Below are 288,358 nucleotides of genomic sequence, written 5' to 3'. Positions count from 1 at the left end.
GTTATACAATACATGCATGTTTTGTTCAATCAAGTTCATATTTATATCATTACTCACGATAAACGTTCACAAAAAACATAACAATTATTTTAAGAATTATAGATACAGAACTCCTTTATGCACTCGCTAGGTCCGATTTTAAAATAGCTTTTCGGTGAAAGCACATTTTGCAATATTCTGAGTAGATAGCCCGGCCATCACAGGCTAGCTATTTTGACACCCACCAAGTGTGGTACTCACCAAACTCCGATTTACTATTAGAAAAGTTTGATTACCTTTGCTGTTCTTCGTCAGAATGCACTCCCAGGACTTCTACTTCAATAACAAATGTTGGTTTGGTTCCAAATAATCCATAGTTATATCCAAATAGCGGCGTTTTGTTCGTGCGTTCAAGACACTATGCGAAGGGTAAAGAAGGGTGACGCGCCCGACGCGTTTCGTGACAAAAAAAATGCAAAATATTCCATTACCGTACTTCGAAGCATGTCAAACGCTGTTTAAAATAAATTTTTATGCGATTTTTCTCGTAAAAAAGCGATAATATTCTGACCGGGAGTCGTTGTTTTCGTTCAAAGAGAGAGAAAGTAAACATGGTGTCAGCTCGTGCACGCGCCTCCAGTCTCATTGTCCTCAGATCGACCACTATCCAAATGCGCTACTGTTTTTCAGCCATGGCCTGCAAAGTCACCATTCATCGTTCTGGCGCCTTCTGAGAGCCTATGGGAGCGTTAGAAAATGTCACGTTATGCCAGAGATCCCCTGTTTTGGTTAGAGATGATCAAGAAGGCCATGAAATGGTCAGAGAGAGCGCTTTCTGTTTGGAATATTCTCAGGTTTTGGCCTGCCAAATGAGTTCTGTTATACTCACAGACACCATTCAAACAGTTTTAGAAACTTTAGGGTGTTTTCTATCCAAATCAAACAATTATATGCATATTCTAGTTACTGGGCAGGAGTAGTAACCAGATTAAATCGGGTACGTTTTTTATCCGGCCGTGCAAATACTGCCCCCTATCCCCAACAGGCTAGCTAAGTAGACCTGAGAACATAATTAATTAGCTAGCTAGCTAAGTAGACCTGTGAACATAATTAATTAGCTAGCTAGCTAAGTAGACCTGAGAACATAATTAATTAGCTAGCTAGCTAGCTAACTAGCTATTGAGCATAAACTACCAATGCTACCGGCTCCCATATCATGAGATCTGCAGTTGATACTAACTTCAATCTATTAGCCCTGTAATGAATTATATTCTGAAATTTCATCTGATGGTTTCTTTGAATCAGTACACTACACACACGATTTCTAGCCAGTGACAGCCACCTAGCTAGAACTGACGTGCACCTACTTGTGCTACCTGCTCCAATACGAGGCGATCAGCAATTTATACCAGCTTCAATCTATTATAGAATGAATTTAATCCCTATTATTTGATAGTGGCGTATGTAATTAGCACAACAAGCTTTGGCATGCCAAATGTGTGCTCAATGTGTCTGCTTTGGTGCCATCATTACATGAATGCGGGAAAAAACTGTTCTGCCAAAATGACTTCCACCAATCCCTGTGGCCTAGATGATTATAGTATCTATGCGGATTAAAGTGGCCAGGTGAGGGTGCATTAGGACTGTACAACCAAGTCAATACTAAGTTTTATTCCTGTCAATGTCCTTCCATACAATTTAAATAAGCATTATAGCTATAAGAGTCCAAAAAGATGGACATCACCAAGCTGTGTCCTCTGATGCCTGCAAATCGAAGGCAGTTCCGGAATGCCTTGGCTGTGAACAGCATTGCTGAGTGATATGGAAGAGCACTGAAGAAGTTTTACTTAAAAATGAAATGAAAATGTTACTTAAAAACTATTCAGCATTTCATCAATTGTAGCTAATAGTCATTTGTGTCCTCTTATGAACATGCAAATGTAAATACTATATGTTTACAATTAATTCCTAAAGCTGTTATTTATTCAAAATCGTGTCATTCACAAAAATACATACAAATAATTTAATTTGCAATATCATTTTTTATAAATAGCATTACCCTACATCATACTTCTATCGTGTTCCAATACATCCTTATATATCACAAGATAGGTCATAATTGTATGTAATTCAAACAATTTCAGTGTTGTTTTTCACATGTATTCTTATAACAAGGCATGGGCTACTTGTAAAACACAGTATGTAATGTGACTGACGCAGAACCTACATCATGTAAATGCAACTGGTGTCTTAGTGGAAGACACACAAAGAATGCAGTTTCAACTCTGTTACACTGCCAGTAATTACACTGCTCTTGTATTAATAGCATAAATTAGAAGTATGGTAAACAAACAAATCTACATGAAATACTCTGTCAAAATGGAAGAATTCTATTTTTTTTGTTGAAAATATTGCTAGAAATTAAATAACTAAAATATAGTAATTGTTTAAGTATTCAGCTCCCTGTGCCAACACATGCTAGAAACATGGTTGGCACTTATATACAGCGGTCAGTCTTCTTGTGTACGTCTCTAAGAGCTTTACATACCTGGATTGTGCAATATTAGCCCTTAATTATTTTCATAATTCTTAAGCTCTGTCAAGAGAGCAATTTTTAAACCTTTGCCATAGATTTTCAAGCAGATTTAAGTCAAAACTGTAACTTGGCCACTCAGGAACATTCACTGTCTTCTTGGTAAGCAACTCCAGTGTATATTTGGTCTTGTGTTGCAGGTTATTGTCCTGCTGAAAGGTGAATTCTTCTCCCAGAATGAAGCAGGTTTTCCTCTAAGATTTTGCATGTGCTTAGCTCCATCCCGTTTCTATTTATCTGTAAAAACTTTCCAGTATTTGCTGATGTCAAGCATACCCATATCATGATGCAGCCACCTCCGTGCTTGAAAATAAAGTGGCAGTTACTCAGTAATGTGTAGTGTTGGATTTACCCCAAACATAAGGCTTTACATTTAGGCCAACATTTTTTTTCCAGTATTACTTTAGTGCCTTGTTGCATACACAATGTATGTTTTGTAATATTAAATCATTTAAATCATTATTGTGGAGTCATTACAATGTGGTTAATCCATCCTCAGTTTTCTCCCATCACAGACATTGAACTGTGTAACTGTTTTACAATCACCAATGGCCTCATGGTGACATCCATCCATGAGCAGTTTCATTCCTGTCCTGCAGCTCAGTTCAGAAGGATGACCATGCTTAAAAAGATATTCAATGTCTGATTTGATATTGTTACTCATCTATCAATCACTGTCCTTTTATGAGGCTTTTGAAAGGCTCCCTGGTCTTTGTAGTTGAATCTGCGCTTGAAATTCAAGACTTGACTGAGGGACCTTACATATGTTTTATGTATGGGGGACAGAGGAAGGGTTAGTCATAAAAAAATTATGTCAATCACTATTATTTCACGCAGAGTCCATGTAACATATTCTGTGATTTGTTAAGCCAAATTTTACTCCTGAACTAATTTAAGCTTGCCTAAACAAAGAGGCTGAATACTTATGCAATGAGTATATTTTAGTTATCCATTTTTTATTCATCTTTTTTTTTGCTTTGACATTACAATGTATTTTGAGTTCATTGTTGATAACAAATTGACAATTAAATACATTTTAATCCAAGGGGTATGAATACTTTTGGAAGGCACTGTATACTTCTAGGCACTGTATACTCACAAGCAGAGTAAAAAAAAACAGTTAAATCTATTTAAAAACAACATTGAAGTACAGATTTAATGAGTGTGTTTAAATTTGATGATATTAACCTGTTATGGCTAGGGGGCAGTATTTTCACGGCCGGATAAAAAACGTACCCAATTTAATCTGATTATTACTCCTGCCCAGAAACTATAATATGCATATAATGATTGGCTTTGGATAGAAAACACCCTAAAGTTTCTAAAACTGTTTGAATGGTGTCTGTGAGTATAACAGAACTCATATGGCAGGCAAAACCTGAGAAGATTCTGTACAGGAAGTACCCTCTCTGACCATTCCTTGAGCTTCTTGGCTCTGTTTATTGAAAACTTAGGATCTTTGCTGTAACGTGACACTTCCTACGGCTCTCATAGGCTCTCTGAACCCGGGAAAAAGCTGAATGATGTAATTCCAGCCGCTGGCTGAAAAACATTAGCGCCTTTGGTAAGTGCTCTATCAGGGGACCATCAGACTGAGGCGCGTGCACGGGGCGACCTCATGTTTTTACTTTCTCTCTCTTTGAACTAAAACACAGATTCCCAGTCGGAATATTATCGCTTTTTTACGAGAAAAATGGCATAAAAATTTATTTTAAACAGCGGTTGACATGCTTCGTAGTACGGTAATGGAATATTTAGAATTTTTTTGTCACGAAACGCGTCGGGCGCGTAACCCTTATTTACCCTTTCGGACAGTGTCTTGAACGCACGAACAAAACGCCGCTATTTGGATTTAACTAAGGATTATTTGGGACCAAATCAACATTTGTTATTGAAGTAGAAGTCCTGGGAGTGCATTCTGACGAAGAACAGCAAAGGTAAGACCATTTTTCTTATAGTAAATCTGACTTTGGTGAGGGCTAAACTTGGTGGGTGTCTAAATGGCTAGCCCTGTGATGCCGGGCTATCTACTTAGAATATTGCAAAATGTGCTTTCACCGAAAAGCTATTTTAAAATCGGACATAGCGAGTGCATAGAGGAGTTCTGTATCTATAATTCTTAAAATAATTGTTATGTTTTTTGTGAACGTTTATAGTGAGTAATTTAGTAAATTCACCGGAAGTGTTCGGTGGGAATGCTAGTTCTGAACGTCACATGCTAATGTAAAAAGCTAGTTTTTGATATAAATATGAACTTGATTGAACAAAACATGCATGTATTGTATAACATAATGTCCTAGGCGTGTCATCTGATGAAGATCATCAAAGGTTAGTGCTGCATTTAGCTGTGGTTTTGTTTTTTGTGAGATTATTTGCTAGCTTGAAAAATGGGTGTCTGATTATTTCTGGCTGGGTACTCTGCTGACATAATCTAATGTTTTGCTTTCGCTGTAAAGCCTTTTTGAAATCGGACAGTGTGGTTAGATAAAGGAGAGTCTTGTCTTTAAAATGGTGTAAAATAGTCATATGTTTGAAAAATTGAAGTTTTTGTATTTTTGAGGAATTTGTCATTCGCGCCACGCCTATCATTGGATATTGGAGCAGGTGTTCCGCTAGCGGAACATCTAGATGTAAGAGGTTTTAAACAAATAGTATACTTTAAGACTGAAAACAATGAATTAAAAGTACACTTTAATAAGTGTATTGGAGGTTGGTGATAGTATATTTATAGTTGTCACAACTTCCGCCGAAGTCGGTCCCTCTCCTTGTTCGGGGGGCGTTCGGCGGTTGACGTCACCGGTCTTCAAGCCACTTTTCATTTTCCATTTGTTTTGTCTTGTTTTCCCGCACACCTGGTTCACATTCCTTCATCAGACTAAATGTATATTACCCTCTGTTTCCCCCATGTCTGTGTGTGGAATTGTTCTTTGTGTAGGGTGTTATACTACAGGCTGGCTTGCGCTAGGTTTGTTTGTTTTGTTTATCCAGTTCATGTTACCGTGGTTGTGCTTTGTGCTGCCTCGCCTGTGCCTTTGGGCCAGGGTGTATATTAAAGTTCTTCTGTTATCACCCATCTCTGCTCTCCTGTGCCTGACTTCCCGGCAACCAGTCACTCACCCCGTTACAGTAGCATACTAAAAGACTGAAAAAGCAATTACATTTTTACATTTTAGTCATTTAGCAGAAGCTCTTATCCAGAGTGACTTACAGTTAGTGCATTCATCTTAAGATAGCCAGGTGGGACAACCACATAACATAGGCATAGAAAGTACATTTTTCCTCAATAACGTAGCTGTTAGTAGAGTCAGAGCTAGAAGGTGGGGGGGGGGGGGCTCAAGTGCAGGTGCAGATTATGTGTGAGATGAGGAGGATTATTTAAGATACTGTTTGAAGAGACAGAGTTTCAGATGTTTTCAGAAGATGGGCAGGGATTCTGCTGTCCTAGCTTCAGGGGGAAGCTGGTTCCACTATCGGGGTGCCAGTACAGAGAAGGGCTTGAACGCGGCTGAGTGGGAGCTGCCCTCCCATAGGGGTGGGAGGGCCAAGAAACCTGAGGTGGCAGAATAGAGTGCTCTGATTGGGGTGTAGGGTTTGAGCATAGCCTGAAGGTCGGGAGGACAAGATTGTGCATAGCCTTAGATGCCCAGACCTGAGAGGGTGGAGAAGAGGTCTGATGGTTCATGGTGTCAAAGGCAGCGAATAGATCTTGGACAATGAGAACAGAGGAGAGAGAGTCAGCTTTGGCAGTGCGGAGAGCCTCCGTGACACAGAGAAGAGCAGTCTCGGTTGAGTGACTCGTCTTGAAACCTGATTGGTTAGCGTCAAAAACGATAATTCTGATAGCGATAACGAGAAAGTTGATCAATGACAGCATGCCCAAGTGTTTTGGAAAGAAAAGAAAGACGGGATGCAGGTCTATATTTTTGATGTCAGATGAGTCGGTTTGTTTCTTGAGGAGGGGAGCAACTCGGGCCATTTTGACGTCAGAGGGGACGCAGCCAGTAGTCAGGGATGAGTTGATGAAGGAAGTGAGGAATGGGAGAAGGTCTCCAGAGATGGTCTGGAGAAGGGAGGAGGAGATGGGGTCGATCAGGCAGGTTGTCGGGCAGCCAGACCTCACTAGTCGCAGGATGCCATCTGGAGAGAGAGGGGAGAAAGAGGTCAAGGAGTAGGGTAGTTCTGTGTGAGTCAGACCAGTGGACTCAATAGGCTGAGTGAATGAGTAGAGGATGTCGTCAACCTTTTTTCAAAGGGATTGACAAATTCGTCTGCAGAGAGGGAGGAGAGAGGGGGAGGGGGTGGAGGATTAAGTCGTGTGGAGAAGGTGGAAAAGAGTTTCCTAGGGTTAGAGGCAGAAGCTTGACATTTAGAGTGGTAAAAAGTGGATTTAGCAGCAGATACAGAGGAAAAGAAAGTAGAGAGTAGGGAGTGAAAGGATGATAGGTCCTCGAGAATTTAATTTAAGTTTTCCTCTATTTTCGCTGCACCTTGCCCTGTTCTGTAAGATCGCAATGAGTCACTCAGCCATGAAGCAGGAGGGGAGGGCTGAGCTGTCCGGGAGGAAAGGGGACAGTGTGAGTCATAGGATGCGTAAATGAGGAGAGTAGAGTCGAATAGGCAAAATCAGGAGACAGAAGGATGAAGGATTTAGCAGAAAGGAGAGATGATAGGTCAGAAGAGGAGAGAGTAGTGGGAGAGAGAGCGAAGATTGCGACGGCACATGACCATCTGGGTAGGGGGCTGAGTGATTAGGGTGGAGGAAAGGGAGACAGAAAAGGAAAGCAAGTAGTGATCCTGCGACCTGGAGGGGGGTTGCAGTGAGTTGCTTCCCTAGCCGCTCCTCCCAGTATCGCCGTTCCGCCCTCGCTGCCTCTATCTCCTCCGGCGGGTGGCGATATTCTCCCGGCCTTGTCCACGGTCCTGCCCCATCTAGGCTCTCCTCCCAGGTCCACTCCTCTGAGCCATACTGCTTGTTCCCGCTCATCCTCCTGGAGAATGTACACTGCTTGGTCCATTGGTGGTGGGGAGCTCTGTCACAGACGTGGAAATGAGTAGACCAAGGCGCAGCGTGTGTAGTGCTCATATTTAAACCTTTAATGAAGACACTCGAACCAAAACAATAAAACGACTGACAACAGTTCCGTAAGGTACACTGACAAAACGGAAAACAACTACCCACAAAACCCAAAGGAAAAATAGGCTGCCTAAGTATGGCTTCCAATCAGAGACAACGATAGACACCTGCCTCTGATTGGAAACCATACCCGGCCAAAACATAGAAAACAAAACATAGAAATAGAAATCTAGAAAAAGCCCACATATAAACAGAAAACCCAAAACCACCCAAAACAACCACCTGTCATGCCCTGACCACTCTACTATGGAAAATGACCTCTTCCAAGGGTCAGGACGTGACACCGACAGTCGCAACTCAACAATCACCTATTTGGTATTTGCCTCACGTGCTGCCTAAATTCTGGGCACTTCCGACTGTAGGCAATATGATTTAAAACGATCCACAGCTTATTTTTTTGTTATCTAATGATCCTCTGTGACCAAATCAGGCTTTCTGGTGTTGTAGCCTATTGTGAATGATTTGTATTATTTCTGTATAGAGAGGAGTATGCTAATTAGGCTATATAACTTTGGCAATTTTATTCAATTTACTTTAGGGGAAGATTAGCTTATGGGTGAGCCGCCAATGCTTGAGCTTATTTTCTTGCTGGAAGATCCACTTGCAGCCAAGTGTTAGCGAACCGATGCTATGGTCAGATGACATGAAAATTGAGCTCTTTGGCCACACATACCAGTGGTTTTGGTGTTGAAAAACAGAAGCAAATGCAGAAAAGTACCTGATACCTACGGTAAAATATGGTGGTGCATTTTTTATGTTATGGGGCTATTTTGCTTCCACTGGTCCTGTGTCCCTTGTTAAGGTCAACAGCATCATGAACTTTACCAAGCACTAGGACATTTTAGCCCGAAAAGCTGGTTGCCTCTGTAAGGAGACTGACATTTAGCCACAAGTGGGGGGCTAATACAGGACAAGTTCATACGCTAAATAAAAATAAAACCCCTAGAAAGTGGGATTTGAGCTGGCAACACTGAGGTTACAAATCCAGGTATTTCCAAAGGGTTCACATACTTTTTCTTGCCACTGTACATATGGTATGCTACAGTAGAAGCGACAAAACGATATACGGAAAATAAGGCACTTACTTTGATAGGAACGCATGAAGGCAATACGGGCGCTAGCTCTAAAATATGCCAGGGGGAAAAAGTTTGTGCAAGGCCTGTTCTAACTAGAGATGCGCAATGACTTCATACTTGATCTGCGGAAACACTGGTGAAGTGCTCGGGCTCTCGTTGAAGAGAGAAGTTTGTACGGCTCAGTAAAGCCTGAAACATAAATTGTCGTACGTCAAATGTGGGATGCTACTTACAGTGAGGGAAAAAAGTATTTGATCCCCTGCTGATTTTGTACGTTTGTCCACTGATAAAGAAATGATCAGTCTATAATTTTAATGGTAGGTTTATTTGAACAACGAGAGACAGAATAACAACAAAAAAATCGAGAAAAACGCATGTCAAAAATGTTATAAATTGATTTGCATTTTAATGAGGGAAATAAGTATTTGACCCCCTCTCAGTCAGAAAGATTTCTGGCTCCCAGGTGTCTTTTATACAGGTAACGAGCTGAGATTAGGAGCACACTCTTAAAGGGAGTGCTCCTAATCTCAGTTTGTTACCTGAATAAAAGACACCTGTCCACAGAAGCAATCAATCAGATTCCAAACTCTCCACCATGGCCAAGGCCAAAGAGCTCTCTAAGGATGTCAGGGACAAGATTGTAGACCTACACAAGGCTGGAATGGGCTCCATGACCATCGCCAAGCAGCTTGGTGAGAAGGTGACAACAGTTGGTGCGATTATTCGCAAATGGAAGAAACACAAAATAACTGTCAATATCCCTCGGCTTGGGGCTCCATGCAAGATCTCACCTCGTGGAGTTGCAATGATCATGAGAACGGTGAGGAATCAGCCCAGAACTACACGGGAGGATCTAGTCAATGATCTCAAAGCAGCTGAGACCATAGTCACCAAGAAAACAATTGGTAACACACTACGCCGTGAAGCACTGAAATCCTTCAGCGCCCGCAAGGTCCCCTGCTCAAGAAAGCACATATACATGCCCGTCTGAAGTTTGCCAATGAACATCTGAATGATTCAGAGGACAACTGGGTGAAAGTGTTGTGGTCAGATGAGACCAAAATGGAGCTCTTTGGCATCAACTCAACTCGCCGTGTTTGGAGGAGGAGGAATGCTGCCTATGACCCCAAGAACACCATCTCCACCGTCAAACATGAGATAGATACACTATGCTTTGGTGGTGTTTTTCTGCTAAGGGAACAGGACAACTTCACCACATGAAAGGGACGATGGACGGGGCCATGTACCATCAAATCTTGGGTGAGAACCTCCTTCCCTCAGCCAGGGCATTGAAAATGGGTCGTGGATGGGTATTCCAGCATGACAATGACCCAAAACACACAGCCAAGGCAACAAAGGAGTGGCTCAAGAAGAACCACATTAAGGTCCTGGAGTGGCCTAGCCAGTCTCCAGACCTTTATCCCGTAGAAAATCTGTGGAGGGAGCTGAAGGTTTGAGTTGCCAAACGTCAGCCTTGAAACCTTAATGACTTGGAGAAGATCAGCAAAGAGGATTGGGACACAATCCCTCCTGAGATGTGTGCAAACCTGGTGGCCAACTACTTTTTTCCCTCACTGTACGTGAATTAATGAGGAGGCGGTACACACATCAATTCCAACTGTTGTTAGAAAATAAAATAATTTGAATATAGATAATTAGCAGGTAGCGTGCCTTGGTTTGAGGGCAACGCTGGTTAACCTCTTATGGCTAGGGGGCAGTATTTTCACGGCTGCATAAAAAACGTACCCGATTTAATCTGATTATTAGTCCTGCCCAGAAACTAGAATATGCATATAATTATTAGCTTTGGATAGAAAACACTCCAAAGTTTTTTAAAACTGTTTGAATGGTGTCTGTGAGTATAACAGAACTCATTTGGCAGGCCAAAACCTGAGAAGATTCTGTTCAGGAAGTACCCTGTCTGACCATTTCTTCCCCTTGTTGATACTCTCTATCTATTACAAGGGATCTCTGCTGTTACGTGACACTTCCCACGTCTCCAATGGGCTCTCAGAGCCCGGGAAAAACCTGAATGACGTAATTCAAAGCCCTGGCTGAAACACACGAGAGCTTTTGCTAAGTGGTCTATCAGCAGACAAAAGGCTTAGGCGCGTGACTGCCCACCCGCCTTTCTGTTTTTCCCTCTATTTACAGACAGGCAGATTCCCGGTCGGAATATTTATCTTGCTTTTCTACGAGATAAATTGCATAAAAATTGATTTTAAACAGCGGTTGACATGCTTCGAAGTACGGTAATGGAATATTTAGAATTTTTTTGTCACGTTATGCGCCATGCGCACGACCGTGATTTACCATTCTGATAGTGTCTAGAACTCACGAACAAAACGTCGCTGATGGAACATAACGATGGATTATTTGGGACCAAACCTACATTTGTTATTGAAGTAGAAGTCCTGGGAGTGCATTCTGACGAAGAACAGGAAAGGTAAGACCATTTTTCTTATAGGAAATGTGATTTTGGTGAAGGCTAAACTGGGTGGGTGTCTAAATAGCTAGCCCGTGATGGCTGGGCTATGTACTTAGAATAATTGCAAAATGTGCTTCATCCGAAAAGCTATTTTAAAATCGGACATATCGAGTGCATAGAGGAGTTCTGTATCTATAATTCTTAAAATAATTGTTTTGCTTTTTGTGTACGTTTATCGTGAGTAATTTAGTAAATTGTTAGTAAATTCCCCTGAAGTTTGCGGGGGGTATGCTAGTTCTGAACGTCACATGCTAATGTAAAAAGCTGGTTTTTGATATAAATATGAACTTGATTGAACAGACATGCATGTATTGTATAACATAATTTCCTAGGTGTGTCATCTGATTAAGATCATCAAAGGTTAGTGCTGCATTTAGCTGTCTTCTGGGTTTTTGTGACATTATATGCTAGCTTGAAAAATGGGTGTCTGATTATTTCTGGCTGGGTACTCTGCTGACATAATCTAATGTTTTGTTTTCGCTGTAAAGCCTTTTTGAAATTGGACAGTGTGGTTAGATTAACGAGAGTCTTGTCTTTAAATAGCTGTAAAATAGTCATATGTTTGAAAAATTGAAGTTTTCGGATTTTAGAGGAATTTGTATTTCGCGCCACGCCCATCATTGGATATTGGAGCAGACGTTCCGCTAGCGGAACATCTAGATGTAAGAGGCTGTCCTGTTGCGTAACGATCACATTTTGGAACAGTGATTGTGTTCTGACATCACACGCATTAAAAATCTCAGGGCTGGGGCAACCTTATGCGTGAAAAGGTTAAAGTCACCACCAGCCCATGGTGATATCCCTGAGCGGTTCCCTTCCTCTCCGTTAGGAAGGACGCTGGTATCTTTGTAGTGACTGGGTGTGTTGATGCACCATCAAAACTGTAATTATAACTTCACCATGCTCAAAGGTATATTCAATGTCAGTTTTTGTTTACCCTTCTACTAATAGGTGCACTTCTTTTTCAAGTTATTGACTCAAGACATTTCAGCTTTTCATTTTTAATGAATCATAAAAAAAGATATAAACATAATTCCATTTTGATATGCAGAATTTATTTCCTTCTTAATGCGTTTGAGCCAGTCACTTCTGTTGTGTCAAGGTAGGGGTGGTATACAGAAGATAACCCTATTTGGTAAAAGACCAAGTCCATATTATGGCAAGAATAGCTCAAATAAGCAAAGAGAAATGACAGCCATCAATACTTTAAGACATGAAGATCAGTCAATCAGGTACATTTCAAGAACTTTGAAAGTTTCTTCAAGTGCAGTAGCAAAAACCATCAAGCGCTACGATGAAACAGGCTCTCATGAGGACCTCCACAGGAAAGGAAGACCCAGAGTTACATATGCAGCAGAGGATAAGTTCATTAGAATTAACAGCCTCAGAAATTGCAGCCCAAATAAACAGACACAGACACATCTCAACATCAACTGTTCAGAGGAGACTGCGTGAATCAGGCCTTCATGCTCGAATTGCTGCAAAGAAACCACTACTGAAGGACACCAATAAGAAGAAGAGACTTGCTTGGGCCAGGAAACATGAGCAATGGACATCAGACCGGTGGAAATCTGTCCTTAGTCTGATGAGCCAAATATGAGATTTTTGGATCCAACCACAATATCTTTGTGTGAGACAGAGTAGGTGAGCGGATGATATCCACATGCGTGGTTCCCACCGTGAAGCATGCAGGAGAAGGTGTGATGGTGTGGGGCTGCTTTGCTGGTGACACTTTCAGTTATTTATTTAGAATTCAAGGCACACTTAACCAGCATGGCTACCAAAGCATTCTGCAGCGATATGCCATTCCATCATTTGTTTTTCAACAGGACAATGACCCAAAACACACCTCCAGGCCGTGTAATGGCTATTTGACCAAGAAGGAGAGTGATGGTGTGCTGCATCAGACGACCTGGAGTCCACAATCACCTGACCTCAACCCAATTGAGATGGTTTGGGATGAGTTGGACCGCAGAGTAAAGGAAAAGCTGTCAACAAGTGCTCAGCATATGTGGGAACTTCCTCAAGACTGTTGGAAAAGCATTCCAGGTGAAGCTGGTTGAGAGAATGCAAAAAGTGTGCAATGCTGTCATCAAGGCAAAGGATTCTTTGAAGAATCTAAAATATAACATATTTATTGATTTGTTTAACTCTTTTTTTGTTACTACGTGATTCCGTATGTGTTATTTCATATTTTTGATGTCTTCCCTATAACATTCACCTCTTCCGGTCACAACTTGCAGACTTGTTTACGTGCTGCTGTGCGTTTTGTTGCCGATCTTACTTTGCTACCTGACTACCTCACGGTTTTTACTTTTTCATTACCGTATATTTTTAGTTTTTCCCTCACTCAACTTTTTTCATTCAACTTTTTCACCCCGGAGGTTTTATCTGGACATGGTTCGTCAGGACTTCAAACAGCTGAAGCTAAGTAACATTAACATGATGCCTTCTAATTGCAGTCGTTGTACTTATAATATACAGGAGAACGATCGCCTTATGGCAAGGATAGCTGTGCTGCAAGCCCAGCTTCAGACGCAATCGTTAGGCAAGGGTAATTTCAGTGTAGGAAAGGATGAAAAAGCGTCTGTGCCACCAGTAAGTACAGATAGTAACGTTAGTATAAACCCCCTCGCACGGTCCCCGCAGCCGGACAACTTTCTCATGGCTTCTGGAGGGAAACGCTGTAGGAATGCTCAACCGGTGTCGCTCATTCAGCCGACAGAAACTTTCAACCGGTTCTCTCCATTAAGCGAGTCGGAGTCAGAGGCCGAGACTTCTCTGGTCTCTACTCCTCCCGTTGTGGGGTCTGAGACGCTGAAGGCTCCCACCATTAGCTCTGACAAATTGAAAACCCTAGTCATTGGCGACTCCATTACCCGCAGTATTAGACTTAAAACGAATCATCCAGCGATCATACACTGTTTACCAGGGGGCAGGGCTACCGACGTTAAGGCTAATCTAAAGACAGTGCTGGCTAAAGCTAAAACTGGCGAGTGTAGAGAGTATAGAGATATTGTTATCCACGTCGGCACCAACGATGTTAGGATGAAACAGTCAGAGGTCACCAAGCGCAACATAGCTTCAGCGTGTAAATCAGCTAGAAAGATGTGTCGGCATCGATTAATTGTCTCTGGCCCCCTCCCAGTTAGGGGGAGTGATGAGCTCTACAGCAGAGTCTCACAACTCAATCGCTGGTTGAAAACTGTTTTCTGCCCCTCCCAAAAGATAGAATTTGTAGATAATTGGCCCTCTTTCTGGGACTCACCCACAAACAGGACCAAGCCTGGCCTGTTGAGGAGTGACGGACTCCATCCTAGCTGGAGGGGTGATCTCATCTTATCTACGAACATAGACAGGGCTCTAACTCCTCTAGATCCACAATTAAATATGGTGCAGGCCAGGCAGCAGGCTGTTAGCCAGCCTGCTAGTTTAGTGGAGTCTGCCACTAGCACAGTCAGTGTAGTCAGCTCAGCTTTCCCCATTGAGACCGTGTCTGTGCCTCGACCTAGGTTGGGCAAAATTAAAGATGGCGGTGTTCGCTTTAGCAATCTCACTAGTATAAAGACCTCCTCCATTCCTGCCATTATTGAAAGAGATTGTGATACCTCACATCTCAAAATTGGGTTACTTAATGTTAGATCCCTCACTTCCAAGGCAGTTGTAGTCAATGAACTAATCACTGATCATAATCTTGATGTGATTGGCCTGACTGAAACATGGCTTACGCCTGATGAATTTACTGTGTTAAATGAGGCCTCACCCCCTGGTTACACTAGTGACCATACCCCCCATGCATCCGGCAAAGGCGGAGGTGTTGCTAACATTTATGATAGCAAATTTCAATTTACAAAACAAAAACAATGACGTTTTCGTCTTTTGAGCTTCTAGTCATGAAATCTATGCAGCCTACTCAATCACTTTTTATAGCTACTGTTTACAGGCCTCCTGGGCCATATGCAGTGTTCCTCACTGAGTTCCCTGAATTCCTATCGGATCTTGTAGTCATAGCAGATAATATTCTAATTTTTGGTGACTTTAACATTCACATGGAAAAGTCCACAGACCCACTCCAAAAGGCTTTCGGAGCCATCATCGACTCAGTGGGTTTTGTCCAACATGTCTCTGGACCTACTCACTGCCACAGTCATACTCTGGACCTAGTTTTGTCCCATGGAATAAATGTTGTGGATCTTAATGTTTTTCCTCATAATCCTGGATTATCGGACCACCATTTTATTGCGTTTGCAATTGCAACAAATAATCTGCTCAGACCCCAACCAAGGAGCATTAAAAGTCATGCTATAAATTCTCAGGCAACCCAAAGATTCCTTGATGCCCTTCCAGACTCCCTCTGCCTACCCAAGGACGTCAGAGGACAAAAATCAGTTAACCACCTAACCGAGGAACTCAATTTAACCTTGCGCAATACCCTAGATGCAGTTGCACCCCTAAAAACTAAAAACATCTGTCACAAGAAACTAGCTCCCTGGTATACAGAAAATACACGAGGTCTGAAGCAAGCTTCCAGAAAATTGGAACGGAAATGGCGCCACACCAAACTGGAAGTCTTCCGACTAGCTTGGAAAGACAGTACCGTGCAGTATCGAAGAGCCCTCACTGCTGCTCGATCATCCTATTTTTCCAACTTAATTGAGGAAAATAAGAACAATCCGAAATTTCTTTTTGATACTGTCGCAAAGCTAACTAAAAAGCAGCATTCGCAAATGGAGGATGGCTTTCACTTCAGCAGTAATAAATTTATGAACTTCTTTGAGGAAAAGATCATGATCATTAGAAAGCAAATTACGGACTCCTCTTTAAATCTGCGTATTCCTCCAAAGCTCCATTGTCCTGAGTCTGCACAACTCTGCCAGGACCTAGGATCAAGGGAGATACTAAAGTGTTTTACTACTATATCTCTTGACACAATGATGAAAATAATCATGGCCTCTAAACCCTCAAGCTGCATACTGGACCCTATTCCAAATAAACTACTGAAAGAGCTGCTTCCTGTGCTCGGCCCTCCTATGTTGAACATAATAAATGGCTCTCTATCCACTGGATGTGTACCAAGCTCACTAAAAGTGGCAGTAATAAAGCCTCTCTTGAAAAAGCCGAATCTTGACCCAGAAAATATAAAAAAACTATCGGCCTATATCTAATCTTCCATTCCTCTCAAAAATGTTAGAAAAAGCTGTTGCGCAGCAACTCACTGCCTTCCTGAAGACAAACAATGTATACGAAACGCTTCAGTCTGGTTTTAGACCCCATCATAGCACTGAGACTGCACTTGTGAAGGTGGTAAATGACCTTTTAATGACATCAGACCGAGGCTTTGCATCTGTCCTCGTGCTTCTAGATCTTAGTGCTGCTTTTGATACCATCGACCACCACATTCTTTTGGAGAGATTGGAAACCCAAATTGGTCTACATGGACAAGTTCTGGCCGGGTTTAGATCTTATCTGTCGGAAAGATATCAGTTTGTCTCTGTGAATGGTTTGTCCTCTGACAAATCAATTGTAAATTTCGGTGTTCCTCAAGGTTCCGTTTTAGGACCACTATTGTTTTCACTATATATTTTACCTCTTGGGGATGTCATTCGAAAACATAATGTTAAATTTCACTGCTATGGTGAAACATGGTGAAGCCCCAAAACTGCCCTCGCTAGAAGCCTGTGTTTCAGACATAAAGAAGTGGATGGCTGCAAACTTTCTACTTTTAAACTCGGACAAAACAGAGATGCTTGTTCTAGGTCCCAAGAAACAAAGAGATATTCTGTTGAATCTGACAATTAATCTGGATGGTTGTACAGTCGTCTCAAATAAAACTGTGAAGGACCTCGGCGTTACTCTGGACCCTGATCTCTCTTTTGAAGAACATATCAAGACTGTTTCAAGGACAGCTTTTTTCCATCTACGTAACATTGCAAAAATCAGAAACTTTCTGTCCAAAAATGATGCAGAAAAATTAATCCATGCTTTTGTTACTTCTAGGCTGGACTACTGCAATGCTCTACTTTCCGGCTACCCGGATAAAGCACTAAACAAACTTCAGTTAGTGCTAAATACGGCTGCTAGAATCCTGACTAGAACCCAAAAATTTGATCATATTACTCCAGTGCTAGCCTCCCTACACTGGCTTCCTGTTAAGGCAAGGGCTGATTTCAAGGTTTTACTGCTAACCTACAAAGCATTACATGGGCTTGCCCCTACCTATCTTTCCGATTTGGTCCTGCGGTACATACCTACACGTACGCTACGGTCACAAGACGCAGGCCTCCTAATTGTCCCTAGAATTTCTAAGCAAACGGCTGGAGGTAGGGCTTTCTCCTATAGAGCTCCATTTTTATGGAATGGTCTGCCTACCCATGTTTGGGACGCAGACTCAGTCTCAACCTTTAAGTCTTTACTGAAGACTTATCTCTTCAGTAGGTCCTATGATTAAGTATAGTCTGGACCAGGAGTGTGAAGGTGAACGGAAAGGCTGGAGCAACGAACCGCCCTTGCTGTCTCTGCCTTGCCGGTTCCCCTCTTTCCACTGGGATTCTCTGCCTCTAACCCTGTTACAGGGGCTGAGTCACTGGCTTACTTGTGTTCTTCCATGCCGTCCATGGGAGGGGTGCGTCACTTGAGTGGGTTGAGTCACTGACGTGGTCTTCCTGTCTGGGTTGGCGCCCCCCCCTTGGGTTGTGCCGTGGGCCGGAGATCTTTGTGGGCTATACTCGGCCTTGTCTTAGGACGGTAAGTTGGTGGTTGGAGACATCCCTCTAGTGGTGTGGGGGCTGTGCTTTGGCAAAGTGGGTGGGGTTATATCCTGCCTGTTTGGCCCTGTCCGGGGGTATCATCGGATGGGGCCACAGTCTTCTGATCCCTCCTGTCTCAGCCTCCAGTATTTATGCTGCAGTAGTTTATGTGTCGGGGGGCTAGGGTCAGTCTGTTACATCTGGAGTATTTCTCTTGTCTTATCCGGTGTCCTATGTGAATTTAAATATGCTCTCTCTAATTCTCTCTTTCTCTCTTTCTTTCTTTCTCTCGGAGGACCTGAGCCCTAGGACCATGCCTCAGGACTACCTGGCATGATGACTCCTTGCTGTCCCCAGTCCACCTGGCCATGCTGCTGCTCCAGTTTCAACTGTTCTGCCTGCGGCTATGGAACCCTGACCTGTTCACCGGACTTGCTTGTTGCACCCTCGACAACTACTATGATTATTATTATTTGACCATGCTGGTCATTTATGAACATTTTAACATCTTGACCATGTTCTGTTATAATATCCACCCGGCACAGCCAGAAGAGGACTGGCCACCCCTCATAGCCTGGTTCCTCTCTAGGTTTCTTCCTAGGTTTTTGGCCTTTCTAGGGAGATTTTCCTAAGGAGTTTTTCCTAGCCACCGTGCTTCTTTCACATGCATTGCTTGCTGTTTGGGGTTTTAGGCTGGGTTTCTGTACAGCACTTTGATATATCAGCTGATGTACGAAGGGCTATATAAATACATTTGATTTGATTTATAATTCTACAATGTAGAAAATAGTCAAAATGAAGAAAAACCCTTCAATGAGTAGGTGTGTCCAAACTTTTGACTGGTACTGTATATCCCATTCATAGTATTTTCCCTAATGTTATTAGCCTACCTCCTTTTTCTCTCTCTATTGTTGCTTCATTCCTTGAAAGGAGGACCCTTTCAACAGTTAAATGAAATAAATAGAATTAGATACATTCACTTCTCTTCACAAAGATTGAGTGGTTATGGGACTGAATTAATAACTGCTATAGCCTACCTCCATTCGCTCTTCTTTCTAACTACCCTTGAGTTCTATTGGATGCTGTATTTAACATTCAGCAAACAAAAGCTTGCGTCCCTCTTGGAATAGCCTATTGGTATAAGAAATGCAAAAAAAATATTCTAGTATAACTTTTCCTGCACTGGTCTCTAAGAGCTAAAGAGCGTTTTTTTTAAGGAGCGAGGCCAGCGGAGCACAGGTGCGTGTGTGCAAGAGACAGAGGCTATAAGTTAGAATCTTTTTATGCAGAACCAAACATTAATTAGCAAAATATACAGCTAATACTGCATTGAATGTATTACCTGAAAGAAGTAGGCTATGACATCTATATATAGGGCTTTATATCAAGTTAGAACAGGATTATCTATTTTGGATGCAATTTGAATGGAATTGATGGAGCGAGAGAAAGACTGCAAGAGTGTGCACTGATTTAAAGCAACAATATTCAAGTGATAGGCTGTTTTAAAACTCTGCAGCTGCAATTTAAAAAAATATATGTTCAATAAAAAAACAAGGTGACCCCCAAAAGCCAGATGGTGATAGGTAAATTAGACGCACATTCTGTCTTTATATTACTGTAGCAAAGACTATGCTGCAACAAATGCAGGCCTAACTGTCACAAGAAAAACAAGTTACCATGATGAGATGATAGGTCTACATGCATTGTGAACTGTGCTCCACACTGAGATGGGCTGTCTGTCCCCACCCTGAGTGTTGATGATTCTTCATGCACTCAGATAGGGCAGCCATGCTTCTAGCTCCTAAGCAACCTTGCAGTATTTCTTTATGTGTTATTTCTTACATTATTAGCCCATAATTTTTTTGGGGGGGGGTTATTACATACAGTCGGGAAGAGCTTTTGGATATCAGAGCAGTGGTAACTCACCAGCACTAACAGCATTATGACCACAAATACAACTTTCTCGAATTGGATCCTTTGTTCGTACCCCCCAGGGCAATTTAACTGATTCCAGAGGCTGATCCAAAACAAGAGGTATTCGGAGTAGACTTCTAGTCCGACTCAGGAGGCGAGCACACCACCCTTCGCTTCAGAGTATATTACTCGCTAATGTACAGTCTCTGGATAATAAAGTTAACAAGCTCAGGGGAGGATCTCCTTCCAGAGAGACATCAGGGATTGTAACATACTCTGTTTCATGGAAACATGGCTCAATCAGGATATAATGTCTGAGTCCATATGGCCAGTTGGATTCTCAGTTCATCGCGCAGAACGGAATAAAGATCTCCCCCGGGAAGAAGAAGGGCGGGGGGGATGTTGTTTCATGATTAACTACTCATGGTGTGATTGTGATAACATACAGAAACTCAAGTCCGTTTGTTCACCAGACCTAGAATACCTCACAATCAAATGCTGACTGTATTACCTCCCAAGATAATTATCTTCGGTTATAGTCACAGCTGTGCATATTCCCACACAAGGCGATACCACGACGACCCTCAAAGAACTTCACTGGACTTTATGCAAACTGGAAACCACATATCCTGAGGCCGCATTTATTGCAGCTGGGGATTTTTAACAAAGCAAATTTGAGGAAAACACAACCAAAGTTCTATCAACACATTTACTGTAGTACTCGCCTTACGACTCCATTTTGCTTCTCCCTTCCTATTGGCAGAAACTTAAACAGGATGTACCCGTGCTTAGGACTATTCAACGGTGGTCTGATCAAACGTCATCCACACTTCAAGATTGTTTTGATCACGTGGAGTGGGATATGTTCCTGGTAGCCTCTGAGAATAATCATTGACGAATACACTGATACGGTGACTGAGTTTATCAGGAAGTGTATAGGAGATGTTGTACCCACTGTGACTATTAAAACCTACCCTAACCAGAATCCATGGATAGATGGTAGCACACGAGCAAAACTGAAAGCGCGAACCACTGCATTTAACCATGGCAAGGTGACTGGGAAAATCACTGAATACAAACTTTGTAGTTATTCCCTCCTTAAGGCAATCAAACAGGCAAAACGTCAGTATAGAGACAAAGTGGAGTCAGAATTCAACGGCTCAGACACGAGATGTATGTGGCAGGGTCTACAGACAATTGTGGACTACAAAGGGAAAACCAGCCACGTCGCGGATACCCACGTCTTGCTTCCAGACAAGCTAAACACCTTCATTGCCCGCTTTGGGGATAACCCAGTTCCATCGACGCAGCCCGCTACCAAGGACTGTGGGCTCTCCTTCTCTGTGGCCGACGTGAGTAAGACAATTAAGAGTGTTAAACCTCGCAAGGCTGCCGGCCCAGATGGAATCCTGAGCCGGGTCCTCAGAGCATGTGCAGACCAACTGGCTGGAGTGTTTTATGTACATATTCAATCTCTCCCTATCCCAGTCTGCTCTCCCCATATGGTTCAAGATGTCCACCATTGTTCCTGTACCTAAGAAAGCAAAGGTAACTGAACTAAATGACAATCGTCCCATAGAAGTCCCTTCTGTCACCATGAAGTGCTTTGAGAGACTAGTCAAGGATCATATCACCTCCACCCTACCTGACACCCTAGACCCACTTCAATTTGCTTACCGCCCCAATAGATCCACAGATTATGCAATCTCCATCACACTGCACACTGCCCTATCCTATCTGGACAAGAGGAAAACCTACATAAGAATGCTGTTCATTGACTATACCTCATTATTCAACACCATTGTCAATGTAGGAAACAACACCTTCACTTTGCTGATCCTCAACACAGTCACCCCACAAGGGTGCGTGCTCAGTCCCCTCCTGTATTCCCTGTTCACCCATGATTGCATGGCCATGCACACCTCCAACTCAATCATCAAGTTTGCAGACGACACAACAGTAGTAGGCCTGATTACCAACAATGACGAGACAGCTTACAGAAAGGGGGTGAGGGACCTGGGAGTGTGGTGCCAGGAAAATAACCTCTCACTCAACGTCAACAAAACAAAGGAGCTGATCGTGGACTTCGGGAAACAGCAGAGGGAGCAGCCCCCTATCCACATCGACGGGACCGCAGTGGAGAAGGTAGAAAGTTTTAAGTTCTTGGCATACACATCAGAGATAAACTGAAATGGTCCACCCACACAGACAGTGTGGTGAAGAAGGCGCACTGGCTTGGCCCCTAAAACCCTCACATATTTTTACAGTCGGGCTGTATCACCGCCTGGCACGGCAACTGCACCCCCCGCATCCGCAGGGCTCTCCAGAGGGTGGTGCGCTCTGCCCAACGCATCACCGGGGGCAAACTATGTCACAGGAAGGCCAAAAAGATCATCAAGGACCTTAACCACCCAAGCCACTGCCTGTTTACCCCTGTTATCATCCAGAAGGCGAGGTCAGTGCAGGTGCATCAAAGCTGGGACCGAGAGACTGAAAAACAGCTTCTATCTCAAGGCCATCAGACTGATAAATAAAAATTGTAGCAGCTGGGATCCTCCTCTTTTTAGAGGCAACCATCAAAACTCTGCTTTCACAGGATTGTATTATTTCACTTCACGCATCAACCACTGTTTAAGGAGCATGCAGCCTCTCGCTACGTGACCAGTGATATTCCGCCCAAACTCTGTATGCCAAGGGCTCTCCAACCATGTTCCTGCAGCTACCCAGTGCTTAATATGGGAAAGCAATTGAAATCTGTCCGGGAACATATCTAATCTATGGTAACATATTTAATTAATCTGTTAATTACTCGAGGAAGGAAGAGAGATGAGATGGAAATACACGGTGGTGAGATATTATGTAGCTAAAGGTAATGTGTCAGCCCATAAATAATGAAAATATTTAAAAATGCCTTCTACCTAGGCTATTCAAAATCAAATACAAATTCACTATAATTGTAGGCTAACTCTGTAGCTGATGTGAGAAAGACCTTTAAACAGGTTAACATTCACAAGGCAGCAGGTCCAGATCTACTACCTACTACTCTGAGCATGCCCTGACCAGCTGTCAAGTGTCTTCACTGACATTTTCAACCTCTCTCTGAGACAGTCTTTAATACCTACATGTTTCAAGCAGACCACCGTAGTCACTATGCCCAAGAATGCCTAGATAACCTGCCTAACGACTATCGCCCCGTAGCACTCACATCTGTAGCCATGAAATGCTTTGAAAGACTGGTCAAGGCTCACATCAACACCATCATCCCAGACACCCTGGACCCACTCCAATTTGCATACTGCCCCAACAGATTCACAGATGACCTAATCTCTAGGAACACCTATGTGAGAATGCTTTTCATCAACTACAGTGCAGCATTCAACACCATAGTGCCCTCCAAGCTCATCACTAAGCTAAGGACCCTGGGACTGAAAATGCGCCCCCAGGTTGAGGGTAGGCAACAACACATCCACCACACTGACCATCAACATGGGGGCCCCTCAGGGGTGTGTGCTTAGTCCCCTCCTGTACTCACTGTTCACCCACAACTGTGTGGCCGCACACGACTCCAACACCATCATTAAGTTTCCTGATGACACAATGGTGGTTGGCCTGATCACCGATGAAGATGAGACCCACTTCCTGCATTAACATGAATTCATAACCTGCACAGGTGTCACAAAACTCAAAAATATCGATAAAAAAATCACTTACCTTCGAAGATCTTCATCTTTTTGCAATCCAAAGGGTCCCAGTTACACAATGAATGGTCGTTTTGTTCGATAAAGTCCTTCTTTATATCCCTAAAATGTCTGTTTATTTGGCGTGTTTGATTCAGAAATACACCTGTTTCAACTCGCCCAACATGCCTACAAAGGAATCTAAAAAGTTACCTGTAAACTTCGTCCAAACAATTCAAACAATGTTTCTAATCCAACCTCAGGTACCCTAATATGTAAATAATCGATAAAATTTAAGACGGAACATACTGTGTTCAATACCAGAGAAAAAGAACGAGGAGCGCTAACTCATTCATGCGCCAAAAGACTAGAGTCCTTCTGAGGGATACTTCGAAAGAATACAAACACTTCTTCATTTTTCAAAAACAAGCATGAAACAATTTCGAAAGACTGTTGACATCTAGTGGAAGCCATAGGAACTGCAATCTGGGTCCTAATTATTAGACTTTCCTATAGAAAAGCATTGAAAAGTCCAATGACCTCAACAACAACAAAAAATCCTGGATGGATTGTCCTCTGGGTTTCGCCTGCCAAATCAGTTCTGTTATAATCACAGACATTATTTTAACAGTTTTGGAAACTTTAGATTGTTTTCTATCCAATACTACCATGTGCATATCCTAGCTTCTGGGCCTGAGTAACAGGTAGTTTACTTTGGGCACCTCAGTCATCCAAACCTACGAATACTGCCCCCTAGCCTTGAAAAAAGTTATTAGCTTAATCACCTAACTTGAAGGGGTGTCCACATACTTTTGTATATATAGTTTATCTGCCTCAATTACCTTGTTGCCCTGCACATCGACTCGGTACTGGTTCCCCGTGTATATAGCCAAGTTATCATTACTCATTGTGTATTTATGTCACGGATCCCCATGGTACTGCTGCTCATTCCGTTCACCAGCTCCGGAGGTCTACATCACCGGTCTTCTAGGCATCACTGAACTGGATTCATTACCACCAACCCCGGACTGTCTTGTCTCATTACACACACCTGGTTCCCATTTCCCCTGATTAGTATGTGTATATACGTGCTCGCCGTCCTCCATTGTCCTTGTCGGTTATTGTTACCATGTCCGTTGGTTCTGTGAGTACCTGTGCTATTGTATCGTTTTCCATGATATGTGTTATTGTGCACTTGTTTTACGGGTCTTGTCCCGTGTATTATTTAGAGGTTTCCACCTCACTCTTCTGTTTGGGTGGAAAAAATATACCCCCCTATTACGTATTCCTGTGCCTGTCTCCAATCATTAGACAACATGACAGAATAACCAACCTCTCAAAATGGAGACACCAGTAACAGCAGGAATGAGCTGTCATCCATAGTAGAGACAGTCCTGGACAGCGTGCTGGCAACCATCCTGCGTTTGGAGTGAAATGTACACTCCCGTCAGTCTCCGGCACCAGCCCCCACACCGCTACCTGCCTCTGTCCCATCTGAGCCGGTCCGTGAAATACCCCTGTCCCTCGCGGAGCGCTTTGATGGCGTGCCAGCGGGATGCAAATGAATCATTCTGCAATGCAAACTGTACCTCGCTCGCTACGCCGTGGCTGACTTTGGGAGAGACAGGGTTTCCACTGTCATTTCGGCACCGACGAGACGGGCCCTGGATTGGGGTGCCGCGGTCTGGGAAACGGGCGGGCCTAAGGTCGAGTCCTACGAGCGCTTCACCCTCCTCTTCTGCTCGGTGTTTGATCATGCTGTGGAGGGCCGAGAAAGGGGTGAGTGTCTACTCCGATTACGCCAGAGATCTAGGACCACCTCGGAGTTCACTCTGGAGTTCCGGGCCATCGTGGCCTCCACCGAATGGAACGAGTCAGCTCTGGTCACTGTGTTCCGCTGCGGACTGCGGGAGGAGGTACAGATGGAGTTTGCCTGCCGTGATGACAATCTGTCATCAACCAGCTCATCAGCATGGTGATTCATTTGGATAACCTCTTGCGGTCCCGACGAAGACCTGAGCGGAATTCGGAGCCCATAGATACACCTGCTCTGTGGCCAGAGCCGATGAAGGTGGGCTCTGCACGTTTGCCCAAGAGCATAGGAGAATAAGGATTCTGGGCCTCCGCTCCTATTGTGGAGAAAGGAGTAATTTCTCCCCGACCAGCCCTTTATCCACTAATAGGCGAGGAGGTGACAAGCCAGGGAATTCTCCTGCTCCCACCCAGGTAGGATGTATCTGCACCGGGTTTTCTCTAAGACCCAGGCCACATGCTGGGACTGTGCCATTGACCTGCTGTCTGATGCAGCCCTCCCGAGAGGACACATCTATCCCCTCTCCTATGCGGAGACCGAGGCCATGAAGATCTACATACAGGAGAGCCTCCAGCAGGGCTTTATTCACCCCTCTATGTCACCAGCCTCCTCAAGCTTCTTTTTATGTTGAAAATAATGATGGGGGGACTGTGCCCCTACATTAACGAAGTGTTTCGGGACATGCTGGGACAGGGCGTAGTGGTTTATAAAGACAACATTTTGGTCTATTCTGCTAACCACGCCCAGCATCTCTTGTTATTCAGGTCTGTGCTGGGAAAACTGTTGGAGCATGATCTATATGTTAAACAAGAGAAGTGTTTGTTTTTCCAGGGGTTCGTGTCCTTTTTGGGCTACCTCATAGTGGAGATGGAGGAGCAATGCGTCAGCGCAGTCAAGTCATGGCCCATCCCCAACTACGTGAAAGCAGTCTAGCGATTCCTGGGGTTCGCCAACTATTTTCGGAGGTTAATTTGGGGCTTCAGCACGATGGTCGCGCCTCTTAACTCCCTGCTTAGAGGAAGTCCCCAGCGGCTGCGTTGGACGGCGGAGAGGGAGTTCGAGACACTGCAGATACGCTTCACCACTGCTCCCGTGCTGGCATATCCCGACCCCTCACTTCCCTTCATCATCGTTGTGGATGCCTCCAAAGTAGGAGTCAGGGCAGTGCTGTCCCAGCACACCGGAACCCCTCCAAAGCTGTGGCCCTGCGCCTTTTACTCCAAGAAGCTGAGCCCCACACAGAGGAACTACGACGTAGCAGACCGGGAACTATTGGCGGTCAAGAAGGCTCTGAAGGTGTGGAGGCACTGGCTGGAGGGGTCCAAACACCCTTTCCTGGTGTGGATGGACCGGCTTTCCAAAGCTTGTCGCATCCTTCCTCTGTCTGGGCTCCCATCGGCCATGCAAACCGTGGAGGCTCTTTTTACGCACGTGTTCCGGCACTATGGGATCCCGGAGGACATTGTCAGACCGTGTCCCTCAGTTCACCTCACGTGAATGGAAAGCATTCATGGAACGTCCTCAAGGCTAATGGGCAGGTGGAGAGGATCAATCAGGAGGTGGGCCGGGGCGACCGACCGGGGGTGTGGGTGGTTTTTCTACCTTGGGCTGAGTACGTGCAGAATTCTCTCTGCCACTCCTCCACTAACCTCACTCTGTTCCAGTGTGTGTTGGTTTATCAGCCGGCCCTGGCACCTTGGCATCTGAGCCAGACCGAGGCCCCTGCGGTGGATGAGTGGTTTCGGTGCGCTGAGGAACACTGTGCACGCTAGTCTCCAGTGTCGGCACAAGGAACAGGCTGACCGCCACCTCAGTGAGGCGCCTGTCTTCTCTCCAGGCAACCGGGTCTGGCTCTCCACCCAGAACCTGCCCCTCCGCCTGCCCTGCCGGAAGCTGAGCCCGCAGTTTGTGGGGGTGTTTAAAGTCCTGGGGAGGGTTAATGAGGTAACTTACCGTTTGCAACTCCCTGCTGATTACCGCATTAACCAGACTTTTAATGTGTGTCTCTCCTCAGGCCAGTGGTGCCTGGTCCCCTCGCTGAGGCTGGACCCAGTGATGCCCCGCCTCCTCTGGACATCGAGGGAGGTCCGGCATACTCGGACCGTGAAGTCTTGGATTTGAGGCGTCAGGTGGGGCGTCTCCAGTATCTTGTCGAGGTCTGGAGAGGGGTACGGCCCAGAGGAACGGTGCTGGGTTCCTGCGGTGGACATCCTGGACACTTTGCTGACCAGGGATTTTCATCGCCGGCGCCCTGACCGACCCACACCACGTCCCTGTGGTTGTACCCAAGGCCGGTGTCGTCCCACTGCTGGTGCAGCGCGTCTGGGGGGTACTGTCACGCATCCCCCCGGTACTGCTGCTCATTCTGTTCCCCAACTCGAGGTCTACGTCACCGGCCTTCAAGGCGTCAATGAACTGGATTCATTACCACCAACCCCAGACTGTCTTGCCTCATTACGCACACCTGGTTCCCATTTCCCCTGTTTAGTATGTGTATGTAAACTCAGCAAAAAATAAATGTCCTCACACTGTCAACTGTGTTTATTTTCAGCAAACTTAACATGTCAATATTTTTATGAACATAACAAGATTCAACCACTGAGACATAAACTGAACAAGTTCCACAGACATGTGACTAACAGAAATTGAATAATGTGTCCCTGAACAAAGGGGGGGTCAAAATCAAAAGTAACAGTCAGTACCTTGTGTGGCCACCAGCTGCATTAAGTACTGCAGTGCATCTCCTCCTCATGGGCTGTACCAGATTTGCCAGTTCTTTCTATGAGATGTTACCCCACTCTTCCACTAAGGCACCTGCAAGTTCACAGACATTTCTGGGGGGAATGGCGCTCGCCCTCCGATCCAACAGGTCCCAGATGTGCTCAATGGGATTGAGATCCCGGCTCTTCGCTGGCCATGGCAGAACACTGACATTCCTGTCTTGCAGGAAATCATGCACAGAACGAGCAGTATGTCTGGTGGCATTGTCATTCTGGAGGGTCATGTCAGGATAAGCCTGCAGGAAGGGTACCACATGAGGGAGGAGGATGTCTTCCCTGTAATGCACAGCGTTGAGATTGCCTGCAATGACAACAAGCTCAGTCCAATGATGCTGTGACACACCGCCCCAGACCATGACAGACCCTCCACCTACAAATCAATCCCGCTTCAGAGTACAGGCCTCGGTCTAACTCTCATTCCTTCGATGATAAACGCAAATCCGACCATCACCCCTGGTGAGACAAAACCGCAACTCGTAGGTGAAGAGCACTTTTTGCCAGTCCTGTCTGGTCCAGCGACGGTGGGTTTGTGCCCATAGGCGAGGATGTTGCCGGTTATGTTTGGTGAGGACCTGCCTTACAACAGGCCTACAAGTCCTCAGTCCAGCCTCTCTCAGCCTATTGCGGAGAGTGTGAGCACTAATGGAGGGATTGTGCGTTCCTGGTGTAACTCGGGCAGTTGTTGTTGCCATCCTTTACCTGTCTCGCAGGTGTGTTGTTCGGATGTACCGATCCTGTGCAGGTGTTGAAACACGTGGTCTGCCACTGTAAGGACAATCAGCTGTCCGTCCTGTCTCCCTGTAGCGCTGTCTTAGGCGTCTCACAGTACGGACATTGCAATTCATTGCCCTGGCCACATCTACAGTCCTCATGACTCCTTGCAGCATGTCTAAGGCACGTTCACGCAGATGAGCAGGGACCCTGGGCAACTTTCTTTTGGTGTTTTTCAGAGTCAGTAGAAAGGCCTCTTTAGTGTCCTAAGTTTTCACAACCGTGACCTTAATTGCCTACCGTCTGAAGTCTTAAGGACCGTTCCACAGGTGCATGTTCATTAATTGTTTATGGTTCAAAGAACTGGCATGGGAAACAGTGTTTAAACCCTTTACAATGAAGATCTGTGAAGTTATTTGGATTTTTACGAATTATCTTTGAAAGACAGGGTCCTGAAAAAGGGGCGTTTTTTTGTTGTTGCTGAGTTTATGTGCCCTCTGTTCCCCATTTCCGTTGGTCCTGTGAGTACCTGTGCTATTGTATCGGCTTCCATGATACATGTTATTGTGCACTTGTTTTACGGGTCTCGTCCCGTGTATTATTTAGAGGTTTCCACCTCGCTCTTCTGTTTGGATGGAGAAAATAAAAAAACCTATTAGTATTCCTGCGCCTGTCTCCAATAATTAGACAACGTGACAATTTATTATTACTTTGATTATTATGTGCTGTAACTTTGCTATCATTTCTCTATTTTCTCTCTCTCTGCATTGTTGGTAAGGGCCCATAAGTAAGAATTCCACTGTTAGTCTACACCTGTGGTTTATGAATTATGTCATTAATAAAATATGATTTGATTTTAATGGTAATTGTGATGCATAACGAATCATTTGGAGTTCTCAAGTAGTTCTCAAGGTTTAAGTTATTGCACTCAGGTCTACCAGGAAATATATGGTTTTATGGAAGGTTACTGTTCAATATTACATGTACAAAAGCATTTGGTTTATTGACATCCATCCATCTTAGAAATTAATTATATTTTCCTCTGTGTCATTACTTGAGATTGACCAGACTCTCTCTCTGTTCTTGGAACACACATGCCATATATCTTATGTTGAGTTACTAAAGATGTGTTGGTTCAAGGGAGTGATGTGGGTGAAATGTGGAGTAGGTTGTTGTGAAGCTCCTTGGCAGAGTCCTATCTCAGCCATGTGATGACCCAAGTTTCTCTGGAAGGAGGGTCAGTCGTCCGGGTAACTCTTTCATCAGGCCTTCTTGGAAAAGGTCTAAATTCTCTGTTGGGAAGATTAGGTTCACAGTTTAGCTTTGATAATTAATTCAGATTTTACAGCAGACTTGATAGGATCCAGCTCTTGTTCTCATATCTTTATCTGTTGAGCTGCTGGGAACAGAGCATGGGCTCCTTTGTGATCCCACTACCTTCTAAATCCCCACTATCTCAGCATGCTATCTAAGACAACTAAAACAATGTTAAATTTTAACCTACCCTCCCTCAGGGTGAAAAAAAGTGTACTTTTTAGTTTTTCCCATCAGCAGAAAAATGTAAAATAACTAACCTGTAAAAATACAAATAAAGTTTGCTAGCAGAGATGAAAGCAAAAGCCCTCAAACATCTGGTGAGCAGACCCTGGCAGGTTAAGATAAACAGAAAGTCCTTTTATGGAAGTGCTCATACCCTCCACAGATTCAGAGGTATGGTGTGGAACACCTTCAAAGGAGTGCGGGGCCGCCACATCTTGTTTCCATTTACCCTGTAACCAGGCCACCTTCTCATCAGCAGACAGTTCTCCTGGCACTATATATGTACTCCTGCAAAGAGGATACTCTTTTTATTTATTTAATTAACCTTTATTTAACTAGGCAAGTCAGTTAACAACCAATTCTTATTTACAATGACGGCCTACCAAAAGGCCTCCTGCGTGGACTGGGGCTGGGATTAAAAATAAATTAAATAAAAATATAGGACAAAACACTCATCACGACAAGAGACACAACACAACACTATATAAAGAGAGAAAAAATAAAGACCTTAAACACACACAAGAGCAGACACGCACACACACAAGCATTTGTGAGCGCACATACACACACACACACACACACACACAGACAAACACACAAATGTTCTCTGAGACACACAGCATACTTTCTGAGTGACCTTCTGTAGAAACAGAGAGGGGAGTAGATAAAGTAGCTCATACCCAGCTCTGAAACAGAGACGCACGCCAAACCCACAACTTCAACCCACGTTGTAACATCTGGCACTGGGCATCTGGCACCATACATCAAACCCTGCTCCTCCATGTTCCACATCCGTGGAGGGCGGCCCACACAAGACAACGTCTTATCAAACTTACTTTTAAAACTAACATTTGCTTTTAAGGGGAACCCCAAGACCAGGAGCAAGCAGGAGCTAGGACGCCCTACTAGGCCCATGTTCAGGGTCAAGGTTGGGGGTTGGTCCAGGCCCATCCCAACCCTATGTGTCAGTGTGTCAGGGGGAGAGTCCAACCGCAATCAAGCCACATTCCTGGGGTGGAGCCAAGGGATGATGGGGGGAGACGCAGACCTGAAGGGACCAGTCTCTGGAGCCCAGACCCATACTCAGCCTCACCACCCTGTGGAAGCCTAAGGGAGGTGTCACGACTCACAACCCCTCCAGGGATCTAACATCCAACCGCTTTAGGGCTCCAATGAACAGTCCAGTGTCCAGCCCAGAGCCAATGAGAGTACTCCATTGCCTGCAGCGGCGCTGCCCTTAGCTGTCACGGGGACATGAACATTGTCTCCATTCTGCGGGATGGGGGTTAGAGAGAACAGGGTTGACGTGATAAGACCCAGGCTAGAGCTGCAACAGCTCAAAGTGGGTCATACAGTATCTGTATATGCACAGCTCTCTGCTCCACCTCCCCTCAGCCCAATCATGCATCTGCTACAGTGTACAGTATCTGTAGCCTTTTCCAATGCTTTACTTCCCTACCCACCACCAGAGAGAGAGAGGGAGAGAGAGCCCCCTGGCACTAAGCACTTAGCTATGTCTGTCTACCACAGCTCGTCTGCCTCCCCCTTAGTCTCCCCATCTGCCACCAGTGTAACTACATTCCTCTCCTCTGATAGCATCAATAGCCTCATGGTGGGGTGATAAATAACTCACGGAAGAAGGTCTGGGGCTGCCATGTTTCTCAGTCATAAAGCAGCATGGTGGCCTGCCACGTTGCCCTCGGTCGGTTGATTTCCTACCTACCTACCTACCTACCTACCTGTGTGTGTGTGTTGTATTTTTATTATCCTGTTCCATTGAGCCCTGGCTCAGGCTGGCTCTCATTTATTGAAAGACAGTGTTGTGTTGGCCTTTCTCTGTTGTTCTCTCTCTGTGACTAGAGGACTGTGTTCAGCAGTGGGCTGGATAATTGAACGATATTGTGAGAGATAAATCAGATCAGGAATTGTGTTTATTCCTCTGTCGGTCTGGATTAGTGGTCCTTTATATCCGCCTTAAGGAATGACACACACCCCCGGATGGGCAGATGCACAGACGCACGCACTCATACACACACACACAGGTACAATGCTGCAGATGTGGACAACGTCAATGGAATGAATAGCAACAACATGAATAGTGCGTTGCGCTAAATTCAAACCCTACCGTTTGGAAAATCCCAGAAGGTCATACATTATGATACATTATTTAGAAAGGTAAAGGACAATGGATACGAATTTCAATCAACAGTTCTATGGCAAGATAATAGAACAGACAGTCATTGGGAATAATAAGTATTTTACTGTACTGTACTGTAAATGCTTTGAATTTCTTTGCAGTACATGCGTACAAGGAACTGTACAACAAAGATGCAACTAAATAGAAAGAGACTATGGACGGTGTACAGAGAAACAAGGCCTTTCTATTTCAATGGAATTTCAAAGCACATTGAAATGCTGGCCCTTTGTGTTTCTCAGAGTGTTGGTGTCTACAATACACAGCGTCTTCTGTTTTCAGTATTAGATTTATTTGAGCGTAAATCTCTACTTGTGTACTGGTGTGCTTGCGTGCGTGCGTGCGTGCCTGCCTGCCTGCCTGCGTGTGTGTAAACGTGCTTCTATGTGTAAGCTTGTGTGTAAGAGGGATTGGTTTGAGGAGGCTGATTCAGAGGGGATTGTAAGGGGATTTCTATTCCAGGGGTGAGAGTAGTACATACAGCTGTAACTGTTATTGTGTAGGAAAGGCCCTGCAGCTTTTTGTCTGTCTCCTGTTATGTGGGTAAAGGGAGGGTTAGGTTAGGTATTATTAAGCAGACTAGGCTAAAGATCTTTTCCCGACCGATCCCTAGTAATCCTAATAATCCAAGCTTGTGTTCTCATTCCTCTGTAATGGGAGCCAGATGTTGATAGGCCAGATAAAAAGTAAACCTGTGTTTTTATCCAAGCTAAATAAAGCAGGAGGCTTGTGGGCCACAGGAATTCAACATGATGTGCTGAAAATATGTGAACACATGCACACACTCCTACACAGGGAAATGCTTACATGCACACAAGTACTATACACGGGGTATGAATAGAAACACATTTATATGTCTCAGATACTGTACTGTAGGCCTACTGTACAGAACACGCATACTCAACATAACTCACACACTTACAGTCAGCACACACATACATGCATAGTCAAGGCACGCATGCACACACACACATTTTAATGTATTGTACAGTATTTCTCAGCAATTGCATGTACTGTACCACATTATGTGTTTTCTACTGGCCCTCTATGAAGTGCTTTAGGAGAGAGAGAGAGGGAGAGAGAGAGAGGTGGTGCAGTCAGCTCTGTATTGTTCAAACTCATGTCCTCTGGGCTTTGGGCTGCACAGATTGCTTTCACCAGTCCACAGAGGCAGACGATATGAGGTGGAAATAGCAGGCTGAAAGGAGCCCCCGGCTCCTGGCCCACGCCACACACACACACACACACACACACACACACACACACACACACACTCTCAAGTGGAAGGACACATCCTCAGGTAATCACAGGGATTTCTCCCCTCACAGTCAACACAACCCAGTTCTCATGGAGATATTTCATGGAGTCTTGTTTGATGCCCGACTCTGAATCCCTCCGTATTGCATAGTAGATCAAGTGAGACTGTGTTAAGTACAAATGCAAAGTAATTCATTTCGTATCGTTTCGGGCGACATGGAGCGATGGCGGAGGGAAATGAAGAGTAAAATTGAATTTGGGGTAGTTCTAATATAGAGCCTACTTTTCAGGCTATGCATATTATTTGGGAGGGCTTCTGGGGGATATTTTTTCTACAAATGTAATTAAATCTATTTTCTCTATTCCACCTTAAGTAGGTACGTCTGAATAGACTATTTCTGAAGTTGCATTTGTCATATCTGGCAATGCACTTCAAACATTAGAAGGAAGGTGGAGAAAGTGGCTGACCCAGATATAGCAAACTATTCTTTGTTGTCCTTTTTCCTTTCGGCAGGAGAATATGCTGACCTTGACTAATACCTCCACCTTCACTACAATGCCTGCTTTTATACAAACTGCATGGGACCTTGGCGGAGTTATGATTCGATTAAAGCGCTGTTGTATTTGTATGTAGTGCATTATCCGTTGGGCAGCCTATTGTTGTTTTTTCCTGTTTTTTTATGAACTTGACTTGAGTCAGTAAAAAATTATCTCTATGAAAATGTGTTCTTGACTTTTGTTGACCTGGCGATACATGTGGCAGTAGAGAATGGCAGTGATGGTGCTGATGATTAAAGTAATGCTAAGAGGAGTAAGGATTTCCATGGTACCAGTGAATATAAAGATGATGAAAGTGTAAATTATGATTTTTATAACATCTCTGTCCTTGCAGAGAAATATATCTCTAAGACACAAAGAGTGCTCCCCAGTCAAGCTCCCTTTTTTAAGTGACAGCAATCCCCCCACCCTCTGAGATGGGGGGGAAGAAAGCCAATAGGGGAAAGTTATTGATCATAGTAACGCCTGGGGCGGATGGCACAATGCCCTGTCACAGACAACACGACACTCCATCACCACTGACAGCTCGTACTGCAAACTCATCACGCTGACCAATCAAATATCTCTGTGCTTCATCACGCTAACCAATCAGATCCTTCTGCACTTCATCATTCGAACTGATATCTCTGTTCTTCATCACTCTGACCAATCATATCCTTCTGCACCCAATCATTAACCAAACAAATATCCCTGTGCTTCATCACTGACCAATCAGCTCCCTCTGTCTCTCATTAGTCTGACCAATCCGCTCATTCATATTTCTCATCACTCCAACCAATCAGCTCTCTCCTCATTTCCTCAAGTGAATCAATCAACTCCCTATGTACTTCATCACTCAAACCAATCAACCATCTCTGTCTCAAGCAGCTCCCCCCACACTTCCTCGCTTTGTTCAATCATCAAATCAGTCCACATTCTTCCATTTTTGTATCAGTATTTGAAATATTAGATATTGAAACAACGCTGGCTACCAATCAACAAATAAGCTACTTCACATAGCTTCTTGTGCTCCTCCCTGATCCACTTTCACCACTGTATCCTCAGCTGACAACTGATCTAATCATTTCATAACTTTGACCCAGAGTTTCCAATCTGTCTTTCTCTCTCTATGCTTTGATCTTCTCCCCACGTCTCAGACACTTTATCAATCCAGTGAATCTGTTCTCCGCTGCGCCACATGCGGCATCCATCCTGAACCGGGCTGAGGTAATGGTGACTAATGTCTCCCTCCCTCCCTCCCTCCTTCTCTAGTCCCTCCCTCCTTCTCTAGTCCCTCCCTGGCTCCCCTCAGGCTGATTCCAGTCTCTCTGCTGTCTTGTCTGGCATGGCAGGAAACTGGGTGGGTTGGTTTAGGTGTTAGTGTGGTCTGTTCTGGGAAGGATGGCTATAGAGGTCAGATGTGTCGTCACAGTGTATCCACTGGAGCAAAGCAAACAAAGTGTTCCCATTGGAGACCTGTTAGAGCCCCAGGGGGTTCACAGTAAATGTTAATGCTTTTCAAGATCAGACTCAAGTATTAATTCACTGAGGTTTGTATGTGGTGTAGGTTTACTGATTCAATATACATTCTCGAGTCACGCATAGCTAATCAAAAATGAAACTGTTGAGCATGAAAAACCCAGCAGCGTTGCAGTTCTTGACACAAACCGGTGCACCTGGCAGCTACTACAGTACCATACCCCACTCAAAGGCACTTAAATATTTCGTCTTGCCCATTCACCCTCTGAATGGCAGACATACACACTCCATGTCTCAATTGTCTCGAGGCTTAAAAATGCTTCTTTAACCTGTTGCCTCCCCTTTATGTAAACAGGTTGAAGTGGATTTAACAAGTGACATCAATAAGGGATCCTATCTTTCACCTGGATTCACCTGGCCAGTCTTTGTCATGGATAGAGCATATTCTTAATGTTTTGTACACTCAGTGTATATCATGTAGCTCTGTGACATTAGTGAAATGTGAACATTTGTAACATTTGAGTATTTGGACTGTTGTCATCTGTTGGGAAATTGTCAGATTTACAAAAGCGTTGATTGACATTATTGGGTGAACTGGAATCGGTTCAAAGCTAACATCCTCTGGTTCACAGTCCTTTTCAAAGAAGACCGTAAAGGCCCTCCTTAGGCAGAGATGTGTAACTGCATGAGTCACGCTAGCAGCTGCTCTTTGTTTGAGTCTGTTTCTATAGCACACAACTAGATTTGTTGGGCCGGCTCCCAACTTATTCGCCACAGTGATGCTTTTCTTCCTCAGAGAGGAAGTGTGTGTGTGTGTGTGTGTGTGTGTGTGTGTGTGTGTGTGTGTGTGTGTGTGTGTGTGTGTGTGTGTGTGTGTGTGTGTGTGTGTGTGTGTGTGTGCGTGCGCGCACCTGTATGTGTGTATCTGTATTTGTTTGTTGCATTTCTAACGTATTGATATTTTGTCTCATTATTTAGCTATTTCTCTTAAGTCCATTATTTCCTGATTGCCATGTTTGCCCTTTGGAATAAATCACTCGGAAGCCTAGTAAGCTATCAACCCCCACAATATCCAACATGGTTCATTTCTCATACAAGTTATTGACTTGTTTCTGATGGTTTATTAAGATAAGGATGGTAATTACTTTTGCGTAATTGATGCGATGAAACAGATTTAATCTAATAGAATCAAATATCCTCACAAAAAGAGGCGAGGCTGTGTTGTTTAGAACAACAGAGCATTCTCAGTTATGGTTGAATGAGACTGAAACTGTTACTGTCGATGTAAAGGGAGAAACAAATGGGCTCATTTGTACTTGAAAGCGTTCTCCAATGTTATCAATTAGTAATGTAAAACATAGCTCTTGTTTACGCATTTGCCCATGTGGGATTGCTATTTATTCTGATTATGGGGATGAGCTATAACTTTCACAATCTTTTCAAATGGCACACCACCAGGGATCTACGTTACGAGCATCCTAATTACGCCAGTTAGATCCAGTCCAATTCAAAGGAGAATATAACATATTTGTATCATCTAGTAGACTGTTGTTGGCCTGTGTATAAACTATAATAAAGCTGATAAAAAGTACGTCAAATCGTCTTTCTAAAAGTAATGATTTGTACTATCAAAAGTACCCCTCTTATCTACCCTCTCATACAAGTAAAGGAATGTTTGAAAGCCCATTTAACAGAAACCTTTACCTTCATGTCTATACATTTTCATTACTTCAGTAATAAAGCTATATGACAGACAATCTATTAAACATCATATATACTCGAAATCAGTTGTACACTCAACACTGAGCATCCATCCAATAGCTTCCTAGTAAGTTGAAGAGGAGGGAGTCTTTAAAACTTGATTTTATATTTAACTAGGCAAGTCAGTTAAGAACATATTCTTATTTATAATGACAGCCTATCCCGGACGATGCTGGGCCAATTGTGCGCCGCCCTAGGGGACTTACAATCTCAGCCGGATGTGATTCAGCCTGGATTTGAACCAGGGACTGTAGTGTCGCCTTTTGCATTGGGATGCAATGTCTCAGGTGCCCAATGTATGCATTGATAATGTTATATGCAGTTATAAATTCCATTTAGGTCGTTTAAAAGCCGACGGTTAGACATGAGACTGGCCACAGCCCTCATCCTCTCCCTCATCATGACCAAGAGGCCTTTAGATAAATCCCTTCTCTTATCAATTGGGATCAACTGCCAGCCAGCCAAGTGCTCACAGAGACATGGTCTGGCCACTATTTACACCTTTTCCTCAAATCATCAACAGTTACTTAATAAAATCCACCCCCTCCACCCTCCCATAAGCTAGCCCCCTAATAGGATGAGCCTGTTACCAGTCACTTATTGTACAGTAAGGGAGATCGTTCAAAGTACCCCTAAACTGCAAAAGCCCCCTGTTTGTTCATGGCTTCTTTCCTATTTCCCTTATCCTCCTCCCCCTCCTCCTCCTCCTCTTCCCTTCGTTTCAGGTCGTATTTAAAATCTCGGAGGCCCTCTGATTGTGCGGTGGATTAATCTCCTGTGGCACATCTCCATCTGCGATCATACCGTACTCCCCCCTCTCTCCCCATCTCTCTCCCCTTCTCTGCATTTGCCTCCAGCTGGGACTACTGTCTGTCTGCCTAGCCCAACACTTTCCTTCTCAGCAACGTCCGATCACGCTGTGGACACACTGGGGAGAGGGAGGGAGGATGGGGGAGAGAGGGCAGGAGGAGGAACCGAGACAAGTCTCTATTAAATTTAGCAGGGCTGATTTGTGCCTCATTTTCACTTCAATTGCCCTTCCATCTCCACTGTGATCTGATTGATTCTAATAGTTGCCACAGCGGCCATGTTGGGGAGGATAACAGGCTTCTGCGCTACCATACCGGGATGGGAGAGGAGTTGTTAGTGTGACACCAGTGAGATTGTGAGTTGGGGGGATTTTTTTATGTAATTCCACTCTGTGGTGCTCATTGATAAACATGAGGGTTTGTTGCTGAGAGCTTGAGTCAGTCCACCGCTGTCTGCTCTTGTCTGTTTGATGTTTTGAACAAGGGATAATACACAAATTTATATAATTACATTTTATGTCATTTAGCAGAGCGATGTACAGTTCATCTTAAGATAGCTAGATGGGACAACCACATATCACAGGCATAGTAAGTACACTTTTCCTGAATAAAGTAGCTATCAGCAAAGTCAGAGCTAGAAGATGGGGGGATTTGTTTTTTTAGTTGAGGTGGGGTATTATTTAAGATGCTTTTTGAAGAGGTAGGGTTTCAGGTGCTTTCGGAAGATCGGCAGGGACTCTGCTGTTCTAGATTGAGGGGGAAGCTGGTTCCACCATTGGGGTGCCAGGATAGAGGAGTGCTTAGACTGGGCTGAGCAGGACCTGCTTTCCCATAGGCGTGGGGAGAGCCAAGAGACCAGAGGTGGCAAACGGAATGCTTGTGTTGCGGTGTAGGGTTTGCGCATAGCCTGAAGGTAGGGAGGGGCAGTTCCGCTTTCTGCTCCGTATGCAAGTACCATGGCATTGTAGTGGATGCGAGCATTGACTGGAAGCCAGCGGAGTGTGCGGAGGAGCGGGGTGACATAGGACAATTTGGGAAGGTTGAACACCAGACGGGCTGCAGCGTTCTGGATAAGTTGCAGGGGTTTGATCGCATAAGTGTTGAGCCCAGCCAACAGTGAGTTAAAATAGTCTAGATGGGAGATGACAAGTGCCTGGATTAGGACCTGTGCCGCTTCCTGTGTAATGTAGGGTCGTAATCTACGGATATTGTAGAGCATGAACCTGCAGGAGGTAGTCACTACATTGATGTTTGCAGAGAACAACATGGTCCAAGGTCATGCCGAAGTCTTTGCAATCTGGGAGGGCGACACTGTGGAGTTGTCAACCATGATGGAAAGGTCTTTGAGCGGACAGGCCTTCCCAGGGAGGAAGAGCAGCTTCGTCTTGTCGAGGTTGAGCTTGAGGTGCTGGGCCGAGATCCAAGCTGAGATATCTACGAGGCATGTAGAGATAAGTGTCACCACTTGGGTGTCAAGGGGGGGGGGGAAGGAGAAAAATAGTTGAGTGTCATCTGCATAGCAATTACAGGAGACCATGTGAGGATATGATGGAGCCGAGTGACTTGGTGTATAGATAGAAGAGGTGAGGGCCTAGAACCGAGCCCTGAGGGACACCAGTAGTGAAAGTAGGAGGTACAGACACAGATCCTCTTCACATCACCTGATAGGAGCGGCCTGCCAGGTAGGATGTTATCCAAGAGTGTGCAGAGCCTGAGACACCCAGCCCTGAGAGGGTGGAGCGGAGGATCTGATGGTTCTCTGTGTCGAAAGGCAGAGGATACATCTAGGAGGATGAAAACAGAGGAGAGAGAGTCCGCTTTGGTAGTGCGGAGAGCCTCCATGACACAGAGAACAATGTTATACCCCTGAAAGAGGGAAATATAGAAATAAATCACAACGAGATGTAGCTTCGGCTTCAAGTTACTTGGAATGAGTGAGCTGGGAAGCCCTGTGCACCCCTATAGGAATTCCTAGGTATAACCAATCAAACTCAGATCAGACATCAATAGAGCACACAGATCGTATAATCAACGTTGAGATAAATGAATAGCATATTACTTACTGGTACACATTATGATTCTGTATTATTAGTTTGTTATTATTAAGGCACTTTTAAGTCTATCACACACTCCCCTTCAAAAGTATTTATCGCCCCAATAACATCACCATTGACCTTAAGTGCTGTATGAAAATTGCATTCATGGAACTCTTTTGACATTTTTTGAATTGACATTCTTTGTATGGCTCTTTTGCCTTTGACCTTATATGGCTCTTTATACATTATTTTGTCTTATATGGCTCTAAACACATGAGCAGGAGCTCTATTTTTTCTCTCATCAATCAAGTCAAAAATCAAATCACTTGAACTTGATTTGTTACATGTGCCGAATACAACAAGTATTACCGTGAAATGCTTACTTACAAGCCCTTAACCAACAGTGCAGTTAAAGAAAGAGTTAAAAAATTATTTACCAAATAATACAAATAAAAAGTAACACAATAAAATAACAATAACGAGGCTGTATAAAGGGGGTACCGGAACCAAGTCAATGTGCGGGGTTACAGGTTAGTCAAGGTAATTTGTAAATGAAGGTAGGGGTGAAGTGACCATGCATAGATAATAAACAGCGAGTAGCAGCAGTGTACAAAACAAATGGAGGTGTCAATGTAAATAGCCTGGTGACCATTTGATTCATTATTCAGCAGTCTTATGGCTTGGGGGTAGAAGCTGTTAAGGAGCCTTTTGGTCCTCTGGTATCACTACCCTCTGTAGCGCCTTACGGTCAGATGCCGAGCAGTTGCCATACCAGTCGGTGATACAACCGGTCAGGATGTTCTTGATGGTGAAGCTGTAAAACTTTTTGAGAATCTGGGGGCCCATGACAAATATTTTCAGTCTCCTGAGGGGGAAAAAAGTGTTGGCGTGCCCTCTTAATGACTGTCTTGGTGTTTTTGGACCATAATAGTATGTAGTCGATGTGGACACCAAGGAACACCAAGGAACCCACTCCACTAAAGTCCATGAGCGTCATTGTTTCTGTACTTGGATATACTATAAGTCCATGAGCACTTTCACATTCTTTGCAGCACACTAAACAGTTTTTCAGTATTGGCCAGCGCTTGTCTTTTTTTCTTGATTGCATAGATATACTGCTGGTATTGGTATGGTTGAACAGGAGTTGTTCATGAGGCCGTTGCTTGTGTATTTGCTTAGTGCACAGGCTGGTTCTGGTACAGGACATTGTTTGTTGGTCCTGAATTGTAACAGGCTGGAGTTCCAAGGTTGTCATATGTGAAGGACTTTGCCAGTCTGCGTTCTCTCCCAGGCAACTGAGACTTTTGCTTTACTTCAAACGTTGCGGTCACTTTGAGCTGGTGACAGAGGGGAGCTGGAACTTCTTCATCCATGGGTAAGTCCACAGGTAAGTCCATTGTCTGTTCCACTTCGTTCTGAGTCTCTTTTGGCAGAGGCATTGGGTTGTTCAAAGGTGTGTCCTGTTTGGAGCCAACTGTGTGTTCTGCAGGTTCTACATCGGTGTTTTCACTTCTTTCTGGGTACGCCCAAGACCGTATTTAATTAATATCTGTAGTAGTCATCATCGTCGTTGTCCTAGTCCTGTTCGGGTTCTTCTAATTGTCTGTTGCTTTGGTTTGTGTGTGTTTGCTGTGTTTTAACTTCAAGGGGCGAGTGGCAACATGGTAAGAGTAGGTTGCGGGACTCGCCTGGACCATCCTTTTCCGAGTTCAGGTTTCATTTCATAGATTGGAATGTCTTCTCAAATCAAATCAAATGTTATTGGTCACACACACATGGTTAGCAGACGTTATTGTGAGTGTAGTGAAATGCATGTGCTTCTAGTTCCCGACAGTGCAGCAATATCTAAGAAGTAATCTAACAAGTCCACAACAACTATCTAATACACACAAATCTAAGTAAAGGGATGGACTAATATGTTCATGTAAATATATGGATGAGCAATGACCGATCGGCATAGGCAAGATGCAATAGATGGTATAAAGTATAGTATATACATACGTGATGAGTAATGCAAGATATGTAAACATCATTATTAAAGTGGCACTAATAAAGTGACTAGTGATCAAATCAAATCACATGTATTTATATAGCCCTTCTTAGATCAGCTGATATCTCAAAGTGCTGTAAAGAAACCCAGCCTAAAACCCCAAACAGCAAGCAATGCAGGTGTAGAAGCACGGTGGCTAGGAAAAACTCCCTAGAAAGGCCAAAACCTAGGAAGAAACCTAGAAAGAAACCAGGCTATGAGGGATCCATTGACAGAGTGGCCAATGATTTCAAGTCTGTATGTCGGCAGCAGCCTCTCTGTGTTAGTGATGGCTGTTTAACAGTCTGATGGCCTCGAGATAGAAGCTGTTTTTCAGTCTCTCGGTCCCAGCTTTGATGCACTTGTACTGACCTTGCCTTCTGGATGGTAGCGGGGTGAACAGGCAGTGGCTCGGGTGGTTGTTGTCATTGATTATCTTTTTGACCTTCCTGTGACATCGGGTACTGTTTGTGTCCTGGAGGGCAGGGTTGTTTGCCCCCGGTGATGCGTTGTGCAGACTGCACCACCCTCTGGAGAGCCCTGTGGTTGTGGGCAGTGCAGTTGCCCGACAGGATGCTCTTAATTGTGCATCTGTAAAAGTGACAAGCCAAATTTCTTCTGCCTCCTGAGGTTGAAGAGGCACTATTGCTCCTTCTTCACCACACTGTCTGTGTGGGTGCACTATTTCAGTTTATCCGTGATGTGTACGCTGAGGAACTTAAAACTTTCCACCTTCTCCACTGCTGTCCAGTCGATGTGGATAGAGACGTGCTCCCTCTGATGTTTCCTGAAGTCCACGATCATCTCCTTTGTTTTGTTGACGTTGAGTGAGAGGTTGTTTTCCGGACACCACACTCTGAGTGCCCTCGCCTCCTCCCCATAGGCTGTGTATGTTGTTGTTGGTAATCAAGGCTACTACTGTTGTGTAATCTGCAAACTTGATGATGGAGTTGGAGGTGTGCATGGCCATGCAGTCATGGGCGAACATGGAGTACCGGAGGGTGCTGAGGGGGGCAGCCCGACAAGAAGTCCAGGACAAATTGCACAGGGCGGGGTTGAGACCCAGGGCCTCAAGATTAATGATAAGCTTGGAGGGTACTATGGTGTTGAATGCTGAGCTGTAGTCAATGAACAGCATTCTTACATAGGTATTCCTTTTGTCCAAATGGGATAGCGCAGTGTGCAGTGTGATGGCGATTGCATCGTCTGTGGACCTATTGGGGCCGTATGCAAATTGCAGTGGGTCTAGGGTGACAGGTAAGGTGATATGATCCCTGACTAGTCTCTCAAAAATCTTCATGATGACAGAAGTGAGTGCTACGCGGCGATAGTCATTCAGTTCAGTTACCTTTGCCTTCTTGGATACAGGAACAACGGTGGCCATCTTGAAGCATGTGGTGACAGCAGACTGGGATAGGGAGAGATTGAATATGTCCGTAAACACATCAGCCATCTGGTCTGTGCCGGCAGCCTTGCGGTGGTTAAAACGTTTTAACGTCTTACGTTGGCCACGGAGAAGGAGAGCCCACAGTCCTTGGTAGCGGGCCGTGTTGGTGGCAGTGTTGTCATCAAAGTGGGTCAAAGAAAGTGTTTAGTTTGTCTGGAAGCAAGACGTCGGTGTCCGTGACTTGGTTGGTTTTCCTTTTTGGAGTCCATGATTGTCTGTAGACACTGAGTTGCCATCTCAGTTGTACTCCCACCTGGAGTATAACTGTGTGAATGTTGTCTTCCCAGTGATTACGAAGTTTGCCTCTACCTCCACGTGGTGTCATGTTTCTGATGAGGACATGGTCACCTGGTTGAAACAATGAGGTTCTGATTTTGCTGTCGTAGTTCTTTTTAGCCCTGTCTGCTGTCTTTTTAATGTTCTCCCTTGCAATTCCGTATATTTCCTGCATTCCTTGTTTACATTTCTTAGAGTACTATTAATGATTGCTGTTTCCTGACCTTGAGTTCAAGTTGAAGAGCATGTCAATGGGTAGTCTCGGTGATCGTCCATACAGGAGGTTCTGTATGGACTACTGGATAGAATCCTTTCACTTCACAGTGAGTACAGTTTACAGTGCCTTCGGATATTATCCAGACACCTTGACTTTTTCCACATTTTGTTACATTACAACCTTATTCTAAACTGGAGTAAATAAAAAATGTTCCTCAGCAATCTACACACAATACCCCATAATGACAAAGCAAAAACAGCTTTATAGAAATTTTTGCAAATGTATAAAAAAAAATGAAATTCATTATTTACATAAGTATTCAGACCCTTTGCTATGAGACTCGAAATGTAGCTCAGGTGCGTCCTGTTTCCATTGATCATCCTTGAGATGTTTCTACAACTTGATTGGAGTCCACCTGTGGTAAATCTAATTGATTGGACATGATTTGGAAAGGCACACACTTGTCTATATAAGGTCCCATAGTTGACAGTGAATGTCAAAGCAAAAACCAATCCATGAGGTCGAAGGAATTGTCAATAGAGCTCCGAGACAGGATTGTGTCGAGGCACAGATCTGGAGAAGAGTACCAAACCATTTCTACATCATTGAAGGTCCCCAAGAACACAGTGGCCTCCACCAGAGAAAGATGACGCGAAGAACATGGCTGACGATTTACATTCTCTCAACCAATTGTGCTATTTTGATAGTTGTTTTTGTGTTTTGTGTAACTTATTTTTTAACATATTTTGTACATAATGTTGCTGCTACCGTCTCTTATGACCGAAAATAACTTCTGCACATCAGAACCACGATTACTCACCGTGGACTGGAAGGAACTTTTTTCTTTAATGAGTCCGACGAGAAGGATATACCGCTTTCAGTGGAACAAGCCCAGATCCCCGTCATTTGCTTGAAGAAAAGACGCAGGAAAAGGTGCCGCAGATCCAGCTGCCTTCTGAGAATCCATAGGCGAACAAGTACTGCCACTGCCATCTGTTCTTCTTGCTAACGTGCAATCATTGGAAAATAAAATTGATGAACTACAATTAAGATTATCCTACCAACGGGACATTAAAAACTGTAATATCTTATGTTTCACCGAGACGTGGCTGAGTGACGATACGGATAATATAGAGCTGGTGGGATTTTCCATGCACCGGCAGAACAGAGAAGTTATGTCTGGTAAGGCGAGGGGTGAAGGTGTGTGTCTAATTGTCAATAATAGCTGGTGCGCAATGTCTAATATTAAAGAAGTCTCGTGGTACTGCTCGCATGAGGTAGAGTACCCTATGATAAGCTGTAGACCACCCTATCTACAAAGAGAGTTCTCATCTATATTATTCGTAGCCGTCTATTTACCACCACAGAAAGAAGCTGGCAATAAGACCGCTCTCAACCAACTCTATAAGGCCATAAGCGAAGAAGAAAATGCTCACCAGAAGTGGCGCTCCTAGAGGCCGGGGAGTTTAAAACCTCTAGCGTCCCACCTCGACAACAGCCAGTGAAATTGCAGGGCGCCAAATTCAAAACAACAGAAATCTCATAATTAAAATTCCTCAAACATGCAAGTATTATACACAATTTTAAAGATAAACTTCTTGTTAATCCAGCTACAGTGTCTGATTTCAAAAAGGCTTTACGGCGAAAGCACACCTTGCAATTATGTTAGGTCAGCACCTAGCCACAGAAAACCCTACAGCCATTTTCCAAAGAAGGAGAGGTGTCACAAAAGACAGAAATAGCATTAAAATTAAACACTAACCTTTGATGATCTTCACTGGATGGCACTCCCAGGACTCCATGTTAGACAATAAATGTGTGTTTTGTTCGATAAAGTTCATCTTTATGTCCAAAAACCTAATTTGAAATTGGTGCGTTATGTTCAGAAATGCATTGTCTCAAACAAACATCCGGTGAAAGTGCAGAGAGCCACATCAAATGACAGAAATACTCATCATAAACATTGATAAAAGATACAAGTGTTAAACATACAATTAAAGATAAAGTTCTCCTTAATGCAACCGCTGTGTCAGATTTCAAAAAAGTTTTACGATAAAAGCACACCATGCAATTATGTTAGGTCAGCGCCTAGCCACAGAAAACCATACAGCCATTTTCCAACCAAGGAGCGGTGTCACAAAACTCAGAAATAGCGTTATAAATATTCACTTACCTTTGATGATCTTCATCGGAATGCACTCCCAGGAATCCCAGTTCCAAAATAAATGTTTGTTTTGTTCGATAAAGTCCATCATTTATGTTATAATACCTCCTTTTTTGTTCGCGCGTTTAGTCCAGTATCCAAATGCACAATGCGCAGTGACTAAGTCCAGACGAAAAGTCAAAAAAGTTCCATTAACATTTGTAGAAACATGTCAAACGATGTATAGAATCAATCTTTAGGATGTTTTTATCATAAATCTTCAATAATATTCCAACCGGACAATTCCTTTGTCTTTAGAAATGAAAGGGAACGCAGCTCATGCTCATGGTCGCACTCGTGATTTAGCTCATGGCATTCTGCCAGACCCCTGATTCAAACAGCTCTTATTCTCTCCCCCTTCACAGAAGAAGCCTGAAACAACGTTCTAAAGACTGTTGACATCTAGTGGAAGCCTTAGGAAGTGCAATATGACCCCACAAACACTGTATATTGGATAGGCAATCAATTGTAAAACTACAAACCTCAGATTTCCCACTTCCTGGTTGGATTTTTTCTCAGGTTTTTGCCTGCCATATGAGTTCCGTTACGCCTACAGACATCATTCAAACAGTTTTAGAAACTTCAGAGTATTTTCTATCCAAATCTACTAATTATTTGCATATTCTGGCTTTTGGGCCTGAGTAGCAGGCAGTTTACTCTGGGCACCTTATTCATCCAAGCTACTCAATACTGCCCCCAGTCCCAAAGAAGTTAATGCAGACAAACTTAAATCAGTTTGACCAACTTTTTACCAGCATGTCACATGTGCAACCAGAGGGGGAAAAAATCCTAGACCACCTTTACTCCACACACAGAGATGCATACACAGCTCTCCCCCACCCTCAATTTGGCAAATCTGACCATAATTCCATTCTCCTGATTCCTGCTTACAAGCAAAAATTAAAGCAGGAAGCACCAGTGACTAGATCAATAAAAAAGTGGTCAGATGAAGCAGATGCTAAGCTACAAAACTGTTTTGCTAGCACAGACTAGATTATGTTCCGTACACCACATCTGTCATTGGCTTCATCAATAAGTGCATCTATGGCGTCGTCCCCACTGTGACCGTACGTACATACCACAACCAGAAGTAATGGATTACAGGCAGCATCCACACTGAGCTAACGGCTAGAACTGCCACTTTCATGGAGCGGGACTCTAACCCTGAAGCTTATAAGAAATCCCGCAATACCCTCTGATGAACCAGGCAAAGCATCAATGCAGGACTAAGATCGAGTTGTACTACACCGGCTCTGATGCTCGTCGGATGTGGCAGGGCCTGCAAAGCATTACAGACTACAAAGGGAAGCACAGCCGAGAGCTGGCCAGTGACAAAAGCCTAACGGACGAGATAAACTACTTCTATGCTCGCTTCGAGGCAAATAACACTGAAACATGCATGAGAGCACCAGATGCATGAGAGCACCATCACGCTCTCCGCAGCCAATGTGAGTAAGACCTTTAGACAGTTCAATATTCACAAGGCCGCAGGGCCAGACAGATTACCAGGACATGTACTGTGAGCATGCGCTGACCAACTAGCAAGTGTCTTCACTGACATTTTCAACCTCTCCCTGTCTCAGTCTGGAATACCAACATGTTTTAAGCAGACCACCATAGTCCTGTGCCCAAGAACACTAAGATAACCTGTCTAAATGACTACCGACCCGTAGCACACATCTGTAGCCACGAGTGCTTTGAAAGGCTGGTCATGGCTCACATCAACACCATCATTCCAGAAACCATAGACCCACTCCAATTTGCATACCACCCCAACAGATCCACAGATGATGCAGTCTCTATTGCACTCCACACTACCCTTTCCCACATGGACTAAATAAACACCTATGTGAGAATGCTATTCATTGACTACAGCTCAGTGTTCAACACCATAGTGCCCTCAAAGCTCATCAATAAGCTAAGGATCCTGGGACAAAACACCTCCCTCTGCAACTGGATCCTGGACTTCCTGACGGGCCGCCCTCAGGTGGTAAGGGTAGGTAACAACACATCCGCCACGTCGATCCTCAACACAGGTGCACCTCAGGGGTGTGCTCAGCCCCCTCCTGTACTCCCTGTTCACTCATGACTGCACGGCCAGGCACAACTCCATCACCATCATTAATTTGCCAATGACTTAACAGTGATCATCGACAACAACGAGATAGCCTATAGGGAGGAGGTCAGAGACCTGGCCGTGTGATGCCAGGACAACAACCTCTCCCATAACGTGATCAATACAAAGGAGATGATTGTGGACTACAGGAAAAAGAGGACCGAGCACGCACCCCATTCTCATCAAAGGGGCTGTAGTGGAGCAGGTTGAGATCTTCAAGTTCCTTGGTGTCCACATCATCAACAAATGAACATGGTCCAAGCACACCGTGACAGTCGTGAAGAGGGCACGACAAAACCTATTCTCCCTCAGGAGACTGAAAAGATTTGGCATGGGTCCCCAGAACCTCAAAAAGTTCTACAGCTGCACCATCGAGAGCTTTCTGAACGGATGCATCACCACCTGGTATGACAACTGCTCGGCATCTGACCGTAAGGCACTACAGAGGGTACTGTGTACATACAGCCCATTACATCATTGGGGCCAAGCTTCCTGCCATCCAGGACCTATAAAATAGGCGTGTCGGAGGAAAGCCCATAAAATAGTCAGAGACTGCAGTCACCCAAGTCATAGAAAGTTTTCTCTGCTACCGCACTGCAAGCAGAACCGGAGCGCCAAGTCTAGGACCAAAAGGCTCCTCAACAGCTTCTACCCCGAAGCCATAAGACTGCTGAACAATTTTAAAATTGCCACCGGACTATTACATTGACACCCCCCCCCCCTTCCCCCCAATCCCTTTTGTACACTGCTGAACAACTCGCTGTTTAATATCTATGCATGGTCACTTCACCCCTACCTACATGTACAAATTCCCTCAATTAACCTGAGTCCCCGCACATTGACCGGTACCCCCTGTATATAGCCTTGTTATTGTTATTTTATTCTGTTACTTTTTTTTTTACTTTAGTCTTTTTGGTAAATATTTTCTTAACTCTTCTTGAACAGCACTGTTGGTTAAGGGCTTGTAAGTAAGCATTTCACGGAAAGGTCTACACAAGTATTCAGCGCATGAGACAAATACAGTTTGATTTGATTTGATCATTCTTAAATGGAAGCAGTTTGGAACCACTAAGACTCTTCCTAGAGCTGGCCACCCGGCCAAACTGAGCAATCGGGGGAGAAGGAACTTGGTCAGGGAGGTGACCAAGAACCCGATGGTCACTCTGACAGAGCTCCAGAGTTCCTCTGTGGAGATGGGAGAACCTTCCAGAAGGACAACCATCTCGGCAGCACTCCACCAATCAGACCTTTATTGTAGAGTGGCCAGACGGAAGCCACTCCTCAGTAAAACACATAGGACAGCCCGCTTGAAGTTTGCCAAAAGGCACCTAAAGACTCTCAGACCATGATAAACAAGATTCTCTGATCTGATGAAAGCAAGATTGAACTCTTTGGCCTGAATGCCAAGCATCATGTCTGGAGGAAACCTGGCACCATCCCTCCGGTGAAGCATGGTGGTGGCAGCATCATGCTGTGGGGATGTTTTTCAGCGGTAGGGACTGGGAGACTAGTCAGGATCGAGGCAAAGATGAACGGAACAAAGTACAAAGAGATCCTTGATGAAAACCTTCTACATAGAGCTCAGGACCTCAGACTGGGGTGAAGGTTCACCTTCCATCAGGACAGCAACCCTAAGCACACAGCCAAGACAATACAGTAGTGGCTTTGGGACAAGTCTCTGAATGTCCTTGACTGGCCCACCAGAGCCCGGACTTGAAACCGATCAAACATCTCTGGAGAGACCTGAAAATAGCTGTGCAGCAATGCTCCCCATCCAACCTGACAGAACTTGAGAGGATCTGCAGAAAGGAATGGGAGAAGCTCCCCAAATACAGGGGTGCCAAGCTTGTAGTGTCATACCCAAGAAGAGTTGAGACTGTAATCAGTTCCAAAGGTGCTTACAAAAGTACTGAGTAAAGGGTCTGAATACTTATGTAAATGTGATATTTCAGTCCTTTTTATATATATATATACACTACCGGTCAAACGTTTTAGAAGGCCTACTCATTTAAGGGTTTTTCTTCATTTGCACTAATTTCTACATTGTGAAGACATAAACAGACTGAAATATCACATATGGAATCATGAAATAACCAAAAAAGTTTTGAACAAATCAAAATATATTTTATATATGAGATTTTTCAAAGTAGCCACCCTTTGCCTTGATAACAGCTTTGCACACTCTTGGTATTCTCTCAACCAGCTTCACCTGGAATGATTTTCCAACAGTCTTGAAGGAGTTCCCACATATGCTGAGAACTTGTTGGCTGCTTTTCCTTCATTCTGCGGTTCGACTCATCCCAAACCATCTCAATTTGTTTGAGGTCAGGGGATTGTGGAGGCCAGGTCATCTGATGCAGCACTTCATCACTCTTCTTCTTGGTCAAATAGCCCTTACACAGCCTAGAGGTGTGTTGGGTCATTGTCCTGTTGAAAAACAAATGATAGTCCCGCTAAGCACAAACCAGATGGGATGGCGTATCGCTGCAGAATGCTGTTGTAGCCCTGCTGGTTAAGTGTGCCTTGATTTCTAAATAAATCACAGACAGTGTAACCACCAAAGCACCCCCAAATCATAACACCTCCTCCTCCATGCTTTACTGTGGGAAATACACATGCGGAGATCATCTCACAAAAACACGAGGTTGGATTCAAAAATCTCCAATTTGGACTCCAGACCAAAGGACACATTTCTAACGGTCTAATGTCCATTGCTCGCGTTTCTTGGCCTAAGCAAGTCTTTTCTTCTTATTGGTGTCCTTTAGTCCTTTAGTTTGCAGCAATTTGACCATGAAGGCCAGATTCATGCAGTCTCCTCTGAACAGTTGATGTTGAGATGTGTCTGTTACTTGAACTCTGTGAAGCATTTTATCCTCTGCAGTAGAGGTAGCTTTGGGTCTTCCATTCCTGTGGCGGTCCTCATGAGAGCCAGTTTCATCATAGCGCTTGATGGTTTTTGCGACTGCACTTGAAACTTTCAAATTTCTTGACATTATCCGTATTGACTGACCTTCATGTCTTAAAGTAATGATGGACTGTCGTTTCTCTTGGCTTGATTGAGCTATTCTTGCCATAATATGGACTTGGTCTTTTACCGAATAGGGCTCTCTTCTGCTGTATTACCCCCCCCCCCCCCCCCCCCACCCCCACCTTCTCACAACACAACTGATTGGCTCAAACGCATTAAGAAGGAAAGAAATTCCACAAATTAACTTTTAAGAAGGCACACCTGTTGATTGAAATTAATTCCAGGTGACTACCTCATGAAGCTGGTTAAGAGAATGCCAAGAGTGTGCAAAGATGTCATCAAGGCAAAGGATGGCTAGAATCGCATATGTAAAATTGATTTTGATTTGTTTAACACTTTTGTGGTTACTACATGATTCCATATGTGTTATGTCCTACTTTTGATGGCTTCACTATTATTCTACAAAGTAGAAAAAAGTAAAAATAAAGAAAAACCCTTGAAAGAGTAGGTGTTCTAAAAATTTTGCCCAGTTGTGTATATATATTTTTTACTTCTAAAAAAACTGTTTTTGCTTTGTCATTATGGGGTACTGTGTGTAGATTGATGAGGGGAAAAAATGATTTATTCAATTAAAGAATAAGGCTGTAATGTAACAGAATGTGAAAAAAGTAAATGGGTCTGAATACTTTCCGATTGCTCTGTATACGCATACAGCAGCTTGTTCAGTTACTCCTTCCAGTTTGTTTTCTGTCTGTCTGTGAGTGTCTTGAGCATCTGTAATAACATTCTATTAATGCGCTCAACCTCTCCATTCCTCTGTGGATGGTGGGGAGTTGTCCTGTTGTTGCTTATACATAGTGGAGACCAGGATATGTTGGAGCCTTGTTGTGCGTCGACGGCCAGTGCAGTTGCTTCAAATGAGTCTGATGTCAACTCCTCTGAACATTCTCTCATCAGTATTACCATGTCTATTGGCATTCTGGACAAACTGTTCGTGTCAACGTTCTCTTTGCATGGACGACATCTGATAGTGAAATGGAAATTGGCGAGTTCTGCAATCCATCTGCACCCTGTTGCGTTCAGCTTGGCAGTCGACAAGACGTAGGTAAGGGATTGTTGTCACTGTACACTGTGAAGGTCAATGCATACTGTAGTATAAGTAGTCGCTGAACTTTACTGTGATTGACCAGTACAGGAATAGAACCTCAAATTTTCCTGAGTGGAGAATGTAGTTTTTCTCTGGTGCATTCAAGGTTCGAGACGCATAGACTATCACACACAGTGATCCATCTTGTTTTGATACAGCACAGCTCCTAAACCTTTGTTTTATGTGTCTGTGTGAGGGATAAACTGCTCTGAGAAGTCTGGGAAACCGAGTACAAGAGGCTGTACCAAATGGTCTATCAGCTGCTCCATTATCTGTTGATGCTTATCAGCCCACGTGATTGATTTGTGAGAGGGCACTCCCTCCTGTGTCTGCCATTTCTTTGCTTTGTTGTGTGTTCCTGTAACTTCTTCACGGGGCCCTGTGAGAAGGTCGTAGAGCGGGGTAGCAATGTGTGAGAAATCTTTGATGTATTGCCTATAGTAGCTTAGCAACCCCATGATTTCTCTGAGCTCTCCTACTGTACTTGGTTTTTTGTTCTTCAGAGCTCTGACTGCTGCAGTATCAGCTGGATCCATTTTGCTTCCCTCAGCAGACACTATTCTCCCTAAATAGCGGACTTCCACTTTGAAAAACTCACACTTGCTGGGCTTCAGCTTTTTCCCATATTCTCTTAGTCTCTGTAGTACTTTTCTAAAATAGTTGACATGGATCTCAAAGTTCTTGCTGAAGACGAGGGTGTTGTCCAGATACGGAACACAGATCTCATCTCTCAAGCCATCCAAACATTCCTCCATTAAGTGCTGGAAGGCTGCTGGTGCATCCATGAGTCCATACTGAAAACAAACCCACTCATACAGGCTCGATGGGGTCACAAAGGCTGCTTTCCTTTGCCATGAACCCCTAGTGATATGCTTGTCCCTGATCCAAGGGTGAAAACCAGGAATTTTCTCCAAGGTTGTCCATGATATCCTGTACTCTGGGTATTGGCTGGCGGTCAGGGTGAGTCTTCCTGTTCAGCTCCCTGTAGTCTATGCACAGTCGTAATCTGCCGTCCCTTTTCCTTACACATATGACTGGAGAAAAGTAAGGAGAGCTGGACTTTTCCACCCAGCCCTGTGCTATCAGGTCATGCACATAGCCTTTCATCTCCTTGTATCATGGTGGGTTTGTGCAACAGGATCACTCTCTTTTAATGAAATGCTCAGATTCAGATGCTCAATGCAGCCAATGTCTGATTTGGAAAATGAGCTTGATTCCTCTCTCAACAGTTGGTGAACGAATTGTTGCTGCTGTGTCTTGAGGTGGCTCAGATCAACAGGAGGATCGTATAAGTCTTCAGTATTTTCACTCTGTCTGAACTCTATTGACAGCAACGGGGGTGTTGATGGCAGGATACACTGACTTTATTTCCTGCACAGTGCCAATTACAGTTCACCCTGTTAACATGATGTCATGGTCTGTGACGTTCTGAACATCAATGATGACATGTGGTGGCAGGATACATTGGTGGAAGGATGACATGTGGAGAGTCATCTTTTCTCAGCTTTACTAGAGTCTCATAGAACTAAAGCCCACTGAGGGTTTACAACAGGCTCAAAGATCAGTGTGGTGTCCGGTGCGTTTAGGTATGTTGATCTTCTCTTTTGTAGTTTTCACCCGGTGCTCGTATGACTGTTCAGCAGTCACTAGCTCTATGAAAACCTGGCCATTGTTTTTCTTTAGGCTAGGAAAGGCCATTCTCACTGTCTCATTTAACTGCTCTGTGTATGTGCCTCATGGCTGTACATTGCTGTTGACGATTTGCTCAATCACATTAATGCCAATAATTGGATGAGATAGCCCTTCATCTCAAGCACTGGGATGACTAGTTATTTAACCTCCCTGGGCAAGGTGGGATGTTTGCGTCCCACCCTAGTCAACAGCCAGTGGAATCGCGTGGCGTGAAAGACAAATACCTCAAAAATGCTATAACTTCAATTTCTCAAACATATGACTATTTTACACCATTTTAAAGACAAGACTCTCGTTAATCTAACCACATTGTTCGATTTCAAAAAGGCTTTACAGCGAAAGCAAAACATTAGATTATGTCAGGAGAGTACCCTGCCAAAAATAATCACACAGCCATTTTCAAAGCAAGCATATATGTCACAAAAACCAAAACCCCAACTAAATGCAGCACTAACCTTTGATGATCTTCATCAGATGACACTCCTAGGACATTATGTTATACAATACATGCATGTTTTGTTCAATCAAGTTCATATTTATATCAAAAACCAGCTTTTTACATTAGCATATGATGTTCAGAACTAGCATACCCACCCAAAACTTCCAGTGAATTTACTAAATTACTCATGATAAACGTTCACAAAAAACATAACAATTATTTTAATAATTATAGATACAGAACTCCTTTATGCAATCGCGGTGTCAGATTTTAAAATAGCTTTTCGGCGAAAGCACATTTTGCAATATTCTGAGTACATAGCTCGGCCATCACGGCTAGCTATTTTGACACCCACCAAGTTTGGGACTCACTAAACTCAGAATTACTATTAAAAAAATTGGATTACCTTTGCTGTTCTTCGTCAGAATGCACTCCCAGGACTTCTACTTAAACAACAAATGTTGTAGCTCCGTTTTGTTTGTGCGTTCAGGTCACTTTCCGAAGGGTGACGCGCAAGCGCATTTCGTGACAAAAAAATTCAAAATATTCCATTACCGTACTTAGAAGCATGTCAAACGCTGTTTAAAATAAATTTTTATGCTATTTTTCTCATAAAATAGTGATAATATTCCAACCGGGCAACGTTGTATTCATTCAAAGGCTGAAAGAAAAAAATTGAGAATTCTCGTGAATTCTCGCGCATCTCCAGTGTCACTGTTCCCAGGCTGACCACTCACAAACTCTCCTGCTGTTCTTCGCCCAGAGACAGCAGACACCCCATTCTACTTTCTGGCGGCTTTAGAGAGACAATGGGAGCCTTAGAAAGTGTCACATTACAGCACAGATGCTGTATTTTTGATAGAGATGCAACAGAAGGACAACAAATTGTCAGACAGGGCGCTTCCTGTATGGAATCTTCTCAGGTTTTGGCCTTCCATATGAGTTCTGTTATACTCACAGACACCATTCAAACCGTTTTAGAAACTTTAGAGTGTTTTCTATCGAAATCTACTAATTATATGCATATTCTCGTTTCTGGGCAAGAGTAGTAACCAGTTTAAATCGGGTACGTTTTTTATCCGGATGTGCAAATACTGCTCCCTAGCCCCAACAGGTTTTAATGTCAGTTGCCTCTGAGGCCAGTTTGAAAGTCACTTCTATCCCACCTACATAAGGCATGTTCATTCAATTGGCAGCTACTACAGTATCTGTAGTGAGTTAGGTGAGTCAATTATATCTCCAACATTTTTCAGGTAAGTTTTCATCTTTCCACAGTTCATCAATGATACACACCGTAGAGCCAGTGTCCCACAAGGCTTGAGTTCTCTGACCCTATAGACAGCATTCAACAAAACACTGTTTTCCTACTAAGGCAGTTACAGTAGAGGCTGGTTTACCTCAGCAGAAGTCTTCTTTGTTACATTCGTCTTCATACAGGAGTACGGTCTCTATGTGCAGTATTTTCGGTGTTCAGCCCAGTGTTCCTTTTAATATTCTCTCGAACAGTATAGTGTTTTCTTACAGGACGAGCACTGTTCCTGTCCATGGCCCTTTTGTCTCATTCCACAGGTTGTACAGTGTTGGGACGTCTGTGTGAATGGTTACTCTCTGTCCCACCGGGGCAACCTGTCATCGTTTAAAGGAACCTCTCTCGTTGGCCTTGTTCATCTGAACCAGCAGCCTGCCAGGAAGTAGTCGCTGCTGCCACATCTGTGGCAGTGCTGGCAGCACTCCTCCGGTCCGCTGTGTTGACTGTGGAAGCACCTTCTCATACGGGCATGGTTTGCGGGTGCACCGTATCGCTGTGGTGCATATCTCTGCTGGAACTGGGTTACTTCTCTCACCTGTGGTTCAAATCGCTGTTGATTGCACTGGATGCTTTCTCTCATCCATCCTAGGCCACGAGTTGGCCAGTGCTGCTGCGGTGGGACTTGTGCTTGATAATGCGTTGTCATGTTATCCTGTTCTCTGCTTGGCGGTGGGGAATATTGCTGCGGTATAAACACAGGGTGTTGAATGGATTCTCTGATTTGTGAGGCTTCAGCACTCAAGTTCTTTAAGAACATCATGTCAGACCTCAGTTCTTTTAGCTATGATACCAGTTCAGGGGAAGTATTGGTGTGTTCTGCTGGGGCAGGCATTTCTTTTCAAGAGGGGCCTCATCAGTCTGAGCTGATTGGATAGTGCCGGGCCAATGTGGCATAGTCATTTCTCTTTTGTTCTGTTTCTCTGTCTCGCTCAAGTGTTATGGAAAGAAAAGAAAGAACAGATACAGGTTTATATTTGTTGAAGTCAGATGAGTTGAGTGTTCGTTTCTTGAGGAGGAGAGCAGCTCAGGCATTTTATACAAGTGATTAAACTAATCATGTAAATGTAATTAACTAGGAAGTCTGAGCACCACAGAAAGTCTTCAAATTACAAAGTTCTAATTTTCCGAATATAATATCTGATCAATTAGTCTTCTATAAATGAATTATTCTTGACCTCACGTCAGTCTCATTCCAAACATCGTAAATTGTTGGTTATCTGCACGAACCCATCCTAAACTATGAATCATCCATACACCAATTGGCTTAATCATTTATTTACTAACTAACTAAATAATCACAGAAATGCATAAACAAACAAACAGTAGATATTGGTTACTAACAATGAAAGGGAAGATTCCCTAGTGGGCTAAACTGATATGACGGCTTGGTGGACAAAGGGAAGGGGGTGTGGATTGAGAAAGAGCGGGAAAGACAAAATGGATTCATTACACAGTCTATAATTATATACATTGAAATGCTAATCCTTCGCACATGAACAGCCGCTCATTCAGGAATAATTGCAAGTACATATTTACGGTGTATGTCATTGTTGTCTTCTCTGTTTGAATCCGGTCCGTCTGCTGGAGAGTTCATCCGAGTCTCTCGCTCTCTTTCTGTTTCCCTGAAGATCAAAGTCTTTCGTGATTAGAATGGATACTTCAGATATGTTCTCATAGAATAGATGTTTTGGTGGTTGTCGGTATTCTCATCCCAAGTTTACATCATTTCTAGCTGCAGACTAGTAATTAGTATCTAAGATTTGCTCTTATTCGGTAGGGGTCGATAGTCTCAGAGTTGAACCATTTCCAGCCGTGTAGCCAATGCTCCACGTGGTATGGTTAGGAATTCAACAACCATTGCAACCTTAGCTTATACTGAGGTTTTGTGGTCTGAAGAGGATTTCCTCAGGATGGGTTTTATTCGTAACAATAGGAAAGGGCTGTTCCATGACACCAGATCATGTCTGTGCTCACGGGGGCGGGCCAATGACTTAGTTAAACTTGAAAGGGAATACAGTTCCCTCACATTCAAGGTTTAACATCACATTACATCATTTCACAAATAGTTTCATCTTTACTCATTCATTTTATACAAGAATAAGATGCAAAACCATAATTGAGAAATGTACACATTCAGAGATATAGTTATGTGTGTTTCCTGTCCTTCGTGAGGTCACCAAATGAAACACACTCAACATAACTTTTCCTTAAGTGTCCATGGACCCTTCCCACATTCTCACAAGTGGACATATAGTTTCATTTTCCCATTTTGGGGATTTAGGAGTTCGGCCACATGAAATCCTTTGTTCACTCTATGGTCTCTCTCTCTCTGCATGAAAAGGGGGAGAGAGTCTCCGCCAGGAATTTACAACCTGAGATAACAGAACCTGGGTGTAGGAGAGAGTGAGAGAGGGGGAAGCCACGATCTACACCCAGAAAGGGCCACGTCATGAAAGTACAGTGTGAACTTGGACGTCTTGGCTGGCTGGATGATTGATTGCTACATTTTTATTTAACCTTTATTTTGACAGGGAGTCAATGCAAAGGCCAAGGTCTCTTTTCCAGATGAGCCCTGTATAGCACCACAATACACATCAATATACAATAAACACATTCAACTACAGATTCATATACACAATAAAATGCAGGTTATTATACACAGCAATACACAAAAAGCAAAACACAATCATAAAAAACACACATTCTTCAGTAAAAAGGTCCCCTAACAAACATCTGTAATTCCCTAGGCCTAGAGGCACCAATTCCTCCAATTTTAACCTCTTACAGTGTATTGTAGATCATTCCACACGTAAGGTGCAAGGAAATTAAAGGCTGATTTATCTAACTCTCTAGACACCAAAGGAGTCTCTGAAGTTAATCAACACTGTGAGCAGGTTTGATAACTTGTCATTTTTTATCTTAACAGTGATGTTAGGTAAGTCGGAAGTTTATGGAGCAGGTTTAAGTAAACAAAAAAAGCTTATGGATGTGATCTACGTGACTTCAAAGACGTCCAGACAAGCTTTTAGTAATGAATACAGTGCTGAGTAATAAAACTGTCTCCTGTGGTACAACGCTATGACAAACGTCATCCAAGGGTTTAAGAGAAGAGGCAGCTGCACTTTGATAAATAGTATCACCATCATCAAGAACAGGTAGAAAAGTTGACTGCACAATCTGCTTCCTGCTGACTAGAGAGAGACAAAATCTGTTTCTGTAAAAAAAAGCTCACTTTAAATCTTAGTTTCTTAACAAGCTCAGTTGTATGTTTTTTTTAAATAAATCATTGTCAATCCAAATTCCAAGTTATTTGTATGTAGGGACTCATTTGATTAAAGAACCATCTGATGAGTAAAGATGCAATCCATCTAAGACAATCTTACGAGAACTTGAAAAAAACATGTATTTAGTTTTGCCTGTATTAACCCAAGATAAAAAAGTATATTTTAATATATTACAAGTATACTCAAGTATACACAAATAGACAAAAAAAGTAAATAATATACTTCAAATGCGAGATGTTGATTGTGTTGCATAACTTTGTTAATTAAATAAATTAAATAAGTATACATTTGCTTTGTTATTTGTAAACTCAATTTCCCTTCATCTAATAGGTTTTGATAACATTCAATATCAAAAATATGCAAAAATAGAGAAAATTAGAAAGGGGCAAATACTTTTCATGGCTCTGTACTTCAAGGAATTTGGACTTAACCCCATCAATCACACTTGCCTGAGTTCTGTCACTAAGACAATCATGAAACCACAAACAGGGGTCAGAACTCAGGCCTATCGAGGACAACTTACTCAATAAAATAGCATGATCAAAAGTATAAAAAGCTTTTGACAGGTCAATGACTAAGGTAGTCAGGTGATATGATCCTTAACTAGCCTCTCAAAGCACTTCATGATGACAGAAGTGAGTTCTATGTGGCGATAGTCATTTAGTTCAGTTACCTTTGTATTATTGGGTACAGGAACAATGGTGGCCATCTTGAAGCATGTGGGGACAGCAGACTGGGATAGGGAGAGATTGAATATGTCCGTAAACATACCAGCCAGCTAGTCTGCGCATGCTCTTAGGACGCGGCTGGGGATGCCGTCTGGACCGGCAACCTTGCGAGGGTTAACATGCTTAAATGTCTTACTCACGTCGGCCACGGAGAAGGAAGCCCACATTCCTTGGTAGCTGGCCCCATCAGTGGCACTGTGTTATCCTCAAAGCGGGCAAAGAACGTGTTTAGCTTGTCTGGCAGCAAGACGTCGGTGTCTGCGACGTGGCTGGTTTTCCTTTTGTAGTCCGTGATTGACTGTAAACCCTGCCACCTACGTCTTGTGTCTGAGGCGTTGAATTGCGACTCCACTTTGTCTCGATATTGACGTTTTCCTGTTTGATTGCCTTGCGGAGGGAATAACTACTCTGTTTTTATTCTGAATATTCCCCGTCACCTTGCCATGGTTAAATGCTGTGCTTTGTGCTTTCAGTTTTTATCCATGGTTTCTGATTAGGGTAGGTTTTAATAGTCACAGTGGATACAACATCTCCTATACACTTCTTGATGAAATCAGTAACCGTCTCAGTGTACACATCAATATTATTCTCAGAAGCTACCCAGAACATATCCCAGTCTGCGTGGTCAAAACAATCTTGAAGCGTTGATTCTGATTGGTCAGTCCAGCATTGAGTAGTCCTTAGCACGGGTGCTTTCTGTTTGAGTTTCCGCCTATAGGAAGGGAGGAGCAAAATGGAGCCATGGTCAGATTTGCCGAAAGGAGGGTGGGGGAGGGCCTTGTATGCGTCACGGAAGATAGAGTAGCAATGGTCAAGTGTTTTTCCAGCGCGAGTGCTACAGTTAATATGCTGATATAATTTATGTGTAATTTTCCTCAAACTTGCTTTGTTATAATCCCCAGCTACAACAAATGCAGCCTCAGAATATATGGTTTCTAGTTTGCATAAAGTCCAGTGAAGTTCCTTGAGGGCTGTCGTGGTATCGGCTTCAGGGGTGATATACACGGCTGTGACAATAACCAAAGAGAATTTTCTTGGGAGATAATACTGTTGATTGTGAGGAAGTTTAGGTCAGGTGAGCAAAAGGACTTGAGTTCCTGTATGTTGTCACAATTACACCATGAGTCGTTAATCATGAAACACACACCCCCGCCCTTCTTCTTCCTGGAGAGATGTTTATACCTGCGCGATTCACTGAGAATCCAGGTGGCTGTACCGACTCCGACAGTATATCCCTATAGAGCCATGTTTCCGTGAAACAGAGTATGTTACAATCCTTTATGTCTCTCTGGAAAGCAACCCTTGCCCTGATCTAGTCAACTTTGTTATCTAGGGACTGGACGTTAGCAAGTAATATACTCGGAAGCGGTGGGTAGTGTGCGTGCCTCCTAAGACCACTCCGACTCCCTCTTCTCCGGTGGTGTTGTTTTTGGTCGGCCTCTGGAATCAGTTCAAATGCCCTGGGTGGTGCGGACAAAGGATCCGCTTCTGGAAAGTCGTATTCCTGGTCGTAGTGCTGGTAAGTTTATCCCGCTCTGATATCCAATAGTTCTTCTGTATGTAATAACACATAAGATTTTTCTGGGCTAACAATGTAAGAAATAATACATAAAAAAACTAAATCCTCCAAAGTTTCCCAAGAACTAGAAGCGAAGCAGCCCTCTCTGTCGGCACCATTTTTTGTCTCTTAGCTTGACAAGGAAGCATTGAAATGGGGCAATAATTATTAACATCACTACTATCCCCACCCTTATGGAGTGGCAGCAGAAGAGCTGATTTCTAAACTTTTGGAATATTTCCTGATAACAATGTTTAAATAAAAAAATTGGGTTATTGAGCCAACAATGATGGGGGCTGAAAACTTAAGCAGACCAGGATCCAATTGGTCAGCCCCTTTGGACTTCTTGTTGCCTATTGAAGCATCCAGGACTTTTTTTTCTGTAAATCGCCTAAAGGATAAGCTTTGAATTTAATTTCTCTGATCATTCAACAAGTTTCCCCTATCAGCATCCAGCCCAATAACATTGTGAATAGGAAAAAAGTTCCTTCAAAGAGATAATAATGCCTTCTATCGCTCAATTCCCACAACAATGGGGGCATTGAGCTGAGCTAAGATGTGAGAGGACACAGAGAGACTGGCTGACCTCTGAGAAACATTGCCTTTCCAAGCAGTAGACCACTTTGCCTTTTGTTTGACTCAAATGCAAGCATTTTACGCGCTGGGTGGCATCGTGGCACAACTTAATGAGCATTACGACAGCAGTCAATCACAACGAGCCGTGCTCTTATAAAAACTTCCAGTCTCGCGTCATTGAGTTTGAACCAGCACTGCCAGCCACCCCCTGCCAGCCAGAGAGGCCAAGTGCTTGTTGAGCCTAGCGGACCATCCTGTTTAATGGGCTAACCCAAGGCTTCAGAATGTGAGATAGGCATGAACCATTTTGGGCAACGCTCAATCAACCTGCTTCTAAAGGGTCTGTGCGTGGCGAAAGGGCTGTGTATAGTAGTACTGCAGTGTGTGCAAGTAGCAGATCTGCTCGACAAAGCAGCTTTTAAAGGTCATGTTTTCTCTGCCTCCGTGCCCACCAGAACCTTATAGAGGGTACGGTTTACACACTACGTTGTATATGTAAATTAAAGAATGCCATTCAACTCTACAGTGATTAATGCTGTTAACCGAAGGGCTGCTGGGCTCGGGAGTTGTGACTGGATGGAAAGCCGCTCTGAAAGCCACTCCAGTGGCCACTATTTTTAGTTTACTGCAAACTAAGAAGTTGTTGAGAATACCTCTTAAATCAATGAATCCCTCAGTGACGTGGAAACAAGCACTGTCTGACTCACAACCCTTCTCCTTTGTTTATTGGAAAGGACATAAATAATATGGCACAGTTGTAACTTGTCAGAAATATAGTTAAGCATATGTGCTAGTCAAGCCAATAAACTTTTTTTTTTTTTCATGGGGAACACAATGTCATGCTTCTGCCCTGCCTTACAAGAAGCCAATTATATTAGCAGCGTGGGACCTCCGTTCGACATCCCGTGTCCTGATACTCTAATGAAATAAAAGTGGTTTCACACATGCTCCTGCTGTGTCCTTGACGCTTTGAAATGTCTACTTTGCAATTTTAGTAATTTGGGCGAGGGGGGTATTTTCAAAGATACCATGGTGTCAAGCAGACTCCGCAGGGAAGAATTTCAGGCATCCCAGCTCACATTTCAATATGACGTGGCACTAGTCAGTATCCACCAGGGTATACTGCTGAAAAGAGAAAAAAATTGTGGTTTATTTTATAATACGTTTACATGTTAACATGTCATAATGTTTGTATCAGACCATGTAGCAATCTTTTGTACAATACTGAAATGTTGGAAAATGTAAATTGCATCAGTTGGCTTTTACATACAAAAATATGAAATTCATCTTACAGTACAAACAGTACAAACTGGATTCTTTAAATTTATTTTCTGGAGTGTAATGTAGAAGAGACTTCTCTAAGTCATCAACTCCAAAGACCCCAAATTTTACAATAGTCAGGGATGTTTGTTGTAAATGCTCAACATGCTGTCATAAAATGTGCCAAGCTGTGTTTGATGGTGGGGGTTTAAAACTCCCTTGTCCTAATGAGCTCTCCCTCTAACAAACAGATGTGAGCGAAGCAGCGCTGTGTGAAGTTAACATCTGTACATAATTGGATATTGTAGCTGCTATTGTGGAAAACATGTTGTGAACCCCCTTTCCCTGTGAGAAGAAGTCATTATCAATGTTTATGTTAATGCGTAGGAGCCCTGTTCTGTTTTCCGGATTGAAGCAGTTCTCGATTGACTGCTATAAAAAACTGTCTCCTTTCCCTCCATCAGCTGCACATGTTCGTGCTGGCGTACTCCTACTTAGATTGGGGAAGGTTTCGGTTGTGTGAGCAATTTGTTTTACAGCTCAGTGGCGACTTAGAGAACTTAGCTAACAGGGACTCAGAGGCACCTTTAGTCACGTGTCTATCACCTGGCTGTCATACAGACAGATGTTACCACGGTGATACATGTTGGAAACAGGGTCAGTGTGTCTTTCCACAGCTGCCTTGAAGGGTTTGATAGTGATGGTTTTGGTACTGAAGAGAAACCTTCATCAGTACAGAAGAAAGGTTTAGCATTAGGGAAGCAACAGTTTAACGTTTTTAATGACCCCTTATTAATAGATGATTAAATAATGTTATTAATACACATTTTAGTAATAAGTTGTTAAAAAGCATTAATCAGTCAGACTTACATGTAACATTTGTATTTGGGATATTAATTGGACAGTAATGCATCTTCTTTAAGATGTATTGACGGCAGAGCGACATGAAATATAATGGGGCTGCTGATAAAGTATTCGTTTTATCTTTGATATCCTCACATGCCCTGCCTCTCTTTAGTATTCTCCAGAAACTTACTAAATAATTGGTAGCATATTGCGAGAAGAGAAAAAAAATCCTCTCTGAAAATCCTCGCATACATAGAGAGAAAGAGAGAGAGAGAGCGAGAGAGAGCGAGAGAGAGAGAGAGAGAGAGAGAAGATAGGAGGTAGAGAGAGGATAAGGGAGAGGGGGAAGAAAGAGAGAGTGACAGAAGCAGAGATGGAGAGAGATATTTGAATAACATTCTAACAGGCCCACAACGTAGTTAATAAAATCTGATTTGGATATATTTGGCTGTTTTTGCTGGATATTATTTAGGATTAGAAAAAATGGCTGCCAAATTCTAACTCATGTTCGTATAAGCTGGTAGCAAAGCTAGCCATATAGATATCGGTGATGGTAGGTAAAGCCGTTTTTCAGTGTAGCAGACAGTGTCCACATAACACGATGGGGGCGCTGAAACAACGGAAGCCCCAATCATTTTCAATGATGGGAAGCGAAGTAGGCGGGGGACCGTTGTGCAATGCGAGCATGGGCGAGGGAGCGAGAACAGAAGTGAAGTTTAACTTTATACAAATACACCGTGACATTGTGGTGCTATTGACCAATTGAAGTTCACTATATGAACTATATGAAGTTATGAAGTTCACGTATTCTCCCTCCCCAGCCTCTAGATCATCAGGCTGCTGATTATCCCACACACCTGTCACCATCGTCAAGCGCACCAGCGCCTCATGACACTCACCTGGACTCCATCACCTCCTTGATTATCTTCCCTATATCTGTCACTCCCCTTGGTTCTTTCCTCAGGTGTTATTGACTCTGTTTCATGTCAGTGCGTTGTTTGAGTTTCGTGTTTATTGTTTTGTTTATTTATTAAAACACTCACTCGCTGTACTTGCTTCCTGACTCTCTGCGCACTCGTTACAATACCTAGCACGATCTAGCATGCTTGCTAGCACCCACACGATGGCGAAGCTAGTGTGGCGAATTTCACATTATAGTTGATCTGTACTTTAATGAAGTTGATTGGTGATGATGACATGAACATATACTGGCATAGACATCCATACAAGCATTTACCCCAACATTGTGTGAAATATCAACAATAGCTTAATAAATGTGGGATAATTTTTATGGCCGGCAATGAGGAAATTCTGAATCTTTCCAATACGGGGGATGTGTGCGTGGCTTTTCCATGGTGTTTCCAATTTTTTGGTTGAATTTCATTGCTCTCTTTCCAGAGTATATGGAGATTTCACCAATCTCCAGGTTTACAGCCTGGTTGGTTTGATTAGTAGAACACGTGTATTAAAAGTGTATGAGGATTTGGTTGCCACAGTACAGTCCATGGAGACATTGGAGGCATGCAACATGTTGAAAGATCTCATACTGTAGGTGCTGGCTCTTCCTGGTTCTCCTCCGATGCTGAGAGATCCTGTGCGGGCCTCCAGGAGGCTTGTGTGTTACAAACCACCAGGCCAAACTTGCCCTTTCTCCCCTGAGCACTGCATTTGTAAAGTATTCAGACCCCTTGACTTTTTCCACATTTTGATACATCCCAGCCTTACGCGGATAAAACCGTTTTTTCCCCTCAATCTACACACAATACCTCATATTGACAAAGCAAAAACAGGTTTTTAGACATTTTTCGAATGTATAAAAAATGTAAAACTGAAAAATCACATTTGCATAAGTATTCAGATCCTTTACTGAATACTTTGTTGAAGCACTTTTGGCAGTGATCACAGCCTTGAGTCTTCTTGGGTATGATGCTACAAGCCTGTCAATGCCGTATTTGGGGAGTTTCTCCCCTTCTCAGTCAGGTTGGATGGGGGGCATTGCTGCACAGCTATTTTCAGGTCTCTCCAGAGATGTTTGACCGGGTTCTGGCTGGGCCATTTAAGGATATTTAGATACTTGTCCCGAAGCCACTGCTGCATTGTCTTTGCTGCGTGCTTAGGGTTGTTGTCCTGTTGGAAGGTGAACCTTTACCCCAGTCTGAGGTCCTGAGCGCTCTGGAGAAGGTTTTCATCAAGGATCTCTCTGTAATTTGCTCCATTCATCTTTCCCTCGATCCTGACTAGTATCCCAGTCCCTGACGCTGAAAACGTCCCCACAGTATGATGCTGCCACCACCATGCATCACTGTAGGGATGGTGCCAGGTTTCCTCCAGATGTGACACATGGCATTCAGGCCAAAGAGTTAAGTCTTGGTTTCATCAGACCAGGGAATCTTGTTTCTCATGGTCTGAGTCCTTTAGGTTCCTTTTGGCAAACTCCAAGTGGGCTGTCATGTGCCTTTCACTGAGGAGTGGCTTCTGTCTGACCACTCTACCATAAAGGCCTGATTGGTGAAGTGCTGCAGAGATGGTTATCCTTCTGGAAGGTTCTCCCATCTCCATAGAGGAACTCTGGAGCTCTGTCAGTGGCCATCGGGTTCTTGGCCGCCTCCCTGACCAAGTCCCTTCTCCCCCAATTGTTCAGTTTGGCCGGGTGGCCAGCTCTAGGAAGAGACTTGGTGGTTCCAAACTTATTCCATTTAAGAATGATGGAGGCCACTCTGTTCTTAGGGACCTTCAATGCTGCAGACATTTTTTTGGCACTCTTCCCCAGATCTGTGCCTCTACACAATCCTGTCTCGGAGCTCTACGGACAATTTCTTCGACCTCATGGCTTGGTTTTTGTTGTGACATGCACTGTCAACTGTGGGAGTGTACCTTTCTAAATCATGTCCAATCAATTGAATTTACTACTGGTGGACTCCAATCAAGTTGTAGTAACGTATCAAGATTGATCAATGGAAACAGGATGCACCTGAGCTCAATTTCGAGTCTCATAGCGTAGGGTCTGAATACTTATGTAAATAAGGTATTACTATTTATTTTTTATATATACTTTCTAAAAAACAGATTTTGTTTGGCATTATGGGGTATTGTGTGCAGATTGATGAGGAAAACAATGCATTTAATACATTTTAGAATAAGGCTGTAACTTAACAAAATGCACTGTGTATGGACTGGTGATGGTAGAGGTCCAGTTCTAAGACATGTCCAAAGGCTACCTACTTACAGTATCTTACTGAATGTGCTATGCACATTTCCTCCAACTTTAAAATATTGTGACCAGTTTATTTACATTTAAAGAAGGTGTTCCTTAGTACAACAGGGGTTATGATGTGCGCAAGGTACTGTAGTATGTGTGTAGGATTGATAGAAAGAGTAAGGTTGTACACAGTGAACATCCAAACTAAGACACACCTCAACATGTCTCCCGGCCCCCTGACTAAGATCTAGCACATAATAAACAGCTATTGAGATATTTGTCTTGATCTTTGATATTTGAGAGGAAGAGCTATGCACTCGAGTCGAGGGCCAAGCCCTGATGTGTTTATTTGAATATTATTCAAATCAAGGAGCGATTGAAAGCTAATGTGTGCCGCTCAGCTTTGAGTGTTTTCAATCTACTAAATCATGAAAGGGGCAGTGCTAATGAGTGAAAAATTTGAGTATGTCACGGCCACTGAGCTATACACAAAGATTCCGGGTATAATGCAGTCTTACTGAAAATAACAAGATTATGAGTCATCTTTGGCTAGTTTCTTCATGTTTTGTCAGTCTGCTACCAGAGAAAACAGAAAGTAAATGCTTGGGCACACGGAGAAAAGGTAGGCCTAGCTTGCTAGTGCTGAGTGATTAGTTCTTTTTCAGGTCGGTTCGGTTTCGGTTAGGATAAAAAAAACTATTTTCACAGTTTGGTTTTGATTTTAAAAAACAACCTAAAAAAAAATGTTTTGGGGCTTTCTAATTGGAATTCCAAAGCCAAATATTGAGAACATTCAATTGCCAAAACATTAAAAACCTCCCATTGTCTTAAAACGTTTTTTTTTATGACTTCTATTATTTTATTTATTTATTTGTCATCTCATCTCTGCTCAGGCAGTAGCAGCCAGCTGTAATATTCATATGTGTCAACATGCTGAATTGTAATTGGTTGCATTCTACCGTTGTTTCATACTGCGCTATGATTGGTGAATATCACCCAGGTCGTGAGGTCTTTTTCAGTTGATCACGGCCGGAGACGCATGAACTTGCCAGTTATAGCTAGCTAATAAAGAGCTGCATTTAGAAAGATCCTGTCGTACTGCATTTTATTATTTTGTACAAAGCGTGCAAAACAAGACACCAGCCAGCAAGACAACCATCTAAAACTTTATCTCTGTGCTCCTCAACGAGTCATCCTGTTAAGTGTGGCTAGTAGCTAGCTAGTAGCTGCCTATGCTGCAAAGCTATCTGACGAAATCACAATTGTAGTAGTTCTTCAAAATAGATATGGCATACTTTCAAGACTGCTAATTAACAAGTTCTACAACTATCAATCGGGTAAAGTTCTCACAAACTGTCTATATCCCCCTCATCAGTGTTGTGTACATTTCTATAGCTTGCAAAATATTTTTTATGATGGTGTAGGAGTGCCAAGATGGAATGGTTGGGTTTCAACACAGCGCCCACCATTATCAGTCATCTATTGTACATATAAATCCTTGGGAAGAACAAAGCAGGCAGTACAGGCACAATGGATTATGGGCATTGTCGTTAATTGTCAAGTTTTCTGCTCTGAACTACATTCTACATTAATATGGATGCTACCATGATTACGGATAATCCTGAGTGAATCGTGAATAATGATGAGTGAAAAAGTTACAGAGGGTCAAAGATCATACTCCCAAGACATGCTAACCTCTCCTATTATTGGTAATGGTGAGAAGATTGTATGTCTTCGGGATATGGTCTTCGACCCTCTGTAACTTTCTCACTCATCATTATTCACAATTATTTCAGGATTATCCATAATCATGGTAGCATCCACATTAATGTACAAGTGTTTAAAAACATATTATATTCTTATTTATACTAAATTAAATCCAAAATTACACAATACGTTATTTGCCATGCATTTTTCTATTGGGCACAAAATGTTCTGAAACACAAACAAAACTATCTGAAAATTGTTCTATATGTTTGTAGAGTCACAAGCTTGATGTAGTCATTGCATGATAGGAATATGGGACCAAATATTAAACGTTTGACTATTTTATTTATACGAATCTTTAGGGGTGTCAATTATTTTGACCCCTACCATTTTGATAAAGAAATATAGTATATTACTTGTTTATCAAAATCTCTTTCTCTGAGCAATTGTATTGGTATAATATAATTTCCCAATTTTGTTGAACATACAATATAGCTAAGTATTTGAATTATTTATTTAATACAGTCATTATTGCTAATCTTTATCAAGGGTGTGAATAATTTCAGACCCCACTCTATACCAGTGGTGGAAAAAGTACCCAACTGTCATACTTGAGTAAAAGTAAAGATACCTTAATAGAAAATTAGAGGTCGACCGATTATGATTTTTCAACGCCGATACCAATTATTGGAGGCCTCAAAAAAGCAGACACCGATTAATCGGGCGATTTTTGTATTTTTATTTGTAATAATGACAATTACAACGATACTGAATGAACACTTTTTTTAACTTAATATAATACAGAAAAACGATCAATTTAGCCTCAAATAAATAATGAAACATGTTCAATTTGGTTTAAATAATGCAAAAGCAAAGTGTTGGAGAAGAAAGTAAAAGTGCAATATGTGCCAAGTAAAAAAGCTAACGTTTAAGTTCCTTGTTCAGAACATGAGAACATATGAAAGCTGGTGGTTCCTTTTAACATGAGTCTTCAATATTCCCAGGTAAGAAGTGTTAGGTTGTAGTTATTATCGGAATTATAGGACTATTTCTCTCTATATAATTTGTATTTCATATACCTTTGACTATTGGATGTTCTTATAGGCACTTTAGTATTGCCAGTGTAACAGTATAGCTTCCGTCCCTCTCCTCGCTCCTACCTGGGCTTGAACCAGGAACACATCGACAACAGCCACCCTCGAAGCAGCGTTACCCATGCAGAGCAAGGGGAACAACTACTCCAAGTCTCAGAGCGAGTGACGTTTGAAACGCTATTAGCGCGCACCCGGCTACCTAGCTAGCCATTTGACATCGGTTACACCAGCCTAATCTTGGGAGTTGATAGGCTTGAAGTCATAAACAGCGCAATGCTTGAAGAATTGCGAAGGGCTGCTGGCAAAATGCACGAAAGTGCTGTTTGAATGAATGCTTACGAGCCTGCTGGGGCCTACCATCGTTCAGTCAGACTGCTCTATCAAATATCAAATTATAGACTTAATTATAATATCATAAACACACAGAAATACGAGCCTTAGGTCATTAATATGGTCGAATCCGGAAACTATTATCTCGAAAACAAAACGTTTATTTTTTTAGTGAAATACGGAACCGTTACGTATTTTATCTAACGGGTGGCATCGCTAAGTCTAAACATTCCTGTTACATTGCACAACCTTCAATGTTATGTCATAATTACGTAGAATTCTGGCAAATTAGTTCGCTACGAGCCAGGCGACCCAAACTGTTGCATATATCCTGACTCTGCGTGCAATGAACATAAGAGAACTGACACAATTTCACCTGGTTAATATTGCCTGCTAACCTGGATTTCTTTTAGCTAAATATGCAAGTTTAAAAATATATACTTCTGTGTATTGATTTTAAGAAAGGCATTGATGTTTATGGTTAGGTACAGTCATGCAATGATTATGATTTTTTCGCAAATACGCTTTTGTGAAATCATCCCCCGTTTGGCGAAGTTGGCTGTCTTTGTTAGGAAGAAATAGTATTCACACAGTTCGCAATGAGCCAGGCGGCCCAAACTGCTGCATATACTCTCACTCTGTTGCAGAGGTGACACATTTTCCCTAGTTAAAATAAATTCCTGTTAGCAGGCAATATTAACTAAATATGCAGGTTTAAAAATATATACTTGTGTATTGGATTTTAAGAAAGACATTGATGTTTATGGTTAGGTACACGTTGGAGCAACGACAGTCCTTTTTCGCGAATGCGCACCGCATCGATTATATGCAACGCAGGACAGGCTAGATAAACTAGTAATATCATCAACCATGTGTAGTTAACTAGTGATTATGATTGATTGATTGATTGTTTTTTATAAGATAAGTTTAATGCTAGTCTGCAACTTACCTTGGCTTCTTACTGCATTCGCGTAACAGGCAGGGTCCTCGTGGAGTGCAATGTAAAGTAGGTGGTTAGAGCGTTGGACTAGTTAACCGTAAGGTTGCAAGATTGAATCCCCAAGCTGACAAGGTAAAAATCTGTCATTCTGCCCCTGAACAAGGCAGTTAACCCACCGTTCCTAGGCCGTCATTGAAAATAAGAATGTGTTCTTAACTGACTTGCCTAGTTAAAAAATATTATATAAAAAATAAATAAATAAATGAAATAAAAAAATCGGCGGCCAAAAATACCAATTACCGATTGTTATGAAAACTTGAAATCGGCCCTAATTAATCGGCCATTCCGATTAATCGGTCGACCTCTATAGAAAATGACTCAAGTTAAAGTAAAAGTCACCCAGTAAAATACTACTTGAGTAAGTCTAAAAGTATTTGGTTTAAAATATACTTAAGTATCAAAAGTAAAAGTAGAAATCATTTCAAATTCCTTATATTAAACCTGTCTGGGCTAGGGGGCAGTATTGAGAATTTTGGAAAAATATGTTCCCATTTTTAACTGCCTCCTACACCAACTCAGAAGCTAGAATATGCATATTATTGTTCAGGTTTGGATAGAAAACACTCTGAATTTTCTAAAACTGTTTGAATGGTGTCTGTGAGTATAACAGAACTCCTATGGCAGGCAAAAACCTGACAAGGTTTCAAGCAGGAAGTACCCTGTCTGACAAGGAGTCGTGCGTCTTGCATCTTTTTATTGAAAAGTAAGGATCTTAGCTGTAACGTGACAATTCCCAGGGCTCCAATAGGCTCTCAGAGCCCGCGAAATAACTGAAGGTTTACGAGGGAGCCTCAGGTTGAAACATATTATCGCCTTTTGTAAGTGGATGCTCCGAGGACCTTTGAATGATGCGCGTGCATGAATCGCTTCTGAGGAGAAATTTTATTCGGCTGTTTAGGCTCAATGCATACTCCCGGTCGGAATATTATCACTTCTCTACGACATAAATGGCATAAAAATTGGTTTTAAACAGCGGTTGACATGCTTCGAAGTACGGTAATGGAATATTTAGACATTTTTGACACGCCAATGCGCCATGCGCGAAACCGGGAAGAAGCATTCTAGAACTCACGAACAAAACGTCGCTGTTTGGATATAACGATGGATTATTTGGGACCAAACCAACATTTGTTATTGAAGTAGAAGTCCTGGCAGTGTATTCTGATGAAGAACAAGCAAGGTAAGAACATTTTTCTTATAGGAAATGTGATTTTGGTGGATGCTGACCTGGGTGGGTATCTAAATAGCTAGCCCTGTAATGCCGGGCTATGTACTTAGATTATTGCAAAATGTGCTTCATCCGAAAAGCTATTTTAAAATCGGACATATCGAGTGCATAGAGGAGTAATGTATCTATAATTCTTAAAATAATTGTTATGCTTTTTGTGAACGTTTATCGTGAGTAATTTAGCAAACTGTTAGTAAATTCAACGGAAGTTTGCCGGGGGTTATGCATTTTCTGAACGTCACATGCTAATGCAAAAAGCTGTTTTTTGATATAAATATGAACTTGATTGAACAGACATGCATGTATTGTATAACACAATGTCCTAGGTGTGTCATCTGATGAAGATCATCAAAGGTTAGTGCTGCATTTAGCTGTGGTTTGGGTTTATGTGACATGATATGCTAGCTTGAAAAATGGCTGTCTGATTTTTTCTGGCTGGGCACTCTGCTGACATAATCTAATGTTTTGCTTTCGTTGTAAAGCCTTTTTGAAATCGGACAGTGGGGTTAGATTAACGAGATTCTTGTCTTTAAATAGCTGTAAAATAGTCACATGTTTGAGAAATTGAAGTAATAGTATTTCTAACGATTCAAAAATCGCGCCACTGGAATATCAGTAGCTGTTACGTAGGTGGGACGAAATCGTCCCACATACCCCAGACAGGTTAAGCAAACCAGATGGCACCATTTTATTTTTTATTTACGGAAAGCTTGGGCACACTGCAACATTCAGACATCATTTACAAACAAGAATGTGAGTTTAGTGAGTCCGCCAGATCAGAGGCAGTAGGGATGACCAGGGATGTTTGGTTGATGAGTGCGTGAATTTGACTATTTTCCTGTCCTGCTAAGCATTCAAAATGTAATGAGTACTTTTGGGTACCAAGGAAAATGTATGGAGTAAATAGTATACATTTTCTTAGGGAATGTAGTGAAGTAAAAGTAGTTAAAAATATAAATAGTAAAGTACAGATACCCCAAAAAACTACTTAAGTTGTACTTTAAAGTATTTTTACTTAAGTACTTTACACCACTGCTGTATACACACGCACAGACACACACGCATGCACACACACACTTCATATTATAATGTTACATCACCCACTCAGCTTGTGAAATTGAGAGAAATTTAAATTAAATTATCTTTGAAGCAATGTGACTTGGTTTGTTTGTTTGATTGACCCCGGTAGGAGCGCGATTTGAAATTGATATTGTGAAATACCACTGTGCATGTGTTTTGGAATGGATTTTTCTTCCAACCTGCAACGATATGCAGATAACACATTCTATTCTCAGATGCTTGATTGTTTGTTTATTCATCTTGAAACTAAACTATTGATTAAAGTAGAATAAATGTTGTTGAGAAACATTTTTGCAATAGCAGGAGAGCGGTTCAGTGCACAATAATCTGTTATTGTCTCACGCTGTTCACAAAATAATATCTGCTCTGAGAAATGGTAATGACACGTAAGACAGAAATAATAAAATTGTACTCCTGCAATACCAGGAATTAGTCTATAAATGCTCCATAACACTCCTAATTCAAATATTTTTTGGGGACTGCTGGCAAAGTTTGTGTGCGCCCATTGCTTTCCCAGAAAGTTACTCTAATGATGAAGTAGACTTTGCATATAAAAATGATACGTGTTTTTTAAATTCTATGTAGTCTATTATGAGCAATTACCACACAGTAGAAACAAAGCAATAAGTTCTCCCTATAACAAAGAGAGAGTCTATATTAAATTCTAATTCCAATTATCCACCCAATGATAACTCATTATTATCTAACACCATGTGTATTCTCCGGCTCTATCTTAACCTCTCTATTTGTTACTCTTTGTTATTCAAAGTGTTTCTCTGTGGAACATGGTTTTCTTAATTGGAATATGTATCTCAGAAGTACTAATGATGAAGAATGTAAGCTACATACTGTAATGTATAACTTTTGCACAGTTATTGCACCGTATTGGCCAAATAGGAAGCGGGCAGAGAGAGCAGTGGGGAGGAGGGAAGTAGACTACAAGCCCATCAGAAGGCGACCCCGACCCGGTCACCCAGCAGTGTATCTCTGACCTCACGTCCGAGGGGCACATCTGGCCCCTCTCGCACCTGTCAGCTACTCCACCTTGTGTCCATGGGCTGGGCGGCTGGGCAAGAGATGATTGAATCTCCACGGTGCCTCTAAGAGAAGGTCTGGAGGATGCAAAGGGGTGAGTAGGATATAAGGAGTGGTGAGAGGTGATTGGCCACCTGAGCAGGGGAGTAAACATGGACATGATAGTGTCAGGAACCCTTGCAAGCATGGGGCCAAGCCTATCACATCACATGGCCGGAGAGCTGAAAACTGACCTCACAGTGAAATGGAGCCGCAATATATAGCAGTCTGTTCAGAGAAACAATTGACTAAAAAGAGCTGTGGTGCTTTTTCAATTGCACCACAATTTCAATTGCACCACAATTGCACCACAACGAACGTAAATAGATTTTTTTGGGGACTTTTCGTCGTGACTTTTCCCTCCCGCGCCCTACCTGTTGAGTGGCCTACTGAACGCGCTAACATGGAACAACATGGAGTTATTTGGACATAAATTATGAACTTTATCGAAAATTTGTTGTGGACCTGGGATTCCTGGAAGTGCCTTCTGATGAAGATTATTAAAGGTAAGTGAATATTTCTAATGTTATTTATGATTTTAGATGATTCCGACATGGCGGCTATCTGCATTGCGTAGTGTATTTTTCTGAGCAGAGTACTCAGATTATTGCAAAGTGTGCTTTCCCAGTAAAGTTATTTTGAAATCTGTCAGGAGATGTTAATCTATAATTCTTTGAATAACAGTTTAATATTTTATCCACGTTTTATGAGTATTTTTGTAAATTCACCGGCAGTTTTGGGGAAGATACATTTTCTCAACGTCACGTACCGATGTAAAATGCTGTTTTTGGATATAAATATGAACTCGATAGAACAAAAAAATTGATTTATTGTCTAACATAATGTCCAAGGATTGTCATCTGATGAAGATCACCAAAGGTTAGTGCTGCATTTAGCTGTGGTTTTGGTTTTTGTGACATATATGCTTGCTTTGAAAATGCTGTGTAATGTTTTGTCTATGTACTGTCCTAACATAATCTAACTTGATGCTTTCGCCGTAAAGCCTCTTTGAAATCGGACAACGTGGTTGGATTAAGGAGATGTTTATCTTTCAAATGGTGTAAAATAGTTGATTGTTTGAGAAATTTAAATTATTAGATTTTTGCTGTTTTGAATTTCGCGCCATGTATCTTGTCAAGCAATCCCGTTACCGGGATAAGAACGGGAAGGGGTGGCCCCAACAGGTAGTTAACAAAACAACAAAACGACCGACAACAATTCCGTCAGGTGACATACACTAAACAGAAAACAACTACCCTGTAACGGCTGTCTTTGGAGAGAGTGGACCAAGGCGCAGCGTGGTTAGTGCTCATCATGAATTTATTAAAGATCGAACATTTTAAACACAAAAAACAAGAAACCGACAGCCAAACAGTTCTGTCAGGTGCAAAACACTAAACAGAAAATATCTACCCACAAAACCCAAAGGAAAAACATGCTGCCTAAGTATGACTCCCAATCAGCAACAACGATGTACAGCTGTTCCTGATTGGGAGCCATACCCAGCCGAAACAAAGCAATCCCCAACATAGAAATACAGACACAGAATGCCCACCCAAATCACACCCTGACCAAACCTAAATAGAGACATAAAAAGGCTCTCTCAGGTCAGGCCATGACATACCCACAAAAACCCAGGAAGAAAAACCCCTACTTAAATACGATCTCCAATCAGAGGCAATGAGGATCAGCTGCCTCCAATTGGAGATCAACCCAAACAACCCCAACATAGAAATAGAAAAACTAGAACTTAAACATAGAAATAGAAAACAAAGAAAACCCAAAACACCCCCTGTCACGCCCTGAACTACTCTACTATAGAAAATGACATTTTACTAGGGTCAGGACGTGACAACAAGCCCTTAACCAACATTGCTTTAAGAAGTTAAGAATTATTTTTTAAATAAGTGTTAAGTAAAAAATAGATAAGTACAATTTTTAAATAGAAAATAAAAGTAACAAATAATTAAACAGCAGCCCGGTACAGAGTCAATGTGAGGGGCCCCGGTTAGTCGAGGTAATTGAGGTGATACAGTGGGGGGAAAAAGTATTTGATCCCCTGCTGATTTTGTATGTTTGCCCACTGACAAAGAAATGATCAGTCTATAATTTTAATGTTAGGTTTATTTGAACAGTGAGAGACAGAATAACACCAAAAAAATCCAGAAAAACGCATGTTAAAAATGTTATAAATCGATTTGCATTTTAATGAGGGAAATAAGTATTTGACCCCCTCTCAATCAGAAAGATTTCTGGCTCCCAGGTGTCTTTTATACAGGTAATGAGCTGAGATCAGGAGCAAACTCTTAAAGGGAGTGCTCCTAACTGCAGCTTGTTACCTGTATAAAAGACAACTGTCCACAGAAGCAATCAATCAATCAGATTCCAAACTCTCCACCATGGCCAAGACCAAAGAGCTCTCCAAGGATGTCAGGGACAAGATTGTAGACCTACACAAGGCTGGAATGGGCTACAAGACCATCGCCAAGCAGCTTGGTGAGAAGGTGACAACATTTGGTGCGATTATTCGCAAATGGAAGAAACACAAATGAACTGTCAATATCCCTCGGCCTGGGGCTCCATGCAAGATCTCACCTCGTGGAGTTGCAATGATCATGAGAACGGTGAGGAATCAGCCCAGAACTACACGGGAGGATCTTGTCAATGATCTCAAGGCAGCTGGGACCATAGTCACCAAGAAAACAATTGGTAACACACTACGCCGTGAAGGACTGAAATCCTGCAGCGCCCGCAAGGTCCCCCTGCTCAAGAAAGCACATATACATGCCCGTCTGAAGTTTGCCAATGAACATCTGAATGATTCAGAGGACAACTGGGTGAAAGTGTTACATTTACATTACATTTAAGTCATTTAGCAGACGCTCTTATCCAGAGCGACTTACAAATTGGTGCATTCACCTTATGATATCCAGTGGAACAACCACTTTACAATAGTGCATCTAAATCTTTTAAGTGGGGGGGGTTAGAAGGATTACTTTATCCTATCCCAGGTATTCCTTAAAAGAGGTGGGGTTTCAGGTATCTCCGGAAGGTGGTGATTGACTCCGCTGTCCTGGTGGTTGTGGTTGTGTGTTGTGATCAGATGAGACCAAAATGGTGCTCTTTGGCATCAACTCAACTCGCCGTGTTTGGAGGAGGAGGAATGCTGCCTATGACCCCAAGATCACCATCCCCACCGTCAAACATGGAGGTGGAAACATTATGCTTTGGGGGTGTTTTTCTGCTAAGGGGACAGGACAAATTCACCGCATCAAAGGGACGATGGACGGGGCCATGTACCGTCAAATCTTGGGTGAGAACCTCCTTCCCTCAGCCAGGACATTGAAAATGGGTCGTAGATGGGTATTCCAGCATGACAATGACCCAAAACACACGGCCAAGGCAACAAAGGAGTGGCTCAAGAAGAAGCACATTAAGGTCCTGGAGTGGCCTAGCCAGTCTCCAGACCTTAATCCCATAGAAAATCTGTGGAGGGAGCTGAAGGTTCAAGTGGCCAAACGTCAGCCTCGAAACCTTAATGACTTGGAGAAGATCTGCAAAGAGGAGTGGGACAAAATCCCTCCTGAGATGTGTGCAAACCTGGTGGCCAACTACAAGAAACGTCTGACCTCTGATTGCCAACAAGGGTTTTGCCACCAAGTACTAAGTCATGTTTTGCAGAGGGGTCAAATACTTATTTCCCTCATTAAAATGCAAATCATTTTATAACATTTTTGACATGCGTTTTTCTGGATTTTTTTGTTGTTATTCTGTCTCTCACTGTTCATATAAACCTACCATTAAAATTATAGACTGATCATTTCTTTGTAAGTGGGCAAACGTACAAAATCAGCAGGGGATCAAATACTTTTTTCCCCCACTGTATATTGTAATTACTTCGCCACCATGGCCTATTTATTGCCTTACCTCCCTTATCCTACCTCATTTGCACATGCTGTATACAGACTTTTTTCTACTGTATTATTGATTGTATGTTTGTTTATTCCATGTGTAACTCTGTGCTGTTGTATGTGTCGAACTGCCTTGCTTTATCTGGGCCAGGTCGCAGTTGCAAATGAGAACTTGTTCTCAACTAGCCTACCTGGTTAAATAAAGGGGAAATAAAAATAAATAAATAAAATGACCCCTCTATGGAAAGATGACACACGATGGTGTTCTCCGTTTTTCTCTATGACCCCCACAAGCATCTCGTCTGAAGTCGGTACAGCCAATCTGCCAACTTCTGTCTGTAGTGTCCGAACCGTTTGGGCTACACTCTAAGATAACCCCTCTGTGGAAAGGTGAGACTGTCATGAACACGTACATGTCATACATGTTTTGCTCTAGGCCTCAGAAGCCTCATCTGAAGTTCCCTCAGGAAACAGTTGAAAAAATGTGTTGAAGTACACTGAACAACAATATAAATGCAACATGAAAAGTGTTGGTCCCATGTAATATGAGCTGAAATAACAAATCCCAGAAATGTCCCATACGCACAAAAACCTTATTAATCTCTAATTTTGTGGACAAATATATTTACATCCCTGTTAGTGACCATTTCTCGTTTGCCAAGATAATCCATCCACCTGACAGGTGTGGCATATCAAGGAGCTGATTAAACAGCATGATCATTACACAGGTGCACCTTGTGCTGGGGACAATTAAAGGCCACTTTAAAATGTGCAGTTTTCTCACACAATGCAATGCCACAGATGACTCAAGTTTTGAGGGAGCGTGCAATTGGCATACTGACCGCAGGAATGTCCACCAGAGCTTTTTCCAGAGAATTGAATGTTAATTTTTCTACCATAAGCAGCCTCCAATGTAATTTTAAAGAATTTGGCAGTACGTCCAACCGGCCTCACAACCGCAGGTGTCACAGTTGTCGTCTGTAATGGAGGACCAAGGCGCAGCGGAAGTGTGGATACTCATATTTTATTTCCCCAACAAAAGGAGTAAAGCATCCACCGGAAAACAAAAAAACCACGACAGCAGCAGCAACAGTTTGCAGGCTTAAAAACCACAGTGCAAAACAATTCCCCACAACCCCAAAGACAAACACACACACCTATATAGGACTTCAAATCAAAGGCAACTATACACACCTGCCTTCAATTGGAAGTCCCAATCATCAACCCAACATTTAACAAACACAAACCTGCCACGTCCTGACCCCAAAACTAAAACACTAGCTCCATCTGCTGGTCAGGACGTGACAGTACCCCCCCCCTCAAGGTGCAGTCCCCGGAATGCACCTACCAACAGAAAAACACCAACAAAAACCCCATAAACAATAACCCCTAAACAATAAGGGAGGGAAGGGAGGGAAGGGAGGGTGGCTGCCGTCACAGACGGCACTGTGCTACACCCTCCCTCCCCAACCCACCTATCCTGGAGGTGGCTCCGGTTCTGGCCGTTCCAGGCAGTCGGGCCACTCTGGCAGTTCGGGGCAGTCTGGCCAGTCTGGCAGCTCGGGGCAGTCTGGCCAGTCTGGCAGCTCGGTGCAGTCTGGCAGCTCGGGACAGTCTGGGCAGTCTGGCGGCTCGGGACAGTCTGGGCAGTCTGGCGGCTCGGGACAGTCTGGGCAGTCTGGCGGCTCGGGACAGTCTGGGCAGTCTGGCCACTCTGGCAGTTCAGGGCAGTCTGGCCACTCCGGCAGTTCAGGGCAGTCTGGCCACTCCGGCAGTTCAGCGCAGTCTGGCCATTCCGGCAGTTCAGCGCAGTCTGGCCACTCCGGCAGTTCAGCGCAGTCTGGCCACTCCGGCAGTTCAGCGCAGTCTGGCCACTCCGGCGAATGTTGACTGGCGGGCAGCTCCGACGACTGTTGACTAGCGGGCAGCTCTGACGACTGTTGACTGGCGGGCAGCTCCGACGACTTTTGACTGGAGGGCAGCTCCGACGACTGTTGACTGGCGGGCAGCTCCGACGACTGTTGACTGGCGGGCAGCTCCGACGACTGTTGACTGGCGTGCAGCTCCGACGACTGTTGACTGGCGGGCAGCTCCGACGACTGTTGACTGGCGGGCAGCTCTGACGACTGTTGACTGGCGGGCAGCTCTGGTGATGGTTGACTGGCGGGCAGCTCCGACGACTGTTGACTGGTGGGCAGCTCCGACGACTGTTGACTGGCGGGCAGCTCCGACGACTGTTGACTGGCGGGCAGCTCCGACGACTGTTGACTGGCGGGCAGCTCTGACGACTGTTGACTGGCGGGCAGCTCTGACGACTGTTGACTGGCAGGCAGCTCTGGCGACTGTTGACTGGCAGGCAGCTCTGGCGACTGTTGACTGGCGGGCAGCTCCTGCCCCGTCACACAGCCCTTGTGCCCCCCCCTAAAAAATTCTTGGGGGTGCCTCTCGGTCTCCCAGTCCTTGCCAGCCTTCTTCCGCTGCTTGGTCCTGTGAAGGTGGGGAATTCTGTCACAGTTGTCGTCTGTAATGGAGGACCAAGGCGCAGCGGAAGTGTGGATACTCATATTTTATTTCCCCAACAAAAGGAGTAAAGCATCCACCGGAAAACAAAAAAACCACGACAGCAGCAGCAACAGTTTGCAGGCTTAAAAACCACAGTGCAAAACAATTCCCCACAACCCCAAAGACAAACACACACACCTATATAGGACTTCAAATCAAAGGCAACTATACACACCTGCCTTCAATTGGAAGTCCCAATCATCAACCCAACATTTAACAAACACAAAAACTGCCACGTCCTGACCCCAAAACTAAAACACTAGCTCCATCTGCTGGTCAGGACGTGACAGTACCCCCCCCTCAAGGTGCAGTCCCCGGAATGCACCTACCAACAGAAAAACACCAACAAAAACCCCATAAACAATAACCCCTAAACAATAAGGGAGGGAATGGGAGGGAAGGGAGGGTGGCTGCCGTCACCGACGGCACTGTGCTACACCCTCCCTCCCCAACCCACCTATCCTGGAGGTGGCTCCGGTTCTGGCCGTTCCAGGCAGTCGGGCCACTCTGGCAGTTCGGGGCAGTCTGGCCAGTCTGGCAGCTCGGGGCAGTCTGGCCAGTCTGGCAGCTCGGTGCAGTCTGGCAGCTCGGGACAGTCTGGCAGCTCGGGTCAGTCTGGGCAGTCTGGCGGCTCGGGACAGTCTGGGCAGTCTGGCGGCTCGGGACAGTCTGGGCAGTCTGGCCACTCCGGCAGTTCAGGGCAGTCTGGCCACTCCGGCAGTTCAGGGCAGTCTGGCCACTCCGGCAGTTCAGCGCAGTCTGGCCAGTCCGGCAGTTCAGCGCAGTCTGGCCACTCCGGCAGTTCAGCGCAGTCTGGCCACTCCGGCAGTTCAGCGCAGTCTGGCCACTCCGGCGAATGTTGACTGGCGGGCAGCTCCGATGACTGTTGACTAGCGGGCAGCTCTGACGACTGTTGACTGGCGGGCAGCTCCGACGACTGTTGACTGGCGGGCAGCTCCGACGACTGTTGACTGGCGGGCAGCTCCGACGACTGTTGACTGGCGGGCAGCTCCGACGACTGTTGACTGGCGGGCAGCTCTGACGACTGTTGACTGTCGGGCAGCTCCGGTGATGGTTGACTGGCGGGCAGCTCCGACGACTGTTGACTGGCGGGCAGCTCCGACGACTGTTGACTGGCGGGCAGCTCCGATGACTGTTGACTGGCGGGCAGCTCTGACGACTGTTGACTGGCGGGCAGCTCTGACGACTGTTGACTGGCAGGCAGCTCTGGCGACTGTTGACTGGCAGGCAGCTCTGGCGATTGTTGACTGGCGGGCAGCTCCTGCCCCGTCACACAGCCCTTGTGCCCCCCCCTAAAAAATTCTTGGGGGTGCCTCTCGGTCTCCCAGTCCTTGCCAGCCTTCTTCTGCTGCTTGGTCCTGTGAAGGTGGGGAATTCTGTCACAGTTGTCGTCTGTAATGGAGGACCAAGGCGCAGCGGAAGTGTGGATACTCATATTTTATTTCCCCAACAAAAGGAGTAAAGCATCCACCGGAAAACAAAAAAAACACGACAGCAGCAGCAACAGTTTGCAGGCTTAAAAACCACAGTGCAAAACAATTCCCCACAACCCCAAAGACAAACACACACACCTATATAGGACTTCAAATCAAAGGCAACTATACACACCTGCCTTCAATTGGAAGTCCCAATCATCAACCCAACATTTAACAAACACAAACCTGCCACGTCCTGACCCCAAAACTAAAACACTAGCTCCATCTGCTGGTCAGGACGTGACAGTACCCCCCCCTCAAGGTGCAGTCCCCGGAATGCACCTACCAACAGAAAAACACCAACAAAAACCCCATAAACAATAACCCCTAAACAATAAGGGAGGGAAGGGAGGGAAGGGAGGGTGGCTGCCATCACCGACAGCACTGTGCTACACCCTCCCTCCCCAACCCACCTATCCTGGAGGTGGCTCCGGTTCTGGCCGTTCCAGGCAGTCGGGCCACTCTGGCAGTTCGGGGCAGTCTGGCCAGTCTGGCAGCTCGGGGCAGTCTGGCCAGTCTGGCAGCTCGGTGCAGTCTGGCAGCTCGGGACAGTCTGGGCAGTCTGGCGGCTCGGGACAGTCTGGGCAGTCTGGCGGCTCGGGACAGTCTGGGCAGTCTGGCGGCTCGGGACAGTCTGGGCAGTCTGGCCACTCTGGCAGTTCAGGGCAGTCTGGCCACTCCGGCAGTTCAGGGCAGTCTGGCCACTCCGGCAGTTCAGCGCAGTCTGGCCATTCCGGCAGTTCAGCGCAGTCTGGCCACTCCGGCAGTTCAGCGCAGTCTGGCCACTCCGGCAGTTCAGCGCAGTCTGGCCACTCCGGCGAATGTTGACTGGCGGGCAGCTCCGACGACTGTTGACTAGCGGGCAGCTCTGACGACTGTTGACTGGCGGGCAGCTCCGACGACTTTTGACTGGAGGGCAGCTCCGACGACTGTTGACTGGCGGGCAGCTCCGACGACTGTTGACTGGCGGGCAGCTCCGACGACTGTTGACTGGCGTGCAGCTCCGACGACTGTTGACTGGCGGGCAGCTCCGACGACTGTTGACTGGCGGGCAGCTCTGACGACTGTTGACTGGCGGGCAGCTCTGGTGATGGTTGACTGGCGGGCAGCTCCGACGACTGTTGACTGGCGGGCAGCTCCGACGACTGTTGACTGGCGGGCAGCTCCGATGACTGTTGACTGGCGGGCAGCTCTGACGACTGTTGACTGGCGGGCAGCTCTGACGACTGTTGACTGGCAGGCAGCTCTGGCGACTGTTGACTGGCAGGCAGCTCTGGCGACTGTTGACTGGCGGGCAGCTCCTGCCCCGTCACACAGCCCTTGTGCCCCCCCCTAAAAAATTCTTGGGGGTGCCTCTCGGTCTCCCAGTCCTTGCCAGCCTTCTTCCGCTGCTTGGTCCTGTGAAGGTGGGGAATTCTGTCACAGTTGTCGTCTGTAATGGAGGACCAAGGCGCAGCGGAAGTGTGGATACTCATATTTTATTTCCCCAACAAAAGGAGTAAAGCATCCACCGGAAAACAAAAAAACCACGACAGCAGCAGCAACAGTTTGCAGGCTTAAAAACCACAGTGCAAAACAATTCCCCACAACCCCAAAGACAAACACACACACCTATATAGGACTTCAAATCAAAGGCAACTATACACACCTGCCTTCAATTGGAAGTCCCAATCATCAACCCAACATTTAACAAACACAAACCTGCCACGTCCTGACCCCAAAACTAAAACACTAGCTCCATCTGCTGGTCAGGACGTGACAGTACCCCCCCCTCAAGGTGCAGTCCCCGGAATGCACCTACCAACAGAAAAACACCAACAAAAACCCCATAAACAATAACCCCTAAACAATAAGGGAGGGAATGGGAGGGAAGGGAGGGTGGCTGCCGTCACCGACGGCACTGTGCTACACCCTCCCTCCCCAACCCACCTATCCTGGAGGTGGCTCCGGTTCTGGCCGTTCCAGGCAGTCGGGCCACTCTGGCAGTTCGGGGCAGTCTGGCCAGTCTGGCAGCTCGGGGCAGTCTGGCCAGTCTGGCAGCTCGGTGCAGTCTGGCAGCTCGGGACAGTCTGGCAGCTCGGGTCAGTCTGGGCAGTCTGGCGGCTCGGGACAGTCTGGGCAGTCTGGCGGCTCGGGACAGTCTGGGCAGTCTGGCCACTCCGGCAGTTCAGGGCAGTCTGGCCACTCCGGCAGTTCAGGGCAGTCTGGCCACTCCGGCAGTTCAGTGCAGTCTGGCCATTCCGGCAGTTCAGCGCAGTCTGGCCACTCCGGCAGTTCAGCGCAGTCTGGCCACTCCGGCGAATGTTGACTGGCGGGCAGCTCCGATGACTGTTGACTAGCGGGCAGCTCTGATGACTGTTGACTGGCGGGCAGCTCCGACGACTTTTGACTGGCGGGCAGCTCCGACGACTGTTGACTGGCGGGCAGCTCCGACGACTGTTGACTGGCGGGCAGCTCCGACGACTGTTGACTGGCGGGCAGCTCTGACGACTGTTGACTGTCGGGCAGCTCCGGTGATGGTTGACTGGCGGGCAGCTCCGACGACTGTTGACTGGCGGGCAGCTCCGACGACTGTTGACTGGCGGGCAGCTCCGATGACTGTTGACTGGCGGGCAGCTCTGACGACTGTTGACTGGCGGGCAGCTCTGACGACTGTTGACTGGCAGGCAGCTCTGGCGACTGTTGACTGGCAGGCAGCTCTGGCGACTGTTGACTGGCGGGCAGCTCCTGCCCCGTCACACAGCCCTTGTGCCCCCCCCTAAAAAATTCTTGGGGGTGCCTCTCGGTCTCCCAGTCCTTGCCAGCCTTCTTCTGCTGCTTGGTCCTGTGAAGGTGGGGAATTCTGTCACAGTTGTCGTCTGTAATGGAGGACCAAGGCGCAGCGGAAGTGTGGATACTCATATTTTATTTCCCCAACAAAAGGAGTAAAGCATCCACCGGAAAACAAAAAAAACACGACAGCAGCAGCAACAGTTTGCAGGCTTAAAAACCACAGTGCAAAACAATTCCCCACAACCCCAAAGACAAACACACACACCTATATAGGACTTCAAATCAAAGGCAACTATACACACCTGCCTTCAATTGGAAGTCCCAATCATCAACCCAACATTTAACAAACACAAACCTGCCACGTCCTGACCCCAAAACTAAAACACTAGCTCCATCTGCTGGTCAGGACGTGACAGTACCCCCCCCTCAAGGTGCAGTCCCCGGAATGCACCTACCAACAGAAAAACACCAACAAAAACCCCATAAACAATAACCCCTAAACAATAAGGGAGGGAAGGGAGGGAAGGGAGGGTGGCTGCCATCACCGACGGCACTGTGCTACACCCTCCCTCCCCAACCCACCTATCCTGGAGGTGGCTCCGGTTCTGGCCGTTCCAGGCAGTCGGGCCACTCTGGCAGTTCGGGGCAGTCTGGCCAGTCTGGCAGCTCGGGGCAGTCTGGCCAGTCTGGCAGCTCGGTGCAGTCTGGCAGCTCGGGACAGTCTGGCAGCTCGGGACAGTCTGGGCAGTCTGGCGGCTCGGGACAGTCTGGGCAGTCTGGCGGCTCGGGACAGTCTGGGCAGTCTGGCCACTCCGGCAGTTCAGGGCAGTCTGGCCACTCCGGCAGTTCAGGGCAGTCTGGCCACTCCGGCAGTTCAGCGCAGTCTGGCCATTCCGGCAGTTCAGCGCAGTCTGGCCACTCCGGCAGTTCAGCGCAGTCTGGCCACTCCGGCAGTTCAGCGCAGTCTGGCCACTCCGGCGAATGTTGACTGGCGGGCAGCTCCGACGACTGTTGACTAGCGGGCAGCTCAGACGACTGTTGACTGGCGGGCAGCTCCGATGACTGTTGACTGGCGGGCAGCTCCGACGACTGTTGACTGGCGGGCAGCTCCGACGACTGTTGACTGGCGGGCAGCTCCGACGACTGTTGACTGGCGGGCAGCTCCGACGACTGTTGACTGGCGGGCAGCTCCGACGACTGTTGACTGGCGGGCAGCTCTGACGACTGTTGACTGTCAGGCAGCTCTGGTGATGGTTGACTGGCGGGCAGCTCCGACGACTGTTGACCGGCGGGCAGCTCCGACGACTGTTGACTGGCGGGCAGCTCCGACGACTGTTGACTTGCGGGCAGCTCCGACGACTGTTGACTGGCGGGCAGCTCTGACGACTGTTGACTGGCAGGCAGCTCTGGCGACTGTTGACTGGCGGGCAGCTCCTGCCCCGTCACACAGCCCTTGTGCCCCCCCCTAAAAAATTCTTGGGGGTGCCTCTCGGTCTCCCAGTCCTTGCCAGCCTTCTTCCGCTGCTTGGTCCTGTGAAGGTGGGGAATTCTGTCACAGTTGTCGTCTGTAATGGAGGACCAAGGCGCAGCGGAAGTGTGGATACTCATATTTTATTTCCCCAACAAAAGGAGTAAAGCATCCACCGGAAAACAAAAAAAACACGACAGCAGCAGCAACAGTTTGCAGGCTTAAAAACCACAGTGCAAAACAATTCCCCACAACCCCAAAGACAAACACACACACCTATATAGGACTTCCAATCAAAGGCAACTATACACACCTGCCTTCAATTGGAAGTCCCAATCATCAACCCAACATTTAACAAACACAAACCTGCCACGTCCTGACCCCAAAACTAAAACACTAGCTCCATCTGCTGGTCAGGACGTGACAGTACCCCCCCCTCAAGGTGCAGTCCCCAGAATGCACCTACCAACAGAAAAACACCAACAAAAACCCCATAAACAATAACCCCTAAACAATAAGGGAGGGAAGGGAGGGTGGCTGCCGTCACCGACGGCACTGTGCTACACCCTCCCTCCCCAACCCACCTATCCTGGAGGTGGCTCCGGTTCTGGCCGTTCCAGGCAGTCGGGCCACTCTGGCAGTTCGGGGCAGTCTGGCCAGTCTGGCAGCTCGGGGCAGTCTGGCCAGTCTGGCAGCTCGGTGCAGTCTGGCAGCTCGGGACAATCTGGCAGCTCGGGACAGTCTGGGCAGTCTGGCGGCTCGGGACAGTCTGGGCAGTCTGGCTGCTCGGGACAGTCTGGGCAGTCTGGTGGCTCGGGACAGTCTGGGCAGTCTGGCGGCTCGGGACAGTCTGGGCAGTCTGGCCACTCCGGCAGTTTTGGGCAGTCTGGCCACTCCGGCAGTTCAGGGCAGTCTGGCCACTCCGGCAGTTCAGGGCAGTCTGGCCACTCCGGCAGTTCAGGGCAGTCTGGCCACTCCGGCAGTTCAGCGCAGTCTGGCCACTCCGGCAGTTCAGCGCAGTCTGGCCACTCCGGCAGTTCAGCGCAGTCTGGCCACTCCGGCAGTTCAGCGCAGTCTGGCCACTCCGGCGACTGTTGACTGGCGGGCAGCTCCGACGACTGTTGACTGGCGGGCAGCTCCGACGACTGTTGACTGGCGGGCAGCTCCGACGACTGTTGACTGGCGGGCAGCTCTGACGACTGTTGACTGTCGGGCAGCTCTGGTGATGGTTGACTGGCGGGCAGCTCCGACGACTGTTGACTGGCGGGCAGCTCCGACGACTGTTGACTGGCGGGCAGCTCCGACGACTGTTGACTGGCGGGCAGCTCCGACGACTGTTGACTGGCGGGCAGCTCCGACGACTGTTGACTGGCGGGCAGCTCTGACGACTGTTGACTGTCGGGCAGCTCTGGTGATGGTTGACTGGCGGGCAGCTCCGACGACTGTTGACTGTCGGGCAGCTCTGGTGATGGTTGACTGGCGGGCAGCTCCGACGACTGTTGACTGGCGGGCAGCTCCGACGACTGTTGACTGGCAAGCAGCTCCGACGACTGTTGACTGGCGGGCAGCTCCGACGACTGTTGACTGGCGGGCAGCTCTGACGACTGTTGACTGGCAGGCAGCTCTGGCGACTGTTGACTGGCGGGCAGCTCCTGCCCCGTCACACAGCCCTTGTGCCCCCCCTAAAAAATTATTGGGGGTGCCTCTCGGTCTCCCAGTCCTTGCCATCCTTCTTCCGCTGCTTGGTCCTGTGAAGGTGGGGAATTCTGTCACAGTTGTCGTCTGTAATGGAGGACCAAGGCGCAGCGGAAGTGTGGATACTCATATTTTATTTCCCCAACAAAAGGAGTAAAGCATCCACCGGAAAACTAAAAAAACACGACAGCAGCAGCAACAGTTTGCAGGCTTAAAAACCACAGTGCAAAACAATTCCCCACAACCCCAAAGACAAACACACACACCTATATAGGACTTCCAATCAAAGGCAACTATACACACCTGCCTTCAATTGGAAGTCCCAATCATCAACCCAACATTTAACAAACACAAACCTGCCACGTCCTGACCCCAAAACTAAAACACTAGCTCCATCTGCTGGTCAGGACGTGACAGTACCCCCCCCCTCAAGGTGCAGTCCCCGGAATGCACCTACCAACAGAAAAACACCAACAAAAACCCCATAAACAATAACCCCTAAACAATAAGGGAGGGAAGGGAGGGTGCTGCCGTCACCGACGGCACTGTGCTACACCCTCCCTCCCCAACCCACCTATCTTAGTTGTGGCTCCGGTTCTGGCCGTTCCAGGCAGTCGGGCCACTCTGGCAGTTCGGGGCAGTCTGGCCAGTCTGGCAGCTCGGGGCAGTCTGGCCAGTCTGGCAGCTCGGTGCAGTCTGGCAGCTCGGGACAGTCTGGCAGCTCGGGACAGTCTGGGCAGTCTGGCGGCTCGGGACAGTCTGGGCAGCCTGGCGGCTCGGGACAGTCTGGGCAGTCTGGCGGCTCGGGACAGTCTGGGCAGTCTGGTGGCTCGGGACAGTCTGGGCAGTCTGGCGGCTCGGGACAGTCTGGGCAGTCTGGCCACTCCGGCAGTTCAGGGCAGTCTGTCCACTCCGGCAGTTCAGGGCAGTCTGGCCACTCCGGCAGTTCAGGGCAGTCTGGCCACTCCGGCAGTTCAGGGCAGTCTGGCCACTCCGGCAGTTCAGCGCAGTCTGGCCACTCCGGCAGTTCAGCGCAGTCTGGCCACTCCGGCAGTTCAGCGCAGTCTGGCCACTCCGGCAGTTCAGCGCAGTCTGGCCACTCCGGCGACTGTTGACTGGCGGGCAGCTCCGACGACTGTTGACTGGCGTGCAGCTCCGACGACTGTTGACTGGCGGGCAGCTCCGACGACTGTTGACTGGCGGGCAGCTCCGACGACTGTTGACTGGCGGGCAGCTCCGACGACTGTTGACTGGCGGGCAGCTCTGGCGACTGTTGACTGGCGGGCAGCTCCTGCCCCGTCACACAGCCCTTGTGCCCCCCCCTAAAAAATTATTGGGGGTGCCTCTCGGTCTCCCAGTCTTTGCCAGCCTTCTTCCGCTGCTTGGTCCTGTGAAGGTGGGGAATTCTGTCACAGTTGTCGTCTGTAATGGAGGACCAAGGCGCAGCGGAAGTGTGGATACTCATATTTTTTTTCCCCATCAAAAGGAGTAAAGCATCCACCGGAAAACAAAAAAACCACGACAGCAACAGTTTGCAGGCTTAAAAACCACAGTGCCAAACAATTCCCCACAACCCCAAAGACAAACACACACACACCTATATAGGACTTCCAATCAAAGGCAACTATACACACCTGCCTTCAATTGGAAGTCCCAATCATCAACCCAACATTTAACAAACACAAACCTGCCACGTCCTGACCCCAAAACTAAAACACTAGCTCCATCAGCTGGTCAGGACGTGACAGCAGGCCACGTGTATCCACGCCAGCCTAGGGCCTCCACATCTGAGGAGTATTTCTGTCTGTAATAAAGCCGTTTTGTGGAGAAAAACTAATTCTGATTGCCTGGGCCTGGCTGCCAAGTGGGTGGACCTATGCCCTCCAAAGCCCAACCATGGCTGCACCCCTGCACAGTCATGTGAAATCCATAGATGAGGGCCTCATTTATTTATTTCAATTTACTGATTTCCTTATATGATCTGTAACTCGGTAATATATTTCAAATTGTTGTATGTTGCGTTAATATATTTCTTCAGTTTAAATTATGGAGACTGGATAGTGAAAAAATAAGGGTTTAAAATATATCTACAGTACCAGTCAAAAGTTTGGACACACCTATTCATTCAAGGGTTTTTCTTTATTTTTTAAACTCTTTTCTACATTGTACAATAATAACAATAATTCATGTAATAACCAAAAAAGTGTTAAATCAAAATATATTTTAGATTTAGATTCTTCAAAGTAGCTTACCCTTTGCCTTGATGACAGCTTTGCACACTCTTGGCATTCTCTCAACCAGCTTCATGACGAATGCTTTTCCAACAGTCTTGAAGGAGTTCCCACATATGCTCAGGACCTGTTGGCTGCTTTTCCTTCACTCTGCGGTCAAACTCATCCCAAACCATCTCAATTCGGTTGAGGTCGGGTGATTGTGGAGGCCAGGTCATCTGATGCAGCACTCCGTCACTCTCCTTCTTGGTCAAATAGCCCTTGCACAGCATGGAAGTGTGTTTTGGGTCATTGTCCTGTTGAAAATCAAAAGATAGCCCCACTAAGCCCAAAACAGATGGGATTGTGTTTCACTGCAGAATGCTGTGGTAACCATGCTGGTTGTGTGCCTTGACTTCTAAACAAATCACTGACATTGTCACCAGCAAAGCACCCCCACACCATCACACCTCCTCCTCCATTCTTCACGGTGGGAACCACGCATGCGGAGATCACCTACTCTGCATCTCACCGTTCTCCTACTCTGAATCTCACAAAGACACAGCGGTTGGAACCAAAAATCTCAAATATGGACTCATCAGACAAAAGGACAGATTTCCACCAGTCTAATGTCCATTGCTCGTGTTTCTTGGCCCAAACAAGTCTCTTCTTATTGGTGTCCTTTAGTAGTGGTTTCTTTACAGCAATTCGACCATGAAGGATTGATTCACACAGTCTCCTCTGAACAGTTGATGTTGAGATGTGTCTGTTACTTGAACTCAATGAAGCATTTATTTGGGCTGCAACCTGAGGTGCAGTTAACTCTAATGAACTTATCCTCTGCAGCAGAGGTAACTCTGGGTCTTTCTTTCCTGTGGCGGTCCTCATGAGAACCAGTTTCATCATAGAGCTTGATGGTTTTTGCAACAGCACTTGAAGAAACTTTCAAAGTTCTTGAAATTTTCCTGATGGACTGACCTTCAGGTCTTAAAGTAATGACGGATGGTTGTTTCTCTTTGTTTATTTGAGCTGTTCTTGCCATAATATGGACTTGGTCTTTTACCAAATAGGTCTATCTTCTGCATACCACCCGCAACTTGTCACAACACAACTGATTGGCTCAAACGCATTAAGAAGGAAAATAATTCCACAAATGTACTTTTAACAAGGCACACCTGTTAATTGAAATGCATTCCAGGTGACTACCTCATAAAGCTCGGGTGAACATTGCCTATTTTAACCCATGACAGTCTAAGCCCTGTCTAAGCTCTGTCTAAGCCGGGGGAGTGGTTCTACCAAGCTATATGGAATTGTTTTAAGAAGGTTATGCCAAGGATAATTTAGCTATTTGATTTTGAATTGTAAGACCCCTTGAAGTACAAAAAATGGCCTAACTGCTAATAGCCAATAAAAAAACATTGAATAACAGATTCACTACATAGAACAACAAAAATTCCAAAGGAAGTTTGTTATGAAGTGTCTGTTCTATATCTGAGAGATTTAAGAAAGATCAGGAAACTTTATACAGTATATACAGTACCAGTCAACAGTTTGCCCACATCCCACCACAAAATGAGAATGGCGCTAAGCAGGCACTCCAACGAGCTGTAAAGGACCATAAGACGGAAATATGTTTTATCCCACTTTTACCAAAATGTCTCCTGTGCCACAAAAGGCACTAACACTCTGGACGACTTTTACTCTTCCAACAGAAACACATACAAGGCCCTCCCTCGCCCTCCCTTCAGCAAATCAGACCACGACTCCATCCTCCTGCTTCCTGGTTACAAGCAAAAAGTCAAACAGGACGTACCAGTAAAGTGCTCAGTATGGAAGTTGTCAGACAAACCGGGCACTAAGCTTCAAGACTGCTTTGATAGCACAGACTATATGTTCAGGGATTCCTCCGATAACATTGAGGAATTTACCACATCAGTCACGGGCTTCTTCAATAAGTCCATCGATGATGTCATCCCCACAGTGACCTTATGTATGCACCGTAATCAAAATCAATGGATTGCAGGCAGTATCCACGCAGGGCTAAAGGCTTGAGCAACCGCTTCAAGGAACAGGACATGGATGCTTACAAGAAAGCCCGCTATGACCTCCAACGAGCCATCAAACATGGAGGTCAATATAGGACTAAGATAGAATCCTACTACACTGGCTCCATCGCTTGTAGGATTTGTCAGGGTCATCTTTAAGGTCTACCTTGATTACAAGAGTAGGGGTTGCAGTAATCCATTTCATGACTGAATGTACAGTAACTGTAGAAGTCAAATCTGGTATCCTTCAACATTGTAACAGTCATTGTCTAATGAAAAGAAAAACCCACACACTGATCTTGCTAGTATGAATCAGCTTTTTATTTTATTTGAAGTTATTAGCAAATGATTAACACACACAAGTTATCTCAGATGTGTTAGTGCTTTTCCTATATCTAATAGTATAATTTCAAATGGAGAAAACATCTCAGAAAAATGTAAACAATGTGTGAGGATTTGCAAATCCTGTTTCAGTATAGAAATGACAAGCCACATGTACAAATGCATTGGACGTGCCCACGAGGCCAATACTAATCCCATCATGTCTGCATTGGGCATGCAGGCCAAAAATAATCTCACATCCACTGTAACCAAAAGGGTAGGGCATGGATAGTGGAGGCAAGAAAAAAATACCCTGGAGAATGGCCACAGTGAAGATCTCTAGGAGCAAGGTTCTCCATGCATGTTCTAGGTATATGCATTGTTACTTATTAACATAATTTTTGAAGTCCATAAACTAATTCTAACAGTAAACCAGAAGCATATACATTTGAAGTCGGAAGTTAACATACACTTAGGTTGGAGTCATTAAAACTCGTTTTTCAACCACTCCACAAATTTCTTGTTAACAAACTATGGTTTTGGCAAGTCGGTTAGGATATCTACTTTGTGCATGACACAAGTAATTTTTCCAACAATTGTTTACGGACAGATTATTTCACTGAAATTCCACTGTATCACAATTCCAGTGGGTCAGAGGTTTAATTTGACTGTGCCTTTAAACAGCTTGGAAAATTCCAGAAAATTATGTCATGGCTTTAGAAGCTTCTGATAGGCTAACTGACATCATTTGAGTCAATTGGAGGTGTACCTGTGAATGTATTTCAAGGCCTACCTTCAAACTCAGTGCCTCTTTGCTTGACATCTTGGGAAAATCAAAAGAAATCAGCCAAGACCTCAGAAAAACAATTGTCGACCTCCACAAGTCTGGTTCATCCTTTTGAGCAATTTCCAAACACCTGAAGGTACCACGTTCATCTGTACAAAATAGTACGCAAGTATAAACACCATGGGACCACGCAGCCGTCATACCGCTCAGGAAGGAGACACGTTCTGTCTCCTAGAGATGAACGTACTTTGGGGCGAAAAGTGCAAATCAATCCCAGTACAACAGCAAAGGACCTTGTGAAGATGCTGGAGAAAACGGTACAAAAGTACCTATATCCACAGTAAAACGAGTCCTATATCGACAAGGCAAGGAGGAAGCCACTGCTCCAAAACTGCCATAAAAAAGCCAGACTACGGTTTGCAACTACACATGGGGACAAAGATCTTACTTTTTGGAGAAATGTCCTCTGGTCTGATGAAACAAAAATAGAACTGTTTGGCCATAATGACCATCGTTATGTTTGGAGGAAAAAGAGGGAGGCTTGCAAGCCGAAGAACACCATCCCAACCGTGAAGCACGGGGGTGGGAGCATCATTTTGTGGGGGTGCTTTGCTGCAGGAGGGGCTGGTGCATTTCACAAAATAGATGGCATCATGAGGGAGGAAAATTATGTGGATATATTGAAACAACATCTCAAGACATCAGTCAGGAAGTTAAAGCTTGGTCGCAAATGGGTCTTCCAAATGGACAATGACCCCAAGCATACTTACATAGTTGTGGCAAAATGGCTTCAGGAAAACAAAATCAAGGTATTGGAGTGGCCATCACAAAGCCCTAACCTCAAACCTACAGATTTTTGTGGGCAGAACTGAAAAAGCATGTGCGAGCAAGGAGGCCTACAAACCTGACCAAAATTCAACCAACTTATTGTGGGAAGCTTGTGGAAGGCTACCCGAAACGTTTGACCCAAGTTAAACAATTTAAAGGCAATGTTACCAAATACTAATTGAGTGTATGTAAACTTCTGACTCAATGGGAATGTGATGAAAGAAATAAAAGCTGAAATAAATAATTCTCTCTACTATTATTCTGACATTTCACATTCTTAAAGTAAAGTGGTGATCCTAACTGACCTAAGACAGGGAATTTTTACTGGGATTAAATGTCAGGAATTGTGAAAAACTGAGTTTAAATGTATTTGGCTAAGGTGTATGTAAACTTCCGACTTCAACTCTATATGTATATTTTCTTATCCCATCCGTTTGTGTGTGTATTAGAGAGTTGTTGTGGAATTGTTAGATTACTTGGTGATATTGCTGCAATGTCGGAACTAGAAGCACAAGCATTTCGCTACACTTGCAATAACATCTGCTAACCATGTGTACGTGACCAATACAATTTGATTCGATTTGATTTGATTTGAAAACTCTCTAGTGTGGTCTACAGATTATCATGATTAGAACCTTTAGACTTCCTTAATACTAGAGGTCACGCACCACCTGTTGTTGACAAAGACACACCCATCCCCCCCGGCTTACCAGCCGCAGCTGTTATGTCCTGCCGATGTATAGAAAAAAACATCTAGATTTACATTTTCCTTGCCACGACTCGTGAAGCATAAGTTATTATACACTGCTCAAAAAAATAAAGGGAACACTTAAACAACACAATGTAACTCCAAGTCAATCACACTTCTGTGAAATCAAACTGTCCACTTAGGAAGCAACACTGATTGACAATACATTTCACATGCTGTTGTGCAAATGGAATAGACAACAGGTGGAAATTATAGGCAATTAGCAAGACACCCCCAATAAAGGAGTGGTTCTGCAGGTAGGGACCACAGACCACTTCTCAGTTCCTATGCTTCCTGGCTGATGTTTTGGTCACTTTTGAATGCTGGCGGTGCTTTCACTCTAGTGGTAGCATGAGACGGAGTCTACAACCCACACATGTGGCTCAGGTAGTGCAGCTCATCCAGGATGGCACATCAATGCGAGCTGTGGCAAGAAGGTTTGCTGTGTCTGTCAACGTAGTGTCCAGAGCATGGAGGTGCTACCAGGAGACAGGCCAGTACATCAGGAGACGTGGAGGAGGCCGTAGGAGGGCAACAACCCAGCAGCAGGACCGCTACCTCCGCCTTTGTGCAAGGAGGAGCAGGCGGAGCACTGCCAGAGCCCTGCAAAATGACCTCCAGCAGGCCACAAATGTGCATGTGTCTGCTCAAACGGTCAGAAACAGACTCCATGAGGGTGGTATGAGGTCCTGACGTCCACAGGTGGGGGTTGTGCTTACAGCCCAACACCGTGCAGGACGTTTGGCATTTGCCAGAGAACACCAAGATTGCCAAATTCGCCACTGGCGCCCTGTGCTCTTCACAGATGAAAGCAGGTTCACACTGAGCACATGTGACAGACGTGACAGAGTCTGGAGACGCCGTGGAGAACGTTCTGCTGCCTGCAACATCCTCCAGCATGACCGGTTTGGCGGTGGGTCAGTCATGGTGTGGGGTGGCATTTCTTTGGGGGGCCGCACAGCCCTCCATGTGCTCGCCAGAGGTAGCCTGACTGCCATTAGGTACCGAGATGAGATCCTCAGACCCCTTGTGAGACCATATGCTGGTGCGGTTTGTCCTGGGTTCCTCCTAATGCAAGACAATGCTAGACCTCATGTGGCTGGAGTGTGTCAGCAGTTCCTGCAAGAGGAAGGCATTGATGCTATGGACTGGCCTGCCCGTTCCCCAGACCTGAATCCAATTGAGCACATCTGGGACATCATGTCTCGCTCCATCCACCAACGCCACGTTGCACCACAGACTGTCCAGGAGTTGGCGGATGCTTTAGTCCAGGTCTGGGAGGAGATCCCTCAGGAGACCATCCGCCACCTCATCAGGAGCATGCCCAGGTGTTGTAGGGAGGTCATACAGGCACGTGGAGGCCACACACACTACTGAGCCTCATTTTGACTTGTTTTAAGGACATTACATCAAAGTTGGATCAGCCTGTAGTGTGGTTTTCCACTTTAATTTTGAGTGTGACTCCAAATCCAGACCTCCACGGGTTGATAAATTGGATTTCCATTGATTATTTTTGTGTGATTTTGTTGTCAGCACATTCAACTATGTAAAGAAAAAAGTATTTAATAAGATTATTTCATTCATTCAGATCTAGGATGTGTTATTTTAGTGTTCCCTTTATTTTTTTGAGCAGTATAGTTCTTCCCATCACGTTGATAGGATATCTCGAACGGAGCTCATCCAGTTTAATTTCCAGTGATTGCACGTTCACCAATGGAACGGAGGGCAAGGGCGACTTATCCACTCACCGTCCCAGTCTCGTTAGGTATCCCACACACCAACCTTTATAGCACTGCCTCCTCCGAGTGACAGGGATTTAGGCCTGGTCTGGGATGAGCATTATGTCCTTCACCTCTAGCATATTGTCCTCATCCAAATCAAGGTTAGTAATGACTTTTGATATCCAGAAGCTCTTTTCATCATATGAAACAATGGCCATAACACTGTAAAAACAATAAGTTAAAACTGTAAAAAAACTGTAAAAACACACAAAATAGCACAATTGGTCAGGAGCCTGTAAAACGGCGGCTGTCCCTTCCGGTGCCAATATCATTGAATTAAGTGATGGAGTGACTTTAATCTTAACTGTTCTGAGAGAACTGATGCGGCTTCTCTCCTGTGTGTATACGTTGGTGTCTTTGTTAGTAGCACTGCTGAGAGAAACTCTCCCCACAGTCAGGGCAGGGGTAAGGTTTGTCTCCTTAATGTATATGTTGGTGTGCTTTAAAGTTGGTGGTCACACTAGATACTGACTGATTTTCTGATCCACGCCTCTATCTTTTTTTAAGGTATCTGTGACCGACAGGTGCTTATCTGTATTCCCAGTCATGTGAAATCTATAGATTAGGGCCTAATGAATTTATTTCAATTGACTGATTTCTTTTTGTGAACTGTAACTCAGTCAAATCTTTGAAATTGTTGCACGTTGCGTTTATTTTTGTTCAGTATAGTTAGACCTGTTTTATAAGAGTAGACCTGTTAAATCAGACTTGGACATAGCCACAGGTGTAAACCTGGTCCGTATGGGTATATTAGGGCTGAAGTACAGATTTAGACTTGGTTTATATGCAAGTTTAGGCTTGGGCACTGGGGTAGACCTGTTTTATATGAATATCAAGGTTTATGCCCATGCATTTACCTGTGTAATACCCTGTTAAAACCATGTATTAGAAACATTGTGTTTTGCTATTCAGCCTATGTTGTTATTGCATTGCATCAAGCACGTTTTGCTTCATGTGCAAACTGCAAAGAAATGACATTTCAATCATTTGAAAATCACTCAGGGTTTAATTATTTGATGCACCATCCACTTAATTACTTTGACCTTTGAACTAAAGTGGCCTGATATGGTTTGGCCAATAAGAAACCTTCTTACGTTTTTGGGCCCTCATCTGAACTCTGGGTTTAGTGTTGCGGGTGTTGTGTGCTACTCGAAAGAGTGATGCTGCTCAAGACATGAGTAATCGGGTGTCGAGATGTACCAGGCTCATACAGGTAATGGGTCTGACTGCCCTTTTAAATCCTACTGGTAACACATTTGTGGTAGACAAAAGTGAATGAGGCTGTGTTATACAACTGTACTATGAGGTTATCTATGAAATGGTTAGGGTATACAGGTCAAAGGTCACAGGACTAAGATATGCAAAAAACAGGGTTGGAGTGTGCAATGGACAGCTGCATATAGGTAAATGTTGTTGACTTGGCGAAATGCAGGCCTTGGCAAAGTGGGTCACAAGGCAGAGATAGGCAAGTAACAGGGCTGAGGTGTTTTGGCAAAGGAACTGGAGTCTTTGGGTAAGAACAAGGGCTTGTAAGGCTAAATGTGTGCATCAGGACTTGATTGTATCAATAATAGGGAATTGGCATGTAGGGCATTGGGGTACCAGGGCTTGGGTGTGTGGGTAATTGGGTTTAGGTGTGTGTGTAAGTGGGCTGAGGTATATTGATATTGGGGCTGGGGAATACGGGCAATGTATGTTCCCATAGGTCACAATTGTTTCAGAGAATAAAACATACTTTTTAATATTATTTTTCAAAAAGTAATATGGATTATATGTAATGGTTACTAATGGCATAAGATTTGCGAAGTGGCATGTCTGGGGAAAAAATAGGAACAAATATTATTTTCTTGTTCTGTATGTTTCTCATAACATGAGTTAAGTCCTACTTATGTCAACAAAGAGAGATGGCTGCAAAAGTTTACGTTTGAGTTTAAAGGGGGAGAGCAGTGATGCAACTCTGCTGCCCTTAATTTGATGCAGACAGTTTGCTGCACTGGTAGTGTCCTCATGTCTCGGTGATAGGAGCTTCCCATTCGGGACACAGATGTCAGTTCAACGTTTAATTTTGATTTACATTGAGTCGAGTCTTTGGATTTAGGTAAAAAAATACAGAATTCCCTTTACGTTGATGACTTTTTAAAATCCAATCAGTTTGCCGTGTTGATTCAACATCATCACATTGAATTGTTTTGTTCAAATTATGTGGAAACAACGTTTATTCCTACCCTCCCACACACTATATCAACCCACCCACACCCATCGCCCACAAGCAAATCAGTCACAGCCACTATCAATGACAGTCACTTCATGGATGAGAGATGTCTCTGTGTGTGTGTGTGTGTGTGTGTGTGTGTGTGTGTGTGTGTGTGTGTGTGTGTGTGTGTGTGTGTGTGTGTGTGTGTGTGTGTGTGTGTGTGTATATGCGCCTGCGTGTGTCTGTGAGAGAGCTTTTTATAAATTTTCATAAAAATACATTTTTCTCTCACCCACACACATAAGCAAACATAAACCCACTGCACATTAAAACCTATAATCACTGGTATTGTGAAATGGTGTTTACATTATTTAAACAGTATAGAGCAACCATGGTGCTCTTATTCTGCTCTTTCTCTCTATAATACCTCTGATACGTTAAAAAAAGGTATCTTCAGAAACTCATGAGGTGGCGCATGCTTTTACACACTCAGCTAATATTAAGAGGATGAAGTCATTATCTACTGATGCCTCTTTTAGACTCCTGTCCTACTGATGTGTACGAAGTGCCCACACTATCTACCTCCCTTCGCCCCTTCCCACCCGCTCTCCTTCACCCTCTCTCTCTCTCTCTTTCTCTCCTTTAGTTGGCGTAGTGCTGATAAAAGAGCCTGGTCTTACTCAAAGTATTTCTCATTCTGACTGTCCCATCTGGATTTGCCACTGCAGGGGTCCTAAAGTCTCCTTGATTATTTCCTCTTTGTTGTAATGGGCCTCAAGGACACAAGGTGCCAATAGTACTGGAATGACTGTGAGGCTAACCAACATAAGGGTAGCTGGGCATGGATATTCCTTGACAACCATTACAACCATGATCATAATTGCCGTAACTGTATACATATACTGCATTAAAGAACACTCTTGGTTTTGAATTGGAGCACTTTCTCTTCGCTGTGTCTATCTGTTTGTACATTTTTCCATCTGAGGTACTAGCTAACTCCTCCACTAAACTTTCCTCTCTGGTTAGGTTACCCTTGAGATCTTTTTGTGTGACTTTGCACTTTTTAAGAGGGAGAAGAGAAGATAGTTATCTGGGTCTGTATCCCTCCAGCTAGTGCGTCTGAGTTTAACAGATATTGCTGCTCTGCTCTACGCTGTGGTGCGGTGAGACAGGAAAGCAAGGCAGAGATCTGGGTCAGGTTCTCTGGCTGCTGTGCCCAGGTTCAGGCACCGTGTGGGGATCTGTAAATACTATTTTAGTTCCAGATGGCTGGGGGGGGGGGGGGGAGTTGAGTTTGAAAGTGTCTCTTCTATCTGAAGGTGTGGCAGATGGAGGTGCCCCCGACCAGGAAGTAGAGCTGCACTGTAAAACTTTTCCCTGTAAATGTACCGCATTATACTGGCACCACAGTGGCCAGCTTAATACTGTAATTTTGCTTTACAGCAGATATGCTGTAATATGTCTTATAGTTCTATTTTCCTTACTGTAAAGACAGGTAGTGGTGGCTATCAGCAGCCTGATGGTCTAGGTGTATGCTCCTAATGCTCCTGTGCAACTCTGTTTGGGGTAAGTGGAGGAGAAGGTGAAACACAACAGGACAGTTTGGGCCGGAGAGCATCCAGGAGAGAGAAGTCAGGTGAAGAAGCATCAGGTGTTCCTCATGGGGCTCCGTAATAAACCAACTCAATTCTGATTTGTTAGCTCTTCTCATCCCTAGGACAAGCATAGAAAAATAAAGAATAGAATGAGAGAGAGAGAGCACCAGGGCTGTTACACTGTGGGTAAAAAGACAGGGGACAATGGGCATATCAAGCTGGAATTGTGTGTATGTGTACTTACCTCACAAGTGGTCTTCATTCAAACTCAGTGAGCTCTTGGAAGAATGGGGCAAGGTAGGGATTGAGAACAAACAGCTGGCTTCCTCTGGACCACATTGTCATGCACTTTGTTACATCTTCAGGATTCATGATCTTGGGTTGATTCGAACCTACAGCATATATCCAATCAGTGGTGGAAAAAGTATCCAATGGTCATACTTGAGTAAAAGTAAAGATACCTTAATAGAAAATGACTCAAGTAAAAGTGAAAGTCACCCAGTAAAATACTACTTAAGTAAAAGTCTAAAAGTATTTGGTTTTAAATATAGTTAAGTATCAAAAGTAAATGTAATTGCTAAAATATACTTAAGTATCAAATGTAAAAATCATTTCAAATTGCTTACATTAAGCAAACCAGATGGCACCATTTTTATTACGTTTTTTTTACAGATAGCCAGGGGCACATTCCAACCCTCAGACATAATTTACAAATTAAGCATGTGTATTTAATGAATGTGCCAGATAAGAGGCAGTAGGGATGACCAGAGATGTTCTTATAAGGGCACAAGGTGAGACCCAAATGCAGACACAGGAGGCAGATGGTTGAGCTCCAATATTTATAATAACAAAAGGGGTAGGCAAAGGGCTGGTCGGGGACAGGCGAGAGTTCATAAACTAGTTCAGAGTCCAAACAGTACCAGGCGATAGGCAGGCTCGAGGTCAGGACAGGCAGGGGTTCAGTGATCAGGTACGAGTCCAAAAGGATCAAGGGGATAGGCAGGCTCGAGGTCAGAACAGGCAGAGTGGTCAGGCAGGCGGGTTCGGTGTCAGGACAGGCAAGGGTCAAAACCAGGAGGGATAGGGAAAAGCAGAGACTGGGAAAGATAGGAGCTAGGAAAAAACGTTGGTTGACTTGGCAAAACAAGACGAACTGGCACAGAGAGACAGGAAACACAGGGATAAATACACAGAGGATAATGAGTGACACCTGGAGGGGGGTGGAGACAAGCACAATGACAGGGGAAACAGATCAGAGAGTGACAGTACCCCCCCCCCCCCCTAGGGGCGCCTTCTGGCGTCCTACCTGGGCGCATACCTGGTTGACCGGGGTGTCGGCGGTGGAAGTCGGCAATGAGTGCTGGATCCAGGATGTATCTAGCGGAAACCCAGCATCTCTCTTCCAGGCCATAACCCTCCCAGTCAACCAGGTACTGGAAACCCCTGCCCCGTGGTCGAACACCCAGGAGGTGTTTCACCGTGTATGCCGGAGGGCCATTGATGACACGGGGAGGAGGAATGAGCCTGGAGACAGAAGACAAAGAGCTGTGAGACACGGGCTTAATCCTAGACACATGGAAAGTAGGGTGAATACAGAGGGTACGGGGTAACAAAAGATGGACAGCAGTGGAACTAAAAACTCTAGAGATGGGAAAAGGACCAATGAAACGGGGACAATTTGCGGGATTCCACCCAAAGGGGTAGGTCCCTTGTGGAAAGCCATACCTTCTGCCCAATGCGGTAGCGGGGAGCTGGAGTCCGCCGGCGGTCCACTTGTCGACAATACCTGGAGTTGGTCTTGAGAAGTGCCGCCCCAGCTCTTCTCCAGGTACGTCGATAGTGGCAGACAAACATCTGGGCCGAGGGTACGTTGACCTCCTGCTCTTGTTTTGGGAAGAGCAGAGGCTGATTCCCCTTTTGAGTGCTCTATGGGTTGAGTCCCGTGGCTGAACAGGGAACGTTGTTCCGGGCATACTCCACCCAGACCAGTTGTCGGCTCCAGGTAGTGGGGTTGGTTGAGACCAGGCATCTTAGGGTGGTTTCCAGGTCCTGGTTAGCTCGCTCCAAATGGCCATTGGATTGGGGATGGAATCCAGAGGACAGGCTGGCCGACGACCCGTTAAGGGTGCAGAACGCCTTCCAGAACTGAGATGAGAACTGAGGACCCCAGTCGGAGACCATGTCCACCGGGAGTCCATGGATCCGGAAGACGTGCTGCACCATAAGCTGGGCCGTCTCCTTGGCAGAGGGTTGTTTGGGGTAAGGGATGAAAAGGGCAGCCTTGGAGAACTGATCCACCACTGTCGGAATGGCAGTGATGCCATCAGACAGAGGGAGTCCAGTGACAAAGTCCAGAGAGATATGGGACCAGGGATGATGAGGGACAGGTAGTGGCTGAAGGTGGTCAGAAGGAGCTTGCCGTGGAGTCTTGTTCTGAGCACACACTGTGCACGCAGCGACGAAGGCAGAGATGTCAGGAACCATTGTGGGTCACCAGAAACATTGTCGGCGGAAGTCTAGGGTACGACAGGAACCTGGATGACAGGTCAGCCTGGAGGAATGAACCCATTCCAGGACCCGGGACCAGACTGAATTAGGGACAAACAACCGGTTAGCCGGGCCCCCTTCAGGTTCATGCTGAGAACGTTGTGCCTTGTGGACTACGGTTTCAATACCCCAATCCACTGAAGCCGCAAGGCATGAGGTAGGGAGAATGGTTTCGTAGACCAAGGGTATGGCAGAGGAACTGTATAGGTGGGAGAGGGCGTCAGTCTTCACATTTTTGTACCCTGGGCGGTAGGAAATGGTGAAGTTGAATCTTGTAAACTACCTGGAGTTAAAGCGCTTGGCTGTACGGAGATATTCCACATTTTTATGGTCAGTCCAAACCAAGGATGGCTGTTCTGCTCCTTCCAGCCAGTGCCTCCACTCTTCCAACGCCATCTTGACCGCCAGGAGTTCTTGGTTGCCTACGTCGTAGTTCCTTTCTGCAGAATTGAGATGATGGGACAGTAAGGCACAAGGATGGAGCTTTTGGTGCTGGCCAGATCGCTGGGACAAGATGGCCCCTACTCCAACATCAGAAGCATCTACCACAAATTGATGAGACGCTCCGGATGGACGAGGATCGGTGCTGTGGTAAACTGATGCTTCAGGTCCACAAAGGCTCTGTCGACAGCTGGAGACCATGTGAACGGTACTTTGGGAGAGGTGAGTGCAGAGAGGGGGGCCGCCAGGGTGCTTTAGCCCTGAATGAAACGGCGGTAGAAGTTAGCGAACCCCAGGAAACATTGTAAATGCACCCTGGATGTAGGCTGAGGCCACTATCTACCATTGCTTTCACTTGTTCAGGATCCATTTGGACATTTCCATCAGCGATGACATATCCCAGAAAGGAGATTTCCATTTTTTTTACATTTTAGTCATTTAGCAGACACTCTTATCCAGAGTGACTTACAGTAGTGAATGCATACATTTCATACATTTTTTTTTTCTGTGCTGGCCCCCCGTGGGGATCGAACCCACAACCCTGGTGTTGCAAACACCATGCTCTACCAACTGAGCAAACACCACCGCTCTACACTCACACTTCTCGGCTTTCACAAACAATTTGTTCTCCAAGAGGCACTGAAGGACTTGTCTGACATGAAGCACATGTTCTTGGTACAGACTGGGAAAAAAACAGGATGTCGTCAAGGTAGATGAACACAAAACAGTTGAGCATGTCCCGGAGCACATCGTTTACCAGAGCCTGGAAGACAGCGGAGGCGTTGGTGAGTCCAAACGGCATAACCTGGTATTCATAATGTCCACTGACTGTGTTAAATGCTGTCTTCCACTCATCTTCTTCGCATATCCGAACCAGGTGGTAGGCATTACGAAGGTCCAATTTGGAAAAAATGGCGGCCTGCTGGAGGTTCGAAAGCCGAGGAGAGGAGTGGTAGGGGGTAACGATTCTTGATCGTTATATCATTCAGATGCCAGTAGTCAATGCACGGACGCAGGGTCTTGTCCTTCTTCTCCACAAAGAAAAACCCTGTGCCGGTAGAAGATGTCTCCAGTAGCCAGAGACTCCTCTATGTACTCCTCCATGGCCTTGGTCTCTGGCCCGGATAGAGAATATAGATGACCACGAGGTGGTGTGGTGTCTGGGAGGAGATCAATGGCACAGTCATAAGGACGGTGCGAGGGAAGAGAAGTAGCACGTGCCTTACTGAAGACCGCCAGGAGGTCATGGTACTCAGTGGGGATGGCAGAGACATCCGAGGCTTTGCTTAAGTCCTGAGGGGGACGTCTCAAGGACAGCTGTGCCGCTTTAACCTTTTCACACGTAACAACACACAGGTGTGATCATCCTACAGTGGTCTCTATAGCGTACGATCAAACCGGTGTGATTAGAACGCTTATTTAGAATGTCCAGTTTCGAATGACGCAACAATCAGCATTTAAGCTGGCCACACTGTTTTTTCAGAAACATTTTGCACAGACACAGTCCTTACAAAGTTATGTCCAGAATGTGAGCAGTTTATTTTTGGAAGCAATGTTCAGACATTTACAGAAGTAGCTACAGCATAACACAATCATCCAAACCGGAAAAATGTAGGCTACATTTGTCCTAGCGGAAAGATTGACATAACAGAAGCGGTCATGTTTTTATAACTCTCAGCTGACAGAAACTACAATATGAATTAGCTAATAAACCTTTACACAGGGGTTCCTCGAAGACAATCAACATACCTGTGTAACACATATAGTACAGGAACTACATCATCCAGGTGTATTGATCACATCTTTACCAATGCAGCAGCACTTTGTTCTAAAGCTGTATCCACACCAATTGGATGTAGTGACCATAATATAGTGGCTATATCCAGAAAAGCCACATTTCCAAAGGCTGGGCCTAAAAAAGTGTCAAAGAGATTACACGTTTTGTAATAATTCCTATGTTGAAGATGTAAAAAAAATATTTGTTGGACTGATGTGTGTAATGAGGTGCATCCAGACACTTGATGCATTTATAAAATAGTTTCTTCCAGTTATTAATAAGCATGCACCTATTAAGAAACTGACTGTTAGAACTATTAAGGCTCTGTGGATTGATGTGGAATTTTCATGTTTTTATGGTTGAGAGAGATTTGGAAAAAGGAGTCGCTATGTCCATCTGCACAGGTGATTAGCAAACTTACTGTAAATTAATAAATGATGAGACTAAACTGAACAAAAATAATAAGAAACTGTGTTATGAAACTAAGATAAATTATATAAAATATGATGGAAAATAGCTTTGGAGTATTTTAAATGAAATTATGGGCAGAAAGTCTAATTGTTTTTAAAGGTCATACCAAGGATCATTTTGCTATTTGACTTTGAATTTTAAACCCTTTTAAGTATAAAAAAATATATATACAAAAAATATTTTAGGACAATATTATTTGGCATTAATGCTACTAGCCCATACAAAATGCATTGACTAACAGATTCAATAAATGGAACAATACATAGTCCCCCCCAAAAAAATCGAAAGAAAGTTTGTTCTGCAGTGTCTATCTGAGAGATATAATAAATAAATATCAGGAAGGGCGTTCAACATGTAATGCTATGATACAAATGACTGAGTGTGTTATTTATCACATTATTAGCCCAGATTGCTTTTTGCATTATTAGATACAGCCGGAAATACATTCTGAATATCAGAACGGCGGTAACTCACCAGCATTTTCACCAGAAATACGACTTTCCTGAATTGGATCCTTTGTTCGTAACCCACAAGGAGAATTAGCTCATCCCAGAGGCTACTCCGCCACCGGTGGAGATGAGGTATTTGGAGTGGACTTTTAGCTCGACCCAGGAGGTGTGCACAACATCCACCACTTCCGAGTATATTACTCGCTAATGTTCAGTCCCTGGACAATAAAGTAGACAAGCTCCTTCCAGAGAGAAGTCAAGGACTGCAACATACTCTGTTTCACGGAACCATGGCTCTCTCCATGTATACTGTCCCCATCTCTACAGCCAGCTGGGTTTTCAGTACACCGTGCAGATAAAAATAAAGAACGCTCATGGTGTTGTCGTGTCTTTGCTGTCATTAATGTGTTTGACTGTTATTTTATAAAATAAATTAACTACGTTTAATTATTACGCGATTAAATTAACCATAGAACAATTAATTAAGTAGTAATCTGGGGCACCACGGAAAAAGTTTATTTAACGAGTTACCGTTTTCCTGAATTAATTTTTAAAGATATAAAGATCTCTTACATCAGTCATGGTCAATTTATTCATTCCTTTTTACTTTCAGTCTCATTCTGAATGTCGCAAAACTCTTGGATATCTGCACAAACCCTAGCCTAAATGATGAATCAGCAGTATACAAATTGGCTTAATTATTAGTTTACTAACTAACTAAATAATCACACAGAATTACATAAACACACAAACAGGATAGCTTACACATTGATTACTACACAAGGCAATGAAAAGTCTCTAGTGGACTAACCCAATATGATGGCTTGCAAGAAAAATGAAAAGGGAGGGGCATGTAAAAAAGAGCGGGAGAAGAGACAAAGAACATCACTATCGTACATACAGCTGATAACTATGCTCATGGAAATGCAAATACTTTGCACACGAACGGCCGCTCATTCTAAAAGAATTGCAATATATGTGACCCAAATCAGGAAACTAGGCGTATGTCGCAAGTCACGACTTCACTGGAGAGCTGTTTGAACGTAAAAAATATTTTTTTATCAAAATGCGTTTTTTAGAAATGCCTTCTCGAACATGTGAACCTTCATGTGCCTTAATATCAAACTTGTATGCCATCTGCAAATATGAATGAAATTGTTAAATTACGAGCCTAGTTGGTTTAGCCACAGAAAAAGTGAGCAGCCTTCCTGCTAGCCATGATTGGCTGAGATAATGAGTGGGCTGGACATGCGGAGAGATGAGTTTGGATTGATCTGCCATATAGCACGTTTCTGTCATTTGGAGCTGGTCAGTATGTCAAGGTAATCATGTCATACGCGGCTTTTTTTCTGTATTGTGTGGTAAAACTGCATAAACCTAATATCAAGTTAAAGTGTAACGTTAGCTGTCTGGCTCGCTAGCTAACGTTATGTGTATGCTCTCCACTTTCTGGAGGACCGAGTTTTGAAATCAGTGGAATTCGAGTATGATAGCTAAGGAGATGGAGAAAACACCAGTCTGGATACATCGTCAAACTAAGGGCAACCATGCATGGCATCAGACAGGAGACTTGTCCAAACATGATGTATACTGGTAAGATAGTCTAGCTACATTTTCAGATATTACACATTTCTAATTTTGACAGAAAGTGGTTTAATTTCAAGTGTACTGTTAGCTAGCTAACGTTAGCTGGCTAGGTCGCTAGCTAACATTGTGTATGATCTTATTCTTCGTATCTCAGACACATTTGCTTGACTAGTTATAGACATAGAACCTGATTGGTTAGCTACCTGCAGATTCATGCAGGGTAGTAACGTCATGAGTTGTGATTATGGTCCATTGTTTAGCTAGCTACATGTCTTAACAAAATACTCCACTATGCAAGTATCCATTTCAATAGAATGTCACAGCAACTGTTGATAGACGTACTAGCTGATAAATTCGCTCTGGCTATCTACTCCGATTTCAGACCACGGGTAAGATAGTCTAGCTAGCTACATTTACAGATTTTATACGTTTATAATTTAGACCAAAAGTTGTTTAATTTCAAGTGTTTATTTTCAAGGGATTTTTTACTTCACTTTCATTGTGTGGGAGAGAGAGAGTTCCTGCTGGTATTTACGACCATCATAAAACGCCCAACTTCCGCCTTCTCCCCCTCTGCGGGAGAGAGAGGGTGTTGTAAAGCGGACCCACTGGTACCTGATCCTTCAGATCTTCACAGGAGAGTAATGACAGTGTGATTGTGGTAATGTACAGGAACTCAAGTCTATTTGTTCACCCGAATCAAATGCATTACCTCCTGAGAGAATTATCTTCAGTCATCGTCACAGCCGTGTATATTCCCCCTCGAGCCGATACCATGACGGCTCTCAAGGAACTACACTGGACTTTGTGCAAACTGAAAATCGCATAACCTGAGGCCGCATTTATTTATTGTAGCTCGGGACTTAAATAAAGCAAATCTGAGGAAAATGCTACCAAAGTTCTATCAACACATTGCCTGCAGTACTCGTGCTTCAAAACCTCTCTACCATTGTTATTCTCTTCCGGGATGGCTACAAGGCCCGCTCCTTTTCACCAAATCAGATCACAACTCCATGAAGTACCCGTGCTAAGGTTTATTCAATGCTGGTCTGACCAATCCAAGTACTTGCTTCAAGATTATTTTGATCACAGGGACTGGGATATGTTCCGGGTTTCCTCTGAGAATAACAGTGGTGACATGGTGACTGCTTTCATCAGGAAGTGTATAGGGGATGTTGTTCCTACTGTGGCAATTCAAATCCATCCAAACTAAAAACCGTGGCAAGGTGACTGGGAATATGGTTCAATACAAACAGTCAAGTTCTGCCCTCCGTAAGGCAATCAAGCAAGCAAAACAAATTCACAATTCAACGGCTCAGACATGAGATGTAAGTGAAAGGGACTCCAGACAATAACGGATTACAAAGGGAAAACCAGCCACGTACCAGACACCGAGGTCTTGCTACTGGATAAGCTAAATACCTCCTTCGCTCGTTTTGAGGATAGCATAGTGCCACCAACACAGGCCATTCCCGAGGAGTGATTAAGACGTTTAAGCGTGTTAACCCTCAAAAGACTGCCAGCCCAGACAGCATCACTAGCCGCGTCCTCAGAGCATGCGCAGACCAGCTGGCTGGAGTGTTTATGGGAATATTCAATCCCTCCCCATCCCAGTCTGCTGCCCCCACTTGCTTCCCCTCTTGCTTCAAGATGTCCACCATTGTTCCTGTAACCAAGAAATTGAAGGTAACTGAACTAAATGACTATTGCATAGTAGCACTCATTTCTGTCTTCATGAAGTGCTTTGAGAGGCTAGTTAAGGATCATATTACCTCCACCATACCCGACACCCTAGACCCACTGCAATTTTCATACCGCCCCAATAGATCAACGATGATGCAATCGCCATTGCAATGCATGCTGCTCTATCCCAACTGGACAAGAGGAATACCCATGTAAGTATGCTGTTCATTGACTACAGCTCAGCCTTCAACACCATAGTACCCTTCAAGCTTATCATTAAGCTCAGGGCCCTGGGTCTGAACCCCGCCCTGTGCAACTGGGTCCTGAACTTCCTGACAGGCCGCCACCAGGTGGAAAAGGTAGGCAACAACACCTCTACTATGCTGATCCTCAACACAGGGGCCTCACAAGGGTGCGTGCTCAGCCCTCTCCTGTACTCCCTGTTCACCTATGTCTGCGTGGCGACGCACACCTCCAATTAAATCATCAAGTTTGCAGACGACACAACAGTGGTAGGCCTGATTACTAACAACAATGAGACACCCTACAGGGAGGAGGTTAGGAACCTAGCGGAGCGGTGCCAGGAAAATAATCCCTCGCTCAATGTCAACAAAATGAAGGAGCTGATCGTGGAGACAGCAGAGGGAGCACACCCCATCCACTTCGACGGGCCTGCAATTGAGGAGGTGAAAAGATTCAAGTTCTTCGGCGTACACATCACTGACAATCTGAAATGGTCCACCCACACTTCCAGTGTTGTGAAGAAGGCGCAAAGCGTCTCTTCAACATCAGGGGGCTGAAGAAATTTGGCTTGGTCCCTATGACCCTTACAAACTTTTACAGTTCTACCAATTGAGAGCATCCTATCAAGCTGTATCACCGCCTGGTACGGGAACTGCACCGTCCGTAACCGCAGGGCTCTTCAGAGGGTGGTGAGGTCTGCCCAACACATCAGCCTGCCCTCCATGACATCTACAGCACCCGGTGTCACAGGAAGGCCAAGAAAATCATCAAGGACCTCAGCCACCCGACCCACGGCCTGTTCACCCCATTATCATCCAGAAGGCAAGGCCAGTAGAGGTGCATCAAAGCTGGGACCGAGAAACTGAAAAACAGCTTCTACATTATATATACAACAGAATTTGGACACCCCTTCAAATGACTGTATTTGGCTATTTCAGTCACACCCATTGCTGACAGGTGTATAAAATCGAGCACACAGCCATGCAACCTCCATAGAGAAACATTAGCAGTAGAATGGCCTTACTGAAAAGCTCAGTAACTTTCAACATGGCATCGTCATAGGATGCCAGCTTTCCAACAAGTCATTTCGTCAAATTTCTCCCCTGCTAGAGCTGCCCCGGTCAACTGTAAGTGCTATTATTTTGAAGTGGAAATGTCTAGGAGCAACAATGGCTCAGCCACAAAGTGGTAGGCCACACAAGCTCACAGGAAGAGACCACTATGTGCTGAAGCACATAGTGCTTAAAAGTTGTTATCCTCGGTTGCAACACTCACTACCGAGTTCCAGACTGCCTCTGGAGCAACATCAGCACAATAACTGTTTGTCGGGAGCTTCATGAAATGGGTTTCCATGGTCGAGCAGCTGCACACAAGCCTAAGATCACCATGCGCAATGCCAAGCGTCGGTTGGAGTGATGAATCACATCTGGCAGTCCGACGGACAAATCTGGGTTTGGCGGATGCCTGGAGAATGCTACCTGCCCAAATGCATAGTGGCAACTGTAAAGTTTGGTGGAGGAGAAATAATGATCTAGGGCTGTTTTAATGGTTCGGGCTAGGCCCCTTAGTTCCAGTGAAGGGAAATCTTAAGGCTACAGCATACAATGACATTCTAGGGTATTTTGTGCTTCCAACTTTGTGGCAACAGTTTGGGGAAGGCTCTTTCCTGTTTCAGTATGACAGTGCCCCCGTGCATAAAAGCGAGGTCCAAACAGAAATGGTTTGTCGAGATTGGTGTGGAAGAACTTCTGGTCTCCACAGAGCCCTGGCCTAAACCCCATCGAACACCTTTGGGATGAATTGGAACGCTGACTGCGAGCCAGGACTAATCGCCCAACTTCAGTGTCATACCTCACTAATGCTGTTGTGGCTGAATAGAAGCAGGTCGCCGCAGCAATGTTCCAACATCTAGTGAAAGACCTTCCCAGAAGAGTGGAGGCTGTTATAGCAACAAATGGGGGACCAACTCCATATTAATGTCCATGATTTTGATGAGCAGGTATCGACATGCTTTTGGTTATGTAGTGTGTATATATACAGTCAAAAGTTTGGACGTACCTACTCATTCAAGGTTTTTCTTTATTTTTACTATTTTCTACATAGTGGAATAATAGTGAAGACAACAAAACTATGAAATAACACGTATGGAATCATGTAGTAACAAAAAAAGTGTTAAACAAATCAAAATATATTTATATTTGAGATTCTTCGAAGTAGCCACCTTTGCCTTGATGACAGCTTTGCCCACTCTTGGCATTCTCTCAACCAGCTTCACCACATATGCTGTGCACTTTTGGCTGCTTTTCCTTTACTTTGCGGTCCAACTCATCCCAAACCATCTCAATTAGGTTGAGGTCGGGTGATTGTGGAGGCCAGTTCATCTGATGCAGCACTCCATCACTCTCCTTCTTGGTCAAATAGCCCTTACACAGCCTGGAAGTGTGTTGGGTCATTGTCCTGTTGAAAAACAAATGATAGATCCACTCAGCCCAAACCAGATGGGATGGCGTATCGCTGCAGAATGCTGTGGTAGCCATGATGGTTAAGTGTGCCTTGAATTCTAAATAAATCACAGACAGTGTCACTAGCAAACCACCCCCACACCATCACTGCTTCATGGTGGGAATCACACATACGGAGATCATCCATTCACCCACTCTGCGTCCCACAATGTCACGGCGGATGGAACCAAAAATCTCACATTTTGACTCATCAGACCAATGGACAGATTTCCACCGGTCTAATGTCCAATGCTTGTGTTTCTTGGCCCAAGCAAGTCTCTTCTTATTATTGGTGTTCTTTAGTAGTGGTTTCTTTGAAGCAATTCGACCATGAAGGCCTGATTCACACAGTCTCCTCTGAACAGTTGATGTTGAGGTGTGCCTGTTATTTGAACTCTGTGAAGCATTTGAGCTGTTCTTGCCATAATATGGACTTGGTCTTTTACCAAATAGGGATATCTTCTGTACACCCCCCCTACCTTGTCACAGCACAACTGATTGGCTCAAACGCATTTAGAAGGAAAGAAATTCCACAAATTAACTTTTAACAAGGCACACCTATTAATTGAAATGCATTCCAGGTGACTACCTCATAAAGCTGTTTGAGAGAATTCCAAGAGTGTGCAAAACTGTCATCAAGGCAAAGGGTAGCTACTTTGAAGAATCTCAAATATAAAATATATTTTGATTTGTTTAACACTTTTTTGGTTACTACATGATTCAATATGTGTTACTTCATAGTTGTGATCTCTCTATATATATATATACACTGTATATACACGTCTGAAATGTCTATGTTAATCTTGAGCCTCTCGTCCCGTAAGCGGGATCAACATCCAGCGAAAAACTCCTAGCGACATTAGCATAACGAAATTAATTAATTAATTTTTTTCAAATATAGGACTGTCTCATATCGTTTTATAGATACACCTCTCCTGAATCGACCCACGTCGTCCGATTTCAAAAAGGTTTTACAGGAAAAGCAAAACATTAGATTATGTTAGAGGAGTACATGGTAAAAGTAGCAACATAGCCATTTTCCGACCAACCACATGCATCACAAATAACCAAAAAACAGCTAAATGCAGCACTAACCTTTTACAAACTTCATCAGATGACACACCTAGGACATCATGTTATACAATGCATGCATTCTTTTGTTCAATAAAGTTCATATTTAAATATAAAAACAGCATTTTACATCGGCGCCTGACGTTGACTAACTATTTTCCCTCAAATGCATCCCGGGAAACAGTGCTACAATTTACTCAATTACTATTCGAAAACATTTTAAAAATTTAATATTGTCATTCTAAGATTTATAGATGAATATCTCTTGAAAGCACCTGTCATACCAGATTTAAAAAGAACTTTACTGGGTAATCACACTTTGCGATAAAAGGGGATGCGATACTCAGAAAATTAGCTAGTAATTCCAGCTCGGCGCCATCTTGGAACAATCGCATATCACATCTAATCTTGTATACTATTGTCAATAATCCCTTACCTTTAGTTGTCTTCATCAGAAAGCACTTCCAGGAATCCCAGGTCCACAACAAATGTATTTTCGGTCGAAAAAGTCCATCCTTTATGTTCCATTAGCTTGCTGTTGTTAGCGCGTCTGAAGGCTGTATCCAAATGCTCCGTCGGGCGCGGGACAGCGGTTTCGAAAAATAACATTTTTCCCCCATTTAGGTTCGTTCAAACATGTCAAACGTTGTATAACATAAATCTTCAGGGCCTGTTTCAACAAGAGAGCCAATAAGATTTGAGGGGGACGATTGTATTGTGTTTCAAAACGTTTCGAAAGGAGGGGGTAGACAGGGCCGCCGGCGTCATAATGGTGATGGCCCTCCCCCTGTGACCAATTTCCACAGCGTCTCATTCATTCAGTTTCGACAGTAGAAGGCTCAAATCACTTTGTAAAGACTGGGGACATCTAGTGGAAGCAATAGAAAGTGCTCAATGAACCATAGCTCACGGTGTGATTAATAGGCAAAGATGTGAAGTTGAGTCCACAATTCAGAATTCCACTTCCTGTTTCAATCGGTCTCGGGGTTTTGACTGCCATATGAGTTCTGTTATACTCACAGACACCATTCAAACAGTTTTAGAAACTTTAGGGTGTTTTCTATCCACAGGTATTAATATATGCATATCCTAGCTTCTGAGTTTGATTAGTAGGCCGTTGAAAATGGGCACAAATTTTTTTCAAAATGCGCTGTGGCACCCCCTATCCTAGGGTAAGTCCAAGAAGTTTTAATGTTTTAAATGTATGTAAATTGTGAGGTATATTTTTATGTAATTTATTTTTCGTTGTGTGTCGAACGCCAGGTAGACTAGCTGTCACCATTGGCGTCGGCTAATGGGGGTCCTAATAAAAATCATTCAAAAAAATCTCAGAAACGACAATCACTGTGTACAGGTGAAACCTGGAATTACCAAACGAACCTGCATGTACAGTATGTCTGACTGTAGATGGAAAATGAACCAGTGGTGATTGTAAATAGTGAAAGTGAAGGGTATTTAAAAGTGCACCTCTCACCTATTCCCCAAAGTCCCAATCGTGTCTCATCCTCCGCCCCTGTACGCTATGTTCACCCTGTGACGGGGGTTGTACAATCACTGTGGCAGCCCTGGCCAGCCTGACAGTGTGTGTTATCTAGCCACATCACTTAGTTCCCGATCTGATCCCCCACTCCACTCTCATTAACAAGAGAGTTGGTGATTGGCCTGGACACACACACACACTGAGTCTCTGGTGTGTCTGCGCTCACAGACGACACCACTCATACACTCTCAAGCCATTTAGACAGCACACCTCAAATATAGACTACACTGCAAGACTACAGGGACTGGAGTCAAACTAGAGTGGTGTTTATCTGATTAACTGTATACATTTTACACTAATCACTCAATTATTTGGATGGATGCATTTGGGCCAGTGCATTACCTATCCCCAATCAATTATTTCTGATGAGGTCACTTAGATTCTTCATTTTGTGATTATTTACTGTATTCTTTGATGTTATGGGTGGAATGCATTTTGAGAAGAGTGCATATTGTTGTATTGTGTGTATGACCAACATAGCCACATATATTGTTGAACCCCCATTGATTTTCATGGTTGACAATGTGGCAAATGCACAGAAGCATACTTTCAACCTCAGTATGGATCCACCCTTACGTATCGACATTTTACCAACAATAAGAATGGAAAGGGAAATACATTCAAAGTCTAATTGAAAGTCTGTAGACAACTGAGCTGATATGATTGCAGTGTTGCAATACAATGTTTAGAAATGAGAATAAGAATGTGTGTCTTCAGCATGGCCAGTCAGTCAATGCTGTAGCTTTTAGCTACTGCTTTCATTATATACAGGTTATACACAGCTACATTCTGAGTACAGCAGAACAAACAACCAATGTGATTGTGAATCAGTGATGACAATCCTTATCCTTATGGATTGGTTTGCTAAAGGTCGGTACCCGTAGGTATTTTAGCATAAACAGTCGTCATAATGGGAAAATGATGTGTACTTACTAAACTCGTAACCAAACATTTAAGTGCCCTCGAAGATGTGTTAATGCCTGACCTTTGCTGATTTATGTTAATTAATGTGTAATATTGGGTGTTACTATGTAAGAACACAACATATTGAGAGGAGATTATGCAAAATGATGGTTTGCAAAGTGCCCTCATGTGATTTATCAGTGATGAACAAAATTGCAGTGAAGGACGTCGTATTATATAGTATTATAGTGTATTTAGTATTTCAAGACACATAGTACTGTAAATTTGTATTTTTCAGATTCACTCAAAAGGTGTAGCTGTTTCAGAGGGAATAACCACTAATCCCTCTCACACAGCTACTCTAATCAAACATAGTTGTGAGGTTTTGTGAACTATCTATCTGAGCCTTTCTCTTCCTAGTTCCTCTCTGTATTATGAGTCAGGGGATACAATCAAAGAGACCTCATGCGGAGTCAAGCCCAATCATGGCACTCACAGGGGGGTGTGAATATAGAACGGAAAAACAACCTGCTGGCTACCCCCTCCTCCCTCCTCCACCTCTCCCTCCATCATCATCCTCTTGACGATTGTAATGACCACCAAGGGCTGAAACGTGCACATCAGTGTAAACGTGTTCATTCATCGGTGGGGTGAGTCAGTCAGTGAGCTGAGGTTCAATAAGATGAGAGTGGGCACAGGGAGATACTCATAGCAGGCGGTAGTGGCGGTGGGAGGTGGGGGAGCATTCACTGATAAACATGTATTTTGTTGTTTTACTGGTGCTGCTCAGACTTCACGCACTACAGCTCCAGCCTTCTATCTACCCTACTCTTTATAAAGACTGGGAGGGGTGTACTTAAAACAATGTCAAGTGGTACGGCTACAAGTGTTTTTAGATTAAGGAGATGGGATGCAAGCGAGAATGGAGAGGTAGAAAACATTGCACTGAATGAGAAAGAATGAAGCAGCTGGCAGACCAAGAAAACAAATCATTACTGAGTGCCATTGTGACCAACAGGGCAATGAATATTACATAAGATTCTGAGTGTGAACATTCAGTACCCTTCCAGAGTAGAGATTTTCGACATGCCGTATCTAAATAGAGTGCATACTGTAGCCTTACTATACCATAGATATAAGAACAAAGCCATCAAAGCAGAGGACAATATAAATTCACCTGTTTTTCTCTCTCGCTCGCTCCTTCTCTCCCTCCCTTTTACTCTCTCTCCCACACTCACATGCATGCACACCCACGTACACACTTGCTCATCCCAGTTCTTCTCCTAGACTAATTACTTTAAGTGAAAAAAGCTCTCCTTAGGGAAGCCAATTTCACTCAGCATCTGACGAGCAGAAATTAGATGTCTAATGGAATGGAATAGTTGTGCAAATTGAAGAAACAAAACACTTTTTTTATCTAGGTGCCCACCTAAATTAGATTTTAATTTGGACCACATTCACAGGTAATAGAGTGCAGTCGGCTTGTATGGCGCCTCTATCTCTCCCCGTTGCTTGTGGCTTTTTTTTTTATGCAGGTTGCCTGTGGTATCCATTATCAACTCCACTGCCCACCATTTTGAGCTCACTAGCCATAATACGGTGATGTCATGACAGCTGAGTGTCAGTTCTGAATGTGAATATAACCACAGGAGAAGAATAACTGATGATGTCTGACAGAGAAAATACATAAGCGTTTGTCTATTCTTCTATTTAAATCGTGGGGGTTGTGACAAAAAGATGGGGGTCGTGACTAGGGTTGGAAAGCTACTGAAAATTTACCAAAGTTACCGGATCTTCAGTAATTTTGGCAAGTAACAGGTAATCTACGGTAACTTTGATAATTTATACTTGAATCAAGCAGGCCAGATACTTGAATCAAGCAGGCCACCATAGCCCCTGTGCCCAAGAACACATCCGTAGCCATGAAGTGCTTTGAAAGTTTGGTAATGGCTCACATCAACATCATTATCCCAGAAACCCTAGACCCACTCCAATTTGCATACCGCCCAAACAGATCCACAGATGATGCAATCTATATTGCACTCCACACTGCCCTTTCCCACCTGGACAAAAGGAACACTTATGTGAGAATGCTATTCATTGACTACAGCTCAGCATTCAACACCATAATACCCTCAAAGCTCATCACTAAGCTAAGGATCCTGGGACTAAACACCTCCCTCTGCAACTTGATCCTGGACTTCCTGACGGTCCGCCCACCGGTGGTGAGGTGGTGAGGGTAGGTAGCAACGCATCTGCCACGCTGATCCTCAACACTGGAGCTCCACAGGGGTGCGTGCTCAGTCCCCTCCTGTACTCCCTGTTCACCCACGACTGCATGGCTAGGCACGACTCCAACACCATCATTAAGTTTGCAGACAACACAACAATCAAGTTCCTTGGTGTCCACATAAACAACAAACTAGAATGGTCCAAACACACCAAGACAGTCGTGAAGAGGGCACGACAAAGCCTATTCCCCCTCAGGAAACAAAAAAACTTGTCATGGGTCCTGAGATCCTCAAAAGGTTCTACAGCTGCAACATCGAGAGCATCCTGACAGGTTGCACCACTGCCTGGTACGGCAATTGCTCGGCCTCTGACCGCAAGGCAGTACAGAGGGTAGTGCGTACGGACCTGTACATCACTGGGGCAAACTGCCTGCCATCCAGGACATCTACACCAGGCGGTGTCAGAGGATGGCCCTAAAAATTGTCAAAGACCCCAGCCACCCCAGTCATTGACTGTTCTCTCTACTACTGCATGGCAAGCGGTACCGGAGTGCCAAGTCTAGGACAAAAAGGCTTCTCAACAGTTTTTACCCCCAAGCCATAAAACTCCTGAACAGGTAATCAAATGGCTACCCAGACTATTTGTATTGTGTGCCCCCCAACCCCTCTTTTTACGCTGCTGCTACTCTCTGTTTATCATATATGCATAGTCACTTTAACTATACATTCATGTACATACTACCTCAATTGTGCCGACCAACCAGTGCTCCCGCACATTGGCTAACCAGGCTATCTGCATTGTGTCCCGCCACCCGCGACCCACCACCCGCCAACCCTTCTTTTACGCTACTGCTACTCTCTGTTCATGATATATGCATAGTCACTTTACCCATATCTACATGTACATACTACCTCAATCAGCCTGACTAACCGATATCTGTACGTAGCCTCGCTACTTTATAGCCTCGCTACTGTATATAGCCTGTCTTTTTACTCTTGTTTTATTTCTTTACTTACCTATTGTTCACCTAACACCTTTTTTGCACTGTTGGTTAGAGCCTGTAAGTAAACATTTCACTGACGAATAAATGTGACGAATAAACTTTGATTTGATTTGGAATCATTTTTAAAACATTTACTCATATATATCAGTGGTCACATATCAGTTGACCTCCAAGGCATTTCTAGTCGATCCCAAACATTTCTGTCTCTTTGACCGTAGGTGCACCTGATTCAGCTGCCCTGTGTGCCGGGTATGCAAAGTGTTCTGCTGATTTAGAACCATTTCATGTGTCTGAAGGTACAAATCCGCCTTCCCGGCGGGCCCGTAGAGCATATCAAGTGCACTATAGGCCTACCACTGGCAAATTTAGATTGCTCAGATTTGTCTGCAGTAAAGTAGCATTGTATGCTGTAGAGATAAGATTTCCCTTTACTAGTACTAATGGGCCCGAACCATGAAAAACAGCCCCAGACCATTATTCCTCCTCCACCCAACTTTACAGCAGTATGCATTCGGACAGGTAGCGTTATACTGGCATCCGTCAAACCCAGATTTGTCCGTCGGACTGCCTAAATGCCAGAGAAGGCGTTTCCACTCCTCCAGAGTCCAATGGCGGAGAGCTTTACACCACTCCAGCCAAAGCTTGGCATTGCATATGGTGATCTTAGGCTTGTGTGCGGATGCTCTGCCATTGTAACCAATTTCATGAAGCTCCTGACGAACAGTTCTTGTGCTGATGTTGTTTCCAGAGGCAGTTTGGAACTCGGTAGTGAGTGTTGCAAACGAGGACAGACAATTTTTATGCTCTTCAGCACTCAGCAGTCCCGTTCTGTGAGCTTGTTTGGGGCTACCACTTCGCAGCTGAGACGTTGTTGCTCACACACGTTTCCACCTCACAATAACAGCACAGTTAACCAGGGCAGCTCTAGCAGGGCAGAAATTTGACAAACTGATTTGTTGGAAAGGAGGCAACCTATGACGGTGCCATGTTGAAAGTCACTGAGCTCTTCAGTGAGCTCATTCTACTGCCAATGTTTGTCTATGGAGATCGCATGGCTGTGTGCTCGATTTTATACACATGTCAGCAACGGATGTGGGTGAAATAGCCAAATTCACAAATGTTTGTATTTATAGTGTATAGTTGCATTGGCAGGGCCAATATGTGGTAATAATGTATTGGGCATTTAGCCTACTGCACGGACGTCATTGCTCCAGTTGCATAAGCTTACAAGTAAAGTAAAAAAAATCTGAGCGGTAGATCTTGGCTTGCATTTTGACTCAGAAAGTGATTTTGACTGATATATAGTATTGATATATAGTATATTTTTTATCTGTGTCCATATTCTCCATGCGTTTTTAGTGGATAGACTATCTGGTTAACCTCTACGGGCCACGGGGGCAGTATTGAGAATTTTGAAAAAAATATGTGCCCATTTTTAACTGCCTCCTACACCAACTCAGAAGCTAGGATATGCATATTATTAACACATTCGGATAGAAAACACTCTGAATTTTCTAAAACAGTTTGAATGGTGTCTGTAAGTATAACAAAACTCATATTGCAGGCAAAAACCTGTGAAAATAGATTAAAAAAAATGAGAATTTTGTGACTGTACTATTTAGTGTCATTGTTTTACAGATACCACAGTGAGAAAGGATTCAGTTCGCAACTCCTACTGCTTCCACTAGATGTCAACGATCTTTAGAAAGTTGTTGGAAGCATCTGTCATGAATACAGACCGAATTAGAAAGCTTACAAGTTGACACGTCATCACTTAATTTTTTGCGCCTGCGCATGAATCTGAGAAGAGTGTCTTTGTCATAATCGTTTATTCTAGACACTTGATAGGTTGTGTGAAAATATTACTGATGTTTACTGATGTTTCACGTTAAAAATGGACCAAAAGATTAATGCTAAACAACGTTTGACATGTTTGAACAAACATAAATAGATTATTTACTAGGTTTTTTTTAGCTTTTCGGCGTGACTTTACACTGCCCACCTCATTTTGTGGGAGCCTACTGAACGCTAACTATTTGGACATAAATTATGAACTTTGTCAAAAGAAACCACATTTGTTCTGGACCTGGGATCGCTGGCAGCGCCTTCTGATGGAGATAATCAAAGGTAAGGGGATATTTAGAATGTTATTATCGATATTAGATGATGCTAATGCTAACGGTTCAGCTTAGCTTAGCTTATAGCTTAGCTTATGTTGTTAGTTTATAGCAAAATGTGATTTCCCAGTAAAGTTATTTTGAGATCTGGCCATTCGGTAGCAATTACGAGATGATAATATATTATTCTTTGAATGACAATATTATAATTTACCAATGTTTTCGAATAGTAATTCCGTGATTTGTAATGCTGGATTCACTGGGAGCATTCGAGCCGAAAAAAATTCTGAATTTCACCGCGACTGTAAATGCTGTTTTTGGATATAAATATGAACTTGATGGAACTAAAAATGCATGTATTGTCTAACATAATGTCCTATGAGTGTCATCTGATGCAGATTGTCAAAGGTAAGTGCATAATTCTAGCTAGTTTTCTGTCTGTTGATGCCCTTCTTTGAATTGGCTAAACATTACACGCAGCTATTGTCAATGTACTCTCCTCACATAACCTAACTTTATGCATTCTCCGTAAAGCCTCTGAAAATCGGACAGCGTGGTTAGATTTAGGAGATATATCTTTCAAATGGAGGAAAATAGTTGATTATTTGATTATTTGAAATGATTACTCTTGCCAGTTTTGAATTCCCCGCCATGGTCACATGACAATGAATCCCAATACCGGGATAAGATCCTGCCCCCTGGCCTCAACAGGTTTTAAAGAGAAAATAGCCTAATTAATGAAAAAAGCATCTAATCAACAATAAGATTATTTTTAATGAACTCTGCAACTCTTCCAACTACTGACTTTTCACAACTGCCACCAGTTTGAAGCGAAAACATTTCCAACAAAGACATACTGACGTAAATAAATAAAAGTGTGTAAAGAATATATAGAGGATATTTCAAACTGAAACCCTCATACAAAACATCAATGGTATTCACTATATTTAGGATAATGTTATAGAGCTTTGTCATAAAAACAATACAAAAAATCCAGTAATATACGCTCCCTTTGCAACCCTGGTTGTGACAAAAGATGTTTATGGTCACAGAATGTGTAAGGGAATTCAGCTTTAGCTTTACTTGCTGAAGAGCTTGACATTGAGCTTTGCATGTCATCTCTAGCATGAGACACTAGCTCCAATTAAAAGACATTACTCAAATGTCCCCTGAGGAATGCTCTTGGTGCTTTCTGTAATGTATGTCAGGAAGACAGAGACAGTTTAGCAGTGAGAATGTCTTCTCTCTGTATATTTTTGGGGGGAGGATCAAACTGGAGAATGTCTGTGATGTTGACTCCCTTTGTCTAGTAGCACAGAGATGAGAAGATCCAGCTGTTTCAGTTAAAAATAACCAGGACAGTTGTATGGGAAGGGCTGATGGGAAGAGGGTGGGGTGGGAGCTGGGAAGAGCAGTCCAAGAGGCTGCCACTATGGCCCCAAGGTCGGCTAATGGTTCTTGAGAGTTCTGAGTCATACTGCAGCTTGTCTGCTCCTTTTTGTTGGAGCGTGTGTGTGTGGGTGGGTGGTTCGAAGGAAAGACGGATGTCAAAAGCTTGAGAGAATCCCAAAAGACCAAGCTGAACTTTTTTAAGTTCTCCCAAAATCCGCCCCAAGTCTAAAGCACATCCAATATAATTTTCCACAAAAATCCAATGATTGGTCAATAACGTAACATGTGGTCTTTTATTGTAATTCAACACAAAAGTGACAATGTATGAACACTTCAGATACCAAAAAACACAACAAGACCTGGAGAACACAGGCTGAGAAAAGCCTTGATATAGTCTGATTAGGATGCTGGTGGTGTGGTGTACAGCATTTTGATGTAAAACAGAAATGAAGCTTTTATATCATCAGTATGGGAATTCTCTCTCTGGGCTGTCAGGAGCTTCCTCTGGTGATCTAAGCCAGTCAGAGAGACAAAGCAGAGATGTGTTGAAAGGCTTGCAACAGGAATAGTAACTTATCACTGGCCCCAGGCCCCTTGGCACTTGGCTACAGTCAGGGCTTAGGCACAGCCAGCCAGTCTTTCCCCTCCCTGCCCCTCTACCCCTCTGTATCCCACTTTACTTTTCCTAACTTCAGCTGCCACACGAAGACTTACTGTATCTGGACTGCCGTACAAATACATATTTATGTGCATGTGTGCACAGAATTTCGTCACTAGCTAGCAATTCCACATCAGCTGTGCATGCCCGTATGTGTGTGAGTGATGATAAGACTACAATATTTCCAATGCTTGACATGTGTGTATGACTATCTATTGGAGAGCATCCTAGAAAGTGTTATGACACGGGGACTTGGCCAGGAGAGGACATTTTTGTTTTCCATTTACTCTTTTTACATTAAAAAGATTCCTAAGGGGTCAGAGATATTGTAAGTGTGTTGATGATTATGGTTGGGGCTGTGTCATATGGTTCTAGTGGCAAATGGTTCAGACGCGTGTGTTTAATTGGGGTTCCTCCACATTTGACCTCTTTAAAGTGAATGTTAGCGCTGATAGATAATGTGGTGGGCAGCTGGCTGGTGGGAGACGGAGAATGTTAAGCAGTAAGATAGGTTAGAGCAAGGCTATGTAGCAGCTGCATCAACATCACTCCTGGTGAGATGTTTGACATATAAAGGTTGGTGTAAGACCGTGAGTGGCAGAATAGTATAATAGAGAAAAAGGGTAATGTGTTGTATTATGTAAGTACGTCTACATTGAATAATTCATAGCACATAGTCTACACAGTAAATTGCATTACTGCATCATAGATTACCTCTAAACCTTGCTTAAGTAGAGTGTTACAGTATGTGGAAGATAATATTCAAGGATTAATCCTGCAGAAATAATTTGTCATATGAATTCAGCTTATAATTAAAGACCATCTGGCATGGTCTGATTCCCTAAAAAGTTTTGCTTCCTGTTATTAAGTAGTTGACAGTAAACAGTTTTGGAGTTGAAAACTTAAGAGACGGGAATAACTTACTTTCACAGTTCATATCAAACCCACACAATTTGCTGAGATGGAGGACATTCAAGAAGCTGCGGTTATTTTCTGAGCAGCAATGGTTACGCAGTGAATGCTAATTCTAATCTGAAAATAGGTGGACAAAGGACAAAATAAAATTGCATTACAAACACTGGTACAGCATGGAGTGTGTTGCATTGAGAATTACCTGCAATAAACGAGTGTCAGAGAGTCTGAGGAGAGAGGGAGAGATAAAATGAGAGAAGGGTAAAAAGAAAATAAATGTGCAGGCCGCCTGCAGATTTGTTGTGTGAAATAGCCGTTATCTGGACAGGCAGCAAGTTCTTCCAGCTAGCATGTCGTGAGGAATGCTAACGTGCGGCCTGGCATGCAATTAACAGATAAAAATGTGAGTTCATTAAATGCATATGCAGTGTCGTGTGTTCCCAGTGCCACTATCGATCGGCAGGCAGGTAGGCTGCCTCCACGGTCCTTCCCGCGACACCGTAAAATGTGACACTGTACATCCATCACAACCTCCACCATATTTATAGAATTTTAATTAGCTCCGCGCTCAAGCCAACATCATTAGCGTTTCTTTTTTTTCTTCCAGCAAACAGCCAGCCACACATGTTAATAATTTGGCTGTGAGAGTAGCAGTGGGAGCCTCTATCAAGGACACAGAGAGACATGGGAGGGGAGTGAGGGTGAGAGTGGGAGAAAAGGGTGATAGTTTAAAATGACAATGAAAAATTAAGCAGTTTTAAAAATGTAACTTAACATGTGGCATGACACACACACATACATTAATGTCACCTTGGAATCCTTTTCCAAATGATTAAATAAGCAGAGCTTCTCATTCTTCAGAGATGAACATGTCTGTTAATAGACAATATTTTGGGTGCTGTGTGAATCACGACGTGAGAGGACATGGTCACTAGACCTCTTGAGACGCAAACCAAGTGAACTAAAAGCTAGCACAGCTAGAAAAAACAAGGCTGACATCTGGCTGGCCCTGAAGAAGTTCATGACCTTATATGAGACCATGTTAAAAACAATAGTGCTCAGCTCAAACACATTTTCGGTCATGTTAAAAGGAAACACATTTCTCTCCTTTCAATCAGACCTGAACAGAATTGAGGGGAGCGATGAAGAGAGTCCTGAAGTCATAATTTGTCTGGTGATGTGGACTGGAGGGCCTAAAGATCCATTCTGACCTTGCCTCTCCGTCTGCCCAACCAGCCAGCCAGGAGGTCGCAGAGAGGACAAAACCAAGGTGAAAAGCTGCACATTTAGTGTTAGCCCCTGACTTTCAGCTTCACCATCTGAGGCCCACTGTATGAGACTAATAAAAGCTGTATACAGACTACCATCCTGTATTAGACCAATAGAAATATTGTATGTTGACCACCAGCAAGAGGTCTCAAGCAGCTGCTGTGGAAATCTACTGAATACTTGTTCGTTTTGTGGCCAGATAACATTACATTTACATTTAAGTCATTTAGCAGACGCTCTTATCCAGAGCGACTTACAATTGGTGCATTCACCTTATGATATCCAGTGGAACAACCACTTTACAATAGTGCATCTAAATCTTTTAAGGGGGGGGGGTTAGAAGGATTACTTTATCCTATCCTAGGTATTCCTTAAAGAGGTGGGGTTTCAGGTGTCTCCGGAAGGTGGTGATTGACTCCGCTGTCCTGGCGTCGTGAGGGAGCTTGTTCCACCATAGGGGTGCCAGAGCAGCGAACAGTTTTGACTGGGCTGAGCGGGAACTGTGCTTCCTCAGAGGTAGGGAGGCGAGCAGGCCAGAGGTGGATGAACGCAGTGCCCTTGTTTGGGTGTAGGGCCTGATCAGAGCCTGAAGGTACGGAGGTGCCGTTCCCCTCACAGCTCCGTAGGCAAGCACCATGGTCTTGTAGCGGATGCGAGCTTCAACTGGAAGCCAGTGGAGAGAGCGGAGGAGCGGGGTGACGTGAGAGAACTTGGGAAGGTTGAACACCAGACGGGCTGCAGCGTTCTGGATGAGTTGTAGGGGTTTAATGGCACAGGCAGGGAGCCCAGCCAACAGCGAGTTGCAGTAATCCAGACGGGAGAGGACAAGTGCCTGGATTAGGACCTGCGCCGCTTCCTGTGTGAGGCAGGGTTGTACTCTGCGAATGTTGTAGAGCATGAACCTACAGGATCGGGTCACCACTTTTGTAAGACATTTTTAATTGCATGCCAATGTTTGAGCCTCATACAGTAGCAACATCATAATTAGTGTCAGAGATACTTTGTTGACAGTGTTTTAATTGACCCTTCGCTAAGCCCCGCCCACGATTTTGGGCAACCAATCACAGCGCCCCAATGTACAGCCACTATCATCGAGTCCGACACCTCAGATAAGCTCACGTTTAAATCGCATGAAAGCCAATGAGGGCTATGTCAAAAACGGATAGAAAACCGTTTAAATGTCTAAATAATTTAACAGTGCACCCGGAGTACTTGCTACTGTGATTCCTGAAATGCACAGTCCGTTGGAGTATTTTTCAAATCCAACATCATACTTTTGTTACATGTTTTGCTAGCTCAGCTGATTAGCTAGCTCTCAGTCTCATTGACCATCAAACGTTGCTAACGCTACCTAGCTAACTCGCCACTTTAATATAGCTTGTTTTCTCCAAATGTATGTTAGCTAACTAAGTAAGCAATGTTATGAATACAACTCCCATCTGCTGTCGACTTCAGGGTACGATTTGAGAGCACTAGTTAGCTCCAATGTGGTTAAAGCTTTGACTGCATGCTGAAAGTGAATTCATTGCCGTTCAGTGGCTACCTACACCAGAAACTAGGTTCCCGTGAAGCATTAGTAATGAAAGTCCACCATAACATACCCAAGAGTTTCCTGATTAGCAAGGGGTAGTCTGTGTTTATTTCATTGTGTATTAGAAACACAGTTTGAGATCATCGTGAGAGGATTTCACCAGTGGTTGAATGGTGAATTTGGCTGCCTGTGAAAATGTTGTCCGAGGTTGCAACAGTAACCAAGCAAAGGGTCAACTTTTACCATTATGTAATTTCACTTAGATTCCAATTAAGATTAATGGATTTAAATTAGGTAAAGATTGTTAATTTTCGCATCGTTTAATTAAGTAGATGCACTGTACTCAGCACAATGCCTATCTTGAATGATTCATGTGAAGCTGAAGGGCTCTTTAGCTGTAGAACAACAAAGCCTGTTCTGGCCACTTGATATGTACAGGGGCCACCATGATGACCTCTCAGGTGCTACGGTATAGAGACATAGTTCCATAGAGACATTATAGAAAGGGCCTAACTGTGCCTCATGTACCATCGCACCATTTTTATTTTGATAATTGGTTTTCTTTTGTCAGTCCACATACATTTTCACACACACACACATATTTGGGGGTGACCTAATTGCACCACAGGGTAGGTGTAATTCACAGGTGGCTGGTGGCAAGGGAGGACGGGCTCATAGTAATGGCTGGAAATGAATTAATGGAATGGTATCAAACACAAGGTTTCCATGTGTTTGATCCATGTATTTGATACCATTCCATTCACTCCATTCCAAAAATTATTATGAGCCGTCCTCCCCTCACCAGCCTCATGTGGTGTAATTACATGGACCTTTATCTATTCCAGGCTGCACTACTGGCTGCCTGTGGACTTAAATCGCTTTGGACATGTTCTGCTGTTGCTTGGAGACTGAATGATTTAACCCACATGTGTCACACTCATTCCACGTAGGGCCGATTTTTCAATCCTCCTTTGGACTTGATTGCTGAATTAAGGGCACTGATTAGTAAGGAACTCCCCTCACCTGGTTGTCTTGGTCTTAATTGAAAAGAAAAATTAAAAACAAGCAGACACTAGGCCCCCGATGGAATAAGTTTGACACCCCTGATTTAACCCATTATTTATAACAACCCTTTTTTATTTTACCGCATCACCAGAACCAAGCATTTAGAAAGCTCTGTATGACTGCATAGTTGGTGAAGGGCTACTGTTCAATGTATGCTTTTTGATGTATGTAATTTAGGCTGGGATCATTTTTTTCCAGATAGGTCTTTCAGACAGCACCATATGTGACACTTGACACTTGAATTAGAAAATTGGGAGTCCCACGATGTGACCGGTTCGGTTATGAGCTGGCTGAAGTCATTCAGGGCACACATCCATAATCCTGACCTTACTGTTGTTATTTTAAGATTTTGTTGTACTGTAATTTATTTTACTACCCCTAGGACAACTAATAGAGCTGCTAGCACTGGGAGAATATCTAGAGGTGGGCGTACTGCGTTACTGCTACTAGATAGGTTGATGTTTGGGGTGATTGGGGTTGATGACAAATAATCTTGTCAGAGGAGCCGTCATGTGTGGCGGATGGGAGGCAGTTTGTGCTGATGGGCCCCGTTAGTAATTAATCACTGTGTTCCAGTAATACATTCCTTCGATCGGAGCGTCAGGGAATCATTTCTCTGGACAGTGGCCCATGAAAGGTCATCCACACCGCCCGCCACCGGCCGGTCATTGGTTATTCCGGGATGGCACCAGGCACAAAGCTCATCCAGTCAATGCAACTTAATGATTTATGCACATATGAAATGAGTCACGGGAACATCACGGCCAAGGTGGGATTGAATTATTGTGTTGCTGGAGTTTTTAGCCACTGCTACAGTATGAGTGAAATGCTGTCTACTGAAGCAGTACAGGTTCTCTGGAATATGGTACAACTTCTGCCAGGGCTTCAGGCGTGGACAGTGTGACTGGAATTATAGAGTGCAAGAGATAGGACATTTGGTGAAAAATAAATAATTATAATAATAATAAAAAATATATATCTTATTGATCATCTGATTTACCATCTCAATAAAATGTGATCATGGCGATCCACCATCCAGTTGCTGATTGTCTGTGAAACTCTGTGAACATTAAACGCTGCCACGGAGAAAAGCACTGAGCTCTAACACATGTGACACCACTCTCTGGCCTATTTTCATTACTTACCATCCATGCTCTGTGTTGATACATACCTGGCCTCCCAATAGGCCTGTGTTGATCCCGGTCTGACAGTAAATCAATAAAATGCATTCCCTCAGCCTCAGCGCCAGTGGATATAAAAAATGCATTTTGAGCTCAGTCTCAGGAACATGAAAGGGATCGACATGTAAGGGCGTCGGCGAGGTTTAAGTTCGCCAGTCTTTGGTATAAATAAACAATAAAGGGGTCACTGAGCTTACTGAGGAATTTTCTGCGATGCTATATTGAATTTTTCACAACCACCTGGGATACATGTATTCTACCTTATTAATGAATTTGTGTACTTCTGTGGCCTGTTAGAGATGTAGATGCACTGTACTCGAACTCCCAGGTACATCCCGAGTAGCGCAGAGGTCTTAGGCACTGCATCTTAGTGCTAGAGTTGTCCTTACAGACCTTGGTTCAAGTCCCATAGTGCGGCACACTTTTGGCCCAGCGTCTTTAGTGTTTGGCCGAGGTAGGTCATCATTGTAAGTAAGAATTTGTTCTTAACTGACTTGCCTAGTTAAATAAAGATGAAACTAAAAATATCCTGTGGGAAAGGCTTCGGTAGACCTACTGTACAGTATATTGGACACTTTAAACGCTGCATTCATTACACAGTGTGCAAGGAATCTGTAGCTTACATTGAAAACACAAATATTCTGAAGAGAATAGCTGATGCCACACCCATAGATACACTGCATAGTCTGTCAAACTTGGCATGAGACGGATGAACTGATCCAAGGCTATTACACTCATAAAAATCATTTTTTTTTGTCACAGATCATTTGGAGCCAAAATGGTGTACAGTTGACTAAACTCCTTTATCTAACGCTCTGGCTTTTTTCTCACATCACAATAATTCCCTACCCACACAAGCTTTTCAGATCAACGTACTGTAGACCTAAATTCCACACTAGCACAAGGCGATTATCGAGGCCTTAGCTCTCTGGTACCATAAGGATGTTGTGATGTTGCCCTCTGTTCTGACAGATGTAAAGCCCTACCTCCTTATTTACTCCCTCCCTCTGTCGTGGACAGGAGAGGACCTCTCTGTCAGTAGCACAACCTAGTGAGTGTACATTGCAGAGTTAGTGGTGGTCCCCTTGGCAGGTGGTCTGATCTCCGATACAGATCTGTACTACAGGGATGACACACAGAGAGAGCTGAGGAGGAGCCTCACCTCAGTGAGGAGTCAGGTCCCTGAGGCAGTCCCCCCAATAAGCTCAAAAACACCCTCTTCAAAGCAGCTCGTCTCTCACCCACACATACCATCTTCCTGTCTCTTTCTCTCTTTCACTCTCCTATTATCTCCCTTGCTCTCTCTTTTGTTCTCCCTGTATGTATCTGTTTATCTCCCACTCTGCCACTGTCCTTCTGTCTCTCCTTCTCTGCATCTTACTAGATCTCTTGACCACATTCACTGCATATGTCATCTCTCCCACACCCCCTCCATTCTCCCCTGTTCCCTCTCTCTGTGATTGTGAGTAGATTCACTTATACAGTGCTTTCAGAAAGTATTCAAACCCCTTGACCTTTTCCAAATGTTGTTGTTGTTTTACAGCCCAAAATTAAAATGGATCAAATTTATTATTTTTTTGTCACTGGCCTACACACATTTCCCCATAATGTAAAAGTGGAATTATGTTTCTCGAAAGTTTTACAAATTAATAAAAATGAAAAGTTTAAATGTCTTGAGTCAACAAGTATTTAACCCTTTTGTTATGGCAAGCGTAAATAAGTTCAGGAGTAAAAATGTGCTTAGCAAGTCACACAATAAGTTACATGGACTCTGTGTGCAATAATAATGTTTAACATGATTTTGAATGACTACCTCATGTCTGTACAGTGAATCTCAAACACATATTCAACCAAAAGACCAGGGAGGTTTTCCAATGCCTCGCAAAGAAGGGCACCGATTGGCAGTGGCGTGTATACATGGATTGCAAGGGAAGCCAGGCTTTCCCAAAAATGGACAAAAATGTATTCATAAATATATACATTATTTTGTATCTTTAGTCTCTCTGTGTTTCATAAATGTACATTTGCAAGAGGCTGAATGTATCTCACCCATTACAGCATCCATGTAAACGAAGCAGTGCCCCTCTGTATCTATCTGATGCTGTCTGGTCAGAAAGAATATGACATTGTTGCTGCCCGTAGCATTGAATGCAAGGGAACCAGTGAGCATTTGGCCTCCCTTGATAATTGTTGTAAATAATAGCCAATCAACATTGAAGGAAGCCAGTTTTGGATTTGGCTTCAGACCAATCACATCACAAGCCAAACGTCATTATTGACAGAAAAAAGATGAATTGTTGCATCTTGTTGTGTTGTTGTACTCCGGTGGCTGGCTAGCTAGCTTGCTAAAATCATCTCTTTCCTAAATTAGCCATGGATGAAGATAGGGATTTGGACTTGTGGTTTTATTTAATTCTCCGTACTGGCCAATGATTATAATGGCGATTCTGATCCAACCATAAATTCATACATTGTGCCCTTGGCCAGAGAGGATGGAAGTTCACAATGTAGCTAGCTAGATGTAGTATGCTAATTATAACTAGCGGGCCTGACGTATCGTTGCCCATGAAAGCAAGTTAGGCTAGCGAGCAAGTATTTTAGTGATGTAGCCAAGGAAAACAAAAACTTAAAGCATGTACTGTATGACAGTTATCGATCGTTTAGCTAACATGAAAGAGGAGGATGGCATTGGCGTTTCTCTACAAGTAGGGTAAGTCTACATGTTTGTTCTACTTACACGCACACACAGAAATCAGTACCATATCAAATATCAATCAATTATAGGTGATTTACATTTTAGCAGACGCTCTTATCCATAGACAGCCATATCATATTTAGCTTACGTTAAAACTAAATCGTTTTTGCTGTATTTTAGTTGTCACTGTATTAGACTAAGCATAGGTGATTGGATGATGTTGAAATGTTGAAGTTGAAATGGTGCTGGAATAGTGGAGGCAGCTCCTGTTTTCTTTGCAACTTGTGATAACTCTTTGTGGTTCTAAATCAATATTTGTTCAGTAGACCGAATATGTTGGAAACATTACCTTGCCTGACCATGCTGTAGGTCATCAATCAATCAATGAAATGTATTTATAAAGCCCTTTAAACATCAGTAGATGTCACAAAGTGTTATACAGAAACCCAGCCTAAAACCCCAAACAGCAAGCAATGCAGATGTAGAAGCACTGTGGCTAGGAAAAACTCCCTAGAAAGGCAGGAACCTAGGAAGAAACCTAGAGAGGAACCAGGCTCTGGGGGGTGGCCAGTCCTCTTCTGGCTGTGCCGGGTGGAGATTATAAGAGTACATGGCCATTTAAGGCCAGATTGTTCTTCAAGATGTTAATTCATAGATGACCAGCAGGGTCAAATAATTATCACCGTGGTTGTAGAGGGTGCAACAGGTCAGTACCTCAGGAGTAAATGTCAGTTGGCTTTTCATAGCCGAGCATGCAGAGGTTGAGACAGCAGGTGCGGTAAAGACAGAGAGTCGAAAACAGCAAGTCCTGGACAAGGTAGTACGTCTGGTGAACAGGTCAGGGTTCCCTAGCCGCAGGCAGAACAGTTGAAACTCGAGCAGTAGCATGACCAGGTGGATTGGGGACAGCCAGGAGTCATCAGGCCAGGTAGTCCTGAGGAATGATCCTAGGGCTCAGGTCCTCCGGGAGGGGAAGGAGAGAGGGAGAATTAGAGGGAGCATACTTAAATTCACACAGGACACCAGATAAGACAGAAAACTGGGTTCGGTCTGCTTTCCACCAGACACTGGGAGATAATTCACCTTACAGCAGGACAATAACCTAAAACACAAGGCCAAATCTACACGTGAGTTGCTTACTAAGAAGATAGTGAATGTTCCTGAGTGGACAATTTTAATGGCGAGACCTGAAAATAGTCTATCAATGATCAACAACCAATTTGACAGAGCTTGAAGAATGTTGAAAAGAACAATGGGCAAATGTTGAACAATCCAGGGGTGGAAAGCTCTTAGATGCTTACCCAGAAAGACTAACAACTGTAATCGCTGCAAAAGGTGATTCTAACATGTATTGACCCAGAGGTTGAATACTTATCTAATCAAGATATATTGGCACTTTATTTCTCATATAATTTTTTTTTTACAGATGTTAGAACTTTTCTTACACTTTGACATTACAGAGTATTTTGTGTTGATCAAGACATGACAATTTTAAAATTACATTTGAATCCCACTTTGTAACACAACAAAATGTGGAAAAGGTAAAGGGGTGTGAACTTTCTGAAGGCACTGTAGCTAACTCACTTTACTCATTCGTCGACTGCTGACTGCTCAGTTGTGAAATTCCAGGAGTTGGGAAACACGGGAAAGAGATTGGGGATTGGGCTTAATTTTGATTATAACTACAGAGAAAAACACTTTGCCTGTTCCCTCTCCTATCCCCTTTTTTATTCATGCCAGATTCAGATGACACCGCGTGGTAATGACACCGTGTTCGCCGAAGGAGTGCAGTGTCACGCTGAGTCTCTGAGTGGGACTCGGGAAACAAGCGCACTTCTTTCATCTGTGATGCTTTACAGAGACTAGCAGCTTGGTCTGTAATCAGGAACCATCTCGTACATCTCTCTCCGAGTGCATTGCGTACTAATTAAACAGATTGTAACTGTGTTTTGACACAGTCAGTCGAATTGATCTCACTTTCAACCTCGCGACTGGAAACGAGAGGAGCTGAGGATTCCGTCTCAGATGTTTCTGCTTCAAAGAATTTCCAAAAGTTTGATAACCAGTGGGACTCTCAGCAGATTTAAAATATGGAACATGAAATTACAGCATGATGATTACATGTGTCTCTTCAGCCCCACACTATTAAAACCTCTCTAGGGTAGGTGGGACGAAATCGTCCCACCTACGTAACAGCCAGTGGAATCCTGTGGCGCGATATTCAAATACCTTAGAAATGCTATTACTTCAATTTCTCAAACATATAACTATTTTACACCATTTTAAAGACAAGACTCTCGTTAATCTAACCACACTGTCCGATTTCAAAAAGGCTTTACAACGAAAGCAAAACATTAGATTATGTCAGCAGAGTACCCAGCCAGAAATAATCAGACACCCATTTTTCAAGCTAGCATATAATGTCACAAAAAACAAAACCACAGCTAAATGCAGCACTAACCTTTGATGATCTTCATCAGATGACACCCCTAGGACATTATGTTATACAATACATGCATGTTTTGTTCAATCAAGTTCATATTTATATCAAAAACCAGCTTTTTACATTAGCATGTGACGTTCAGAACTAGCATACACCCCGCAAACTTCCGGTGAATTTACTAAATTACTCACGATAAACGTTCACAAAAAACATAACAATTATTTTAAGAATTATAGATACAGAACTCCTATATGCACTCGCTATGTCCGATTTTAAAATAGCTTTTCGGTGAAAGCACATTTTGCAATATTCTAAGTAGATAGCCCGGCATCACAGGGCTAGCTATTTAGACACCCACCAAGTTTAGCCCTCACCAAAGTCAGATTTACTATAAGAAAAATGTTATTACCTTTGCTGTTCTTCGTCAGAATGCACTCCCAGGACTTCTAATTCAATAACAAATGTTGGTTTGGTTCAAAATAATCCATAGTTATGTTCAAATATCCTCTGTTTTGTTCGTGCGTTCAAGACACTATCTGAAGGGTAAATAATGGTGACACGCCCGACGCGTTTCGTGACAAAAAAAATCTAAATATTCCATTACCGTACTTCGAAGCATGTCAACCGCTGTTTAAAATCAATTTTTATGCAATTTTTATCGTAAAAAAGCGATAATATTCCGACCGGGAAACCGTGTTTTAGTACAAAGAGAGAGAAAATAAAAACATGAGGTCGCCTCGGCACCTGCCTCAGTTCATTGTCCTCTGATAGACCACTTACCAAAGGCGCTAATGTTTTTCAGCCAGGGGCTGGAATTACATCATTCAACTTTTTCCCGGGTTCTGAGAGCCTATGGGAGCCGTAGGAAGTGTCACGTTACAGCAAAGATCCTAAGTTTTCAATAAACAGAGTCAAGAAGCTCAAGGAATGGTCAGAGAGGGCACTTCCTGTACAGAATCTTCTCAGGTTTTTGCCTGCCATATGAGTTCTGTTATACTCACAGACACCATTCAAACAGTTTTAGAAACTTTAGGGTGTTTTCTATCCAAAGCCAATAATTATATGCATATTGTAGTTTCTGGGCAGTAGTAATAACCAGATTAAATCGGGTACATTTTTTATCCGGCCGTGTAAATACTGCCCCCTAGCCCTAACAGGTTAATGGACTTTAAAAAATTGTCTTACGCAAAGACAAGCACAAACATCTTATTCTTCCAAAGACCAAATACACCTACTCAGTATTTTTATCTGTTCCAGACCAGATGCATTGAATAATCGTCCAATGGAAAATTGGTTTCCAACTCCCTGTTTATAGTTGGTATAAAGTAAGGCACAATTGGACAGATGTTCCAACTGAAAAAAATATGGAAGAAATATGCTAGACAAGATCTATAAGATACGTATTTTTTTATTTAACCTTTATTTAACTAGGCAAGTCAGTTAAGAACAAATTCTTATTTACAGGGACGGCCTAGGAACAGTGGGTTAACTGCCTTGTTCAGGGGCAGAACGACAGATTTTTACCTTGTCAGCTCGGGATTCGTATCTCTCATGGACAGAAGCACGTAACATAAATGGTAGTACCGTCTGTCAACAGACTGTGGGATGTGACAACTAATGAGGAACTTTGTTCCAGTACGCTTATTTTTCGTCACTGATCATTTGGACATATCACAATTTTGCAGGAGCTCGAATCTTTCGAATTTCAAAAGAGGAGGGGACATTTGTGCCATAAACGTGCCTGATACTTGCAGAGTTTCCGTTTAGGGGTTTGGAGACTTCGCATGTCGCGTTAGTGTCTCTCTCTTAACATCTACCCCCAGAATTTAATCGAGCATCTGATGCAATTATGCAAGATTTTAATTCTAATGAGATACTGAAATTCTGTACAGTTCAGGAAGGAAAATAAATGAACCCAATTCCCTTCTAAATTGTTTATTGCCATTGCTGACGCATTCTGGAGCAAGCTCCATCATCAGAGCACTATTAGATACATTTTCATATCACTTTCATGTTGTAGCATGTGTGTAATTTATATCATTGTACCCCACTCGTATGCCTTAGATCTATAGACAGATGGGATTGTGAATGCTGTACTTTAAAATGCCAGATCAAGATTATTTTCTCAGTACAACCAGGGGCGAAAATCTGATATCAACTTTGGAGGGGACAATTACATGACATTTTCTCAAGAGCAATTCCTGAGGGGGACACCAAAAGTAGTGCTGTAACACATAGCCTACATTGTAATATGGTAAATGTATATTGAGGAACCAAAGAAATAAGGTGTTTGCCATACTCCTAACTACCGGTACCCAAAACTACACAACTAATCACAACAGCAATACCATTGCCTTTAACAAATCTTAGTTCAGTCACCAGTTTAAGTTGAGAGTGGGGGTATCCATGGCATTTTCCAATTATGTTCCTATTTTACAAGTCAAAAAAATTGAGAACCTTTCATAATGTTGCCAAACAAAGACTCAACAAACTTACCTGAGACTCCCTGTCTCTGCCAGTCTGTCCCTGCATATCTGTCCCCAACTCTGCTGTCTGTGTGCCATCTGTTGCCTGCTCTGCCTAATGACATCATTGTGAAACATTTCCATTAGAATTTCATTTCTTTCTTCTGAACATTTTATCAACTAGTCTTTGAGATATTAGGCTACTAGTGTTCTTACTATGCGTTTTGGTGTATTGAAAAATACTCTGATGTCCGTCTTTTATTTTTCTGCCATTTTTCTACCTGGCTGGCTGGCTGGCTACACACACACACAGTGTGTAGGTTATTTACAGTAGGAGATGGGCTTCTATCATCTTCTATCATTCTATTTGGTCTTCGATCTAAAAGGTAGCTAGCAAATGTGAAACGGATTAAAATGACAAGAGTTGACAGCTGTATGAGTTCACCATTTACACAACATATGCTGCAACCTTTTGTAATTGTAATAGTTTGTTTCTTATTGGCTGGCTTCCAACAATAGCTGAATTTGCAAAGCTAGCGAGCACCAATTCAGTTTCAGTGGTGTTTGCTATAATCTTTGCTACCCGGGTTAAATAAAGGTGAAATAAAATAAATAAATAAAAGTTCCCTTGCGACAATTTAGCTTTTGCAACGAGACCATTAAATATATTTAAGACAATGGTAGAAGAGAGTGTAGTTCTGTTCAGTTTGGACTTCAGTTTATCGCTAACCTTATCACAGGGACTTTTAAGCACTAACTTACATCATCTGCATGCTGATCTTGGAATAAATTGACGATAGCAAAGATTCCATCTTTGACGACGCCACATAAATGGAATAGGTACTAGCTAGCTTAATAGTTCATATTTGCGCGCTAGCTCTGCATATTCAGCTAGTGTGTGTGCGCGATTGACTAGATTAACCTCACGTCAGTTACGTTCATTGAATGCCTTTCAGACAGTAGATACGACCCCTCTGTTACCTTGCCAACTAAGGAACTGGCAGTGGATCAAACCATTGTGAGGCAAAGGGTGGGGGGGTCGCAATCTTTTGAAACTTAAAAACGCGCTATTAAGTGTCTATAATCAGCACAATTGCTTTCATTGCGTATTATTAATATTATTTAAATTACATAGTTATGTTTCAGTGATATATTGGGGGGGACAAATCATATTTTTCCCAGGATGGGGGGGTCGTGTGTCCCCTGTCCCCCCCCGGGATTTCCGCCCCTGAGTACAACACACATTAGTTGAACTCTTCACTTCCTATTCTTGGGTATTGTGTATGAATGTGTATCACCATATTGTCACAAGGACATACAAATGGCAGTGGTATTGTACATTTTGTAAATAGTGTGGATTCGAATGAAGCTGGGACATTCATACAAAGAGTGAGTTAGTTGTTAGAATTGAACTGTTGGCATACACCGTTTTTTTTTTAAATGAGAGAATGAGCATGTTGTTCTGAGAACATGTCAGTCCTCATCATCCATAGACAAAGAAAAAATATTTATTTGATTTTTTGAGTGTTAATTCTGTAATTGTTTTGACTATCTCCTGAATCCTGTACATTTTTTGAATTTATTGTTTCTTTATTATCTCCTGAATCATGTTGACTAATTGAGACAAAGATTCCTCTCTGGGGCTTTTCACTGCTAAATGTATTTATCTAATTAACTTGTCAGCTGCGTGTATAAAATTAGCGTGGTTGATAATGATTGTAACCCCGAAAGAAGCACAATGGCCCAAACAAATCATTAAACAGGGAAATTATACTCTTGCATAATTAATGTACAAATAATTAATGGAATATTTTCCCAAATGGTGAGGATAGATCCGATGATGAGATGATTTCATTATGCTTAGGCATATCACATTAGTCATACTCTTGATCTATCATATTACTTATCCCATACAAATTGATTAGCTACACTGTATACAATGGCTGAGAAAAATATATTGGTTACCTAGCGTGTTTTTCTCTTTCTAGGCTACATGTAAACAATTCTCTTCAAAACAACAATGTCATTCTTCAATCATGACTATATTTCATACCCAGTGTCCTTGGTCTTTCTAAAGAAATGCCATTCCATTACACTGACTATCAGACTATAATTACATAAAGCACATGCAGTAACCTACACATTTCTGCTACTCAGGCACTACGATCGATGCTGCTGTAGGGAAGAGACCAAAACATATGTTCCTTCCTCCTTCCCTATTCAATAATCTCTGAAAAAATAAGAGCAAGAAGAAAAAATACTATTGTTTTGATCTGTTTGTTCCCTCTACCTTCCATTGCATTGCTTCATTAGTTGTTGTCGGGTTTAAATGCTCCTAAATCATCCCTATTACTGATCTCACCCATGTACAGTAAAGGCTCAGCGTCAGCTCCAGAGTGGCGCAGTGATATAAGGCACTGCAACTCAGTGCAGGAGGTGTCTCTAGAGTACCTGGTTCAAATCCAGGCTGTGTCACATCTGGCCTTGGTTGGGAGTCCCATAGGGTGGTGCACAATTGGCCCAGTGTAGTCTGGGGTAGGCCACCATTGTAAATAAGAGTTTGTGCTTAACTGACTTGCCTAGTTAAGAAAAGATAAATACCAAATAAAAATAATCACCTTATGAAGGAGACCTTATTAAAGAGAGGGGGTGGTGGAGAATCTAACTAAGGATATACAGTATGTAGGTGAATATAACACATGCATGCCTAACAGTGGTGTGACACTGAACACATTTTTTTTTTAACTAGGCAAGTCAGTTAAGAACAAATTCGTATTCACAATGATGGCCTACCCCAGCCAAACCCTAACCCGGACGACGCTGGGCTAATGATGCACCGCTCCATGGGACTCCCAATCACAGCCGGTTGTGATACAGCCTGGAATCGAACCAGGGTCTGTAGTGATGCCTCTAGCACAAAAAGCCTCAGTGTTGACACGTCATTCAGGGCAGGTGCACCTGTTTTGAGCCCCACCTGTTTAGCTACAACAACAACAACAAAAATAATATATATATATATATATATATATATACACACACATTTTGCCTGTTTTACATGTTATTTTGACATTAATACGTGTCACATATTAGTTTGCAAACAATGTAAAAAAATATATAATTGAGTTAATAAAGCCACATTTGCTTTATTGAGTAAGGCAGCTCCAAAATGCAGGTGTTTCAGCCTACCTAGCTCAGTGCATTGTTCGCTGGTGGGGCAGCCAGCGGAAAATACAGAGCATAGGGGTTGGTAATGGCCCAGCGTCGTTCGGGGTAGGGGAGGGTTTAGCCGGCCTGGATGTCCTTGTCTCATTGTGCTCTAGCGACTCCTTGTGTCAGGAGTCTTGACCTTCGCCAAGTCCATAGGGGAGTTGCACCGATGAGACTAATTGGATATCACAAAAAAGGGGGTAACGCCATGGGCCAGAAAAGTTTGAATACATTGGCCATGCTGTCAATCCAGCATGACTTCTGCCACAGTCAAAACAAACTGGAAACTAGGAAATGGGAAATCTCAGACTTCAGTGAATTCAAGACAACTGGGAACTTTGGATAAAACTAGCTCCGACTGGGATAATGCAGAAAATAATTTTAAACGGTCATCCAACTCAGAATTCCAAGTCAGGATTTCGGGCCTCTTACTAGAGCCCACAAGAAGGATCGCTGCGCCACCTTCCTGTTCAAGTGAGCACAGCACAACAAGGTGAGCCCAAAAATGTCTTGTATGCTGCTGCATAACTTATGTAATATGCCAGGGAGATATGTATAGTGTAACTAAGAAAGTAATACTAAGTGTATGTTGTGTAGTAAGCTGTTAAAAGCCCATGTGCCTCACCCTAATCATTTGGGACCTTACCCTCTCATAATTTAGCCTACTGTTTTAACTTGGTGGTGCACATGTAGCTTATAGCCTGTTTTAGAGAAATGTAATCATCAAATATTGTAAGAGCTTTCATTGTCTGCTTATATGCCCCCTTAATTTATCCTACAATTCTTACTTGATGTACAGGGAGAATACTGTAAGAACGGCTCATGTTCTGAATTCTGTCGCTGTACATTTCAAAATTGCTGAACAAATAGTTATATTGACTATGTCCGTCCTAGCTCGCTCATTGATGTCTTAATCCAAATTACAGATTGCCTCTTATCCGCTCATCATCCCCTTATTCCATAGTTTGTACATCTCAATTGTCAGTAGAAACCACACTTGTTTAAGCAAGTCAGCCATATCATCTATGTTTTTTTTAAAGGCACTAAATTACGCTGAATGAACTGTTTCGCTGCCAGACAAGGCTCCGCTGATAGCCAGGTGTAGCAGTGGTAAGGATTCACTACATGGTGCTTATCATAACTCAAGGCGAGACCCAGATGCAGACACAGGAGGCAGATGTTTAATAATCCAAAAAGGAGTAGGCAAGAGAATAGTCATGGACAGGCAAAAGGTCAAAACCAGATCAGAGTCCAGGAGGTACAGAGTGGCAGGCAGGTTTGAGGTGAAGGCAGGCAGAATGTCAGGCAGGCGGGTACAGAGTCCAGAAACAGGCAAGGGTGAAAACCGGGAGGACTGGAAAAAGGAGAAATAGCAAAAGCAGGAGAACAGGGGAAAAAATGCTGGTTGACTTGGACATACAAGACCAACTGGCACAGAGGGACAGGAAACACAGGGATAAATACACTGGGGAAAACAAGCGACACCTGGAGGGGGTGGAGATAATAACAAGGACAGGTGAAACAGACCTGGGCGCATACCTAGCTGACCGGGGTGTCAGTGGTGAAAATCGTTCGATGAGGGCTGGGTCCAGGATGTCTTTAGCAGAGACCCAGCACCTCTCCTCCGGGCCATAACCCTCCCAATCAACCAGGTACTGGAAACTCCTGTGCCATGGTCGAACCCTCAGGAGGCGTGTCACCGTATACGCTGTCTGGCCATCGATGGCCCGGGGGGGAGGGATGGGCCTGGAAACAGAAGACAAAGGACTGTGAAACACAGGCTTAATCCTAGACACATGGAAGGTAGGGTGAATACGGAGGGTATGGGGTAACACAAGATGGACAGCAGTGGAACTCAGGACTCTGGAGATGGGAAAAGGACCAATGAAATGGGGAGACAGCTTGCGGGACTCCACCCGAAGGGGCAGATCCTGAGTGGAAAGCCATACCCTCTGCCCAATGCGGTAGCGGGGACCTGGCGTCTGGCGATGGTCCGCTTGTCGACGATACCTGGAGTTGGTCTTGAGAATAGCCGCCCTGGCTTTTCTCCAGGTACGTTGACAGCGGTGGACAAACATCTGGGCCGAGGGTACGCTGACCTCCTGCTCTTGTTCCGGAAAGAGTGGAAGCTGATACCCCATGGAGCACTCGAAAGGGGAGTGTCCCGTGGCAGAACACGGAAGGGTGTTCCAGGCATACTCCACCCAGACCAGTTGATGGCTTCAGGTAGTGGGGTTGGTTGAGACCAGGCATCTTAAGGTGGTCTCCAGGTCCTGATTAGCTCGCACCAACTGGCCATTCGATTTGGGATGGAATCCTGAGAATAGACGGGCCGATGCCCCAATAAGGGTGCAGAACGCCTTCCAATACTGAGATGAGAATTGAGGACCCTGGTCAGAAACCATATCCACCGGGAGACCATGGTGCAGCACGTCTTCCGGATCCATAAGCTGGGCCGTTTCCTTGGCAGAGGGTAGTTTAGGGAGAGGGATGAAATGAGCGGCCTTAGAAAACCGATCCACCACTGTCAGAATGACGGTGTTGCCATTAGATGGGGGAAGTCCAGTGACAAAGTCCAGAGAGATATGGGACCAGGGACGATGTGGGACTGGTAGTGGCTGAAGAAGACCAGAAGGAGCTTGCCGTGGAGTCTTGTTCTGGGCGCACACCATGCATGCGGCGACGAAGGCAGAGACATCAGGAACTATTGTGGCCACCAGAAACGTTGTTGAAGGAAGGCTAGGGTACGGCAAGAACCAGGATGACAGGTTAGCCTGGAGGAATGAGCCCATTCCAGGACCGGACTGAGTTGGGGACAAACAGCCGGGTAGCCGGGCCCCCTTCAGGCCCAGGCAGGGAGCGTTGTGCCTTGCGAACCAGGGTCTCAATACCCCAATCCACCGTGGCTGCTAGGCATGAGGTAAGGAGAATGATTTTGGAGACCGAGGGTGTGGCAGAGGAAATGTATAGGTGAGAGAGAGTGTCAGGCTTCACATTTTTGGACCCTGGGCGGAAGGAAATGGTGAAGTAGGTTAACAACAGAGCCCACCGGGCCTGCCTGGAGTTAAGGCACTCAGCTGTACAGAGATATTCCAGAATGTTATGGTCGGTCCAGGCCAATAATGGCTGTTCTGCTCCTTCCAACCAGTGCCTCCACTCTTCCAACGATATCTTGACCGCCAGGAGTTCTCGGTTGCCTACGTTGTAGTTCCTCTCTGCAGAAGTGAGACGATGGGACAGGAAGGCACAGGGATGAAGGTTTTGGTCCTGGGAAGATCGCTGGGACAGGATGGCCCACACTCCAACATCAGAAGCATCCACCACAACCCAAAATTGACGCGATGGGTCCGGATGGATGAGGATGGGTGCTGTTGTGAACCGATGCTTCAGGTCCACAAAGGCTTTGTTGACAGCAGGAGACCATTTGAACGGTACTTTGGGAGATGTGAGTGCCGAGAGGGGGCCCGCCAGGGTGCTGTAACCCCAAATGAAACAGTGGTAGAAGTTTTTAAATCCTAGGAAATGTTGCAACTGCACCCTGGACGTTGGTTGAGGCCAATCCACCACTTCTTTCACCTTTCCAGGATCCATCTGAACATTGCCCTCAACAATGGCATATCCCAGAAAGGTGATTGTAAAGCGGTTGAACTCACACTTCTCGGCTTTCACAAACAGTTGGTTCTCCAGGAGGTGCTGAAGGACCTGCCTGATGTGAAGAACATGTTCTTGGGCAGACCGGGAAAAAACAGGATGTCATCAAGGCAGACGAACACAAAACGGTTGAGCATGTCCCAGAGCACATCGTTTACCAAAGCCTGAAAGACAGCGGAGGCGTTGGTGAGTCCAAACGGCATGACCTGATACTCATAATGTTCGCTGGCTGTGTTGAAGGCTGTCTTACACTCATCCCCTTCGCGTATCCGAACCAGGTGGTAGGCATTCCGAAGGTCCAACTTGGAAAAAATGGTGGCCCCTTGGAGAGGTTCAAAAGCCGAGGAGAGGAGTGGTAGGGGGTAACGATTTTTGACAGTAATGTAATTCAGTCCCCGGTAGTCAATGCATGGACTCAGAGTCTTGTCCTTCTTCTCCACAAAGTAAAACCCTGCGCCGACAGGAGATGGAGATGGACAGACGGCCCCAGTAGCCAAAGGCTCCAGAGTGGCAGGCAGGCTCAAGGTCAAGGCAGGCAGAATGGTCAGGCAGGTACAGAGTCCAGAAACAGGCAAGGGTCAAAACCGGGAGGACTAGAAAAAGGAGAAATAGCAAAAGCAGGAGAAGGAAAAAAACTTTCAAACTGAGAGCACCAGCAAGACTGTTGACTGGGATTGTAAAGGAAGGGTATATAACTTATACCATAATTACCAGAAACTGCCGGAATTTTATCACATGACATCTAGTTACCTTTCTGGGTACTTCAGATTATCACAGTTACAGTTGAAATCAGAAGTTTACATACATTTAGGTTGGAGTCATTCAAATCCGTTTTTCAACCAATCCACAACTTTTTTGTTAACAGACTATAGTTTTGGAAAGTCGGTTAGGACATCTACTTTGTGCATGACACAAGTCATTTTTCCAACAATTGTTTACAGACAGATTATTTCACTTATAATTCACTGTATCACAATTCCAGTGGGTCAGACATTTACATACACTAAGTTGACTGTGCCTTTAAACAGATTGGAAAATTCCAGAAAATGATGTCATAGCTTCAGAAGCTTCTGATAGGTTAATTGACATCATTTGAGTCAATTGGAGGTGTACCTGTGGATGTATTTCAAGGCCTACTTTCAAACTATGTGCCTCTTTGCTTGACATCTTGGGAAAATCAAAAGAAATCAGCCAAGACCTCAGAAAAAAAATTGTAGACCTCCACAAGTCTGGTTCATCCTTGGGAGCAATTTCCAAATGCCTGAAGGTACCACGTTCATCTGTATAAACAATAGTACGCAAGTATAAACACCATAGGATCACGCAGCCGTCATACCGCTCAAGAAGGAGACGCGTTCTGTCTCCTAGAGATGAATGTACTTTGGTACGAAAACTGCAAATCATTTCCAGAACAACAGCAAAGGACCTTGTGAAGATGCTGGAGGAAACCGGTACAAAAGTATCTATATCCACAGTAAAACGAGTCCTATATCGACATAACCTGAAAGGCTGCTCAGCAAGGAAGCCACTGCTCCAAAACCGCCATAAAAAAGCCAGATTGCGGTTTGCAACTGCACATGGGGACAAAGATCGTACTTTTTGGAGAAATGTCCTCTGGTCTGATGAAACAAAAATACAACTGTTTGGCCATAATGACCCTCGTTATGTTTGGGGGAAAAATGGGGAGGCTTGCAAGCCGAAGAACACCATCCCAACCGTGAACACGGGGTGGCAGCATCATGTTGTGGGGGTGCTTTGCTGCAGGAGGGACTGGTGCACTTCACAAAATAGATAGCATCATGAGGAAGGACAATTATGTGGATATATTGAAGCAACATCTCAAGACATCAGTCATGAAGTTAAAGCTTGGTCGCAAATGGGTCTTCCAAATGAACAATGACCCCAAGCATACTTCCAAAGTTGTGGCAAAATGGCTTAAGGACAACAAAGTCAAGGTATTGGAGTGGCCATCACAAAGCCCTGACCTCAATCCCATAGAACATTTGTGGGCAGAACTGAAAAAGCGTGTGCTAGCAAGGAGGCCTACAAACCTGACTCAGTTTCATCAGCTCTGTCAGGAGGAATGGGCCAAAACTCACCCAACTTATTGTGGGAAGCTTGTGGAAGGCTACCTGAAATGTTTGACCCAAGTTAAACAATGTAAAGGCAATGGTACCAAATACTAATTGAGTGTATGTAAACTTCTGACCCACTGGGAATGTGATGAAAGAAATAAACGCTGAAATAAATGATTCTTTCTACTATTTTTCTGACATTTCACATTCTTAAAATAAAGTGGTGATCCTAACTGACCTAAGACAGGGAATTTTAACTTGGATTAAATGTCAGGAATTGTTAAAAACTGAGTTTAAATGTATTTGGCTAAGGTGTATGTTAACTTCCGACTTCAACTGTATCTGTAATTATCTATGGCCCTTTGTGTGGTCTTATGGCTTCGTTTACACAGGCAGCCCAATTCTGATATTTTGCCCAGTTATTGGCTGAAAAGCTGATCTGATCTGATTGGTCAACAGGGCAGCCTGTGTAAACGCAGCCTATCACATATAAAATATTTAAAATGTTCAAATAAGGTCATTTTAAAATATGAAATAGAATGACAAAGCTGTAAAATATTATCCTAAATTTAAACCGTCAACTTAGTGAACAATATTTGTGTTTAATATGAGGGTTTAAGCATGAAATATACTTTATATTTTTTTACTCTCTTATTAATTTTACTATGTTGTAAATGTTTTGGCGCCAAACTGGTGGCAGTTGTGAAAAAAGTCAATAGTTGGAAGATTTTTCGAGTTAATTGAAAATAATGCCATTGTTGATTAGATGCTTTTTTCACAAATTAGGCTATGTTCTCTTTAATCATATGGTCTATCCACTAGAAACTTGTGTACAACATGGTCTATATATTAATATTTTTGGGTTGTTGTTGTTGTTGTTGTTGTTGTTCTTCTTCTTCTTCTTCAAGTATAAATTACCAAAGTGTTTATTGATTGCCATAGTTTACTGGTAACTTTGGTAAATGACTGGTAGTTTTGCAACCCTAACTGGACTCATCAGCCACCAGCCACCTTCCAGATATGCCTCTAATATCCCTAAAGAATAGACTACAGCCCACAGAAGGGGTAAGAGTGACACCTAGCGGTTGTAACATTTCTAATTTGCATTGTAATAAGACATTTGCAATGGCCAGGTCCTTCATATTGTAAATGTAAATGTCCTTACAGTGAACTAAAAATCATTTTGAAGTCCATCAATGGTTAGGTCACTGTGGTAAGGGACAATTTTATTTAAAATCCACTAATATCAGAGTATACTGTTTATGGAAATTATACTGACTGAGCAAAAATGTAAAGTCAACAATCAAATTTCAATAGTCTATTGACTTTGATATAGATTTGGAAACATCTTTCACAGTGACAAGAAAAAAAGCAAATTTGGAGCGTACAGTAGGCCTTTATGTTTCAATAATAGGACTGTAGGGTTACAGCCACCAGAGGTTTAAGAGGCCACAGAGAGAGCCCCTGCAGTGCATTGTGTCTCCCTGTCAGCCAGTCCATGGTGGACTGAGATGCAGCAGCCAAGTGCCCTCAGAGTCTCCCGTGGAGGACGAAAACGAACATCTAGAGAGACTGGTTTCAGACTATGCAGAAAACTAATTACAAGCAATAAATTAATTTCACGCTGTCGCTTTAGAATTAATTGCATCTTTAAAGAACTGACTGGAAGAGATGGCTTGAGTGGTGATAACAGTGGACAAAGTGTTGTATTAATTTATGTACCAATGGCATCGTCGTGCTGAAGGTTGCACTTCATGCTTCTTAAAGGAATGCGCTAAACCTCATTTAATTGCTGCTTCAGTATTTTCGTCATACATCTTATGTGGTCTATCTACAGGCTATAAATGGCCATAAGTACTTAGATTGCCTCAGCCTGTCTCCCCACTTTTTTCTAAAGTTTGGTGTGGAATAAAACCGGGGGAAAGAATGAAACAACTGACATCTCCCAGTCATCTTGACCGACAGTCTGCTAGCCTCGCTTCAACTTCTCACCTATGAGTCAGCCATTTTGAGGTGAGGTGATACATTTTACACCATGCAGCTGAGGCTAATAATAACAACTGTTGTTACCAGGTAACCCTGACTACCAGGCGTCCAACAGGTCCACATGACACGGGTGCACGTCACAAGTCCTCAACTGGCAGCTTCATTAAATAGTACCTGCAAAACACCAGTCTCAACGTCAACAGTGAAGAGGCGACTCCGGAATGCTGGCCTATAAGGGATGCTGGCCTTCTAGCATCCCGGAGTCGCCTCTTCACTGTTGACGTTGAGCCTGGTGTTTTGCAGGTACTATTAAATGAACCTGCCAGTTGAGGACATGTGAGGCGTCTGTTTCTCAAACTAGACACTCTAATGTACTTGTCTTCTTGCTCAGTTGTGCACTGGGGCCTCCCACTCCTCTTTCTATTCTGGTTAGCGCCAGTTTGCTCTGTTCTGTGAAGGGAGTAGTACACATCGTTGTACGAGATCTTCAGTTTCTTGGCAAATGCTCACATGGAATAGCCATCATTTCTCAGAACAAGAATAGACTGACGAGTTTCAGAAGAAAGTTATTTGTTTCTGGACATTTCGAGCCAGTAATCGAACCCACAAATGCTGATGCTCCAGATACTCAACTAGTCTAAAGAAGGCCAGTTTTATTGCTTCTTTAATCAGCACAACAGTTTTCAGCTGTGCTAACCTAATTGCAAAAGGATTTTCTAATGATCAATTTGCCTTTTAAAATTATAAACTTGGATTAGCTGACACAACATGCCATTTGAACACAGGAGTGATGGTTTCTGATAATGGGCCTCTGTACGTCTATGTAGATATTCCATAAAAAATCTGACGTTTCCGGCTACAATTGTCATTTACAACATTAACAATGTCTACACTATTTCTGATCAATTTGATGTTATTTTAATGGACAGAAAATGAAATGTGATTTCTTTTCAAAAACAAGGACATTTCTAAGTGACCCCCAACTTTTGATTGGTAGTGTATATGTGTTTATATATATATATATATATATATATACACTGCTCAAAAAAATAAAGGGAACACTTAAACAACACATCCTAGATCTGAATGAAATAAATAATCTTATTAAATGAAATAATCTTATTAAATACTTTTTTCTTTACATATTTGAATGTGCTGACAACAAAATCACACAAAAATAATCAATGGAAATCCAATTTATCAACCCATGGAGGTCTGGATTTGGAGTCAGACTCAAAATTAAAATGGAAAACCACACTACAGGCTGATCCAACTTTGATGTAATGTCCTTAAAACAAGTCAAAATGAGGCTCAGTAGTGTGTGTGGCCTCCACGTGCCTGTATGACCTCCCTACAACGCCTGGGCATGCTCCTGATGAGGTGGCGGATGGTCTCCTGAGGGATCTCCTCCCAGACCTGGACTAAAGCATCCGCCAACTCCTGGACAGTCTGTGGTGCAATGTGGCGTTGGTGGATGGAGCGAGACATGATGTCCCAGATGTGCTCAATTGGATTCAGGTCTGGGGAACGGGCGGGCCATTCCATAGCATCAATGCCTTCCTCTTGCAGGAACTGCTGACACACTCCAGCCACATGAGGTCTAGCATTGTCTTGCATTTGGAGGAACCCAGGGCCAACCGCACCAGCATATGGTCTCACAAGGGGTCTGAGGATCTCATCTCGGTACCTAATGGCAGTCAGGCTACCTCTGGCGAGCACATGGAGGGCTGTGTGGCCCCCCAAAGAAATGCCACCCCACACCATGACTGACCCACCGCCAAACCGGTCATGCTGGAGGATGTTGCAGGCAGCAGAACGTTCTCCACGGCGTCTCCAGACTCTGTCACGTCTGTCACGTGCTCAGTGTGAACCTGCTTTCATCTGTGAAGAGCACAGGGCGCCAGTGGCAAATTTGCCAATCTTGGTGTTCTCTGGCAAATGCCAAACGTCCTGCACGGTGTTGGGCTGTAAGCACAACCCCCACCTGTGGACGTCGGGCCCTCATACCACCCTCATGGAGTCTGTTTCTGACCGTTTGAGCAGACACATGCACATTTGTGGCCTGCTGGAGGTCATTTTGCAGGGCTCTGGCAGTGCTCCTCCTTGCACAAAGGCGGAGGTAGCGGTCCTGCTGCTGGGTTGTTGCCCTCCTACGGCCTCCTCCACGTCTCCTGATGTACTGGCCTGTCTCCTGGTATCGCCTCCATGCTCTGGACACTACGCTGACAGACACAGCAAACCTTCTTGCCACAGCTCCCATTGATGTGCCATCCTGGATGAGCTGCACTACCTGAGCCACTTGTGTGGGTTGTAGACTCCGTCTCATGCTACCACTAGAGTGAAAGCACCGCCAGCATTCAAAAGTGACCAAAACATCAGCCAGGAAGCATAGGAACTGAGAAGTGGTCTGTGGTCACCATCTGCAGAACCACTCCTTTTTTGGGGGTGTCTTGCTAATTGGCTATAATTTCCACCTGTTGTCTATTCCATTTGCACAACAGCATGTGAAATGTATTGTCAATCAGTGTTGCTTCCTAAGTGGACAGTTTGATTTCACAGAAGTGTGATTGACTTGGAGTTACATTGTGTTGTTTAAGTGTTCCCTTTATTTTTTTGAGCAGTATATATATATATATATATATATATATATTATCAGGGGTGCTGCAGCACCCTCAACATCCCTGCATCCCGCAGCTATGTTTAGGTGCCAAGGATTCAGACATGTTGAAGCAGTGTGTAGAAGGGATATACCACAATGTGAGAAATGTGCAGGAGGGTATATTCAGAGGGAGTGTAAAGTTGGGATAGAGAAAGCATTGTGTGTCAACTGTGGGGGCGCCTATGCAGCTGGGGATCTGAAGTGCCCTGTAAGAGAAGTGCCCAGGTTGAGATTGCCAGGGTTCGAGTATCCACTTTGTTAGATTTGCTGAATATACGCCAATCCGGCATCCTTCTTCTAACTAGGTTAAAAATATATCCCATCTTCAACCTGGTCTTCTATCCCGCATGGTCTGCGTTCCAGTAACTTCTTTACAGCATGAGCAATAAGCATGAGGCATTTTGAATATTAAGTAGCTCTGTGTACAAAGGGGAATGCAGGCCAGGCTTTGGCTTCTGTAAAATACTAGTAATTCAAAGAAAAAGAAGAATTAAAAAATATATATTATTTAATAATAAAAAGTATTAGGTCATTCATTGCCTTATCCAAGCACAGTTTTAATGTCACAGGGGAACATTTGAAAAATACATATATTTGGTTTGAGGTTATTTGTAAGTCTGTTCTTAGAATGCCTTCTTATTAAATTTGGGTCAACTGTTATTTTCTATTATTTTTAAATGCAGAAGAACTGCTGAAGTCATTTTTGGGGATTAAAAAAGAAAAAGAGAGAGTCTTTTAAGATAAAACTAATTGGCTCCTGTGGGAATTTGTGCAGAAATCTTTGATGTGGCTGCTCTGCTCCCAACTCTCTAGCAAGGCTCCTTTACATGAAATAGAAACTATATGTTATTGTGTAATCCTCTCATAATTATGACAGTAATTGTAATCTTACCAGATAACATTGTATTTTTTAAAGCACTTCACTGTTTGATCGTTGTAAGGTATTTCAGACTTTGTACATTCATTTCCATTCCCATTTTACTGTCCACTGTCATCTTTAATATTCATCACCCAAATTTGATTGACAGATGATCCAATCTGGACCTTCTGTGTTATGTGTTTCTAAGACATCCTCAGAGTTATTTTAATTAAATTGAGAAATGATAACTTCAAATCTCCTATGCTGAAACACTGTACACTTTCACCATGGGAATGTAGCACTATTTTCTTTAAATATGCCTGTAGGCCTATTCTGTATAACAATTTGAATCACTGTTAGATTGAAACCACCCTCTTTCAAAACAGTTATGGTAAGATTTTATTAGTAGGGTTTACACTATTTTTATTCAGCTGTGTTTAGACAGGCAACACAATTCAGATCCTTTTTTGACCAATCAGTTCAGCTCCGAAAAATATCTGATGTGAAAAGATCTGATGCAACTGGTCAAAAGCCAAATGCCATCTATTTTGTGAAGTGCACCAGTCCCTCCTGCAGCAAAGCACCCCCACAACATGATGCTGCCACCCCGTGTTCACGGTTGGGATGGTGATCTTAGGCTTGCAAGCCTCCCCCTTATTCCTCCAAACATAACGATGGTCATCATGGCCACCAGTTCTATTTTTGTTTCATCAGACCAGTGGACATTTCTCCAAAAAGTACGAACTTTGTCCCCATGTGCAGTTGCAAACCGTAGTCTGTTTTTTATGGCGGTTTTGGAGCAGTGGCTTCTGCCTTTCTGAGCGGCCTTTCAGGTTATGTCGATATAGGACTCGTTTTACTATGGATATAGATACTTTTGTACCGGTTTCCTCCAGCATCTTCACAAGGTCCTATTGCTGTTGTTCTGGGATTGATTTCCACTTTTTGCACCAAAGTATGTATCTCTAGGAGACAGAACGCGTCTCCTTCCTGAGCTGTATGACAGCTGTGTGGTCACATGGTGTTTATACTTGCGTACTATTGTTTGTGCAGATGAATGTGGTACCTTCAGGCATTTGAAAATTAAGGGATTGTTCGTTCCTGGTGTAACTTGGGCAGTTGTTGTTGTCATCCTGTACCTGTCGCGCAGGTGTGATGTTCGAATGTACCGATCCTGTGCAGATGTTGTTACACGTGGTCTGCCACTGCGAGGACGATCAGCTGTCCGTCCTGTCTCCCTGTAGCGCTGTATAGGCATCTCACAAACGGACATTGCAATTTATTGCCCTGGCCACATCTGCAGTCCTAATGCCTCCTTGCAGCATGCCTAAGGCACGTTCACGCAGATGAGCAGGGACCCTGGGCATCTTTCTTTTGGTGTTTTTCAGAGTCAGTAGAAAGGCCTCTTTAGTGTCCTAAGTTTTCATAACTGTGACCTTAGTTGCCTACCGTCTGTAAGCTGTTAGTGTCTTAACAACCGTTCCACAGGTGCATGTTCATTAATTGTTTATGGTTCATTGAACAAGCATGGGAAACAGTGTTTAAACCCTTTCCAATGAAGATCTGTGAAGTTATTTGGATTTTTACGAATTATCTTTGAAAGACAGGGTCCTGAAAAAGGGATGTTTCTTTTTTTGCTGAGTTTAGTACCTTCCTATTCATAGCCCTCTAATTCCACATGTTGTTGTTACAGCCTGGATTACATTTCTCACCCATTTACACGCAACAATCCATAATGACAAAGTGAAAACGTGTTTTTAGAAATGTTATCAAATTTATTGAAAATTAAATACAGAAATATCTCATTTACATAAGTTTTCACACCCCTGAGTCAATACTTAGTAGAAGCACCTTTTGCAACGATTACAGCTGTGAGTCTTTCTGGGTACGCCGCTAAGAGCTTTCCACACCTGGATTGAGCAACATTTGCCCAGTTTTATTTTCAAAATTCTTCAAGCTCTGTCAAATTGGTTGTTATCATTGCTAGACCATTTTCAGGTCTTGTCATAGATTTTCAAGTAGATTTAAATCAAAACTGTAACTTGGCTACTCAGGAACATTCACTGTCTTCTTGGTAAGCAACTCCAGTGTAGATTTGGCATTGTGGTTTAGGTTATTGTCATGCTGAAAGGTGAATTCATCTCACAGTTTCTGGTGAAAAGCAGACTGAACCAGGTTTTCCTCTATGATTTTACCTGTGCTTTTTATTCTGAAATACTCCCCAGTCCTTAAGGATTTCAAGCATACCCATAACATGATGCAGCCACCACTATGCATGGAGAGTGGTACTCAGTAATGTGTTGGATTGGATTTGCCCCAAACATAACACTTAGTATTCAGGAAAAAATGTAATTGCTTTGCCAACTTCTTTGCAGTATTAATATGGTGCCTTGTTGCAAACATGATGCATATTTTGGAATATTTCTATTCTGTACATGCTTCCTTCTTTTCACTCTATTAATTAGGTTAGGGTTGTGGAGTAACTACAATGTTGTTCATCCATCTTTTGTTTTCTCCTATCACAGCCATTAAACTATACCTGTTTTAAAGTCACCATTGGCCTCATGGTGAAATCCCTGAGTGGTTTCCTTCCTTTCCGGCAACCGAGTCAGGAAGGACGCCTGTGTCCTGATAAACCGTCCAAAGTGTAATTAATAACTTCACCATGCTCAAAAGGAATATTCAATGTTTGTTTTTTTTCTTCATTTTTACCCATCTACCGCTAGGTGCCCTTCTTTGCAAGACATTGGAAAATCTCCCTGGTCCTCGTGGTTAAAACTGTGTTTGAAATTCACTGCTTGTCTGAGGGACCTTACAGATAATTGTATGTGTGGGGTACAGAGATGAGGTAGTCATTCAAAAATCAAGTTAAACACTATTATTGCACAGAGTGAGTCCATACAATTTATTATGTTAAGCACATTTTTTACACCAGAACTTGCCATAACAAAGGGGTTGAATAATTATTGACTCAAGACATTTTAGCTTTTCATTTTTAACTAATTAGTGAACATTTTCAAAACATAATTCCACTTTGAAATTATGAGGTATTGTGTGTAGTATTGTGACCAAAAAATCTAAATGTAATCCATTCTAAATCAAGCTGTAACACAACAAAGTCAAGGGGTGTGAATACTTTCTGAAGGCACTAGAGATTACTACTTGGAAATAATACATTTTTGCATGGACATTGCCATTGAGGACCACCATTTTAAAGTAGTCAACTGGGTGGGACTTCCTATAGATTAAGGAAGGATCAAATCCAGGTCATCGAATGACCATTATACTCGTGAGCAAACATTTCATAACTGCAGGTGTTCAAACCTATTCAAACACACTCCAGTTGGAAGTATGCAACCATTCAGTTTGTTTATCAAGTCATAGTAATAGAAGAAAATTCATTACTTCAAAATGTAGATGGTGTCATTGGCGCTGCCCATTCCCTCACGGACGCCATAATAGGACAGATACAACTATGTGTCGTCTAAGTCTATGGTTCAAAGGTGAATAAAGTGTCCTTAGTTACAGTACCTTGTGATGTTACAGTTTTTGTGCAAGGCTACATGTACTGTACTGAACAATGAACCACACCCTCTTAACCATTCACCAGGCTTATCTAGGCATGAGTAACAATATTTCAAAGCTAATCCACTCTGTCTCTCTCTCTCTCACTCACATCCTCACTCTCTCTCTACTTAAAATGAAGTATTTACACTAAAACAGCAGGACCAAAGTGAATAACACAACAAGTGTATTTTATATTATTTACTTAAAAAAACATATTAGCAAAATTTGACACTTACGAAATAGGCAACATGATTAATTTACAAAATGGGTCAGTTTGGTAATTGAATTCCAAATGAATAATATGAACATATGACAATGCTCTTGAATCCATAGAATTAGGAATTAGAATTCTAGAATGGAAATGAACCTTCTAATAATTGGCCAAAGGTCAGCCATGTTGGTCAGGGAGTTTGCCAGTGCTCTGATAAGATAGTGTAAAACAATGAATGTGTGTGCACTGTATGTGTGTTAGCTAGCTAGCCAAACAGTTTTAGATGAATGATTCCAAATTAACTACCAATATGCCAACATTCCATTCAAACAATGCAGTCAATTCACAGCCATACACTGGTTCAAATCAGTTGATGATAGACAAGTTGTAAATACAATAAGTACTGAAATTGTATCATATAATAGCACTCACTGCTTTCCAATAAAACTAAATCTGAGACATTTAGGGGCTATTTACGTGTAACATTTGTATTAAACCCATATACATTGTATTTATAATTATATGACCATATTTGAGGTTGACTATAATTACATTACACAATTTCTGATACATCACATGCCTCACTTTTATTTTTCTGCATAAGTAAAATCAGGAAATGGATCACCTATGCCTCTACTGCCATTCATTCCAATTAGACTAGTTTTGGATTTCTCCCTGACCAAGATGGCTGCCATTTTCGCCCCATTATGGAACGAACTTTGAGGGTTTATGACATAGCCCCTCTAGTAATGTCATAGGGGGCGGCAGGTAGCCTAGTGGTTAGAATGTTGGGCCAGTAACCAAAAGGTTTCTGGTTTGAATCCCCGAGCTGACAAAGTAAAAATATGTCATTCTGCCCCTGAGAAAGTTAACCCACTGTTCCCTGTGGATGTTGATAAAGGCAGCCTCCCGCACCTCTCTGACACATTTCAGTTGAAAGCATTCAGTTGTACAACTGACTAGGTATCTCCCTTTCAATGGATCAATCAATCAAATGTCGCTATGAATACTCACAGGCTGTCTGTCTGGTTCAAACCCCTCCCTGTTCACACACTCAGCCTCATGCTGAGTGTGTGAACTGACTCACTGTCAGACACTGTCTCATCAACCCCATGGGTCGTATCAGCACCAGTCTCTTCAGAACCATCTATTCTAAAAATAAATCACCCTGAACCTTCTATTCTAAACAGAAGCAGGCAGAACATTATATTCTAAAAAGAAGCACCCAGAACCTTTTATTTTAAACAGAAGCACCGATAACCTTCTGTTCTAGTCTAAACACAAGACTCTCTGCAGCCAATCAATCATAGGAATCGAATGGATTAGAGGGACGATCATAGTGTGACCAATTAAACATAGAAGCCCCAATGTAGTCTAATCAACACTCATATAGAATAGTGTGTAATGTTTGTACCTCATCCACCTAAATTCATAGGTTATTTTAAAAATCGAATAATCTAGTCAAATATTCATGTATTCTTCAAGGCACCTGTTTTTAGCGTCACATGAACAAACATTTGATTCTACGATACTAAACTTCATGGGGCTTTACCATAAAATACAAATAAAATAACATGACCAATGCCCCCAAAAAATACATCTTTAGCACTAAAAATCACACAGTGTACACGATTTACACACAGGAAATTGGTCAGTGTTACCTAGTGTTAATTTTTTTATGGAACATTTCTAGTGTTGGTTCAGGATTTAAATGAATACTCAGTGGTGCAAAAGAACTCCAGTGTTGGTGTTAATAACCAGATCTGAGTGTGATTAAAACACTTAAAACCATGGCCACCATTATCATATTTCCCAGCATGCTCTATTACAGTTTTTTATTTTTATTATTGTTTGTTTCAATATCTGTGTTTTTGCATGTACATTGACTGATCAATGAATATTATGCTACACAAAGATAAATAACAACCTTTTCTAAACTAATTCAATCTGTTAGTTAGATTTATTGCAATGGTTGTTTCAGTTTAGATGGTTTATGTAGTCTCATCTATCAATTTTCCAAACTCTGACAGTCATTCTGAATGCAGGCTACGGGTGATCAAAAATGTAAACTCTTGGATATCCACACTCTGGCTAGATTCCAATAGGAATGACATCACCTTGCAAGCCAGCATAATGTGAATGCAAGCCTGATGTGGCCTGCAAACTAGGAGTTTCAGGCCACTGTTAATCATTTTATTTGGTGAAAACCACAGGACTGAAAATGAACGAATGCAATGACCATGTCTTTGTCACTAAGAACTCTACAATTCACTCAAAGGTAAGGCACACTGGGAAATATGCAAATAAGGCTTTACACCATACCCCAAATACGAGTTACCTTAACACTACAGGTGTTCATTAAAATGTTAATATCACTGAATAGTGTGGACCCGTATAGGCTGCATATAACAATAGCAGAGTTGATTCAAATCTGGAGAATTTGCTGTACAAGTAAATACATAGTACTTTCCAGTGCAAAATGGCTCTAACCAACAAACAGTTAGAGAAATTCAGTGTGATTACTCTGAATGATAGCATGGCAACCCTCTTAACAGATTCCTAAAATTCATGGTATTATCAGAAAAAGAGTACACTTACAGTAATAAAAACATATTGCATTACATTCTCTTTGTTCATTTCTTGTTACAGACCTCAGCTAATATCTTGAACTTTGGCCCCAATGTGTTTAGGAAGTCCAGGTCTTCCTGGTTGTCTTGGTCACTGCAGCAGCCCACCGAGCCGGCTGGAGACCCCACCCCCTCGAAGCCGTACGCGTGAATGATGTCATCGGCATATCGCCCCTCCTCCCTCGTCCCTAGGTAAGCCAACTTCTGCAAAGACCAGGTAGACAATGTAAGAGATGGGGTGAGGAAAGGAGAATGCATTTTGTTATTAGTCCATAGAGAGGAGCCAAGGACTAGTCCGATGGTAGGGAAAATATTACAGTAGGTGATATTACATCCTTGCATAGGATATTACTGACAGGTATTACACTGAGAACAGACCAACATTTCACCAACCAGACAAGATATATGAAAGCTAACACAGGATTTAGCAAGTAAGCAAGCATTTCAGATGGGAATTGTCTAGGCTTTTACCAATAGGAAGAACGGTTTACATTGTTTGAGTTGTTTCTCGAGTTCCCCTACAACCACTTTACCTGTTGTAAAAACAGCCTGTTGGTTTGCCAGGTGTGCCAGGCTGCAGAGTCGTTGAATTTCATGAAACGTGTGTTGTCAAATGTCATGTTTCCACCGCCATATTGACCTCCACCACATTGTCCACTGCCATATTGTCCAACATATTGGCTGCCTTCGTATTGGCCAGAGAAGCCAGTCTCCATATCGGTCACTATGACACCGCCGGACTGCTGTAGCAGGTTCTGTTGAGCGCCCAGGCCTCCTCCAATCATACCAGAGTTCTTAGCTCCCACCCACCCCACGTCAATCATGGATCCCTTCACTGATGAGTCGATCCCAGATGCAGGAACGATGATGAGATTTGAATCCTGAGGAGCCATATTTCAGAGAGGAAAAAAACAAACATCCAAAAACAAATTAGGATATAACAGTGAAATTTGCTAAGATTCCACAAACATGAGAAATGTGTTTTGTAATGCTGTCGTTATGACAGACTTACCACTGCATCCCCTGGGGCCTCAATGTTAGACTTCAGGAGGATACCGCCACTGTCTCCCATATCTTCCAGCTCCATTTTCTCATTCTTTGTAACACAGATGAATGCAAAGAAGATACCTGCAATAAAGAACAAGAAAGAAAAGTAGCTCAATAAAAATGTATGGTCCGTAAGTGGTCACAGGGTCGTCTGACGAACAAGAAGCACAAGCCATTTGCTAAGGAACAAAGTTATACTAGCCGTCATCAGTTGCTTAAGACTTCACCTAATGTCTAACGCCTCATACAGATTTATATGTTGTCCTATCTTATTACTGCTTTGACACTAACCTGTCAGGCCTACATAAATAAGATGAATGAACATAATAAAACAGAGACTCACAGAGAAGAAGTAGCAGGCACAGCGCCAGCAGCATGGCCAGGATGGCCCACACCCCCAGAGTCGTGGAGTTCTGATAGGCCAAACACGCTCCGTTCCTGCAGCGGCAGATCCGGACCGTTACAGTCTGGGTCTTTCCAAATCCCTGTAGGTCCTTGACCATCAGGGGGACAGTATACAGACCAATAGGGAGCTCCTTGGTGTGCTCCAACATCCCTGCAGTGTCTGAGGAGAAAATACACTGTTGTAAAGAACAGGAGTTTGGGCACTAGTTTTCCTGGTGAGATTTCATTGTAAGGACTAAAACTCCTGGCTCTAAACAATACTCATTGTCAGTTAGGTGCTGTGTAAGGAGGCTCTGGTGAGGTGGCATTCTAGAGTATTTTGGCTCTAACGTTGTATTGAAGAATGTATGAGACTGACTACTCACTATAAGATGCGCATTTTCCGTTTATATTTAAATAATTGCTTCACTTTTTAAATCACAAATGCAAGATATCAATTTATATAGAGACGGAATGGAGTCCGGAGGTAGGAATCATTTTCATACCGTTAAGTCGCTTCACAGCCCATCTCCCATCATGCTCCTCTCCCAGTTCGAAGCTGAAGGGGGCGGAGAATGGAGCTCGGTCCTTGTCCTCTGCTACCACCAGCACAGAGCCCATCTCTCCCCCATCCATCTCACACACCACCAGGTCTTTAGAGGGGATGACTGGGACGTGGTCATTCATATCCTCCACTTGAATAATCACTGTCCCTGTACCTGTCTTGAGACCTAAAAATAGAGTAGACATATGTAAGAAACACGATAACAATGAACAATTCTTGCTGGTTTTATTGTGAGAGCTTGACTGAGTAAGATTTCCAATGTATTCATTAATCACACTCAGCAATAAACTTTAAAGTTCAGTGAAATACAGATGCTATATAGTACTGGTATCTCCCTAGTAGTCACTCCCTGTTATAAATGCAAAACAGAGATAAGGGCCAGTAGCTAGGGTATGTATTGATATGTAGGCTACGTGTGCCTTTTTTTTAAATAGATGTAGTTCTGTCCTTGAGCTGTTCTTGTCTGTTAATGTTCTGTATTATGTCATGTTTCATGTGGACCCCAGGAAGAGTAGCTGCAGCTTTCGCAACAGCTAATGGGGATCCTAATAAAATACCAAGTCACACCAGGTGTTATAGTGACTACTATACTTCTCATCTTGGCACTTAAACAACACAGACGTATTGTTCCAATTCATCCCAAAGGTGTTCGATGGAGTTTAGGTCAGGGCTTTGTGCAGACCAGTCAAGTTCTTCCACACCGATCTCGACAAACCATTTCTGTATGGACCTCTGTGTGCACGGGGGCATTGTCATGCTGAAACAGCAAATGGCCTTCCCCAAACTGTTGCAGAAAATCATCTAGAATGTCATTGTATGCTTTAGCCTTAAGATTCCCCTTCACTGGAACTAAGGTGCCTAGCCCGAACCATTAAAACAGCCCCAGACCATTATTTCTCCTCCACCGAACTTTAATGGTTGGCAATATGCATTGGGGCAAGTAGCGTTCTCCTGGCATCCGCCAAACCCAGATTCATCAGTCGGACTGCCAGATGGGGAAGCGTGATTCATCAATCCATAAAAACTTGTTTCCACTGCTCCAGAGTCCAATGGCGGCGAGCTTTACACCACTCCAGCCAACTCTTGGCATTGTGCCTGGTGATCTTAGGCTTGTGTGCAGCTGCTCAGCCATGGAGACCCATTTCATGAAGCTCCCGACAAACAGTTATTGTACTGAGGTTGCTTCCAAAGGCAGTTTGGAACACAGTAGTGAGTGTTGCAACCGAGGACAGACGATTTTTAAGTGCTATGCTCTTTAGCACTTGGTGGTCCCGTTCTGTGAGCTTGTGTGGCCTACCACTTCACGGCTGAGCCATTGTTGCTCCTTGATATTTCCACTTCAAAATAACAGCACTTACAGTTGACCGAAGCAGCTCTAGCAGGGCAGAAATTTGATGAACTGACTTGTTGGAAAGATGGCCTCCTATGACAGTACCACGTTGAAAGTCACTGAGCTTTTCAGTAAGGCCACTACACTGCCAATGTTTTGTCTATGGAGATTGCATGGATGTGTGCTCGATTTTATACACCTGTCAGCAACAGGTGTGGCTGAAATAGCCAAATCCACTAATTTGAAGGGGTGTCCACATACTTTTGTATATATTGTGTATTCAACTAAGACACTGTAACAATATCTACTTACTGGCATCAACAGCTTTCATTGTGACGTTGTACACGCCATTCGTTACAAAGTGGGACTCCCTGTCGATAGTGTTGGCGATCTTCAGCTGTCCGGTGGTTTCATATACCTTGATCCATGAAGCAGGGTCTGAGACCTTGTAATACCTGAGAGGGAACAGAGAGAGAGAAGGAGCTTTTACAGCATTCTCTTGTATAATGGTACAATTCTGCTGGAGTGAGAAAAAACATGGCATTCCTCTATCTTCTTTTGAAACACAATCTGACCTTACTTGTTATAACATCATATTATTATTATTATTATTATTATGATTATTATCAACATGGTCACACAATAGGCCAATACTACCCTGGTTCCAGATCTGTTTGTACTGTCTTGCCATCTCCTGTAATTATGGCAAGACAGTACAAACAGATCTGGGACCTGGCTAGGTCAATTATTGGTGAGATCAATAAGGTAAACTAGGATCTTACTTGATGCCGGCGCTGCTCTTGGTCTCTGGGTCTACGGCTATGTAGGTCCCAATCAGGGTGTCGTTAGGAGTGTTCTCCTTGACTGTGAAGAGTACGGTGGGGGCGGTGAACTCTGGTCCCTCGTCCTCGTCCACTACAGAGACGTTTACAGGGATGGACATCCACTGGGCCTTGGTCCCACTCAGCTCAGCCTGGTTACGGGCCATCACCTCCAGCTTCAGGTTCTTGGTCTTCTCGTAGTCTAGAGGCTGGAGACAGCAAGGACATGGAGCGTTATTTTACTGTATTATCAGCCGTCAATGACAATGCGCAAAGAAGACTTTTGGCTCAATATTGACTGTCTTTATGTTATGGGATAGTTCACCAAATGTATACATTAGCCTCATTTTATAAATAACTAGCAAGACATCTATGGATCCAGAAAGTCATGATCAAATCAAAAATAGAGGTTCATTGTGAGTACCAGCTCACCTTTATTAGGTAAATTAGTCCTTCATTCGTTTTGGGGTCTCTTTCGATCCTGAAGTTCCCATTTTCGTTCCCCTTTTGGATGACAAACTCAGTGATCCAGTTTGGTGTCTTCACCAAGTCCTTATCTTCAATGGGGATTCTGAGGATGAGTCCCTCTCCTTGGTTCTCTTTAACTTTTACATCGTACTGCAAAAGGAAGTAACATATTGTTATTTGACCAAAGCAAACAGAGTATTCATAAGACAAACTGGGACATCCATGCCTTTTTCGTTACATTGCGGAATAAACTGCAATACACAAACTACACTACTGTAAAAAGTTGTCAAAGAAAACGTACAGATGTCTTTGTGAATGTGGGAGGGTTGTCATTGATATCACCCAACACAATGGTGGCTGTGGCTGTGTTGAATAGACCAGTCAGAGCTCCATTCATGTCTCTGATTTCCACTGTCACCAAATGCTTATCATTCACCTGAAAAACAAATACAAACATACATTTAGATCAATAATTCAAACAATGATAGCCGTGATCAACAACGTGGAACCCTGGAAAACTATAAGTGAGATATTTTTGTAAAAGGTAAAACGATGAGACTGACCTCTCTGTCGAGGGTGTCTGTTTTGGTGCTGATGACGCCTGTCTCTGGGTTAATGTAGAACAGGTTAGTCCCAGAGAGGAGGGAGTACCTGATCTTAGTGTGGTCTGTACCACGCTTGTCTATGTCTGTGGCATTCACCATCCCCACCATCGTCCCTGCAATAGAACGTATCACAACACACAGGCTATTAGTTCACATCCACAAGTTCCCGTTAAAGGTCAATGTCTGCACAAATTGCTCAGAAAATTGACTAACTTGTGAAACGTATGTCACTTTTTCCATGTACTATATTACAGAGGCTAGGGGCACTGGTATTTCTTATTTTAGTTGTGTGTTTCTCACCTGCTTTGCTTTGCTCCAGCACAGTAAACTGCAGTAGGCCAGTGAAAGTTGGTGCATTGTCGTTCACATCGTCTACATTCACTATGATGGGTAATGGTAGATCTGTCTCCTGGTTGGTATATCTGTCAAACACTCTGGCTTGAAACTGGAGGAAGATGGACTCAGTTTAGAAATGGCTTACACTGTTTGTGTTGTCTTTGCTACGCATCAAGAGTACAATTGTCATGTTTTAACATCAGATAAAGAATCAATCAATTATTCAAGCGAGCAATCAATATTTGTTGTTTACTACTCACTACAAACTGAGGGGTTCTCTCGCGGTCGACAGCTTTGTTGACCTGCAACATCCCAGTATCCATCACCACACTGAACACACCCACAGGCTCCTCTGTCACTCCAGGCCCACTGATGGTGTAGTACACACTGCGAGTGGCCGACGAATCAGATGCAATCTGGACCAGGAAACAATCAAGTATTATCTGCGGTCAAGCTTCAACAAGCAGTGGGATAATAATATCACCCTGGTTCAAGGCCATACACAGACCTTTCAGGGGGCAGGTGCTCAAAATGACAATTTTAACATATTTGAGCATAGGCCTATTTATTTCTGCAGCAACACTATCACTCATTATCACAAATTGTGAACTTGACGACGACTTGCGGGCAGTGGGTTACGAACAACAATGACAAAAAAATGAATACAAAATTATACCACCCACCCAAAAGGGCACTTTAGAGACTAGAAGGACAAAGGGGCATGTGCTCTGCACAGGTAGAGCCCTATCTGTGCACTTGCCTGCCCTGGTTAAGAAATTGCACAATTAAGAATGTGAAGCATTGAGCTATGCAAAACAGAAATGCTCATATGCCTTACAGGTAATAGGCCTAAAGCACTATACTTGTCGACTACTGTTAGAAAAAGTTATTTTGTATTAACATGTATTCCCTAGGCAGGTTACAACAGATTCAATTACAGTGCACATCCAGCCTTGTAGTTAGAAAGGAAGGGGAAGGACTAAAAAGGAGAAAAAACAACTAAGTAAACGTTCCAACTGATCCCTCTGTGTGTGTGTGGTTCAGTGTGTCTGGATGTGTGAACCCCCAGGTGAGGGCGTGGACCATACAGGTACAGAATGTGCATTAGCCGCAAGTGAGAAAGAATGAGAAATAGAGTGGAACATGGGGGTGGGAGAAAGGCAAGGACATGTAGAGGATAATTTGGGGTTTGTTACATGACACAAAATATGTACATGGCTTAGGTTTAATATCAATATTCAAACACAAAATGTGCTGAAATGTGATGTAAGTTGTAACTTATTTTAAGGAAATTACCAGCTCAACGTCCTTTGGAAATGGCAGAACGTCATTTTCTATGATGTTGAAGGGCAGAGGACTCCAACGTCTTTTGGAGCGCTTTAGTAGGCCATCTTTCAATACCTAAAAAAGCAGAAAAAAGACCACACAAAGTCACAAGTCAACAATGTGATATAGATAATTTCACAAAAACAATACTGCTTTGAAAAATGGGACTTTGTACTATAAGCCCATGCAGAATCCACCTTACCTTTCTAGAGTTCTGGACAAGGTAAACATTCATTTCTCTCTTCTGACCATTGGGGTCCTGAAACTGCACTGAGAATGTTCTGCCATTGGCTGGTACCATGGTGATGGCGACTGTTACTATAGTGCCATCAGGTCGTACTGTGAAGTCGGGGTCACTAGTTGTAAAGTGCAATGTGATGGTGTCACATTGGTCCACATCAACTGAACGACGAGAAAGAAACGTTATCAACTATACAATGACTAAAAAAACAACATGGATCATCCACGACACAATTACTTGATTATGATTAAGGATGTCAACTGGTTATAAACAGTTCATGACTATATTGATTGTTTCATTCAGTATTAAGTACATTCAACGTTAGACAGGACGGAAACATTTGTGAATGGCAGGACCTTTTGCAATAACATGTCCAACTTGTACTGTCTGAGGTACTGTTGCTTGTATGGAGACAGGGATAAAGCAGGAGTCCACACATGAGAGGATCTGGAATTGACACATGCGAGAGAGATATTGTTCATACATTCTAACAGGTGGCATATCATCCAAAAGCTGTGTTACAAATATGGTACTGCATTCATGGACATTCTGTCTTGTCAGTTCTTTGTACTAGATTAACCAAAAGAATATACATTTAAATGTGTACAAGGACGTTTTCAAGGAGTGCATAGGCTGCACAGGTACAGTGCCTTCAAAAAGTGTTGACATCCTTTAACTTGTTCAACATTTGGTTGTGTTACAGCATGGATTGAAAATGGATTCAATTGAGATGTTGTGTCACTGGCCTACACACAATACTCCATAATGTCAAAGTGGAACTATGTTTTTCAAAATGTTTACAAATTAATTAATTAAATTAAAAGCTAAAATATCTCGAGTCAAGAAGTATTCAACCTCTTTGTTATGGCAAGCCTAAATTAGTTCAGGAGTAAAAATGTGCTTAACAAGTCACATAATAAGTTGTATGGACTCACTCTGTGTGCAATAATAGTGTTTAACATTATTTTTGAATGACTACCTCATCTCTATACCCCACACGTACAATTATCTGTAAGGTCTCTCAGTCGAGCAGTGAATTTCAAACACAGATTCAACCACAGAGACCTGGGTGGTTTTCCAATGCTTCGCAAAGAAGGGCACCTATTGGTAGATGGGTAAAAAAAAAAGCAGATATTGAATATCCCGTAGAGCATGGTAAAGTTATTAATTACACTTTGGATGGTGTATCAATACACCCAGTCACTACAAAGATACCGGCGTCCTGCCGAACTTAGTTGCCGGAGAGGAAGGAAACCGCTCAGGGATTTCACCATGAGGCCAATTGTGTCTTTAAAACAGTTACAGAGTTTAATGGATGTAATAGGAGAAAACTGAGGACGGAGCAACAACATTGTACTGTAGTTGCTCAACAATACTAACATAAACGACACAGTCAAAAGAAGGAAGCCTGTACAGAAAATAAATATTCCAAGAGATGCATCCTGTTTGCAATAAGGCACTAAAGTAAAACTGCAAAATGATGTGGCAAAGAAATTAACTTTGCCTTGAATACAAAGCATTATGTTTGGGGCAAATCCAACACAACATCACTGAGTACCACTTCATATTTTTCAAACATGGTGGTGGCTTCATCATGTTATGAGTATGCTTGTCATCGGCAAGGACTAGGGAGTTTTTTGGATATAAATTAACTGAATAGAGCTAAGCACAGGCAAAATCTTAGAGGATAACCTGGTTCAGTATGCTTTCCAACAGACACTAGCAGACAAATTCACCTTCAGCAGGACAATAACCTAAAACACAAGGCCAAATATACACTGGAATTAATTATCAAGACGACACTGACTGTTCCTAAGTGGCCTAGCTACAGATTTGAGTGAAATCGGCTTGAAAATCTATGGCAAGACTTGAAAATGTCTGTCTAGTGTAAGGGACATTTTTGTTAAACCTTGCTGATGCTTGTGTACTAGAAGATCTTTCCTGAAGCTTAGTTGCTTGGGCATGAAGGTTGAGATTGTTAAAGAAACTAGCCCTCATATAAGAATGTACGTGCATTAGTATAGGCCTGTTTTAACTTGTCTTGTGAGTGAGTAGCATAGAAAGCTAACTAGGAAATGAGGTCCCCATGATGTTCTGGGCACACAGTCAGGAGCTGACCGGGGCGACCTATGGTTTCCTATTAGTCAGAAGGGAATGAACTGGTTACTTTTAATATACTGAAAACAGAGCAAAGTGTGGTATCCTGTGCACCAGTGATCGAGCCTGTTGCTGGGCTAAAGGTTCATGCTTGTGAATGTGTGTGGAAGTGAAACCATACATCATCCGGGCAGACAGTAAAAGGCGCTTGCTGGCTACTTTATGAGGAACTAAAGTAGCCAGCAAGGAACTAAAGTAGCCAACAGTCTGGAGTGATTTCCTGTTGCTTTGACACCTATTGTCCTCACTAGAAGATTAAAATAACCAGCAGTTGCTCCAGAACGAGGCGACTGAATTCACAGTTAGTCAGTAACTTTTACTTCAGTTTTGTCCTGTTCTCCACACACGTACACATAACAAGAGCATGTGTTTTGTACACGCTTGCATAGGACGGTGTGACGATATAAGGTTTCTGCACTCCTTGTGTCATTTGAGCTCTCAGCCTTCCACCTGTAGGGCTGACCAGCTACATTATTGCAAATCTTATCAAATAAAAGGTTGATTGTTTGAAGAAATGACAAGTATCTCCTTTTTGGTTAGAGTTTTGACGACACTAGCAATGAGCAACAACCAACTTGACAGTGCTTGAATATTTGTTTTAAGAATAATGGGCAGAAATCGTACAATCCAGGTGTGCAAAGCTCTTAGAGACTTACCCAGAAAGACTCACAGCTGTACTCACTACCAAAGGTGATTCTAACATGTATTGACTCAGGGATGTGAATACTTATGTAAATTAGATATTTCCGTATTCAATTTTGAATAAATGTGCATACATTTCTAAAAACATGTTTTCACATTGACATTATGGCGTATTGTGTGTAAATGGATGAGAAAAATAAATATATTTAATCCATTTTGAATTCAGGCTGTAAAACAACAAAATGTGGAATAAGTCAAGGGGTGTGAATACTTTCTGAAGGCACTGTAGATGTATCAACAAGCTGCACCTTGCCAGTGATCTTTTTAGCTGAATGTTAGACCACTACATAGCAGGGGTGCTGAGAGTTCTGCAGCACCCCCTGAAAAATCGGAATAAAAAAACTATAAGTAGAAATAGGCCTATATACACTATATATACAAACGCATGTGGACCAATTCCATATTAATGCCCATTATTTTGGAATGAGATGTTCAACAAGCAGGTGTCCACATACTTTTGGTCATGTAGTGTATATACAGTACCAGTCAAAAATGTGGGCACACCGATTCATTCAAGGGTTTTTCTTTATTTTTACTATTTTCTACATTGTAAAATAATAGTGAAGACATCAAAACTATGAAATAACACATATGAATCATGTAGTAACCAAAAAAGTGTTAAACAAATCAAAATATATTTTACTTTTGAGATTCTTCAAAGTGGCCATCCTTTGCCTTGATGACAGCTTTGCTCACACTTGGCATTCCCTCAACCAGCTTCAGCTGGAATGCTTTCCCAACAGTCTTGAAGGAGTTCCCACATATGCTGAGCACTTGTTGGCTGATTTTCCTTCACTCTGCTGTCCAACTCACCCCAAACCATCTCAATTGGGTTGAGGTCGGGTGATTGTGGAGGCCAGGTCAACTGATGCAGGACTCCATCACTCTCCTTCTTGGTTAAATAGCCCTTACACAGCTTGAGTGTGTAAAGCTGTCATCAAGGCAAAGGGTGGCCACTTTGAATAATCTCAAATCTAATATATTTAGATTTGCTTAACACTTTTTTGGTTACTACATGATTCCATATGCGATATTTCATAGTGTTGATGTCTTCACTATTATTCTACAATGTAGGAAATAGTAAAAATAAAGAAAAACTCTTGAATGTTGAAAAAGTTGTGTCCAAACTTTTGACTGGTACTGTATATATATATACCACCCATCCCCAAACATATTCCCCGGCTATGCAACACTGTAAAGTAAGTTTGGCTACAAAGTTTGCAAACTCAATTACATTAACAGAAACTTGGGCAGGTGATATATCAAAATCAAATGTGAAAAATATAGAGACACTTTAATTTAATAGAATTGACTTACCAAAAAGATGCATAAATGTACAAGTAAATTCGGTGCCATTTTTGTTGCCGACTAGACACGATTACACACGCAAGAACAATAACTAAAAGTTGTTCTGTCAAGGGCGGGATTGAGACGGTGGATATTCTTTACATCAATCAATTACAGTACCCTCATTTTGTCCATATGGCGACTGACATTGCCTGTAGCGGAATAACGATTGCGTTTATGTTCTAATATGACCGTAGAAATGCAGGCATGCTACCACGCCCGCGATTACTCCCTAACCTGCACGTCGGTGACGCATTCGTAGTCTAGGGGTGAGATTACTACCCCCCCCCCCCCCCCCCCCCCCCCCTCCTCCTCCTAACAATAGTCAAGTCATGCCCAGCTTTCCTGTGGGGAAAATAACCTGTGGTTACCTAGGTTATTCCATTGGCTCACAGCAAAAACGTCACCCTTTTCAGACGAAATTTTCTTGTTGGCTGCTTTTTTTGGTCGATTACACAACTACATTTAAGAAAATTACAACATGTCTAATGATTACTTTTCAACATTGCCTGCTCCCTAGCGTTCTCACTACTCAGAAAAACCCTCACGCCCATTTTCATGATGGTGCTAGCTGCTGACCGGAACATTAAGCTAGCCAAGACCAACAACACAAACAAACGGCTACAAGTAGGGAGTGGAGTTATAAACTGACTGTACTAAACAAGTTAAATGTCTTACCTGTGGTGAAATGTTTTCAACACACATAGCTACATGTAGCCTACTTGGACACCGGTTCAAATAAAATATTATTTGTCACATGCGCTAAATACAACAAGTGTAGACCTTACCGTGAAATGCTTTCAAGCCCTTAACCAACAATGCCGTTCAAGACTATCCCACTCCCCTTAATAAAACAGATTGCAATTGAATTCAGCAATTACTACGTCTAATATACCAATATACTACTGCAGTTACAAAACTGCTATCTTTTTTTGTAGGGGCCAAATAGCCGAAACCAAATGGCTCTTCTCGCTGCCTCTTTTTCCCTACCTGGGAGCATTGAGAACTGTAGATCGGGATTTTTGACCTGGTTACATGTACATGGAACAAAACAGTAGCATGTTTTGTTATTTCTGTATAACAAAAAAGTCGACGACAAGGTTGGCTCTTTTACAATGGGAAAGAATGTTTGTTTTCCCCAATTTGTGGACGTGATCAAGGGGATTCCTTATTATATAAATATCGTCTCGAAGTATGTGTAAATTGCAGGCTTAAAAAAGCTAAGTTTGATAAGAAGTATTAAGTATGTGGATGATGGTCATACTGTATTTAGGCAAACCGACTGTGAAGGGAAATAAGTGGCTACAGTTGACAATTGTCACAATAGTGAGAAAAAAAACATTTGTATTTTACAGGCTCTAGAGAAGTTAGTTATACTTATCAACAAATAAGTAATATATTATGCATTGTCAAGGTGTCTAGAATGATTCAGAGAAGTTTCATGTGATTCTTCAAAATGGTCACAAGATCACAAGTATACATATCAAAGGTGTACTTTTACAGACGAATTTGATACCAATAGTCTGTATTTAAAAGTTTAAAAAACAAATACATTGTTGCATTTTTTTTTTATATTTTCTTTGTAGTTTACATATGTACCTTCATTTTCAATACATTGAATCCATGATGCATGTGGTATATGAACATATCTTAGCGGTCCCATTTGTGACCAATGGGAAAATATACTGGCACTAATGTATTATATACTGTATATTTGATCATAGCAGATTATACTTTTTTCAGTAGATTGAAGTTGAGTTGGGTTCAAAAGAAATAAAATCCCAATTTATTTGTCACATGCTTCGTAAACAACAGGTGTAGACCAACACTGAAGTACTTACCTACGGGTCCTTTTCCAACAATGCAGAGTTATGGTTATGATAAAAAAGAAATATATATATTTTTAAATAGTGACAGTGAATAACATATAAAAAATAAAGAGTAAAAATAACATGGCTACATATAGGGAGTAGAAAATGACATCGGTATGTACAGGAAGTACAAGTACCGAGTCGATGTGCAGGGGTATGAGACTACTACGTCTTGACAAAATGTAGAAATAAATAAATATTTATTAAAAAAATTGCTATTCGAATGGTTGTTACCGTGACCATGGTCATTTGGCTGGCCAATTACCGTCATACCAAATTTCCATGACTGTCACAGCCCTAGTCCCCATGGGGCATGGGACAAGATGCCTCATGAAGATTAGTGTGTTAAAATCCATTTTATACATTTTTATTTAAAAATGTTAAGTAATTGACTCATAAAAACTAAATTCTACGTATATTATTTTTATTTATTAAATAAAATATTGAAAGAAAATGGCATTGCACCTCTCACTAAAAATATCGTCACTATGATGAAGTTTTTAATTGTCAAGCTTCATGTCCAAATCAAATTGTATCTACAAATTGATTGTGAAACTAAATGAAGTTGCTTATACATGATTTGGAAAATGGTAATATACAGTAGGTACCGTTGACTTGCACTGGATTGCCCTGAGGGCATCTTTCCCCGCTGGGGGGGGGCAAACATCACTTAAAATTGTACTACTTTATTAAAAACTGATTACATTTTTTCTTTCTTAACAAGTGAATTACTTATCTTTAGTCTGCCCTACTGGTATGTATAAAAAGTTTATAGATCTAACTTTTTCTAAATTACTATTTTTTTTATCAATTGATCTCAAAATCGTTTTGTTGGTTTAACTTAGATGAGATGATACAGATTACATTTTTAGTTAAGCAAGAGTAGTGGCAGCCAGGGAAGGTGTTGGGAAATAAAATGGATGACATAAAGTGTTTTTTGTGAGAATTACAGGCAGGAGGCACCTTACACCGGGGTTCGCTTTACCCCAAGTTACCCTACTGTAGTCCACCCTCTGGTCTGTAAAAGTATACAAGTGTGATTGATGCTCTATTCATATGTGATCAAAAGCTGCTCAAAACACGCTAAGTAAATTGTGTTACATTGTAACATGAGAAAGCACTGTGAAGAAATGTTACCGACAGGGGGAAACGTATCGGCAAAGGGTCATTGTCTGAAATGGAATGACCCTTAGCGCTTGTTCCCAACTATCAACTGTCCCACCATGCAATGGATTTACAGTGCCCTGCAAAAGTATTCAATCCCCTTGGATTTCTTCACATTTTATTGTGTTACAAAGTGGGATTGAAATGGATTTAATTGTCAGCAATCTACACAAATAATTATAACAGTTTTTAATATAAATGTAATAACAAAAAAATATAATTGTTGCAAAATTATTCAGCTCCCTGAGTCAGTACATGTTAGGAACACCTTTGGCATCAATTACAGCTGTGAGTCTTCTTTGGTAAGTCCCTAAGAGCTTTGCACACCTGGAATGTGCAATATTTGCCTATTATTCTTTTCAAAAGTCTTCAAGCTCTGTCAAGATGTTAGGGATCATGGCTATACTGTTACTCAGTGAGGTGTTATGTTGGATTTGCACCAAACATAAGGCTTTGCATTTAGGCCAAAAAGTGTATTCCTTTGCTGTGTTTTTTTGCAGCATTACCTTAGTGCCTTGTTGCATACAACATGCATCTATTGGAATATTTGTATTCTGTATATTTGCGTTCTTCTTTTCACTCTGTAATTTAGTTCATTATTGTGAGTAACTACAGTGTTGTTGATCCATCCTCAGTTTTCTACCATTACAGTCATTGAACTTTGTAGCTGTTTTAAAATCACCAATGGCCTCATGATAACACCCCTGAGCAGTTTCATTCCTGTCCTGTGGTTCAGTTCAGAAGGATGACTGTATCTTTGATGTGTCTGGGTGGTTTAATATATAATCCACAGCATTATTAACTTGACTATGCTTAAAAAGATGTTCAATGTCTGATTTGTTATCGTTACCCATCTACCAATCACTGCCCTTCTTTAATGAGGCTTTCGAAAAGTTCCCTGGTCTTTTTAGTTGAATTTGTTCTTGAAATTCAATACTTGATTGAATTAACCCTTGCCCTTACAGGTACAGCAGATGTATAGGGGACAGAGGAAGGGTTAGTCATTCAAAAATCATGTAAATCCCTATTATTTCACACAGAGTTAGCCCATGTAAATTATTGTGTGATTTGTTAAGCCAAATTTTACTACTGAACTAATTATTATATTTGATAGATTGTACATTTGGTTTTATATTATTGTTTTATGTCTTTACTCTTTTATATAATTATATCCTCCTAGTATTAATATCTAGTTTTTATGTATCCTTAGAGATTGAACATAGTGTTAGGTTTAATCTCTTAAAACACCACATGCAACAATTTCAAAGATTTTACTGAGTTACAGTTCATACAGTATAAGGAAATCAGTCTATTGAAATAAATTAATTGGGCCCTAATCTATGGATTTCACATGACTGAGCACAGCCATGGATGGGCCTGGGAGGTTATAGGCCCACCCACTGGCAAGTGAGGCCCAGCCAATCAGAATGAGTTTTTCCACACCAAAAGGGCTTTATTATAGACAGAAATATTCCTCAGCACCACTCAGGCTTTTAATCAGCTTCTTGATATGCCACACCTGTCAGGTGGATGGATTATATTGGCAAAACAGGGATGTAAACAAATTTGTGAACAAAATTAGAAAAAAGATTTTTGTGCGTATGGAAAATGTTGGTGATCTTTTATTTCCGCTCATTAAACATGGGACCAACACTTTACATGTTGCGTTTATATTTTTGTTCAGTGTATTTAGTGGACTGAAGTGAACTGTAGGAATGTGTACTCCCAATAACTCAAGGCTTCTCGTGACTGATAAGAAGTCCTGTGATATGCACAGAGGACCATGGAGAAATCCTGGGTGATGGAAAAGTACACATTTGTAGTAGGGAGGGTTTGAGTGCTAAGGGTATGGATCAAATGTATGCATTCAGCTGGTACATCTTCCCTGAGTAAACATTTGAAATGTCACTCAGTTTGGCCTCTTTTGTATGAGAAATATGTTTATTGTATATTGAGATAGTGGCCTTCTTATCACTAGAGCTTTTGTAACTCTTTTGTAATTCCTTGGAAATAGTGTCAGATACATTTAATCACATCCACATCTAAACCCCTACCATTTTGATTCGTTCTGAAGAGAAGGGGAGAGATTCAAATATGTTGTATTGTTAATGTAATCCTTAATGTAGCTATCATGTAAAGTATCTTTCCATTCAACAAACCTATGATCAGCATTTTCTACAGCTAGTAGAAAATGCTAGTAGTAAAAATAAAGAAAAACCCTTGAATGAGTAGGCGTGTCCAAACTATTGACTGGTACTGTATATAAACCCTGGATTGCTGATGCAATGTTTTGGCCATTGAGAGGCTTTGAAGCCACCGGTAGGCCATAATGGTACTCCCCAGTAGGAGCAGCCCTCCATAGGAATGAATGGCATTTTACAGTATTTCAATTAAACGTAATTAAGTGACACAGGAGAAGAGTGCCTCTTTGGGATGTAGTTAATCCATTTGGTGCTCTTTGATCATGGGATGAAATACTATAAAATAAAAAGAAGTTAGTGCTGGAAAATGAACAATGCCGAAATAGCATTTGTGCAAAACGAACTTCCAGACGTAATCAAGGCATTCTCATGTAGTTAATTGTTCCTTATTATTTTTTCACTTCATGTTAGTGCCTTGATAACTTCTGGAAGTTCGTTTTTGCACAAAGGCTATTTTGGCATTGTTCATTATCCAGCATCAATTTCTGTTTATTCTAAATGTGTGTTATTGTAGTAGGTACAGTAACATTAGTACTCTGAAGAATTAAAAAAAAATGTTTTTTCAATTTTCTATGTTTAGCTCACATAACATAATTTTAAAATATTCATTAAGGTGTCTGTAATAGAATAAACAACAAATGTCACAAACAAATGTAGACATGAATAAATGCATTTCTATAGCTTCCAAATCTTTTTTACAATTGAGGAGGAGTACCAACATGGCTGTGCAGTGGCTTCAATACTGCTCCCCCTGTCAGTCATCCAGTGTTTATACACATCATTGGTTTATACACACCCCATATATTTTTTTTTAAACTGTGTGGTTTGAGGCCTGAATGCTGATTTGCCGACAGTCGTGATATATCAGACCGTATACCACGGGTATGACAAAACATTTATTTTTACTGCTCTAATTACATTGGTAACCAGTTTATAATTGCAATAAAGCACCTCGGGGGGTTGTTGTGTATGGTCAATATACCAAGACTTGTTCTGGGAATATGCTTTGTCATTATTAAAATGAGTATGAGATTTTAGTGAGCCAAGTGCACCATACCTGTTGATCCCAAACTTTTCTTTTGCACTCTAATGGACCTGCCCAAAGCCTGTTAATCCATGTAAAGCCTTCCATGGTCTGTACTTGAAAGTACATGACCTCCCTCTGCACCTCTTGCTGCATGCGATAAATGTCTTTTGTATGGGAGCTGAAGTGGAGGAGGCTGGGATTTGTGTTCAGACTGTTGAGCTCATGCTATCACTATAAACTGCTGATAAGACTGGAGCATTCAGAGAGAGAGAGAGAGAGAGAGTGAGTTGCCGCTATTATTACATTTTATATCAGATGTTTGAATCTCCCACTGATGGGCCAACATAGTATCACACTCCATTAAGCATTGTTTTTCTTGGTTTGTTTAATATTTTAGACTTTGCATTCAGAATCCACACAAAGAATTAGAACAGGAAAAGAAAAGACAATGAAAGCACTTGTAGTGGAAAACTCTTTCACGTCTGGGTCATGGTTGTGGACATTATGACAGGCCTTGAGAAGGAATGTAACACCATAATGCAAAGCAGATACACATGCACACACACACACACACAAAAACACACTGCAAATGCCCCTACAACGACGTCCCTCTCCTCTCTCTCTCTCCTCTCTCCTCTTTCTCCTATGTCAGTCTCAAGGGATCAACTTTTATATTGTTTATTTTATTTATTTATTTTATTTAACCTTTATTTAACTAGGCATGTCAGTTAATAACAAATGTTATTTACAATGACGGCCTACCAAAAGGCCTCTTACGGGAATAGGGGCTGGGATTAAAAATAAAAATGTAGGACAAAACACATCACGACAAGAGAGACACCACAACACTACGTAAAGAGAGACCTAAGACAACACAGCATGGCAGCAACACAAAATGGCAGCAGCACAAAACATGGTACAAACATTATTGGTCACAGGCAACAGCACAAACAGTACTGTAGGGGCTGGTCCGACAAAGTTGTGGTGCAAAGCATAAAGGATTATTCACTGTGTGCAGACGTTGATAAGAGTATAGACAGAAAACAAAATCACCTCATCCTGAGTTTCTGTCGCTGTGTCTGTGTTGTCGAGGCATAATCTTTCTTCCACGAGTCATTCATTAACTGATAAATACTTAGTCATTTAGAGCTTAGTGTGAATAGGTGTGTCTACTACAGGCTAGTAGACAACTGCAGGAGTGAACACAACCCCAGTATACCCTATAGCACTGCACAGGTCTGTTAGTGTTCGAATCATTTCATTGTGAAGCTAATTTGAGGTAGTAATGTCTGTTATTGTCAACCAAGGCCCAGCCAAAACTCCAAACAAAAGTACCTTACCTGTGATAGCAATTTCATGTAAGAGTGTTATTTTAAGTAGAAACACATCCCTAACCAGGTCTTGCGTTAAAACCTGTGCATTAAAACATAGTGTGAGAAAGTTAAGGTAAAGTTATCCTCATGCTGGACAGTTCTGGAGACCTTTTAGAAGAGTTTGATGAGATGCTCTGATGTTACCGTTCTAACCCTCACCTTCGCATGTGCGCTTTCAGTTTTACACACATGATCCAACAGAAGAAAATATCTCGTAATTTAAATCAGTTAAATGTATGGGCATAGGCAAATGACAGATTGGGTTTCATATTCTCTCTGATTTACGAGTCCTAGTTTTATTTCCCCTAACCAGGATAACCAGGTAAGGATTGATGATTGTTCTTGTTCTTTCAACAAACCACATCATTTCAACCCCCTTTACCTGTAAATCTTATCAAACTATTGAGAACTAGAAGAAGAAAAAAGGAGCAAAAAAAGAGAGGCTTGTGCAACTCTCCCCTCAACTGTCAGTTAATGCTCTTCGTTAAATGTTAACACAACAATACCTCAGGTCTTAGTCAGTATTGTTCCAGTAAAAGGGAATGTCTATAAAGGCGGTTGCTCAATGAAACTTTCTTCTGTAGAAAGGTCAGTGACAGACGAGGGTGTGGCTCTGCGTATACCTCAGGCATCCACCTCCCCCCCCCCCTCCCCCCCCTCCCTTACCCAAACATTAGTGTCAACAACACCCCCTCTTCCCTTCCCTTGAAGCCAGTGAGTGAGAGGGAGGGGCACCAACGTATGTGTTAATAGGAATCATTGTCTGGGTGAGAGAAGTTGCATTATAGGCTTTAAAAATGTAGACACCATCTTTGCTACAAAGAGATAACAAACTACTGCACTGTCAGTGGCCCTTCTGATTTTACATTTCAGATTATAAAAAGTCAGAAGGAACGTTATAATTTTTCAGTCAAAGGACTGGTCTGAGGCCTATCTACAAGTCATCTCAGTCTTTATTGGTGTACAATCAATCATACTTTTACTTTTGACCAAGACCCAGGTTATGAATGTATAATATCACTAGATAGTTGACTTTAAACACATATTAATATCCTTAGACACATCACCAAATATAACACAAATTTCTGGAGTGCCTTATCTGATTGGCTGACTGCAGTCATGTGTCTCACGGGGTTTCCATAGCAGTGTTATCTGCTCTTCTCTCTTCAGAGAGGAATGCCACTGAAACCTGTTCCCTGCAAAACACAGTGTGGTGAGGTATCCAGGGTTCTACTCAGGTTAGAGAGAGAGCCATATCACAGGACACACCCTGTGTCCTGCCCTCAGGTGGTATCACACACACATATATATTTCAACAAACCACATCATTTCAACCCCCTTTACCTGTAAATCTTATCAAACTATTGAGAACTAGAAGAAGAAAAAAGGAGCAAAAAAAGAGAGGCTTGTGCAACTCTCCCCTCAACTGTCAGTTAATGCTCTTCGTTAAATGTTAACACAACAATACCTCAGGTCTTAGTCAGTATTGTTCCAGTAAAAGGGAATGTCTATAAAGGCGGTTGCTCAATGAAACTTTCTTCTGTAGAAAGGTCAGTGACAGACGAGGGTGTGGCTCTGCGTATACCTCAGGCATCCACCTCCCCCCCCCCTCCCCCCCCACCTGGGGGCGGCCCATCAGGAAGTCTAGGATCCAATTGAAGAGGGAGGTGTCCCAGTGTCCTTAGTCCCCCTCAGAAGACTGAAAAGATTTGGCATGGGTCCCCAGATCCTCAAAAGTTTCTACAGCTGCACCATCGAGAGCATTCTGACCTGCATCACCGCCTGGTATGGCAACTGCTCGGCAAGGCGCTACAGAGGGTAGTGCGAGCGGCCCAGTACATCACTGGGCAAGTGTCTTGCCATCCAGGACCTATAATAGGCGGTGTCAGAGGAAAGCCCATAAAATTGTCAGAGACTCCGGTCACCCAACTTATAGACTGTGTTCTCTGCTACCGCACGGCAAGCGGTACCGGAGCGCCAAGTCTCGGACCAAAAGGCTTCTCAACAGCTTCTACCCCCAAGCCGTAAGACTGCTGAACAATTCATAAAATCGCCACCAGACAATTTTACATTGACACCCCCCCCCACCCCCACCCTTGTACACTGCTGCTACTCGCTGTTTGTTTGTTACCTATGCATAGTCACTTCGCCCCCACCTACATGTACAGATTTCCTCAATTAGCCTGTACCCCCACACACTGACTCAATACCGGTGCCCCCTGTATATAGCCTCGTTATTGTTATTCTTATTGTGTTACTTTTTATTTTAGTCTACTTGGTTAATATTTTCTTCTTCTTGAACTACACTGTTGGTTAAGGGCTTGTAAGTAAGCATTTCACGGTAAAGTCTACACTTGTTGTATTCGGCGCATGTGACAAATAAAGTTTGATCTGATTTACACAATATTTTATCACAGGACTGGCAAAGTTGGCCAACACCCTGACCAACATGGCTGACCTTTGGACCATCACAAGAAGGTTCATGACCATTCCATTGTTCTAATTCCTAAATCTATTATTATATTATTAATGGGCTGGAGAGCAGAGGATTTGATCCTGATTCGATCACCCTCTCAACTATCCTCCAATGCAAATATTTACACTCTATCAAATACAGACTGCAATGCCAACCACAAAACATCTTACTTGCCTAGCTAACAGCTACATGTTTGTTTTTTACTTTATAAATTCAAATTCTATTTTCGAGGCTCCACATGTTGACATGGAAAACAACCAATGAGCAACTCCACCGTAAATCCAGCGCATAGTGAACATTGAGATTGCCTAAAGGGAACGTTTTGCCAAAAGGGAACACCTACTTTGTGAAGTACGCATGTGCAATCACTCAATTTGCACTTGCACTCCTAAACAACGCAATGTTTTGAAACTTTGTCAAGGGGTAAAGTCTACAAAATGCACTCCATTCTGTTTGTTCCAGATTATAGTTTTGGAAACAGAAAAATGTATGGAGATCAAACGTTTCATTGATGTGCAAAAGGTCAGCCAAAATCCATCTCGCTCCATTTTCTCCCAGACTCTGGGCCACTGGGCTTCCTCTCATCATCCTCTCATCACCATTTGGTAGTGAGTGGAAACACCAACTGAATGCTTCACATTTATACATCCGCAAAAATATCTGACTCATTGTTCTGTCTGTGCTGGCCCACAGACTAGCACAGAACTATCAGGGACAGGGCCGGCCTGCCCATTAGACATGATTAGGCGGCTGCCTATGACAGCAGATTGACAAGGGCGACATTTTCCAAGCGAAACTGACCAAGACGCACCTCCAACAACCTCACAGAATCATTCCCAAAAACAATTACGGTTTCTCTCAACCAGTGGCATATGTGCAGTGGTTGAGAAGAACCCATCGGATGTCACGTCCACCCATAGTAAAAATGACTTTTTCATGGAAATTGACATTTGTAATAAATCAGATACTTTGAACCATTTACTTAGTATGTGTTTACAAGTTTTAAATTAGTCAATTTAGTTGTTTTGACACTGTTCATGTTCGGTGCCTGGCTAGCCAACTGACAGCTCCCGTGTTGGCTTAGTACAACTAGGCTATGTATCAACAGATCCGACCGCAGATTGATTTGAATTTTTCATATCATTATAATGTTGATGCGGATGCAGGGAGTTTATCCGAGATTGCTTTCCTAGCCTAACTGAAAGCTAAATCCATTCAGCTGGCCCAAATAAAATGGAGTTGACAGACAGTGATCAAAAGACAAACACTGATGAATATGTTGTACCCTACTTCATGTTAAACGATAGCCTACCCTATTCTTAAAACATTAGAAGTGAGAGACAGGTCAGTCACCCTGTCCTAATTCAAATGAAATGCAGTCCTTTATCTCAGTTAAACTATAATCTATAAATCTTTTAAATGAAAAGCAATCGCGGAGAAACTGCCCGCATCCGCACCTTGTGAAGATGGTTAAAGTACTCAGGTGCACATCCCGCTGCACGTCACCCCCTCCCCCGCGCTTCCCGCTGTGTCTGAAATGAAGACATCAACTTCAAAAATGGACAGCTGTCAATCATCAGGACGGCACCGTTTTCAGGTAGTGAAGTTGCTCATTGTTTAATCTAATTAGATCTAATTAATATGAGAATTGTTGATAGTGGTTCTAATTTGCCAGAATTGATAAATGATTATCTTACGAGGGCCCTGCTGCTGCTGAAGATGATGATGATGAGAGAGGAAGTCAAAGTGACAGCAGTGAAACTGACAGTGATGGTTCTTCTTCCCAAAAACGTTGACCAATTCAGATGAGGAAAACAATCAGACGGATGATGATGATGATGAACAAGGTTAACATATTGTGTGGATTGTTCCAACATATGACTGGACAGCATTCCTTAGCAGTTTCTTCAGGAAAGTGGTGGGGGTAAAAAATAACCACCATTTTATTTCACACAGGGGTCAGGGTCTGTGAAGAACAAAGAGTTTGCAGACAGTGAAGTCACACAGCAAAGTCTGCTTAAAGATGAAGAGCCACCTGTGAGAAAAAAGTGATTGTTCCAAAAGGACTGGATACAAAATGACCATGGTATTGCTATGATGAGATAAGGCCTTTCACCGCTGAAGAGTGTAGGGACATTACCACCCCTTTCCCATCAGTCCCTAAGCCTGGGAGGGCTTACTGTGAGGACTCTGAAAAGAATTCATCAGCTTCGCACACACCAACACGCAAGCACGCACGTATGCATGCATACACATACACACACACACCACAACAACTTCATCAATAACTAGCCTACTGTAATCTATATCTAGCCTACAGTAATGTTTAGAAGTTACAGTACATTATTTAATATAATAATATAAATATAATTATTATAATTTGTATATATAGTACTATAACTGGGTGGTTCAAGCCCTGAATGTTGAAAGAAATATTTTGTCATACCCGTGGTATACTGTTTGATATACCACGGGTATGACAAAACATTCATTTTTACTGCTCTAATTATGCTGGTAACCAGTTTATAATAGCAATAAGGCACCTCATGGTTGCTTAACTTGCGTTGTGCCTAAGAACAGCCCTTAGCCATGGTATATTGGCCATATACCACACCTCCTCGTGCCTTATTGCTTAATTATATAATCATCATATTGTAATGATTGTATAATTACATTTTTTTTTTTACATTTTAGTCATTTAGCAGACGCTCTTATCCAGAGCGACTTACAGTAGTGAATTCATAGATTTCATACAATTTCATACATATCATACATTTTTTTTCTGTGCTGGCCCCCCGTGGGAATCGAACCCACAACCCTGGTGTTGCAAACACCATGCTCTACCAACTGAGCTACAGGGAAGGCTATAGCCTTTAATATAATTATTATAGTTAATTGTTTGTGATCTTTTACACTGTATCCAACCTGTTAATCAACTTTTAAATGTAAACTGATATAAAAAAATAATATTGACTCTGAAATGTTTGGAGCGAGTAGTCGCACTTCGCTTCGCAGGTAATATTACATTTCATTACATTGGTTTGATTTGTTTGATCTGAGCAATTTTTTTTAGCTAGCTACATAGCCGTCTTTGTATCAAAGATAATTGTGTAGTTTAGAGTAATTATCGAGGTTAGCTAGCCAGCTATTTTCGTCCTCCTAACTTAGTCAACACTGCTAGCTAGCCAACTAGCCAACTTCTACCGACTAGCAGCACTGTAGAAACTATTATATTACAACGGAACGACTTGATTAGTGTAGTGTTAGCTAGCTACATAGTTGTCTTTGCTGTCTTTGTATCTAAGATAATTGTGTAGTTTAGAGTAATTATCGAGGTTAGCTAGCCAGCCGCGATGCGACGCCGTTGTCCAAACTCCAGACTTAGTCAACACACCTAGTCATCATCAAACCCACTGCAAGCTAGCCAACCTTTACCGACTAGCAGCACTGTAGAAACTAATACATTACAAAGGAACGTCTTGATTAGTGCTATGTTAGCTAGCTACATAGCTGATTTTGTATCATGATAAGGTGTAGTACTGAAACTATCGAGGTTACCTAGCCAGCTACACTTTCAAACAAAGTCAACAACGCAGCCACTGCTAGCTAGCCTACTTCACCAGCCAGCAGTACTGTATCATTTTCGTCATTTTAGTCAATAAGATTTTTGCAAAGTAAGCTTAACTATCTGAACATTCGAGACGTGTAGTCCACTTGTCATTCCAATCTCCTTTGCATTAGCGTAGCCTCTTCTGTAGCCTGTCAACTATGTGTCTGTCTATCCCTGTTCTCTCCCCTCTGCACAGGCCATACAAACGCTTCACACCGCGTGGCCGCTGCCACTCTAACCTGGTGGTCCCAGCGCGCACGACCCACGTGGAGTTCCAGGTCTCCGGCAGCCTCTGGAACTGCCGGTCTGCGGCCAACAAGGCAGAGTTCATCTCAGCCTATGCTACCCTCCAGTCCCTCGACTTCTTGGCGCTGACGGAAACATGGATTACCACAGATAACACTGCTACTCCTACTGCTCTCTCCTCGTCTGCCCACGTGTTCTCGCATACCCCGAGAGCATCTGGCCAGCGGGGTGGTGGCACTGGAATCCTCATCTCTCCCAAGTGGACATTCTCTCTTTCTCCCCTGACCCATCTGTCTATCTCCTCATTTGAATTCCATGCTGTCACAGTTACCAGCCCTTTCAAGCTTAACATCCTTATCATTTATCGCCCTCCAGGTTCCCTTGGAGAGTTCATCAATGAGCTTGACGCCTTGATAAGTTCCTTTCCTGAGGATGGCTCACCTCTCACAGTTCTGGGTGACTTTAACCTCCCCACGTCTACCTTTGACTCATTCCTCTCTGCCTCCTTCTTTCCACTCCTCTCCTCTTTTGACCTCACCCTCTCACCTTCCCCCCCTACTCACAAGGCAGGCAATACGCTTGACCTCATCTTTACTAGATGCTGTTCTTCCACTAATCTCATTGCAACTCCCCTCCAAGTCTCCGACCACTACCTTGTATCCTTTTCCCTCTCGCTCTCATCCAACACTTCTCACTCTGCCCCTACTCGGATGGTATTGCGCCGTCCCAACCTTTGCTCTCTCTCTCCCGCTACTCTCTCCTCTTCCATCCTATCATCTCTTCCCTCTGCTCAAACCTTCTCCAACCTATCTCCTGATTCTGCCTCCTCAACCCTCCTCTCCTCCCTTTCTGCATCCTTTGATTCTCTATGTCCCCTATCCTCCAGGCCGGCTCGGTCCTCCCCTCCTGCTCTGTGGCTCGACGACTCATTGCGAGCTCACAGAACAGGGCTCCGGGCAGCCGAGCGGAAATGGAGGAAAACTCGTCTCCCTGCGGACCTGGCATCCTTTCACTCCCTCCTCTCTACATTTTCCTCTTCTGTCTCTGCTGCTAAAGCCACTTTCTACCACTCTAAATTCCAAGCATCTGCCTCTAACCCTAGGAATCTCTTTGCCACCTTCTCCTCCCTCCTGAATCCTCCTCCCCCTCCCCCCCCCTCATCCCTCTCTGCGGATGACTTTGTCAACCATTTTGAAAAGAAGGTCGACGACATCCGATCCTCGTTTGCTAAGTCAAACGACACCGCTGGTCCTGCTCACACTGCCCTACCCTGTGCTTTGACCTCTTTCTCCTCTCTCTCTCCAGATGAAATCTCGCGTCTTGTGACAGCCGGCCGCCCAACAACCTGACCCTATCCCCTCCTCTCTTCTCCAGACCATTTCCGGAGACCTTCTCCCTTACCTCGCCTCACTCATCAACTCATCCTTGACCGCTGGCAACGTCCCTTCCGTCTTCAAGAGAGCGAGAGTTGCACCCCTTCTGAAAAAACCTACACTCGATCCCTCCGATGTCAACAACTACAGACCAGTATCCCTTCTTTCTTTTCTCTCCAAAACTCTTGAACGTGCCGTCCTTGGCCAGCTCTCCTGCTATCTCTCTCAGAATGACCTTCTTGATCCAAATCAGTCAGGTTTCAAGACTGGTCATTCAACTGAGACTGCTCTTCTCTGTGTCACGGAGGCTCTCCGCACTGCTAAAGCTAACTCTCTCTCCTCTGCTCTCATCCTTCTAGACCTATCTGCTGCCTTTGATACTGTGAACCATCAGATCCTCCTCTCCACCCTCTCCGAGTTGGGCATCTCCGGCACGGCCCACGCTTGGATTGCGTCCTACCTGACAGGTCGCTCCTACCAGGTGGCGTGGCGAGAATCTGTCTCCGCACCACATGCTCTCACCACTGGTGTCCCCCAGGGCTCTGTTCTAGGCCCTCTCCTATTCTCGCTATACACCATATCACTTGGCTCTGTCATATCCTCACATGGTCTCTCCTATCATTGCTATGCAGACGACACACAATTAATCTTCTCCTTTCCCCCTTCTGATAACCAGGTGGCGAATCGCATCTCTGCATGTCTGGCAGACATATCAGTGTGGATGACGGATCACCACCTCAAGATGAACCTCGGCAAGACGGAGCTGCTCTTCCTCCCGGGGAATGACTGCCCGTTCCATGATCTCGCCATCACGGTTGACAACTCCCTTGTGTCCTCCTCCCAGAGTGCTAAGAACCTTGGCGTGACCCTGGACAACACCCTGTCGTTCTCCACTAACATCAAGGCGGTGACCCGATCCTGTAGGTTCATGCTCTACAACATTTGCAGAGTACGACCCTGCCTCACACAGGAAGTGGCGCAGGTCCTAATCCAGGCACTTGTCATCTCCCGTCTGGATTACTGCAACTCGCTGTTGGCTGGGCTCCCTGCCTGTGCCATTAAACCCCTACAACTCATCCAGAACGCCGCAGCCCGTCTGGTGTTCAACCTTCCCAAGTTTTTTCACGTCACCCCGCTCCTCCGCTCTCTCCACTGGCTTCCAGTTGAAGCTCGCATCCGCTACAAGACCATGGTGCTTGCCTACGGAGCTGTGAGGGGAACGGCACCTCCGTACTTTCAGGCTCTGATCAGGCCCTACACCCAAACAAGGGCACTGTGTTCATCCACCTCTGGCCTGCTGGCCCCCCTACCTCTGAGGAAGCACAGTTCCCGCTCAGCCCAGTCAAAACTGTTCGCTGCTCTGGCACCCCAATGGTGGAACAAGCTCCCTCACGACGCCAGGACAGCGGAAACCCCACCTCTTTAAGGAATACCTGGGATAGGATAAAGTAATCCTTCTAACCCCCCCCCCAAAAAAAAATATATAGATGTACTATTGTAAAGTGGTTGTTCCACTGGATATCATAAGGTGAATGCACCGATTTGTAAGTCGCTCTGGATAAGAGCGTCTGCTAAATGACTTAAATGTAAATGTGTTCATTCTAGTGGTACCAATAATTCAACACTATTGTTGTCAAAATCATTTGTTCTATGTGATATTTTATTGCAAATAATATGAATAAGTGTTGTTTCAAAAGATATAAATACAGTAACAATCTTTTTGAAAACAACCCAGTTGAGTGTCTTTGAATCTTTTAATTAATGTTTTTATCTTTTTAATTTGGGGATGTAGATGACGTTAAAAGGTTCTTACTTTGGTTCTGTTAAAGATAGCTGTGTTAATAAAACAGATGTGTATTCAAGAGAGTTTGTAGTTTTCAGAAATACTGGATATAAACTCTCACTGTCTACTGCGTTTATTTTCAGCAAACTTAACATGTGTAAATATTTGTATGAACATAAGATTCAACAACTGAGACATAAACTGAACAAGTTCCACAGACATGTGACTAACAGAAATTGAATAATGTGTCCCTGAACAAAGGGGGGGTCAAAATTAACAGTCAGTATCTGGTGTGGCCACCAGCTGCATTAAGTACTGCAGTGCATCTCCTCCTCATTGACTGCACCAGATTTGCCAGTTCTTGATGTTACCCAACTCTTCCACCAAGGCACCTGCAAGTTCTCTGATATTTCTGGGGGGAATGGCCCTAGCCCAGGTCCCAGACGTGCTCAATGGGATTGAGATCAAGGCTTTCGCTGGCCATGGCAGAACACTGACATTCCTGTCTTGCAGGCAATCACGCACAGAACAAGCAGTATGGATGGTGGCATTGTCATGCTGGAAGGTCATGTCAGGATGAGCCTGCAGGAAGGGTACCACATTAGGGAGGAGGATGTCTTCCCTGTAATGCACAGCGTTGAGATTGCCTGCAATGACAACAAGCTAATGTCCGATGATGCTGTGACACCCTCCACCTCCAAATCGATCCCGCTCCAGAGTACAGGCCTCGGTGTAACGCTCATTCCTTCGACGATAAACGCGAATCCGACCATCACCCCTGGTGAGACAAAACAGTGATTTGTCAGTGAAGAGAACTTTTTGCCAGTTCTGTCTGGTCCAGCGACGGTGGGTTTGTGCCCATAGGTGACGTTGTTGCCGGTGATGTCTGATGAGGACCTGCCTTACAACAGGCCTACAAGCCCTCATTTCAGCCTCTCTCAGCCTATTGCAGACAGTCTGGGCACTGATGGAGGGATTGTGCGTTCCTGGTGTAACTCGGGCAGTTGTTGTTGCCATCCTGTACCTGTCCCGCAGGTGTGATGTTCGGATGTACCGAACCTGTGCAGGTGTTGTTACACGTGGTCTGCCACTGTGAGGACGATCAGCTGTCCGTCCTGTCTCCCTGTAGCAATTTAGACGTCTATGTTTGGTTCAGATTTGGTCCGGTCTGGACCGACCTTGATTTGGTAAAAAAATAGACATCTACAAAGGACTTTCATTCAGAACCGAAAATGAACCTGATTTCAACATCCTAAAAAGACATCTTTCCAATGTCACAAAATAAGTATTTTCAACTTTCATTCAGAACTAAAAATTAACTTGATTTCACCATAAAAAAATTGTATTTTAAACATCCAGAAAATAGATATTTTCACCTTTCATTCAGAACATAAAAGAAACCAAAATTCAATGTCTGGAAAATACGTATTTTAGACCTCTTTTTGACATTTTGCTTACTGGGACTTTTCTAAATTTGTGGGTGTATAGGAGGGCTGCCATTTTTTGGTCTAGCCTAGGGCGGCCAGGGTGCACATTAAGGAAAAACATTGAATAATAATTTCTGTAGAAGTCCTGCCCTTCTATCTTGTCACCCTGCCTCCCTCACCCTTGCCACCCTCCCCTTAGGTTCTCACTTTGGTGTGATTGCAACATCCCTAGCATACATGTCTCTGTACAATCCACCCCTTACAAAAAAAGATTGCAGTTTTGAAATTGCAGTAAAAGTGCAGTAACTGCAGTCGACTGTATTATTTTGGACACAGTAATTACAGAATAACTGGAGTGTTTGGTAGTTGAATTGTAGTTATACTGCACTCTACCTACAGTTGTACTGCAGTTATACTGCACTCTGAATGCAATTTTTTCATAAAGGGACCTGATGGACTTTTACTTTATGAAGACAGACTGCACCCATAATAAACCCATGGTTTTATCAGTCCAGATGAAAGCTGAAATCTCCCACCCTACTCCCCAAAGACCATTAAGGAGTTCCTTGTAATTTGGCAACATATGCAAAAGTGGAATTGTTTTCTTTTGACAGTACACATTCTCTCTTAGTCTCTGTCTGTCTGTCTGTCTGTCTGTCTGTCTGTCTGTGTCTCTCTCTCTCTCTCACAGACACACACACACACACACAGACAGGCACACTGCAATAATATTTAACTAGGTTAATCAATTTATTACCAGGCTAAAGACTGTTGAAAATGTAAACATCAAGTTCTGTCTTTCAAGTTCTGAGTGTAGTCCTTCCTAGCAGAAACAGAGGTTTGGGAATCTCACATCCCTGAATGAGGTTTTACACCTGAATGAGAAAGCACTGGACACAAGATGGTGTCCTAACATTTTATAGAATATTAATGATTGTGGATGCATTATCTGCAGTTTTGGACTACTAAAGAAATCAAAACAATTTTGGTCAATATGTTGTGATGTGTGTTGTACATTAGATTGTAATAGTTTATATTTCATTTTCAACACAATAATAATAATAGCTTTCCCAGTCGGGACTGTGAACAAAAAATCCCTCCCTAGTTTCGCCTCGATTGTCGCTTCTGTAATCAGCCTATGTGCTGTGGTGAAACTCGTCGAGGCGCCGCCTATTGCAGTTCGTATAATCTCAGAAAAGTTGTGCCTACACCTTCGAAAAGGCCAAAGTCCAATGCAGAATAGAAAATACTAACCGCGGATTTAAAGCATTATACTTCAGGAGGGGAACGTTTTACTGAATTGCAATGGCCCGTGTAGAAACTGTTGTTATATTGTTGCCGTTCATACTAACGGTAAGTAAAGAATAATACTTTTCATATCGTAACAGGTATTGATAATGATATACCCTAACATTTATAACAGTTCTCTCTTTTGGGGTGTGGCACTGCTCAAGTAGATTTAAGCGTCAATGTCGACAATACAGTTTATATCTCGAATTAATTGACCGTTTTTTTTAGCATTGTAGCCATCCCTTAAGCCTACAAGAAGAGAGTGTTTACTCTATATCTCGTTATTTAATTGCAATTTCTCTGTCATTGTTTGCGTCCAAGTGACAACGACTATGGACAACATGAGAAGAAAATGTGTTTACCTGCGTAATGGTTGTCCAGGGAGTCATAGCCTACAGAATGTCAGACCACATCTGGTCAATGTCAGTTTTAGCTCAGATTTAAAACAAAAAAGTATACTGACACCCACTATCGACAGTGATATCACTATTACAACGTTCTCCTTTAAATGTTGTGAAATTAATTAATGAGATATTTTCATTGGTCCTCAGCATACAGAATATGTTTTCTTCTCATAAACCGAATGGATACAGCTTCCGTTTGTAGGCCTTGTGATAGTGAACGAAAACGAATTGGCCTAATTGCCTAAAGCTATATCATTGTAAATTGTAAGTATGCATGTCATATGGTTTTCATTATGAACAGGCCTAAACATGCAATCATCATTTGGCTTGTCAAGAAACCACACACATTAATCTGTACAAAGTGGAACAGACACTGAGGAAACAATCATGACATGGATCTGTGTACAGCACACCTAATTACATTAAGCTTTAACTACTGAGCTAGAAATTATAAGTTATTGTACAACTTGTACAGTGTTGAGTGATTTAGAAGAGATACATTGGTATTACAGTGTTATTACAGTAATATTAAATGAGGAGTCAATGTTATTTGTTGTGTTTTTCTCTTGTAGTTTATATGTGTGGTGGCAGTAGAAAGCGGCGGGCTGAACCTGAGAAGACAGAAGAGAGAATGGATCATTCCTCCTAAGAAGTTGAAGGAGAATGTAGATTACAGAAACATGAAGTACATCGCAAAGGTATGAGCTCATCTCTTAGTCAAACTCATGGAGTGGTTCAGATGTTTCTGACTACCATAAGACCATGCCTTTGTCTGAGCATGACATACAGTCAGGTCTGAAATGATTGGCACCCTTGATAAAGATGAGCAAAAAATACTATAAAATGAATAATACAAATACTGAGCTATATTGTATGCTAAAAATATATATATATATTTTAATTATTTTATACCAATACAGTTGCTCAGAGAATGAGATTTTGTTTAACAAGTAATAAAAGAAATACAAATAAAGACGTATGTGTTGTGAACAAGCTGCTCAGAGATACAGCCCAATGTGTGGTCACACGTCAGTCATTCTGGCTGAGGAATGGTTCAGGCTAAAAACAAAATATGAAGTCTCTCAACAAATATTGTTGTATGCCTGCTTTTCTAGAACTCAAACATACAATTAATTGATCTATAGTTTCGTACCTATACCTTGACATGAAAGCTATATTGAAAAAAACTAAAAAAAAACATTTTGGCACTAAAATAACATTATAGCATTGTAGTGTACCAACCTAGGTATTCACCGATGCTTACAACACATTGTATCTGCATTTAGGGTCATTCTTGGTGACCATAATCCAGCTGTATAAATATAGAGTGTGAAGTGTTAAATAGGGGCCTCATGTTACTGCATGTTTCTTTGGACAAATGAGGCTGCTATATGAATACTATTACAATAACAATGGTGTTTTACTATCTTGGCTGATTGGAATGTGTGTCTGTGCCAGATTCGTTCTGATGAGCAGTACAAGTCAGGAGTGACGTATTCACTGACCGGGATCGGTGCAGACCAATACCCCATAAACTTATTCACCGTCAACCCAGAGACAGGCCTTGTCAGAATCAACGGCATTCTGGACAGAGAGGAGACCGCTTCCTACCATGTAAGCTACCCACTAAAACCTAATCCAAGGTGTGGAATGCTTGTGCTCAAAATGTAAGAAATTAATAAAAATATGTTGTTCTATCGTGGTCTCTTTTAGTTACTTGGAGTAGCGAAGTACAACAATGGAAGCCGTGCAGAGAAGGACATTGACCTGAATATTTTAGTTGATGACCAGAATGACTGCTCACCAGTGTTCGTTTTTGGCCAATCTGGATCCGTCAATGAGTCCAGTGCTGCAGGCATGTAGTTTCCAACTATTGTATATATGTTTCTATCAGAGTTAGTAGTCAGAGTAGTGGTAATGGTTGAAGTTGTAGCAGCTGTTGTACTAGTATTGCTGGTACTAGTGTAATCAGTAGAATAGTGACAGTAGTGATACAATAGTAGTAGTAGTAGTAGTAGTAGTAGTAAAATGAATAGTAATAATACTACAGTATAGTACTGCTGTACTGCACAAGTAAACCTTCCCCTTGGTCAATTCCAGAGACCGTTGTCATGAAAGTGACTGCCACAGATGCAGATGAAGTGAACAGTCTACACTCTCAGATTTACTACAGCATAGTGGAGAAGAGCTCTTCAGATAAGATGTTCGCCATCAACTACCAGACTGGAGAGATACTGGTTCGCAGTACTACACTGGACAGAGAGGTGAGAGAGATGCCTTGGTATACTATTATACAGTACACAGTGCATCTATGTGAGCATATCACTGTATGCATTGACACTTTCAGAGGCCATTTTGTCAATATTTGAGTAACTGTAAGTGACTGTAAGCTCCATTGTATTTCCTGGTTGTCTAGACTCAAGACACCTACACCCTGACTGTAAAAGGTTCAGATATGAACGGAGCATTCGGAGGAAACACAGGAACAACAGAAGTTGTGATTAAAATCCTGGACATCAATGACAACATCCCCACCCTGGAGAAAGAATCTGTAAGGACAAAACCTCCACTACTTTTCTATTTTCTATTCAGCATAATAGGGAATTATATTTATTATATTGTAGCAACCTTAACCTAACACCTAGTGCCAATAGGTTCCGATCCCTTGGCTAAGGTGTTGGGTTGACAGTTGCTGGACTCCCTGAATTCACTGCAATATGTTCCTGGGCTGTATGACCTTCATGATGTGTGTTTGCAGTACGAGGGCAGTGTGGAGGAGAACACGGTCAGTGTGGAAGTACTGAGGATCAAAGCCATTGATCTGGATCTGATGCACACTGACAACTGGCTGTCTGTGTTCACCATCGTCACAGGCAATGAGGCCGGCTACTTCAACATCACTACAGATGCTAAGACCAACGAAGGCATTATATGGATTACCAAGGTAAGGGCTGTGATTGTAGATTGACTCTGAGGCTAGAATTGAACCGAAGCACAGTTAACATTTTCTTTTAGATTGAATTCCAGCCTCAGTGTCCCCACTGGGCAAAAACTAGTTGAATCAATATTGTTTCCACTTCATTTCAACAACAAAAAATGCAATGTCATGACGTTGAATCAACATGGAAAACTGATTGGATTTCCAATTTTTTTTAATGTAACTGTTTGGAGACATTTATTGTTGATTTCACATTAGTTGACAGCTCAACCAAATGTACTGTACATCAAAACTAGATGTTGAAATGACGTCTGTGCCCAGCGGGTTGTAACTACTAGTGTTCTCACCTTATTCCAACATTGTTTGTATCACTTGACTGATTCTACTGTTTATCCCTGTTGTTTGAATCTAAAGGCACTGGACTATGAGGAGCTGAAAGTGCTCAACCTTGCCATACGTGTTTCCAACAAAGCAGAGTACTACTTTGGCTCCTCCTCTACGAGTGGATCCATAGGAGGGGGGGTTATGGGAGGAGCTATCACGGGCGGTGGTAAGACTTACCCCATCAAGATCAACGTGGTCAACCAGAAAGAGGGCCCCAAATTCAAGCCAACGGTTAAAGTGGTGACCATCTCTGAGGACTCCAGCTTGGTCACCATTAACAAGGTTATCACTACCTACACAGCCATCGACAGCGACACATTACAGGTCGCTACCAATGTCAGGTGAGGTCCCAGATGTTTTCATATTGTTTTATTGGGGTGAAGATTATGCGGTGTGATGTTATGTTACTCTCCATCATACAGTACTAAAGAATCCTTAAGTTCATCCTGATCGCGTGCCGTTGTCATGATCATCTTCTCAGGTATGCCAAAATATATGACGAAGACCACTGGCTGATCATCGATGAAAAGACAGCAGAGATCAAGCTGAACAAACTGCCTGATCGGGAGTCCAAATACCTGGTCAATGGAACATACTACGCCAAGATAATAGCCATCACAACGGGCAAGTACCCATAGTAATAATCAATTGGTCCTAATGCCATTCTGTAAGATATGGAATTAAGTGAAGAAATCTACCCAGACAGTTGTAGTTGGAGATACACTCTAGGACCTTTGCTCCACAAGAAGCCAAAAGAGAACAAGTCAGGTCTGTATCTAATTCTGTATTTTCTTTTGGTGTCCAGATCTGCCATCCAAAACGGCCACAGGGACAATAGCCATCCAGGTGGAAGACTTTAACGACCACTGTCCCACGCTGACAGCTACGACCACGACCATGTGTCTGGGGGATACCGCTGTGTACGTCACGGCTGTGGATGGGGATGCCTTCCCCAACGGAGCTCCCTTCAAGTTCAGAGTGATTCAGGACGACGGCAAACAGACGTGGATGGTGGAGCACCTCAATGGTAACAGGCCTATTCCAGGACATTTAGGTTTGGCATGTAGGAAGCAGATAGACAAGCTTCTCACTAAGGGACTGTTTTGAAGTTATTTTGTTGAGCCTGATAGGTGTTTTTAAAAGTGCAGTCTTAAACTGAACTTAAATTATATCTTGTATGTTTTCATGGATTTGATTGATAGATTTCATTTTACAATTTGTATAATTCATTTTTATTTTCTCTTTCATGTTTCTTTTAGCCACCACTGCCATTTTACGAGACCATGCCCACCTGTGGCCAGGTCACTACAAGGTTGCAGTGGAGATCCATGACCAGCAGGGGAAGGCCTGTGCTGACAGTCAGATTCTGAACGTGATTGTGTGCACCTGTGATCAGGTCAATAAGGTCTGCTTCGAACGGAGGACGGGCACGGACGTCAGGTTAGGAACACCTGCCATCCTGCTGCTCCTCCTGGGCCTCCTGCTGTTGCTGCGTGAGTAGGCCCTCTGTTATCTTCATACTCATTGGCTTCCTCAGACTGCCTACCTGATAAGAATCTAGGAAGGAGAGACTGCTTCATCATGCTCATAAAACTACACCTGTTTCAGCATGCTTTGAGTGATTAGTAAGATGACCAAGACAAGTCATTGATGGGTCATGTCCACAACAGGCCTTTAAGCCAACCCACAGGGCACGCACTGGTTGAATCAACATTGTTTGGCGTGGAACCAACGTGGAATAGACGTTGAATTGACGTCTGTGCCCAGTGGGAAGGCATCCAGGTCTCTCACCTAGCAACATGTCTTGTGCTTTTGAATTGTGTCCATGAGTTAAAATGTGGAATGTGGGTTCACAGTGGTTCCTCTCCTGCTGCTGTTCTGTCTATGTGGAGGAGCGGCGGCCATTGGAGACTTTAAGCCCATCCCGTTTGACACTAAAGAACACCTGATTGCATATCACACTGAAGGACAAGGAGAAGACAAGGTATTTTATACACAATGGATGACATGAAAATATTCTAGAGTTAGTGAATAAGAATGATCTTTAGAAATACATGTTATGTTCCATTATAGCTCAAGTTGATATTTGAATTGCTCTGAAATTCCCTCCTCTGATTGACCCACGCATTCCCCCTCACAGGAAGTTCCTGTCCTGAACGTTCCCGTGGAGATGGAGCATGGACACATCAAAACTGTGAATGTAGGGAAGTACGGGGGAAATGCGGGATTCATAGGAAGAGAAGGGGCGGCAGGAGGAACAGCAGGAGGCATGTCAGGGGACGGCTTCACCTCATCCTCAATGTTCACAGGAGCGCACCAACAGTACCATGGCTTCCACCAGCCCAGTGGCAGATTAGAGGTGGACTATGGCATGGGCGGAGGAATCATGACAGAACATCATGAACACTCACTGTTCTCCAGATTACCTGCTGGTGCTTACGACGGGATGGCACTCTCTAAGGAAGTCCTAGAGGAGTACTACTCTGCAGTGAGTATCTTACATCATCCAACTTCTTGGACTATTCCTTTGACATAGGAGTTGAGGGGCAGTATCATTGTAGTCATTTTTATTCATTGTGTCATTGTCTTAATATATCTGTCCCTATCAAATGACCTTTGCAGAAGGCCAATCACACTGCGCAGATCGACCAACAGAGAGATGACCTGCTGATTTACGACTATGAAGGTCAGGGGTCACCGGTAGGGTCTGTGGGCTGCTGTAGCCTCCTGGGGGCTGATGATGACTTGGACTTCCTCAACCACCTGGGGCCCAAGTTCAAGACCCTGGCCGAGATCTGCCAGGGGTCGATAGCTATGGAGGCGGAGACTGTCAATGTGTCTGTGTCACCCACTCATCCCAGACCTACCACATCCACTCACACAGAGGTCAGCAGAAATACTGCTCTCAATGTCAATACCCTGAACACCTCAGTCTCCACCTCCACCACCTCCATCCCCCTACAGGAGAGCCTGATTACTCGGGACCAGGGATCGGTCACCATCCCCCGGTCTCATATCCAGGAGAACGTGGTGATCCCCAGGCAGAGCGTCCTCATCCAGCAGCCCACCATGTACTATGCCGCTGCCCCAACCATGTACATGGTGGAGCCTCAGCCCCAGTTGTTGCTGGTGGAGCAGAGAGGAGGAGGTGGTTATGTCCATGCCCATCAGGCGGTAGGCCATGTGGGGGTACGGACCGGTCAGGGGATGGTGCAGGCAGGAGGGCTCCATGGTTCTCAGGGTATGCTGCTAGTAGAGAAGCAGATGGGGATGGGTGGTGGTGGGGGAGGCCATGGTCATGTCGTTATGGGGGGAGGCCAGTTCTTACAGGGAGCCGGCCAAACTATTACTGGGGGAGGTCACGTTATTACAGAGACGAGCCAAACCATTACGCAGGGAGGCCAGATTCTACAGGGGGCAGGGCAGACCATGATTGGAGGAGGCCATCTCTCGCCAGGAGGAAGCTTCTCACAGGGTTCTAGGAAAGTGCTGGTTGTTGAGGGCGGGTCCGGGCCAGCCTCGGCAGTAGGGGGCAGTGCAGGCTTATGGGCACCCCAGGTCACCCTGCAGAGAGGCCAGGGGTCGTCCTCCGCCTTTTCCTCAGGTGGTCATAGTGTAGAGGTGAGAGGTCAGATGGGTCCTTCCACCTTGACCTCCAGCTCCCTGTGTGGCTCGATGGGGTCAAATCAGGCCTCTGCTGCTGCTGCTGCTGTCACAGTCACTACCACACCCATGCCCACGGCTGCACCACATAGCAGGAGCCACACCGCTGTGGTGCAAGATAAGAAATCCTCTGTCACTGAGAAATACATTGAGACCAGTACTATAGCGTAGAAAAACAACCTCACATTTGCTTGAAAACATACAGTACAGCCAAGTCACTGTGGGTTTAAAAGAGATGCTTTCTTTTTAGTCAATGAAACATCAGTCAAGGGAGAGACAGAGGGATTGGTGCTCTCTGCTGGTCTGGAATTAAATGATTCATGAATACGTCTACCGATTGTTAACACTACTGTTTTATAATGCTTTTAGTTTTTACTGGAGCGATGGGCTTTATTACGATTACCAGCGGGTATTTAATCCTTGATATGATGAATTGATAAATCTGTGGCTGTGGTGGATGATGTATTAATTGTTCAGGTAACAAAATCTTTGATTTAGCTTTTCTTTCTGGGATGGTCAATTCTTTGATCTAATTCATAGTTGAGTAGGCCAATGTTTCCAATGTTATAGTTGTACAAACGGTACATACAACATTATTGTGACATAGAAGTGTGGGACCCCTCAAACAGCTCCAATTTTTCTATTGTAAATAGTTTACATTTTAAGCCAAATAGTGCCTTGTTTTTGCTGTTTGGCCTCATATGCATTAACTTATCCCATGATAAAAAGTGTGTTCAAGTTATTGATGCCAAGTTAATATCATTTACAGAAAATGGATTTTAAATTGTTGCATATATTTTTTACATCTGTTCATGCAATATAAAAATAGAGATTATGTAGGATATTTACCATGATGTTGGCTTATTATGCACTGATATGCATTAAAGTATGACACGGATGTTGCTTTTAATGCTACTTATATTTTTGCCAATTATTTAACTTCTAATACTTTGTGGCAATGCAAGGAATGTTCCTGCTGTGTGTCTTTCATTCTGTATCAAAAAGTTTGATAAAATGTTTTGAGAGTAACAATAAAACTTGAGTGATAACATACACGGCTCTGTTGGTCATGTGTTATGGTTTAATATTGACCCATCTGTTATAGTCTTGTGACTGGAAAGAGGTCCTTTCTATCCCGGTACTGTAAGTGGTTCTTCTGGGGATAGAGAGTGGAAAATCCCATTTTATAGTATCACTCCTGTGTCACACCTCGACATGTTCACATGCTTTATGTGATCTCAGATGTTGTCACTGCTCATAGACAAAGACAAAAACAAAAGGGGACTCTACAAGAGAGGACTACAAGTCTTTACCAGTTTTCAGTGAAATATTGACTCTCCTCCCACCCGCCCACTCCAACAATGCAATGGGAGTATCTTTTGATCTTTCAGAGTTGTTTCAGAGTCAGCCCACGGAAGTCTGACAGGAACAATATTATCACAGATTAATTACCAGAAGAATGTTAGGTCTATAGTACTATTTGATTTGAAAAGGATGTTTGAAACCAGTTCTGACTTGCTACTGTGCATGGACCTGAAGTGCATGATATGGTGCTGGACTCACAATACAGAAGAATATAATGAGAAGGGGGGGAAAGAGCAATCTCAACTGTTGCTGTAAGCAATGGGCAACAAAAGAGTAATGCAAGTAACGTTGCCAGGTTATTTTAGGGAAGGGACAGAATGGGACCCTGGAGGAAAATGGGGGAGGGCTCATTGTTTTTCAATTTCAGTCAGGTGGAGAGTTTAGTGTTGTTTAAGTCTAGTCCAGGGGAGGGTCATGTAATTTGCAATTGATGACATTTCTATTTTTCTCAGTGTTTTAGATTGAATTGGTTATTATGCTATATATGTCAGTGAAGTAAAACCAGGAATAGAGGGGGTATGCGAGGGTATGGGTATCATGCCATAGCAAAAAGCATAAGCCTGACCTATCCTTTGTTAGCTTAAGATTTTGAAGAAAAGAAAATAGATCTGATTATATAATGTGATCTATAACAGCACTTTGGTCCATAATGCTTTATGCTAGCAACAAACTGTTAAATACCTGGGAAAGACATGACTCTGGACGCATATGAGGATATCTTCGTTAAGATTCTATGACAATCATTGGCTGAGCTACAACCTTCTACAGCCGAGGAGACCAAAAAATGTGCTTTGCTTGTAAAGTAATCTTATTCTGTCGCTATCAATTGATTGAGCTATTCCCTTTCTGTAAAATATAAGATGTTTTAACACACAGTTTTTAAGGAAACACTTGTGACCATCTCCCGTTGGGTTATGCCACAGAATAAGAGTAGCTAGCAGTTAAAGCTATAAAAAAAAAACTGCGTCGGTAGGCCTACTCTATCTGGGGTGGAAAGGAAGGCCTAACTTTTGATAGTACCATGCATAATGATTTGAAAACAGTTTATTTGCAAACAAGACACTGATTTGGCATTGGAGAAAGATGATAAGACGAATGCATAGGCCTATCTCTCTGTCCATTCTTAGCCTGTCATTTCGGTCATTTGTGTGGTATAAAAAAATATTCTACTAAGGTTTCTAGCCATGTAAAATGACGTAGAAATGCATATTTTTTTTTTACAGACCCGCAAATACAATGATAGATTCATGCAAAGCTTTTATTATAAAGCAGATATTTCCACCACTACTCTTGTGCATGGTGGTCTGAGAACCCACAACCTTCTGGCCCGCAGCCCTGTGAGCTATCAAACTTCCTGCAAATGCTTACAGGGCGAAGAACAATTTCTAAAACCGCATAGGCCTATCTAAGTTTCTGGTTTGTCCTAGAAGTGAGGGTAAACGGTAGGCATGTTCTCTGCTATTCACTGTATGTTTTAATTATTATTTCAGTTATAGGGGAGGGTTTAGTTATAATATATTTTGCTGGAGGGAGGGCCATCCATTTTCATTTCAGAGCGGTCCGACTTTCTCCAGGTAACTCTTATTATTAATAACGTACACTTCCTTAACAAAAAGAACAATGGCAATAGTTTTTCACAGAATAGCTTCAGATGAATAAGACGACGCACAGGTGCAGAAGACAATACAGGTGAAACAAGCATTTCGCTGAACCTACGATAACATCTTCAAATCTGCGTACACGACCATAAACTTTGATTTGATTTTGAGTGGTTTTTATCACTGTGTCTCAAAAGACACTGAGAACTTAACGAAATATCTCCACGGAAATGTGAAAAATATACAAGAACAATTTGGTTCATCTCAGGGAATATTCTCTTCCTTGGAGTGTTATTACTTGTTTGGCTCCAAAGCTCGAGTCCAGAGCACATACTCAATTGCAGTAACACTCCACTAGGTGTCATCATTGGCATATCAAACATTAGCCATGATTCTAACCTTAACCTCATGTCTACACCCCAGCTGAATTCTAATTCTAACCATAACCTCACTCTGGCCTAACCTGTGGTTTTGGGTGATCCTACCGGTTTTTAATTAATATGTTTCTGCTAGGTCCTCCTTGGTAACCACACATTCATTCAATGTATGATGTATTTGACAAGAGCATCTTTTGCCCATTTGTCTGAATGCGAAAACATGACCTCATTTGAACACTTTGGCAACTTGAACACTGACAGCATTCTTCCTGGTCAGACTTTTTTAGCCGTTTTCTGTCAAGATAGAACTACTTCAGTCTTCAAGTATTGACGGACCTCAGCGCAATGAAAAATGTAACCGTTATTTACTGTCCCTCTAACTTAAGTAGAAACTCTTGGCAGTGAGCCTTTCCAGCCTTGCAATTCATATTTTACCAAGGACCTTGTTGTAAATGATATGAAGCAAATTGACCAGGTTGAATAAAGGTGTGTGATATTGTGCTGAACCAATGTGAAGATCTGATGAGGCTTATATGTTCAAAGTTTGGTACTTTGATTTTCTTAATTATTAGCCAAAATATTGAGGCATTGAAAGAGCGCCCTAATGATGTCGTCATTGTTTGTGTGAGTCGTATAAGTTTGTATATGGAGAGCGCCCTACTTCTCCACACATTAAACTCTATACTCTAACAGCTTCCAAGTCTGGCCAGCCTTTAATCTGATTTACTAGCTCCCAGATCAAAACATGATAAAGAGGAATAAACAGATGTTCCTTTTTTCTCTGAGTCTTTGAGGAAGTGTTTCCTGTCCCAGACAGACACACAGTCATGATGACTCAGGACACTCACAAGACTATAAAAGTAGTAAGCTTCTTGGGGGTATGGTAATAACATTCATGTCTTACCTTGCATTTTAAAACCAGAAAACATCTCTTTCATCCAGTATCATCATTACATCATGGAAAACTGAGTTATTGTATTTTGGTTACGCCTGCTCCCCAAGTCTGGAGTGTTCATTGTATCTCACCTGCTGAATACGATTAGCACTCCCATGAAAAAAAGCCTACAGATACTGATATTCATAGGACAGCACCATTTTATTTTGCGACAAAGAATGTATTCTGAGGTAAATGTTACAAAACTCGGTTTTTGACAATACTGTATTGTTGTTTTATTGACATTGATACAGCATGAATTGGAAAACCAATGACGTCATTTAAAATACTCACATAATTGTTATGTTTCTAATATCACTTATGGTCTTCAAGACATAATCGAAACACAATGAAACGCAGTAGTAGTAGTTTTTAGGCTAAAGAGCTATAATATATCTTGACGCGACGATAACTCATCTGCGCCTCTATCGTTCCATAACTATTGATAATTTAAAATGACTGGTGGATATAACATACAGACTGCTGTGCTGCTTCTACCCGGCATCCCTCAGTGGCGGACATCATGGTGCTGCTGGACATCCTGCTCCTCATCCTCCAGCTCGTCTTCTTCATACTCGCCAATCTCGTCAGCGGTGGCGTCCTGGTACTGCTGGTACTCAGACACCAGGTCGTTCATGTTGCTCTCTGCTTCTGTAAACTCCATCTCGTCCATACCCTCTCCAGTGTACCAGTGAAGGAAGGCCTTACGGCGGAACATGGCGGTGAACTGCTCAGAGATCCTCCTGAACAGCTCCTGGATGGCCGTGCTGTTGCCGATGAAGGTGGCGGACATCTTGAGGCCGCGGGGCGGGATGTCGCAGACAGCCGTCTTCACATTGTTGGGGATCCATTCTACGAAGTAGCTGCTGTTCTTGTTCTGCACACTCAGCATCTGCTCGTCCACCTCCTTCATGGACATGCGCCCGCGGAAGATGGCGGCCACGGTGAGGTAGCGGCCGTGGCGAGGGTCGCAGGCGGCCATCATATTCTTGGCGTCAAACATCTGCTGTGTGAGCTCGGGCACGGAGAGGGCACGGTACTGCTGGCTCCCCCTGCTGGTTAGAGGGGCGAAGCCGGGCATGAAGAAATGCAAGCGGGGGAAGGGCACCATGTTGACGGCCAGCTTGCGGAGGTCAGCGTTAAGCTGACCAGGGAAGCGCAGGCAGGTGGTAACCCCGCTCATGGTGGCTGACACCAGGTGGTTGAGGTCTCCGTAGGTGGGCGTGGTGAGTTTGAGGGTACGGAAGCAGATGTCGTAGAGAGCCTCGTTGTCGATGCTGAAGGTCTCATCTGTGTTCTCCACCAGCTGGTGGACTGAGAGGGTGGCATTGTAGGGCTCCACCACCGTGTCTGACACCTTGGGTGAGGGCATGACGCTGAAGGTGTTCATGATGCGGTCGGGGTACTCCTCACGGATCTTGCTGATAAGCAGGGTGCCCATGCCAGAGCCGGTGCCCCCTCCCAGGGAGTGGGTAAGCTGGAAGCCCTGGAGGCAGTCACAGTTCTCAGACTCCTTCCTGACTACGTCCAGGACAGAGTCGACCAGCTCGGCTCCCTCTGTGTAGTGGCCTTTAGCCCAGTTGTTACCAGCGCCGCTCTGACCTGAAAGAGCCATGGTGAACCTGTGTTAAGAGACGTCGCACCTTTGTGTGCTAATACACAGCTACAGTTGAAGTCAGAAGTTTACATACACCTTAGCCAAATACATTTCAAACTCAGTTTTTCCACAATTCCTGACATTTAATCCTAGTAAAAATTCCCTGTCTTAGGTCAGTTAGGATCACCACTTTATTTAAGAATGTGAAATGTCAGAATAAAAGCAGAGAGAATTATTTCTTTCAGATTTTATTTCTTTCATCACATTCCCAGTGGGTCAGAGGTTTACATACAGTCAATTAGTATTCTGTAGCATTGCCTTTAAATTGCTTAACTTGGGTCAAAAGTTTTGGGTAGCCTTCCACAAGCTTCCCACAATAAGTTGGGTAAATTTTGTCCCATTCCTCCTGACAGAGCTGGTGTAACTGAGTCAGGTTTGTAGGCCTCCTTGCTCGCACACGCTTTTTCAGTTCTGCCCACAAATTTTCTATAGGATTGAGGTCAGGGCTTTGTGATGGCCACTCTAATACCTTGACTTTGTTGTCCTTAAGCCATAACATTGGAAGTATGCTTGGGGTCATTGTCCATTTGGAAGACCCATTTGCGACCAAGCTTTAACTTCCTGACTGATTTCTTGAGATGTTGCTTCAATATATCCACATGGTTTTCCTTTCTCAAGATGCCATCTATTTTGTGAAGTGCACCAGTCCCTCCTGCAGCAAAGCACCCCTACAACATGATGCTGCCACCCCCGTGCTTCACGGTTGGGATGGTGTTCTTCGGCTTGCAAGCCTCCCCCTTTTTCCTCCAAACATAACAATGGTCATTATGGCCAACCAGTTCTATTTTTGTTTCATCAGACCAGAGGACATTTCTCCAAACAGTACAATCTTTGTGAAATAATCTGTCTGTAAACAATTATTGGAAAAATTACTTGTGTCATGCACAAAGTAGATATCCTAACCGACTTGCCAAAACTATAGTTTGTTAACAAGAAATGTGTGGAGTGTTTGAAAAACAAGTTTTAATGACTCCAACATAAGTGTATGTAAACTTCCGACTTCAACTGTAGCAATACACATCAATTAGAATGAAAAGTCAGTTAACAAGTTAACAAGCAAATGCATTGGGCATATTATTTGTCCGTTTCCATTGAGAGAGACAATTCCATTTTGTTAAGAGTGGATAATTAAAGTGCATAAAAACAGCTTGATTGAGCATGATCAAGAGTACCATTATCATGATCTAAAATATTATAGTGTAGAAGTCCGCATATACAATAGGATGTGAATGTAGACTTACTATACTTTATGCAGTAGAATTGGCAAGGTGTCGTGGGTGGGTTTTATTTAATGCTATATCCCCATCTTGATGAGCACTGCAACAGTAGCAGTCTATGCCCTGTTTTCTGCTGCACCATGCTAGCTGTCTGTGCCTGACACAACCGCTCGCCGACCATGCATCCCCTTACTGGCACATTGCTGAGCTGTGGCGGAAGAGTTGCACATTGAACACACTGTCTATCTATGTCAAAGTTAAACTAAGCTTAGCTTCAGAGGACATGACAGTGAATGCTGACACAGACATAACATGCTGTAGGTTCAGGATGGAAGTGCTGACAGGTCATGATGATGACCCATTGGGCAAGACAGCACAGACAGATCTGGGACCAGGCTGGGCAAGATAGCATAAAACAATCTGGAACCCGGTTAGATAGATAACCACAACTCACCAAAGACAAAGTTGTCTGGTCTGAAGAGCTGGCCGAAGGGCCCGGAGCGTACAGAGTCCATGGTGCCTGGCTCCAGATCCACCAGGATGGCCCGGGGGACAAACTTGTTACCTGTGGGGGAGGAGAGGCAGGGACATCAGGTTTAGGGAGGGAAGGAGGATGGGCTCTCTCTCTCTCGCTTTTTCTCACTCACTCACTCACTCACTCACTCACTCACTCACTCACTCAGCCTCCCTTGCAGACTGCAGCACAGAAAAACTGCTAGCTCCAGTCCAAGGAGGCTGAGCTAAGCTGAATTCATTCAGACCAAGATGGCATCTCCCAGTAGACATGACACATTTTCTCTCTTATCGTCATATCATCTTATCATGCTGCTGTGCGCATTTCTCTATGAGTGGATATTAATCAGAGCCACGTTAACAAGAGAGGTCAATAGTGCTTAGCATTGCACGCACAGGAAATAGGATCGGGGCTAACCACAGGACATGCAGGCCTACTATAGGCTCCAGAATCTGCAGCCTGGCTGGTTTGCCATAGGAGACTGACTGTTCCGTATGAGAGAGAGACAGAGACAAAGGATGGGATTCTGCATGGCCGTGACCTTCAAATGCCTGGGCAATAAAAAAAATCTGATCAACGCACAGACAGCAGGCAAGCGTTAGGGTTGGGTTGGTTTTATAGAGACTGCATTCACTGCAGATATATACATGCCGCCACCCCCCCCCACGGGCTCTTAAGAGACAGAGAGAGAGCGAGAGAGAGAAAGAGAGGGAGAGAAAGATGATGCTGCAGAGAAAGAGGTGATACAGGGAGAGAAAGAGAGAGACCCGGAGGGAGAGAGAGAGAGAGATTGACAGGTCCCTGCTGCTGTCCTCATTTCCCCTGCCCTGCCACTGGGCCCCCTGCACCCAGACAGATATTATGGTCACAATGTCACATTCTCAATTTAAATTTGTCCTACAGTGCATGAGTTTGCAAGTCAAAAAAGGTACGCAGTTTTCATCACCAGAGAATATAGTTTTCGTTCTGAGTTTATTTAGGGCAAGGCCAAAGCACACTGAGTGTACAAAACATTAGGAACACCTTCCTAATATTGAGGTGCACCCCCTTTGCCCTCAGAACAGACAAAATTTGTCAGGGCATGGACTTTACAAGGTGTCAAAAACGTTCCACAGGGACGCTGGCCCATGTTGACTCCAATGCTTCCCATAGTTGTGTCAAGTTGGCTGGATGTCCTTTGGGTGGTGGACCATTCTTGATACACACACGGGAAACTGTTGAGCATGAAAACCCAGCAGCGGTGCAGTTCTTGACACACGTGCACCTGGCACCTACTACCTTATCAAAAGCCACTTAAATATTCAAAGGCACTTAAATATTTTGTCTTGCTCATTCACCCTTTGAAAGGCACACATACACAATCAATGTCTCAATTGTCTCAAGATGTAAAAATCCTTCTTTAACCTGTCTCCTCCCCTTCATCTACACTGATTGACGTGGATTTAACAAGTGACATCAATAAGGGATCACAGCTTTCACCTGGATTCACCTGGTTGGTCTGTGTCATGGAAAGAGCAGGTGCTTCTAATGCTTTGTACACTCAGTTTACATTACAGTGCTTATGGTTGATTATTTTCTTAGACCTGTTGTTTAGATGCATGCAGAGATTACTTGAAGACCAATCTAGATAGTAAATTGATATGTATTTACCTGATGCTTCATTGTAGTACACGTTTATCCTCTCCAGCTGCAGGTCACTGTCGCCTTGGTAACTGCCGGTGGGGTCGATGCCATGTTCGTCACTTATCACCTCCCAGAACTAAAAATGCGACAAAGAATAGGTCATGCAAACGTAATGCTTCATAGTTTGACCTGAGAGATCTGGCTAGAACCTGATCAAGACATGGAAAAGTACTGGACGGTCGTTGTGCGTAGTCTATCGCTATGGCGCAGCTCCTTTGGCGCCAGCCCCGCAGGTGCGCGACACCACTGCAGACCCGTTGGCTCCTAGCCCAAGTCCAAAAGCAACACACCCATATCAACCTAATGGCATCTTATATTTGTAAATAAATGAAACACTAATTTCCACGACACATTTGTCCAAAAACATGACCCTAAAATACTGGATGGCTGATTTTGTTCTCTTGGAAAATGTAGTGCGATTCATGTTGGGACAAAAGCATGCAGGTCTCAAAATTGTAAACATCTAACAAAAAAAGGGATTGCTCTATAATAACCTCTGCGTCTAGACAAATATACACATAACACCTACCTTCGCACCAATCTGGTTTCCACATTGCCCGGCCTGGATATGAACAATCTCCCTCATGATGATGCCTTTTCAGTGCACGCAGATAGCAGCCTTTTGTCTCAACTAACAACAGTGCCCTCAACCTGGTTGCGACCACTGTGTTTCTCGCCTCTCAGCAGTTGTTACATTCTTATGGCGATCGGTAAACCAAGGGAGACTCGTCATGTTGATGCTGATTGGGTGACGTCACACCTGTGCTGCATCCCAATTTTGCGCACCAGCCTATCAGCTGGCACCGGTTTGATGCAGTGGACGGGATGAGGATCTTGCTGCATCACTCTCCATGACATCACCCTGTCCCGGGCCAAAATGCGGGTTGTTGCCAAGCACTTTTAATCTAATACGTGGCGCATAGGCCTAGCTGTTAGTTTCCAAGTTAAGGAAATACAGCTTAATTGTCGATAAATATGCCCCCTTTCAATATAACATAGGCATTGCCCATGTACCTTGCAGTCCTGAATCTTGCAGTCCTGACTCTGCTTCAGGTGTAACCTATATTTTGTCCAATAGAGGTCAGTTTGGAGCTTTTCAACTATACCATCCACAATGTTCCCATCAAAGACAGGTTACTTATTTGTTCTTATTAATGACTTGTTTAGCAGAGACAGGAAAAGCCTTCACCTAGGAGCACGTTTGCCATGTATTGCTTTATTGTATGACATCATACAACAGGAAGTGGTTAAAATCAGAGTATTCCAAGCAGAGAAATCTATTGGCAGCACGAGTGAGTTTTTTTGGTTTAGTAGTATGGTCTTAACATAAAGATCAAATCAAATTGTATTGCTCACATACACATTTTTATCCGATGTTATTGTGGGTGTAGTGAAATGCTAATCAATACAACTAATTACTGAATCATATTTAGGGGATGACTTTCCAGCACAGCAGTACACCAACATGAATACACAATTCATTAAGAAGGTGAATATTGAAAACTGATCCTTTACATACAGAATTGACACACTTTATGCCCTTGTCGTTATCTTGGGTTGGAGAGGAGGACATCAAGCAGTAAAAAAACAACATAAAACAAGAACCTTGCACAGAAACACCTCAAAATTCAAGAGGTGGCTTGAAAATTGTCCGAAGACCAATTAACTCAACCAAGACCCAGAATGCATCATTGATCAATAAATAGTGAAGTTTATTCCGACACATATGGCTTATATACAAATGCATTATTCAAGTTAAAACAAAAAAGGGAAAATTAAACTGATAAAATCCATGTTTTTACATTCATTCATTCATTCAAATCATGCAAAAACAAACTGTTACATCAGGACTTTTTCTCATTTTCCGCAACATAGTTTGGCTGCAGTGGGGACAATTTAGGATGAGGGGAGTCATTTGATCAGTTGAGAACCATTTCCAAACCACTGTATAATAGTACAACCTATCAATGCACAGCGTATCATAGTCAGTTTACATAACATCAGTCTGCTTTTCCATCTCTGAATGCATTTTCTTTACCACTATATACTCAATGTATCTACTTGGACTGTTTTAGTACAGCCACTTTCCAAGCCATCACTCTACCCATAGAAATAGAATGAGTCATTATACGTCTGACTAACCATACACCATCGCTGGTGCTGCCGTCGCTATTACATATGAAATCCGAGACTGTAACGTAAGGTTGTAATGTGTTGTACTGTGACATTTTAAGATAAGAGCGGTTGCAGTTCAAGAAATGTGGGGTGAGAAGTATTGCTACAGCTGCAGACGAAACACTCTTAACATTTGTACGATTGACCTCTTCTGTTGTTCCAGTGTCAATAGACTATCGTGTGTTAATAACACCATCCTCACATCACAGCTAACCAAATGTAGTAATCTGACTTGACAGGAGTACAGGAGACATGGTTTGAGGCGTGAAGTCTATTAGATATTAAAAGAAGCTAAGAGACTCATACAGGGGGTGTAATGAAGTTTTACTTGATTCACATATCCTTTCTTCACCGTGCTTGAATTTTCTGGACAAGGTGTATGTAGTATTAGGAATGAAGACCACAGCAACAAGTATATCTTCTTTAACAGTGTGCTTATTTACCAGTAAATAACCAGAGAATAAACAGAAAGTAGGTTGTTACACTTTTAGTATTTACATAGTTCATTTTACATCCATAGAACTACATGACAGTGTGTGTTGTGATGACTACTGTATGATTAGTGTACAGTAGAGTGATCAGTAGCTGCTATTGCATGATACATAATACTTTGGTCACCTCCAAAGCCATTGTATTTTCCTGTTTAAATATATATTAATAAACACACTGTAAAAGACTGGACTCCATGGCATTTGAAAGGACAAGACGTCAATCAAAGACTTTTGAAGAAAAAAAAAAGCTCTACATCACAATAAGTGATGTTGTATTTGTAAACAGTGGCCTAACAACACAGAGATCTCATCACAATCGGATGCAATTGCCTAACCAGTGAACTGACAGCCACCATTTTGTTTGCCCGGTATGTACTATTGTCAATAGTCAGTCACAGACGTTGGTAAAACATGACGTTGCCACTAGACATTTGAGTTTTTCAAAGAAAAAGAAAGCTCTTCATATATTTTTGTTTTAATTAAAAATAATCAGAGACATTGGTTGTAGTTTTTGCTAATAACGATCACAACATTTCGCTATCATGTCTGTATTGATTACAATGAAAGTAATTAATGTAAATGGTAGTTAATATTTTGAAGTAAAAAACTAACAAAAACAAAGAGGGATAAGCTGACATTTCAAATCGCAACAGAATTTGAGTCAATATCACAAATATATCAATTTTGCATACCTTGGTGAAGTTTAAATATTTTCTGGTATATTTCGGGGGAAATATACTAAAAATATTTTTACATCACCAAATACACTAATTACATGTAGAAAACAAACACAAGATGGTGGCAATGACAGATGTATTTGTAATGAAGACAAAATCCTTTTGAGAGAGATAGCTCGTGTTTTTTTAGGTAACATTTAAACATCACCTCTTTGTTTCATGGAAAAGTTCACATTTTTGTTTACATGCTTTGTCCCCGTAGCGAAGGATAAAGTGCCACTTACATTCACACAAATAATGTTAACAGTGCCCCCTATCTTTATACACTAAGGACACCCCCCCTCCCCCCGTGAAATAATAGCAATATTTTTTTGTGATCAAGCGCAACATCAGTAGCACAACAACAAACTACGCAATTTGACCTAGAATATCACATTAACAAGATCCAATTGCATACAGTACAATTCATGAACGTTTTTAAGAGTGGAAAAAAATGTCCCATGAAACATTGATATAGTCTGTAAATTCTCGAATGTTTCACTTACAGGACCGCAACGTGAACAAGCACAACATAGTCCTAAAGGACCAACAGACCTCTCACTTATACCACGTCGCCGGTACAGCTCTCCTTCTCTCCACAAACAGTCCATTGTCCTTTTAAACGTATGAACATGCCTCTTCAGTTCACAACATTCTCTTTCTCTAGTACCTTTTCATACACCCATGCTCGTATAACACTAAGGACTGAAGTCTTGAGATGTTTCGCTTGTGATTTTTAACTCATTGCATCATACATTAAAACATCTCCAATACTTGGGGCAAAACTCAGAGTCTTTTGGTTTTTCATATTTGGCAAATTGCTCTTTTCCCTACAAAGATTCCATTCAGTTTCTGAGAACTAATTTCAGCGACAACAAAAACCAATTGGGTGACACTCTAACCTCGGTTTAGATATCTGGCACTGTTGACATTCAAAATTCTGCATTGTATTCTTAAAGTATTTTTTTTTCTACATAAGGCAAATGTACATCAAACACATTGGGCGTACATCTAAGTCTGCAATTGAGGCAAATGTACAGTCAAATGTTTTTTAGTGGTATGTATGGCATCTCCAACTAAGCATTGGGATCAAGTGTCAGAGGAAGTCAAAGGGAGTTTTGGCTGGTAGTTTCTCAGTCTAAAATGACACGTACAGATTCCCCCAACAATGTAAAACGCTGAAGATATCAGTTATGTACAGTTCCACACTGTGGCAGAGTAACCACTCATTACTGTCACCTCAGCACGGTTCTCCTGTCCTGTTTTCTGGCTGTTCCCAGTAAAAAGTGTCACAGAGATACACTTGTTCCTATATCAAGCTGTTCCCTCTCCTGTCCATCACTGGCATTCTCCCTACAGAGCAGTCAAAATGTCTAAGGCCTGATCAGCTAGTTAGTGACCCCATACATGTGACCTGGATGTCCAGGGCTTCTTCCTCCACGAGGAAGGGGCACACCTCCTTGTTCCAGAGGTAGAGCCTTGGATCAGGACGATGCCACCCCGTTGATGACGCGGTTTTCTGAGATAGTACAGTCCATTATAGGGAGGATACCCGAGTCTATGGGGGAGGAGATGGTGCAGTCCATTATTGTGGAAGCGGTGGCCGCCTCTGTGGTCTCAGAGTCTGTTACGTTGGGGTGCTGTGAGTCTATGACAAGCGGAATGGTAGAGTCCAATGAAAGGGGTTGAACAATGTCTGTGATGGGGAGAGTGGTAGAGTCCACAGTGGGGGTGTGAACAGTGTCCATGACAGGGGGCATGGAAGAGTCCACTGTTGTGGGGATATGACCTAAGTCATTGGGTGGTGGTGGTAGTGGGCAGATGGGGGGATGAACAGGGGCATGAGCTACGACAGGGTAAGCGGGAGAAACAATAACATTATTAACACATGGGGATGAGTCCAACTCTGGAGTATGGACAGAGTCTGTGAGAAGGGGAATGGTACAGTCTGATGTAGGGGGAGGAGGAGCGGGGAGTTTGTCATCTAGAGAGTATATGATCGGGTCTATGGTTATGTGGTCAGTAGAATCAATAGGAGTCGTACAGTCCGCCATGGGGGGAGGGAGAAGAATGTCATTGATGACAGGAGTAGGGGAGGGTGTTGGAGAGGAGGGTAGAAGGTCAAGTACAGGGGGAGTGGTATAGTCCAATGTAGGGGTGGTTTCTATGACAGGGGGAATGGTAGAGTTCAATGTAGGGGTGGTTTCTATGACAGGGGGAGAGTCCAATGTGGAGGTAGGGGGAGTTTCAATTACTTCTGGAGCATCCAATGAAGTGGGGGTGGATTCTATAACAGGTGGAGTGGAAGGATCCAATACGGAACTAGGGGTGGATTCTATGACAGGGGGAGTGGAAGGGTACAATGCGGAGGTAGGGGTTGAATCAAGTACTGGCGGAATGGTTGATTCCAATAAAGAGATGGGAAGAGTTTCAGTGACAGGGGAAATAGTGTTGACCAAGATGGATGTATGGATATCTTCTGTGAGGGGGATACTAGTAACGTCTTTAGTAGGGGAGGGAGCCGTCTCATCATTAACAATGAAAGTGGATAAAGGGGCAACAGAATTAATGAGGGGTATATCAGTGGAGTCTTCAGTGGATTTGCCATCAGACTCAGGCTGGTGTGACATTAGCTTCCTAGCGGAGGGCGCCGAAACGTCAATAACCGATGGTGCTGTACGGTCAACAGCGGAGGACGCCGTGAACTCCATTGTGGAGACGGCGGTGGCGGCCGCCTCGTGCAGCGGCGTGTCGTGGACCCGGGTGTAATCCCTGTTGCTCTCCAACTGGGCCAGGAGGAGGCGCTGTTCGCCAGGCTTCCTGGGGGGCAACAGGGGCTGGCGGGTGTAACACTCTCCGTCGGCCAGGGTCTCGGGCAGGGGCTGGTAGCGCGTCTCGGGGAGGAGGAGAATGCAGATGATGCAGATGAGGGTGCAACAGGCGAAGATGATGTGGTGAAGGAAGTATCCCTTCTGGTTGTGGAGCTCCATGATGGGGGCGGTCAGCATGCCGAAGCCAGCGCTGGCGAGCACCAGGCCCAGACCCCCACCCCTACGGAGAGAGACAAGGACCGTCATGTCAGTAATCACTTTTGAAGCCTACACATCTAAACCAAATCTCAAACCCACCCTTGGCCCCTACTCTCTAAGCTCTCATGTGGATTTGAGAGGATACAGACCACCACCCCATACAGAGATAGACAAGGAACATCAGTAAGGAAGTCACTATCTCTGAAGAACATGACTACACCCGATCCCAAAACAACCTCCAAGCCCCACTGTCTTTAAACCATATCCATCCTGTAGAAAAGGTGTGACCTGAAACCTCTACCATTTCCAGTGCAATGTTCTGCTTTGTTACATTCCAAGTCTATTCAATTTCAATGCTTTCTTTATATTCACATTCAATAGCACATTCCCCATTCCAAGCCCCTACTATTCTCATTTCCTCATGCAGACGCACGTGGTCTGTGTTATTGACATGTCCTTGCCATTTTACGCCCACAGCAGCAGAGACTGCTGCAATACCATGTAACAGCATCCTGCCAAAGCAGTACCCTCATTTCTCTCCTGTCTGCTCTGTGACTGGCCACCAGGTGGCGATCCACAGTCACTCTTCAGGCAGTACAGTGCACCACACCTTACATAACACAACACAGCATCATGATGATGATGACGATCCAAAGCTGTGTCCGTTTGTCAAGAGAGGGAAAGGCTAATTCAAAACAAGGCTGATCTGTAAAAGAGACCTCGGCCTCAGCATGACTCCCTGTCAAAATAAAGGTTAAATAAATTAATAATAATATAGAAATATGGATATTGAACTACACCTTTATTATGGTTGTGCATTTAACAAGAGAGCCATGATCACACACACTCATTTGAAGTGCTTATAGCAGGGTAGTAATATTCTGGTGATATCCTGGCAGGTCAAAGACACTGAATCATGAACCTCTCTATTGAGATCAGACTGCGACTACATTCTACTATGATAGTGCGCATCACAAAACAGGGTATTTTCCCTTCACACTACGTGATGACAGCAACCTTCAAAACTCCACACCTCTATCTTTCTCCAATTCCAGATGTGTATACAGTATGTTTTTCATAGCTTGACAGAGTGAATGTTCTGTAAAATGTTATAAAATTAACCAGACACTTGACCCAACCCATCTCTGAATAAAAGGGGAAGAAAATGGAAACCCTGTTTTTGATTTCCATGAAGCTTTCTCCTCAACCCTGGCCTGCACATATCCTGACTGACGGCCCCCTCTGAAACCTATCCCTCACCTCCCCCTCGTCCCCTCTCTGTGGTACGCTCCAGTGGTCCGTTCCCAGTGTGTGGGTGGGCTTACCTGATGACGGTGGGGGTGATCTCAGCGCAGAAGAAGATGCTCAGGTTGCTGACAGCGTGGGAGGAGAACATGCCGATGATGGAAAAGGCGATGGAGAAGTTCTTATTCAGCGTATCCGAGCGCTCTGGACAGACAGACAACACACGAGTCAGCCATTAAACACGACTCAGAATTAAGTTGAGATTTGTGTATCTGAGTACTCTGCATAGCAAGAAAACAAACTTAACAATTATCCAGCCATCATACAGAGAGAATACATTCTAATGTGCTGTAGAAAGGTGAGATTAACTCAATAGAAAAATACTATATCTAACCCTGAATGAATGATTATCATATGAGAAGGCTCAGTGCACTGATGAACAGTACCTAATACATTCTCCTAAGAGCAGGTTGTTATTGAAGTAGTAGGATGATCCTATTAAACCTACTTAGACTGTTACATAATTCCCATGAGTGTATGTTGTTGAGCATCCTGTATGTTGTCCATCAACCTGACCATGTTATCCATTTAACTAAACTAGCCATGACGGATTACCCTGACGTTTATCTGTCTGATCCTCAGCTAAACAACAGCAAAACAATCCTAGAACTAACTCACACGGTGCTGCCGAATGAGACGTGTTAAAATTGACAGACGATCATTTGAAACTGGTCTCAGTTCAGTTTGTTGCTGAATGAGACATGTTTAAATTGACAGAAGATCATCTGAAACTGGTCTCAGATTAGTTTGTTGCTGAATGAGACATGTTTAAGTTGACCTAAGCGGATAATCTGAGGCAGAACTCAGATCAGTTTGCTGCTCCTCTCTAATCCTCTGGCTGTCAGACAACAGGCCACGCTAATTTTGCTGCCAGGTGGAGGATTAGGGATAGAGAGAACGGAGAGAAGAGAGGAGCTAGATAAACACACAGGGGAAGAAGAGGGCTAGAGGCTAGTAGGGTTAGCTAGGGTCAATGAGACCAAGCCAAACAGAGAGGATCATCAGAACAAAGCAAGGATCGGGAAGTGAAACACAGACAGGAAGACTTCTAATAGTTGTAAGAAGTTACATGAAGACCAGGCAAGATCAAAAAAAGTTCTGATGAACGATGGCGATAAAACCATATAACGTACTATAATACCATGCAGTAGTGTGGTTATTACACAGTCAACATCAGGTTTATTTGTTATAATGGACTGTAGTACTACCAAGTTGTACAACTAGCCTACCGCTGGTTTCATGTGTTAGCTGTTCCGTTTCACTGAAGGACAAGCAGGCTGGATCTGAATGTGTGTTTATGCAGTAAACAGAATGCAGCTAGCTTGTCCTTGAGAGATGTATTTATTCCTTGATGCCTACGGGCGTTCTGAGCCACAGTCACATGGTGCCTGTGTTTGAACTGTCACTCGTCAGAGTCGGCAAACAGAAATGACACGCCATGGTTTGCTCTATCGGGATCTGACTGAACTCTGCAATGAGTTTGACTTTGTTGTTCTTAGGGAGTGGGTGGGAGAGTGGGAGTGATTGGGAGAAGGGGAGAGAGAGGACAAGTCACAGTATTTAGGTCGCAGTGATAGTGAAAAATCAACCTTTGCTTTAAACCACCTCTATTGCTCAACAAACACACTGCAAAGCCCCCTTGTTTTTCTGCTACTATGGTGGAACACTGACATTTTCTTAGTGTCCTCCAATCTTACACAAATGTCAGAGTTCCTCCAATCTTCGTCTAATCACATCAAAGAAATCATGTTAAGACATCTGCAGCTAGCCAGCCATCATAATGTGTTTCTAACGGCTTGAACCACATTTAAGACAGTAGATTGGTTATCAATTTATTGTGGAATTCTCTCATCTGCCTAGGACCTTGTTGGTTTTTCATCAAGCAGCTACAGTATTTCAAGTAAGCTGATTATAATGGAGTAAACCGTTAAGATCCAGAATGATGGGCTATTGATTAGTTAAGAGTCTAGGGTACAGCAACCAGGGAAATATGGGCTGAGTTCCCACTAGAATGAATAGGAAAGAAATCGATGGTTGTACTGTACCTATATTGAGATGTACACTGTATTTCCCCAGCACTATCGGAGCCATAGGGAGAGAGAGGAAAACAGAAACAGGTTAATATGTAGTCAAATGATCCCTCTCACACACACACACACACACACACACACACACACACACACACACACACACACACACACACACACAGTGAGATTTCCAGTCACAAAACACACATTGGTTACACCATTGCAATAACAAGACAATATGTTTGCTGTTTGAATGATCTCAAGGTGTATTTGTAGGTCTAGGTTAAATATATGTTCCCTCAACATTTAAGTGACTCTTTAAAAAAGGACTAAGTACTCTGTCAGATTTCGGACAACATCCGTCCTTGTTACACAGTAAAGAGACCACCTCCCACACACCTACAGTCAAACTCAACTTCAAAAACAACTATACAGTAGCTAACTATAAAGACTATTTCACCTCCACCCCCTGGAGGTCAGGGCCCCTGAGCACATGCCCTGCGTGCCCGGATGTCGGTAATTTGGTGATGATTAGGCCCGACTAGCTGGCTAGACTACCTTACCTAGCAATGTTAGCTGACGCTGGCTAATTGATTGACTGATTTAAGACGAAGACTGCTGATGCACTACCAAATTTTGAAATGTGGGTTGTACTTTTCTAACTCTCAACAGAAAAAAATGTGTTTTTTTGGTCAGGGGCCCCCTAGTGGCCACGGGGCCTTACACGCAGTGCATAGTTTGCGTATAGGAAGAGGCAGCTGTGTGTGTGCACTATACCATATGCGTATTATACTGTAGGCTACTCACAGTTGAGCAGGCCTAGCTGCAGCAGTGATGCCAGTGCAGTGATGATCATGAACATGAGCAGGCCTCCCCTCCTCCCCATCAGGGACACTGCCGGGCACAGTGCAATGCATGATGCCACTGCGATGCCCGCCATGGTGTAGTAGTCAGCGTAGAAGTTGTGGAACATGGTGGACTCGTGGGTCTCGTGGTGGTCCATCATACTGCGGGCAAAGCAATGGTGGATACCATAGCCCGTCAGTCTGGATACAGGGAGAAAGGAGAGGAGAGAGAGAGCGAGGAAAGGGTATGAGGAAAGAGAAAGAGATAATAAAGACAGGGATAATGGGTATGTGGTAGTGCAAGAGATGGAGAAAGGAGTAAGGAGATGAGTGTACAGAGGACAGAGAGAAAGAAAGAGGGATATTGGGAGAGAGGACAAAAAAAGACCATATAAGTTCAGACAGAGAGTAAGGAAGAAGGAGAAAAAAAAAAGAGGAAAGTGAATTTCTGTGAAACAAAACTAAAAGCACACAAACCCTCTTGCTCGTCTCCAGTTCTCTCATAAGAACACAGCTCATGAAAAATGTATGGTCAGACTAGTCAGGGACACTGTGCACTGAAATAGCCAGGGCTGTGTCTAAGTCTGCTGTCTACAAATGACTGGGTTACGTGAGTGAGGAGAGGTGAAGCTTGTTCTGAAGGCCAACGGACAGAAAGACCGGCGGACAGACAAACGGACAGAGAGACAGGACTGCAAACTGCACAGAGACAAGAAGACAGAGGGATGGACAGACTGATGGATAGACAGACAGACCTGCTAAAAGCACAGACGGCCACTGCTGGATGATACTGCATCGAGCTGACAGGTCAATAGTCCCATAATCACGGCACACCGGTTTATAGGTAGTTTCAGGAGCCAATGATAACGAGTGTTACCACAATGACTGGAAGTCTACAGGAACATGCTAGCTGTTCCCATAGACTTCTAGTCATTGCGCTATAGGTGTTGCGCAAATGAAAGTGAGAAACTTCCTTCAAACTGAACGCAGAGACATAAAAATGGTATCCACAAGTTCATCTGACTCTGGGGAAGTAGATTAAGGGCCTCATTGCTAAAATCCAGAAGTATCGCTTTAACACCCAGAGTTGTCTGACTGGCAGCTACATCATGGACACAAGCACACAATACTACATAAACTCAAACAGGAACACACACACACAAACAAAGATACTTACGAGTTCACGCAGAGGACCACAATGTTTTTCCACAGGTTCCTTGTCCCCACCATCTTCACAATACATGTCTTTTTGGGTTTCTTCTGAAGAGCTTTCTGCAGCTCTGAAACAACGTAGAGAAATCAGGTAAATATGACCACAATGCACTCATCTACAGGCTGTACACAGCCAACCAAAGGGCTTCATAGAGTGAGTGGGGGGGGGGGGGGGGACGACAAGTGAGTGAATGAATGAACAATTGAAAGAGGAATGTTTTAGGAAGTCAACGCCCCAGGACAGCGCGCAGATCATAGCATGGGGCATGGATGTTTTGAAGTATGAGGTGTTGCTATGAAAACAAACCTCTGCTTTCTTCATGTGCACACACACATACATGTATGCACGTGACGGGCAACATTCCAAGTTTGTACTCAATGTTTCTCTCTATACAATCATGGAGCTTTGAAGTCATCCTCTGGCCTAGCGGCATAGCCATAATACCTAGTATAAAATTGGCCCTCAAACGGAAGGCCCTTTTCAGGGGTTAGTTATGTTACATTCAGTAGGCTAGATAATGTGTGTGTTATCTAATCTTTATTTGGACAGGGAAGATATGAGACCTAGGACTCTTTTTGAAATGCACCCTGTATAATAGAATATAAAACACACACTACCAGTCAAAAGTTTGGAAGCACCTACTCATTCAAGGTTTTTCTTTAACTATTTTCTACATCATAGAAAGAAATAACACATATGGAATCATGTAGTAACCAAAAAAGTGTTAAACAAATCAAAATATATTTTATATTTGAGATTCTTCCCAAGTAGCCACCCTTTGCCTTGATGATAGCTTTGCACACTCTTGACGTTCTCTTAACCAGCTTCATGAGGTAGTCACCTGGAATGCGTTTCAATTAACAGGTGTGCCTTGTTAAAAGTAAATTCCTGGAATTCTTTCCTTCCAAATGCATTTGAGCCAATCAGTTGTGCTGTCACAGGGTAGGGGTGGTAAAAAGTAGATGGTCTTTTACCAAATAGGGCTAAGTCCATATTATGGCAAGAACAGCTCAAATAAGCGAAGAGAAACAACAGTCCATCAATACCTTAAGACATGAAGGTCAGTCAACCTGTAAACTTTTAAGAACTTGGAACGTTTCTTCGAGTGCAGTTGCAAAAACCATCAAGAGCTATGATGAAACTGGCTCTCATGAGGACCACCACAAGAATGGAAGACCCTGAGTTATCTCTGCTGCAGAGGATTAGTTCATTAGGAGTTACCAGCCTCAGAAATTGCAGCCCAAATAAATGCTTCAGAGTTCAAGTAACAGACACATCTGAACATCAACTGTTCAGAGGAGACTGTGTGAATTATGGTCAAATTGCTGCAAAGAAACAACTACTAAAGGACACCAATAAGAAGAAGAGACTTGCTTGGGCCAAGAAACACAAGCAATGGACATTAGACCGGTGGAAATCTGTCCTTTGGTCTGATGAGTCCAAATTTGAGATATTTGGTTTCAACCACCACCGTGTATTTGTGAGACTCAGTAGGTGAACGGATGATCTCCGCATGTGGTTCCCATCGTGAAGCATGGAGGAGGTGGTGAGATGGTGGCTACCACAGCATTCTGCAGTGATACGCCATTCCATCTGGTTTGGGCTTAGTGGGACTATCCTTTGTTTTTCAACAGGACAATGATCCGACACACCTCCAGGCTGTGTAAGGGCTATTTGACCAAGAAGGAGAGTGATGGAGTGCTGCATCAGATGACCTGGCCTCCACAATCACCCGACCTCAACCCAATTTTGATGGTTTGGGATAAGTTGGACTGCAGAGTGAAGGAAATGCAGCCAACAAGTGCTCAGTATATGTGGGAACTCCTTCAAGACTGTTGGAAAAGCATTCCAGGTGAAACTGGTTGAGAGAATGCCAAGTGTGTGCAAAGCTTTCATCAAGGCAAAGGCCGGCTACTTTGAAGAATCTCAAAAATATTTTCATTACTACATGATTCCATATGTGTTATTTCATAGTGTTGATGTCTTCACTATTATTCCACCATGTAGACAATCGTAAAAATAAAGAAAGATAGGTGTCCAAACTTTTGACTGGTCCTGTACTGTAAACTATTACATAAATATATATATATAGTACATATAAATAAGTAAACAAATACATAAATCAGTGGAGGCTCCTCAGAGGAGGACCATCCTCCTCATTGAAATGTAATATCAATAAAAAGTGAAACAATGTTAGCCTTTTTAGATAAAACTATACTAAATATATTAATATGTCACCAAATAATTGATTAAAACACACTGTTTTGCAATGAAGGTCTATGGTAACTTCAACAGCACTCACTGGGGTAGCACCATGGTGTAGCCAGAGGACAGCTAGCTTATATTCTCCTCTGGCTACATTGACTTCAACATAAAACCAAGGAGGCTCGTAGGCCTCACCCCCTTCCATAGACCTACATGGTCATTATGACCAGTTCCGTAAGACGACCTACAACCAATCAAAGCTTTTGCAGTATGAAGTGATATGTTGTCCATCCAATCATAGGATTAGGATCAGAGAATGAACCTAGTGTGTTGTGTTGGGGTTGTGCTGCAGAGCATTATGGGGGTGGGGGGGTTCTATGTGTTGAGAAGCTTAGTGAGCTGGTTATGTTTGTATAATGACAAACCAGGGCGAAGGTTTAACTACTTTTAATGAACATGTACCACCTGCCCCCCCGCATAGCCAGCTGGGTGACGTGTTAATAACAGTTAGACTACATCTTCCTTCCTTTAAAAGAAAACTACTTTTCTCTGTAACTACACGTCACATCTCATTTGTTTACTCAACCTGCATAACACGCAATTTACAATAACACACATTTCTTTCCTTTTTTTTACATTGCTCTCATCACTTAAAAGGCAATGAACATATTCTGATGTATTTTTTCCCCCAACTAAATATAGTCTGTCCAACAATACTCTATTGTGGTTCTATTTCTTTTCACATAAACAAAACATTCAGTCCAGGTGCCCCTTTTTACATTTTTTTTAAGCAATTCTCAATAAGCCTTTCAGGGGCTCAGAGTCCTTTTTGATCGTTCTGCTGAAGTGCTTCCTGAAACAGTTGGACAGCGTTCGTCGTCAGTCATAGTTCCTGTAGTGATGTCTTGGAGTCGTACATGATCTCCAGGTTTCAGTTCAGGTAAGTGTCTTATACTTTTGTCGTGTCGCTGTTTTTGTTTGTCTTTCTGTTTTTATTTCGCGAGTTTGACTTTGTGAGCACCTTCGGGTGTTAGCAAGTCCTCATGGATGGGTAGGTTGGTTCTGATGCGACGTCCCATCAACATTTGTGCAGGTGAATGTAAGTTCTGCAGCGGTGCGCTGCGGTAGAGCAGAGTTTTTAGGAAATCCCCCTTTCCATCGTGTGCCTTTTTCATCAGACCTTTGACAATTTTGACTGACCTCTCTGCTAAGCCGTTGGACCTTGGGTAGTTGGGGTGTTGTGTCGGAATTCCTAGTCGTTAGCGAACGATTAGAATTCAAAACTTGAGAACTGTGGGCCATTGTCCGAGTACAGTTCAGACGCAACCCCATGTCTTGCAAAGACTGATTTCAGGTAGGTGATTACAGCTTTGCTGAAGGTGGTTGGCAGTGTTGCTACTTCTGGGTAGTTTGAGTAGTAGTCGGTAACAACAATGTGACTTTTGCCATTGTAGTCAAAAAGGTCAGCTCCAACTTTGTAGTAGAGTCTGTTGGGTACTGGATGAGGCATTAGCGGCTCTGCTTGCTGCTTTGGCCTGTAGGGCAAACACAGTTCACATGAAGCAGTGGTCTGGCTTATTTCCTGGTTCATTCTTGGCCAGTACATTACTTCTCATGCTCGTGGTTCGCATTTTTCTTCACCCAAGTGGCCCTCATGTATTTTCTGTAGAATTTCTTTAGGTAGTGTCATGGGAATGACGATCTTGTTGCCTTTGAACACTATGTCATCCACAACGGTGAGCTCTGCTCTGCACATCCAGTAATCCTGTGTTCTCCTTAGACAGTTGTTTTTCTGTGCGGGCCATCCCATCAGTGTTGTTTCTTTCAACTCTATCATTGTTTGGTCAGCTGCGGTCTCTCTTTGATCTGCTCCATTTTCTCAGAAGACACAGGAAGTGATGCTACGATCATGTCGACGTAGGCCTGAATCTCAGTGTTTTTCTGTGTGTCGAAGATCTCTTTCTTGTCAACTGCTCGAGAAAGCGTGTCGGCGGCGAACATGAACTTTCCCGGGGTATGGCTCATCTTCACATCAATCTTTTGCAGTCTGATCAACAATCTCTGGATTCTCATTGGACAATCATTCAGTGGCTTAGACATGATTGACACCAATGGTTTGTGGTCGGCTTCTACTTCGAAGTCGTCCGTAGACATATTGGTGAAACCTTTCGCACGCGTATGTGCTGGCCAGTAGTTCTTTCTCTATTTGTGCATACCTTGTCTCTGCGCCTGTCAAGGCTCTGGATGCATAAGCGACGGGTTGCCATGTGTCGTTATGCTATTGCAGAGGAACTGCTCCCAGGCCAAACTGTGACGCGTCTGCAGAAATCCTTGTGCTTTTCGCTGGATCATAGAACCTGAGCAATGGCTCTTCTGTGATTGTGTTCTTTAGGTTTTTGAAGCAGTTTTCCTGTCCATGGGACCCTTCCCATTCGTTTTTCTGTTCAAGGAGACATCTGAGTGAAGCGGACTGTGCTGACAGTTGAGGTATGAACTAAGCAAAGTAGGTGATCATGCCCATGAAGCATCTCACGTCATCCTTGTTCTTCGGGCGCTCCATGTTTTTGATGGCTAATGTTTTCCTTGGGTCTGATATGACTCCATCCTCTGAAAGTATGTCTCCCACGAAGGTAAGTGTTTTCACACCAAACTCACATTTGTCCTTGTTTAGTTTTAGGTTGACTTTCCGTGTCAGGTCCAGCACTTGTCTCACTCTCGCGTCGTGTTCTTTTATGGACCCCCAGACGATGATGTCATCCATCATGGTCTCCACTCCTGGAATGTGCTCGAAGATCATGTGGATTGTCTTGTGGGAGACCTCTGGCGCTGAGAGAATCCCATATGGTAGACAAAGAAATCTGTACCTGCCCTCAGATGTGTTGAATGTGCATAGCCTTGAGCTTGCATCGTCTATCTTCATTTGCCAGAATCTTGATGAGGCATCAAGCATACTGAACCACTTTGCTCCATCAAACTGCGACATTATCTCTTTTCTGGTTGGCAACTTGAAATGCTCTCGATTGCTTTGTTGAGATCTCGGGTCTAGATATATCCTGAGATCACTGTTCTTTTTCACTACAATAACCAGTGAGCTTACCCAGTTTGTAGGTTCATCCATTTTTGTGATGATGTCCATCTTTTCCATGCGTGGAACTTTTCTGCATGTATGCACAACTGGAGTAATTTTGTCATCAGTACCTTTCTGTTCTCCTGGTAAACATCCAAGACCCTCAAACACATCCTCAACCAGTAATGATTCTTGGTCATTTTCAGTCTGTGATGTCACTACATACACTCTTTTCAACAAATTGAGCTTTTCACATGCATCGATTCCTGGAATAGGCTGTACACTCTTTTCCATGATCAGCAACTGTGCTTTGAACTGTTTTCCTTCGTGCTGTAAAGTTACTATGCAGCTTCCTTTGACTGGTACGTTCTCCCCAGTAACCTTACATTTTCATCGGTGTATTTTGCTCTTCACTTTGTGTTTTGTAGTCACCCAGCGACAACAGGTTTACCTGTGCTCCAGTATCAAGCTTGAATGGTATTATAGTTTCATTCACAGTCAATGGCACAATCCACTCAGCTTTAACGGCATGGCATATTTCCACAGAATCAACAAAGAATTCTTCAATCTCCTCCTTGACTGTGTGAACCTTTTTCTTTGTACCCTCAGCTTTGCAGCATTTTCAGAAATTATTTTTCCCAGTTGTTACATGATTTGCCATTTGCAGGGCAATTTTTTGGCTTGTGGATGAATCCACATTTTCCACAAGTAGTGTTTTGATTTCTCTCTTAAGCTTGTTTTTGTTTTGTAAGGTGTTGTGTGTGTTGCTCCTCTCTTCTTATTGCATACACTGACGTCTCATCCCTACGCAGCTCTTTAGCTTGTGCTCTGGTGGTTTCAGCTGCTCGACACATATTCACTGCTATATCCAAAGTTAAATCTTGCTCACGCAGCGATCTCTCCTTGAGTCCATTATCAAGTATGCCACAGACTATCCTGTCTTTCACTAGTGAGTCTTTCAGATTTTCAAATTCACACATTTCGCTCAGTGTGTTCAGCTCAGCCAAATACTGGTCAAAACGGACTCCCTGTTTCTGATCATGAGAGAAAAACTTGTCTCTCTCAAATGGGAAGTTCTGGCTTGGTACAAAGTACCCCTCAAATTTAGCCATTAGCACAGTCAATGTCAAGTTTGCCTCGTCTTGCTGAAAGCCATTGTAAAATGTCCAATGCATCCTCTCTAATAACATGCAGAAAAATGGAAGCTTTCAATTTGTCATCATCTCCCCCTGCTCCACTGGCTACTAGGTGGATATTGAATCTGCTTGAAACGTTTCCAATCGTCAGCTAGATTGCCTGTTAACTGCATAGGAGTAGGAGGACTAAGACTATCCATGACGGGGAACAGGAACAGTGTCAATTTCTTTTACTTCAGTATGTTGCAACAGGTTCCAATGCAGCCTCGCTCTCGCTGCTGTCACTCTCGTTGTTGCGGCTCGTTGCCCTAGCTCTTGCAAGCTATCATCTTTGACTACTCACGTCACTTGACTTGTGGTAGAATGTTCAATTTTCATCGCAGAAATTTGCAGAGTAACTCCTTTTCTCTGTCTTGTCATAGCGACTACCAATCTGACACCATGTTATGTTTGTTCCTTGTATAATGACAAACCGGGGCGTAGGTTTAACTACTTTTAACTTCTCTAGGCTAGGGGGTGGTATTTTCACGTCCGGATGAAAAGCGTGCCCAAAGTAAACTGCCTGCTACTCAGGCCCAGAAGCTAGGATATGCATATTATCAGTAGATTTTTTGGTAGAAAACACTCTGAAGTTTCTAAAATTGTTTGAATGATGTCTGAGTATAACAGAACTTATTTGGCAGGCAAAACCCCGAGGACAAACCATCCAGGAATTTTTTTTTTTTGAGGTCACTCTTTTCAATGGGTTTTCAATGGGAATGTAGAATTCTAAGGCAGTTGCTTGCAGTTCTTTTCGCTTCCACTGGATGTCAACAGTCTTTAGAAATTGGTTGATGTTTTTCTTTTGTGTAATGAAGAAGTAGCCCTGTTCAGAACGAGGGTCGAGTGAAGTGTACTGTTGTGGTTGAGGCGCGTGACCTGAAAGCACGCTCCACTTTGTTTTCCTCCGGTATTGAACACAGTTTATCCCATCTTAAATTTTATAGATTATTTACGTTAAAAAAATACCTAAAGTTGTATTAGGAAAGTTGTTTGAAATGTTTGGACAAAGATTACAGGTAACTTATGAGATATTTTGTAGTCATGTTGCGCGAGTTGGAATCGGTGTTTTTCTGGATCAAACGCGCCAAAAAATTGACATTTTGGATATATAACTACAGAATTAATCGAACAAAAGGACCATTTGTGATGTTTATGGGACATATTGGAGTGCCAACAGAAGAAGCTCGTCAAAGGTGAGGCATGAATTTTCGGAGTTTCGTGTCGCGCCTGGCGGGTTGAATTATGATTGTCTGTGTTTGTTTGGTGGGGTGCTATCCTCAGGTAATCGCATGGTTTGCTTTCGCCGTAAAGCCTTTTTGAAATCTGACACATTGGCTGGATTAACAACAACTGTAGCTTTAATTTGGTGTACTACATGTGTGATTTCATAAAAGTTTAATATTTATAGTAATTTAATTTGAATTTGGCGCTCTGCCATTTCACCGGATGTTGTCAAATCGATCCCGTTAACGGGATTTGAGTCATTAGAAGTTAATGAACATAGAATTTAGCTAGAAAACTCAGTGTTTAGTCATGCAAGGCATTCTTCAACCCCCCCCCCCGGCATAGCCTGCTGGGTAACGTAGTCTAAATGTTATTAACACACAACAACACAGGTGACATTATTGGAGAGAGATTGAAAAGTGACAGTTTAGGGGATATTATTAAATTCAAATTAGTTTCTTCAAATTATAGGTGACGGAGGAGGTAGATTATAAATAGTATTCTTGGTTTTAGAGCTTTATTTGTTTGACCAGTTGGTGCAATTTAATTTGCCTTGCTAACTTCAGTAGCATTAGCTAGCTAGCTAGCTACCAGCTCGAGTGTGCAGTTGTTGCCGCCAATGCTACCGCAAATTTTTTGGAAGAACCCTTCATTCTCTTGGGTACACGGAAAAGGTCAGAATTAAAAGTGAGGGTCGACCTCTGCCTGAGATCATCTTCATGAAGAAGGATGAAAGGGTGAGGGCGTTCAATACCAATTGGTATCAAAAGAATAGCTGGTTAAGAGGGAGCCTTTCATCAAGCCGCCTGATCATGTGGACGAAGGTCTGCGTATTCAAACTGCGCAACACAACGAGAAAGGAAGAAGAAACATGGATATTCTTAAACGCTTATCGACACCACTGCATTTTTGGCATGTAAGAATTGGCTTTTAGAGGACACGACTAGACGGAAAGTTCCGCTAACAATGGCAACTACAAGGAGCTTGCAGCGGTAATTGCACGTTACAATGCTTTACTTGCTGAAAATATGGAACTTCCGACTGTCTTTTCTGGGATGTCTAAATCAATAAAGAATGACTTGATAGCTTCCATCGCATCATCCATTAAAAGTGAGATTAAGGAGAGAGGCTGAGGCAGCACATTTTTTTCCCGCACGTGCTCAAGTAGGCTTTCCACTTTCTTTCTGTATTTATTTAGCATAGGTGAGAACACAATCACTCCGGACAGACACAAGCAATAACTAATTTCATAAATGTTGCTGCAGCCTAGGCTACCTAAATAGATATCTGACATGCTGTATTGGATGAAAAAGAGACTATTTCAGTCTGATCAACTGTAGGCTACAAATAATAGCAGCTGCATACAGCCTATGTGGTCAGGGTAAACATCTGGTCAGGGTAAACAACATTGGTAACGTTATGTATTTATAGTCCATTTGTGTGTCAGGAGAAAATGTGATCAAATTTGGTTTATATTCAAAGCCAGGCTGGCTAGGCTGCCTATACGTTTTAATCCCAAATGATTAACTGGAATGAATTATTCAACATAATAGTGATGACAGATGTGAGTAAATGTTTTATTAGTTGCATAGGCCTGCATGATGCAAACATGCATAAAACAAGCTCAGCCCTGTGAGTTATATTGTCTATCAGTTGTTGTCTGTGTCTTCACTATTATTCTACAATGTAGAAAATAGTAAAAAAGAAAAACCCTTGAATGAGTAGGAATGTCCAAACTTTTGACTATTAATGAGCGCACACACACACAAATCACCCAGAAAAACAGTTACATTCAAAGGGGCATCGAATATACCATAACCTCTGTCACTATCATAGTTCTCTCTTGTCCACTGCAGGAATATAGCATTGCCTACAGTATGGCACTGCCTATGGTTGTATCTAGTCACTATCCCAAGTGATTGACCTGGCCCCATCTGTTGTCTGTGATCAATGCCTCTGCCCCTCCACCCTCGAAAGGCCCTAATAAAGTTAATTAAGGGTCCGGAGGGTCCCATCCGGAAGGCCATGGTGTAGGTTTACTATCCTGCCAATTTCCCTCGGCCCCAGGAGAGAGGACTGTTACTATGGGAACCAGGCATAGAGGAAGGAAGGGGATTTCCCCCGTCAGTCAGATCCATTCAGACTGACCAAGCACTTCTGTCTCAGAGACAAGCCAGCTGATCTTGCTAGAGAAATAGTAGATGTAAAGTCCTTTCACTTCAGAAAAAGACAAACTCCTCCACTTTCAAATAACAAAAAGCACAGCAAATACACAGAGAAAGAAATTCAAGCCCGAAGACTGACGTCTAGAGCTGAGTAGTTACACAGCATCAATATAACCAGTTCTAAAACTGAGATGAGTGTATCTGACTAGAGCAGTTAAAAAAGGGATGACCTCTCCCACTCCCCTGTGTACTATACCTGTGAGGATGTGATCAGTGTCCAGCTCGGTGTTAACCTGGTTCTTCTTGGCAATGTGTCCCATGATCCACTTGGAGCGGCCATACTGTTGAGTGGCCAGCAGCCACCGCAGAGACTCGGGGAAGATCCTACATGGAAACAAGAGAACAATCTGCTCAATAAAATATGAACCGTTGAAGCAATTAAATTAGTCCCTTTTTTCCCCATTGGGATTTAATGAGAGGCTGAAAGGAACCTCAATATATTATCCTCCTTCCTCAGGCTCTGTGGGAATCCCCGGGTACTGGAAAGTGTGTGTGTGTGTGTGTGTGTGTGTATTCATGCTTTCTTTCTAGCTGATTGAAACTCATTAATAACTGCAATACTGTACTCTCGCTCTTAACCACTATGCTACCTGCCGCTCATCAGGTATACAGTGTGAATACAAGGTAAATATGGTGGTTAATGAATGAGTATTTATTGCCCAAGCCTTAGAGACACCAGCTGTAGTAACATGTACAGTAGAGGTCCTTTGAATGGATGTTAAGCTATTAATTATCATACGCTATTATGGCTGTTACTACAGTGGGGAAGCACCACTGGAAAATTCCCTTGGGCCCAAGAAGCTTCCCTCTGATTCTACACAGATAATGTCCAATTCCATGTTCTCCCATGCCTCGCTATTCCCACTTTCATTTCATACATACACTACCGGTCAAATGTTTTAGAACACCTACTCATTCAAGGGTTTTTCTTTATTTTAACTATTTTCTACATTGTAAAACGATAGTGAAGACATCAAAATTATGAATTGACACATATGGAATCATGTTGTAACCAACAAACAGTGTTAAACAAATCAAAATATATTATATATTTGAGATTCTTCAAATAGCCACCCTTTGCCTTGATGACAGCTTTGCACACTCTAGGCATTCTCTCAACCAGCTTCATGAGGTAGTCACCTGGAATGCATTTCCATGAACAGGTGTACCTTGTTAAAAAGTTCATTTGTGGAATTTCTTTCCTTCTTAATGCGTTTGAGCCAATCAGTTGTGTTGTGACAAGGTACAGGTGGTATACAGAAGATAGCCCTATTTGGTAAAAAAAACAAGTCCATATTATGTAAAGAACAGCTCAAATAAGCAAAGAGAAATGACAGTCCATCATTACTTTAAGACATGGTCAGTCAATACAGAACATTGAGAACTTTGAACGTTTCTTCAAGTGCAGTCGCAAAAACCATCAAGCACTATGATGAACCTGGCTCTCATGAGGACCGCCACAGGAATGGAAGACCCAGAGTTACCCCTGCTATAAAGGATAAGTTCATTAGGAGTTACCAGCCTCAAACTGCACCCCAAATAAATGCTTCAGTGTTCAAGTAACAGACACATCTCAACATTAACTGTTCAGAGGAGACTGTGTGAATCAGGCCTTCATGGTCGAATTGCTGCAAAGAAACCACTACTAAAGGACACCAATAATAAGAAGAGACTTGCTTGGGCCAAGAAAATCGAGAAATGGACATTAGAGCAGTGGAAATCTGTCCTTTGGTCTGATGAGTCCAAAATTGAGATGTTTGGTTCCAACCGCTTGGTCTTTGTGAGAGACGCAGTGTGGGTGAATGGATGATCTCTGCATGTGTATTTCCCACCGTAAAGAATGGAGACACTGATTTATTTCTAATTCAAGGCACACTTAACCAGCATGGCTACCACAGCATGCTGCAGCGATACGCCATCCCATCTGGTTTGGGCTTAGTGGGACTATCATTTGTTTTTCAACAGGACAATGACCCAACACACCTCCAGGCTGTATAAGGGCTATTTGACCAAGAAGGAGAGTGATGCATCACATGACCTGGCCTCCACAATTACCCGACCTCAACCCAATTGAGATGGTTTGGGATGAGTTGGACCACAGAGTGAAGGAAAAACAGCCAACAAGTGCTCAGCATATGTGGGAACTCCAAGACTGTTGGAAAAGCATTCCAGGTGAAGCTGGTTGAGAGAATGCCAAGAGTGTGCAAAGCTGTCATCAATGCAAAGGGTGGCTATTTTAAAAATCTCTGTTTAACACTTTTTTGTGTACTACATGATTCCATATGTGTTACTTAATAGTTATTTCATAGCTCTACAATGTATAAAATAGTAAAAATAAAGAAAAACCCTTGAATGAGTAGGTGTCCTAAAACTTTTGACCGATAGTGTACATAATATCAGCATTGGATAAATAGAACCCACATTCGCCTACAATATAACCCAACCATGACCTGTAGTGTATGATGATTGGGAGTGGTAGGCTATAGCAACTAACCAAGTAAATTAAAATCAGTAGTATCAATCTCAATGGGATCACCAGTATAATAAACAGCTAAATATATCAATACTAAGATGCCAAATTATAGCAGGTGGTGGGTATAGCCTGTCCCATAACTGTTTCGTGCTTTGCCTGAGATGGGGAGTAAAGTAGGTGTTGTCCTCACCAGATATAAGAGACCATAAGGATCAGTGGGCAGATGATGACGGCCTGCAGGACCTGCCAGTCTCGACAGAGGTATGCCATCCCCGGCATAAGGAGCTGCCCGCCCAGCACCACGAAGCTGGCAACCATGGTCATGGAGAAACGCCAGGCTGGTAGGCACAGCTCAATCCCTGGAAGAAAGAGAGAGACATGAGTCAGTAATATTACAATACAGACAGAGCGAGAGGTTAGCCTACGAGTCAAATTAAAATACAGATACACAGATTCTGATCACAGAAACAGCTCCATCTATGATAGACACAAATCTACTAGATACAGACAGTTCTATCTATGATATAGATGGTGCAGAGGAAACAAAAGGTCAACAATGTCAACCCCACATATACACAACTTGACAGAGAGAGTGGACAGAGGGGAGAGGGGTGGCACTAGAGTTCCACTACACAGTTCCATCCCTGGGAAGGAGAGGAGGTACCCTGATACCGATGCCATTATCGTGAACGTTGTCCAATTACCTTGTCTGGAACTGATGCAATACCGAGGTAAGATCAGGGACATTGTATGACTGATGCCACTGCATAATTCGACAACTATCATGCAGAGAATATGACGCCAAATATTTGCTTATTTTGTCATGAGAGCACTGAAGAGTCTCTGCCCTGAACCGAGCCGATTGCAGTGAACTAATGATGGCCAACTTGTACTTACTTCTCCCCAGCTACGATAAGAAAGATCCTGGTTCATTCATACAGTCATTAGCATGCATGCCGCCACCTCGCTAGCAGCTAGCCGGCAGAAACACACACAACTCAGCCCCTTAGCTAGATAGCTAGACGCTGCAGCAGCACACATTATAAAAGATATTAAAAGCAGGCAAGGTTGTCTGGTACTGTAACAGTTGCTTTGCCTCTTTCTTCCCCCTTCTCTCCCTCAGCCTTTTGTCCTCCATTCATTCCTTCCTTCACATCTCCTCCTGTCCTTTTTTGACTTGTGTTTTCTTTTCTGGCGGCCGCATTCTGCAGCCGGAGCACGCGGCCCAGCTCCAGATGGGTCTTTCAAGGTGACAGGGCCAGGATAATACAGTGTCTGCAGGCTGTAGCTCCGCTCCACTCCCAAAGAAAAGCCTGGAATTTCAATTAGGATCTGCCCCCTCCTGGCTAGTATGAATAATGCTCTGTGTTTGTGGAACAGTAACACAGCTGGAACGACTAAGCTAAGGGGGGAGTGTTGGGTTTGGTGTAACTTCAACCTGACACTTACAGTAACACAGCTGGAACGACCAAGCTAAGACTGAAGAGGAGTGAGGAGAGAGGGAATGTTGGGTTTTGGAGTAACCCCATCCTGTAGCTCAGTGGGAGTTTTGTGAGTCAAGTCATGGGTCAATGGGAATAGCATTGGTTTGGTGTTATGTGGTTGTGAGGATCACACATACGGACGCACTAACAGAACATTCTGTACAGAATTACTATGTATGAAAACATGTAAGACACACATGCATCCCCTGACACACACACAAACAAACTCGTGAAGGTGGGGGGCCACCTGAGCATCTTACTCCAGCTGGCCCTAATCCTCCCCATCCCTCCTAAATCAGCAGTCCCACAATTCCCTGCTCCAGACCCGAACCGCCAACCATCAGCTCGGGCCCTGCCCTGCCTGCTGACACAGAGAAGCGCTCAGCTGATGTCAAAAGAAAAACACTCAGAAAGCCAGGGTGACGGAGTGACCAAATGCACTAATAAAGGGCTTTGGTGACAACAAGGTGCTCATTGAACGCCAGGGTGATATCATCGAAGGTTGACTAGGGGTAGCCTTACCAACAAAAGCGATAATCTTCTTATTTTGCTGCCTTTACCAATACAAGCAGTTGAGTAACGCACAGTGTGGGATCCTTAGAGCATGCAACGTCAAGATCTGAACGTCCAGTTAGCAAAAGAAGGCCCATTGTTCTGAGAACACTACATTATCTGACCACTGACTTTTCCCCAGCAGTCACATGATCTCCTCATGCCCTCCCCCTCCTTGCCCCACTGACCTCGGCCACTGGGTTTGTGTGTGTGTGTGTGTGTGTGTGTGTGTGTGTGTGTGTGTGTGTGTGTGTGTGTGTGTGTGTGTGTGTGTGTGTGTGTGTGTGTGTGTGTGTGTGTGTGTGTGTCTGTCTAACACGTGTTCCCAGGGCCCGCTCATTCTAAATACGGTACACACGGACATTCAGTTGAAGTCAGAAGTCTACATACACCTTAGCCAGATACATTTAAACTTAGTTTTCACAATTCCTGACATTTAATCCTAGTAAAAATTCCCTGTCTTAGGTCAGTTAGGATCACCACTTTATTTAAGAATATGAAATGTCAGAATAATAGTAGAGAGAATGATTTATTTCAGCTTTTATTTCTTTCATCACATTCCCAGTGGGTCAGAAGTTTATATACACTCAATTAATATTTGGTAACATTGCCTTTAAATTGTTTAACTTGGGTCAAAACATTTTGGGTAGCCTTCCACAAGCTTCCCACAATATGTTGGGTGAATTTTGTCCCATTCCTCCTGACAGAGCTGGTGTAACTGTGTCAGGTTTGTAGGCCTCCTTGCTTGCACATGCTTTTTCAGTTTTGCCCACAAATTTTCTACAGGATTGAGGTCAGGGCTTTCTGATGGCCACTCCAATACCTTGACTTTGTTGTCCTTAAGCCATTTTGCCACACCTTTGGAAGTATGCTTGGGGTATATTGTCCATTTGGAAGACCCATTTGCGACCAAGCTTTACCTTCCTGACTGATGTCTTGAGATGTTGCTTCAATATATCCACATAATTTTCCTTCCTCAAGATGCCATCTATTTTGTGAAGTGCACCAGTCCCTCCTGCAGCAAAGCACCCCCACAACATGATGCTGCCACCCCCATGCTTCACGGTTGGGATGGTGTTCTTCGGCTTGCAAGCGTCCCCCTTTTTCCTCCAACCATAACGATGGTCATTATGGCCAAACAGTTCTATTTTTGTTTCATCAGACCAGAGGACATTTCTCCAAAAAGTACAATCTTTGTCCCTATTTGCAATTGGAAACCGTAGTCTTGCTTTTTTATGGCGGTATTGGAGCAGTGGCTTCTTCCTTACTGAGCGGCCTTTCAGGTTGTGTCGTTATATGACTCATTTTACGGTGGATATAGATACTTTTGTACCCGTTTCCTCCAGCATCTTCACAAGGTCCTTTGCTGTTGATCTCGGATTTATTTGCACTTTTCGCACCAAAGTACGTTCATCTCTAGGAGACAGAACGCGTCTCCTTCCTGAGCGGTATAACGTTGCGTGGTCCCATGGTGTTTATACAGATGAACTTGGTACCTTCAAGCATTTGGATATTGCTCCCAAGGATGAACCAGACTTGTGGAGGTCTACAATATTTTTTCTCTGAGGTGATTGGCTGATTTCTTTTGATTTTCCCATGATGTCAAGCAAAGAGGCACTGAGTTTGAAGGTAGGCCTTGACATACATCCACAGGTACACCTCCAATTGACTCAAATGATGTCAATTAGCCTAATCAGAAGCTTTTAAAGCCATGACATAATTTTCTGGAATTTTCCAAGCTGTTAAAAGGCACAGTCGACTTAGTGTATGCAAAATTCTGACTCTGAATTGTGATACAGTGAATTATTAGTGAAATAATCTGTCTGTAAACAATTGTTGGAAAACTTACTTGTGTCATGCACAAAGTAGATCCTAACCGACTTGCCAAAACTATAGTTTGTTAACAAGAAATTTGTGGAGTGGTAGAGAAAATAGTGTTTTAATGACTCCAACCTAAGTGTATGTAAACTTCTGACTTCACCTGTATACTGAACAAAAATATAAATGCAACAATTTCAAAGGTTTACTGAGTTACTGTTCATAAGGAAATCAGTAAATTTAAATTAATTAATTAGGCCCGAATCTATGGATTTGTATGGGAATACAGATATAGTTTTAAAAGAAAAGGTAGGGGCGTGGATCAGAAAACCAGTTAGTATCTGGTGTGACCACCATTTGCCTCATGCAGCATGACACATCTCCTTTGCATAGAGTTGATCAGGCTGTTGATTGTGGCCTGCGGAATATTTTCCCAATCCTCTTCAATGGCTGTGCGAAGTTGCTGGATATTGGTGGGAACTGGAACACGCTGTCGTACACGTCGATCCAGAGCATCACAAACGTGCTCAATGGGTGACATGTCTGGTAAGTATGCAAGCCATGGAAGAACTGGAATATTTTCAGCTTCCAGGAATTGTGTACAGATTATTGCGACATGGGGCTGTGCATTATCGTACTGAAACATGAGGTGATGGCAGCGAATGAATGGCACAACAATAGGCTTCAGGATCTCGTCACGGTATCCCTGTACATTCAAATTGCCATCGATAAAATGCAATTGTGTTCGTTGTCCGTAGCTTATGCCTGCCCATACCATAACCCCACTGCCACCATGGGGCACTCCGTTCACAACATTAACATCAGCAAACCGCTCGTCCACACAATTCCATACATGTGGTTCATGGTTGTGAGACCGGTTGGACGAACTGCCAAATTCTCTAAAACAACGTTGGAGGCGGCTTATGCTAGAGAATTGAAAATGTAATTCTCTGACAACAGTTCTGGTGGACATTCCTGCAGTCAGCATGCCAATTGCACACTCCCTCCAGACATCTGTGGCATTGTGTTGTGTGACAAAACTGCACATTTTAGATTGGCCTTTTATTGTCCCCAGCACAAGGTGCACCTGTGTAATGATCGTGCTGTTTAATCAGCTGCTTGATATACCACATCTGTCAGGTGGATGGCTTACCTTAGCAAAGGAGAAATGCTCAGTAACAGGGATATAAACAACTTTGTGCACAACATTTGAGAGAAATAAGCTTGTTGTGCATATGGAACATTGGGCGGTACTGGGCAAATGTCACGTATCCAAAGGGTGACTACATCCTTTGGATACATCATGAAAGTGTGAGTCATGTCTCTGTACACTGAATAAAACTGAGTCAGCAATATGGGCCTACTACAGTATTAAGCTATGGGATAGAAAGTCCCCATCCATCCACGACTCTGGGACTTCTGATAGGAGGGATATAGCGCCAGGGGAGAGGAAGGGTGCTAGGGGTGAGAGATAAGAATGAAGGGAAGGAAGTTTGCAAAGCAGCCAGTGGGAATGTACACCCCGCACAAAAGTGAACTTTACCCTGCTCAGAGGAAGCACTGAGTCTGCACCTTAACTCATCTAGAGCAGAGAGAGAGGGGAGGAAGAAGACGTGAAGAGAAGGACGGAGGGGGTTCCGGGGTATCGCTCCCCATGAATCTCCCAGCCAGTCACAGATTTCCTCCTCTCTTCTGGCTGAGAAAATCCACCATTTATGCTGCCGAGACATCCTTATCTGTCTCTCTGAGAAAGGGCTGATCTCAGCGCTCATTAATGTCTAGTGGGCCAGGTCTATACATCACTAACTGATCCATGTTCAGTTAAGCCTTTATACCTTTATAAAGTCTTTATGCCTTTGTACCTCCATCATTCAGCACAAACTGATCCTAGTTCAGTCAGATAGTTAAACCTGTGTCCTCCATGGCCCCTTCATTCTGCTTCAACTGATCCTAGTGCAACCCTAACTCATCCTAGTATAGTCAGCTAGTTAAGCCAGGGTCCTCCATCCTTGCCTCCATCATTCAGCTTTAACTCATCCGGTTACATTTTTGGGGGATAGTCTGGATAATCCATCTGTAAATGCTCTACAGATGGTCACACTATCAACATACTATCTGTTGATAAGCAACTGCTTGCTAAGACCCATAGACAATCAAATTAATGAAAAATATAAAATGACATGGAAGCTACAGTATAAGGACCCCAGACTCGTACATTCTGCAGCATGGGAGCTCCTACATTCACATTTGGTCACCAACATGGAACTCAATCTCAGCATGCCCACAGACACATTCACTCACTCAAACCCACCCCCCTCCCATGTCTGTCTTCACTTCAGTCACTTCTCTCCCTCTGTACTGGGAGATGAATGCTTCTGGATACGGACGGACGGACGCACGCACACTAATTACCGACAGTCAATCTGTCCGAGCAGCAGAACATACTGCAGCAGGAAGGGGAACAGAGCTGGCCCAAATCCCGTCTGAATAAACCAGCTTTACTATCCCATCAGAGGGGAAACAGACCAGGATAGATCATGGCAAAACAGGGGATACGCCGTCATCTAGCTACTTTTTAGAGTAGATAAGTGTTTTCCTATGCATCTTCTCAGTTCCTCTGTGCAATGCTAAATGTACAGCAGATACTTACCTGTACATTAGAGCTAGGAGTATGACTATGTATGTAATTAAGTTGGAGTGCAGACTCTAGTGTCTCCAAGTTGTAACTACACAGAATAATCGATACAGTTCAGTAAGTGTTGAGAAGCATAAAGACTACAACACGTCAGACTGGAATGAACGGACTGATCAGATAGTCAATAGTACATTTCATTTAATGTCACTGCTTCACAGTGATCAAGATACAACCCTGCTCCTTCAACACAAACAGAGCAAGAACGTGATGAAGTCACCTCCTGATAAAGTCACAAGACTAGATTTCCCGGTGAGAATATCACATGACTTTCATCTGGAGGTGTTGAATTCTGAATAGATGAACAAATATGGTCACGTAGAGGACGCAGTGATTCAAAGTAACTGACTTGACTCATTCCATCTTTATAAACATGAGGAGAGTATAGGAGAGTTAAATCAATCAAATAATCACAATTATTTTGAAGTTATTTCTTAATGAGTGTAAAAGTTGACTAACTTAACCCTTTGTGAGATACAACCCAAGTGTTCAATATTAAGGAAGTGTTAGGCATGGCAACAACATGTAGTCAAATCTGGATAATTCTACACACACAAACTTGTGATTCCTACTAGTACACAGGGCTGGGGCACTCCTAGTTAGCTGTTTGGTGACATCATCAGCTCTACCAGCTAATCTCTCAACAAGATGTCAGAGTCCTGAGACAACACGAGTATGTTGTGAGCGAGGCAGGCGGGGGCAAGCCTGGGGAATACACTGCAGCCAGAGAGTGATATCATCAAGTATCGTCTGCTTAGACACTGTTCAACATCCCAGGATCACATGTGCTCTGGAATGATACAGTATATGAAGCAACAAGCTGAGGCCTATGTTCAGGGTTGTTATGATTTCTATGTGCTGTAGATACACAAAATACTGAGATCTCCCTAATACACTGTATACTTTTGTGATTAGCCTAATGAATAAGAGTATGGTCGTCAACATTTACGATTCATTAAGTTAAAAGAATAAATTGGCAATATAGGCAACTAAATTTATCCAATGACCTAGCTAAAATGATAAAAATGAAGACTAGTTGAATTCAAATTGCATCACAGGCTGGGAGAGAAGTAAAGTGACCTACATAGCTGGGGCAAGACATGAGCTAACAATAACACACAGAGAAAGAAACAAATCTAGCTAGCTAAGTCTACCCACTGCACCTGAGCACAATAACCCTAGCAGAAATGCTATACAGTATGTTAGCATTTCTGCTAGGGTTATTGTGCTCAGGTGCAGTGGGTAGACTTAGCTAGCTAGATTTGTTTCTTTCTCTGTATGCCTACTGATGCTACAGCGCAAAAATGCTAATATACTGTAGGCCTTGTCAGTGATGGAACTCTGAGGTAGAAATAGCAGTGCATTTGATTAGCGATTGTGCTATGTTTTAAAAATAGGGTGGATATGGATGTGCTAGTCTTAATATGGCCCACTGCTTTGGAGTGCACACATCCTGGGCACTGCAGGTAAATGCACACATTAGCACAGCAAACATTCACGCTTGTGCCAGCATAAAAAAGATTGATAACATCAAATCCTCACCAAAAGAGTAATAATGAGTCATCACATAGATAGTGAGCTATATTCCTCTCCCTCGCTCCATTTGCCCCACCCTCGTGTCTCTCTCTAGCGCACTGCCTTTCTGTCTCTCCCATCGCTCTCCCTCTCCCTCGTCTGGATGGTGATAGAGGTTGTGTCAGGAGCCTCACATCAGCCCTGTCCGCCCCTGCAGTATGGCTGAATCTGACAGGCCAGCGCAGCGGAGCGAACAAAGGCATTAACACAAACCTCTCCCCTACCGGGGCTTACCGCCTGCCGTAGAGCTCACTGAATGGCTGGCTGGCTGGCAGGCAGGCAGGCACTGGGGATATAGTTAGGGAAGGGAAACAGAGAGGAGGTTGGTTATGTTTTCTTACTAACCATACCCTCAGTGCTTCCCCATACAGGTACATTAAGGCCCCTAAGCAGCATCCAGTGCCCAAACATACCATGTCCAATACTTTCAGGCAGGGAATAACAGATGGAAGCTGGATGGAAGGGAGCACCTTTCCTATGTAATTAAAGGGGAATTACTGTCATACACACTCCAGAGCCTTTTGAGTCACAAGTGGAAAACACAAGTCACACAGAGAGTATGTCAATCAGCTCTATATAGTGCAGCACTGCGCCCTGTCTCTAGGTAAGATGAAACCACACTGAAAAGACACAGTAGCTTACATGGTGGTTTCCATGGGGAAATATCATTGTTGACAGTGAATCCTGCAGGGTTTTACCCGGATTACAGTCCCTCTCTCTAGATCAACGTTTGTGTACGATTAGCAAAGCAAAATCAGACTACTAGGATTATGACTATGCACTCACAGCCACACTTTAGGAGAAGGAAGAAGAATGCCATTGATGTGGGGAATCTTGGACTGCAAGGGAAGGTGACATAACCACGATGAAATACCTTTAGTGTATGGTCACTCCCTTGGTCCAATCATTTAGCCTTGACCTAGCACATTCATAGACGGTAACGCTAGCGCGTTAGCGTCTATTCACTTACATATCTGCCATACACCGATGCTCCAACACTGCCCCGAAGCTCTGTCTAAACGTTAATAGGCTATGCCTCGCTTGCGATACGGTTTTGTAAACGTTTGGAACTTAACCATCATATCAGCAAGAAAGAATTGTCAATAAATTTTTTTTTAAAAGTTTAAATTACTACACATCTTTATAGGGTTAGGGTTCCCACACGGCCATATTTCCATGTTAGAGCGCTTGTTTACGGAAGACAGGTAACCACCTGTTCTAATTGGCTATCTAGCATCTCCGAATACCTGTGCGTAACGAAAGAAGGATGCCAGAAGTGTTGTAACTGAAATATTTTAATACTGTCGGCTGCAACTGTGTTAAACAGGTTAAAACCGCGTACACTGTGTGTAGAAAACATTAAGGACACCTGCTCTTTCCATGACATGGACTGACAAGGTGAACCCAGATGAAAGCTATGATCCTTTATTGATGTCACTTGTTAAGTGCTTGAAATGAAATGATGGGCAGAAATTCAACTCCATCTTTCATCGAATCAGATGGCTTATTTATCACGAATCCATTTGATGTTGCCAATTATTTTTATGATCATTTCATTGGCAAAGTGGGCAAACTTTGGCAGGAAATGGCAACAACGAACAGTGAGCAATTGTATTCATGCATAAAAAACAAATAATGAAAGAAAAGCATTGCAATTTTGAATTTATAAGTTAGTGTGGGAGAGGTGGAAAAATTGTTATCAATCAATAATGACTGGCATTGACAACTTAGATGGAAAGCAACTGAGGATGGTAGCTGACTCTATAGCCACTCCTATCTGTCATATTTTTTTCTATCTGAGCCTAGAGGAAAGTCTTTGGCTTCCCTCCAGGCCTGAGGACAAAGTAATTCCGCTACCCAAGAGCGGTAAAGAGGCCTTTACTGGTTCTAACAGCAGACCTATAAGCTTGCTCCCAGCTCTTAGCAAACTGCTGGGGGAAAAAAATGTGTTTGACCAAATACAATGCGATTTATCTGTTAACAAAGACTTTCAGCATGCTTATGGAGAAGGGCACTCAACATGTACTGCACTGACACAAATGACTGATTGGTTGAAAGACATTGATAATAAGAAGATTGTTGGAGCGGTACTGTTAGATTTCATTGCAGCCTTTGATATTATTGACCATAATCGGTTGTTGAAAATAACTTGTGTTATAGCTTTTCAACCTCAGCTCTGAATCCACGATAAGGCAATCTATCTAATAGAACTCAAAGGGTTCTCTTTAATGGAAGCTTCTCTAATGTCAAACATGTAACGTGTGGTGTACCGCTCTCTAGGCCCTCTACTATTTTCAACAATGACCTGCCACTGGCATTAAACAAAGCATGTTTGTCTATGTATGCTGGTGATTCAACCATATACACATCAGTAACCACAAGCACAGCTAATGAAGTCACTGAAACCCTTAACAAAGAGTTGCAGTCTGTTTTGGAATGGGTGGTCAGTAATAAAACTGGTCCTGAACATCTCTAAAACTAAGAGCATTGTATTTGGTACAAATCATTCCTTAAGTTCTAGACCTCAGCTGAATCTGGTAATGAATGGTGTGGCTGTTGAACAAGTTGAGGAGACTAAATTACTTGGCGTTACTTCAGATTGTAAACTGTCATGGTCAAAACATATAGATTCAATGGTTGTAAAGATGGGGAGAGGTCTAGCTGTAATAAAGAGATGCTCTGCTTTTTTGACACCACACTCCAAAAAGCAAGTTCTGCCGGCTCTAGTTTTGTCTAATCTTGATTATTGTCCAGTCGTGTGGTCCAGTGCTGCAAGGAAAGACCTAGTTAAACTGCAGCTGGCCCAGAATAGAGCGTCACGTTATGCTCTTCATTGTAATTAGAGGGCTGATATAAATACTATGCATGCCAGTCTCTCTTGGCTAAGAGTTGAGGAGAGACTGACTGCATCACTTCTTTTTATAAGAAACATTAATGCGTTTCAAATCCCAAATTGTTTGCATAGTCAACTTACACACACACTTATCCCACCAGACATGCCACCGGGTGTCTTTTCACAGTCCCCAAATCCAGAACAAACTCAAAAACGTGTACAGTATTATATAGAACCCTAATTGCATGTAACTTCCATCTCATATTGCTCAAATAAACAGCAACCCTGGTTTCAAAAAACAGATAAAGCAACATCTCGCGGCACAAAGCCTCTCCCCTATTTGGCCTAGATAGTTTGTGTGTATGCATTGATATGTAGGTTGTGTGTGCCTTTAAATTTTTTTTTATATAGTTCTGTCTTTAAGTTGTTCTTGTCTGTTCATGTTCTGTATTATGTTTCATGTGGACCCCAGGAAGAGTAGTTGCTGCTTTTGCAACAGCTAATGGAGATCCTAATAAAATACCCCCAAAAATACAAAAAAAAAATATGAATGGGAGGATACAGGTTAAAAAATTATTTTTTATAAGCCTTGAGAAAATTGAGACATGGATTGTGTATGTGTGCCATTCAGAGGGTGAATAGGCAAGACAAAATATTTAAGTGCCTTTGAATGGGTGGGGTATGGTAGCAGGTGCCAGGCGCAACGGATTGTGTCAAGAACTACAATGCTGCTGCGTTTTTCATGCTCAACAGTATCCTGTGTGTATCAAGAATGGTCCACCACCCAACTTAACAGAACTGTGGGAAGCAATGGAGTCAGCATGCCCGTGGAAAGGTTTTGACACCTTGTAGAGTCCATGCCCAGACAAATTGAGGTATTTCTGATGGGGGGGGGAGACTACATATTAGGAAGGTGTCCTTAATGTTTTGTACACTCAGTGTATTTTGCAAATTTGAAATTATATTGATGTGATATGAAAGTAGAGGGATTTATGTTTCTACAACCGTATGGCAATTGAGAATGGATTGACATTTAGATGGAGTATTTGACTGTTTTGGTTACCTCTGAACAGAACATATGAAGTCCCTGGACGTTAAAGGAGTAGCCTACACTCCTTAACAGTACATCTTGAACTATCCTTGACCCAAATACTACATGGTTCTTCCCAGGTTTTCCCACACCACAAGTCTCTTTTAACAGCTGTGTTGATATGACAGCCTAGATGCCTGGCATACACAATTCTTCCATTTGCCCTGGAAAATGTAGATGTTTTGTGAATAGAACTTTTTTGGAAAGTCTAAATATGCCTATAGTGTACATAGCAGTATTATGTATATAGTGATATAGGGTTTGGATAACAACAGTGCCAATATCTGAAGAGAACCTGCATTAGTAGAGTTGCGGCAATACAGAGGGGAGACGCAGAATGTGACGTATACCGCCTCCACATTAAGAACAACAATACGGTATAGCTCAACTTAAATGATTTGACTAGCTGATTTTTTAATTTTTTATTTGAACTCCACCCATTCCATAGAGTAATTATTCCAAACTGTATTGGTTGGCATTTGCACAACTTGAATGGCGAGTTCAGACATAATCTAGACAAATCTGTAAAGCAAATATAATACAGCCAAACCATGGGTATGCTACAAATCAATTATACCAATCATTCTAAATGCGTGATGACCGTGTGGTAGTTTTAACAAGTAGACAGCCAATATAGTCCCGACATAATGAATCCTCTCAGCACATAGCCTTCATGGAAAATGCCCATATCCTTGCTCTGCCTTTCTGCTGTGTGTTCCTCAACAACACTGACGGAGAATGAAATGCAGTCGGTTTGAACTCCAGGTTCGTACATAGTCTGTTACCGGAGTGATTCAGTGGCACTCCTTAAAGCGTACGTACACTCGACAGTATTTACTCAGCAATCACTGGGATGGCAGTTGATAATGAGTGGAAAAACAGGATAGAGAAAGACAGGGCGGAGAGGTGGAGACTGGAGAGAGAGAGCGAGAGAAAAAGAGGGTGGAGGGACAAAAGAGTTGGCGAGACAGACAAAAAGAGGGTGGGCCTTAATTTAATTATGTCCATACATACACAGTATCTAGTCAGCATACAGTGAGACGACTTTGCGAAAGCTATGTAAACAACCAACCAATGAATGCAATTATCAAACACAAAACAAACTGACAGAAGGTCCCAGCCGTCTATTTTGGGAACGCTGCGAGGCTTTTCAAGGTAGACGGTGTGGAGTAAATTAGAATGACAAGAAGGGCCCCTCTGGCTCTGCCCCCCTTCCGTTCCCCCCCCCCTCCCCTCACGCATCAACCACAAGACTAGTTATCAGGATGCTATCATCTCACTCCTCCTCACTCCATCCCCCCACCCTCTCCTCGCTAGCTGGGTAAATGCATTTCAACGGGAATGAGCGCCAGGACCGACTGGAACGGCTTTCTCGGGCAGATTATCCCTCATCAAACTTTTACTGTGGAGAGAAAAGGTCACAAGGATTCATCTCTCTGACTGTTATGGAGTGTACAGTACACACAGTTCTAGTGAAGCACTGCAGTGGGCAAGGCCAGCGAGTACAGTGGAGCGGACAGATTATCAACTTGCCACCTCCTCTGTTTCTATCTCAGTATCTGTCACTCAGTCTATTGGTTAACAGTAATGAGAGGACAAACCAAGGAAGTGAGCTTGATTTAGAAAAACTGCACTCATTTCAAAGCTATTCTGCACTTGTTGGGAGTGCTTCGGAGGGACTTCCAAAAAGTGGAAAGTCAGCAATTCTCTGTCAGTTGATACCTCCTCAGAAGGAGGTCACACCCTCTAAAATAGAAGCTGTATGCTATCAGAGGCTACATTTACACTGAAAGGCACTTTGATCAAGGGTATTTGGCTCCACAGGAACACACAAGCAAAGTCAAGCTGGGATGACCTTTTTTTAAAAACCTTTTGATAACTTTCCACTCTGTCTACCAGTAATGCGATGTCGTCTTTCCTAGAACTATAACCCAGACCAAAACAAACCTAGTGTAACTGACCCCATCAAAAGGGTGAGCCTGACACAGCCCTGACAGTGTTCCATGTAATAGACCAGACAGGCTGCAGGTACAGTATTGCCTCCCTCTGTGTTTAGTACATATTCAACAGCCTCTGACCCTCTGCTGACCCTCCACAAACATGACCCACACTGGAAAGGCTAGGGCTGTGTCTGAAGTGGTACTCTATTCCCTATATAGTGCGCTACTATTGACACAGAGCCCTGGTTCAAAGTAGGGTACTATATAGAGAATAGGGTGGCATTTTAGACACAACCTAGGTTTCCACACAGGTACATATGGTTGCAGTTATCTCTATCAATGCAGAGGCCTGGTGGAAATGGGGATGAGTGACAACACAGATCGATAGCTAGGACCTATGGAAGCTGCTGCAACAGCATCTACATAACCCACATAGGAAAGGCAGTGTTTCTCTCTATGGGGCGATACGTTTCCACAGCTCCTTCTGAAACGCTTGCAGTCATCTCCAGTGATACAGAGGCCTGTCCTAACAGTTTACAGGCAACTAGAACGAACAGCAGCTGTTGGAAAGAACACACCCCTCACACCATATTAACACCTCGTCACTCGGGTTTTCCCTAGTCTGTGTCCCAAATGGCACTCCATTCCCTACTGTACATAGTACACCACTTTCAACAAGAGCCCTAGGGAATAGGATGCCATTTGGGATGTGGCCCCTAGTCAGGTAATATGGCCCTACTCATAACACCATCTGATGATATATAGAATCCCAACGCCAACTCAAGACATGGGGGTCTGTTTAATATAACACACTCCAAAGACAAGGCTATGGAAACCAACAATTGCCCTCACTGCAGCACATCCATTACCACAACACTAATTGAAATTCTCACTAAAACAGATAAATCAATTGACTGTACAGCATAGCAAAGGCATGGAGAAAAGCATGGTGTACTAGGCCTGCAGGACTTACTGAAGACTTACTGAGGATGTAGAGGGAGAGGATGATGCCTGCCAGGCAGAAGCCCTCGAAGAAGCGCAAGGTGCTGAACATGGGAACGTTGACCGAGAATGCCACGGTCAGACCGAACACCAGCATGAACAGGACCGAGATGATCAGGACCGGGTGGCGACCAAACCTGAGGATGGATGGGGGGTGGGGAGAGAGACGGGGGGGGGGAGATGTCCCATATTTAAACAACACAAGCTAAAGACTTCGAGTCTGCCCCTTAAGGTATTTTATTGTTTCAGTGCATTAGCAAGAAACACACTGAACACTCCTGAACTGAATGTCTATTCAAATATATTATGTAGTAGTTAGAAATAAAACTCACCAGTCTGCCAGGACCCCAAAGACCAGGTATCCGAATATGGAGCCCACAAGCAGAGAGAACTTAGCGATGTGGACCTTCCATGCCGAGTCACACACCAGACTCCACTGTAAAGGAAGATTAAGAACATATGAAGGTTAGGCTACTATTGGCCATCCAATGTAAACAACAGATGTGTTTTCTGCTTTATCCGGACCCCTCTGAAACACACACACACACACACAGAGAGGGCAGCCATAATACGGCGTAGGGAGAAAGAACACGTTAACATCAGTCATTTCATATTCAGACTGGAACATGTACATTAAATTATCTCAGCCAGGGTAAAATAAAAAGCACCACCTGATGGTTGGTGAACTCAGAAAAGTGCTGGTTTAAACTACAGACAATCGCCTCGGGTCCCCAGTCACAGGGACAATGACGAAGCAGGAGACATAGTCAAGTCACTCATTTATTGCCACAAACACACAGAGCATTGAATTTTTAGTACTAGTGTTGATAATGGTGGGAGTGAAAGTTTATTTTTTGTTGCATTGATGCACTAGCACCCCACCCATGTTAGGAGAAGTGTCCAGAGTTTGCAGTCCAGTATGCACTCTTCTGCTAAAGTGTACTCCGCTTGACTGGGGCCAAGTTTCCTGTCATCCAGGACCTCTATACTAGATGGTGCCAGAGGAAGGCCCCCCCCAAAAATTGTCAAAGACTCCAATAAGCTTTGTTCAAATACTCATACTAACAGCACTATTTGTGACGTGATTGAGTATATAGTATGTTAATTGGGCATAGTATGGATATAGTTAGTATGACAAAAGTTTCCGGATGTCGTACTAAATTTGCCAAAATAAGAAGCATACACGCAAAGGACACTAATTCTGTAGTTTAGAACCATAATTAAATTCTTCATGAAATGGACATGGCTTCACATAGTTTCCAGAATTGAAGAAAATGGCGGAAAATATGCAGTCGAAGTACAATGAGAGCGGATACAAATTAATTGCTTTAACTAATTATGACAAATGTTATGAAAATGTTGAGCAATGTAATAAAGTGATGACTTTTCAAATAAGTTACCTTACATGTTATATTGGCTGACTATTTTTTAGCTACACTGTCTTTACGAACCACATAGCGTATCAGTATAGCAGCATGTACTGGTATGTTGTAGCTAGCTACCTAATGTTAGTTGGCTACTTAAACATCAAACTTGCCAGTATATTAACTATAGGCTCACTACCTACCCAACGTTTATTGATTTGATTATTCCCATCATTCTTAGCTTATCTAAATGGTATAGTCATTGTGCCTTCTCAATGGACATTGGGTGCTTTCATAAATTCGCTCTGGCTATTTACTCCGATTTCGGCGTTCTCTCGTTTGAGTGTACCACAGCGCAGAATAAATAATTTACAAGCGCTCAACACCCTTTGAATATGGCCAGTGTCAGTAAACGTCGGCAAAAAAGCGTAATTAAATTGTTGCCAGCTGCACAGTTAGTCTAGTGACTCCTGTGGCGGGCCGGGCGCAGTGCACGCTGACCAGATCGCCAGGTGTACGGTGTTTCCTCCGACACATTGGTGCTGCTGGCTTCTGGGTTGGATGTGCATTGTGTCAAGAAGCAGTGCGGCTAGGTTGGGTTGTGTTTCGGAGGACGCATGGCTCTCGACCTTCGCCTCTCCCGAGTCCGTGCGGGAGTTACAGTCTTGTCTCATCGATGCAACTACTACCAATTGGATACCACGAAATTGGGGAGAAAAAAAGGGGGTAAAAAATTTCAATTCTGGTTTTGAGTACAGGCTCTGTCGCAGTCGGCCGCAACCCGGAGACCCATGGGGCGACGCACAATTGGCCCAGCGTCGTCCGAGTTAGGTGAGGGTATGGCTGGCAGGGATGTCCTTGTCCCACCGCGCACTAGCGACTCCTGTGGCGGGCTGGGCACAGTGCACGCTGACACGGTGTTTCCTCCAACACATTGGTGCAGCTGGCTTTCCGAGTTAAGTGGGCATTGTGTCAAGAAGCAGTGCGGCTTGGTTAGGTTGGGTTGTGTTGTGTTTCGGAGGACACACAGCTCTCGACTTTCACCTCTCCCAAGTCCGTACAGGAGTTGCAGCGATGAGACAAGACTAACTACCAATTGGATACCACAAAATTGGGGAGAAAAAAAAAGTGTAAAAAAGAAAATTAACTAGCTAGCAAGAGGTTGCAATGCAACAGCATTAACTTATGTTAGACAGGCGAAGAGCTAGTACGCTCAACTGAAAGCATACTGTTCGTTTACAGTATACTAAAATTAACTAATAGTATATACTCATTAAGTATGTAGTATACAGTATGTTAGTATGGGTATTCAAACACAGCTATAGACTATTCACTATGCTACCGCACAACAAGCGGTACCGGAGCGCCAAGTCTAGGTCCAAAAGGCTCCTTAACAGCTTCTATCCCCAAGCCATAAGACCGCTTAACAATTAATCAAATGGCCACCCAGACTATTTGCATTGACCTCGACCCCCCCACCCCCCTTTGTTTTTACACTGCTGCTTCTAGCTGTTAATTATCTATGCATAGTCACTTCACTCCTACCTACATGTACAAATTACCTCAACTAACATGTACCCCCGCACACTGACTCGGTACCCCCTGTTTATAGCCTGGTTATTGTTATTTTGTGTTACTTTAGTTTATTTGGTAAATATTTTCTTAAAATTGCATTGTTGGTTAAGTAAGCATTTCACGGTTAGGTCTACACCGGTTGTATTTGGCGCATGTGACAAATACAATTTCATTGTCTCTAGAAGCACTGCGCCGCCCTGTGTGATCAGGGTGATTGCAGGCTGGTGTCCATTGCCTGGATAGCTGCCCTGTGAGCACAGCAGGGGGTGCTGCATTTGCTGTGGGGAATCTCGTCTGGTGGATGCAGTCATCCACCTAGGAGTAAGGATGCCGGTGAGCAGACACTGGCGAGGAGCAGGGTCCTGTGAAGGAAGATCTGTGGGTCCCTGGACCAACCAGCTCAGCTTTGTCTTAACAGCTACATGACTGCCTGCAATACATGATCGAACAAGCTGGACTGGGGTGATGAGGTGCAAGTAATCAGCACTGATAAGAAGCAGAGGTGTCACTTGGTTCAGCTCCTGAAGTGGCAGTCGCCTGAGGTGGTGGTGTTGTCTTTGAGCCTAAGCAGGGCAGGACGTGACAGGTTTGCCAGGCTTAGCTCCTTTGCAGTGAATGTGTGTCTGATGGAGAAGGGCCTGGAGAAGGCCCTCCTGGGTCCCTCCAAGGGACGGCACCTGAAGCTGAGAGATGAGCCTTGTAGGGAGCTCTCATCTTGTTGCACTGTCCGGACGGTGAGGGACTCTTCCGCCCCGTCATGCCCGAGCTTGAGGCTTCAGGGAAGGGCATTGTGCATTCCAACCCCGTCTTCCAACACTTCATAGGTCTCCAAGGTTCCATCCTTGTTTTGCAGGAGAACCTTGAACACTTTGAGCAGTGTCCGGCCTGAGGAGCTCACCTGACCCATCTGAACAACCGCTGGATATGAAGAGCTGTCGGGATATTTGGACCTATACTTCTACGTGTGCACTTAATGGAGTACAATGAGGTGCTATCCACCACATATCAGTCTCCTGAAGTCACACCGAACTCACGGTGAGCTTGGCTGCACCGCCAACAGTGGCTCTTGTCCTTCAGCCACTTGAGGCTCTGCTCGACAGTCATTGAGTTGAATCTCTAACACCTGATGAGGTAGTGGTCCCTGCTTTTGCACAGGGGCAATACGCGTTGGCCTCTGCTGTGGGCTGTGTAAGTGGTAGTTCCTGTGCAGGAGTCTTTGTGGCCCATAGTATAGCGGCACCGGAGCATTTCTGCTCAAAGGCTGCAGGCTTGTCTCGTAGTGTACGGGCACTGGCTGCTCTGTCGTGGCTTTGGCACTCTGCTTCCATCTTCAGCCATTGTGCTCGGAACAAAAGGGTATGTATGTATGTATGTATGTATGTATGTATGTATGTATGTATGTATGTATGTATGCCTGAAGTTGGCCCGGTATTCAGAGCTTCCCCAGAAGACACTCAACTTTGGAGCCACAGGACTCGATTACCCCTGTGCCCGAGTGAAGAGGGCATGCTCACTAAGGTCTGGATGAGAAAAGAGAACTGACTGAAGCCTTGTGTCCCCTGGCCGGATGTCTTGCAACTTCATGATGACAGATCTCCAGGGCAAGGTAATGTGGATGGCCCCATTGCTGCTCAAGGTCTGCCATGGCAGCGGTGTATGGCACTAGGTCATGGAGTGAGATGGCCATGAGACGAGGATCAGGCAGCTTGAGGTGGTCGAGAAAGTGGTGGAACTTAACCAATGTGTCCTCATCTGGGAGCAACAGGTTTTCGAGGGTCATCTTGAAGAGAGCAAACTCCCCTGTCATCTTTATTGAAATCAGGGAGCGACAGTTTCTCTAAGTGCATGAAGGCGTCGATCCGTGGCATGTACTGTGGCAACCTTGGCCAGGGCTGAGGCTGGTCAGGTGGGTAACACTGGCTGCGGAGGTGGGTACGTGTAGGCGGTAGCACCTAGATACAGCTACTGGCTCGGGGGTTGTGCTGGCCATCTCTGCTGGGGCAGCTGCTGGCTCAGGGGCTGTACTAGCTGCTGAGGTAGGTACATGGAAGCCACAGCGGCTGCATCCAGGTGGTAAGAGTAAGCTTCTCCGTCTCCAGGAGACCTTGGTCGCCTGAGGCCTGTGACTAAGGATTGGGCCGGTCGAAAGCGTCAATGAGCATGTCAAAAGATCTCTCTGGGTAGGTGAGCCTCCTGAGCAGGACGTCGCAATTCCCGCCATCCTCTTCTCGCCGGTGTGTGCTTGCATAACTCTGGTCAGGACCGCCCTGATCCAAGACCAAGAGTTGGCTGGGGAGCTGAGAGGACTGCGAGTAGCCCCTACTGGTAATTTCTCCAGGTTAATCGTCTCTAATCCGTCTCAAATAAGGATGCCGGTGAGCAGACACTGACGAGGAGGAGGGTCCTGTGAAGGAAAACCCATGGGTCCCTAGACCAACCAGCCCAGCTTTGTCTTAACAGCTACAGGACTGCCTGCAATACACTACATTTTAGTCATTTAGCAGACGCTCTTATCCAGAGCGACTTACAGTAGTGAATGCATACATTTCATGATCGAACAAGCTGGACTGGGGTGATGAGGAGCGAGTAATCAGCACTGATGAGAAGCAGAAGTGTCACTTGGATCAGCTCCTGGAGTGGCAGTCGCCTGAAGTGATGGTGTTGCCTTTGAGCCTCAGCCGGGCAGGCAGCGTTAATCGTCTCTAATCCGTCTCGAATGACCATGAAAAAGAGTGCCACCTGTTGGTCGGTGAACTCAGAAAGGTGCAGGTTTAAACTAGAGACAATCGCCCCGGTCCCCGATCACAGGGACAATGATGCAGCAGGAGACATACCGTAATTTCCGGACTATTAAGCGCACCTGCATATAAGCCGCACCCACTGAATTTAAAAAAATATATTATTTTGAACATAAATAAGCCGCACATGTCTATAAGCCGCAGGTGCCTACCGGTACATTGAAACAAATGAACTTTACACAGGCTTTAAAGAAGCACGGCTTGTAACAAAAATAAATAGGCTTTAACGAAACACGGCTTGTAACAAAAAATAAAAAATGAGCAGTAAAAAGTAGCCTACCAAGAAAGTCATTGGTCACCATCTTCCTCCTCCTGTGCACTGAAACCACTCTGAGTTGAATAGCCTCAGAATTGCTTCATCTGATATTGGATCGTTTTCATTGTCGCTCTCGTCACTTTCATCCGGAGGCAAATCCCCCTCTGAGCCCTCTTCAACACGCAGCAGTCCAGCCTTTCGAAACCCGTTGATGATAGTGGATTTTTTGACAATGCTCCACGCTGTCAGGACCCACTGGCAGACTTGACCATAAGTTGCTCTTCGCATGCGGCCCGTTTTAGTGAAGGATTTCTCCCCAATTGTCATCCAAGCCTTCCACTGAACACAGAGCGCCACCTTAAATGCACGATTTACACTGATGTCAAGTGGCTGCAAATACTTTGTTGTGCCCCCAGGAATCAGGGTGACAAAATGACTACCGTAATCAGAATGATGGGAAGTTTGAGCGCGCTCGATTTAATCTAAACAGTAAACAAAAAAGTTGTTTGACCTTAACCCGTTCGGCAATTTCATTGGTCTAATGAAAGCTTCATGCCGCCAAAAAACTGAGCACGTCACAGAATGTGTTTTTTTGGAAGAAAAAAAATGTGAAAGCGGGAAAAATCCATATATTAGCCGCATCATTGTTCAAGCCGCGAGGTTCAAAGCCTGGGAAAAAAGTTGCGGCTTATAGTCCGGAAATTACGGTACTCAAGTCACTCATTTATTGCCACAAACACAGAGCATTGAATTGTTAGTCCTAGTGTTGATAATGGTGGAAGTGGAAGTGAAAGTATAATTATAATTGTTTTGCATTGACACACTAGCACCCCACCATGTTAGGAGACGTGTCCAGCGTTTGCAGTCAAGTATGCACCCTTCAGTTATGGTGGAAGAGCAGTGCGCAGCCCATCCCCCCTCTAGCAGGCATTGCACCTCAAAAGAATAAACAAGCCCTGACTATTACTAGAAGGAAGATTTTCTGCACAGAGTGTGTTACTCAATACATCCAATAACTAAATGAAGCACATACATTATTTGTCAGACTGTATGGGGACATTAACTCAGGGCTCAAACGCATTAGCTACCTTGCTATAGGGATAGGAAACGGGCAACAAAACCCCTGATCCCAATCCAGTTTCCCTAACCAAACTCTCACTTTGCTAACACTGCCTTAACCAGAGAGACTCAGCAAAACACAGAAACGTTGCTTTAAAGCCTCCATTAAAATTGTTCAGCCATGTAAATGTACTATAGCCTATTATGCAGCGTTTCCTCTTCCAGCGCCTAGATCTCCCTCTGTGTTTAGGCTATAATTACATATACCCTCTGTCTGTGTGCTCTCCCTCCGGCTGTGTACTGTAGTCCACTACCCCAGCAACAGTGGGATTCCCAGAATGCAAAGCATACTGTGCCACTCTAGATGATTTGCATTAGCATTTTATTTATTTATAGATATAGTAGGTGCATACATATATGAACAGAACAAATCACCTTTGAACAAATCTCACAATATTGATGAAGTAGATAGTCGTACATCATGTCTAATAAATCAAATCGTATACCGAGTCATAGCTCCTGTACAAGTACTGTATGTGTACAGTACATAAAGTAGATGAATAAACCCACTTTTGAGAAAACTGATGATAATCTCACCCCAAATCTGTTTGACTTATCCACTCCACTATCACCTGAAAATTTGAGTCCAATGCAGCTGTGAATGAACTGAGAAGCAGGCTGTTGGGGACGGTTACTAGGTTCCTGGTACTCTGGTCTGGAGCCCTCTCTGTGCATACAAATATTATGAGGAAGGAATATAACAATGGATATGAAATGGGGACTGGGTTTGCACTTCTCCTTTGAAACTCAATGTCTTTAGGCTATCAAGGTTTATAACCTCTTATAACCTCTGGCATAGTGACCTGTTGTGTTCAGAGTGGAAACTTCTGGAGGATTACTCATTGACACCATGCAGTGATCATGAGACACACATGCATGCCATGTCATTCATACCTTCAGTATCGATGTCACTATGGATCAAGACCAAGACAGGAGGCAAACAAGTTACTCAATGTTGCGCAATACCACATAAAAAAAGCCAAGGAAGTCTCCTCTGTCTTGGTCTGTATTAAACTAGCGTGTTGAAAGTGTGGTGTGTGTGTTTGCGCTTCAGAGCTGGGACTGTGAAGACCATGGGATATGGAGAACTCATGACTGTGCAGAATGGGGGACCAACCAGACCACGCGGTCGAGGTGACTGACTAAGCATGACCGATTAATGCAGTTCAAAGCAGTTGATGACTGCAAGGTTGAAAGTAACCTTAACCATTAAATCAGCAAAGAAAGAGATGACCGGGCAAGAAGCCTGACCACATCTTAGTTAAAGGAACAGCATGTCTTAATGCTAATCTTAAAATGTTACCCATGATAAAAAGCATAACCGTGCTTCCTTTCGTGTACTGATTCACTCACACACTATTGTAATGGTCATTGCAGAGAGCTGAATTGAAGGCTTTGTGTTAGACAGAAGGCAATGCCTTATTAATCCATTAGTTTGACAGGCAAGTGGAAGGACAAAAGGCCTATTTGTGCTCTGGGTCTGTGTGTGGCAGCAGGGGAGGGCATCAGGGCCTGAACACTGGCCCCGAGTGACATCCCCAGTCCAGGGAGGAGACAGAGGGGGACAGGAGCCTCCTTGTATAAACCCCGCTGCTGCGTCTATCGTTTAACCCCAACGGTCGCCCTGCATCAGTGATTCAGATTGGCCCTGACAAGGACGCTATGCACCAGCTACATGTACAGTACATGTCTAACTAAAGAGAGGGAGGGAGGGGAGGGAGTAGAAAGAGGGAGGTGGGGGAGGTAAGCAAATGCTTGACAGTGAATGAGGATTGGAAAGAGAAAGAGAATAAGGAACTATATTAAGGGAAAAAGAGCAAGAAATTATATGCCTGACAGGGACTGTGAAGAGAGGGAGAGTGGAGTAAAGAGACTGATGCATAGTTACCACCTAGCAACAGACTCACCTTGGTTATCAGTTTTTCTTTCCTAATTAACAGTATAAATTTAGAAGGATTATTTCATCTCTGGGATCAGGGAATATAGGAGAGTAGGTGGAGGTGTGAGTGACAGAGAGAGAGACGTCAAAGACATTCCATTACCGGTACATCTGTCACAGAAAGAATATCCAAAAATATAAACCCACAACTGTACCATCAGTGAGATCATTTTGATAATTAAAATGCAACTCATTGAGAAATCCCCTAGGTTGGAAATCCTCTAGGTTAGAAATCCCCTAGGTTAGAAATCCCCTAGGTTAGAAATCCCCTAGGTTAGAAATGCCATATTCTAGAGCTATTATGTGAAGGTTTTGATATCATATCCCAGATAAATATCATACCAGAATCAATTCTCAAGTTACACAACGGTTAAATATATTACAGAAATGTTCAACGGGACTGTCTGGGACATACAATTTACATGCTGAGCAGACAATGGTGACATCCATTCAAAAACCACCTCAGGTCAAGTCTCTACTGTTAGCATTCATGGAAATAATGGGGCACCTTTTCTCTCGGGGGCACAAATAAATTAACAATCTGAAGAAAAGTACCATTATTCCTCTACTGAAATGAATGGTTTCAGCCTTGGAGAACAGTGGCACGCTCAGTGAAAGGGAAAGGACAACAGTCTTCCACCACACCACAATCTCCTTATGAAGGCCTGCTGTGTGTGTGTGTGTGTGTGTGTGTGTGTGTTTTTCCGTGACAGAGCACACAGTGAAAAATGGTACCAATGTCCGTCAGACCACTTTCTGAGAGAGAGAGAGACTTGATCAGATCAAACTAAAGAGTTGTCTGAGTTCTGCAGGAAGCACTCAAGACATTCTTACCGTATCCTGAAAGTGTCCACACAGACATACTCAAACACATCAAAAGATCAGAAGACATTCTTAAGTTTGGGTGTGTTTACACTAAGGTAATAGCATATTGGGTATGAGTCACCTTGTACTGTGTGGAGAGAGAGACTAGACAATATTATTGGGCGGATAGTGGGTGAAACGAGAGGCTTTTGTCCTTGTAGTGTGTCAGCATGCAGTGAACGATTACTGTACTGCCTGACTCTCATAGCTCCTTCTCTCTGTCTCTTACACACAAAGTGCTCCAGTCTATCCAGTTCTGGTAATATAGCTGATGAACCATATAATTCAATGTTTAAAAAAAAAAAAAATTATAATCTCACTGTTTGTCACCCTACAGAGAGACGGATGGAGAGAAAGGGCATGATTAGCTACTTCCCTCTGATCCTTGCATTACATCAATGAATCCTAAAACCACTGTGACCAGGGCCAAAGGTTGAGCCGGGTCACATATTATCAGAATCTAACTCCCGCCAGCACACACATACAACGCCTGTACAAAGCTTTATCTTTCAGTGCCACAGGCAGGCCTCTTTTCCTCCCACTTGACGTGTGTGCGTGCGTCTATCCAAACAGATCTGTTGGTCTCCTGCTGTTCCACCCTGATCCTGGGTCTGTCGATAAGACAGGGCAGGTCAGTATATGGAAGATAGAGAATCTCTAAGGCTAGGTGTTCCTGTATTCACTCACAGGGCATTGTGGGGGCCATTATCCAGTCCTGCTACTCTATCACTACAGTGGAATTAGGTGCAAACCTTATCTCGCCGTACTTGTATGAAAGTGAGGTGTCATGACATACAGTTAATCTTTTTCTACAGATAAAGAATACAGACTTTCGTAAAAAACAAAAAAGATATCTGCTTGGACATATACACATAACAGGTAACGTGTATGAGAGAATAGGGGTGCAAGCTTGGGGAGCTGTATATTCTAACATTTCTTATTTAAATTTGAAGAATTACTGCATGTTGTTATACTAAACAAAAATATAAAAACGAAACAACAATTTCAAAGATTTTACTGAGTTACAATTCATATAAGGAAATCAGTCAACTTAAATAAATTCATTAATCAATGGATTTCACGACTTGGAATACAGATATGCCTCTGTTGGTCACAAATACCTTAAAAAAAAGGTAGGGGCGTGGATCGAAACCCAGTCAGTATCTGGTGTGATCACCAATTGCCTCATGTAGCACAACACATCTCCATCGTATAGAGTTGATCAGGCTGTTGATTGTGGCCTGTGGAATGTTGTCCTACTTCTCTTCAATGACTGTGCTAAACTGCTGGATATTGGCGGGAAATGGAACAGGCTGACATACAGAGCATCAAACATGCTCAATGGGCCTCAGGATCTCATCACAGTATCTCTGTGCATTCAAATTGCCATTGATCAAATGCAATTGCGTTTGTTGTCTGTAGCTAATGCCTATCCATACCATAACCCCACCGTCACCATGAGGCACACTGTTTACATCAGCAAATCACTCGCCTGCACGAAGCCATACACGTGGTCTGCGGTTGTGAGGCCGTACTGCCAAATTCTCTGCTAGAGAAATTAACATTTTCTTGCACCCCTATACAACAGTCCCACCTAGATACTTCTCCAGCTACATTTGAAGAAGTTCTGTTGCCCCTTCTCTGCCTTCTCAAACCACTAACTCTGCAACTAATATGGACAACCACAACATTCCTTGAACACACTTGGGGTTTTAGTCAGTATAGTCTAGATCAGTGGCCACCAACATTTTCTAAGTCAAGATCACTTTCACAGTCAAAAAGCAAGCTGAGATCTAACCCTCAGATTTGATCTTTTTTACATGACTACAAAAAAAACATGAACTTAATAAAACAGTTCTGTAGAAATGGGGTTTGGGCAGTAGGCTTAATTCATGATCACAGCATACTGGCTATATGCCTGGCCTGCCAAATTTCATTATGCTCAGACCATACTATATTTCAAATCTCGAGCTTTGATGACAAAATAGATCAGTTAGTGTAGCATTTGCAAGGCACTGCCGATCATGAATTGAAATATTTAGCTTTTTTTTTTTACTGGACTGATGTTACCTGCTTTTGTTGTTAATGGTGAATTCAAGACAATTGGGAACTTCCCCCCCCCCCAAAAAAAAAATATATATATATACAAATGCTCAAAAAAATAAAGGGAACACTAAAATAACACATCCTAGATCTGAATGAATGAAATAATCTTATTAAATACTTTTTCCTTTACATAGTTGAATGTGCTGACAACAAAATCACACAAAAATAATCAATGGAAATCCAATTTATCAACCCATGGAGGTCTGGATTTGGAGTCACACTCAAAATTAAAGTGGAAAACCACACTACAGGCTGATCCAACTTTGATGTAATGTCCTTAAAACAAGTCAAAATGAGGCTCAGTAGTGTGTGTGGCCTCCATGTGCCTGTATGACCTCCCTACAACGCCTGGGCATGCTCCTGATGAGGTGGCGGATGGTCTCCGGAGGGATCTCCTCCCAGACCTGGACTAAAGCATCCGCCAACTCCTGGACAGTCTGTGGTGCAACGTGGCGTTGGTGGATGGAGAGAGACATGATGTCCCAGATGTGCTCAATTGGATTCAGGTCTGGGGAACGGGCGGGCCAGTCCATAGCATCAATGCCTTCCTCTTGCAGGAACTGCTGACACACTCCAGCCACATGAGGTCTAGCATTGTCTTGCATTAGGAGGAACCCAGGGCCAACCGCATCAGCATATGGTCTCACAAGGGGTCTGAGGATCTCATCTCGGTACCTAATGGCAGTCAGGCTACCAGTGGCGAATTTGGCAATCTTGGTGTTCTCTGGCAAATGCCAAACGTCCTGCACGGTGTTGGGCTGTAAGCACAACCCCCACCTGTGGACGTCGGGCCCTCATACCACCCTCATGGAGTCTGTTTCTGACCGTTTGAGCAGACACATGCACATTTGTGGTCTGCTGGAGGTCATTTTGCAGGGCTCTGGCAGTGCTCCTCCTGCTTGCACAAAGGCGGAGGTAGCGGTCCTGCTGCTGGGTTGTTGCCCTCCTACAGCCTCCTCCACGTCTCCTGATGTACTGGCCTGTCTCCTGGTATCACCTCCATGCTCTGGACACTACGCTGACAGACACAGCAAACCTTCTTGCCACAGCTCGCATTGATGTGCCATCCTGGACGAGCTGCACTACCTGAGCCACTTGTGTGGGTTGTAGACTCCGTCTCATGCTACCACTAGAGTGAAAGCACCGCCAGCATTCAAAAGTGACCAAACATCAGCCAGGAAGCATAGGAACTGAGAAGTGGTCTGTGGTCACCACCTGCAAAACCACTCCTTTATTGGGGGTGTCTTGCTAATTGCCTATAATTTCCACCTGTTGTCTATTCCATTTGCACAACAGCATGTGAAATGTATTGTCAAATCAGTGTTGCGTCCTAAGTGGACAGTTTGATTTCACAGAAGCGTGATTGACTTAGAGTTACATTGTGTTGTTTAAGTGTTCCCTTTATTTTTGTTGAGCAGTATATAATTGAAGTATAATCATGAGGTTAGTGATCGTCACGTTAGAAAGTCAGAGCTCTAGAAAGAGTTTGACTTGGAAGTTGGATCTAGTTTTTTTCAGCGTTCCCAGTTGTCTTGAGCCCTAGTCAATCGGATTTAGTATTACAGGATGTGGGTAATGTGCTTTTTACTATTGCACATCAGTGATTTTAATAAACGATCCGCATGGGATAAGGCTTCTCACCAAAAATCACTGAGGGAGTATGATTGTAAGTTTGGTCTGTTCCCAGATGTACTTGTCACACACTACTTCTGCCTACCACAACAACAACACACGTGGAAACCGCAGCGGCAATTCAAAATATGGCACCCAAGTCAAAGAAAACCAGGCACTGGACAAGAAAGGAGACAGTATGCCACAAATCTGTGTTGGGGGAGCTGCGCTTTCAGCGCCATTTCGAGGAAATTATTCACAACCATAAAAAGTTTGGGAAGAAATATTTAAGCAGGTGTGTGAGGAATGTCCAGCCGTAAAAATCAACATTTGTCGACGCAGCGAAGTACTGTGAACAAATCAACTATCTGAAAAGAAAGTATCGACAGAGAATTAAGCACAACAACAAAAAATTGCTCAAACCCCCAGTACTGCCCGTACTTTAAAGAAATAGACGCAGTTCTGAGTAAGAGCATATTTTTATTGCATATCTGTTAGGTAGGCTAGCTAGCTAGCTTCTGAATGCATGACTAGTTTGCTGGCCAGCTATCATTAGATAACTAGCGGGATGCATGGCTAGTTAGCTAGCTATAAAAGCTGGCGGTATGTATGGTTAGCTGGATATTTATCAGAAGTATCCCCTTATTGTCCGCCTCTCACGATCCCTGCTCACTCCTTCCTTTCCTCCGATGAGACAGAGGGGAGGACACAGTCTTACACCTGATGACGAAGCTCGAGCCGCAGCGCATCTGCCTCATGCGCAAATTCATGTTGTTCCTATGACCAGAGAAGTGAAATACTCTTTAAAATTAAAATAGACTAATAAAAAAAAACAGGGTTATCGATACACTTGGCTACTCATTTATTGCAGCGCGAGCGGACGTACAGAGAAGCGCGTTTTATGTTTTATAATAGTGTTGAATGAAAACAGTGTTGACAGTGCTGAATAAAATCTTAAACATGAACTTGAACTCATAAAAACAACAGCTCTTTGCTGTATACTTTCACAGTCTCTCTCTGGTCATGATTTTAAAATGTATTAAATCTTACGTAGGCTAGTAGCCTATCAAACTTTGCTGTGGCCAGGGACGTGGAAGCTCTGTAGGAAACTGTGATTTGAGCTGATTGGCCATTGCTCAGTTGGTAGAGCATGGTGTTTGCAACGCCAGCATGGTGTGTGCAACGCCAGGGTTGTGGGTTCGATTCCCACGGGGGGCCAGTACAAAAACAAAAAAAAAATATGTATGAAATGTATGTATTCACTACTGTAAGTCGCTCTGGATAAGAGCGTCTGCTAAAATGATTAAAAAAAATAAAAAAAATCTCCCAGGCTGCCCAGTAGGCAGAGCGCAAGCCTTTATCGTTGGCTTTTCAACAGAAATGTCTGGTGATCAACTAGGAATGTCTTGAAGATCTGTTGTGATTGACCGGTGGGCGACCACTGGTCTAGATAGAATGTGATGAGAGTTTTAAGGCTCTACTCCTGGCTGTGTGATGCTGCTGCCATCTGAATATAATGTAGAATATATGAGCGGCGTGAGATTAAGCAGGGAGCGTGGGAGACCCTCTGTCTCTCTCTAATGATCCGGGCTCGTTTTATTTTATTCAGCTCAGTCCAATTAACTGAGTCCCCGAGGAGCCCAAGGTCTCAATTAGGATGGGCCTCCACATCCACACCAGCCAGTCTGGATCCCTCATCTGCCCCTATCCGCTCCTCCTCTGAACCTAGCGTTATCAAATCCTTCTCTGAACATAGCTATGAGGGCAGAGTTGTACTGAGGAGCACAGTTACTATGCCATGACTATTCAAGGAGATGCTACCGTGTAAATCCATTCTGTTGCTCTACTATTAATATTTAAAGACGATATAGCCAAAGCTCTTATTGCATTATTACTATGTTGTACTATTACTATTCAAGGAAATATATCCTCTTACTGTATTGCTATGCTATGCCAAGGCCTACTCCAAGAGACGTAGCGAAAGTAATTCCTTTGATTTCTCTTAGAAAGCGTTAACCGTCTGAGATAAGACGTTAACGTAGTGTTCCGGTACATTGTGACAGGAAAACGACACCACCTTTCCATGGCGTCGGCACTCCGCTCCACTCCTGAAGGATAGGGAGACAGAATTTTCAACAGATGGAACCATGTGCCATTATGCCCATGTAATCTAAACACACCAAGGACTGCGTTGCCATCACTTTATGTCATCGTGTGTGTCACTTTCTGGTTATAGCATGTCGGACCAGGAGTCTAGGGAAAGGGAGTGGGCTTATAAGGTCCTTTAGTGGGATTGGATTCGTCCATTAGCCTGAGAATAAATTCCTTCTGGGGACGACCTTGTTGGTTTGTGGAATGCTTGCTTGGGAAAAAGGACACCTCTAGTTTTTGTCACCAACTGCTCGGCTGTGTCAACAACTGCCTTGCCCTGGTGCCAGTGTCAACAGGAAAACCAACACAAATATCAGTAGCTATACAATTTAGTCCAAGAGAGGAGATGGAATGATGCAACATTGTTAGATATTGTTAAAAAGGTCCAATGCAGACGTTTGTATCTCAATATCAAATAATTTATGGCCAACAATTAAGTACCTTAATGTGATTGTTTCAACAACAAAAAAAATTGTCAAAAATAGCTTCGCAAAGAGCAATTTCCCAAACAAGAATTCTGAGTGGCGAGCGGAAAACTGAAAACTAGCTGTTATTTATTGGCAGAGAGGTTTGGAATGTGCTTCCTTAATTGTCTATAAACTAATTTACCTTCTGGTGACGTCGCCATGCAGGCCAAACTCCATCCCACCAAAACAGGGTGAAATTTCAGGCGGCCTTTTCAAACAGCTCTTACACTAAAAGGGCATTATCATAATTTTCACAGTATTCCTCCATATTTTGCAAAAAACACAGGGAAATCATGTTTTTGACTGCACTGGGACTTTAATATTGTGGTAATACTACTTTTAGCTGCTGTTATACCTGTGTAGTAAAGCTGTAATTACTATGGTAAAAGAACTTAACAATAGCTTTGTATTTAATGACATAGCAATGCTTTAAAAAATAAAATAAAAAAAGGGTAGGCTATCATATTGTTTAGAGTTTCAATACCAACTCTACCAATCAAAGTGGTATCAAAAAGCTATGCAGACTGCCTGCTGTCCTCTTATCATACAGACATTCCCCATCAGCATCCCTTGAGACACCACAGTAAAATGAAGTGTGGCTAAAGTCTCCCTTGGCTTGTGGTGGAATGAAACGCTGTGCATGCAAGGCTTCTGCATTTTTATCTGCTGCTCATTTAAACAGGGGACATTATCTGTGATTTTAAGATGTCCGAGAATGTGGAGCACGTGCGGTTGCTCGTAGTCATATCACACTGGGCACAATAAATCCATGATTTATTTCAGACAGGTCTAAAGAACCATGATTTAGAGAAAATGTCTATTTCAGAAGAAAAGAATAGCATACTCTGAGTTGTCCTTATGCTAGGTCCTGGTGTGGCTATGCCAAATGGCTGTGGGCTACACTAGTTCATTTAACAGACAAGATTTGCTTTGAATTCCGTGGCATTATTTTATAGTATGAAGAAGAATTGAACAAAGCTGAATAAATATAAAATATTTTCTCCAAACGATTAGAGGTAGTGCACATATGCGGCTATTGTGTTGAGCGGTTAACAAAACAAATAGGTCCTCCTATATGCTGAATTTAGAGTTATTAATGTAACGTTGGGCTATTCGTTTTGATTTTTAATACATTCTAAGGCTGCATGATGAGACTAATGAGGATTTGAAAAAAAAGTCGCTTGAAAGGCACGAGCTCTGCTTTGTTTTTTTTGCGCAGGCTGTACACACTACAATAGTCTCTCATTCACAATTTGACAAGCACTTGATATTGCCTTGAATTTCACAGCGACATCCCCTTTGTGGCCGTAATGCATCCTAGTTCTGCATTGTGCCCTTCTCCCTGAGTGTGCTGCGAATTCAGAAGTGTCTCTCACTTGCATGGCTCTCCGTCACGTGATGGGGTCTTTCTCACAGTCTACAAGTGAAGACAGACTTATTGGGGACGCAACTGAAGGCGTCCTTATCCAATTCCAAGGTGCATAATTGAAGAGATTGGAAGAACTGTCCACATTTACTTTTCGTCAGCCAACAAGATGAGTAGTCTTAACCAACAGCAAAAGCACTAGCCTATGTCAATCTACTATCCCCCATAGTACAAAAGTCAACCTACTCTGTTCTGTGCGAGAAATAAATATTCCAAACATAGTCTGGGAAAGTTGTGGGATGCGATAGATCCCAAATTAATACAACCAATAGCATTAAAAAAAACTGTACGTTTAGCTTAAAATGTTATCAAAAGTGACCGGAAATGCAATTATAAAATGTAAGGCTTTTATTATAAAAAGGTGCATTTAAGGTGAAAATTATCTTCCTCAAACTTGAAACTCATGCGCTGCTTATATATGCCAGTTAGACTCTACACCCCTTGTAAAGCAGATTATTATGCTTAATTTTAAGAATTCATTTGGCCACTTTAGTTATACAAACCGTATTAAAACATATAGGCCTATGGGCTAGGCAACATGAGGTGTGTGACTATGATTTTTAAATTCACACAAAAAAACACATTGTTTCTTATGCAGGGCATCATTCAAGTGATAATACTGTATATAACTCACAAGTGATTAGCTAATGTTGGCACCGATCAGACTATTCTTGATTTAATCTTCTCTTTAAATATACGTGTGACATTTGTTTTGATGTAGAATGGACCATTATCATGCACCTGTATCAAAACGGGCAGTGGGATAAAATACATGACATCTATGCACTTAAATAGCGAATGGAGGACACTTTTCCCCGTGGTTCATTTTCATGCCAGCCAGGTAGGCTATTCTCCTGTTTTAAATATAAGCAATGTGCTTAATATTAGGAAAGTTGAGAAATAAATATACTAAGCCTATAGAAAGCTGATGGTATCCTCCTCTTTTTAATAGAGGCCATCAACTCTGTTATCTCCCGCAATTACATAGCCTATAGAAATTTTGCACAAGATGAGTTCATGGGCACCCATGAAGTGTTTGATTAGATTTTCAAATGCATTTGCATTGATGTCAGGGTGATTAGAGGGACAATAGAGTGCTGAGTACCAGCAGTTATCAAGTTTGGTAGGTTACTAATTACCAGCAGCAGCATCAGAGCTTGGAGAAGTCTAATTACCGTGACTAAACAGTCATGTGGAATTTGACTGCTTTCATGACTCGTGATCGCCGGTGTGGCGGTAATACGGTCACTGCAACAGCCATAGGTACAACCACTTTGTATAGTACTGAGAGGCTTCAAAACCAGCCTCTTTATCAAGCTGGTCCTCTTATGCCTTTGAGCAGCAAAATGTCAGGTCTAGGTCAACATAGAGCAGACTACAGTGTCTCCCATCTCCAGTCCTCAAGTACCAACAGTACATTTTTTTTGTAACCCTCAACAAGCACACCTGATTCAACATGTGAACTAATCATTAAGCATGTGATGAGTTGAATTAGGTCTGTTTGTCCCTGGGGCAACAACAAAAATGTGTACTTATGGACTGGAGTTGAGAGACACTGGACTGGATGACGCATCTGTGTGTAAACGGGTGTATTTGAAGTACAGTGTTTGATTACGAATGTGTACCTTCAACAGAAACCTATCAAACTCTACTGCCCCTTCCTTCCCAGCCCCCATGGAGATGGATATACTAGGCTACTTTTAAAAAAAAGTTTGCTTTCGACAGGTGTACACACACACACAAATGACAGGGACACAGGACATAGCATTTAGAATGTAGTAATACGTGACCTTAAAGTTCAGTTTTCAACCTTTTTGATAAAAAATATAAATCATTAACTCAGTCCAGAGGATGTTTAGTTTATCTATGTAGAACTTACTACACATCAGAAAGGAATTACTGGGACAAAGTGTAACTACAAAGCCCAACAAACAATTAGGGGGTGTCCAACATTGGCCTAAAGTCGTAGTTTTGTTGCTGATGTGCAGCCCTCCAAAAACGACAGAAAAGGCCACATGACTGGCATCTCTGCTATGGATGTACTCTTATACCGCTAGGGGTCCATGAGAAGAATGCCAAATAATTTCTCAATATCTTCTCACAGAAAGACACCCTTTTGTGAAATAGTAGGCCTTATGAGGTCTATTTTGAATGTGCAAAATCATGTTTTTTTGTCACTATTTGGGTTAAAAAATATATATATCTAAGCCTAGTATATAATAATAATAATAAAAAATAAATACATTTTATTTGGTGGACACCTTCCAGGGTACTCAAGGACATCTTATATTAAAAGTAGGGCTACATAAAATCAAGTGCAGTTAGTACATAAGATCATCAAATCAAGTGCATCAAAGTGCAATTTTAAATTAATGGACCAGACAAAACAGGACAGATAATGAGGAGGGGTTGGGTAGAGGATACAGTTTAGACTAGAGGGTAAGGGTTTAGGTTTACGGGGTTGGGAATAGGTTACAGACCGGGTTTAGGGTAAGAGTGTGGGCTGGGGGTACACATAGGTATACGGGGGGGGTAGGACAGAATTAATCCTAAACTATAGGTCAGGGGAAGGCAACCCTTAGCTCAGTTGGTCAGGTGTGGTGACTAGTTGGAACAAATTCACGCAGTCTACGGCACTCCATGAACAGGGTTGCCTACCCCTGCTTTGTAGGTGAGGAGTGTCTTAAAGTTAATACGGGATTGCACAGGGAGCCAGTGTAGATTGATTAGGATTGGTGTGATGTGTTCGGTTGGCCTGATGCGGGTGAGGATTCTGGAAGCAGAGTTCAGTTGAAGTCTGTTGGTGAGGGTACCAGTGAGGAGAGCGTTGCAATAGTCCAAACAGGAAGTTCCTGAGTCATGGATGAGGGTTTCGGTGCTGGAGGCTTAGATCTAGGCCTGTGTGGATCAATAAACACCAGAGGAACTGAACTACAACTGAACTAAGCGGTATACCATATTTTATGATATACCGGTAGTGATGCAGGGACCGGTTTGGGTTTTTACTTTACCTTCTATACCGGTATTTGAATGTTTGGTCTGTTAAATGTGATACGCCATGTTTAATGTCAATTTTTATAGTTTACTTCGCTACTTGAGTCATCTCTCTCCGCACCACTTTCCACACAGACCTAGCCACGCCCCCTGTCACTCAAGGAGCGCATTTGATGTTCCTCAACCACGAGAGACTTGCGTTCAGTCTGCATGATCAATGTAGCACATGCAACAATGTTGATAACGATGCTGTTTTCACTTTGCTTCTTAATATAAATCCACTAGCGTTCTATAATGACAGTATTAGTTTGTGTTTCTTACATCAGCAAACAGCTAGTTTGTCTTTTCTTAGCAAGTTGCCCTAAATCTTGTGAGATGCTAATAGCCACTAATGCTAATAAATGTACTGAGTAAGAGCAAACGTAGCTAGCTAATACAGCCTGATAATACCAGTGATGGTGTAGACCTAAATCAGCATGTTGTTTGTGCAACAGTATCTTCTAAATCAAAGAGGAATATGCAAAGCAAGAAAACGTTAGCTACATGAAGTAGCTAAGAGAAAACATGCAATGCAGCTAAAGCATACAGGGTCCCCTAGGAAACACTTATCAACACTTTAGTTCCTACCCTGTCACAATAACTCCTCCCTGGGGAAATTCTCTCAATTGAGCAGTGGTGTAAAACACTTAAGTAGTACTTGAAAGTATTTTTACTTAAGTCATTTTGTTTGGTATCTGTACTTTACTATTTTTGACAACTTATACGTTACTACATTCTTGAAGAAAATATTGTACTTTTTACTCCATATATTTCCCCTGGCACCTAAAAGTACTTGTTACATTTTGAATGCTTAGCAGCACAGGAAAATGGTTCAATTCACACACTTGTCAAGAGAACATCCCTGGTCATCTACTGCCTCTGATCTGGAGGACTCACTAAACACACATGATTTGTTTGTAAATGATGTCTGAGTGTTGGAGTGTGCCCCTAGCTAGCTAGCTAGCTAGCTAGCTAGCTAGATAGATAGATAGATAGATAGATATATACTGCTCAAAAAAATAAAGGGAACACTTAAACAACACAATGTAACTCCAAGTCAATCACACTTCTGAGAAATCAAACTGTCCACTTAGGAAGCAACACTGATTGACAATAAATTTCACATGCTGTTGTGCAAATGGAATAGACAACAGGTGGAAATTATAGGCAATTAGCAAGACACCCCCAATAAAGGAGTGGTTCTGCAGTTGGTGACCACAGACCACTTCTCAGTTCCTATGCTTACTGGCTGATGTTTTGGTCACTATTGAATGCTGGCGGTGCTTTCACTCTAGTGGTAGCATGAGACGGAGTCTACAACCCACACAAGTGGCTCAGGTAGTGCAGCTCATCCAGGATGGCACATCAATGCGAGCTGTGGCAAGAAGGTTTGCTGTGTCTGTCAGCGTAGTGTCCAGAGCATGGAGGTGCTATCAGGACACAGGCCGGTACATCAGGAGACGTGGAGGAGGCCGTAGGAGGGCAACAACCCAGCAGCAGGACCGCTACCTCCGCCTTTGTGCAAGGAGGAGCAGGAGGACCACTGCCAGAGCCCTGCAAAATGACCTCCAGCAGGCCACAAATGTGCATGTGTCTGCTCAAACGGTCAGAAACAGACTCCATGAGGGTGGTATGAGGGCCCAACGTCCACAGGTGGGGGTTGTGCTTACAGCCCAACACCGTGCAGGACGTTTGGCATTTGCCAGAGAACACCAAGATTGCCAAATTCGCCACTGGCGCCCTGTGCTCTTCACAGATGAAAGCAGGTTCACACTGAGCACGTGACAGACGTGACAGAGTCTGGAGACGCCGTGGAGAACGTTCTGCTGCCTGCAACATCCTCCAGCATGACCGGTTTGGCGGTGGGTCAGTCATGGTGTGGGGTGGCATTTCTTTGGGGGGCGCACAGCCCTCCATGTGCTCGCCAGAGGTAGCGTGACTGCCATTAGGTACCGAGATGAGATCCTCAGACCCCTTGTGAGACCATATGCTGGTGTGGTTGGACCTGGGTTCCTCCTAATGCAAGACAATGCTAGACCTCATGTGGCTGGAGTGTGTCAGCAGTTCCTGCAAGAGGAAGGCATTGATGCTATGGACTGGCCCGCCCATTCCCCAGACCTGAATCCAATTGAGCACATCTGGGACATCATGTCTCGCTCCATCCACCAACGCCACGTTGCACCACAGACTGTCCAGGAGTTGGCGGATGCTTTAGTCCAGGTCTGGGAGGAGATCCCTCAGGAGACCATCCACCACCTCATCAGGAGCATGCCCAGGCGTTGTAGGGAGGTCATACAGGCACATGGAGGCCACACACACTACTGAGCCTCATTTTGACTTGTTTTAAGGACATTACATCAAAGTTGGATCAGCCTGTAGTGTGGTTTTCCACTTTAATTTTGAGTGTGACTCCAAATCCAGACCTCCATGGGTTGATAAATTGGATTTCCATTGATTATTTTTGTGTGATTTTGTTGTCAGCACATTCAACTATGTAAAGGAAAAAGTATTTAATAAGATTATTTCATTCATTCAGATCTAGGATGTGTTATTTTAGTGTTCCCTTTATTTTTTTGAGCAGTATATATATATATATATATATATATATATATATATATATATATATATATATATATATATATATATATATAAAAAGATGCCATCTGGTTTGCTTAATATAAGGAATTTGAAAGTATTTATAGTTTCACTTTTGATACTTATGTACATTTTATCAATTACATTTACTTTTGATACTTATGTGCATTTTAAACAAAATACTTTTAGACTTTAACTCAAGTAGTATTTTACTGGGTGACTTTCAATTTTACTTGAGTCATTTTCTATTAGCGTATCTTTACTTTACTCAAGTATGACCATTGGGTGCAGGAACTGCAGAAATGATAAAAGTGCTGACATTTGTTGAAGTTGAACTGAACAGTATAAAACAATCAGAATGGAGAAAGACTCATTGAAATCACTTAGAATGTATGTGTTGCCACCATAGGATCACTAACTACTCAAAGCAAATGTAGACCTTTTATTATTCAAAATAAAAATACCGTCATACCGTCCATTTTTTTTTTAAATACCACGAATTAATATTTGGGCCATATTGCCCAGGCCTAATCTGAACTATCAACAATTAAAAATAAGATGGAAACTGTGCAGAAATCCCATTACCTGATGTTGGATGACTACAGTCCTTGATACAGTAGTCTAGTGTATACTTTTCAGATATAAATTCAGAAAGAAAGAAAGCAAGCAAGCAAGCAAGGCTGACTAGTGTTGGCGTGTTAAATTAGATATATGGCAGGTGACAATAGCAAAATAGGGAAGTCGTTATTCTCGGGAGGCGCGCGCGGGAGAGCACTAATGAGCATGACAGTACATGCCCTTTGCTCTAAATCAAAGCTCGAGTATCACTTTGGTCTGGGTCTTTATGACCACGGGCACATTCCGCCGTGGTCAGAGATCTCTCCACTATAGCTCACACCTCGTCAGCTGCTCCGAAGAGTAATGTCATGTTGGCATGTTAAAATGAAAATCACAGAACCGCCCACATAGTGCTAGTTGACCATTATTATTCTTAGCCCCGTGAACAGATTATTAATGCACTCAGTGCAGCAGCTCATTTTATTATACGGGGATAGCCCACTGTGGAAAAATCCTTTCCTGGGCTTGTTGCGCCAGTAGGATATTGGAGGCTGCAATGCCTGAACCAGCCATATGTTTTGACTCCTATGAAGGTGTGACGGTTAAGCCAGGTGCTGGTCTGTATCAAAATAATATTATATTATGAGACCAGTGGCGGTTCTAGACCATTTCAAACTGGGGGTCCAAGCTGGGGCCAGTTGTACTGTTAGAGGGACCAGTTACATTAGACGTTATTGTTGTCATATCGTTTTCTTCACTGCATTGCAGGCATTATCAGGCAAAATACCATGTTCATAATCATCATCGTTGCCACTGTCTAATAACGGATGTAAAAAAAGAACGATAGCAAAAATTAGTTATGTAAAAATTATTTCATACTCCACATTTAGAAGGGCCACAAGGGGGTCCAAAATTGTTGTCACAGGGGCACTGCCCCCCCCCCCCCCCCCCCAGAACCGCTAGTGTATGAGACCACAATACATGGAATAGGTCTATAGTCCTACAATAAAACAATGTGAAAACGACAAAGCCCTTATCTGGTAAAGCCCTTATGGCTGTGGGTAACCCGCCACAATATGCTGATAGCCCATTATAAATCAATTGACCCAATGCACCTCATCTGAAAAGAGGGAGGAATGTATATGACACAATATAAACTGGAAATGCAGTCCTAATTGCTCAATGTCAGGCTACGAAACTTACCTTGGTAACCACATTCTGAATGAGTCCGGTATGCAGCTCAAACGTCCACTCTTTGCACATACAATGTTGCAGATGCCTGGCCGTTACATTGTGGGTGCCATTGGTATAAACGTACGCCGCTGTTCGCGGAAAACTATTATTTGCCCCATGAAATAAAGGACTTCTAGTCAAATTAGTCGTGTTTGCCATAGGCGGAACACATGTGTTGTTCGGTTGGGCAAGAAGGAATTCATCAGAGTACTGGCTGAATCCAATAAATAACGCCGGAATCCATGTCAGCACGATTAGCTGTCTCTGGTACTTCCCAAATCCCCCAAGAAAAGGCAAGACACAACTGTCAATGCGTGTGAGCAATCCCGGCGACTCTGTTTCGGGGGACACAAAACCGTTCTCCGATTGATGGTCCTCGGTATCGAGCTGTACCACGGCCATCGCGGTTTCGCTCATGGATGCGTCTGTAGTGCAGCCGAGTTGGCAATGCTGCCGGGAGACTCCACACTGCGTCAATAACCCCGCTCTGGTGGTGACTGCGGTGCGTAGGCAATCACTGAAATTGAAGCAAGACGCACTTCTTTATGACCAGGAAGCTGCTCGCTCCCTGTGATCCTGTTTAGGTGGACTCCCCGCACTATTATCACTGAAGGAAGAGCGCTTATTTGGCTGACAGCAAGCAGGTTTAAATGCAGGCTGGCAAATGTCCTATATTAGAACAGACAAGCGCGAGAACATGCGGCGAGGGAAGTTTTTAATCACCAATATTTCCCATCTGCTGGATACATCTCGTTTACATAGAATTTGATCAACCTATCTGTGTGAGCTGTGCCGGAAGAAGTAGTAAACCAAGGGAGGGAATACAACCTTGCCCCTTACACGGTTGCACGTACAGGTAACACACCTGCCCAAATACAGTCATTTAGAGTAGCCTATAGCGTTCAGAGTTAAATAGTCACATGTACAAGGTTGCAGATGTAATTACAGAGTACAGTACACTCATTGAGCTCTGACTTCTTGTAAACACAAGCCTATTCCCTCTTTTCCTGTCAAGTCATCCGCTGTATCAAAAGTTAATGCTTTTTTAATCATTTACACAGCGGTGGAGTACCACGGATTCTGTTTGCAGAATAAGATAAGCGGAACTTTGAGCAACCTTCCACCCTTGTCCGTCGCATACACCTACAGGGTGCATAACAATAGACTAGTGGTGGGTCGTTTGCTAGGAACGTCACTTTTTTTAACAGCTGTTTTTGAGAACGTCGGGAACAGAATCGCATCTGTGAAAGAGCCTTTCATTTGGCTTCCGATTTGCATATTGTTACTATTGCTTTTTGAGCTCCAGATATCGATTATCCGCAGATAAATTAGTCTATATAAAAGACATTGATGGTAATTCCTCAGCTCAGGAACAATACGGGAGGAGAGCGTCATTCTGGTCTGCACAAATAATTTCAGTAGGCTACCTTAAAAACAAATCTCTTTTTTTGCAGGCCATCTAATAATTTGGTCAGGTAAACATGTATTTATCTCACGATGTGATATCCTTCAAAATAGTGACGTTAACTGATGAAGATTATCTCATAGAACAAAACGTATAAGATTTCCCTAAACCTGTGTTTACCACAGACCTTATTTTGGCCTTCAATCAAATCCCCCCAAAAAACATACATTTCCCCATAGGCTTTGGCCAACGAGCCATGATGAGTGCCTACAAACATACACCAGTACTATTGCTCTCTATAAGGCTTTGGCACTAGACAGCAACAAAAGTCCCCATTGTAATGTGTGTAGGAGACGTTTAGTAGGCCATACGCCTGCCCTTTATAGTTCTGTGACAATAGGACTGTCATAGTGGAGGGAAAGGAGAAGAGAGTGTGCAATTGAGAGTTGAGAAGAAAAATGTAAGGGTGTAGACCTACTATCACACACACACACACACAAACACACACACACACACACACACACACACACACAGGGGGTATTTTATTATTACCACAGATATACAGAGAGAGTGATTAATATCACCTGTGCAATACAGTCAGTCAACCACATTATTTTATGATCTTATCATATTATTATTTCAGTAATGATTAACTGTAACTCTCAGCGACACTGTCTTGTGTGGTCAGATAAAATACTGTAAACTATGAGGAAATTACATAATTGAAATCAACACAACAAAATCAATATGAAGTACAGTGCCAGTCAAAATTTTGAACACACCGACTCAGTCCACAGTTTTTCTTTATTTTTACTATTTTCTACATTGTAGAATAATAGCGAAGACATCAAACTATGAAATAACAGCTTTGCACACTCTTGGCATTCTCTCAACCAGCTTCATGAGGTAGACACCTGTAATGCATTTCAATTAACAGGTGAGCCTTGTTAAACATTAATTTGTGGAATTTCTTTCCGTCTTAATGCGTTTGAGCCAATCAGTTGTGTTGTGACAAGGTAGGGATGGTATAAAGAAGATAACCCTATTTGGTAAAAGACAAGGCAAGAACAGCTCAAATAAGCACAGAAAACAGTCCATCATTACTTTAAGACATGCAGGTCAGTCAATCCGGAAAATGTCAAGTACTTTGAAAGTTTCTTCAAGTGCAGTCTCAAAAACCATCAAGTGCTATGATGAAACTGGCACTCATGAGGACCGCCACAGGAATGGAAGACCCAGAGTTACCTCTGCTGCAGAGGATAAGTTCATTAGAGTTACCAGCCTCAGAAATTGCAGCCCAAATAAATGCTTCACAGAGTTCAAGTGACAGACACATCTCAACATCAACTGTTCAGAGGAGACTGTGTGAATCAGGCCTTCATTGTCGAATTGCTGCAAAGAAACCACTACTAAAGGACACCAATAAGAACAAGAGACTTACTTGGGCCAAGAAACACAAGCAATGGACATTAGACCAGTGGAAATCTGTCCTTTGGTCTGATGTGTTCAAATTTGAGATTTTTGGTTCCAACCACTGTGTCTTTGTGAGACGCAGAGTAGATGAGTGGAGGATCTCCGCATGTGTGGTTCACACAGTGAAGCATGGAGGAGGAGGTGTGATGGTGTGGGATGTTTTGCTGGTGACACTGTGATTTACACTGGGGATTTATTTCGAATTCATGGCACGCTTAACTAGCTTGGCTACCACAGCATTCTGCAGCGATACTCCATCCCATCTGGTTTGGGCTTAGTAGGACTATCATTTGTTTTTCAACAGGCCAATGACCCAACACACCTTCAGGCTGTGTAAGGACTATATAACCAAGAAGGAGAGTGATGGAGTGCTGCACCAGATGACCTGGCCTCCACAATCATCCAACCTCAACCCAATTGAGATAATTTGGGATGGCCTCCCGGGTGGTGCAGTGGTCTAAGACACTAACTACCTCATTTTTTTTGGGTTCGAGCCCAGGCTCTGTCGCAGCCGGCCGTGACCGGGAGGCCCATGGGGCGGCGCACAATTGGCCCAGCATTGTCCGGGTTGGGGGGGGTTTGGCCGGCAGGGATTTCCTTGTCTCATCGCGCACTAGACTCCTGTGTCGGGCCGGGCGCAGTGCACGCTGACCAGGTCGTCAGGTGTACGGTGTTTGTGTTTCGGTGGATGCATGGCTCTCGACCTTCGCCTCTCCTGAGTCCGTACGGGAGTTGCAGCGATGAGACAAGACTGTGCACGTTGGGGAGAAAAAAAGGGGTAAAGAAAAAAAATGAGGTAGTTTGGGATGAGTTGGACCACAGAGTGAAGGAAAACCAGCCAAGAGTCTGCAAAGCTGTTTTCAAGGCAATGGGTGGTTACTTTGAAGAATATAAAATCTATTTTGATTTGTTTAACCCTTTTTTGGTTAGTACATGATTCCATATGAGTTATTTCATAGTTTTGATGTCTTCACTATTAGTCTACAATGTAGAAAATAGTAAAAATAAAGAAAAACCTTTGAATGAGTAGGTGTGTCCAAACTTTTGACTGGTATATATTAGATTTATCGTTTCACCCCTTTCACCCCTTCCTCTTTTCTTTCTATTTAGTGGCAATGCCGCTCTCTGCTGGTTACAGTGTGTCACTACAGCATTGCCATTTTTAGTTTACACAAAAAAGTGTGAACAGTCATTCTAAAGGACATAGGCCTTGACATAGGCCTTGGATTGTTGTTAGAGGTTTTGTTGGTATTGGAACTGTCCCCAAAATGTGATGTTTTGATTATTTTGGTAGCACTTTATTTTACAGTACAGAAATGACAAGGTATTTACTTTTAATGTAGATAGTAAATGGCAATTAGTCCAATGACACATAACTTAGTTACTTATTTCTTTGTTTGATATTTCAATAAGCACCACTAGCATAGGCTCTATTTGGTAACAGTCAGCCCCAACCAAAGATGCAACTCTCTGACTGTTTCCAAGCTCCTCGCCACTATTGTAGAATACAGACCTACTGTAGTCTAACAGACCGTGGAGCAGTTCCAGCTTGTTACCATTGTCTTAACTGACACACTGCTGCCCTGCACTGCTAAACCTGAGTAACAGCTCTTGTCAACCTTGATGTGGGAATTATACAGCTCTTAGCAAAGATCAAAGACATATATCTACAAGTGTAACGGTCATGTAGCATTTGACTGTTCAAGGTAATATTCTTATGCTCAATGTGGCTTAGGGCATAGTTTTTATGAAAAGATATCCTGTAAAAAAAGATATATGTTTTTTATTGTCATATGCACTGGACAAGTGCAGTCAAATGTGTTGTTTTCCAGGGTCAGTCATAGTAGTACAGCACCCCTAGAGCAAAGTGCCTTGCTCAAGAACACATCAACAGATTTTTCACCTTTTGACTAATTTGACTAATTAAGTTGGGTATTTAAACCAGCACCCTTTCAGTTACTGGCCCAACGATCTAACCGCTAGGCTACCTTTATTGTGTTTGCACCAAGTCTCGAACCAACAGGACCATGAACAGCTTCTACCCCCAAGCCATAAAACTGCTAAATAGCTAAGCAAATGGCTACCTGGACTACCTGCATTGACCCTTTAATGCACTCGTTTGCACTGACTCTATGCACACACACTGGACATACTTACACTAACACCCCAACACACTTGCTGCTGCTACTGTGTATTATCTATCCTGTTGCCTTGTCACTTTACCCCTACCAATATGTACATTACCTCGTACCCCTGCACTTCGACTCGGTACTGGTAGTCCCTGTATATAGCCATGTTATTACCTCGTACCCCTGCACATCGACTCGGTACTGGTAGTCCCTGTATATAGCCATGTTATTACCTCGTACCCCTGCACTTCGACTCGGTACTGGTAGTCCCTGTATATAGCCATGTTATTACCTCGTACCCCTGCACTTCGACTCGGTACTGGTAGTCCCTGTATATAGCCATGTTATTACCTCGTACCCCTGCACTTCGACTCGGTACTGGTAGTCCCTGTATATAGCCATGTTATTACCTCGTACCCCTGCACTTCGACTCGGTACTGGTAGTCCCTGTATATAGCCATGTTATTACCTCGTACCCCTGCACTTCGACTCGGTACTGGTAGTCCCTGTATATAGCCATGTTATTACCTCGTATCCCTGCACATCGACTCGGTACTGGTAGTCCCTGTATATAGCCATGTTATTACCTCGTACCCCTGCACTTCGACTCGGTACTGGTAGTCCCTGTATATAGCCATGTTATTACCTCGTACCCCTGCACTTCGACTCGGTACTGGTAGTCCCTGTATATAGCCATGTTATTACCTCGTACCCCTGCACTTCGACTCGGTACTGGTAGTCCCTGTATATAGCCATGTTATTACCTCGTACCCCTGCACTTCGACTCGGTACTGGTAGTCCCTGTACATAGCCATGTTATTACCTCGTACCCCTGCACTTCGACTCGGTACTGGTAGTCCCTGTACATAGCCATGTTATTACCTCGTACCCCTGCACTTCGACTCGGTACTGGTAGTCCCTGTATATAGCCATGTTATTACCTCGTACCCCTGCACTTCGACTCGGTACTGGTAGTCCCTGTATATAGCCATGTTATTACCTCGTACCCCTGCACTTCGACTCGGTACTGGTAGTCCCTGTATATAGCCATGTTATTACCTCGTACCCCTGCACTTCGACTCGGTACTGGTAGTCCCTGTATATAGCCATGTTATTACCTCGTACCCCTGCACTTCGACTCGGTACTGGTAGTCCCTGTATATAGCCATGTTATTACCTCGTACCCCTGCACTTCCACTCGGTACTGGTAGTCCCTGTATATAGCCATGTTATTACCTCGTACCCCTGCACTTCGACTCGGTACTGGTAGTCCCTGTATATAGCCATGTTATTACCTCGTACCCCTGCACTTCGACTCGGTACTGGTAGTCCCTGTATATAGCCATGTTATTACCTCGTACCCCAGCACATCGACTCGGTACTGGTAGTCCCTGTATATAGCCATGTTATTACCTCGTACCCCTGCACTTCGACTCGGTACTGGTAGTCCCTGTATATAGCCATGTTATTACCTCGTACCCCTGCACTTCGACTCGGTACTGGTAGTCCCTGTATATAGCCATGTTATTACCTCGTACCCCTGCACTTCCACTCGGTACTGGTAGTCCCTGTATATAGCCATGTTATTACCTCGTACCCCTGCACTTCGACTCGGTACTGGTAGTCCCTGTATATAGCCATGTTATTACCTCGTACCCCTGCACATCGACTCGGTACTGGTAGTCCCTGTATATAGCAATGTTACATTTTCTCGTTATTGTTATTCGTTATTTACTGTGTATTTATTCCTTGTGTCACTATTTCTATTTATAAAAAATACATTTATCTTTAACTCTGCATTGTTGGAAAAGGACCCGTCAGTAAGCATTTCACTGTTTGTCTACAGCTGTTGTTTACGAAGCAGGTGACAAATAATATTTGATTTGATTTACAAAAATACAATTATTCATCCTAGTTGAACAGAGTTAACAGTAATGTTTCAGTGAAACGTTCTATAATTGTGCAATATCACTAATATGCTTAATTCACCAGCCTTTCCCACAAAACCTGGTCCTGTCAATGTAGCCTGTCACAACCCACTGGGTATAGACGTCAGTTCAAAGTCTAGTTTTGATTTACATTTGGTTGAGTTGTCAAAAAATACAAAATTCCCTTACGTAGATGACTCTTTGCAAATCCAATTCATTTTCTACGTTCATTCAACATCATCACATTGATATTTTGGGTTGAAATGACATGGAAACAATATTTATTCAACCAGTTTTTGCCCACTTTGTTAAGTGTCTGCCAATAAAACCTGACCTGCCTTCACACCACAACACTATCTGTGGGCACGTTCGAATGGGTCACTTTTGTGAACTGCCTTTCAAAGCGTGTTGCATTATGGTTATAAAAAGTGTCCGACTTGCATGTCGACTGCATGAACTGATCAAAGGTCATGCAGTTTTTGATGAAGTCACCTTCAAGTCGCTGCAGTTGCTTCTCACCAGCTGCATCATGCAAAGCACTATTTGTCAACTAATCATTAGAGTGTTTTTTGTTTGACCCACGTGAATGTGGCCAAATACGTGACTGAAGCAGGAACCAACTTTGGGCGATTCTAAAGCTACAAGGGATACAAATGAAAAGTGGTATTTGAGACCAGTCTAACCAATTAATTTTTCACACGTTATGTTTTCAGTTTGTGAGTATGTGATATGGGGGTATAGAAACATTTATTTTGACATTTATAAAGACTTTTACAAACAATACAATCTATGTTGACTCTGCCATGATGATCTAAGCCTTGCTGTTGGAAAACCACAACAGTGTCCGACTTTCGGCTGTCGCAGATGCACCTCCCCCGACTTCACTCCTCGACTTTGGTCCACAGTCGGTTGCTTTCGCCTTACCACTCAAACAAGCCCTGTCTCATCACACTGTTTCTTATTGTTCAAACCTGCTTCTTTGTCACCATGGCAACAATCTCAGGTGTGGCAGGAAGCCAAACCGTATGTGCTTCGGTTGACCTGCGTGTGTTTGTGTGTGTGTGTGTGTGCGCGCACGTGTGCGTAGGTGTGTGTAGGTGTGTGTGTCGGAAACTGTCAACACTCACTAGGCTGGTGATTAATGCTCGGCTGGAAAGCACTGGTGGTTTGCCTCAGGCTTAAACAGTGCTGTCAATTCTAACTTTGCTGTGTAGAACACTCTCACTCTCTTGCTCACACACACACAGACACACACACACACACACACACACACACACACACACACACACGTTAAGGATCTTATATCCTTGTGGGGACATAAAATCCATTTCCATTCAAAATCCTATTTTCCCTAACCCCCTAAACCTAGCCCTAACCCAAACCCTTACCTTAACCCTAACCCAAACCCTAACCCTAAACCTAACCACTAACCACTAACCCCTTACCCTAATTGTAACCCTAAATCTAACCCCTCATGGGAATGTGGGAAATGTCCCCACGAGGGAGAATTTTCCTTGTTTTACTATCCTTGTGGGGACTTTGGGGATTTTAGGTCCCCACAAGGATAGACGAAGCAACCCCCACACACATACATACACACACACACACACACACATTTTCCCCTTTTCTGTCTCACTGTATCTAATGATCAAAGCTTTGTGAGCACACCATCATTGCTCCATATAAATCGAATTGTTTAAAATTATTCAAAACTATCAGTTGCTAGAGGATAAACAGTTCATACTGGACTCATAGTTTTCCCACAGAAGCAGCTGCAAGAAAATCACCTTTCAAACGAATGAGTAATTATTTAATTCTTCCTTGTCTGCCTTTAGGTCATAGAGTGTGAGTTGAGGTGTCTATGTGACATTGTTAAACTGGATTTCCATCCTAGCTGTCTGCTGAGTTATACTAGCAGTGCCACACCCTGCTACTGTAGCTGTGCCAGGCAAGACTCCAAGACAATGCAGACTGTACAGTGGTTTGTGAAAGTATTCACCCCCCTGGGCATTTTTCCTATTTTGTTGCAGTACAACCTGGATTTAAAATTGATTTTTTTTTTGGGGGGGGGTTGTATCATTTGATTTACACAACATGCCTACCACTTTGAAGATGTAAAATATTTTTTATTGTGAAACAAACAAGAAATAAGACAACAACAAAAAACTTGAGCGTGCATAACTATTCACCCCCCCCAAAGTCAATACTTTGTAGAACCACCTTTTGCAGCAATTACAGCTGCAAGTCTCTTGGGGTATGTCTCTATAAGCTTGGCACATCTAGCCACTGGGATTTTTGCCCATTCTTCAAGGAACAACTTCTCCAGCTCCTTCAAGTTGAATGGGTTCTGCTGGTGTACAGCAATATCTAAGTCATACCACATATTCTCAATTGAATTGAGGTCTGAGATTTTTGAATTGAGATTGTTGTGGGCTATACTCTGCCTTGTCTTCGGACGGTAAGTTGGTGGTTGTAGACATCCCTCTAGTGGTGCGGGGGCTGTGCTTTGGCAAAGTGGGTGGGGTTATATCCTGCCTGTTTGGCCCTGTCCGGGGGTATCATCAGATGGGGCCACAGTGTCTTCTGATCCCTCCTGTCTCAGCCTCCAGTATTTATGCTGCCGTAGTTTATGTGTCGGGGGGCTAGGGTCAGTCTGTTACATCTGGAGTATTCTCTTGTCTTATCCGGTGTCCTGTGTGAATTTAAATATGCTCTCTCTAATTCTCTCTGTTTCTCTCTTTCTTTCTTTCTCTCGGAGGACCTGAGCCCTAGGACCATGCCTCGGGACTACCTGGCATGATGACTCCTTGCTGTCCCCAGTCCACCTGGCCATGCTGCTGCTCCAGTTTCAACTGTTCTGCCTGCGGCTACGGAACCCTGACCTGTTCACCGGACGTGCTTGTTGCACCCTCGACAACTACTATGATTATTATTATTTGACCATGCTGGTCATTTATGAACATTTTAACATCTTGACCATGTTATGTTATAATATCCACCCGGCACAGCCAGAAGAGGACTGGCCACCCCTCATAGCCTGGTTCCTCTCTAGGTTTCTTCCTAAGTTTTTGGCCTTTCTAGGGAGTTTTTCCAAGGGAGTTTTTCCTAGCCACCGTGCTTCTTTCACATGCATTGCTTGCTGTTTGGGGTTTTAGGCTGGGTTTCTGTACAGCACTTTGAGATTTCAACTGATATACGAAGGGCTAGAAAAATAAATTTGATTTGATTTGATTTGGTCTGGGCTTTGACTAGGCCATTCCAAGACATTTAAATCTTACCCCTTAAACCACTCAAGTGTTGCTTTAGCAGTATGCTTAGGTTCATTGTCCTGCTGGAAAGTGAACCTCCGTCCCAGTCTCAAATCTCTGAAAGACTGAAACAGGTTTCCCTCAAGAATTTCCCTGTATTTAGTGCCATCCATCATTCCTTCAATTCTGACCAGGTTCCTGTCCCTGCCGATGAAAAGAAATCATACACCACAGCATGATGCTGCCACCACCATGCTTCACTGTAGGGATGGGGTTCTCGGGGTGATGAGAGGTGTTGGGTTTGCGCCAGACATAGTGTTTTCCTTGATGGCCAAAAAGCAAAATTTTAGTCTCATCTGACCAGAGTGCCTTCTTCCATATGTTTGGAGAGTCTCCCACATGCCTTTTGGCGAACACCAAACGTGTTTGCTTATTTTTTTCTTTAAGCATTGGCTTTTTTCTGGTCGCTCTTCCGTAAAGCCCAGCTCTGTGGAGTGTACGGCTTAAGGTGGTCCTATGGACACATACTCCAATCTCCACTGTGGAGCTTTGCAGCTCCTTCAGGGTTATCTTTGGTCACTTTGTTGCCTCTCTGATTAATGCTCTCCTTGCCTGGTCCGTGAGTTTTGGTGGGCGGCCCTCTCTTGGCAGGTTTGTTGTGGTGCCATATTCTTTCAATTTCTTTATAATGGATTTAATGGTGCTCTGTGGGATGTTCAAAGTTTCTGCTATTTTTTTTATAACCCAACCCTGATCTGTACTTCTCCACAACTTTGTCCCTGACTTGTTTGGTCTTCATAGTGCCGCTTGCTTGGTGGTGCCCCTTGCTTAGTGGTGTTGCAGACTCTGGAGCCTTTCAGAACAGGTGTATATATACACTGAGATCACGTGACAGATCATGTGACACTTAGATTGCCCACAGGTGGACTTTATTTAACTCATTATGTGACTTCTGAAGGTAATTGGTTGCAACAGATCTTATTTAGGGTCTTCATAGCAAAGGGGGTGAATACATATGCACGCACCACATTTCTGTTTTTTATTTTTTCCAAAATTTTGAAACAAGTTATTTTTTTCATTTCACTTCACAAATTTTGACTATTTTGTGTATGTCCATTACATTAAATTCAAATAAAAATCAATTTAAATTACATGTTGTAATGCAATAAAATAGTAAAACGCCAAGGGGGTGATACTTCTGCAAGGCACTGTATGAGATTTGCATACATAGTATCACTTTGTGATGTTTCAAATGTGTCCAGGTGCATCACTGAATTCAAAGTCCAACTGAGAGGTGCAGATAAACACTTTTATTATTACTCAGAAGGCTTTATTGCCATGTGTCTACTCTTGTATATAGAGTTCATGTGAGAGCAATGTACACGTGTTGAATTAGCTTATCTTTCTCTCACACATGCATGTGCACACACACACACACACACACACACACAAAAAGATAGATCAGATTTGTATATTGCTAGAGCGTTGGTGAAATTGGTGTGTAAGGCAAAAGAGAGATTTACTAACCAATCCCCAAGCTATAATGGTATAAGGTTATTAAATCAAATCCAATTTCATCTGTCACATGCACATTGTAATGTTATGCATATGTTATTGCAGGTGTAGAGAAATGCTTTGTGTTTCTAGCTCCAACAATACAGTAATATCTGACAATATGCACAACCTGAAAGTAAAATAATGGAATTAAGGAATATATAAATATTAGGAAAGCAATGTCGGAGAGGCATAGACTAAAATACAGTAGAATAGAATACAGTATATACAGTGCACATATGAGATGAGTAAAACAAAAATATGTAAACATTATTAAAGTGACTAGTGTTCCATTATTAAGTGGCCAGTGATTTCAAGTCTATGTATATGGGGCAGCAGTCTCTAAGGTGCAGGGTTACGTAACCGGGTGGAAGCCGCCTAGTGATGGCTATTTAACAGTCTGATGTCCTTGAGGAAGAAACTGTTTTTCAGTCTCTCGTTCCCAGCTTTGATGCACCTGTACTGACCTTGCCTTCTGGATGATAGTTTGCCCCCGGTGATGCGTTGGGTTGGGAAGACCGCACCACCCTCTGGAGATCCCTGCGGTTGGGGGTGGTGCAGTTGCCGTACCAGGTGGTGATACAGCCCGACAGGATGCTCTCAGTTGTGCAAGTTTGTAAAAGTAATCTGTAAAAGTTTGTGAGGCTTTTAGGTGCCAAACCAAATTTCTTCAGCCTCCTGAGGTTGAAGAGGCGCTGTTGCACCTTCTTAACCACACTGTCTGTGTGGGTGGACCATATCAGATTGTCAGTGATGTGTACGCCGAGGAACTTGAAGCTTTCCACATGCTCCATTGTGGTCCCGTTGATGTGGATAGGGGCATGCTCCCTCTGCTGTTTCCTGAAGTCCACGATCAGCTCCTTTGTTTTGTCTACATTGAATGAGAGGTCAGAGAAGAGGGCCCTCACCTCTTCTCTGTAGGCTGTCTCGTCATTGTTGGTAATCAGGCCTACTACTGTTGTGTCGTCTGCAAATTTGATGATTGAGTTGGAGGCGTGGTTGGCCACGCAGTCATGAGTGAACAGGGAGAACAGGAGGGGGCTGAGCACGCCGCCTTCTGGGGTCCCTGTATTGAGGATCAGTGCATTGGAGGTGTTGTTTCCTACCTTCACCACCTGCGGGCAGCCCGTCAGGAAGTCCAGGACCCAGCTGTACAGGGCTGGGTTCAGACCCAGGGCCCTGAGCTTAATGATGAGCATGGAGGGTACTATGGTGTTGAATGCTGAGCAATAGTCAATGAACAACATTCTTACGTAGGTATTCCTCTTGCCCAGATGGGATAGGGCAGTGTGCAGTGCGATGGCGATTGCATCGTCTATGGATCTATTTGAGTCGGTAAGCAAATTGAAGTGGGTCTAGGGTGTCAGTTAAGGTACACCTCTTAGCGCACGGATCCCGTTACCGGGATCAAAATCGACAACATCTGGTGAAGCTGGAGCGCGCCAAATTCAAATTACAAAATTGTAATATTAAACATTCATGAACATACAACTGTCTTACATCATTTAAAAGCTTAACTTCTTGTTAATCCAACCACGTTGTCAGATTTCAAAAAGGCTTTACGGCAAAAGCATACCATGCGATTATCTGAGGACAGCGCCCCGCATACACCAGCATTAAAAACATTTTCCAAACCAGCAGAGGCGTCATAAAAATCTGAATTACCGATAAAATAAATCACTTACCTTTGAAGATCTTCCTCTGTTTGCAATCCCAAGGGTCCCAGCTACACAACAAATGGTAGTTTTGTTCGATAAAGTCCTTCTTTATATCCCAAAAAAGTCAGTTTAGTTGGCGCGTATGATTCAGTAATCCACCCATTCAACATGCAGACAAAGGAATCCGAAAAGTTACCAATAAACTTCATCCAAACAAGTCAAACAACGTTTCTAATCAATCCTCAGGTACCCTAATATGTAAATAAACTATACAATTTAAGACGGAATGTAGTATGTTCAATAACGGAGATAAATAACGAGGTGTGCGCCCTCATCCACTAGCGCCAGAAGACTACAGTCAAAATGAGAGCCACCTTGAAAAACTACAACTACTAATTCATTTTTCCAAAAAAAAGCTTGAAACCCTTTCTAAAGACTGTTGACATCTAGTGGAAGCCATATGAACTGCAATCTGTAAGTCGCTCTGGATAAGAGCGTCTGCTAAATGACGTAAATGTAAATGTAAATCTGGGAGCTATTTATTTCTATATCTCATAGACAAGCGTTAAAATGGACTGCCTGCCATATCAGTTCTGTTATACTCACATACATTATTTTAACAGTGTTAAAAACGTCAGAGTACTTTCTATCCAATGCTACCAATTATATGCATATCCTAGCTTCTGGGCCTGAGTAACAGGCAGTTTACTTTGGGCACGTCATTTATCCGAACTTCCGAACACTGCCCCCTAGCCCTAAGAGTTTTAAGGTAGAGGGGATATGATCCTTAACTAGCCTCTCAAAGCACTTCATGATGACATAAGTGAGTGTCGTTAAGACAATAACAGCTTACAGACGGTAGGAGGTTAAGGTCACAGTTATGAAAACTTAGGACACTAAAGAGGCCTTTCTACTGACTCTGATAAACACCAAAAGAAAGATGCCCAGGGTCCCTGCTCATCTGTGTGAACGTGCCTTGAGCATGCTGCAAGGAGGCATGAGGACTGCAGATGTGTCCAGGGAAACAAATTGCAACGTCTGTACTGTGAGACGCCTAAGACAGCACTACAGGGACACAGGACGGACAGCTGATAGTCCTCGCAGGGGCAGACTACGTGTAACACCTGCACAGGATTGGTATATTCGAACATCACACCTGCGGGACAGGTACAGGATGGCAACAACAACTGCCGAGTTACACCAGGAACGGCACAATTCCTCCATCAGTGCTCAGACTGTCCGCAATAGGCTTAGAGAGGCTGGACTGAGGGCTTGTAGGCCTGTTGTAAGGCAGGTCCTCACCAGACATCACCGGCAACAATGTCGCCTATGGGCACAAACCCACCATTGCTGGACCTGACAGTACTGGCAAAAAGTGCTCTTCACTGACGAGTCGCGGTTTTGTCACACCAGGGGTGATGGTCGGATTTGCGTTTATCGTCGAAGGAATGAGCGTTACACCGAGGCCTGTACTCTGGAGCGGGATCGATTTGGAGGTGGAGGGTCCGTCATGGTCTGGGGCGGTGTGTCACAGCATCATCGGACTGAGCTTGTTGTCATTGCAGGCAATCTCAATGCTGTGCGTTACAGGGAAGACATCCTCCTCCCTCATGTGGTACCCTTCCTGCAGGCTCATCCTGACATGACCATCCAGCATGGCAATACCTCCAGCCATACTGCTCGTTCTGTGCATGATTTCCTGCAAGACAGGAATGTCAGTGTTCTGCCATGGCCATCGAAGACCCCGGATCTCAATCCCATTGAGCAAGTCTGGGACCTTTTGGATCGGAGGGTGAGAGCTTGGGCCATTCTCCCCAGAAATGTCCGGGAACTTGCAGGTGCCTTGGTGGAAGAGTGGGGTAACATCTCACAGCAAGAACAGGCAAATCTGGTGCAGTCCATGAGGAGGAGATGCATTGCAGTACTTAATGCAGCTGGTGGCCACAGCAGATACTGACTGTTACTTTTCATTTTGACCCCCCCTTTGTTCACATGTCTGTGGAACTTGTTCAGTTTATGTCTCAGTTGTTGAATCTTGTTATGTTCATACAAATATTTACACATGTTAAGTTTTCTGAAGATAAACGCAGTTGAAAATGAGAGGACATTACTTTTTTTGCTGAGTTTATTTTGTTCAGCACTCTTGAAATGTACAGTGACAGAATTAAGAACATGGGCTGTTCTTACAGTATTCTCCCTGTACACCACCAAGTCAGAAGCATAGGATAAATAATGGGGGCTTATCAGCAGACAATGAAAGCTCTAACAATTTTCGATGATGACATTTATCTAAAACAGGCTATAGACTACATGTGAACCACCTAATGTAGTCAGAACAGGAGGCTAAGTTATGAGGGGGAAAGAGACCAAAATATTAGGGTGAGGCACATGGGCTACTAACAGCTTACTACACAACATATACTTAGTATGACTTTCTTAGCTACAGTATACATACCTCCCTGGGAAATTACATAATTTGTAAAGCAGCATACAATACATTTTGGACTCACCTTGTTGTGCTGTACTCACTTGAACAGGAAGGAGGCGTGGGGTCCTTCTTGTAGGAACATTTTGTCATCGAACTTTGTCATCAAAGTCTGGCATTCTATGGATTTATGGTGTTTTCAAGACAACTGGGAACTCTGAAAAAGTGTGTCCGCCCTCGTCTCCTGCTTCTCCGGCAAAGCCCTGGAGTGGGCCAATGCCGTATGGAGTGAGGGAGACGCGGCGTTGGACCATTACGCAGAGTTCACCCGCTGCTTTCGGGCAGTGTTCGACCACCCGCCTGAGGGTCGAGCGGCGGGTGAACGTCTGTTCCACCTGAGGCAGGGGACGAGGAGCGCGCAGGATTTCGCCTTGGACATCCGGACCCTGGCCGCCAGAGCGGGATGGAACGACAGGGCCCTGATCGATCACTACAGGTGCAGTCTGCGTGAGGATATCCGTCGGGAGTTGGCCTGCCGAGACACCACCCTCACATTGGACCAGCTGGTGGACATGTCCATCCGGCTGGACAACCTGCTGACTGCCCACGGACGTCCAGATCGGGACCTGTCAGTTCTATCCCCCAGCACCTCCGATCTGACGCCCATAGAGCTGGGAGGTGCTGCACTTAGGGCGACCGGAGGGGCCATTCCCTGCACCATCTGTGGCCACAGAGGGCACACTGCAGGACGGTGCTGGGGGTGTTCCTCAGGGGGTCGAGGCAGCAGGCAGGGCACTATCGTGTCACCACAGGTGAGTCGGCACCAGGCTCACCCAGAGCCCCCTGTTGCTCACATGTATGTGTTTATTTCATTTCCTGAGTTTTCCCCGCATAAGGTGCTAGTAGATTCAGGCGCAGCTGGGAATTTTATTGACCGTTCATTTGCTCATAGTTTAGGGATTCCTCTTGTTCCTGTGGATATGCCCTTCCCTGTGCACGCCCTAGATAGTCGACCATTAGGGTCAGGGCTGATTAGAGAGGCCACCACTCCACTATACATGGTTACACAGAATCAGTCTCTTCCTTGTTGATTCTCCTGCGTTTCCCGTGGTGCTGGGCCTACCCTGGTTGGCCTATCATAACCCCACTATTTCGTGGCAACAGAGGGATCTCAAGGGGTGGTCACGAGAATGCTCAGGGAGGTGTGTGGGGGTTTCCATCGGTGCGACTACGGTGGAAAGTCCAGACCAGGTCTCCGCCGTGCGCATCCCCTCAGAATATGCTGATTTGGCTCTCGCCTTCTGTAAGAAGAGGGCGACTAAATTACCACCCCATCGACAGGGCGATAAATCTCCTGGTAGACGCAGCACTTCCCAGAAGTCACATGTATCCTCTGTCACAGGAGGAGACGGCGGCTATGGAAACATATGTCTCCGAATCCCTGGGGCAGGGATACTTCGGCCCTCCACTTCACCTGCCTCCTCTAGTTTCTTTTTTGTGAAGAAGAAGGATCGGGGTCTGCGCCCGTGTATTGACTATCGAGGGATCAATCAGATCAGAGTGAGGTATAGCTACCCGCTGCCTCTCATCGCCAGTACAATCGAGTCAATGCACGGGGC

General features: G+C 43.4%; 6 protein-coding genes and 1 pseudogene across 7 annotated transcripts; 2 read left to right on the top strand and 5 right to left on the bottom strand.

Annotated features, from left to right (window-relative positions):
* Positions 1 to 39,163: 39,163 nt before the first annotated feature.
* LOC115169184 (uncharacterized) lies at positions 39,164 to 107,459 on the bottom strand (annotated as a pseudogene).
* Positions 107,460 to 126,894: 19,435 nt separating this feature from the next.
* Positions 126,895 to 143,323, bottom strand: LOC115169183 (uncharacterized). Its single transcript, XM_029724672.1, has 4 exons — positions 143,076 to 143,323; positions 142,783 to 142,872; positions 142,547 to 142,554; positions 126,895 to 127,460 (listed from the first exon to the last, which is right to left on the bottom strand). Exons 1-4 carry the CDS (start codon positions 143,321 to 143,323, stop codon positions 126,895 to 126,897), a joined length of 912 nt encoding a protein of 303 aa, XP_029580532.1.
* A 14,020-nt stretch (positions 143,324 to 157,343) lies between these two features.
* LOC115169648 (desmocollin-2) lies at positions 157,344 to 170,334 on the bottom strand. The gene is made up of 16 exons (XM_029725474.1): positions 170,061 to 170,334; positions 166,241 to 166,331; positions 165,846 to 166,045; positions 165,614 to 165,718; positions 164,578 to 164,733; positions 164,282 to 164,426; positions 163,940 to 164,094; positions 163,678 to 163,812; positions 163,341 to 163,526; positions 162,870 to 163,117; positions 162,400 to 162,542; positions 160,699 to 160,923; positions 160,152 to 160,373; positions 159,774 to 159,889; positions 159,295 to 159,642; positions 157,344 to 158,965 (listed from the first exon to the last, which is right to left on the bottom strand). The coding sequence occupies exons 1-16, from the start codon at positions 170,097 to 170,099 to the stop codon at positions 158,768 to 158,770; spliced, it is 2,712 nt and encodes a 903-aa protein (XP_029581334.1). The 5' UTR covers positions 170,100 to 170,334; the 3' UTR covers positions 157,344 to 158,767.
* Positions 170,335 to 185,798: 15,464 nt separating this feature from the next.
* On the top strand, positions 185,799 to 186,833 carry LOC115169686 (uncharacterized; the record flags this gene model as incomplete). Its single annotated transcript, XM_029725569.1, has 2 exons — positions 185,799 to 185,912; positions 186,108 to 186,833. Coding segments are annotated over 2 exons (840 nt in total), but the record flags the coding sequence as incomplete, so codon positions are not given.
* Positions 186,834 to 189,784: 2,951 nt separating this feature from the next.
* On the top strand, positions 189,785 to 198,373 carry LOC115169647 (desmoglein-2). Its single transcript, XM_029725473.1, has 14 exons — positions 189,785 to 189,994; positions 190,908 to 191,033; positions 191,794 to 191,949; positions 192,049 to 192,190; positions 192,436 to 192,599; positions 192,752 to 192,886; positions 193,094 to 193,279; positions 193,688 to 193,998; positions 194,139 to 194,281; positions 194,463 to 194,684; positions 194,917 to 195,150; positions 195,514 to 195,641; positions 195,798 to 196,145; positions 196,280 to 198,373. Exons 1-14 carry the CDS (start codon positions 189,947 to 189,949, stop codon positions 197,489 to 197,491), a joined length of 3,555 nt encoding a protein of 1,184 aa, XP_029581333.1. The 5' UTR covers positions 189,785 to 189,946; the 3' UTR covers positions 197,492 to 198,373.
* A 3,364-nt stretch (positions 198,374 to 201,737) lies between these two features.
* LOC115169646 (tubulin beta-2A chain-like) lies at positions 201,738 to 207,390 on the bottom strand. Its single transcript, XM_029725472.1, has 4 exons — positions 207,195 to 207,390; positions 206,633 to 206,741; positions 204,923 to 205,033; positions 201,738 to 203,196 (listed from the first exon to the last, which is right to left on the bottom strand). The coding sequence occupies exons 1-4, from the start codon at positions 207,249 to 207,251 to the stop codon at positions 202,103 to 202,105; spliced, it is 1,371 nt and encodes a 456-aa protein (XP_029581332.1). The 5' UTR covers positions 207,252 to 207,390; the 3' UTR covers positions 201,738 to 202,102.
* Positions 207,391 to 208,351: 961 nt separating this feature from the next.
* LOC115169645 (solute carrier family 22 member 23) lies at positions 208,352 to 271,917 on the bottom strand. Of its 2 annotated transcripts, none has more exons than XM_029725470.1 (10): positions 270,890 to 271,917; positions 246,157 to 246,260; positions 245,807 to 245,961; positions 231,029 to 231,197; positions 228,562 to 228,689; positions 218,431 to 218,533; positions 217,216 to 217,454; positions 216,427 to 216,459; positions 214,402 to 214,525; positions 208,352 to 213,098 (listed from the first exon to the last, which is right to left on the bottom strand). In XM_029725470.1, the coding sequence occupies exons 1-10, from the start codon at positions 271,334 to 271,336 to the stop codon at positions 211,532 to 211,534; spliced, it is 3,069 nt and encodes a 1,022-aa protein (XP_029581330.1). In that variant the 5' UTR covers positions 271,337 to 271,917; the 3' UTR covers positions 208,352 to 211,531. The 2 variants fall into 2 exon arrangements, with proteins under 2 accessions (XP_029581330.1, XP_029581331.1); XM_029725471.1 differs by lacking the exon at positions 270,890 to 271,917 and adding an exon at positions 269,714 to 270,376.
* Positions 271,918 to 288,358: the final 16,441 nt, after the last annotated feature.

This window comes from Salmo trutta, chromosome 31 (assembly GCF_901001165.1).
Source record: "Salmo trutta chromosome 31, fSalTru1.1, whole genome shotgun sequence".
NCBI classification, from domain to species: domain Eukaryota; kingdom Metazoa; phylum Chordata; class Actinopteri; order Salmoniformes; family Salmonidae; genus Salmo; species Salmo trutta.
This window is presented reverse-complemented; position numbering and strand designations above follow the sequence as displayed.

Excerpts from the sequence above, each read along its gene's own strand:
- LOC115169183 (XM_029724672.1), bottom strand. The coding sequence starts at position 143,323 with ATGCCTGGAACACCCTTCCGTGTTCTGCCACGGGACACTCCCCTTTCG. Across the intron at positions 142,873-143,075 it reads GCTACCGCATTGGGCAGAGG|GCCCATCCCTCCCCCCCGGG; the intron begins GTATGGCTTTCC and ends TTCTGTTTCCAG.
- LOC115169648 (XM_029725474.1), bottom strand. The coding sequence starts at position 170,099 with ATGGCACCGAATTTACTTGTACATTTATGCATCTTTTTG. Across the intron at positions 163,813-163,939 it reads CAGACACCCTCGACAGAGAG|GTGAATGATAAGCATTTGGT; the intron begins GTCAGTCTCATC and ends TTTGTTTTTCAG. Across the intron at positions 162,543-162,869 it reads AAGAGCAGCGCCGGCATCAA|GTATTACAAGGTCTCAGACC; the intron begins GTAAGATCCTAG and ends GTTCCCTCTCAG.
- LOC115169647 (XM_029725473.1), top strand. The coding sequence starts at position 189,947 with ATGGCCCGTGTAGAAACTGTTGTTATATTGTTGCCGTTCATACTAACG. Across the intron at positions 195,151-195,513 it reads GGGCCTCCTGCTGTTGCTGC|TGGTTCCTCTCCTGCTGCTG; the intron begins GTGAGTAGGCCC and ends GTGGGTTCACAG. Across the intron at positions 196,146-196,279 it reads TAGAGGAGTACTACTCTGCA|AAGGCCAATCACACTGCGCA; the intron begins GTGAGTATCTTA and ends TGACCTTTGCAG.
- LOC115169646 (XM_029725472.1), bottom strand. The coding sequence starts at position 207,251 with ATGAGGGAGATTGTTCATATCCAGGCCGGGCAATGTGGAAACCAGATT. Across the intron at positions 206,742-207,194 it reads GAAACCAGATTGGTGCGAAG|TTCTGGGAGGTGATAAGTGA; the intron begins GTAGGTGTTATG and ends TCGCATTTTTAG. Across the intron at positions 205,034-206,632 it reads GTACTACAATGAAGCATCAG|GTAACAAGTTTGTCCCCCGG; the intron begins GTAAATACATAT and ends CCTCCCCCACAG.
- LOC115169645 (XM_029725470.1), bottom strand. The coding sequence starts at position 271,336 with ATGAGCGAAACCGCGATGGCCGTGGTACAGCTCGATACCGAGGACCAT. Across the intron at positions 228,690-231,028 it reads CTTATGGTCTCTTATATCTG|GATCTTCCCCGAGTCTCTGC; the intron begins GTGAGGACAACA and ends GTTTCCATGTAG. Across the intron at positions 214,526-216,426 it reads CAGTGTACATCTCAATATAG|AGCGCTCGGATACGCTGAAT; the intron begins GTACAGTACAAC and ends CTGTCTGTCCAG.